Consider the following 283,226-nt stretch of genomic DNA (forward strand, 5'->3'; position numbering starts at 1 on the left):
CGGGTTACATACACTTCAGGTTACATACGCTTCAGGTTACAGGCTCTGTTAACCCAGAAATATTACCTCGGATTAAGAACTTTGCTTCAGGATGAGAACAGAAATTGTGCTCCAGCAGCGCAGCAGAAGCAGGAGGCCACATTAGCTAAAGTGGTGCTTCAGGTTAAGAACAGTTTCAGGTTAAGTACGGACCTCCACAACGAATTAAGTACTTAACCTGAGGTACCTCTGTATCATGATGTTTAGCTGGTGATACATCATGATGTTGAAAACCAGGTATTGCCCGGCCCTTGAATCCGGCTGTACCCGCATGTCTGAAAAAGCTGGCAACCCCCTGCCCTGGACCTTGTTCACTATGGAAAGAAATCAACCCTCAGAACAGAAATCGTTGCAGATTCATTTCCCCTTGCTCTGTTGTCTCCCCGTTGTGAGGTTTTCTAGACTGTAAGTGCCTCAGGACAGAGAACTGTCTCTCACTTCTTTACTTATTTATTTGGTATAGCGCCATGTATATAGATGGTGCAACAAAAGCCACAATAACAATCTGTATTTTTGGAAGACTGTTCGTTCTGCATTTACGATATCTTACAATATTGCCGCCTGATTTTGCGTGATGGTTCCTGAGATCAAGCAGCAGGTTTTTGTCTTTCTTTGGATACAACTGGGCACTATTTTGAATTAGGATGGTGGACTGAGCCTTGCACGGATTTTAAGCACTGATTTCAAAATTGCAATAATTCTTTGTTTGAATTGGGTGTGCTGGCTGATGGTAGTCCCCTGAACATCTGGAGGGCCACAGGCTCCCCATCCCTGCTTTACACCTCTCTAAGTGCATTTCATTTTTGAATTATGGTGCTGGAGGAGACTCTTGAGAGCCCCATGGACTGCAAGAAGATCAAACCAATCCATTCTTAAAGAAATCAGCCCTGAGTGCTCACTGGAAGGACAGATCCTGAAGCTGAGGCGCCAAGACTTTGGCCACCTTGTGAGAAGAGAAGACTCCCTGGAAAAGACCCTGATGTTGGGAAAGATGGAGGGCACAAGGAGAAGAGGACGACAGAGGACGAGGTGGTCGGATACTGTTCTTGAAGCTACCAGCATGAGTTTGACCAAACTGCGGGAGGCAGTGGAAGACAGGAGTGCCTGGCGTGCTCTGGTCCAGGGGGTCATGAAGAGTCGGACACAACTAAACGACTAAACAACAACAAAGTGCATTTCAGATGTGGTCCCTGATTGGTTGGGACATGTGTCAAGGACAGGGGTGGGGAACGTGGGCCCCTCCAGATGTTGATGGGTTCCAGCGCCCATAAGAGCATCCCTGCTGGATCAAGCAAAGGCCCATCTACCCCAGCATCCTGTCTTCACTGTGGCCAAGCAGATGCTTGTGGGACACCTGCATCTACTCCAACCACTGGCCATGCTGGCTGATGGGAGTTGGGAGTTCAAGCATACCTTGGAAGGCCACAGGTTCCCCACAGGCCTGGGCTTAGAGCTACTGAGCAGCAAAATGTGCATGCATGCTCACACACCAACGCATGCGTAGGCGTGCACCAGGCATGGTTGGGGAAGGGCTGCTCACCTCTGCCCGCCTGCAGAAAGGTGGGTCGTGTGTTTGTGTCTGTGCATGGATGGCTGGAAGTGAGTGGGGGGGGGGGAGAGGCTGTTTAGATGCCTGTCAGTAGCCCCAGCTGGGAAGGGTGGGGGGTGGGGAGTTGTGGGAAGGGAGGAGGCTGGCGAAACAAACGCGGAAAGACCAAAAAAAGCTTCAATTAATTATTCATCTGAGGAAGTGAAGTGTAGAAAATACAACATGGAAAAAAACAAGCTCTGAACGACTGGGCTGATGGTTGGAGCGGGCAGGGTGGCTGCAGGGGGGTGGGTAGAGAAAGAGGAGGGGTGGAAGGTACAAGGGGAGGGGCAAGGAGAGAACAGCAGTCCCAGAGGCTCTGTGTGAGTGAGTGAGAGAGAGAGTGTGTGTGATGGAAGCAGCTGGCCATTAACCCTTCCGGTGCTGACACCGCAAGCAGGGCTGTCAAATCCTCCAGGTGCTGCTGGATTCCCACCTCCTACGACCCGTGACCATTGAGCCATGCTGGCTTCTCAGCCTGATGCATGTTTGGAAGTTCAGCAACAGCTGGGAGGGCTGCAGGGTTCCCCTCCCACCACACCCTTGTCCTAGACACATATCCCAACCAATTAGGGATCCCATATTAAATGCACTTGCAGAGGTGCAAAGCAAGGGTGGGGAGGAGGGCTGGGTGATATCTGGTTTTCAACATCACAATATATCACCAGCTAAACGTCATGATAAGGGACACGGGTGGTGCTGTGGGTTAAACCACAGAGCCTAGGGCTTGACGATCAGAAGGTCAGCGATTCGAATCCCTACAATGGGGTGAGCTCCCATTGCTCAGTCCCTGTTCCTGCCAACCTAGCAGTTCAAAAGCATGTCAAAGTGCAAGTTGATAAATAGGCACCACTCCGGCGGGAAGGTAAACGGCATTTCCGTGCGCTGCTCTGGTTCGCCAGAAGTGGCTTAGTCATGCTGGCCACATGACCCGGAAGCTGTACACCAGCTCCCTTGGCCAATAAAGCGAGATGAGCGCCGCAACCCCAGAGTCGGCCACGACTGGACCTAATGTCAGGGGTCCCTTTACCTTTAAACATCATGATATACCAACATATCACAATGTATGGAATAAGGATGAAATTATGTAGAGGCAAACAGTAGGGCTGGGAGATAACTGGTTTTCAACATCTCAGTATATCACCAGCTAAACATTGTGATATACTGATATATCACGATGTCTGAAATAAGAACAGAGCTATGTAGAGGCATTGGCTGGCTTCACACATCAAAATTATGAAACCAATATCCTGATATGGACTTCAAACTGGTTTTGGACAATATATCACCCAGCCCTAATGGGGAGACCATGGACCTCCAGATATTCTTAGACTCCAACCCCTGTCAGCCCCAGCCAGCATGGCCAATAGTCCCAGGGAGGATGGGAGTTGTAGTTCAGCAACATTGAACAGGATCCCCACCCCTGTCCTAGGCACATGCCCCAACCAATCAGGGATCACATATGAAATGAACTTACCCAGCCAGTATAGCCAACAGTCAGGGAAAATGGGCGTTGGAAGTCCAATATCTGGAAGGCCATGAGCTTCCCAACTCGTGCTTTACACTTCCATAGCTCATTGAACCTGTGAACCCTGGTTGGTTGGGACACGGGTAAAGGACAGGGGTGGGGAACACTGTGGCCCTCCAGATGTTGCTGGACTCCAGCTCCCATCATCCCTGGCCAGGCTGGCTCAGAGGAGTCAGGAGTCCAGCAACATTTGGAGTTAAGCTCCAGTTGGAGGCCATGTAACACCCTGCGCATGCTCACAGGCACTGCACTTTTAACCTCACTTTTTCTGGATCTGAAAGAGGTATTCCGACCGAGTTTCTACAGCCACATGCCATGGCAAATAAAGCAGAGTGTTTTTAATGCCATTGCCGTTAGGGGAATCTGTATTTTGTTCTGTAAATCTTATTACTACAAGTGTAATTATACAAATGTTCTGATCTTTATGCTGTATTGATATTCTGCTGTGTAGCGACATTTGCGTTGTACGTGGTGAAGCACCCTGGGAACTTCTGTCGAAAGGCGGTATATAAATTAAATTAATAAATACTAACAGTCTGGGGCTTAGGAACCTTTGAGACAGTTACAGAGGGAAGACTGAGAAGAGGTCTGTTTCCCCCTTAATCCAGTCCCACAGAGATTCAGCTCTTTTGAGTCTCACCTCTGCCACAGACACTGTTGCAGTAGCCAAAATAATTCTTTACACAGCCTCCACCGCCCCCCCTCCAGCACCAGGCAACTCATGGTTCTGGCCGACACTGCAAGGTTGTCGTTTGCAAGATTGTTGCAAGGATTGCCAATCACTGATCTGCGCATGTCTGGGGGGGGGGGGGCTGCACCATTTCAGCCGCACCATTTCTACCCACAGAACAACCCAAGTGGAATAAATTTGGGTGAGAGATAGCGAATGGCCCAAGCTCACTCCATGAGCTTCGTGGCTGATTTGAACTCGGATCTTCCCAGTCTTTGCCTTGCACTCTAACCACTGCCCCACACTGGAAGGTCAGGAACTGGCTTATATAACAGATCTGAAGTAGGGAGAATAGACAGCTGGGACATCATGCAGACACCAGGATTATCAAGGAGCTTCGAACATCACCTGGTAAATTGAATCTTGGCAGACAGATAGTCTAGGACACCCCAATTATTACAAAACAGTCTGAAAGCAGGATTATCTGTATATAGCTCCCTCAAAATGCTGGGGCTTGCATTTAAAGGACATTTCAGTTAAGTTGTGGGTGAACATATCAGACGACACAGCGATTCTTCAAACAGCTCTTGTTTATTCAGAGGCCAGAACAGAACTGAACTGAACTGAAGGGCTCAGTCAGCCTGCTTATATAGAGCTCCAGTACAACGTTACTGTAGCAACTTTCTAAAACTATCCAATCACTGAACGTCACTTTCGAGCCTTCATTTGCATGAAAACTATCCAATCACTGAATGTCACTTTCGATCCTTCATTTGCATAACTATCTACAGTATCCCCCTGCTGGCCCAGGGTGAGAACTTCAGTACATAACAATTTCAAAGCACGGATTCACCCCCCAAAAAGAATCCTGGGAACTGTAGTTTGCCCCCCTCCCCCCACAGAGCTACATCTCCCAGCGCCTTTAAGAAATTACAGTTCCCAGGAATCGGGGGTGGGTGGGCAGTGGAAGTTATGTGCTTTAAATGTATGGTGTGTACACAGCCAAAGGGTACCCCAAAAGAGCTAAGGCACGTAAAAGCTAAAAAAAAGTGAATACCGTATATTCCAAGACCTCCTGACCCCTAAAAAAATGAGCCCTAAGAAAGTTTCTGCCTAAAAGTGGGGAGGGAGGGGAGAAGACCTGCCACCAAATTTGGCACACACACACAGCAGTGAATACTGGAAAAGCAGAGAAAGCAGAGCATTTGACTGGAAGACAGTGTGGTGAGTGTCACTCTAGGACCTGCGAGTCCTGGGTTCGAAACCCTATTCCACCATGAAACTCACTGGGTGGAACTTTGTGCCACTCGCTGCTTCCCAGCCTAACCTACATCACAGGGTTGTTGCGGGGATTAAATGAGGAGGGGGGAGCCACGTACGCCACCTCGAGTTCCCCGGAGAAATATGTGGGATAGGAACGCCTATCCAACACCCTGTTCTCAATGTGGCTAAACCAGTTGCCTGTGGGAAAGCATCAGGCAGCATCTGAGCACACGACCATTCTCCACTCTTGAGGTTCCTAGCAACTGATATTCAGAAAGCAGTGCTTCCTCCAGACACGGAGACTGAGCACAGCCACTGTGGCTAGTTGCAGTCAATTGCCCTCTCCTCCATGAATCTGGATTTATCTAATCCTCTTTTAATCCAGGTTGGTGGTAAAAAGGTAAAGGGACCCCTAACCATTAGGTCTAGTCGTGGCCGACTCTGGGGTTGCGGTGCTCATCTCGCTTTATTGGCCAAGGGAGCCGGCGTACAGCTTCCGGGTCATGTGGCCAGCATGACTAAGCCGCTTCTGGTGAACCAGAGCAGCACACGGAAACGCCGTTTACCTTCCCGCCGGAGCGGTACCTATTTATCTACTTGCACTTCGAGGTGCTTTCAAACTGCTAGGTTGGCAGGAGCTGGGACCAAGCAATGGGAGCTCACCCCATCGCGGGGATTCAAACCGCCAACCTTCTGATCAGCAAGCCCTAGGCTCTGTGGTTTAACCCACAGCGCCACCCGCATCCCTCAGGTTGGTGGCAGTTTAACTAAATACTTTCAATAGGTGATTGATTGATTGATTGATTGATTGATTGATTGATTGATAGATAGATGGAGGGATAGACAGACAGACCTCACAGGTCAGGACTCCAGAACAGAGTCTGACACAGATGCGTATATATGGAACAGAATATTGGGATGGGAGAGGCTTCCACCAGTTTCGATTTGGAGTGAGTGGGGCACATGATCCCATAGCAGCCAGGAACATAACCCACAGCAGCCAGGAACTTGCACAACTTTGCAGAAAACAAGCCTCGCCAACATATTGTACACACATATATGGACACACAACACAACCGCTGGTTTGTGCCCCCTTTGGAAAGCATGCTTGCACGAAGGATACAGAACATTCCCCCCACCTCCCTGGTTTTTATTCAGTGTGCCCGCCAGGGTACAACATTTACCACCGCAGTGGAGTGATGTGACTGACGGGCGCTCCGGCAGCGGCGAGGCTGGCACCCTTCCTCTTGGCACATCACCAGAGACAAGATTGAGGCACGCTGCCTGCAGAACCCCCCCACCCCCCTTGCGATCTCCCGCCCACAGCGCAGCCGTCAGGAACCGTGGCAGGTTGACGGCACAAGCAGTGCCGACAGCGAGAACGGGCAGTGCCAACGACAACGGTGGATGAGTTCGTTACAGGCAATTGTGGGGGGGAGAGAAGAGAGAGAGAGAAAGAGAAAGAGAGAATGAGAGAAAGAGAGAGAGAGAGAGAGAGAGAGAGAGAGAGAGAGAGAGAGAGAGAGGAATGGGATTCACAGCTGAAGCTCTGTGGCAGGGAACTGCAAATGTGTTGGCTTTCTGTCTGCCTCTTTGTGCCAGCCACCACCTTCTGCCACTCTGTGCCACCCTTGCGCAGCAGTGGGAATTTCTCTCTCCCTCCCCCCATCCGCCGATGTAAGGAAATAACTCCCCCTACACAGCGTTCTCTTGTGGATGAAAACACACATAAAAGGCACACACACCTCCACATGCCGTTATAAACACACCACCGTCGTGTGGAAGGGGAACACCAGGCCCAACATGGAGCCTGCATCACGAGCGCATTCATGGGCCTTGGATCAGTGACGGGGCATTATTATTATTATTATTATTATTATTATTATTATTATTATTATTACTCTGCCCATCTGACTGGGTTGCTCCAGCCACTCTAGGTGGCTTCCAACAAACGTAAAAGCACAATAAAACATCAAACATTAAAAACTTCCCAAAACAGGACTGCCTTCAGGTGTCTTCAGATAGTTGTGCGGTTATTTATTTCCTTGACACCTGATGGGAGGGCATTCAACCAGACTGGTGTCATTACTGAGAAGGCCCTCTGCCTGGTTCCCTGTAGCTTCACTTCTCACAGTAAGGGAACCACCAGAAGGCCCTCGGAGCTGGACCCAGGCTGAACGATGGGGGTGGAGACGCTCCTTTGGGCATCTGCTTTGTGTGCAGAAGGTTTCACATTCAATTGCAGCATCTCCAGGTATGGCTGGGAGAGAACGCTGCCTACAACTCTGGAGAGCAGCTGCCAGTCAGTGTAGACAATACTAAGCTAGATGGACCAATGGGCTGAATCAGGATACAGTGGCTTCCTGTGTGGCTATCTCCTGATAAAGCTGAGGACATTCCCTGCCTGAAAAACCTGGAGTGCTGCTGCTGCCAGTCAGTGTATGCAATAGAGCGCTAGATGGACCAGTGGTCTGACTCAGCAGAAGGCGGCTTCCTAGGTTGGATCTTCCTACAGCTCTGTGGAATGAAGCAGCCTGCATTCCTAGGTCCATGCGGCACAAGGCACATAAAGGCTATTTTGGCTATTTTGAGAGACATGCCAGTTTCTTCCAGGGCGGCCAGGTTCTGGAGGTGCTGGAGACTGAACCTTCTGCATGCCAAGCAGATGTTCTGCCACTGATCAGCAGCCGTTCCTCATGGGTAGGAAGGTGGCACATGCAGCTTGCTGAGCCCTACCAGCCCCACAAGCCACCCCTTGCCAGGTCCCGGGGGAACCACCCATGCCCGTTCCTTTGCTGACCAAGGGGGGAGCAAATGCCACCGCTCGGATTTGGCTGGCTGAGAGCGAGGGGGTGGTTGTTTTTGTCGCTTTTTCGGCTCTGATTCATTTCCCCAAGCCGGTGGCAGGCGGCTCCGTTTCCACGTGCTGGCTCTGGGAGAACGCCAGGCTTACAACAACAACAACAAAATGGGGAGGGGGTGGGGTGGTCCGCCAACGGGTGCCAAGCTGCCGGTACACGGCAGAGTTCGGCCCTGGGACGCCAGCAGGCAGAGAGAGAGAGAGCACACCGGGGACTGGGAGACTTGACTGCCCAGGGCAGGGGCAGCCAAACGCTTCCCAAAGGCGTTTCGGCGGCACAATGGCAGACATCACCAAAAGGACCAGGCGCCTAGATGTGGTGGAAAGATTGAGGAGGACCTGCGTCCAAATCGTGCCTCAGAGAAAAACTCCTGCAAGCCGGGCTCTCATTCGCATCACACATTTAAAGCTGTATCATGTCATTGAAAGGGACATGGGTGGCACTGTGGGTTAAACCACAGAGCCTAGGACTTGCCGATCAGAAGGTCAGCAGTTCAAATCCCCGCGACGGGGTGAGCTCCCGTTGTTCAGTCCCAGCTCCTGCCAACCTAGCAGTTCGAAAGCACGTCAAAGTGCAAGTAGATAAATAGGTACCGCTCCGGTGGGAAGATAAACGGCGTTTCCGTGTGCTGCTCTGGTTCGCAAGAAGCGGCTTAGTCATGCTGGCCACATGACGCGGAAGCTGTATGCTGGCTCCCTTGGCCAATAAAGCGAGATGAGCGCCGCAACCCCAGTCGTCCGTGACTGGACCTAATGGTCAGGGGTGCCTTTACCTTTACTATGTCACTTGAAACAGTCATGGCTTCCCCCAAAGGATTCTGGGAGCTGTTGTTTGTCAAGGGCGCTGAGAGTTGGTCCATCTGTGAGGGGAATCGGGGTCTCCACACAACGGCACCCTTAACAAACAACCGTTTCCCAGGATTCTCCAGGGGAAGCCATGACTGGAATCGCCACGCTTTAAATGCAGGGTGTGAACATGGCCCGAATCTCTCCCTCGTGCGGCAGGGCCTGGATCCTGGACTCGGGTACCCCATACCTGCCAAGTGGCCCGGAGAAAACGGGACACTCCCTTTCTTTGCGTGAGATGGAGGCGGCCATTTTGGCCGCCGTGATCTCACACGCTCCTGTCTGGAAAAAGCCGTCATCTTGCACGGCACCCAAAACCATGCATTTTTGGGGCACCACGCAAGATGCACCCGAAGAAAAGCACTTTTTGACGGACAAGACTGCGGCGCGGGTCGCATGACTTACCCCGGGAGCGCGTCCCGGAAGACAAGCGTCCCGGTTTTCGATCAGAAAAAGAAGGATAGCACAGTAGCCCTACTTCAGGGTTGGGAAACCTCTGGCCGGCATGTTTCCAAGGGGCATAAGGAGGAGGCCTGCGGTGTGTGTGTGTGTGTTTGCATCTTTGTGTGTGTGAACTGCCTCCTCCTGCCCTGGTTAATATTTAACCGTGGCTTCCTGTGACAGAACAGCTCGCAGTGTAGTGCATAGACAGTGTTCAATAAATCATTGCACAGGGCGGTGGAGGCAGGAGCAAAGGGGGGTGTGGGTGGGTTGGGGGTGCATTGCAGCTGGAGCGGGCGGTGGGCGAGGGGGGGGCGCGTGATAATGGAGATTGCCGAGCAGAGAGCGGGATAAATTATTCATTAAATAAATAAACACGGAGCGAGCTTGCAAGGAGCAGGCGGGAGCGTCGCGGGGAAAGAGGCCTTGGCAAACAGGCCTGGCATGAAACCGTCACCCCCTCCGGGGGCCCCCGGTGGTGGAAACCTAGTCCACGTAAAAGGGGGGGTGAGGCACGCCCAAGGTGCTACGCGTGGCACCCGAGACGGGGAAGTCAAACCGCGGCTCCTCGCGATCCAGCCGTCGCCCGTTAAGCGCCGTGACCGAAGGAACATGTCAAACAAATGTAGGACAAAAACCTGGAGTCTGTTGAACACGCCGTACTTTTAAAGGACGTTTAAAGCACCTCCAAGGACGCTGGGAACTGTAGTTCACCCCCCAACAAAGCAATCTTTCTCAGCACACGTAACAAACCGCAGTTCCCAGGATTCTTGGAGGCGTGCGTTTTAAATGTATGGTATATGTGCCGCCACACTCTGCTTAATGTCTTTGAATTAAAAAGCGAAACCTAATTTTCTAAATGTTAATCATTTTGATTCAAATAAAACGTCCCAAACAAAACTGGGTTTTAATTTTCTAAACAGTTCTATTGTTTTCTTTCAACCTAATGCAAATAAAACACTGATAACCACAAAATAAGAGTAACTGAGGAGGCCAGGCTGAGCCCCAGCCCAAATGCCATCGCACCTCTGGCGACAGTAGTCTCTCCGCTGAAATATGTGAGCACCAGAGAACCCCAAAAGAAAGTTGAATGCATGCTTGCAGTTGGCAACTCATGTTCAGGATGTTAAATGTCCACGTCAACTTTTGATTTCAGCTGTGTCCATACCATATATTTAAAACAAATTCCCCACTCTGAAGAATCCTGGGAACTGTAGTTTCCCCCTTAGAACGCTACAATTCCCAGCACTCTCAACTACTGTTCCCAGGATTCTTTTCATGGGGTGTGCGATTTAAATGTATGGTGCTTATGCTGACTTTTAAAAACCCATTGTGGTCACATCCACACCTTACATTTAAAGCAGTATCATACCACTTTAAACCGCCATGGCTTTCCCCAAAGAATCCTGGGAACTGTAGTTTGTTAAGGGTTCAGAAAGTTGTTGGTAGGAGGCTCCTATTCCTAGAGCTGCAATTCCCAGATTTCCCTAGAAGACAGATTGTTAACACACTCTGAGAACTCCGAGAATCGCTTGGCATCCCTGCAGAACATTGATCAATTGATTGATCAGTCCGTTGTTCAATTGATTGATCAGTCCGTTGTTCAATTGATTGATCAGTCCATTGATCAATTGATTGCATTTCTATCCAGCTTTTTCTTCAAGAAGCTTAAAGCGCCATACATAATTCTACTCCCTCTCCTCATTTAATCCACAAGGCAACACTGGAAGATAGGCTGCCCCAAGGTCACGCCCAGTGAGCGTCAAGGCCAAGGAGGAATTTGAACCTTGGTCCCTCCCAGGTCCTAGCCCAACACTCTACCACAGTGGATAGGCCTTGTTCTGTCATGCTGCCGGTCTGAATCCCCACCACGAACTCAGAAATGCAAGGACCGTATATCTCTGCACTGCAAAACCCACCGCCCAGCTTCAGAAAAGAGTGACCGATGGAGAGCGCTGCGTCCCCACCCACCCCAGTTCACCCAGATCCCACGGTTAGGGGGTGGGCGCCTTTCTCCCTTCCCCTGCCCATTGTTCCATTTCCTGTTTCCTTTTTTAGCGCCACGGTGCCTATTAAAATTGAATGAGGCCCTCATGGCTCGTCGGGTTGAGTCAACGTCTCGCCAGTGCTAAGCCCGCTACACTTCCCCGTCCTCCCAGCGACGTCCGGGGGGCTACGCTGAAGACGGTGGCAATACGGACCACCTGTCCCCAGGGCGTCCATGGGGTTGCCAGCTGGCTACAGTGTTTTGCAAGCCCCAAACGGGGAAAATGTGTGTGGGCAGGAGGACATGCAAGGGTGTTAAGCCTCCAGGTGGGTTCTAAGAGGCTCCGCCTGCAAATCGCCAGGTATTGCATTAGCCCCACCCCAGAGCCAACAGATCACCCTGTGGCTCCACCCTTGGATTGGCTAACTTTAACTCTGGCATTCTAGCTATTCAGCTAGGTGGACCAAGAGTCAGACCCAGGATAAGGCAGCTTCGTCCTATGTTCCTTTAACCCATGGCATAACTTGGCATGAAACAGCCTCCCAGATTCCTATTTAAATCAGCCTTTTTATTCAGAACCATGAGGACTAGCGTCTTGCTTTTTATTAGGCAGAAGGAGCCACTGAGAAGAACAGGAGAGAGCACAAGAAGAGCTGCTGCTGGATGTCAAGGCGGGAGTCAGGAGCAAGTCGGCGATAACTCACAAGGTTGTCTGTGAAGTTAGCTCTTTATTCAAAGAAGCATAACAGTGTAGGCCTAGTGAGTACAGCAACTCTTCCCGGCAGGTCTTGCCCCAGTGAGGCGGTTGTGAGGACGGAAAGTCCCCAACTTCCACCACTTTCTAAGGCTCCTCCCCAGGGCCCTTTCCCAGCAACCTGAGACTCCTTCGTCTTGTCACTCTTTGCTTCACCCTCTTCATGCCTCTTCTGGTTCTGGGAGACCAGGAGGGAAGAGGAGCTGGTCACACAGCAGGAGGGGGAGACTCCCTGGCTTCTTCAGCAGACTGGCCACCCCCTCCTCTCCAGCCTCCGCTTCTCCCTCTGAGTCTGAACCGCTCTCTGCCACTGCATCTTCCTGCTCACTAAACCCCATTCCCTCTTCATCTTCGGACACTTCCTCCTCCCAGCCTGCTCCCTCTGACCAGTCATCACCATCCCAGCAACACTCCTCTGACTCTGAGCCTTCTCCCCCTGGGGGTTCACTTGCCTGAAAGCCTGGAGAGCTGCTGCCTGTCAGTGCAGACAGTACTGAACTAGACAGATCAATGGTCAGACTCAGTATAAGGCAACTTCCTACTCTGTACAGCACAGAACACCTCTCAGATTCAGGTTCTCTCTCTCTCCTCCATCCTCTTCTGAAATGATTCACACATGGATGGAGATTAAAGAAGGGGGGGAGAGCAATGGGGATATATAGACTCTATATTATGGAGAGGGAAACAAGAGTATTGGGGAAGGGGGTGGGGGCTTTACTCCTCCCCTTCCAGTCTCCAGACCACTAACTCAAAGGGGATTATGGAAAGCAGGGTAGGCTGGGGGGCTGAGGATTAAGCCCCCTCCCCACATTGGGGCCACCTTTGGATTTCAATAGCCCTGCAATCCTCAGGATCTGCATGTGAATGGGATCCAGCTACTTCCCATTCTCCTTGCAACTCCAAATCCATGGTCTTGGTGTATGGAGCCAGTGGGCTGGGGGGGCAAGGGGGGGAAGGAGGTGGCAGCCTCAGAATGGAGTACATTCAGATAATTTTAGATTCTGGACCAGACTGAATGGTTTTTCAAGTGGGGGGGGGGGGCGTGAAAACAAGCGTTTTTATACCCCCCTGTCCTCCAAGTAGCTCAAGGTGGCAGAAAGGTTCTTCTCCCCTCCTTTATTTTAATCCACAGAGCAACCCTATAAGGTGGGCTAAGCCTAGAGGCAGGGACTGGCCCAAGGCCACCGTAACCCTCTGTCTGGCAGGCTACACTTCCACCTTTATGGGTCCACCTAGCCTAGAAGATGCGCTTCGGTGGTTAGAAGGCTGGACTAGGACCTGGGTTCAAATCCTTGCTCTGCCATGAAGTCCACCGGGTGTCCAGTCTTACGGCCTAACCTACCTCTCAGGGTTGTTGGGAGGGCGAAAAGGAGAGGAAGAGAATCACAGGTGCCAGCCGGAGCTGCGTGGATTAAAAAAAGAAAGAAAAGAAAGGTGGGAGATGAATGTCATAATAAAAGTAACGAATGCTGCAGCTAACTTGTGCTTTTTCTGCGGAGGCCGCAAGTCAGGGAAAGAAGGTGATAAGATGCTTCCCTTGCTGCCTGTCTGAGTACTGCATCCTCCTGGGGGGATTTGCGGGGGGGGGGGCTGTGTGCCTTAACCCGCTCTTTGCCTCTGCCAGGCTGCCGGCAGAAAGAGAAAGAGACAGAGATCCAAGGAAATGCCAGCCGAGGTGTGAAGAGAGATGGAGAAGGAGCCCCGGTGAAACCACGGATCTGGAGGGAGCGGCTAGACGGCAGGCGGCGGCAGGGAGGCGGCTGGCAAGGCTCTCTGCAGGCTACCTAAGGGAGCCGACCTTTGGCCCTGCCTCGCCTGGCACGTGGGCAGAGATTCTGGCTTGCTAGGGGAACGAGGAAGAGAGGCGTTTTTCTGCATGTGGGAAGTCAAGCAGGGAGGGAGGCTGGTTATAGCCACCTTTGCTAGCCTCTTCGTAGAAAATAAAAGGGCTTCCCAAGCAACTAGCAGCATGCCACAGATGTTGTTGTTGTTTAGTCGTTTAGTCGTGTCCAACTCTTTGTGACCCCCTGGACCAGAGCACGCCAGGCCCTCCTGTCTTCCACTGCCTCCCGCAGTTTGGTCAGACTCATGCTGGTAGCTCATCCTCTGTCGTCCCCTTCTCCTGGTGCCCTCCATCTTTCCCAACATCAGGGTCTATTCCAGGGAGTCTTCTCTTCTCATGAGGTGGCCAAAGTATTGGAGCCTCAGCTTCAGGATCTGTCCTTCCAGTGAGCACTCAGGGCTGATTTCCTTAGGAATGGAGAGGTTTGATCTTCTTGCAGTCCATGGGACTCTCAAGAATCTCCTCCAGCACCAGAATTCAAAAGCATCCATTCTTCAGTGATCAGCCTTCTTTATGGTCCAGCTCTCACTTCCATACATCACTACTGGGAAAACCATGCCACAGATAAAAGGCCCTTTTAAAACGGAGGATTTCAAAACACACCAAACAATAAAAATGGAGGCTGCAGCGTTTGGAGCTCTTAGAGAAAAGACCAAGCAGCAGAGACCGTGAAAGAAGTTCAGAAAATGATGTGTGGCGTGGAGAGACCGAATAAAGTTGTTTTCCCTCTCACGTAACACATCAGTACCTCAATTTTCGGACATCTCCATTTCCAAACATTTCAGTTTTCGAACGCCGAAAACCGGGAAGTAAATGCTTGTTTTCAAATGCAACGCAGACTTCCGCTGCGTCTATCTGTTGTTTTTCACAATTTTCTCTATTGAATTGGCAGACCACCCTTTGTGCCTCGGTTTTCGAATATTTCGGAAGTCAAAAGGTCTTCCGGAAAGGATTATGTTCGAAAACCAGGGTACCATTGTAGTAGAAATCGTGGCCACCCAGTGAGGCTGAATGTCTGAACATTCAGGGTAGATAAAAGAAAGTGCAGCCAAATCTCCATTTACAAGGGAGTTGCGTTTCATTTAAGTGAAATCACGTATATTTGAAACACCGTTGGAAAAGCTTGCAAAACACCTCATTCCGCCCCTTTTGGGGTCACTTCCAGGTTCAGTTTGATGTGCGAATGTGCGGTTGTGCACATATTGAAGAGGCATAAATGGCATGTTGGCTGCATTTTCTTTCTAAAAAGAAGGGAAACAAAGAGAAAAGTGGTGCACACAAACACACAGAGCCATCTGACACAGTTACCTCCCACACAAAAGGTAGTGGACCCTCCCAGCTCTCACCTGGGTGCTTCGCTTTCTTCTCCCAGCCTCCCACCCTGGGAGACCTTCCCTTCCCTGCCTGTCGCGCAGGGTCCTTCATCATCCACCCATCACCTTCCTGTGTATATCCTCATTAAGTCTGAGTAGAGGACATCAAAAAACCCGATCAAAACATGAGCATAGGTCGAGTTAACGGAAGAAGACAGAAGCTAGAAATCATAAAAAACAAAAAGGGAGATGACTGGATTTTTAGAGGGTTTTTTACACGTACGTGTAGCAACAAATGCATAAATAATCCCTGATCTCCAGCTTTTGTTGATTTTAACACAAGCTGAGACCTGGCTAGGAATGACCCAGGAATGTGGCCCTCCTAGATGCTGCTGGGCTCCATCTATCCTGGTCATTGGCAATTCTGGCTGGAGGGCTGATGGGAGATGGAGTCAAGCCGCAGGTCCCCCCAGTCCCACCTTCAAAGAGCACAACTCAGCCAAAGCCCACAGGGAGGTAGGGGTTAACAATGTCCTCTGCCCAGGTCTCATGTCTGAATGAGTCAGTGGGCAAAGCCAAGCAGTGTTTTTGGCCCAGGGGCAAGTTGCACCATTCAGTTGCTCAATGGCTGTCAATTGCTGATCTGGAGAGTCAGATAGCTCAGCCACAAATCAAAGCTCATGGGAAGCTTTCCTGACTGTTAAGGTCTCCCCCACCCCCACCCCTTCCTGGCAAACCACTCTTTCCCTTCCAATTGCCAAGGAATCCGTAGCCAGTGCATTCCTGTAGGAAACATCACTCTGGGCTAAAAATTAACCGGGGAAATAAATTTACATGGTGCAGGTTTCTTGGCAAGGGCTGGTGAGAACTCGTGGGTACTGGGAAAGCAGCCCAGCAGGCAGAAATTCAACAGGAGGAGCATGGGAAGGAACAGAGGAAACTGACATGTTGACCCATCTAGATCAATGTTGCCTGCACTGACTGGCAGCAGCTCTCCATTGTTTCAGACGGGAAAACTTTGCCCTACCTGTAGATACAGCTCTGTGAAGGGCAAGCTACAGATCCCAGGATTCTTTGGGGAAGGGAGGGAGAATGTGCTTCGAATGTACGATATGTTCACTACTGTATAGTGTTGTCCCCAACTAAGTTATACTCAAGAGTCAATCCATCAAAATCAGTGGATCAAATAAAATAAAATAGATTTAGTCAACTGTTTTTAGTTGGCAGCACAAGGGGTCAGTGCACTTGGCTGTTAACCAGAAGGTTGGTGGTTCCAGCCCACCCAGAGATGGCTGCGGGAAGGATTCCTGCACAGAGCAGGTTGGTCTAGATGACCCCTGGGGTCCCTTCCACCTCTACAATTCTATGGTTCTGTTTAATGTGCTTAGAGCTCGCCTTTCCCCAAGCTGGGATTCAAAGTGGCTTCCAGCATTTAAAAACATCGTTCTAGAATACAAAAGCACAAAAAAACCCAAACAAGTTAAAAAGAATAGGGAAAACATACCAGAACAAAATCAGAACCTATAATTAAAATACGGTTTGCCCTGAAAGCAGCCCAGTGGCCAGCACTGCTGGCACCTTAGTTTCCAAAGGCCTGTCTGAACAGGAAGGTTGGCCTGGTGGCGGAAAGATAACCAAAAGCAGAAGGACAATGTCAGTGGTGGAAGCATAGCCAATTTGACCTCTCTTGCTAATTCCACAACTTTGGAGCAGCCATGGAAAAGTCTCTCTCTCTCTCTCTCTCTCTCTCTCTCTCTCTCTCTCTCTCTCTCATCACCAACTTCCATTCTTCTGATGTCAATGGGAACCAGAGAAGGTGCTCACCTGAAGATCTTAGCACCTAGGCAGGTTTGTATAGGGAGATACAATCTTCCAGTTAGCTATATCTATTAATTTCAATGCGTCTGGTTCTGAGCAGGTCGAGTGTCGGGTACAACCCTTAATTACTTTCACTGCAATCTCTTGTCTGAATTGAGCTGCCCTGGATGTGGGCCATAACAAACAATAAATGCACTTTGCCGTGTCCTCGTGAACCTCAGCGCAGCGTGTGCTCTTTATATACATGCGCGCACACCCTTCCCTGTCAGAAACTGTGAGCGCCCAGAAGCAGGCGAACCTATCAGCAATCCAAGTAATTCCCAACAGGAAGTACAAACAGGTGCTTCTGGATTTGTTGGGTTTCCCCTTTTACTTTTTCCTGTCTTGATTCCCTCCCTGACTGCCGGCAGCTCTGTCTGGGATTGGAGCCCTCGCTGCTAATTAGCCGGTGATTAATTGTGGCGGGGCCAGGATATTGATGGCGCCTGCCATTCCCCAATCGGATTCATGTCGCTTAACGGGCTGACAACAGTGGTCGAAAGGCTGGATTGGAGAGACCTGCTAATGTTTCCTTTCCTAGGCTGCCCAGGTGCCTGTCAATCACACATGCATACCCACTCAGTGGTGTAGGGGTCCCTTCCTGATGGTCACGGGAAGACCCCGCTCACAGCCATGCCCCTTCTTTTCTAAATATAGCGCATTATTGAGTTTTTGCTTATGTATTACAAAAAAAAGAAAACCATTGCACAATCAAAAGGTATTACAGTGGTAAAGGTAAGGTAAAGGGACCCCTGACCATAAGGTCCAGTCGTGACTGATTCTGGGGTTGCAGCGCTCATCTTGCTTTACTGGCCGAGGGAGCCGGTGTACAGCTTCCAGGTCATGTGGCCAGCATGACTAAGCCACTTCTGGCAAACCAGAGCAGCGCACGGAAACGCCGTTTACCTTCCCGCTGGAGTGGTACCTATTTATCTACTTGCACTTTGACATGCTTTCGAACTGCTAGGTTGGCAGGAGCAGGGACCGAGCAATGGGAGCTCACCCCGTCATGGGGATTCGAACCGCCAACCTTCTGATTGGCAAATCCTAGGCTCTGTGGTTTAGACCACAGCGCCACCCACGTCCCTGTTACAGTGGTACCTTGGGTTAAGTACTTAATTCGTTCTGGAGGTCTGTTCTTAACCTGAAGCACCACTTTAACTAATGGGGCCTCCTGCTGCTGCTGTTGCGCCGCCAGAGCACGATTTCTGTTCTCATCCTGAAGCAAAATTCTTAACCCGAGGTACTATTTCTGGGTTAGCGTAGTCTGTAACCTGAAGCGTATGTAACCCGAGGTACCACTGTACTGCAAATAAATAAACTTCCAAAAATGCCACCCACCAAGAGATAATCAGGATCCAGCCCCCGATCAAGGTGCAATATGAAATATGACGATTTAATGAGATGTCAAATTAATAAGTTGTCCATAGCAGTATTTGAATATTCAGGCGGTGGCTTTCGGATACCAATTTTTTACGTTTCTGACCAGCATATACGGAAATGTTAAAGATTTCCCCATGTGCTTCAGGATATCCGCACTGATTTATATATCATCGGGACCACCCTGCCAAGCTCTCATGCATTTGTAAATTCAATAAAGGAAAACCAAATGGCCACAAATTGATCTCTTTCCCGTTGCCCCCTCATCACCTGTGGCTTCCGAGAAAGTTTCTCTAGCAAGGCAATGTGCCGAAGTTTATCACACCGATCATTCAGACCTGTCAAATGCACACACTCCGTAGGTGCAGAGTCCCTTTGTGATCGTCACAGGCGCCAACACCCATCGCAGCAAGGCCCCTTCTAAGATTACACAATCTTAGAATCTCATAATTGTACAATAACAGGGAGGCTTTGCAGTGATCAATGCAGATCTCCATGTGTTGCCTCTCAGCCAATGTACTATTTGCCGTGCACATGCAAGAGGAAAGGATTTGGAGTGCTCCAGTATCTTATTTCAGAGCGACTTAAGTTGTGTTTTCCGCATAGCTCCATTGTCTCATAGCAGAACTTACACACCGTTCTCTTGAAACTGAAGCACCTTGAGTTTTCTGTGTTCTTAAACGCTTGGCTATGGAACATACAGAACATCTCCTCGCCTTTCTTCCCACACACCTTTTCCAGAGTAACCCGGAGAGCCCATCCTCAATGGCTGACTCACCTGCTTTCATTCGGATTGATTCCAATCAGCACAAAGACTGATAAGATTCTTCTTCAGAGGCTAAATGTCCCCCTTCCATGCTGGCTGGGCAGCTGGAGGATGCTGGAGGCAGGGGCCCTGCTTCAGAAGTAAAAATGGGACTCTGACCCCCTGCAACCCAGAGCTGCTACACCACTACATAGGGAGAAGGAGAGGGTGCTGATTTGTGTATGCTAATTTCGGGGTATAGATGCATTTAGAAATAGTAGCTGATAGGAACATAGGAAGATGCTTTATACCAGACCCTCCAAGTGTCTCTATTTTCCAAGGACAGTCCCAGTTTCTGATTGGATCCCGGAATGTCCTGCTTTTCCTTAGGACGTCCCTATTTTCATCGGAGAAATGTTGGAAGGTATGGAATTATGTGACCCTCCGAGCCAAGGAGATAAGTAACTATACAACCTTTAGAAGACCTCTGGAGGCAGCCCTGTACAGGGAAGGTTTTTTTTTTCAATGTATAATGTTTTATTATGTTTTTATATATGTTGGAAGCTGCCCAGAGTGGCTGGGGTACAAATATGGTGATGATGGAATAGGATGTCCCTATTTTTATCGGTGGTGCTGGAGGAGACTCTTGAGAGTCCCATGGACTGCAAGAAGATCAAACCTATCCATTCTGACCCCTTCATGGATCACTGCCTTGCCGTGGCGAAGGGGCTTGAATAACTCAGAGAAGCTATGAACTATGCCGAGCAGGGAACCCAAGATGAACAGGTCATAGTGGAGAGTTTTGACCAAACGTGATCCACCTGAAGGAGGAACCGGCAAGCCACTCCAGTATCCCTGCCAAGAAAACTCCATGGACAAAGACAACAGGCATATAAAAGTTATGACGCTGGAAGATGAGCCCCTCAGGTCGGAAGGTGTCCAACATGCTACTGAGGAAGAGCGGAAGACAAGTACAAGTAGATCCAGAGCTGATGAAGCGGCTGGGCCAAAGCCGAAAGGACGCTCAGTTGCGGATATGCATGGAAGCGAAAGGAAAGTCCAATGCTGTAAAGAAAAATATTGCATAGGAACCTGGAATGTAAGAACCATGAACCTGGGCAAGTTGGATGTGGTCAAAAATGAGATGGCAAGAATAAATATTGACATCCTGGGCATCAGTGAACTAAAATGGACGGGAATGGGCGAATTCAGTTCGGATGACTATCATATCTACTACTGTGGGCAAGAAAACCATAAAAGAAATGGAGTGGCCCTCATAGTCAACAAAAGAGTGACGAAAGCTGTACTGGGATGCAATCTCAAAAATGATAGAATGATCTCGATACGAATCCAAGGCAGACCTTTTAACATCACAGTAATCCAAGTTAGCAAGACCAGTGGTCAAGGATGATGGGAACTGTAGTGCAAAAACAGCTGGAGGCCCAAGGTTGGGGAACACTGGTGTAGTGGTTCAGAGCGGTGGACTCGTAATCTGGTGAACCGGGTTCGCTTCCCTGCTCCTCCACCTGCAGCTGCTGGGTGACCTTGGGCCAGTCACACTTCTCTGAAGTCTCTCAGCCCCACTCACCTCACAGAGTGTTTGTTGTGGGGGAGGAAGGGAAAGGAGAATGTTAGCCGCTTTGAGACTCCTTTGGGTAGTGATAAAGCGGGATATCAAATCCAAACTCTTCTTCTTCTTCTTCTTAGGGCACCACAGGTACGTCTCCTGACATTCAGCCCCCAAGATCCTAACTTCTCCCTCTGTTACCTCTCTCCCTCCCCAGTGAATTTAAACCAAGGGTGGGGAATCTCAGGTGTCCAGGGACCACATGTGGCCCTCTGGGTCTTTCCATCTGGCCCTTGGCCCTCTCCCCCTTGCTGGCCTTGCTTTGCACCTCCACACCACTAGGACGCAGAGCAGAACACCTGACCTCTCAGCTTCGTCCCGTCCTCCAAACAGAAAGCTGTCTTGGACGCAGTCAGGCCACTTGCCCATCTAGTGGTGTGTTGTCTGCACTGACTGTCAGCCGCTCTCCAGGACTGAAACTGGGGTCTTCCACATGCCACAGGGCAAGCGCCAGCCAGGCAGAGGGTCACTCGCTCAATTGGGCCACCTGCTCCTACATGGCCCTCCAAAAACATGGCCACCTTTGCCAGCTCCTTCACCTTGCCTCCTCCTCCTCCTCCCTGCTCTCTTACAGCTCATTCCATCTAGCAATTTCGGCGGCCATGGGGAGAGCAGGCAAGGCAGGCAGGCAGGCAGGGGGGGATGGCTGGTTTGTTCCCTCAGCAGCCGGCGGCGCCAAGGAGAAAATGAGGCAATAAATAATCGGGGGATGGGAACGGATGAGCCCTGGCGCTGCGCTACGGTAATGCTGAAATATGGCTCCGCTGGGTTCAGGGGCGGCGCTTGCAAAGACTCTGTCGCAGAAAACCGAGGCGGGAGCCCGGTGCTTCGTGCTGGCAAGCTGGAATTCTGGGATGGTGCATAGGGTGGGGGGGACGCAACAACATCGGATCTGGCCCCGAGAGAGAGAGAGAAGGAAATTTAGGGGCCTTGACATCACCCTACAACCCCAGTTTCCTGGGTTGACCAGCAGCCGACGGCCATCGCAGCTAAAACAGAACCTCCAGGTCAGGGGCAGTCTACCACTGAACAGCCACTGCTGGGTGGGGCAAGGGCAAAGAGGCAGAGGAAGGCTGCTGCGTTCGTACTCCACTTGCCAGCTTTCCAAGTGGAATATGGTTGGCTGCGGCAGCGGACAGGGCTGCTGGGCCACAGAGTTGGAGGGGACCTAGGAATGGAGGAATCGCAGCTGAAAAATCCTTGGCAGAGGGCCTCCCAACATCTCTTTCAAAATTTCCAATGAAGTCCACTACCTTCTAAGGGAGTCTGTTCCACTGGGTCCTTGGGGCTGACAAGGTCTCTGTCCTTCAACCCCTCCCTTCTCCTCTGTGGAGCAAATTTCTCCTGCTGAAGGAAGGTGCTTGTAACTGCTGGGACACCAGAAAAGCCCTTTTCTGGATCAGGCCCATGACCCATCTAGTCCAGCATCTTGTTTTCACACAGTGGCCAACCAGATATCCCCTTAGTCTCTCATAAGAGCATAAGAAGATTCCTGTAACGCTTGGACCAATCCAGACACCCTGTTTCACTGTTAAATTTGCTAAAGAGAAGGAAGGAAGGAAGGAAGGAAGGAAGGAAGGAAGGAAGGAAGGAAGGAAGGAAGGAAGGAAGGAAGGAAGGAAGGAAGGAAAGAAAGAAAGAAAGAAAGAAAGAAAGAAAGAAAGAAAGAAAGAAAGAAAGAAAGAAAGAAAGAAGGAAGGAAGGAAGGGTGCACTTATGAGGACTTGTGTTCATGATGCTATCAAGGTGCTTAGACATGATCTCACATTCAATACTCTTTGCACCTGAAAAAGTTCCAGGGCAGGCAGACTGCTACCTTTCTAACCTGTGCATAGGTAAAGGTAAAGGGACCCCTGACCGTTAGGTCCAGTCGCGGATGACTCTGGAGTTGCGGCGCTCATCTCGCTTTACTGGCCCAGGGAGCCGGCGTTTGTCTGCAGACAATATTTCCAGGTCATGTGGCCAGCATGACTAAGCTGCTTCTGGCGAACCAGAGCAGCGCATGGAAACACTGTTTACCTTCCCACCGGAGCAGTATCTCTTTATCTACTTGCACTTTGACATGCTTTCGAACTGCTAGGCTGGCAGGAGCAGGGACCGAGCAACGGGAGCTCACCCCGTCGCGGGGATTCGAACCGCCAACCTTCTAATCGGCAAGCCCCAGGCTCTGTGGTTTAACCCACAGCGCCACCCGCACGCCCCATAACTTCCTGCTAAAACCCTGAATCTTTCTATGCCACAAACATTAAGATTTATTTTTTTTGTCTCGTCGTTGTGGTGCTGGGTTAGGTACCCTTCTAGAAGGTAATAATGTCAACCAATAAAGCCAACTGATGCCTGGATGGTCTATTATCCACCCACCGCTAATGTGGTATGATTGCATCAATGACACAGTGCAGGATTCACCCGCAGAAAAACAGAAAGCCCATCAGTCTGGAGCGGGGAACCTAAAGAACAGCAGAAGAGGCCAGGTGCTGGATCAGGCCAAAGACCCACCTAATCCTGCCTCCTGTTCCCATAGTGGCCAACCAGGTGCCTTTTGGGAATCAGGACCTGAGTAGAAAAGTACCCTCAAACCCCACAACTGCCCCATTTTAAGCGGGACATCCCAGATCATCCTGGCTTCTGCTTGGATCCTGGAATGTCCTGTTTAAGACAGGCACCTGGGCGTAAGTCAGCAGGGTCATGTCCAACCGTGCTGATAAGTGCCAGACCGCTGGGACCAGAAGGCGCTCTGGTATGAACCTGTTGACAATTCTAGGGTGGCGCTTTGGGAACGCCAAAGGGTCATGCCAGAGCACATCTGGGAGGCTGCGCCTGCCACCACAGGAGGAGGAGGAGGAGATGGGCAAAGGAGGGGGTGGGTGGGCAGCAGTGGCAGGTGCCAGCAGGCACACGATGGGGGCAGCGAATGGTGCAGGATATGTGTATCCCAGTTTGCTCCCCCAAAATGTTGGTGCGTACACACTTAGGTACTCTCCCTTTCTCCGTTTTTCAGCAACTGGTATTCAGAAACAACATCACTGCCTTCAACCAGGGAGGCGAAACATAGCCATTGTGGCTAGCAGCCACTGGTCGCCTTAAAATTCTCCATTAGTTGGTCCAATCCTCTTTTACAGCCATCCATGTGAGCCACTGCCGAGTCCTGAATCTTCCCTCGAAATTATTAGCTGTGGGGATATGAGACTGTCCTTAAAACTTTTTACGTTTATTTATTTTTTAATTGTATTGGTTTCCCCCCTGCTTTCTGGTTTGCATTTTGGAGGGAGGGAACGGCAGGACAGACATTTTTAGTAAATAAAGTAAAGTAAAGACAGCTGGTTACTTTGGAGTAAACACAGGGAGGATGGGGCCAGTAGTGTTTCTGGAAGTCTGCATTTTAATGTCAGCATATTGCGGAATGGATGGGTGGGGAATGTGCTCCATAAATGCGTTGCTGACCCGGCCCCTTTGGGGCCTGTGAATCTGTCACTGGGATGTGTCCATCTGCCCCCCCACCAACTCCCCAACAGCCCCCTCTAAATTATTCACACCATCGATCCCGTTTCTTGCTGCTCAAGCGTCTGGCCTTGAGCTTGCCGGACCTGGCTGAGAAATGGGGTGTGTGTGTGTGTGTGTGTGTGTGTGTGTGTGTGTGTGGTTGAAAATCACAAACCAGCCAGACCTTTGCATTGCACCCCAGCCAAGCGACACTCTCAGAGTAGGCCCACTGATATTAACAGATAATTTCAGGCAGGGCTTGGGGAACCTTTGGCCCGCCAGACATGGCTGAACTACAGCCCCCATCATCCCTGGCTGTTGGCCACGCTTGCTGGGGCTGATGGGAGTTGTAGTTCCGAAACATCTGGAGGGCTGCAGATTCCTCCACATCTCATTTCATAGTAGCTCAAGGAAGGTACACCTGTTTAGCATGCAGAATGTCCCAGATTTAATCCTCAGCATCTCCAGGTAGGGCTGGGGGTGTCCCCTGCCCTACCTGAAACCCTGGGGAGCCACTGCTGGCCAGTGAAGACAATATTGAACTAGATGGATCAATGGCTTGATCCAGTTTGAGACTGCTTCCTATATTCCTATTTATTAAAGTAAAATTCCAGTCCTCCTGGGAATAAGAAAATAGGGTAGTTTCCCAAGTTTCTATATAGTCATGTCCATGAATTTCTTTTTTTTTATAAGATATTTATTAAGATTTTTTCACACATTACAATAAAAATGAAAAAATAAAAAGAAAAATGCAAAATAAAAACAGTTAAAAAACACATTAATTTTCCGTTTCTTATTTTCCTTAAGCTTATTTCCCCGGACCTCCTCATACCTCCCTTTTTTGTATTCCACTTAAATTTATTAGTTCAACAAATCCTTACCATTAAGCTTTTACCCATTTATAGACCTTTGTTTCATATTCTCTTAAAGCATTACAGCTAGAAACCACTTAATTTCTATCCAACATCATTCTAACATTCATTAATTTTACAATATTTCTGTAAACAATCTTTAAATTTCTTCCAATCTTCTTCCACCGACTCTTCTTCCTGATCCCGGATTCTGCCAGTCATTTCTGCCAATTCCATATAGTCTATCACCTTCATCTGCCATTCTTCCAGAGTGGGTAGATCTTGTGTCTAGTCATGTCCATGAATTTCAATGGACAAACCAATGCAGAAAGGTCTAGTGATACCTGGAGGGTCATGCGCTCTTCCACCCACTTCTGTAAGTGCATTTAATGTGTGATCCCTGATTTGCTGGGACATGTGCCTGGTAGAGGGGTGTGGGAACTGGTGGCCATCCAGATGTAGCTGGACTACAACTCACATCATCACCCCTGACCCTTGGGCCATTCTGGCTCTTCGGCAGGTTGAAGAAGGCTGCAGTTACGGGACAAAACGCACCCTAGCAGGCCGTTATTCCCTGGTTGTGCTGCAGCTAAAGCAGCACCTGTTGGATTTCTGCCTCCTTAAAGGCACACAGGTGCTAGGGGAGGAGGCCTGCTGCCCAAGTCAGAGACGACTTGAGGAGGCAGGCAGAAGTTGCGCCAGGGAAGGGGTTAACCCCCTGCTATCATTTGATCCAAGTAATTATTTTCCCTAATCCCCTGTGAGGCAGGCTCTGCTTTGAGGGGCTTATTCACAGATTGTCCCGGTGCCAGTGGGTAATTACCCTGCGATTACTCACCCGGTGACATGGCTGTGATTAAAGCCAATTAAACCCAGGGAAGGAGGGGTGGGGAGGAGGGGTGGGCAGGAGAGTGGGTCTCGGGAGACCCCCTTCTTTCCTTCCTTCCTTCTTACAAGGCTTGCGAGGGGTGGGGGTCCGTAGAAATAAAAACCTTACACCAAAAAATATATGTCTGCTGCTCTTCTTCTTTCTCATTCCTTTTTACAGAAGCAGATATTTCTTTTTTATCATTCCTGAATCATCCTAACATTTTTCTAACCTAATTATCCAACCTTGGTCCCCTGAAAGAAAAAGCCAGTGCGTCTCTTAAGTGATGGGGTAGTGCATGATTGCGCAAGCACCATGCATTCAAGGCACATTTAAATCACACCAATAAGAATCCTGGGAAATGTGTTAAGGGCGCTGGGAACTGTAGCACTCCAATTGTTCCTAGGGTTCTTTGGGGGAAGCAATGGACATAGATGTATGGTGTGTTGCAGCCTATTTTGACTAAGTAGTTGAGCTTCAAATTGGGAAGTTCTGGGTTTGAATCTCAATCTTGGATAAACCGCATTCTCTCCCCCCCCCCCTCTTTCAGATTCAACTCTGCAAAAGAGGGAAAGGCTGCAGATCAGAGGGGTCAAGTATAGTGCTGGCTCCAGATATTAGGGGGGTAGGGGCTACATTTAACTGCACACCTTCCTAATTTCCAATTTCCAAAATAATCCGAGAACCAGAACCTCAGCCACCTTTTGGATTTCATCCCTCCTAATTCTGCCATGCAGTTGTCTAGCTAGCCAGCCAAATAATGTGTACATAAATGCATGTACTAGGGCAAAGCATGAGTAACATGCATGTATTAGTGAACATAGAAATATGTGTTACATTAGGAGACTTGCTTTTCAAAAACACGTTTACTGGCCAAAACTGCATACAGAATTGCATATATCAGGAGAGATTTGCATGCATATTTTGATGTGTTTTGACGAGTGTTATTTTTAAAAGGCCAACTAGTGTGAAAATAACAACAAACTGAGGCCACATTTACACTGTACATGAAACCACTTAAAGCAGAAATGGCTTCCTCCAAAGAATTCTGGTAGCTGCAGTTCGTTGAGGGTGCTGAGTGTTGTTAGGAGATAACCCTACTCCCCCCCCCAAAAAAAAATCCCTTCACAGAGCTATAATTCCCAGAGTTCTCTGAGAGGAGGGACTGATTCTTAAGCCACTCTGGAAACTACAGCTCTGTGAGAGGAAGAGAATCTCCTAGCAACTCTCGGCACCCTGAACGGTCATGGTTTCCCCTGAGGAATTCTGGGAGTTGTGGTTGGTTAAGGGTGCTGAGCGTTGTGAGGAGGCCCCTATTCTGCACCCAGAGTGACAACTTCCACAGTGGTTCAACAAATAAACCTTACTCACGGCGGACTCTGGGAACTGTAACTCCCTTGACGCACTTAATGAACTACAGCTCCCAGAATCCTTTGGCGGAAACTGCAACTGTTCAACGTGGCTTCGCTGTATATGGCATGAATGTGGCCTGATAGACTCTGCCACCCCCATCCCTAGGGCAAGGTGCCGCTCAAAGTGCTGAGGAGAAGGTCCTGGGTTCAAGCACAGCCCTGCCAGGCTTATCAGTAATTGCCGCAGAGGCCCGCAGCGAAACCTTCAGGATGTACATGCTGGGCACATTAACATGGCAGGGCCCCAACCTACAGGATAGCATCGCTTCATTTCGGCAAACAAAGCCTTTCTGAGCATGCCGTCCTCAAAGCTCTGGAACTGCCCGCTTGGAAACAGCATGAGCTTTTATCAGAGCCACTGATGAAGCTGGAACGTTTTGCCATACAAATAGGAAGGGGGGGGGGACACATCTGTTTTGTTAATCACGGCAACATTATTTTAGCGATTAGTCAAATCCTAAAAAGGAACCCGGAGAAAGTGGCGCTTGATGCTTTTGTAATGATACGGAATCACAGAATTGTAGAGTTGGAAGGGACCCAAAGGTCATCTAGGCCAAACCCCTGCAATGCAGGAATCTCAGAGAGTGGGTGGGGTTTTTTTTTGGGGGGGAGGAATTGTGACAGAAGAAAATGATGGGCTATGCTTCCCCCCATCCTTCTGGGTACAGTGGTGGAGGAACCCTCTCTGGCACCCGGGGCGGCGCATCCCATATGAACTGCGCATGTGCGTCATCCCGTGCATGCAAAGTCCGTACGGGCTGCCGCTCGCATGCAACCGTACTGGCTGCTGCTTGCATGGCAACCATAGAGGCTGCCGCACGAGCAGCATCCCGTACAAACTGCGCATGTGCGGCGACCATACAGGGTGCTGCACATGTGCAGTCCGTATGGGATGCCGCTCGCATACGGTGACCGTACAGTTGCACGAGAGTGGTACGGACAGCGCTCGGCCGCTCTACAGCTGGGGGGAGGCAGGGGCCATCTTGTCACCCCTCCCAGAGTGGCACCTGGGGTGACATGCCCCCTCCGCCCCCCCTTCCTATGCCACTGCTTGGGTAGTTCCCACATAAGCACCCTAGAGAGCCAGCGGTGGCCTAGCAGTTAGAGAGTCGGGCTGGGACGTGAGTTCAAATTTTGACGCTCAACGGTCGTGAAGTTTGCTGGGTGGTGACCTTGAAATTCTCAGCCTTGCATACCTCGCAGGGTTGTTGTCTAGGAACACAGGAAGCAGCCTTATGCTGAGTGTCAGGACCTTGGTCCATCGGGCTCAGTACTGTATACACTGACAGATCCTCCAAGTGTCCCTGTTTTCCAGGAACAACCCTAATTTAGAGAAGCCGTCCTAGTTTATGATGTGATCCTGGAATGTCCTGTTGTTCCTTAGGATGTCCCTACTTTCACTGGAGAAACGTTGGATGGTATGACATTATCCAACCCTCGAGCTGGCTGAAGGCAATCCTGTATAGGGAAGCTTTTTTAAAAAAAGGTTTTATGTTTTTATATATGTTGGAAGTTGCCCAGAGTGGCTGGGGCAACCCAATAAGATGTGTGGGGTATAAATGGTAAAATTATCATTATGGAATGGGACGTCCCTATTTTCATCAGATAAATGTTGGAGGGTATGCACTGACAGGAGGGACACGGGTGGCGCTGTGGGTTAAACCACAGAGCCTAGGACTTGCTGATCAGAAGGTCGGCGGTTCGAATTCCCGCGACGGGGTGAGCTCCCGTTGCTCGGTCCCTGCTCCTGCCAACCTAGCAGTTCGAAAGCACATCAAAGTGCAAGTAGATAAATAGGTACCACTCCAGCGGGAAGGTAAACGGCGTTTCCGTGTGCTGCTCTGGTTCCCCAGAAGCGGCTTAGTTATGCTGGCCACATGACCCGGAAGCTGTACGCCGGCTCCCTCGGCCAATAAAGCGAGATGAGCGCCGCAACCCCAGAGTCGGTCACGACTGGACCTAATGGTCAGGGGTCCCTTTACCTTTACTTATGCACTGACGGACAGCAGCTCTCCAGGGTTTTGGGCAGGGATCTCTTCCAGAACCTACTTGGAGATGTCATCGGAGACTGAATCTGAGGCAGATGCTCTATCACTGAGCTATGGGTTTTCCCCATATAAAAACATAATAAAACTGCCTGCAAGGTAGTTCATGAAGTGGAATCTCATCTGAAACATCCTTAAAAAAAAAAAAAAAGTCGGCAACTATATATTTTATAGTAACACAACAGCAAAATCGCACCCCCTCCTCAAATTCCTCCTCCGCTGCTTATTCTCACCCTCCAACAATAACCCAGGGCACTTCACTTGAAGAAGAGGCAGCTATTGACCCGCTCCGGTCAATATCACCTGCTGCAGGGGTTGTGGTTGCCAGTGTTTCTTAAGTGTTGGATAGGAGTGGGATTGCTTCAGAAGCCAGGGACAGAAGAAGCCTGTGCCCTGCCTTTTGATTCAGAGCTGGTCTCTTGCACACTCCCTCTCTGGCTGCTTGGACTCTTCTGGAGAGAGGCAGAGAGAAAGGAAGTTGCCTTCCTGCTTTCCATTCCCTTTACCCCCAGCTCTGGCCCGTGGTGGCTGCCCTGGGGCGAAGTCCTTTGAAGGCGGCTTGTGGCAGCTTTCTCCTCCAGGCCACATCTGCCCTTCGCTTCCACTCTGCATCCTGTCCGCCGGCGGGCTGGTCAAGGTGCGAGCCTCCGTTCGGAAAGCGGAAGCGTTGAGGAGCTGGGGACTGAGCCTCCAGGAAGACAGTGCTTGCGAGATTGCGTTAAACCCAAATCACCCATTAAAAGAGTATCGTAGCAGCTCAAGGCATTGGTGGCGTCCGAGGTGGATACAGTGGTGCCTCGCAAGATGAAATTAATTCGTTCCGCGAGTTTTTTCATCTAGCGAATTTTTCGTCTTGCGAAGCATGGTGTCGGAAAAGTTTTGGAAAAGCTTCAAAAATCACCAAAAATCTCAAAAAAGGCTACCACACCGCGTTCTATGAGTTGCTCCTCGAACTCAAGTCGCAACTGTATTAACGGTGTTAAGAAAAAGGAAACAAACTTGCAAGACGTTTTCGTCTTACAAAGCAAGCCCATAGGGAAATTCATCTTGCGAAGCAGCTCAAAAACTGCAAAACCCTTTCGTCTAGCGAGTTTTTCGTCTTGCGAGGCATTCGTCTTGCGGGGCACCACTGTAGCTGCAAGGCACTCTGTTCATGCTCACTCAACCGCTTTGGGCTGTGGAACAGGCACTGCTAGAGGGGCCATAGGGATAGTTGTCCCACAGCGATTCGAAATCAATCACTTTGGAACTCCCTGCCTGTTGACACCAGGCAAGAGCCTTTGCTAAACTCTCTCCAGCTCCTGCTTAAAACATTTTTTGTTCAGACAAGCCTATCCAGGCAAGTAGCATGTTGCCAAGTTTCACAGAAGCATGGAATTGTAGAGTTGGAAGGGACCTCGAGGGTCTTCCAATAAATAATAATAATAATAATAATAATAATAATAATAATAATAATAATAATAATAATAAAATAATATTTATACCCCACCCATCTGGCTGGGTTTCCCCAGCCACTCTGAGCGGCTCCCAATAGAATATTAAAAACATGATAAAAGATCAAACATAAAAAACATCCCTAAACAGGGCTGCTTTCAGATGTCTTCTAAAAGTCAGATAGTTATTTATCTCCTTGACATCTGATGGGAGGGCGTTCCTTAAGGCGGGCGCCACTACTGAGAAGGCCCTCTGCCTGGTTCCCTGTAACCTCAATTCTCGCAGTGAGGGAACTGCCAGAAGACCCTTGGGTTGAATGATGGGGGTGGAGACGCTCCTTCAGGTACACTGGACCGAGGCCGTTAAGGGCTTTAAAGGTCAGCACCAACACTATGAATAGTTTTTTCTTATTTATAATTTTAATACTTCTCATAAGCCGCTTAGAGGTTTGACTACAATCAAGTGGCATATACAGTCAAGCAGATTTGTTGTCTCAATAAATAAAAATAAAATAAAATTGTTTACAGCAGTGGTGGGGGAATCTCAGGGGTTGGGACCAATTGCGGCCTGCAATGACCACACTTTCTCACCAGCGTTAAGATTCCCCGTTAAAAAAGAGTTAAAAACAGGCATTTCAAAATATTGAAAAGATGGGTTGAAATCAACAGCAGCTAAGAATCATCATCATCATTATTATTATAATTATCATTATTATCAACATCATCATCTTTCTTTTCATCCCAAGGTCTCAGGGCAGGTTACAACAATTAAAAACACAATGCTAAAAACAGTTTGGAACAGCTTGCAATCACAGAAATAAGGCCGGTCCTAAAAATACTATCTCAGGTGTCAAAAGCCAGGATGCTGCAGCAAGATCACTGACGGGAGTGAGGCCTTGTCAGCATGTAACATCTGTGCTCAGAGATGTGCCCTGGATTGCCAATTTGCTATCAGGCCAGGTTCAAGGTGCTACTCTCCGTATACAAAAGCCTTTAACAACCTGGACCAGTTTCCCTGCAAAACTGTCTCGGCCCTTATATCCCCACCTGACTGCTTTGATCAACAGAACTGGCGCAGTTTATAGGTGCCACACAGCACCCATTCTGCCTTTACAAGAGATTGAGCTTTTGTTGCCTATCGATAACAAGCAGGTGCCTTCACTGTATTATTTTCGGGGCCAACTAAAAACATTTTTCTTTAGACAAACCTACTCAGAAGCTCGGCCAATAAAGCGAGATGAGTGCCGCAACCCCAGAGTCGTTCACGACTAGACCTAATGGTCAGGGGTCCCTTCACTTTTACCTTTACCCAGAAGCTTAGAAAGCTGGTGAGTGTTTCAATAAGTTTTTGTTGTTTTGTTGTTGTTTAGTCGTTTCCGACTCTTCATGACCCCATGGACCAGAGCACGCCAGGCACTCCTGTCTTCCACTGCCTCCCGCAGTTTGGTCAGACTCATGTTTGTAGCTTAGAGAAGACTATTCTACCATCTCTGTCATCCCCTTCTCCTTGTGCCCTCCATCTTTCCCAACATCAGGGTCTTTTCCAGGGAGTCTTCTCTTCTCATGAGGTGGCCAAAGTATTGGAACCTCAGCTTCAGGATCTGTCCTTCCAGTGAGCACTCAGGGCTGATTTCCGTCAGAATGGAGAGGTTTGATCTTCTTGCAGTCCATGGGACTCTCAAGAGTCTCCTCCAGCGCCAGAATTCAAAAGCATCAATTCTTCGGCGATCAGCCTTCTTTATGGTCCAGCTCTCACTTCCATACATCACTACTGGGAAAACCATGGCTTTAACTATACGGACCTTTGTTGGCAATAAGTTTTTAGCCCATTGTTATTTTAAATTTTCGGATGTCTTAAATTATTGTTGCTAATTCTTCTTCTTATTTTATCTTTTACTTTGTAAACCGCTTTGAGGGTTTCTTTTACAATCAAGCAGTGTATACATTTCCGGAAATAAATAAAAAGCCACCATAACTTCAGTCTGTTTGGTTAGGCTTCTCTGAACAAAAGATAATGTTCTAAGAAGGTGACGTTTCATACTGTAAGATCATCAGGGCAGGGACCCTTCTCCTTCTACCCACATCTTTGTGCTATTCTGTAAAAAAACCAAACACAGTGCGTATTTACTGCACTGCCACAATCGCAACAAAGGCAGGCGCATGCCTGAAGTTTTATAAAAATTACAAATCTTCCAGAGGGAGAAGTGTTTGTCCTTTCTCCAAAATGCTAGATTAGAAGTTGGGGGCGGAGGAGATCCTGGAGGAAATCAATTGACAGTAAATCCCCAGCAGACGAGAGTTATAAGGACACTGTTCATACTGTATAAAGGCAAGGCCTCACCAGCTTCACCAGCCCCCCGCCCCCAGGATTGATCTGCCCAGCCGCCATCAGAAATCTTTCAAGATGGATCTATGCTCAACACCTGAGAGAAGCAGAGTTGGTTCCATAGTCAATGTTGCTGTGTAATGTATGGCAATTAGCACGGGGCTGTATCTCGGTTCCGATTACACCTACTGAAATCGATCAGCATGACAAACTGAGGCCCATTAATCTCATTGGGTCTACTCTAGGTAGAATTAAGCTGGGTGCCGCCTACTGTACCCCAGGGAAGAGGAACCTTATTTTGTTTCTTTTAGCCCGAGGGCCGCATTCTATTCAAGGTAACCTTCCAAGGGCCACATGCTAATGGTGGGTGGAGCCAGAGGTTAAGTGGGTGGAGCAACACACAGTGAATTTTACCATTGTTACAGCAGGCTAGTTTCTGTAGACACGCCTTCTCTGTCCTCCGTTCAAGGAAGCTAGAGCCATGGCTCAGTTGGAAGAGCATGAGACTTTTAATCTCAAGCCATGTTGGATGAAATATTTATGCATCAGTGGTTCCCAAAGTGGGCAGTACTACCCCCTTGGGGCAGTGGGGGGTGCTGGAAATGTAAATGACTGCCAGTCTTTGAAAAGATGGTAGTTCATCAGTTTTCCTGACTTAGGACTCAGTCAGGGAGGGACGCAGGTGGCGCTGTGGGTTAAACCACAGAGCCTAGGATTTGCCGATCAGAAGGTCAGCGGTTCGAATCCCCGTGACGGGGTGAGCTCGGGTCGCTCAGTCCCTGCTCCTGCCAACCTAGCAGTTCGAAAGCACGTCAAAGTGCAAGTAGATAAATAGGTACCGCTCCGGCGGAAAGGTAAACGGCGTTTCTGTGCGCAGCTCTGGTTTTGCCAGAAGCAGCTTAGTCATGCTGGCCACATGACCCAGAAGCTGTACACCGGCTCCCTCAGCCAGTAAAGCGAGATGAGCGCCGCAACCCCAGAGTCGGTCACGACTGAACCTAATGGTTAGGGGTCCCTGTACCTTAGATTGGTAAAGAAAAAGACAAAATTAAAAAATTCCTTCCAGTAGCGCCTTAAAGACCAACTAAGTTAGTTCTTGGTATGAGCTTTCGTGTGCATGCACAGCTCATACCAAGAACTAACTTAGTTGGTCTTTAAGGTGCTACTGGAAGGAATTTTTTTATTTTGACTATGGCAGACCAACACGGCTACCTATCTACTAAAGAAAAAGTTTTATATGTGTTGTATATGCATTATTGCACTGTGACACCAGGTGGCGCTGTGGAGCTCCATTTTTGCCAAGGCGATTTCTCATACAAAGTTTACAACGCGTTTTCCTGAAACGCTTATTTGATGTGTCTGAATCCAGCCCTAGTTAAGCTAAATAGCTTTAATTTTGTTTTGAATACATGCACAATTGTTTTCATCTTAGTGTTGTTGTGTTATCATCTTAGCGAGTCGTGCAAAGTGCTATTCTGAATAGGGGGCGTTGGAGGTGAATTTATGGAACAAAGGGGGTGCCCTCCCCCCAAAAAAGTTTGGGAACCACTGGGCTAGATGACCTTTGTGGTCCCTTCCAACTCTACAGTTCTATGACATCATGGACACATTTCAGCCACGCAAAAAATCCTCAAGGAGGGCATGAGGCAGAAACAGTGAAGCTCGTGGTCTGCAGAGACGGGGTGCAGCTGGGGTGCAGCGCAAGAGAGTCCCAAGCCCCAGACAGAGAGGCTTAAAGCAAAATACAGATTTGGGTCTGAGCTTCCCCAACCCTGCTCTGTAGATCTGTCACAGTCAATAGCTGTTGGGAGATCCTCAAATAATCTCTTTATCAGCAACCTTACTTCTTGTGACAGCGAGGTCCCCAAGTTAACCCAAAGTACAAATTAAGGGAGCGGCTGCAGCCTTTGCAAGCAGAAGGTCCAAGGTTCAATCCCTGGCAACTCCAGGGTAGAGCTAGGAGAGAATCCAGCCAGAAACCCTGGCCAGCCGCTGCTGCCAGTCAGTGCAGTGGCGTAGCGTGGGTTGTCAGCACCCGGGGCAAGGCAAGTAATTTGTGCCCCCTAACCCGTGGATTTGCGCCCCCTAACCCGTGGATTTGCGCCCCCTAACCCTAACCCCCAGATGTTGCGCCCGGTGCGGACGGCCCCCCCCCTGCACCCCCCACGCTACGCCACTGAGTCAGTGTAGACAATATTGAGCTAGGCAGACCAATGGTCTGTCTCAGCATAAGGCAGCTGCTTCCTGTATTCCTATATACAGTGGTACCTTGGGTTAAGTACTTAATTCATTCTGGAGGTCCATTTTTAATCTGAAGCACCACCTTAGCTAATGGGGCCTCCTGCTGCTGCCACGTCACCGGAGCACGATTTCTGTTCTCATCCTGAAGCAAAGTTCTTAACCCGAGGTACTATTTCTGGGTTAGCAGAGTCTGTAACCTGAAGCGTATGTAACCCGAAGTACCACTGTATTGAGTACCATGAGGACTGGAATCTTACTTTAATTTGGGGGGAAAGACCATAGTCCAGCGTCTCAGCACCAGCCCCTTAATGTTCCTGGCCTACAATACGTGCATTAGTTTCATGAGCATCTCTCTTCCCAGGCATCCAACGCTCTCATTGGCCCTGCTGCAGTGATTCAAGAAAGGGAAATTTATTTCAGGAAGAGCTGGCAGCGGAGAGGAGGGGTTCAGCCCGCAATAAAAACCAGGTTGGTGTAAAGTTGAAAAGCTAATGCCGGGGTTTTTCTCCTGGGCGGGGGTGGGGGGGAGAGAGAGAGAAATAAGAGGCCAATTTCTGCTGAATCGCCTCCCTCGCACAGACCATTTCACGCCTCTAACAAAAACTGGGAGAGAGAAAAAAACTTTTGCCTACGAAAGCAGGCGCACGGCAATAAACCAGGCAGCCTCCAAAGCGCCGCAGAGATTTTTGTCTCCCCCTCGGGGGCAATGAAAGGGGTTTAGCATGCGAGTGGCAGAAGAAGATGCGGCTGGATGCGGCCCTGCAGCCACACTGGACAGCCCGGCACGTCCAGCCTGGCACAGCAGCAGGATTACCGTCCATCAGGCTTAGAAAACGGAGACAGGAGATGGGGGGGCTTCGGTGGGGGGAGGCCAGACAGAAACGTGCTGAGGAATCAGGGGAGCCTGCTAGACATGGCTTCAAATGCCTCGTAGGCACCAACAGGTCACACGTTCCGCATAATACATTTTTCCTGTCCTGTTTTCACATTTGTTCCCCCGCTAGTGGAAGAAATTCAGTAAGAGGCGACATGATTGAAGTTCGTAAAACTTTTTCCACGTAGAAAAAGAACTACACAACTTTCAGAATACATGCGAAGGCAGCCCTGTGTCGGGAAGTTCTTAACATTTGACGTTTTATTGTGGTTTTATACGGGTTGGAAGCTGCCCAGAGTGGCTGGGGGAACCCAGCCAGATGGGTGGGGTATAAATCATAAAATTATTATTGTTGTAGAGCAAAGTTCTTCTTTCTCTCTCAGGACACCAGAAAGAGTGGACATTCCGGGAGGCTGAATGTTAGAAGATTCAGGACAGAGAAAAGAAACTGCTTCACGCGGCTCATAGTTAAACTATGGAACTCTCTGCCACTGGAAGAAGCGATGGCCTCCAACATGGATGGCTTTAAAAGAGGATTAGACAGATTCGTGGAGGAGAGGGCTGTCAATGGCTACCAGCCACAATGGGCTATGCTCTGCCTGATGCAACAGGGCCCTTCTTATGGGCTTACCAATGTATCTTTGAATTTTGTAATGCGGTTCTCCTGCTGAGTAATTGGGGGGGGGGAGCAAAGACTGGGGTAAAGCATGCATCGAAAAGCATATAAAAATGCATCGGGTTAGGGGGAATATTTGTTGCAAAAATCCGTAAGGGTATATGAAAATGTTCCGATTGGGAGAAATTTGCAGTTAGAAATATGGTGAATGTTCACAAGGCCTTTAAAACTAAATACAGCGGTACCTCAGGTTAAATACTTTATTCGTTCTGGAGGTCAGTTCTTAACCTGAAACTTTTCTTAACCTGAAGCAGCACTTTAGCTAATGGGGCCTCCTGCTGCCGCCGGAGCACGATTTCTGTTCTCATCCTGAAGCAAAGTTCTTAACCTGAGGTACTGTTTCTGGGTTAGCGGAGTCTGTAACCTGAAGCGTATGTAACCTGAAGCGTATGTAACCCGAGGTACCACTGTATCAAGCTGAGGTTGAAATGTGAAGAACTGGATTTAAGCCTGGAAATATGAAAAACAGAGAAAATGAAATCGACAGGTTCATCCAGCCTTTCCACCCCCAGCCTTGTGTGCTTTAAAAATCACGTTCCGAGTCTAACATCTTTCCAGTTTAATCCTGAGTGGTTCCGAGGATGCCCAACCTACAAACATAAGCTTCCATGTCCCTCATCTCCCTGGCAGATCCTATTCACTTCCTGGTGAATAACGGGTGAGGAAGGGGAAACAGAAAGCAATTTCTTTTAAGCTTAGCCTGCCTCCTTTCCATCAAAAAACTAAAACAACAGCAACAACCCACCACTGTTCTCCACCAACACACACACACATATCAGGGTCTCTGTACAACGATCAACCTCTCTTTTGTGGGTGATATGCCCTACTAGGCCCCGTTGGCATGGCAACGCAGAAGCACCCAGTTCCCCAAGGAGGCTGCAACCTTTGCCAGATGCTCTTCCCTATTGGAACTGATGGGGCTAAAGTCCGAGGCCCTCATAAGACCATGAGAAGAGTCCTGCTGGATCAGGCCAGAGGGGGGTCTTCTAAGTCCAGCGGCCTGTTCTCACAGTGGCCAGCAAGACGCCCCAGTGGGCAGCCCAGGGCCTGAGTGCGCCAGCAACTCTCCCCCCACTTGTGAATCCCAGCAACTTTTATTCAGAGGCACACTGTTACTGCCTTTGACGGTGGAGGTGGAAGACAGTCATCATGGTATATACAGTGGTACCTCAAGTTACATACGCTTCAGGTTACAGACTCCGCTAACCCAGAAATAGTGCTTCAGGTTAAGAACTTTGCTTCAGGATGAGAACAGAAATCGTGCCCTGGTGGCGCGGCGGCAGCAGGAGGCCTCATTAGCTAAAGTGGTGCTTCAGGTTAAGAACAGTTTCAGGTTAAGTACGGACCTCTGGAACAAATTAAGTACTTAACCCGAGGTACCACTGTACAGCAATGGGGGGGGGGGACCCGTCTCCAAATGCAACCTCACTGCGTTTTAAGCCACCAATGTGTACATAGCCTACGTTTTTCCTCACACACAAACTCCGATCTCGCAACCGCCAGGGGATGCTGGCGGAGGGGGAAGGAAGAGAGGAAAGGAATTCCTCGTTCCTTAATAATCCCTAAGCTCAAGTCCTCCGTCCAATTAACCCACGTTTAGAGGATTCGGCACCACACAGACCTCCTTGCAGGGGAGCCGGCACGCTACGGCAAAGTACATCCACAGGCATGTCTGCAATCTCTGTGGAGGCCTGGAAGCCTGCTGCATCAAGGCATGCTTGGGGATTTGCTTCTGTCTGTTCTTTCCCCTTTATTTTATTAAGCAAACTGACCTGGTTTGCACTTCCCAGCTTGGATGGCTTTGAAAGGGAGATCAGGCAAATCCACGGAGGAGAAGGCTCTCTACGGCCACAAAGGCTACGTCAAAGGCGTTTGTAGGAAAACTGGAGACTTGGGTACAAACTCATCCAGATATTCAGATTAATTTGCAAAGGGTAACATTTGAGACAGGGATGGGTTAAACCACAGAGCCTAGGACTTGCTGATCAGAAGGTCGGCGGTTCGAATCCCTGCGATGGGGTGAGCTCCCGTTGCTCGGTCCCTGCTCTTGCCAACCTAGCAGTTCGAAAGTACGTCAAAGTGCAAGTAGATAAATAGGTACCGCTCTGGCGGGAAGGTAAATGGCATTTCCATGCGCTGCTCTGGTTCGTCACAAGCGGCTTAGTCCTGCTGGCCACATGACCCGGAAGCTGTACGCCGGTTCCCTCGGCCAGTAAAGCGAGATGAGCGCCGCAACCCCAGAGTCGGTCACGACTGGACCTAATGGTCAGGGGTCCCTTTACCTTTTTAACACTTGAGACACTTGGTAATTCCCAAATATTTATTTTGGAGAAAATGACCACATCAAAACGCCTACCTTCCTCATCCCTTCTCCTCCCACATCCTCCAGGGAAAAGAACTTTGAAATGTTATTTTGAGTTTTGAAATACCTAGCCAGCAGTTTTGTGAATTCTGCCCAAGCTTAGTGCTAGTTTCACCAAGAAATGGAAACCAGGAGAGGTCTCTGCTGGAACAGACAGGTGCAGCTTAGAATGGTCCCATTCGAGTTTCATATAAAACAGCAAATGATAAAAGCTGGGGTAGCTCAGTCGGTCGGGCACAAGACTGTTAATCTCAGAGTTGTGAGTTTGAGCAAAAGATTTCTGCATTGCAGGGGGCTGGACTAGATGACCCTCGTGGTCCCTTCCAACTCTACAGTTCTATGATTCTACGAAGGCGGCACCCCTCTGAACCCCAGTTGCTGGGAACCGCAAGAGGGGAGTGCCACGGTTTGCGGCCTTCCCGCTGAGGCCTCTGGTGAGTCACTGTGAGAAGAGAGCGCTTGGCCGGATCCAGCTGGGCTCCTCTGTTGCTTCTGTTCTCTCCCCCCACCCCCTGACCTTCACCCATTGAAGGCCCAGCCTTTGAGGAAGGCTTCTCACAAAGGGGCCGAGGGCCTGCTCCCGCCAAGACCCGCTGCAGGGCTTAAGCCCCGTGTCCGTCAAGGTCGCTCTGCCACTCCGCAGCGGCCGGCAGCCCCTTGTTCGCCTGCCAGCTCCCATCTCGCAGCGTGTCGGCCGGAGAAAGGCCCCCCCGACACGCGGCATTAAGCACTCGACTGTGAGGCCTGTTCCGGGCCCGCGGGCAAAGCGCCTCAGGGGGCTGGCGGAAAATGCGCCCCGACAACCATGCCCGGCCTTGTGCAAAACACTAAAGTGTAGGGAATCTCTCTCCCCCCCCACTTCCCGGCAGCCTGAGAAAGAGAGTTGAAAAGCTGTAGAAATACAGGGGGACTTTTGTAGGGTTGGGGAGGCGGGCAGGGGAAAACGCGATTGTGAAACGACAATAATCCGTGGGACAAAAGGCCGCTCGGGAAAGAAGCGCACTCTTTCGCGCGCTTGGGTATGCGCACGGCTTAAGAGAAGGGACCCAAACCGATCGGCCCATTGTCCAGTGCGTCGTTGCGGGAGGGAAGAAAAGGAAAGAGGGCTCTGGGACAGATGAGTGACATGGAGGAAAGTCCCTCGCACGGCTCAAAGGCACCCTCTCCCGTGGTGGCGAATTCAGAAGGGCACGGTCCCTTCGTGATGGTCACAGCCACCCCACCTCCTCACAGCCACCTCATTTCCTAAGATTATACAACTTTCTGCGATTATACAATATTCGTACAATTATACAATGATAATAATTAGGGATGCAGTGCAATGATCAATGAGGATCTCCACATGTTGCCTCTCAGCTAGATCTACTACTTTCGGTGCATGCACAAAGCATTTTGAGAGCTCTGTTATCTTAAGTTGCCTTTTCAGTGATGTTCCATTGGACGTTACAAAACTTGCAGCTCAGTCTCTTGAAACTGATGCAACTTGTGCTTTCAGAGTTCCGAAATGCTTAACTTTGGAGCAAAAAGAAAAAGAACTCATCTTGAGTGTTCTTCCCGCGCAAACCTTCTCCTGAGTCACTCTGGGAGCCCACCCTCAGTGGACAACTCGCCTCCTTTCGCTCTGATTGCCTGCAATCAACACAAAGGCTGAAAATTGCCCTAAAAGCTCCCCTTTCGTGCTGATGTGGTGTCTGTAGGATGCTGGAGGCAGGGACCCTGCTACAGAAATAGTAAGGGGTCATTGGCCCACTCCTGTGACCACCACATCACTGCTCCCATGCCTATGTGGCGGCTGTGCTTGGGATTGAACCAAAAACAGCCATGTATTCTGGCATTCTGATTTTGCCAGGGTTCAGCCAGGTGCCTCTGGGAAGCCCACAATTAAGCATGGAAGCCCCCTTGCTGTTGGTGACCAGCAGCTATCACTGCCTGTGGGTGGTTCCAAACAGCTATTGCAACTCACAACTGTTGCTAGCATGGATTCATCTGCAATCTTATTCTCCTTTTTATTTTTTAAGCACTAAGAAGGAAACCTCCTACCAGGGTAGACGGCCCCTGAAAATGGAAGGGGTCTTCCCTCCTAGCTTCCCATACAACTCTCCTCCTCCGCAAATTGTCCCTATCCCTTTTAAAGCCTGTGACGGCCCTCCCATCTTACAGCAGCGTTCAGAGGTAGACTGCACCTGTTATCAGCTGTTTTCAGTTACCTGCAATGGCTGGCAGCAGTCGCCGGACTTAACACTTCATGAACTTGCCCGTGATCTTTCCTGTCTTCAAGCACTAAGGAGGCAGCCTCTGGGTCCCCACCCCCTGCTTATTCAGAAGGTAAGGTAAAGGTAAAGGGGCCCCTGACTGTTAGGTCCAGTTGTGACCGACTCTGGGGTTGCAGCGCTCATCTCGCTTTACTGGCCGAGGGAGCCGGCGTACAGCTTCCGGGTCATGTGGCCAGCATGACTAAGCCGCTTCTGGTGAACCAGAGCAGCGCACGGAAACGCCGTTTACCTTCCCGCCGGAGTGGTACCTATTTATCTACTTGCACTTTGAGGTGCTTTCAAACTGCTAGGTTGGCAGGAGCTGGGACCGAGCAACGGGAGCTCACCCCTTTGCGGGGATTCGAACCGCCGACCTTCTGATCGGCAAGCCCTAGGCTCTGTGGTTTAACCCACGGCGCCACCCGCATCCCTATTCAGAAGGTAGGCTGCACCTGAACAGGGAGACTCCCCTTCCATTCTGCACATTCCTCTTCCGCAAATGCCTGCCATCCCCTTTTAAAGCCTGGGGCAGTCATCTCAGCAGCGGAGCAAAACAAAACCTCTCTTTATTATATCCATGTACTTTGGTTCTTATGCATGCGCCAAACTTCAATGACACTGACTTTAATTCATCCCTCTCCCTCCGTGTGCCTCCCTCCCTCCCTCACACACACCACAGGGAGCAGCGAGCCAAACGGAAGACGAGATCTGGCTGACTCAGCACCTCATCCTGGCAGCCCCCTCATGATGTGCCAAAGCGGCCTGCTCTTTCTAGGTCAAGGCGCTGCAGCAGGGAGTTGGGCCCGGGCACCATTTGCCGCCGCAAGGTGGGGCAGGGGGGTGAAGGGTCAAGCAGCGGAGGCCCGGGCCCTTGCCTGGACAGGGCCGCAGAATATAAAGCACCATCTCGGCTGCGCTTGCACGCAAGCAGACGTGGTACATTAACTCCACGCAGAGCTGAGATTTTAAAAAATACCTATGCTCTAGCCCAGGGGTCAGCAAACGTTTTCAGCAAGGGCCTGGTTCACTGTCCCTCAGACCTTGTGGGGGGCCGGATGATATATTTTGGGGTGGGAGTGGGAAATGAACGAATTCCTATGCCCCACAAATAACCCAGAGATGCATTTTAAATAAAAGGACACATTCTACTCATGTAAAAACACGCTGATTCCTGGACCGTCTGCAGGCTGGATTTAGAAGGCGATTGGGCCGGATCTGGCCCCCAGGCCTTAGTTTGCCTACCCATGCTCTAGCCTTTTGCTGGCGCGGAAATATGTAGGAACGTAATGAGTGCTTGCTGGATCAGGCCCATCGTGCAGCTTCCTCTAGCATCTTGTTCTCACAGTGGCCCTGCGGGAATCTCAGCTAAAGCATCTGTGCTGGTCCCGGGGGGGGGGGGGAAGGTACTAATACCGTATCCGAAGTTCAGTCCAGAGTCACTAGCAGGGTAGACAATCACTAGATGAGACGGGAGGTCCGAAACAGGGAGCCGGGCGGGGGAGCAGGAACGCTGGTAGGGCAGCAGCAGGAAGCCAGGCGGGTAACAGGAACACTGGTGGGTCAGCAGCGGGCAGCCGGGCGAGGAACAGGAACACCGGAGAGTCAGGAGCAGGAAGCTGGGCGAGGAACAGGCACACCAGGAGTGCAGATCTAGGTCAGGTACTCCACAACGACGTTGCTCCCGCAACCTGGGACCGGGCTGCCTGACCTTTATCTTCTTCTAAGGCTGGGGGCGGTCCCGGCCCCCAGGAGCCCCGCCTCTCCTGGCCTTAAGGCGAGCACTCCTCCTGGGAGAGACCAGTTCCCTTCGCCTCTCTGCCCTAAGCCTCTGCAGTTCAGGAGAGGCCGAAGGGTTACTGGGCCCCGGGGGAGGCTCACCTGTAGCCACTGAGTCTTCCAGCACCTCTGGGGCCAGAATGGTCTCACCTGGTGCCTGCCCCTGAGGATCTAGCACAGGTGCAGGCTCCTCAGCATCTAGGCCTTGCCCCAGTTCAGCCGGCCCTGGAGGCGGGGACTCCTGTGCCGGCTGGGATTCCTCCGGTTCACTCTCAGACTCGGAATCCCAGGCCATCACAGCATCCATGACAGATGGCCATCCAACCTCTGCTTAAAATCCTCCAAGGAGAGTCCACAATCTCCTGAGGGAGACCAGCTCTGACGGTCAGAAAGTTCTTCCTGATATTTAGCCATAGATTAAAAGAGGATTGGACTAATCAATAGAGAAATGGGCTACCAAGGGCTACCAGCCAGGATGGCTATGCTATGTCTCCATGGTCAGAGGCAATCATGCTTCCAGTTGATGGAAACCTCAGGAGAGGAGAGTGGTCTTGTGTTCGAATCCTGCCTGAGGGTTTCCCACAAGCATCTGGGTGGCCACAGTGAGGACAGGAGGGCCGGACAGATGCGGCCACTGGCCTGATCCTGCACGGTTCCTCTTGTGTTATGTTAAAATTCAATTAGGGTAAGATTTTTTTGGGGGGGGGAATTCCCATCGTTTGCTGATCACTGGCCGTGCTCCAACCACACAGAGAGAAAAACAGTTATAAAAACAGGATGCTGTCATCCTCACTCAGTGAAGGGTATGATAGGAAGCTGCTTATTCATTTACTGCATTTACACCCCAATTCTCTTCCAAGGAGCTCAAGTTGGCACACACGTTTCTCTTTCTCTCTGTTTGATCCACAACGGCCCTGCGAGGTGGGTTAGGCTGAGAGATTGCGGTTGGCCCAAAGTCACACTCAGTGAGCTTCATGGCTGAGTGGGGATTTGAACCCTGGTCTCCCAGATCCAGGGATGCAGGTGGCGCTGTGTGTTAAACCGCAGAGCCTAGGACTTGCCGATCAGAAGGTCAGCGGTTCAAATCCCCGCGACGGGGTGAGCTCCCGTTGCTCAGTCACTGCTCCTGCCAACCTAGCAGTTCAAAAGCACGTCAAAGTGCAAGTAGATAAAGAGGTACCGCTCCGGCGGGAAGGTAAACGGCGTTTCCATGTGCTGCTCTGGTTCGCCAGAAGCGGCTTAGTCATGCTGGCCACATGACCCGGAAGCTGGCTGTGGACAAACGCCGGCTCCCTTGGCCTATAGAGCGATATGAGCGCCGCAACCCCAGAGTTGGTCACGACTGGACCTAATGGTCAGGGGTCCCTTTACCTCCCAGATCCTAGTCTGACACTCTAACCACTATGCCATGTCTGGAACAGACACCAGTGAGCGGATAAGACCTGTATTTGCTGTCGTCTTTGCTTTTGGCCCACAAATGACATGCAGCTAGATTACTTCCCCGCCGCCATTTGCACTGGGTTTCCTCTGCAGAGTAACGTAAAGAAATGGGATTTTGCCGCAGCAGACAGCAAGGCGAGTAACTGGGTTTTGGGCAGAAGGTGAACTGCGGCAGAATGGGGGCAATGAGCACAGGAAGGAAGGGAAAACAATGGCTTCTTATATACCTACTCCATAGTGCAATGTGCAGAACTCAGGCAGGCTCTCCCTAAATTTAAAACTGTCCCCAGTACGCTGGCTCTCAGGCCCACCTGTGGCGCCTTCTGTTTCCTTTCCTGTGAGGAAAGGGACTAAGAACTTGGACTATGATATTATTAGCTGCCAGAAGACCCCACAAATCAGCAGAAGAGATGCAACTGTGAATTGGCGTCCTTACCATCCGCCAGCCCTCACGCACACACACGCACACACACACACCCTACCAAGATCCACCTGCAGCTCCTTCTGGTCCCTAACAGAAATCTCTAATATTGGATTTTAATTGTTATAAGTTGCTTTGGGAACCGATCTTGGCTGCAAGGCTGGAGCCTAAGTAAAAATAAAATCAAATATTGATGGCTGAAAATCAGGAGGCCTGAAAACCATTCAAATGCAGAGCTGAAAAGGATCCTATTTAAATTGGGGGGGGGCAGGGGTGAAGTGAGGGGGGAGAGGGGGGGAAAGAGAAATATTGTAAAGATGAGTGTCAAAATCTGCCCTGGGGCTGGAGGGAGGGCAAACAGCTGCTTTAGAACAGCCTCAAAATGTGGATCTGGGATTCTGGGTTTGCCAAACGAGAAGTTAAAGAGGCTTGTGCAGCATAGATCTGGTCAAAATACTTCTCATCTGGCTTCGAAGTCCTAGCCCTGATCCCAGGTGTGTGAGGTTTGGTGGTAGTGATCAGTGGGGGGGGGGGACAGACTACTCTGTACATGCTCAGAGAGTAGAGGTTGGTTCCCCTAACGTTTCAGAGCAAAACGCCAGCACTGAAAACCAGTTTCCAAGACTAAGCCCCTCTTCCCATTTCACCTTCACAACAACCCTGTGAGGTTGGTCGGTCTGAGGGTGGATAACTGGCCCGAAGTCACCCAGGGAGCTCCATGGCCGAGTAAGGATTTAAACCCTGGTCTCCTGCAGGTCCTGGTTCGATGCTCTAACCACTGCACCACACTGGCCTCAACTCTCCTATGCTTGCCTTTGTCTCCCTGGTACCCAAGCCAGAGCCTCGCCCTGTATCCCACCTCGACTCAGCACAGAGGCACCTTCCTCTCCCACTAGGGCCTGAAATAATGAGGCATGATTTCATGACAGATGGAAAATCAGAGGCTTAGTCAGGGCAGGAGGTTAAGTGAGGAGGCGGAAGGAAAGGCTGGCACAGAAGCTCACTGGCCCTTGCTCCTGGAGCCTAGCACAGCAAATCACGTCTGAATAGTTATGGAGTGAGAAGAAGTAAGAAGAAAAAAGAAAACCAAGGAGATACAAGAAAAGCCTCTTTTTTGTTATCAAACAACACTGGGCAGGAGCAGTCTATCTGAATGGATGAGAACATTGGGACTAGGATCAAGGAGGTAAAGGGTAAAGGGACCCCTGACCATTAGGTCCAGTCATGACCGACTCTGGGGTTGCGGCGCTCATCTCGCTTTATTGGCCGAGGGAGCCGGCGTACAGCTTCCGGGTCATGTGGCCAGCAGGACTAAGCCGCTTCTGGCGAACCAGAGCAGCGCACGGAAATGCTGTTTACCTTCCCGCCAGAGCGGTACCTATTTATCTACTTGCACTTTGACGTGCTTTTGAACTGCTAGGTTGGAAGGAGCAAGGACCGAGCAACGGGAAGTCACCCCGTTGCAGGGATTTGAACAGCCGACCTTCTGATCAGCAAGTCCTAGGCTCTGTGGTTTAACCCACAGTGCCACCCGTGTCCCCAGGACCACGGAGCAAATACCTGCTCAGTTGCAAAACCTGTTGAGTGATCTCGGGCCAATGAAGGCTTCTCCTGTTAACCTACCCCACAGGGTTGTCGTAAGGATAGGAAAGAGCCGTTTTTGCCCCCTTGAGCTCCTTAGAGGAAAAGTGGGGTGTAATAAATGCGAAAAAATTAAATCTGAGCACTGTGAGAGCTTGTCCACGACAGGATTGATGCCCTTCTAAAAGCCCGAAGCAGGACTTGAACTCAACCCAGTGGTATGACAAGGCCCGAGTAAGGAAGCTCACCAGAATCCCAAAATCTGCCCTCTGCCCGTTGGTGTGTTTCGAATCCGCTCCCTGTTCGGCGCCCAAACAGGAGCTCCGCGCGCCACTGATTTGAGCATGATGTAGCGATTAGCCCCAGTGCGCCTCTCTAATGAGGGAGCGAAGACGGGGCAGGTTACCACAGCGCAGCCGGTCCGGGGGAAAACTCACGGCCAGGCCTAATGCCTTACAAATGTCAGAGCCTCCCAGCGGCCAGAGAAAATGAGGGAGATTAACGGAGCTGTCAGGAGCAGGGTGGAATCGAGAGGAAGGGAAGACGAGGGGGAGATGAGGCGGGCGCGCTTGCTGACACAGATATGAAAAAGGGGCCCGGCGATACGCTTGACATAAATATGCACGCAGGGTATCCGTCTGCTGGGATCGACGCAGACCAGGAGGCCAAGGGCCCTGCTTCAAATGGCTTTTTAAAAAATGTGGCGATGATGAGAGGTCTGTCCTTGAGACAACTTGGAAACGTCAATGGGTCCAAAAGGCAGAGGCTAAAATTATTGGCTGGGATTGCCATTTCCAGGGAATTAGGGGTGTCCTCGCAACTTGGGCCTCAGCTCCCAGGATTCCTTGGGGTGAGCCATGGTTGTCAGTTTGTTTCCAGAGCCAATTTTAAGTGCTCCTGCTAGTATTCAAAGCCCTAGAGGACTCAAGCCCCAACTATCCGAGAGGCCGCTGCCTGCCCTACAGGAGATCAGTAGAGGGTGGCCCTCTTGGTAGTTTCACCTCCCTCAGAAGCTGGGTGGGTGGTGGCAGCTCAGGACAGGGCCTTCTCTGTGGCAGCCCCTCAGTTGTGGAATTCCCTCCCCAGAGAGGTCCGCCTGGCAAGCTTTTGGCACACCTCTCTCCCCTGGCCTTTGAAGCCAGAGATGTGCATTTTCAGGAAGTGTGACTGTAATCTGTTTTAACCTGCTGGTGAAGGACAGGTAATAAATTTATTATCAATAATATTATTCTTAGCCGCAGAGCCTCCCTGTTCAAACGAAGTCTATCTCTGCATATCAGCTCTTGGGAGGCAAAGGAGGGGAGGGTTTACTGGGCTCATTTCCTGTTTGTTGGCTTTGCGGAGGAATCTGGACGGCCCACTGTGGGAAGCAAGGACAGCTTAATTTTATTCCCCACCTCGTGCAAGACTTTTGCAGCATTCTGATGATGCGACGCTGGGGGACCTTTGGGCCATTTCCCCATCCCACTCTGGGCCAAATGATGACATCAGGTGATTGGCAGGTGGGTGGCCCTCACCTACCTGCCAAAGTTGACCCATAGTGATGGAAGGAGTGTTCCAAACTGCTGGTGCGTTCCCAGAAGGGAATGAGCAAATACCTTGGTTCTCAAACGCCTTGAGAGTCAAACGTTTTGGCTCCCGAATGATCGAAAACCGGAAGGGATTGTTCCAGTTTGCGACTGTTCTTTAGAACCCGAACGTCCAACCCGACTTCCGATTGGCTGCAGGAGGTTCCTGCAGCCAATCGGAAGCCGCCCCTTGGTTCCTGAACTTTTTAGAAGTTGAACGGACTTCCGGAACGGATTCCGTTTGACTTCCAAGGTATGTCCATTTGGGTTTCTCTTGCCTCCCATTTCCCCAGTCTTTTTTTAACAGAGTTTTGCCTGATGCAGACTTCCTGCCCCCAAAGCAATTCCCCCTAATATAATACGCTGGCACCCTCATGCCCACCAGTGCTCTAATAAACCATATTAGAATATGGTGCTAGCAGCGCCAAGGTTGCGGGTTCAAGGGACAGCTGCAGGGGGCTGGACTAGATGATCCGCAGAACCCTTTCCAACTCTCCGATTCTACGAGAACCCTCCGTCACTGTAAGCCCATTGGAACATGAGAAAAGCCCTGCAGATGGATCATGCCAAAGCAGAGGACAGGAAGGGCATAAAGAAATGCGCTCCTCTCTCGTTGTTATTCATAAGAACGTTAAGAAGAGCTTCCAGGATCAGGCCCACCCAGTCCAGCTTCCTGTTCTCCCAGTGGCTGACCAGAGGCCCTGATGGGAAGCCCACAAGCAGCACCCGAGTGCAGCAACAACTCTCCACACTTGTTACTCCCCGAAACTGGTACCCAGAGGCACATCCCTGCCTTATTTCCACCCATGAACTTGTCCAATCCTCTTGAAAAGCCCGTGCAAGTTGCAGCAAATTCCTAACTATACGCTGTGTGCATATTACTTAGGAAGACGCTTTTAAAGACCACACTAAATTTTGCCGTTCTTTTATTTCACCTTCCCGCATCTGTTGCAAGAGAAGGGCCGTATAAATGCTATATGTATGTATCAGACGTGAAGTTTAGTTTTACATGGGAGAATTGCTCTTATATATGAAAATTGTGTGTAACTGTTTTTATCGTTGGGTTTTTTTGTGGGGGAGGGTACCGCAAAATGACCAAGAGACGTTTTATGAGGAGCGGGTCTTAAAGATGAAATCAAATAAATAAACTGATGTCAAAGTACATAAATGAATGCACCGACAGCTGTAAAAGGCCCAGTAGCTAAACCTCCATGTATAGGGGCAGTTTATCTCCGAACAGCAGGTGACGGGATGAATAAGTGGGGAAGAGCTGTTGCTTTTGCTCCCTGCTTGTACAGTGGTACCTCAGGTTAAGTACTTACCGTATTTTTTGCTCTATAAGATGCACCAGACCACAAGATGCACGTAGTTTTTGGAGGAGGAAAACAAGAAAAAAATATTCTGAATCTCAGAAGCCAGAATAGCAAGAGGGATTGCTGCACAGTGAAAGCAGCAATCCCTCTTGCTGTTCTGGCTTCTGTGATAGCTGCGCTGCCTGCATTCGCTCCATAAGACGCACACACATTTCCCCTTACTTTTTAGGAGGGAAAAAGTAAGTCATAGAGCAAAAAATACGGTAATTCGTTCCGGAGGTCCATACTTAACCTGAAACTGTTCTTAACCTGAAGCATCACTTTAGCTAATGGGGCCTCCTGCTGCTGCCGCACCACCGGAGCACGATTTCTGTTCTCATCCTGAAGCAAAGTTCTTAACCTGAGGTAATATTTCTGGGTTAGCGGAGTCTGTAACCTGAAGCGTATGTAACCTGAAGCCTATGTAACCTGAGGTACCACTGTAACCTACCTTCCTTCCTTCCTTCCTTCCTTCCTTCCTTCCTTCCTTTCTCTCTCTCTCTCTCTCTCTCTCTCTCTCTCTCTCATATATATACACACACAGGCTTTTTAGTTGCTGTCACTGAATAGAGCCTCCAGAGGAAGAAGCAGTCTACCCCAGAAGTACTAGCAGGAGATAGGGATGAAAAACAAGGGTCTGCCTTCGTGCCCAGAGACTTCTGGGTGGCTGCTTCACAGCACAGGGAGCCCTTTGTGAGAGTACTCCCACCACACACACATATATGCCACAACCGCATTCCCCTTCTTTTCCTCCCCAACCTGCCTTCCCTTTCTGTCTCATTTACAGATTCTGGGCCAGACGTCTCCCCAGGGTGGCATTAAGAGGAAGCCCCGAGGCAGAGAGAAAAAGGCGAGACGGAGGGGAAGAAGGAGTGGGGAGCAGGGAGGGAGCATCATGGCGTAATTTACCTTTAATAGATTCAATTTGGGCGGCCGCGGGCTGGTGGGGGCAAGCAGCCATCTTCCTGATTCGGGGGCCGAAGAATTCGATTTGCCAGGAGCCGCCGTCAATTAGCTTTTATTGAGGCCATTTCTCATCCGCAGCCGATGAGGGAAGGGGAGAGGAGGGGGGAAAGAAAGAGAAAGATTCCCTACCTTTTTTAAAAAAAATCTCCCTAGGAATATTCCTGGCCCTTTTTAACAGTTGGGTGCCAGACAGGAACTCAACTGGTGAAGCTCACCTAACAGGGAGAGCGGTTAACTGACCTGGGGTACGGAAGAAGCCTTTTTTTGTGGTCCAATTCCTTCACAGACAACCTTCCAGGGGTGGGCAGGGCAAATCAAAAAGGGAGCAGAGCGACAGCACCACCTCTTAATCTTTGCTATAGGCAGCCATGCAAAAATCAGAGGTTTTTACATATGCACACTCCTTCCAGGTAAGCAAGAAGCATTATTGGCTTTGTTGCCAGATCTCCAGGTCTTTCCTGAAGTCTCTAAATTTGCTGGCTTCCTCCTGAGGCTACTGGCTTGGGACGTTTTAAGCCAAAAGGTAGCTTGGGAGCCACATTTGCACTAGGGGAATCCTCCTTCTCCAGGATGGCAAGGTCGGGGAGGCATGCCCAGCATCTGAAAAGGGCACAATCCATGGCTGGCACGCTGCCTGTCCGTCTCCACGAGGCCAAGAGCTGTGTGAAACCCTGCTTTCAAATCTGCACATTAAGGCAGGAATGCCACCAGTGACTCTCACCACCCAGTAGAAAGATGCGACAGGGAGGACTGCCCCGAAATACACACTCTTATTGGAGACAAAACAACAACAACATTACAACAAAGCTGGATCTTGACCAGAGCTGAGCCCCTGAACCTCTTCTTCAAAGTCAAGGTTTCAGCGTCAAGTGGGATATTTTAGTTTAGACAGAAGGCGAGTCAGAGGTGACATGGTGGAGGTTTCTAAAATCATGCAAGGAATGGAGAAATAAAAAAATTCCTTCCAGTAGCACCTTAAAGACCAACTAAGTTAGTTCTTGGTATCAGCTTTCGTGTGCATGCACAGCTCATACCAAGAACTAACTTAGTTGGTCTTTAAGGTGCTACTGGAAGGAATTTTTTTATTTTGACTATGGCAGACCAACACGGCTACCTATCTGTAACAAGGAATGGAGAGAAAGGCTTTTTTCTTCCCTCTCTCAAACAACAAAACTTGTGGGCAACTAACAAAGTTGAACGCAGGAAGGTTCAGGACAGATAAACTCCCTTCACACAGCGCATAGTTAAAATGGCAGCTCTCAGGTTCATGGAAGAGACAGCTATTGGAGGCTGTGCTCTGCCTCCACGGTCAGAAGCAATAATTCTTCTGAATATCAGTTTCTTGTCCTCAGGTCCTGTCTGTCGATTTCCCTCAGGCATCTGGCTGTCCACTGTTGAGAACAGGAGGCTGAACTAGGTTGGCCATTGGCCATTATGTTATTGAGTTTGCCTCCCAAACCAGGTTTTAATTTATGCACCTTGGGGTCTTGCTGAGGGTCTTCTGAACATGGGCAGAGTGCTCTTTGTTGGGAGTGGCTTGGGCAACCCAGTCAGATGGGTGGCATATAAATAAAATTATTATTATTATTCAGCTTTAGGACAAGCACGTACAATTGCTATACAGTGGTACCTCAGGTTAAGTACTTAATTCGTTCCGGAGGTCCATTCTTAACCTGAAACTGTTCTTAACCTGAAGCACCACTTTAGCTAATGGGGCCTCCAGCTGCCGCCAGAGCATGATTTCTGTTCTTATCCTGAAGCAAAGTTCTTAACCTGAAGCACTATTTCTAGGTTAGTGGAGTCTGTAACCTGAAGCGTATGTAACCTGAGGTACCACTGTACAGTGGCCCCTTGGGTTGCAAACACCTCGTGTTACAAACACTTTGGGTTACAGACTCCACTAACCTCGAAGTAGTACCTCGGGTTAAGAACTTTACCTCAGGATGAGAACAGAAATTGTGTGGCGGCAGCGGGAGGCCCCAATAGCTAAAGTGGTACCTCAGGTTAAGAATGGTTTCAAGTTAAGAACAGACCTCCGGAACGAATTAAGTTCGTAACCAGAGGTACCACTGTATATCCAGGGGTTGCAACCAACCAGAAGAAATTATTAGCTAAGCCTGAGCCCTTGGTTGCCATATTTTAGACATGATGCTCTCTGGCACAGGTGGGAAACCTCAAATGTGGCTCTCCGAGCCTTTCAACCTGGCCCTCAGGACTCTCCCCCAGGCCTTCCCCTTCACCAGCCCCGCTTCACAGCTTCTCTGAGTGTTTCTGCCTGGATGGACTCTGCCCTTGAACTATGATCATGCTTCTTATTTGCCTGGATGGAGATCGGAGAGGGACATGCATTTATAGAAACTAGCCCACTGAACGAAGGTAAGATTTACACCCATTGCCATGCCCACTTTCCCCTCTGCCCCTATGTGCCCCCCCTAGAAGAAAATGCGGCCCTCAGGCTGGAAAATATTGTCCACACCTGCTCTCCTGCTCCTGAAAAAATAAATAAATCTGGATTGACTATTTCCCTATCTTAAAACCCTGTGCCAGTTCCTGAAATTGAGTCTCTTTTGCCTTACAGTATACGGTGGCTGGCGAGTTTCACCTGGCAAAAAAGGAAAAATCCAGTCCAGGCAGCAAGCTTGCATAGGAGGCTCGGGGGAAGAGCAAGGAGGAGGTGCTGCTGCTGCCTACGTCAGCCCGGCTGTGCAGCTTGCAGGCAAAACCATAAAAACTCTCCTCGGACGTGACTCTCGCTCGCTGCAGCGGAAGGCAGCAGTGGCAGGCAGCAGTGCCAGCATCGGTGGCTCAGAGCTCTGGGGAGAGGAGGAAGCTGCTTGAGAGGAAACCAGGCATCCAGGCACAAACATGCCAAGATGGGAACAACCTGGGAAGCCGCCTTCTGGTGAGTCAGTCCGCCCAGCTCAGTGTTGTCTGCATTGACTGGCAACGTCTCTCCAGGGTTTCAAATGGGGGAGTCATTCCCACAGCCCTACCTAGAGGCCAAGGATTGAACCTGGCGCCGTCAGCACATGAAGCAAAGGCTCTAGCACTGAGCTATGGTCTTCCCCTTAAAATCAAGCAAGATGCTAGTCCTCAAGCTTCTGAATGAAGGGCTGATTTAAATAGGAAGCTGCCTTGGTCCCTCTTGTTCTGTAAAGTGGTACCTCAGGTTACATACGCTTCAGGTTACATATGCTTCAGGTTACAGACTCCGCTAACCCTGAAATATTACCTCAGGTTAAGAACTTTGCTTCAGGATGAGAACAGAAATTGCGTGGCAACGGCACAGTGGCAGCGGGAGGCCCCATTAGCTAAAGTGGTGCTTCAGGTTAAGAACTGTTTCAGGTTAAGAACGGACCTCCAGAACGAATTAAGTTCTTAACCAGAGGTACCACTGTATTGTCTATGCTAATGGGCAGCAGCTCTCCCAGGTTTCAGACGAAGAGTCTGAAGGACACAAAGAACTGAACCTGGGACTTTCTGCATGCAAAGCAGGTGTTCTGCCAGTGGGTGACAGGCCTGCAGCCCTTTTCCTAGAAATAGACATGGGGTTGCAGGTGGCGCTGTGGTCCAAACCACTGAGCCTCTTGGGCTTGCCGATCAGAAGGCTGGTGGTTCAAATCCCTGCAACAGTGGTGAGCTCCCATTGCTCTGTTCCAGCTCCTGCCAGCCTAGCAGTTCGAAAGCACACCAGTGCAAGTAGATAAATGAGTACCGCTGTGGCAGGAAGGCAAACAGCGTTTCTGTGCGCTCTGGTTTCCGTCACAGTGTCCTGATGCGCCAGAAGCGGTTTAGTCATGCCGGCCACATGACCCAGAAAGCTTTCTCTGGACAAACACCAGCTCCCTCAGCCTGAAGCAAGATGAGCACCACAACCCTATAATTGCCTTTGACTGGACTTAACTGTCCAGGGGTCCTTTACCTTTTTACCTTTTTAAGAAATAGGCATCCTAGTCCTGAAGTTTCTAAACAAAGGCCTAATTTAAATATGAACCTAGGAAGCTGATTTAGTTAAACCAGTGGCCACAGGAACAGAGGAAGCTGCCTCCAGACCACCCAGTCCAGAATCCCCTAAATGCACTAAGGCAACTGCTCCCTTCCTTTACCCACCGGCTCTGGGGGACTGATGGTTTTATGAGGGGTGGTGGGTGAAGGGGGTCTTTAAAGCTGCATTCACACCACATATTTAAAGCGCTATTTTTCTAGAAAAAGAGATGCCAGAACTCACCACGAACTCTTCTTGTTCTCTTAGAATGGCAATAGTGCCCACCTGAGAAGTGCCGGAACTGAGTTCCGGCTGAAAAAAAGGCCTGGCACATCTTAACCATCAAATTTTATGAAATAAGCCAAGTAAATTTTTAAACCGTTATGGTTCCCCCCTCCTAAAAATAAATAAATAAGGGAAATGTAGTTAGTTAAGGGTGCTGAAACTTGTTACAAGACGCAAACACACCCACACCAATTCTCTCCGTGGAGCCACAATTCCCAGAGTTCCTGGGAAGAGGGATTGATTGTTAAACCCTCCTGGTTTCAACGGGTTTACTCTGAGTGAGACATGATGCCACCCATAATGAATTTTGCAACATCCTTAAAAACAAAACAAAAAAGCACTTACCTAGAAATGTGGCGAACTGAAGACTGAGAAAGTGAGAGCCGCCCAAACTGACAAATTTATGCACCCCTGCTAGGCTTGCCATATGTCCTCTTTTTCCAGGACATGGCCTTTTTTCCATGGGTATGTAAAATGAGTCTCGTCGTAGCGACCCATAGTTAAAAGCAAAAGTCGGCAAACGTGTCCTCTTTTTCTGCTCTTCAAAATATAGCAACCCAAGCTACCTGTTGCTTGCTTTGAAAGTTTGCTAGGAGCTCCGCCCTCGGGTCTTTCAGGCTCCACCCCTTCCGCAACCAAGCTCCTCCCCTGCTCCGTTTTGTGCCGCCAGGCTCCGCCCTCCTGGACAGTCTCAGGTTTTGCCAGTTGCACTGGCAAGTGTCCCAGGACCTGAGCAGAATCAGGTTCCAACCATTGGAGGAAGAGCAAAGAGCAGAGAGTAAGGCAATTTCAGTAAGGCTAAAAGGATATCGCAGGCCAGGTAGACCGAGAGGAAACTTAACAGAGACCCACTCTGAGAGACCCTCATAACAACCTCCTCCAAACACCAAAGCACCCTGAACTGAGGTCAGAGCAACCAGCCCTGGAACTTTATAGCAGTCCGTGGCATGAGATTGGCCACCCTTGGTCACCTGACCCCTAGGAACCAGAGGATTCTGGGCTGTGATGCCGGCACTTCCTTCTCAAGCCACCTGCAGTTCCCTTTGCTGACCAGCGGCAGCACTAAGGAGCGGAAATCTGTGGCTGGATTGGGAGTGCTGCCTGTTCAAAGCCTCCCAGAACACCTTGATGGAAAGTTTGTACCATATCAGAGATGCTGGAATCCCTCTGACACAGGGGTCAGCAAACTTTTTCAGCAGGGGGCCAGTCGACTGTCCCTCAGACCTTGTGGGGGGCCAGACTATATTTTGGGGAAAGAAAAGAAAAAAAAGAACGAATTCCTATGCCCCACAAATAACCCAGAGATGCATTTTAAATAAAAGGACACATTCTACTCATGTAAAAAGATGCTGATTCCCGGAACATCCGAGGGCCGGATTTAGAAGGCGATTGGGCCAGATCCGGGCCCCAGGCCTTAGTTTGCCTACCCATGCTCTAGAACAAATCCACGTGTTGTAAGTCCAGCTACTCTGGGTTTGGCACAGTTGGAAGAGATGCCTTGAAAAAACTAAAAACCAGCCCCCCCCCACGCTACTGCATCTTTAAAGGTCACATGCACACCATTCATTTAAAACGCTATGGCTTCTTCCCCCAAAGAATTCTGGGAGATGTAGTTTGTTAAGGATGCTTAAGAGATCCCTATCCCCCTCAGAGAGAGCTACAATTCAGAGTCCCCTGTGAAGGGGACTGAATGTTAAACTACTCCGGGAAGATAATACAGTGGTAACTCGGGTTACATATGCTTCAGGTTACATACGCTTCAGGTTACAGACGCTTCAGGTTAACCCAGAAATATTGCTTCAGGTTAAGAACTTTGCTTCAGGATGAGAAGAGAAATTGTGTGGTGGCAGCACAGCAGCAGTGGGAGGCCCCATTAGCTAAAGTGGTGCTTCAGGTTAAGAACAGTTTCAGGTTAAGTATGGACCTCTGGAACAAATTAAGTACTTAACCCGAGGTACCACTGTAGGGGTCTCCCGACAGCTCTCAACACCCTCAACAAACTACAATTCCCAGGATTCTTTGGGCCAAGGCCATGATTGTCTAAAGTGGTATCCTAATTCTGTGCATATATTGTGTGAATGTGGCCTAAGAACAATTTGATACACAGGAACTGGAAAATTATCCTGGTTAACAACTTCGCCTGCTATTAATCACAGCATGTACCGTATTTTTCGCACCATAGGGCGCACCGGACCATAGGGCGCACCCAGTTTTTAGGGGGGGAAATCAAGAAAAAAATCTTTTCCCCCCCCCCCAGGCCCAGAGAGCAGCGGAGGGGTTGCTCGCAGCTATGGAGCAAGCCAAGTTTTGGCTTCCCCTTTAGCCCCATGCAGCCTCTCCTTGCCGGGAGACGCTGCGCAGGGCTAAAGAAGCCATAGCCCCGTGCAGCCTCTCCTTGCGGAGGGGTTGCGCGCAGCTATGGAAGAAGGCAAGGCAGCGAGCGGGATGGATCCCGCTCGCTGTTTTGCCTTCCCCTTTAGCCCCGCGCAGCATCTCCTTGCCGGGAGACGCTGCGCAGGGCTTTCCTGGCTATGGAAGAAGGCAAGGCAGCGAGCGGAGTGGATCCCGCTCGCTGTTTTGCCTTCCCCTTTAGCCCCGCGCAGCGTCTCCTTGCCGGGAGACGCTGCGCAGGGCTTTCCTGGCTAGGGAAGAAGGCAAGGCAGCGAGCGGAGTGGATCCCGCTCGCTGTTTTGCCTTCCCCTTTAGCCCCGCGCAGCGTCTCCTTGCCGGGAGACGCTGCGCAGGGCTTTCCTGGCTAGGGAAGAAGGCAAGGCAGCGAGCGGGGTGGATCCCGCTCGCTGTTTTGCCTTCCCCTTTAGCCCCGCGCAGCATCTCCTTGCCGGGAGACGCTGCGCAGGGCTTTCCTGGCTATGGAAGAAGGCAAGGCAGCGAGCGGAGTGGATCCCGCTCGCTGTTTTGCCTTCCCCTTTAGCCCCGCGCAGCGTCTCCTTGCCGGGAGACGCTGCGCAGGGCTTTCCTGGCTAGGGAAGAAGGCAAGGCAGCGAGCGGGGTGGATCCCGCTCGCTGTTTTGCCTTCCCCTTTAGCCCCGCGCAGCGTCTCCTTGCCGGGAGACGCTGCGCAGGGCTTTCCTGGCTAGGGAAGAAGGCAAGGCAGCGAGCGGGGTGGATCCCGCTCGCTGTTTTGCCTTCCCCTTTAGCCCCGCGCAGCGTCTCCTTGCCGGGAGACGCTGCGCAGGGCTTTCCTGGCTAGGGAAGAAGGCAAGGCAGCGAGCGGGGTGGATCCCGCTCGCTGTTTTGCCTTCCCCTTTAGCCCCGCGCAGCGTCTCCTTGCCGGGAGACGCTGCGCAGGGCTTTCCTGGCTAGGGAAGAAGGCAAGGCAGCGAGCGGGGTGGATCCCGCTCGCTGTTTTGCCTTCCCCTTTAGCCCCGCGCAGCGTCTCCTTGCCGGGAGACGCTGCGCAGGGCTTTCCTGGCTAGGGAAGAAGGCAAGGCAGCGAGCGGGGTGGATCCCGCTCGCTGTTTTGCCTTCCCCTTTAGCCCCGCACAGCGTCTCCTTGCCGGGAGACGCTGCGCAGGGCTTTCCTGGCTTCTCTGGGAGGTGGGGGGATTCCCCCACCTCCCGCAAAACCAGCAGAAGCCGCGCGCACTTTAAAAGGGCTGCACGGCTTCTCCTGGCTTTCCTGGGAGGTGGGAGAAGGGACTGATGCGGCCAGTCAGTCCCTTCTCCCTCCTGTGGAAAAGCCCGCAAGAGCGCACGGAGCTTGTGTGCGGCTCTTGGGGGCTTTTCCCACCTGCCTCCCCCCCCTGCATTCGCTCCATAGGACGCACACACATTTTCCCTTGCTTTTTAGGAGGGAAAAAGTGCGTCCTATGGTGCGAAAAATACGGTAAGTATTCCTGATAAAAAGAGATACCGCCTGCCTCAGGGTATTAGTTGGTCTTTGGATGGGGTGGCAATGGGCTGTTGAATTTCCAAAGTACTTGGAATATGTATCACACTTACCTTTCAGGGCAGCGATGTTCAAATATGATCATCTTTTTCCCTTTTTTCTTTTGAATAGCACACCAAGTGAGAACAGAAATCTGGAAGCGTAGCATTGGCTGTGCCCTATAGGAAGAGCGCAGGGGAGGCTGGTGTTGGGTGAGTTGTACCCAATAATTTATGCTCCCAGTCAGAGCCTTGCACCACCCAGAGGTGGGCGACTTAGGGCCCAAGGGCCTCAGCCTAATGTGAGATGCTGTACTAAGGATCTGACAGAGACCTGAGTTCAAATTCCTCCCTCCTCTTCAGATATGAAGCTTGCTGTGTGAACTTGGGCCAGTCACCTGCTCGCTCGGCCTAAACTACTTCACAAGATTCTTGTGAAAACAGGGGGGAAATGGTGAGAGAATCATATACTGTACAGTGGTACTTTGGTTCTCGAATGTCTCTGTTGACGAACATTTCAGAACCTGAACACTGAAAACCCGGAAGTAAATGCTTCCGTTTTCGAATGTGCCTTGGAAGTCGAACGGCTTTCACTGCGTGTTTTTTCAATTTTCTCAACTGAATTTGCAGACAGCCCGTTGCGCCTCAGTTTTCGAACATTTCGGAACTCGAACAGTCTTCCGGAACAGATTACGTTTGAGAACTGAGGTACAGTGGTACCTCAGGTTAAGTACTTAATTTGATCCAGAGGTCCGTTCTTAACCTGATACTGTTCTTAACCTGAGGCACCACTTTAGCTAATGGGGCCTCCTGCTGCTGCCGCGCCGCCAGAGCACGATTTCTGTTCTTATCCTGAAGCAAAGTTCTTAACCTGAAGCACTATTTCTGGGTTAGCAGAGTCTGTAACCTGAAGCGTATGTAACCCGAGGTACCACTGTACTACTGTATGCCGCATGGCGCTCATCAGAGTAAAGGTGCAATAATTAAATAATTTCACGTCGCTGGGAAGTGAAACACAAAACCAATGGGGTGGTGGAAGGAAATGGGGACTCTTCTGCAAGTGATCAGCTCTAACCCTTTGGGGGAAGCCCAGGGGGGTGAGAGAGGAAAAGGTGAATGTGCGAGAGAGAAAGGAAAGGGTGTCAGAAAGAAAGTGAATGGAAGGGGGGCAGAGAGAGGAAGACCCCCATGCACTACTCCCAGCTCCCCAACAATTACCCCCAAGGAAATGCAGCCCTTGGCAGGAAAAGTTCCCCCACCCCTGACTCCTGGCAAGTCTAGTTTATTACAGGCATGGGGGAACCTCTGGATGTTGCTGGCTTCTAGCTCCCTTCACCCTCAGCCAGCATGCCCAATGGTCACAGACGGTGAAAGCTGTAGCCCAACAACACTGCTGAGGGTGGGTTGTGCAGGGGGAATACGGTCTTCATCCCTGCCATATTGCACAGTGGGGAAATGAAATGGGGAGGAACTTTCGGGCCAGGAGGAAAACCCAGGGGGCCACGTAAGCACCCCTATGATTTATATCCTCCTGGCCAAGGGCCCATCTCGTCCAGTATCCTGTTCCCACGGTGGCCAAGCAGACAGCTCCTCAGAGAATCCCACAAGATCCTGGCCAGGGCCAAATTTAGGTCTGATGAGGCCCTAAGTTACTGAAGGTAATGGGGCCCTTTATATGTCCAGCTGTCCTTTGTCAACAACAAATTGTCACTGTTTTTTTGTGTTGAATATATGCTATATAGTAATTTATGGACCTAATAGGTATCTAAAGCACATAACAAAATATGTGTTTTATCAAAGTGATTGTTTTTTATCTTGCGGGACTTGACATCTTTCCGCAGGGCCTGCAAGACAGAGCTGTTCCACCAGGTCTTTGGCCAGGGCACAGCCTGACTCCCTCCCTCGGCAATCTTCGCAGAGCTCTGGCCCAATGGTTGCCAGTGGCTTGAATTAATTAATTAATTTTATAATGAATGATTTTAGAGTGTTGTTTATGCTGTACTTTTGTACTGCTTTATTGTTGTTAGCCGCCCTGAGCCCGGCTTCGGCTGGGGAGGGCGGGATATAAATAAAATTTATTATTATTATTATTATTTATTATCTTATATTTTGGAAACGTACATCCAGGTTTTTTCCCTTTAATTTTTTTGGGGGCCCCCAAGAGAGTGGGGCCCTGAGCTATAGCTTGTCTAGCTTATACGTAAATCTGGCACCGATCCCGGCCCAAGAGCCCTCTCGCAATTGCTCTCTTATCCTCCACGTGGCCCAGCTGTGGAGATGGGACTTTCCTTGTGCTTCTTTGATTGGCAGGTGTTGAGACCTGACGGGCCAGATCCTGGCCTGGCGTCACCTGTTGCATCTTCGGTGGGGTGGGCAGCTGGGAATGGGGACGACTTGCGGCGGCAGCCAAGCTCCTCCAAAGCCGCTTGGAGCGGGATCAGAGGAAACGGAGCCGCGTTTGTACATAAAGGTCCGTGAAATCAACATGCCGTGGCAGGCCTTGGCTGCTGCAGCTGCACAACACTCGACAACGCACCCCCCCCCCGCGCCCCCGGAGCACGCATCCGATGCTTAGACTGCCACGCTCCACTGCAGGCAGAACCGATACGGGGGAGGAGGGGAGGGAAAGTGTGGCAGGGTCCAACACAACAGGAAGACAGGATTGAGTCAGACCATTGTCAATACTGTCTGCACAGGCTGGCAGTGTTTCTCCAAAGCTTTCAGGGAGCAGCCAGGAGATGCCATTGGAGATTGAACCCACAGGCTAGATAGGCTACGTCCAATCTTACCAAGAGAGCAGCCAGGAAACACCGAAATTCTCTTGCACAGGGCTCCATTGGATTGAATGGGGCTGCCATCATTTACTGGGAGTCATTTTGGACTCACAGCTGTCCATGAAGGCGCAGGTCAATTCTGTGTCCAGGGCAGCTGTCTACCAGCTCCACCTGGTAGGCAGGCTGAGACCCTACCTGCCCGCCGACTGTCTCGCCAGAGTGGTGCATGCTCTGGTTATCTCCCGCTTAGACTACTGCAATGCGCTCTATGTGGGGCTATCTTTGAAGGTGACCCAGAAACTACAACTAATCCAGAAAGCGGCAGCTAGACTGGTGACAGGGGCGGCCGCCAAGACCACGTAACACCGGTCTTGAAAGACCTACATTGGCTCCCAGTACGTTTCCGAGCACAATTCAAAGTGTTGGTGCTGACCTTTAAAGCCCTAAACAGCCTGGGCCCAGTATACCTGAAGGAGCGTCTCCACCCCCATCATTCAGCCCAGACACTGAGGTCCAGCGCCGAGGGCCTTCTGGCGGTTCCCTCATTGCAAGAAGCAAAGCTAAAACGAACCAGGCAGAGGGCCTTCTCGGTAGTGGCGCCCACCCTGTGGAATGCCCTCCCATCAGATGTCAAAGAGAGAAAGAACTACCTGACATTCAGAAGATATCTTAAGGCAGCCCTGTTCAGGGAAGTTTTTAATGTGTGACATCTTAGTGTATTTTTGGACTTTGTGGAAGCCGCCCAGAGTGTCTGGGGAAACCCTGCCAGATGGGCTGGGTACAAATAATAAATTATTATTAATAATAATAATAATAATTACAACTATTACTGTAGCCCCCAGCGCCCCCTAGAGGACGAGGACGTTGCGGTCCTAATTCCTCTCCCGCTGACCTTTTCCCTATGAAGCAGGTTTATGGGGGATCCGGTTTTCTAATCAGGGGGCAGTAAAAGAAGAAAGGGGAAGGAAAAACCACACACACAAATCTGTCCCCGCACCCACATTTGTGCGGCGCAGGCCCCCCTCGTTGATTTGCAGGCTTCTGCCGGCAATTGCCCGGGCTCCTAGCGATGCCACCTGCCGCCGTTTTACGGCCGACACTAATTCTGCAGCCTTGATTTGCGGCGGGGGTTCTAATTGCCTCGTTTAGGCGTGGCGTTGGTGCAGGGGCCGTTAACGTCAGCCAGAGTTATACCGCGCTGCGCCGAGGGCGCTGGGGGGGGGGGCGAGGAGGGATAAATCCTACAAGCGTGCGAGCCGGGGAGGGTGGGGGCACGGCTGTCTGCGGCGAGAAGTGGGAGGCGAATGCGGCTGGCGGTTGGCCGCTTTTCTGCCGTGCGTGGGCGCAAACGGTCTCTCCAGCCCCCTCCCCAATCCAATTGAGGATCAGCAGGCAAGAAGCGCTGGGGAAATCGATCCCAGTTAAAAAATCAGGGGAAGCTTCCTGGCGGGGAGAGCTGATCAGGCAATAGAATTAATGTGCTATTGGGGAAGCGGTAAAATCACCTGCGTTACAGGTTGCCGGGATAGATATCGGCTCCGAGATGCGTGTTCACAGGATTAAGTAAATTATTAACATTTGGCCAGGGGCTGGGAGGGGTTCAAATTCTGCGGAAAGAAAGGGAAAATGGATTATGCAACCTGCGCACAGGAACAGGAAGCTGCCTGTTCAGGAAGAAGTCAGGCCACCAGGACATATCTGGCTTAGTACTGTCCGTGCTGACTGGCAGTGGTGCTCCAGGGTTTCAGGCAGGGGAGAGACCCCACGCCTACCTGGAGATCAGAGTTGGGGCCTTCAGCATGCAAGACACGTGCTCTACAGCTGACCTATGGCCCTTTTCTTAAATACAATGGTTAAGAGTCTAGTCTTCATGGCTTTGAATAAAAAGGGCTGATTTAAATACAGTGGTACCTCGGGTAACGCTTCAGGTTACACACTCTGCTAACCCAGAAATAGTGCTTCAGGTTAAGAACTTTGCTTCAGGATAAGAACAGAAATCGGGCTCCGGCGGCGCAGCGGCAGGAGGAGGCCCCATTAGCTAAAGTGGTGATTCAGGTTAAGAACAGACCTCCGGAACGAATTAAGTACTTAACCCGAGGTACCACTGTAGAAAGTTGCCTCATAATCAGACCATTGGGATTGATGCCTTCTGCAGAAGCTGCACCACAGAATTACGGCCCTTCCCCATGGGCTAACACCACACCCCAGAGCAGACACAGGGCAAATTACGCAGAGAGGAACCTAATTTCCTACTAATTTCGCTCACCATGCATGGAAGAGGGGGTTACACAGGTCACAATAGCCCCTGAAACTCGACAGGGCCCAGTGTTGCTGATAAGTGGCATTTTTATGTTGTGAAGTGCCCTGAGATCTACGGCGGTATGCAACTTTAATAAATAATAATAAAATAATGAACTTGAAATCTTGCTCAGCTTTGGAGGGTTAAGCTAAGTTCTGTCCAAAAGCAATTCTTTGCAACAATATGGTCATGCTCATAAAGAATACCAGCATATGCATAATGGCACATGTTCACGTCAACTGGGATTTGTGCAGGAGATCTTCCCAGTGGATAGGGCCCCGTGGGTCAGACCTGCCTGGCTTCCACTCTCAGTTCACATTCGAAATCTGCCACCGCAGGTGGGCTGCCTCGTCGCGTCTGACCAGCAGGCAGTCCAGAGCCTTTCGCCCCCAAAAAGTGGGCTTTCCATTGCCCCCCCCCCAGAAGCTGGGACCTCCCCACTGCCCCTGCGAGGCGGCACACGAAACCGATTGGCATGGGCTGGGTCACCCGTTGCCACGGTGCCGGCGCCGTTCCCCCACCGGGCCCGGCTCGCCGCGGCGTCTACACTAATTGCTGGCAGGCGGTCCGTAATTAAAACTTCCATCGTGACATTTCCTGACATCTCAATATCAAACACTGCAATTAATCCCACCCGCCTGTAAGGTCGCGGTACCGAGCGGCTGGGGGAGAAGAGGCGGAAGAGAACAAAAGGGAGCCAAACGGAGCAGAGAGACGCCAGAGACCTCTTTTTTCTGCCCCGCACGGAGCTCTGGGCCTGATTTCAGAAGTTGGCATCGTTGGTGCCTGCCTTAAAGGAGGGGGCGTCCTCTCGCAAGACCCCCTGCAATCGCTGCTGGGACAGAAGCATGCACCAGCCTTCGCACCACCGCCATCTGGTACTCCATAAACTGCTGAACTACAACTCCTGTAATCTCTGAAACACCAGCCGTGCTGGCTAGGGCTGATGGTAGTCGTAGAATTGCAGAATTGTAAACTTGGAAGGGATCCCCTAAGGCCATCCAGTCCAACTCCCTGCAATGCAAGAGTTGTAGTTTGGCACCTTCAGATGTGGCTGGACTCCAGCACCCACCATTCTTGGCCACTGGCTGATGGGAGCCGGAGTCCAGCAATGTTTTAGGGTCCCCATTCCAGCAGACAGCCATCTGCAATCACCACTGCCACCGATACCGAGCTATACCACTGGGTCTAGCTCAGTAAGCCTGCAGCGGCCAGCAGGGTTTCAGACAGTAGGTACCAGGGCTGGCTCAAGACATTTTGCTGCTTGGGGCAAAAAACAAAATGGCGCCCTCCCCCAAGGCACATACAGAAGCTAGTTTGATCGGGAGTTGAATCTTACTCCGACGCTGGTGAGAAGAAAGTGCATTTCACTGCAATTGAGGGCAGCAGACCACGTGGCCCTTGCAGCTATGTCCCCTCCCAGCACTTTAGCATCTGCCGCCTGAGGCAGCTGCCTCAATCTGCCTCATTGTAGGGTCGGCCCTGGATTGGGGGACAATCCCAGCCTTACCTGAAGACGCTGGGGATTGAACCTGGGACCTTCTGCACACAAAGGAGATGTTCTGCGACTGAGCTATGGCCCTTCCTCCTCAGGTTACAAAGAGTCCAGTCCCCTTCAGATGACCTCTGTTTGCTCATTCCATTTTTTAAGGCTACTGGACAGGAGCGGGGAAGAGATCTGGCTACAACTGGAAGGAGAAAATGGTGGATTTCATGACAAAAGAGCCCTTAAGCTCCCCACTGCCACCATTCTACACTCCCGCCAGCATCCAAGGGCGAGAAACATCCCCAATAATTCGCCCTTCCCCAGCCTAAAACCAAAGGGACACAAGTTCAGATCTCTTGCCTAACGCACCCCGACTTTCTGGAAGCAGCCCCTGTACAACAGGAGTGGGGAATATTTATCAGCCCCGGGGGCCACATTCCCTTCTAGGAAACTTTTTGGGGGTGGGCCAGAGGCCAAAGAGGGTGGGGCAACAAATGCTAATTGTGCCTTTGTACAGTAGGCTGCTATTTAGCACACACCAACACAAAACCTTCTCTATCCTGCAACCGAGGGGCGTGATCAGAGTCCAAGGGACATTCAGTACAGGCAAAAGCACCCAAAAGAGGGTGCGATGCCAGGGTACTGAGGGGCGTGGTAGAGTTCTGAGGGCCAGAGGGAGACCGCCCCCAAAGGGCCGCATCCAGCTCATGGGCCTGAGGTTCCCTGCCGCCCCCATACGAAATCTCAGCTGCTTCTCCTGCAACCCCAACCCAGCAGCCGAAGACTTCCACATCCCACCAGCCACACAGCTCTCCCAGCCCCGCCACCCCGATATCCTAGCCTTCCCCAATGCCCCTTCCGACTCTTCGGTGGGGGTGGAGGAATAGGGAGATACCTCCGGGGAGAGAAAGAAAGGGGGCCGAGTTTCCGAAACAATTTTATCATTTGGCTCAGTCACTGACAATTAATGGCGGGGGTGTGGGGACTCCAACATATTTAAAACGAAGAAGTCGTAAACCAGGAATCGGTGACGCCGAGGAAGCGTCTTCATAGAAGACAAAAGTGCAGGCGCCATCATCGCCGTTCTCGCCGAGAACACAAGGTGGGGGGGGCGGCAGGGGGGGCTGACACAGTCCAGTTTTTTGCTTCCGGGCAGGGGAGAGAGAAGCCGAGCTTGACAGAGACATAAAACAGGGGCAAGGTGGGGGGAGAAGTCAATGTCCCCCCTCTTTTAAAGCAGCTGAGCTTCGAGTGTCACGGACTGCAAAATGTCTCTCCCCATCTTTGGCATATCAACAGTCCTGGACACAAATATTGCGAGTCCTTTGCTGCGCTGCGGAAGAGATATTTCAGTCTCTCCCCCACTCCTCCCCCCCCAATTCCATGCCACTTCCCCCCAAAACCAAATCTGAGTCTTTTTGGCGAGCTGGAAAATCCCTGTTCCGACACCATCGCAGTCACCAGAAACGGTCAACTTGACCTCCGGCAGGAATGTCACCGTGGAGAATCAACTTCTGTAGGGAAGAGAACAAGAGAGATCCCATTAAGAGGCAGACCAGGGGGGCTCAACTACCAAGCCCTTTCCACACAACCTGGCTTCAGACCGATCCCCCCTCCCAGAACACGTGATATGGCAATTAACCCAAACGCTGTCTTGAAGCATGTGCAGAGTTCCTTCCTCTCCTTACGGGGTCCTCGCTGCGAGATCACATTCACCCGGTGCTATACCAGCTCCACTGGCTCCCGGTGGAGTAGAGGATCAGGTTTAAGGTGCTGGTTTTAACCTTTAAAGCCCTATACAGCCTAGGGCCCTCGTACCTACGGGACCGCCTCTCCTGGTATGTCCCACAGAGGAACTTACAGTCTTAAAATAAAAACATCCTGAAGGTCCCAGGCCACAGAGAGGTTAGGCTGGCCTAAAGCAGAGCCAGGGCTTTTTCGGCTGTGGCTCCAATCTGGTGGAACACTCTGTCACAAGAGACTAGGGCCCTGCGGGACTTAACATCTTTCCGCAGGGCCTGCAAGACAGAGCTGTTCCACCAGGCCTTTGGCCAAGGCACAGCCTGACTCCCTCCTTTGGTGATCCTCACAGAACTCTAGCCCAATGGCTGCCATTAATCTGATTTGAATTAATTTTTATAATGAAATGTTTTTAGAATGTTGCACTGTTTTATTGTTATTAGCCGCCCTGAGCCCGGCTCCGGCTGGGGAGGGCAGGATATAAATAAAATTATTATTATTATTATTATTATTATTATTATTATTATTATTATTATTATTATTATTATTACTGAGGAATGTACAGACATTAAGAAGGCTGGGTCAGACCATTCATTCTGTTTCCTGGGAGATAGACTGCGTCTGAACATGGGTGCTCTGTTTAGCTCCCCACATTAGCACACGACCAGAGAATTGCCCCCTCAAATTCAATTTATCTGACTGTCACCAGCAGGTTGACAAATATATGATTGCTTCCTTACACCAAGAGTCTATCTAGCTCCATACTGTCTACACTGACTGGCAGCAGCTCTCCAGGTTTCCGGGCAGGGGACAATTCTCAGCCTCACCTGGGGACTGACCCGGGGACCTTCAGCATTCAAAGCAGTTGCTCTCTCCCTGAGCTGCGGCCGATACACAGACAATACCCATGTTTTTAGTGCCCTTTGCTGACACGAATGGTCACGCCTCCTCCCGGTCTTTCATATTGGCTTCTGACATTTTCATGGTTCTGTTATTTGATTTTGAACCGCCTCCGCAGATTATGTGATTTGTTCTGTAATTTTCTGCCTTGTCCCTTCCCTCCTAATGCCCTGTTGCCAGTAGCTCAGCAGTTCTGCGGCTGTTTGTTGTCCACTTGTTTTACTCTCCCTTTATCTCCCCCCACCCCACCTACCCACTGGCTATTTCCAAAGTTCAGAGGTTAGCGCTGGTCCCTACAGCACCGACGAACAAGAAGAGGGAGAGATTGCCAAGAGGCATGGGGCAGAACCTCAGTTCTTGCAGGGATACCCCAAAAAAAATGTAGGGAGGAAAAAACCCCGAGGGCAGGGGGGGGGGGTAGAATCGATGGCTTGCAAGTCAATCGGGACCCACCCGTGAAGCCATTCCCCCAAAATCCTTATATCCCTGCCCGATCACGGAGGTCTTTGAGGAGCCTCTATGGCTCATAGGCACAGTTTGCATCCATCGGGAGCTGAGCATTCCATACTGTGAACCCTAGTTCTATGGAACTCCCTCCCGGCTAAGATCAGACAGGCCTCCTTCCCCTGTTGACCTTCCTGAAGCCTCTTTAATTTCAAAAAACAAAACAAAACCCAGCAAGCATTTTAACCAAATTCTGATCTTACAGTTTTAAGCTGCCTTTGGATAAAGGTTTAATGTGTTGTTGAGCTACCTGTGCGCCGCCCGAAGGCGGTTGCAATCAAGCTGTATCTATACGGTCGAAATAAATGAGTTAAATGTCCTAAGAGATGTCGGACAGTCGAGCAGGCCAACTCCAGAAGCGGCAAGCTCCCTGTGATGGCCTGGGATTCGGACTCAGAGGCTGAACCTGAGGAATCCCAGCCTGCACAGGAGTCCCCCCCTCCAGAACCAGCTGACCCGGGGCTGGGGCCTGAGCCTGAAGGGTCCTCACCTGTGCTGGATCCTCAGGTGCAGGCATCAGCTGAGTCTGCTCTGGCCCCTGAGGTGATGGAGGACCCATTGCCTGCAGGTGCTCCACTCTCAGCCCCGTCAGGGGAAGCTGAGGTTGCCTCTGGGTCCGGTAACCCTCCAGCCTCTCCTGAGCTGCAGAGGCTCAGGGCAGAGAGGCGGAGGGAACTAAGTTCCCGCAGGAGGAGTGCTCACCTCCAGGCCAGGAGAGGCGAGTCACCTGAGGATCGGGGCCGCCCTATGCCTCGGGGCAGATAAAAGCCAGGCAGCCCCAGTCCCAGGTTGCGGGAGCAACATTGTCGGTAGCCTGTTCCTGCTTGAACCCTGTCCTGTTCTTCTGCCAGAGTTCCTGACCTAACCCGGCTCCCTGCCTTGGACCCCGCCTCGCCTTTGACGGACAGCCTCCATACCGGACCCCTGACCTCAGACTGGACTTGGACGTTGCCTCTCGCTTAGCCCCCGAGACCAGCACACTCGCCTTCCCTGGATTTATTTAAGCAGAGGGTGGGTGGACGGCCGTCAAGGATGCTGAACGTTGTGAGATCCCTGCGCCAAGCATGAGGTCAGGAGAGATGGCCTCTCAAGAGCTTTCTGAACTCTGAAAGCCTACTCTTTTTGTTCACCTCTTAAGGCACTCTGTACCTCAGGTTACAGTAGTAATAATAATAATAATAATTTATTATTTGTACCCCGCCCATCTGGCTGGGTTTCCCCAGCCACTCTGGGCGGCTTCCAACAAAGATGAAAAACACACTAAAATGTCACATATTAAAAACTTCCCTGAAGAGGGCTGCCTTCAGATGTCTTCTGAATGTCAGGTAGTTGTTTATCTCTTTGACATTGGTGGGAGGGCGTTCCACAGGGCGGGCGCCACTACCGAGAAGGCCCTCTGCCTGGTTCCCTGTAACTTGGCCTCTCGCAGTGAGGGAACCGCCAGAAGGCCCTCGGAGCTGGACCTCAGTGCAGACGCTTTGGGTTGCGCGATTTAGGGTTGCGCACCGCACCGAACCTGGAAGTAAGGAACGGGTTACTTCCAGGTTTCGGCACTTGCACATGTGCAGAAGTTCTAAATCGTGCTTTGTGCATAAGCGCCGAATCGCAACCCGTGCATGTGCATGCGCAGCGCTGCGGGTTGCAAACGTGCTTCCTGCAAAGATCACGTTTGTAACCTGAGTGTCCACTGTATATCAAGGATGGGCAACCTGTGGCCCTCCCAGAGATTGCTGGACTCCAACTCCCATCAGCCCTAGCCAGCATGGCCATTGGTCAAGGATGGTGGACTGCCCAGCTCAATACTGTCTTCTCTGACTGGCAGCAACCCTCCAGGGTTTCAGGCAGGCGTCTCTACCCAGAAACCCTGCAAAGCAAATGCACGGAGCTACCTCAATTCCTCCAGAAAAAAAGTAAGATTCCAGTCCTCATGGTTCCAACTCAAGTGTGGGGGAACCTTTGGTCTACCCTGAGGTTGCTGGGCTCCCAACATAGGATTGGATATGCTGGAACTGCTGGGAGTCAGAGTCCAGCATCCTCTGGGAAGGCTGCAGGATCTCCCATCCATGCTGTAGCCTGCATTGTAGATCCTGCATTTAATGAGGGGGCCAGAGTCAATATCCTTCATGGTCCTACTGTTATGGCTTTATTTAAACTCTTATTTCTTTATATGATTTCTCTCCTACCCTTCTTCCCAAAGGAGCCCAGGACGGTAAGCTCCAAGGGATAAAACAAAACAAAACAAAAACATTGCAAACAATTCCAATACAGATGCAGGCTATGATCTTTATATCTGTAAGAGTAAGGTCTTCTGAAGGTGCTGATAAGACAACAGTGCCCGGCACCTGCCTAATATTCAACGGGAGGGAATTCCAAAGAGTTGGGAAAAGACTTCCTAATAAGATGATATCTACAGGAGGCCTTCAAAGGATGCGGGTGGCGCTGTGGGTTAAACCACAGAGCCTAGGACTTGCTGATCAGAAGTTCAGCGGTCCGAATCCCCGCAACGGGGTGAGCTCCCGTTGCTTGGTCCCTGCTCCTGCCAACTTAGCAGTTTGAAAGCACGCCAAAGTGCAAGTAGATAAATAGGTACCGCTCCGGCGGGAAGGTAAACTGTGTTTTCGTGCGCTGCTCTGGTTCGCCAGAAGCGGCTTAGTCATGCTGGCCACATGACCCGGAAGCTGTACGCTGGCTCCCTCGGCCAATAAAGCGAGATGAGCGCCGCAACCCCAGAGTCAGTCACGACCGGACCTAATGGTTTGGGGTCCCTTTACCTTTACAGGCGGCCTTCACTTGGAAAGCACATTGATCCATTGGTTATATAAGGGGCGAGACGATCTTTCAGGCATCCTGGTCCCATGCTATAGAGGACTTTCTGCACTAGAACCAGCACATTGAATTTCGCCTCATCACCAATTGGCAGCAAGGGCAGTTCTTTCAACAGTGTGGTAATGTGCTGCCAATATCCTTCCCCAGGGAGCAGCTGAGCCGCCGCATATCGCACCAGTTGCAGCTTCTGGACCAACATCAAGGGAAAGCCCCACACAGAGAGCATTGTAGTAGTCTAGCCAAAAGGTTTCCCCCTTGGCCCACCACCACCTTGCCTGCTCCAAGCCTTACCTCCAGGCCAAAGGTCTTCCTCTTGCCTCAGCGGATCCAAACGGAGAAGGGGGTGGGCATACTGAGACTTATGGGGGTGTCCTGCCCCCTTTCGGCTGGGTTGACGCAGCATCTGGGAGTTCAGCTCGTCTCTGGGGAACATGGGGTCCGGCTGTGAAGGAGGCCCACCAGTACATCGCCTCTGAGTTCTAAAGTGCCAAGTGAGGAATCCAGCATCCTTGCGAATGGGGGACGAGGAGGACCAAGCGCCGTCCTCGCTCCTCACCCCGGCCTGGAGCCTCTTAAGAGTCCCCAGCCCTGGGGGTGGGGGTGGGGTCAGAGGCACAGGAAGGGTAAGAGAGCCAGCCCCAAGCAGGCCCCGCTGGACCAGGAAGGGGCAGAGCTACGTCCGGGGGCTACAGCGGCATCTGTGTGGGGAGAACAGAGAAAAAAATGGGGAGTTGTTGTTGTTGTGTGTTATGACCATTAGACTGGGTTGCCTCAACCACTCTTGGCAGCTCCCAGCAAAATATTAAGAACAAAATAAAACATCAAACATTAAAAACTTCCCTATACAGAGTTGCCTTGAAATGTCTTCTAAAAGTCAGATACAGTGGAACCTCAGTTGTCAAACGTAATCCGTTCCGGAAAACCGTTCGACTTCCGAAACGTTTGACAACCGAGGTGCAATTGCCTGTTGGTAAATTCCTTTTAAAAAAATGGACAAACATGCCTCGGAAGCCGTTTGACTTCCGAGGTGCGTTCCAAAAATGGAAGCATTCACTTTTGGGTTGTTTGAGTTCTGAATTGTTCAGCTTCCGAAGCGTTCGACAACTGAGGTTCCACTGTAGTTGTTTATTTCCTTGACACCTGATGGGAGAGCATTCCACAGGGTGGGTGCCACCACCAAGAAGGCCCTCTGCCTGGTTCCCCGTGACTTCACTTTTCACAGTGAGGGAACTGCCAGAAGGCCCTTGGCTGGATGATGGGAGGTACCAGTATGTACCAAATAGGCAGAGACGTGGAGAACCTTCAGCCCAACCAATCAGGGACCATATTAAATGCACTTACAAAGGTATAAAGCAGGAACTCATGAACCCCCAGATGTTTTCAGATGCCAACTCCCACCACCCCCAGCTGCAATTGCCTGATGGTCAGGGTTGATGAGAGTCCCTCGCTACCCCCTTATCCCTGCAATTCCACCCTCAAAGTCCCACCTAGTTCTAATTTCCTTTTCCTTTCTCCCCCAGTTTTCTTAAAATGAACTCTAATAACAAACAGGTTTCAAGAAATGAAGGAACATTAGTTGTTTAAAAAAAAGGTACATTGTCACAATTGCCAATAAAAAAGCATCGCATACAGCAGTGTGATTTACTGCGTCAATAATAACACATGCCAAGAGGAAAAGGGTGTGCGGCCTATAACTGCAAAAGGCTCCGTGGTCTGAATCAAAACAGGTACATGTTTTTATTTCAAAAAGGGAGATAAAGAATAACTTCAGACAGCGGTAGATCGAGACAATCGCATAGACCTGAGGTTACCTGGAGCCTTGGTGATTGTATATAAAATAAAAATGGATCAAATGCCAGGGAGGCAACCTCAAGCCTTTTTGGCCCCTGAAAACCTCCAGCTTGTGCAATATTTTATTTTCCAAAAAGGTGATTTGCCAAATCTTGGAATACCAATAATTGGTGCTAATCTTCTCTCTCTCTCTCTCTCCGTCTTCCCCACCACCCTCCTTCCTCAAGACTGTCTTCCACGTGTGTGAACTCTTTGGCAAAACACCTGAGTGAGTGGGTTGCCAACTTTCCTGTAAGTTTTAACAACACCTATTAACACCAGCTCGAGCCACGCTGCACACACTTTTAGCCTGAGGGGAGATAAGCTCCCGCTCTGTGTTCCCGGTGTGGTTTAAAAGTCAAGAGTGTTTGCCTAGGACCTCAGAGGCCAGGGTTCAAATCCCCAACCAACCATGCTTGCCTCTCAGCCTAACCTACCTCACAGGGCTGCTGTGAGGATAAAATGGGGAAGGGGAAGATTCATAAATATGCCACCTTCAGCTCCTTGGGGGAAAAGGTGAGATATAAATGAAACAAATAATAATAAATAAAAGCTTCGCTGGCCAGTTGGGAGCTACCCCCATTTTGCTCAAGGCACAAGAGCAGTCAGGCTGTTTTTAAGGGTCAGTTGGCAACCTTTTCGCTGTCATCGCTGACTGGATTGAAGCCTAAGAACGCATCAGCTAGATCTACTCAGTCAGTGTACATTTCAGCTGCCTTCCCATCACCTCCTCTGTCTTTGTCATGGACAGAGAAATGTGAGATTGTAAGGTCTTTGGAGAAGAGAACTTTCCTCTGTCATATTCCTCAATAAAGCACAAGGCACACTGAGGATGCCTTTTTAAAACCATGCGCTTTAAATGCAACAAACTGCCTTGCTGCTACCCCCTTGCCCGAGCCCCACTCACCCTCGGAGCTGCCTCTCCCACGTGGTTGAGATTTGGGACCCTCCGTCACAGGCTCTACGGCTAGAATAAAAATGAACAGGTCAGTTCAGAAGGCGCAGACAGGACCGAACGTCCTCTCCCGGTCCTTGACGAGTTTCCCCCTCAATATATACACATTTAAGGAAAGCCGATCTAGCTAAAGTGGAACACCCATTATCTAAAGCAGGGGCAGGGAAACCTGCAGAGATGGAGGGCCACATTCTGTTCTGGACAAGCTTCCGGGGGCCGCACACCAGTAGTGGGCAGGGCCACAGGGAAAAGGAGGCGGGGGGCAATAAATGCAAATTTTACCTTGGTACACTAGACTAGTTTCTACACCCAGAGATCAAGGGCATATTCCAGACAGGCAAAAACATTCAGGGAGGGTTGGGCCAGTGAAGGGGTGTGGCTTAGGGAGAGTCTTAGGGGCCAGAGAGTGAGGTCTCGAGGGCCACATTTGGCTTGAGGTTTTCCTATCCCTGATCTCCAGGTTGGCTTTTCAGAATTTTCTCCTGGTCCTTATTGGAGAAGTGATTGCTGAACAATTCAGGTGTTCATAGGTCAGTTAATTTCTCTGTCTGGATTATTTACTTGGTTCTCTGTACCGGGGGGGGGGGGCGGCGGCAGGGGAATCCCTGCTGATGCCTATTATTCACCACATCCCTGCCTGAACAAGACGGACAGACAATAGATGGACTCACTGGTTGTCTTGCAGCAAACTGAAACCCGCAGTTTCAAGCAGCGTCCGGGACTCTCTGCAGTGGGGATAGCTATGGGGAGGGAAAGGACCCAGAGATAAGAGAGAGGGCGGTTAGAATGCAAGAAAGTCAAACCTCCCAGCCCCAAACTACAGCCCCCATAACACTTTGGGGGAAGCACATGGTTAAATGACGGAACTCGCCCCCTCAGGAGGCAATAAGGGCCACCAATTTGGATAGTTTTACAAGAGGACTGGACAAATTCACGGAGGAGAAAGCTGTCAATGGTTACTGGCTGCGATGGCTGAGCTCTGCCTCTGCAGTTGGAGGCTTCTGAATACCATTTGCTGGAAACCACAAGACGGGAGAGGGCTTCTGTGTTCGAATCCTGCTTGCAGGTTCCCCAGAGGCATCTGGTTGGACAGGATGGTGGCCTAGATGGGCCATTGGCCTGATGCAGCTCTCGTTATGTTCTTCTAAGGAGCTCAAGGAAGGGAACAAGGTGTCGCTGCCCCCTCCTCCATTTAATCCTTGCAGCAACCCAGTGAGAGAACTGGCCTCAGAGCCACTCAATGAGTTTGTGACCAAGTGGAGGTTTGAACCCAGGTCTCCCAGGCCCCAGTCCTGCCCTCTAACCACTACACCACATAGGCGGTCAAGGGCAGGGTTAGGGCTCAGTCACAGGTGCCATAACAATGAATGGGTGAGGTTAAGTTCACAGATTATCAGAGAGGGTCCAGAGGAGAACCCAAAGCTTAGCCACTGTCCAAACAGGGCTATTATTTCTGAATACTGCTGCCACCTTGAGCTCCCTGGAGAAAAAGGTGGGATATAAATGCAACAGATAAACACACCATATCCTAAACCCTCTATGTGGCCTTTGGATCAAGAGCGCGATATAAATTTATTAAATCAAGAAATACATTTGAATACAAATAAATACATTTTTAACCCCCCCCCCCAAAAAAGAACCTTACACACACAGAAATGCTGCTTCACCCTATCTTCTGTTGCAAAACCCAGCCCAAAACTTGTAAATTAAAAGTTTGCCAAAATGGCTAAATTAACTGGGAAGCTCAGGGACAAGATCTTTTAAAAACACAGTTGTAATGTAACAATATGTATGGATAATTTAGAAAGATTAAAAAAGGGGAGAAGTACTGATATGCAGTTGAAAATAGGATCAATAAGGCCCATGGAAGGGACTGAGGGGGAGTCAGGAGATTCAGAGTAATTTCGACATTTGGATTTGGAATGGGTTTTTATATAGATTATTAAAAATCAAATAAAAAATTATTATTTTTTTAAAAAAAGTTTGGTGCAGCACTAAATCCCATTCATAACTCTCTCTCAGAGAAAACCTTGTACAATTTGGCCCTCAAGTCGACTCGGAACCACCCCATGCCAGCCAAAGGCCCAACTCACAGATATAGTAGTAGTCATGGCCCAGCTGAAACTCGAAGCCCAGCGAGAAAGGGGTGAACCTCTGGATTTTCTCCGAGAAGCGGACCGGCCCGTAAGGAGCGTAGGGCCGGTTGCACTCCCAGCGTTTGAAGGCTCCCGGCGTCTCGTAGCAGCCCCGGTAGCCCTCAATGTCCACCATGAGCAAAGTGAAGGATTCTGGGCTCCCCGCTGCCAGCGGCTGCTCGTAGTGCGGGCAGTAGATATCCAGGTAATCGTTGATGGAGACCTGGACGGCATAGTCTTCTTCAAGGAATCTGCGAATGGGGAGAAGCAAATCAGTCAGCCGCCAAAGCGATCAGGGGATAGGGAGGAGCTTTGAGCCAGAGGGCCACATTCCTTGCAGGGCAACTTTCTGGGGGCCGTGTGGGTTGGGCAGGACCACGGTCAAAAGCCGAAGAAGCAACGGCGGTAAACCTTTGGGCAGTAGGCTGGTGAGTTGCTATGAACAGACTTGCCCCTCTGTTTCCTACATCCTGGCAAGGAAGAGGCATGATCAGGGTTCGAGGACACATTCCAGCCAGGCAAAAGCACTAAAGAGTGGCCAAAACAAAGTCAATGAGAGATGTGGCCTGGGTAGAGTCTTAAGGGCAAGAGGGAGAGAATATGTATTTTTTCTGTGCCCCTTCCTAGATGGGGCACTTTCTGGAAGGAGAAGAACCCGGATTAAAACGAGCCTGGCATCTAAAAAACAGCAACGACAGCAGAAAAGGTAAAAGGTTGCTTTTGATTAAGTGACCCAGTGTAGTATTGGGTGCAAAAGGAAGATCCCTAAGAATCAGCTTTCTTTAAAAACAAAGCACCACCCAACAGCAATTAAGTTTCTAGTTCTCATGGGCAAAATAGGCCAAAAGCAAGCAGTGAACAGGGGAGCTGCAGAAGACGGAGAAGATTATCAGAGAGTTCTTTGGAGACATGTCAGAAATTCCATCAGTTGGAGAACACCACGACTCTCCTTTGAGCTAAGACCGGATGCTGAGAACACAAATGCCAAGCCTTTCCTAATCTGCGTTGGCATCCAGTTTGCTCCCAGGCCCTTATTTAAGGTGTGGCCGATGACTCCTCAAGTTTCCACATCAAAGGCCAGCAACCTGAACTACAACTCCCACTGCCCCTGACCACTGGGCCATTCTGGCTGTGGGAGTCGGAAGACAACAGCAGTGCAGAAATCTTGGGCTTGAGTGTTGCCTTAGGTCTGCAGCAGGGATGGGAATCTGTCTCTCTCCTGGCGTTGCTGGACTACAACTCCCATCACCCCCCACTGTTGGCCATGCTGGCTGGGGCTGATAGGAGTCGGAGTGCAACAACAACCGGGGGGGGGCGGCACAGGCTCCCCACCCCTGCTCTAGGCACAGAGGAGCCTCTTGGGATTGGAGGCTCAATGGTCAAGGATGATGGGCGTTGTAGTTCACCACTGTTCCCTCCACTCATGCCTTACATAAATGTCTTCAGACGGCGCACTCTGAGCATTGCAAAAAAAGCATTATGCCCATTCCGAAAAAGAAAGCATTTCACAGGTTTGCTGTGGTTTACACGTTCGAAAAGTCCCTGAGGGAAAATGCTGGGATTTTCCCAAAGTTAATTAAATATAATTCACAGCTCCCATGAGGCAGAAAACACCCACTCGTGGAAAGAAGGTACCTGTAATCTCCCCCCCCCCACCTCCTTCAACAGGTTTACCTCTCATCCAACACTGAAATGTGGTAGAATTACTCCATCGCTTTAGCAGTGCCTGACTGAGAGCAGCCAAAAAGCATAGCGGGCACTCGTGCAGAGGGGCAACCAGCACCCTCCTCCGAGGGCAAGTACTTTATAGCAACATTGGGCATGACTAAACAAGCCAGACACATCTGATTTCAGCACTGAGAAAGCACTGCCTGCCTCAGAAGGATCTTAGGCTAGAGGAGGGAGTCACACAGGGGGGCAGTGGGCACCCTCATTCTGCAAAATGGTGCTATCACTCTCAGGGGAGTTGTGAGGGATTTCTGGACTATATTGCTGCAAGTTCTTTCTGAGCTTGCCTCACAGATTTTATCTTAATCCTGTGGTATATTTTACCTCCTCCCCCCCCCCCAATCGCAGCAGTGCCATCCTGTTTCTTTCGCATTCTTGACCAAAACCATTTGTCTGCAGAAGACTCTTCACAACAGAAACCTGCACCTAGCAATCCTGAAGAAGTTTCTCTCTTAACACACAAATCCAGCCCTCTTCATCCTAGTATAAAGCCCAAGGTTTGATGATGTACAGGAAAGGACTCTCTCCAAAAGCACCCCCCCAAAAAAGTGAGGGGTCACAGCTTTTGCAGGCGCCCCCCCACCCACTGCTTCGATCCAGCTGCCCAGCTCTGCTAAACAAGCAGATGTCAGCTCCGATTAATTCACGTGACTGGAAGCAAAAAGGGTCAGCGGGGAGCCCCCAGGGCAACGGGCCGACAGCCCAGCCCCAAGACAAAGGACCCCCGACTAGGAGTGATGCATCGTCGGGGAATGTGGCGGCCAAAACCCACGCATGGGCGCATGACCCCCTTGCAATGCGCCACCAGGAAGTAACGGGCATGTTTGGCGGGGATGGTTTCGGTATGTCAAAAAAAAACAACGCGTTCACAGGCAGCCTCAGGAACCTAGGAATCAGAACTTTGGTCCGTCTAGCTCTGGCTGGCAGCTGCCCTCCAGGGTTTGTGGCAGGAGTTTCCACGGCTCTAGCTGGAGACACCAGGATTTGAACCCGGGACCTTTACAGTATGCAAGGCAGATGCTCTGCACCTGAGCTATAGTCCATCCGCATGAAACAAAGCAAGATTCTAGTCCTCACGGTGCTAAACAAAGGGCTGATTTTTAAAAGCAACAGGTGAAGCTGCCTTATACCAGCTCAACATTGTCTACACGGACTGGCAGCAGCTGTTGAGGACGTTCCCAGCCCTTTCTGGAGATGCCAGGGATTGAATCCTGGGTGCTCTGTCGGTGACCACAAAGCATCTTTTCCTAAAGGAAAAGTTTCATGTTTGCCTGAAGGAACCCAAAGTGTCAGAACTCGAACTCAAGGCATGGACCAAACTGAGGGGTATGAAGGGATGCTCAAGTCAAGAGAGCTTCAGCACTCCCAATCTGCATCCAAAAAGCACATGGCCGCCTGTGACAAGGAAACCACAGCAGGCCAGAACCTCCCGGCCTCTCCTAGAATAGCTCCTCAGCCCTGGCACCAGCACACAACACTTTTGGTCATTTGCCAGAGCTGCCTGCTAAGGCCTGCCCTAGTTGCCCCTCAAAAAGAAAGGTTTCACCGACAAAAGAAGAATGGCAGACAAAATTAATGGACCACGCAGAATTGGATAAAATGACAGGAAGGACTCGAAACCTGCGGGACCAGAGATTTACAGAAGATTGGAAGAAATATACGAACTATTTGAAAAGCAACTGTAATCAACAAATTACGCTAGCAGGACTACAAGAAGTTTTGTAAGGAGAAACATATGAAATATTGCAAAGAAGAGAGATATTAGTTATGAGATTTAGACGTAATAGTGAAAGTAAGAAATGTATATTAAGTGAAAAGACTGGAAAATTTTCAGATATGATTGATGGAAGTCAAAAAATTGTATAAGATATAAAAGTATGTTTAATAATTGTTGGAAATGATATGTTAAAAAACGAATAATTTATTTTTTTTTAAAAAAGAAAGGTTTCAAGCACACCTTGGGTGACACCATTTTAAATTTCCCACAATGCCTCAGGGTGACACTGCCATGGCCACTTGGTGAAGAAACCAAAACAATACCAGGAGCCACAACCAGAGCTCCTCCTGGCTCCCATCTGTTCTTGAACTGCTCCTTTGCCCGCTCTCCTCAGCCCAAACCTACAAGGCGGGATAGGCTGAGACACCATGATGGGTGTGCGGTCACCCAGCGCGCTTCACGGCGGAGGCCAGGGTTCAAATCCCCCACACTGTCACGAAGCTCACAGGGTTGCTGCAAGGGTAAAATGGGGAGAGCCATGTATGCAGCTCCTTGGAGGGCGTGATAAAATAAAGAATAAATCCTCAGGCAGGCGGGAAGCCGTCTCGCCCGCCCTGTTTCAAACCACATGCCTCTGATGCCCCTCCAGATGTTGCTGGACTACAACTCCCATCACCCCCAGGTCCTGAGCCACTGGTTTCCTGGAATATCCTAACCAAAGTCCTGTGGTCTTTTGAGACAGGGCTGTGGGCTTCCAGCGGCTGGACTACAACTCCTATCACCTCCTGGGGCTATTCCATCATGGTGGCTGGGTCCCATGGAAGCTGTAGTCCAGCCACTCAAAAGACCACCTCATAATAATAATAATAATAATAATAATAATAATAATAATAATAATAATTTATTTATATCCCGCCCTCGCCAGCCAAAGCCGGGCCCAGAGCGGCTAAAAACAGTTCCAGCAAGCCAGCGACTCATAATAATAATAATAATAATAATAATAATAATAATAATAATAATAATAAACAGTTCCAGCAAGCCAGCGACTCAGGCCCTGTAGCAAACTTTGCTCCTGTTTTGAAACAGATAAACGGCGTTTTTAAAAACACATTAAACAACAACGTTCCCAGTTTATCATTTGGATTGACCTGTTTCGTCAAGCTCTTATTACATTTGAGTTTGGGCTTCTTTGGGCGGTGGATGCTTTTGACAGGAGTTGATTTCGTTTCCTCAGGTTTGACTCCCCGTTTTAATATCCTGCCACATAAGGGCCTCCCGTTATTACAGCACCGCACAGCCAAACAGATTAATCTGAAACTAATATGCAAACGCCTGAAACAAACAAAAACAGGAAGAAGACATGTCTCTTCAACGTGACAGGCCTTATTCATCAGTACATCGTCCAGAACCGGTTTGAGGGCCAGCACAATGGCGCCTTCACCTGGCGGTAAATCGCAGGTGGTCCCTGCCTTCCTCCCTGCGCCAGGAGCTGGTGGCGGCAGCGGTTGCACCCCGGTGCCTCGCAGGACCAGGGCAAATGCTCCTTCCCTTTCAACATCACGATGCAACGCTCTATCGCCATGGTGATACATCGTGATGTTGGAAAGCAGGTATCGCCCCAGTAGCCATCGTGGCTAATAGCCTTTGATAGCATTTTCCTCTGTGAATTTTGCCCAGTTCCCTTTTAAAGCCATCGAAACCAGTCACCGTCACTGCCTCTTGTGGGAGTGAGTTCCGTAGAAGAGGATTCTGTCCTCAAATTTCCTCCATTCAGCTTGGGTGGATTTCCACAAGGCCTACTGTTTTAGCCATTTTTGAGCTTTTTTTTTACAGAAATCGGCAAGAACGATTTCTGCCCAGACAACCCTTCCGACTACAGTATTCCAGGAATGTCCGGGAAATTCCAGACGTATGGCAACCCTAAGACTATCCTTTTTGAGGTAAGGTGATCAGAAAAAGTACACAGTATTCCAAAATATGGTTGCGCCATAGATGTCACTCTTCACAACCTTTAACAACAACAAAAACCACAAGTGGAGTCTGAGTATTCAGGAATACAGTGGTACCTCGGATTACATATGCTTCAGGTTACAGACTCCGCTAACCCAGAAATATTACCTTGGGTTAAGAACTTTGCTTTGGGATGAGAACAGAAATCGTGCTCTGGCGGTGCGGCAGCAGCAGGAGGCCCCATTAGCTAAAGTGGTGCTTCAGGTTAAGAACACTTTCAGGTTAAGAACGGACCTCCGGAACGAATTAAGTACCCGAGGTACCACTGTAGCTTCCAACTTTCCCCTACTGTTAAGTACAGGCCCGGGCACATAGCAAATCATTACTGACAGCGGATATGACATTTGAATGGGCTTGGAATGGCATTTAACCCCACCCCTGCGTCCAAAATATTGCAGGCTGGCCGTGTGGCGAACGAGGAATCCCCACAAGAAAACCACAACTCCTTGATGCGTGGGGAGTGCGCTGCTGCCGTTGTGCACCGATTGCGCAAAAAACCGGACGGATCGGAAATGGCCAGGGTGGAGATCCTGGAAAAGGCAAGGATCACCGCTCATTAATTAGGAGCACCAATGACCTATTTTACTGTTGTGAAGATCGATGAGATTAGATACTGCTTGCTGTCCTGGAGGAATTAAGGGCTCGAGTGGGCGAGTTGCGGGAAAACACGCGGGTTGTCTCTTGGCAGCTTCTGTTTTCGCTTCATTGCTGAAGTTTCTGAACTGGATTCTTAACGCAGCAAAGAGTTAAAACTGATGGTCAACAACTTGAATAGCCAAACCGGTTTGAAGTCCATAAAATGATACTGCTTTCATAATTTTTCACCTGGCAATATATCGCGAATCACGATTTTTGCTTGTGTGTGTGCTATGCAAAAATCACAACATGGGAAGAACCGTGAAGCTAGCTAATTATTATTGTACTTGTTGTTGTTTTTAAATCATTTATAACTCACCCATCTAACTGGGTTGCCCCAGCCACTCTGGTTGGCTTTCAACAGCTATAAAATCATAATTAAACATTAAAAGACTTCCCTATTCTCATATAAGACATTGTGATAAATCAGTTTATCATAACATTTAGCTGGTGATATATCACAAAGTTGAAAACCAGCTCCATCTTTATTGTGATATATTGACACAGCGCAATGTTTAGCTGGTGATATATCATGATGTTGAAAACCAGGTACAGTCAAACCTTGGTTCTCGAACGGCTCTGTTTTCAAACGTTTCGGCTCCTGAACGCTGAAAACCGGGAAGTAAATGGTCCAGTTTTCAAACGTTTTTCAGAACCCGAACGTCTTCCGTTTTGAGTTTCCCTTTTAAATTGAGGCTTCCACTTTCAGTTTTCGGTTTTCAAATGTTTCGGAAGTCGAACGATGTTCTGGAACGGATTACATTCAGAAACTGAGGTTCCACTGTATTAGGCAGCCCTAGATACAGCTATCAATGGCTACCAGCCTATTCTCTGCTGCCTCCATGGATCGAAGCAGGTATGTTTCTGAACACCGGTTGCTGGAAAGAACAGGAGCGCAGAGGGCTGTTGTGCCCGGGTCCCGCTTAGAATCACAAAACTGTAGACTTGGAAGGGATCCAGCCCTCTACAATGCTGGAATCCTGCTCACAGCCATCCCTGGGTGGGCTCGAACCACCAACCTTCTGGTTAACAGCCAAATGCACTGATCCACTGTGCAACAGGATGCTGGCCTAGATGTGCCCTTGGCCCGATCCACCGGGTCCTTCTTATGATTGGAGGAACGGACCCAGTGGGAGGAGGGGTTGACAATTTCCCAGCTTTTTTGGAGAGGGGGGGGATAATCACCCCCATTTGCTTTTCTCCCACTATAGGGAAAAGATAGAGGACATCAGTATCTTTTCCCCCAACAGGTTGAAAAGCAACTGGGGGACGGCGGAGCTTCAAGAAAAAGGACTCCATCCTATCACCGCAACTCTGATTAAATTTGGATCTGGTAGCAGCATTAGAGAAAAACACACACACACCCCACAACGGAACAGCCCGCATCTCGTTTGACTCAACCGTGAACTGCTAAGTAAGCAGGGTGTGGAGAGGACAAACTTCACACAGAGTCAAATATTTATATAACCAGATTTATTTATTTTTAAAGTCTACACAACCTTGATTTTCACCAATTAGCCAAGAGCACCCGCAGACATTCAAAACAAGTTAGGTCTGTGTTACTTGTTTCCATTATTGGAAATTTAGTCACCCAACTGTCCCCACATCCCAGGAGGATCCTAATATCCAGGGTGGATCCTATCAGTGGTGTGATTTCGGAAGTTGGCTGTCCGCTTTGCACTCGGAAACCTCTTACGAGAGCGGAACCAAGTTTTGCACAGTGGTCTTTGAGATCCAGAACTAAGTTTTCTATATGTTTGGATACAGTTGGGTACCATTTTGAATCAAGATGGCAGGTGGACTCTTCCCAAACTGCACTGATATCTTAGGGTTTCTTATCATCCCCAAGCAACTCAGGTCTATGACTGCCGGTGTATTTTAACTTGGAGGAAAGTCCCACTAACTGCAATGGGACTTACTCCCACGTAAGCCAAGGAGCAATGCAAAAACCATCCACATGTAAAATGTTCTATCTAAAAAGCATGGATGGGCAACCGGTGGGTCTGTAGCTAATTCCAAAAGACCTTTGGGAAGCAACGAGTTCTCTAGGTTTGCTTTGCACCAAAGTTTCTCCGTGTTAAACCCCAGTGGAAAGTCTCCTGTTTGAAACCCAGGAAGGCAGCTGCTGCTGGTCAGTGTAGATGGCACAGAGCTAGATAGATCAGCGGTTTGACTTTCAGTAGAAGGCAGCTTCTTTTTACCGTATTTTTTGCTCTATAAGACTCACTTTTCCCCTCCTAAAGTAAAGGGAAATGTGTGTGCGTCTTATGGAGCGAATGCAGGCTGCACAGCTATCCCAGAAGCCAGAACAGCAAGAGGGATTGCTGCTTTCACTGCGTCGCGATTCCTCTTGCTGTTCTGGCTTCTGAGATTCAGAATATTTTTTTTCTTGTTTTTCTCCTCCAAAAACTAGGTGCGCCTTGTGGTCTGGTGCGTCTTATAGAGAGAAAAATACGGTATATTCCTAAGAACTGTCGGTTTCAAACCCTGCCGGACAAAGAGGAGGAGAGGGAGGAGGTGGTCATACCCTCCCCCATCCAAGAATCATGGGAACTGTAGTTTACCCCCTAACAGAGCTACAGTTCCTGGCACCCTTTAAAAACCACCATTCCCAGGATTCTTTGGGGAGCAGCTATGTGCTTTAACTGGATCGAGGCAAAGAGAGAGAAGGGAGGAACAGAAACAGAGGGAAAGGGAACCCCAATTTGGGGTCTGAGCCTCCCCCACTGACTTCAGGCCTGCCTGCTGCTGGCATGGGTCCACCACGCCACAGACAACCCGCAAGGGAATGTAGTTCGACAGCAAAAAGCCTGCCCCACTGCCCTGCAGCCCAAAAAGTCTGGCTAGGATTCGCAGCTACTAATGTTTGGCGAGATGCAAGACAGCCGAGGTGTCAAATTCTCAGATACGGGAAACTTTTCCCCAAATCTCAGCCGTCTGAGGCTTGGGGGCAGCCTTGGTTTCAAGAGCCAAGGAAACACACTTCCCAGAGAACCTTCTCTAGTATTTATTCCAGAGTTCTGCAGCTTTAGAGGCAGGATTTTTGTTTGGGGGGGGGGGGAGGCAGAGTTATGCCTTCGCCCTCGCCAGGTTAACGGCACCTCTGGAGTTGTTGTTGTCTTACCTGCATGAGAAGCTCTGTAAAACAACAACAACAGCAACCACCTCACAATGACTAAACAGAAGAGCGCTCAAAGCCCAGATTAAGAGCGTAGCCAGGGCTGCGAGGGTTTTGCAAGAGAGGGTACAAAGTTCGGAAGCGGGCAAATAATAGGCCCCTTTTAAAACAGACGTGAGAACCGAGTTTGCAAAACAGGACGTGCTGTTAGTTTCTTATCCAGAGTCCTCAACCTAGATGTTGGTGAGGTGAGGGAGCACAAGGAGGGGAGGTTGCCACATTCACTCACCCCATAGAAACCACCAAAAATAGGCATGTACATGATTGGTAGGTGGACAGAGAAGAAGAATGTAGGTGAGAAAGTGTTTGTTTGCGTGTACGAAGAGAAGTGTGTAAGAGTGTGCGTGTTTGCTTCAAAGAGCATGGGTGCGCGCATACAAGCGCATGGTTGCTGTATGCGCGCACATGTATGCAAGTGGGCATGGTGCCCGCCAGACATTGTTTGTCTACTCCAAACCCTCTCACCCTTGATCATTGGCCTTGCTGTTTGGACCATCTAGCATGGGTAGGCAAACTAGGGGCCAGGGGCCAGATCCGGCCAATCGCCTTCTAAATCCAGGCTTCAGACAGTCCGGGAATCAGCATGTTTTTACATGAGTAGAATGTGCCCTTTTATTTTAAATGCATCTCTGGGTTATTTGTGGGGCCTGCCTGGTTTTTTTACATGAGTAGAATGTGTGCTTTTCTTTAAAATGCATCTCTGGGCTATTTGTGGGGCATAGGAATTCGTTCATTTCCCCCAAAAAATGTAGTCCGGCCCCCCACAAGGTTTGAGGGACAGTGGACCGGCCCCCTGCTGAAAAAGTTTGCTGACCCCTAGTCTAGAGGGGTTGGGAGCTGGGGGCACTGTTATACAGTGGTTCTGCTCCTTCCTTCTGGGCCGTGTTCAGAAAGTGGTGTTGGGGGGATGAGTGTTCAGACCCCTGGGCTCTCACTTGTGGGGTGCCTCAGGGTTGCGTCCTCTCCCCCATGCTTTTTAACATCTATATGAAGCCGCTGGGAGAGATAATCAGGGGGTTTGGGCTTGGTGTTCATTAGTATGCGGATGATACCCAGCTCTACCTCTCTTTCAAGTCGAAACCTGTGAAGGCGGTGAAGTGTCCAGAGGCGGCTGGAGGATGGATGGCGGCTAACATATTGAGGTTGAATCCTGATAAGACAGAAGTACTGTTTTGGGGGGCTGGGGGCGGGCGGGTGTGCAGGACTCCCTGGCCCAGAATGGGGTAACTGTGCCCCTGAAGGATCAGGTGCACAGCCTGGGAGTCATTCTGGACTCACAGCTGTCCATGGAGGCGCAGATCAATTCTGTGTCCAGCGCTGCTGTCTAACAGCTCCACCGGGTACGCAGGCTGAGACCCTACCTGCCCGCGGACTGTCTTGCCAGAGTGGTGCATGCTCTAGTTATCTCCCGCTTGGACTACTGCAATGCGCTTTACGTGGGGCTACCTTTGAAGGTGACCCGGAAACTACAACTAATCCAGAATGCGGCAGCTAGACTGGTGACTGGGAGTAGCCGCCGAGAACACATAACACTGGTCCTGAGAGACCTACATTGGCTCCCAGTACGTTTCCGAGCACAATTCAAAGTGTTGGTGCTGACCTCGAAAGCCCTAAACGGCCCCGGTCCTGTATACCTGAAAGAGCGTCTCCACCCCCATCGTTCAGCCCAGACACTGAGATCCAGCGCTGAGGGCCTTCTGGTGGTTCCCTCACTGCGAGAAGCAAAGTTACAGGGAACCAGGCGTAGGGCCTTCTTGGTAGTGGCGCCCACCCTGTGGAACGCCCACCCATCAGATGTCAAGGAAATAAACAACTGTCTGACTTTAAGAAGACATGTGAAGGCAGCCCTGTTTAGGGAAGTTTTTAATGTTTGATGCTTTATTGTATTTTAAATATTTTGTTGGAACCGCCCAGAGCGGCTGGGGAAACCCAGCCAGATGGGTCGGGTATAAATAATAAAAAATTAGTAGTAGTAGTAGTAGTAGTAGTTTGGAGGGGACCAGGGTTTGAGGCTGTGTTTCAGAGAGTTGAAAGGGATTTTCTTTGTGGCAGGGGGAGAGGCAGTGAGAAAGGGCAGATAAGTTTTTGGGAAGAGACCCAGAACGCAACTACTTTTGGTCCTCCCGACCATGGGCATAGCTGGCCAAAGCGGCATTCTTGAAGGCAGCAACATGTACCGTCTCTCGCAGCAGAGCGCTGTATTTTTAGCACACACAAACACAATCTCAACCGAAGGGTTCTTCAACATTAAAGCCTCACAAGCAAATAGCTGGCTGTTTTGAAAGATGAAGACGTATCAACAGGGGCAATGGAGACTGAAGTGGAGTAAAAAGGCACAAGAAACAGAGGGAATTCTCTCTTGGAATTCCCCCTGTGCAAATCTGCTTGCAAAAAACCACCACAAATTTATATACCGTCTCTCCTACCTTTTCATTCAAAGCTTAAAAAGGAAACCTACACCCATAAAAAGAATATAAAAAATGTATATATATCAATATTGCACTTTCACACACACCCCCAAAAAAACCCCCAAAATGTTCAAGTTTTCTACAAAAATGTTCTGGATGATCCCTTCCACTTCTTAGCTCTGCTCAGAACTAAATCTCACTGAGTTTAATGGGTCTTACTCCCAAGTAAATGTGAACAGGACTGAAGCCCAACCACACCACCTCAGCTGGGATCATTGGGCTGGATGCGACCTAAATTCAAGCCTAGAATAAGCCCATACAAAGCCCATCCAGATATTTGCTGGACTACAACTTGATAATTTCTATAATTATGCTCAGCACAGGGAAAGTGAAGAGCTTTTCTCCCTCTCTCCCAACACTAGAACTCATGGACCTCCAAAGCTTTGGGACCGATAAAAGAAATGACTTTTTTACATGGTACATAGTTAAACTGTGGAACTCACTGCCACATAAGTTGAAGTCCGTCTATATCAGAAGGGCACCACTCTGGCTACCCTTGTGATAGAACTTCAGTTAGTCCCAACAGATCTGCTCTAAGGATAATTAAATCTCGAGGCAATCCACAGTTTGCATATTTATATTCCTTTCTTAAGAATAAATAAATAGTTTTTTTAAAGACACACACACAATCTCCAACAATGAATTCTCTAAGCCTCTGCCGAGGGCCCAAATGAATATAGTGAGTCTAAAACTGAAATAGGTTGCGGGTTGCAGCCCAAGAATTATTGGTTTGAAGGAGTAATTCTGGAGTAAGTCCCACTGAATTCAACAGGACCTACTCCCAAGTAAGCAGGGGTTCTCAAGGAAATGTGCACAGAATCTCAGCAAAGCAAGGAATCTCCTGGAATGTCAACGGATTAGCAAATTTCAGTTGCTGCTTTCTTAGGCAGGCAGGCAAATGTTAACATCCAAAACTCCGAATGCGAAAGAAACACAAGGAGACTCCATCCAACGCCAGCAATTTCAATCCCAAAAGCAGAGGCTTTCAGAAAGCTTCTAGAGGTAGACTACTCCAAAACAAGTAGGTTCCACTGAGGCAAAAAGCCGGTCAAATTATCTTCGCCCAAACTTCAAACCTGTACATTACAAATTTACATCCAAGAGTTTCGAGCTGTACCTGTTAGAACAGTTACTCAGAAGGAAGTTCAGCAAGTTTGGTGGGGCTTATCTCCAGGTAAGTGGGTGATGGTCTAGGATAGGAGCATTTCAGGCTGGGAAGGTGGGACGTGTGCCTGGTTAAACATTCTTTGGTACAAAACTATCCCGGTACAGTACAGTGGTACCTCAGGTTAAGTACTTAATTCGTTCCAGAGGTCCGTACTTAACGTGAAACTGTTCTTAACCTGAAGCACCACTTTAGCTAATGGGGCCTCCTGCTGCCGCCGCACTGTCCTCATCTTGAAGCAAAGTTCTTAACCTGAAGCACTATTTCTGGGTTAGCGGAGTCTGTAACCTGAAGCATATGTAACCTGAAACGTATGTAACCCGAGGTACCACTGTACTTAGAAAGCTAGCATCTCAGGGGTAAGGGCAGTCTTGGAAGTTTCTGCCGGACACACTACATTTCTAAGTGCAAGGGGTTAAAAATATATATTACACATCCCTAAGGCCATATTCACTCCACACACTTAAAGCGCTACCATACCATTTGTAAAAAAAAAAGTCATGGTTCTCCTACCTGCCAAAAATAAAAATTTTAAAAAATCATGGGTACTGTATTTTGTTAAGGTTCATTATGAGAGTTGTTAGGAAACACGTTTCCCTGAGCTACTACTCGCAGAGCTCCATGACGGCGAAGGCACTCTGGGAATTGTAGCTCTGGTAATATAGTAGATGGATAGATACATAAATAAATAGATAATTTGTTACGGTCGGAGACCAGCTTATAAAACACACTTGGGGGTACAGTCCCTGAAGGAAAACAATCAAAACATTGTACAACAATGAATTTAAAATTTATAAATGCAATAAGCGTATAGACACTTAAAACTTTAAGAAAAACTACTGCAGAGAGATGAGATGGTAATACAGTGGTACCTCGGTTTACATACGCTTCAGGTTACAGACTCCACTAACCCAGAAATAGTGCTTCAGGTCAAGAACAGAAATCGCGCAGTGGCAGCGGGAGGCCCCATTAGCTAAAGTGGTACCTCAGGTTAAGAACAGTTTCAGGTTAAGAATGGACCTCCAGAACGAATTAAGGACTTAACCCGAGGTACCACTGTATAGTAGCTCCTCTCAGCACCCTGAACAAATTACAGCTCCCAGAATCCTTTGCAGGAAGCCATGGCTGGCGCCACAGGGCTTCAAATGGATGGTGACCTAACTGAGTTCCAGTCGTTTCCAATGGCTCTTCTCTCAAAGAGTACAATTTAGTTTTAATACAAGCCGTGGATAATATATACATATACATCTGGGCGGGGGAGAGAGGGCAGAGATAGATTCTGGACAGACGAAAGGAAATGCTGCTTCTTCGCGTGGCTCAGAGTTAAGCTACGGCATTAGCTATCCCAAGATGTGGTGAAAGCCACCAACTTAGAGGGCTTTAAAAGGGGATTAGACAAAATCCTCGGAGGAGAAGTCTATATCGATGGCTACGAGACAGGATGGCTGAGAACCACCCTCAGGATCAGAGACAGGGTGCCTCTCAATACTCGCTTCCAACAAGCAAGGAGGCTTTCTGCCCCATTCAAGTTCATTTTTGCCCCCCAGGGGCTTCCCAGAGACATCACTGCAGAAACAAGGGTGCTGAACCAGCCAGGAAGCTGCCACACAGAGTCAGAACACTGACTAGCTCCATACTGCCTACACTGACTGGCAGCATCTCTGCAGGATTTCATAGAATCAGAAGGGCCGTCTAGTCCCCAGGAATCTCTGACAGAATGTGGTGCTCGAACCCATAGCCCTGAGATTTAGAGCCTCATGCTCTACTGCAGGGGTCAGCAAACTTTTTCAGCAGGGGGCCGGTCCACTGTCCCTCAGACCTTGCGGGGGGGCGGACTATATTTTCAGAAAACAGTAATAATGAACGAATTCCTGTGCCCCACAAATACCCAAGAGATGCATTTTAAATAAAAGCACACATTCTGATCATGTAAAAACACACTGATTCCCGGACTGTCCGTGGGCCGGATTGAGAAGGCGATTGGGCCGGATCCGGCCCCCGGGCCTTAGTTTGCCTACCCATGCTCTACTGACTTGAGCTATCAGTGCAGGCACGGCTCTCTCTCCCAGCCCTACCGGGAGATGCCAGGGATCAAGCTTGGGCCCTCATTTCTTCTAAAATTTACTCAAGATTCTAGTCCTCATGGTTCTGTGTTAAAGGCGCAAACGTCAAGACGAGTTAGAAAGTGGCCTCATCCTGAGTCAGAGCATTAGGTCCGCCCAGTTCAGTACTGTCTACACCAGGGTTTCGCCAAACTTGGGTCTCTGGCTGGTTTTTTTTGGACTACAGTTCCCACCATCCCTGACCACTGGTCCTGATAGCTGGGGATGATGGGAGTTGTAGTTGGAAAAAACAGCTGGAAACTGAAGTCTGGGAAACCCTGGTGTACACTGGCCAGAGGCAGTTTTCCAGGGTGATTTCAGACAAGGATTTCTGGGCGCCAAGTTTAAAAGCCTCTGCCTTAGTCTGTAGCTAATTCCATTTCCCATTTGCCTTTCTCCTCCTTGCACACTGGGACCAGCGAAGCATCGCAATGGCAAGCAATGTCGTTGAGGCCACAGCATCGTTAGCATTGGAAGGGACCCCACAGGTCATCTAGCCCAACCCCCCGGCGAACAGACGTCCCGTTATGGCAACCGCAACCGAGGTTGAAGGTGGCGTTTAGCGTACGAACCCGAGTTTCTAGCACTGGTTCACAGCCTGCCCGTGGGCCTCTGAACGGCCACTGGGAGGACAGGATGCGGGCCTGATCCTGCAGGGCTCCCCTTAGAAGTACCAGGGAGGGAGGAATGCTGCCTCCAGTCTTCCCATTGCGGCATCTGGTGGGTCAATGTGGGAACAGGATGCTGGGCGAGATAAGGCCTAATCCAGCATGGGGGCGGGGACAGCCTTCTGGTGTTCGTACTGCAGGCCTCTAGTAACACAGGCCAGACTCAGGTTGTTGTTGATGATGATAATAATAATAATAATAATTTATTATTTATACCCCGCCCATCTGGCTGGGCTTCCCCAGCCACTCTGGGCGGCTTCCAACAAAATATTAAAATACCGTAATACATCAAACATTAAAAGCTTCCCTAAAGAGGGCTGCCTTCAGATGCCTTCTAAAAGTCTGGTAGTTGTTGTTCTCTTTGACATCTGGTGGGAGGGCGTTCCACAGGGCGGGCGCCACCACCGAGAAGGCCCTCTGCCTGGTTCCCTGTAACTTGGCTTCTCGCAGTGAGGGAACCACCAGAAGGCCCTCAGTGCTGGACTTCAGTTTCTGGGCTGAACGATGGGGGTGGAGACGCTCCTTCAGATATACTGGACCGAGGCCGTTTAGGGATTGAAAGGTCAGCACCAACACTTTGAATTGTGACCCCCATTCTTGCGAAAATGAGTGATATGGTGGTGGTGGTGGGGGAATAAAAGTGCAGATTCAGATTGCACAAGCTGGCACGGTCCGGGGGGGGGGGTGTGCCTTTCCCAGCCTCCCAAACTGCGTTCGGAGCTCCCTCTCACCCTGCCATCCTTTCTCGGGATTTATAATTCCGATTGGGCCGCCCGCCAGCTCCCCCCTCCATGGCACTCCCAAGGCCGCTCTGGCTAGGCCCGAGACCCAAGCGCCAACTAACCTGACTCTCCCACGCCAGGGAAAACAAAACAAGCAGGAATGTTCCCGTGTAACTCTGAGCTCCCACCCTCCTTGTCCCTCCCCCCCCGCCAGCCAGACTCGCCCCGACTCGCCCCCTCCGCCTCCCCGGGTGGGCCCCACCGAGGAAGGAAAAAGGAGGATAAGCTTGACAACAGTAAAAGGGAGAGAGAGAGAGAAAAAGGGAGATTAGTACCAGGGCCTGGGCATTGCCACACAACACAGAGTGCTTAAAATTGTGCTGCGCTGAGGTGCCTCGTTCACAAGGCCCAAGCTCGACCCTGGGAGAAATGGCTCCTGTGCATGTGCAGAGTGCACAGCAGAAAAGCAAAGGGGAGGCCTTCCAGAAAGAGTTAGCATTGCTTTGGAAAGGGAACTCAAATGCGTTGAAAAGCCATATTTGAAAGTGAGCTAGCCTTTTCCAATCTCAGTTTTTGTTTACAGTGGTACCTCAAGGTTACATACGCTTCAGGTTACAGAGTCCGCTAGCCCAGAAATAGTGCTTCAGGTTAAGAACTTTGCTTCAGGATGAGAACAGAAATCGTGCTCCGGCAGCACAGCGGCAGCGGGAGGCCCCATTAGCTAAAGTGGTGCTTCAGGTTAAGAACAGACCTTGAGAATGAATTAAGTACTTAACCCGAGGTACCACTGTATTTGTTTTTTCAATTTGTTGCTCCTCTCTTTCTCAAGGAAAAATGTGACATGGGTACCATTCCTTAGAGACATCCAGAGTTGGCTCTTTCGCCTTTCTTATTCGTGGGATTGTAAGAAGTTGGTCCATCTAGGTCAGTATTGTCCACACTGGCTGGCAGTGGTTTTCCAGAGTTTCAGGCAAGGGATATTCCCAGCCCGACCTGAAGATGCCGGGGATTGAATCTGGCAACTTCTGAATGCCAGCCAGATGCTTTGCGCTAGACTCCAGGCCTACCAGCCCTTGCCATAAAATAAAGATCCCAGTCCTCAAGGTTTTAAACAAGAACATAGGAAACAGCCTTCTATGAAGTCAGGCCATTGTTGTACTTAGCTCAGTATTGCCTGCACTGACTGGCAGAGGCTCACCAGGGTTTAGGGCAAGGGTACCTTTTCCCAGCCCTACCTGGAGATGCTGAGGATCGAACCTGAGAACCTTTGCAGGCAAAGCACGGGCTCCAAGACAGAGCTCTGGCCCGTCCCCTAAAAATAAATCAAGATTCCAGCCCTCATTGTTCCAAATAAAGTGCTGATTTACAGAGGAGCATAGGAAGCAACGTTACTCCAAGTCGGACCCTTGTTCCATCTGGGCAATACTGGCAGCAGCTCTCTATGGTTTCAGGCAGCAGGGAGGGTGTTCGCAGAATCATAGAACTGTAGAGCTGCAAGGGACCCGAGGGTCATCTAGTCCAGCCCCCTGCAATGAAGGAATCCTTTGCCCAACATGGGGCCCGAACCCACACAACCCTATGAGTCTCACGCTCTCCTGACTTAGCTAAGAGCCGTAAACTACTCTAGGCTGGGGAAAAGAGGCGGAATGATCCTATAACATGGCAGAGCCCCCCAGATAGTGAATGCCTGTTAGGGGTCACTTTTGGGACCCCAGAAAGCTCTCCCCCCCCCAAGCAACTGTCGGCAGGAGCAAGGGCAAACATCACCCACAAGAGAGGCCCAACAAGCAAGGACAGGCACCCAAGCCTCTGGGCACCTGTGGGGCACAAGACCGGGCAAGACTCTCTGGGGAGAGAGAAAAAACAGAGGCCAAGGCAGCAGCCAGGCCTAAAGAGGTTCCGCCAGCCCAGCCAAACTCTGCCACCAATGCCACGCCAACCTAAGAAAATGTGCTTTTTTAAAGCCTGGCAAGACTCTCCTGCCAGGTAGTTCAAAGGGGAGACACCCCCCCTTCCTCCCCACATTAACTGGATGAGCAACACCCCCTCCAACGGCCAGCTTGGGGGGGGGCGGGGAAGGGAAGAAGGGGGGCAGAGGCGAATTTTTCGTGGAGGGAGATGGGGGAAAGGGGGGCGGCACCTGGGAGGCCGCCAGACAAAGAGATGCTGAGCGCGCAACACGAAGCCAGCTCGGAAAGGGGAGTGGGGGAGGAGAGGCAAGCCCCTCGCCCCTTTCTCTCTCCCACCCCCCCACGTCCCACCCCACCGGCCTCTTTAACCAAATCCTGCCCGGGGGGAGAACGAGTTTAAGAAGGGCCGGCGAAGCCTTGCAGGACCTCAACCCCATTTATTTTGGGGAGGGGGTGTAAGAGGCAAGAAGGAACAAAGTAGGGAGTCCGCCCCTCTCTCTCTCCAGTCGAACCACAGGGAAAAAAAGAGTCCCGTCCAACAAACCGCAAGCGAAGATCCAGAAAACTTGAGGATTTGTGGGAGGAGGGGGCGCACGGCGGCAAAGGCCCCCGAGGGTCGCAGGGGCCTGGAGGTGGGGCAGGCGGGTGCGTTTCTGGGAGGGATCGGGGCGCAGGTGAGGCCTAAAGGGGGACCGACCCAGATCCACTGGATCCCTCCCTCCCCATCTTTTCCTTTTCTTTTCCAAATACTTTCCGTGCGGCTGCGTTACCTGTGGTTGCTGGCGTTCCAGTAGACGCTGTGGCGGAGGCCCCGCACCTGCCGGCCCAGCAGGGCCCCCCCAAGCACCAGCAGCAGCCCCCAGGGCAGCGCCCCCGCCGGGCGCATCGCTCCGCCGCCGCCGCCGCCGCCGCCCCTGCCGAGCCCCCCGTCGGGGCAACTGGACGGACTGAGCGCGCTCGATCGGCCGGAGGGAAGCCAAGCGAGGGGAGGGGAAGCGAGCGGGGGAGAAAGTGCTGCTGCCGCCGCGGCCACGCCCCCAATCGCGGCCAGCTCTAACTTTCCACCAATCAGCGGCCGGGGCTCGGCGCGGATAGTAGCAACTCGGAGCAAAGGAAGAATGAAAAGAAGAAAGAAAGGCGAGGGGGGGGAGGAGGGAAGTTCGGAGTTAACCCCTCGAGGCCCGCGGCGCTCCGAGAAAAAGCCCCCTGTTTCCCTCGATCTCTCGCTTCATTCGCCCGGCTGAATGGATGGATGAATGGGTGGGAGGGGTTGTCAACGTCGCCGGCTCGCCCCTGCTCCGGTGCTTTCGTGCTCGACGGGCAGATATTCACGAGCGTGGCACTCCTTTTTCTGGGGAGGGGGGTATGGTGCGGGGGGGGGGAGAACGCGATTTCGGGACATCACTCCCCCCTACACATATCCAGGGGTGCCAACTTGGAAAAAATTAATGGCCGGCCAGGTAATCGATCACAAAAACGTGGCACACGAGCACCATTTCTATGGCAATGCCCATCAACTTGGGGGGCCCCGGACCCCTCAAATATTTTAGGGGGGAGAAGGGGTCTCTTTCCCTAGGAGTTTGGCTCCTATGCCCAGAAGGCGGCGCAGGATGAGGATCTGTGGTGTGCTCCCTCTGGCACCTCAGAAGCCAGGACCACTCCGAAAACGGGGATTATATATGCATTTGTTGCTACACTTGTTGTTGTTGTTTAGTGGTTTAGTCGTGTCCGACTCTTCGTGACCCCCTGGACCGGAGCACGCCAGGCACTCCTGTCTTCCACTGCCTCCCGCAGTCTGGTCAAACTCATGCTGGTAGCTTCCAGAACACTGTCCAACCATCTCCTATTCTGTCGTCCCCTTCTCCTTGTGCCCTCCATCTTTCCCAACATCAGGGTCTTTTCCAGGGAGTCTTCTCTTCTCATGAGGTGGCCAAAGTCTTGGAGCCTCAGCTTCAGGATCTGTCCTTCCAGTGAGCACTCAGGGCTGATTTCCTTAGGAATGGAGAGGTTTGATCTTCTTGCAGTCCATGGGACTCTCAAGAGTCTCCTCCACCACCAGAATTCAAAAGCATCAATTCTTCCGTGAACAGCCTTCTTTATGGTCCAGCTCTCACTTCCATACATCACTGCTGGGAAAACCATAGCCTTAACTGTACGGACCTTGAGGATGAGGATCTGTGGTGTGCTCCAAAACCCCCTGGCAACCTCAGAAGCCAGGACAACTCCGAAAACAAAGGGTTGTGAGAACAGGACACTGGACGAGGTGGGCTATTGGCCTGATCCAATTGGGGTCTTATTCCTCCATCCCTTACTTAAATCGTAATACATCTATCTCACCTGGGCAGATGGGGCTCGTCGACCTGGGAAGGGACCCCATCAAGGAGCAGAAGGAAAATTCTGGTCCTAAACCTTTGCTGCCTTTGCAGCTATACTGATTCATGAGTAAGGCTTTGGGAGTAAACTCCGGGGGGGGGGGGAGGAATCCATACCTGCTCCCTTGTAGGATATCTCTGGAGAAGAAAAGGTTCAGGAGTAACACAAATCTAGAGTGCAGCCCCTAAGATGGCTGGATGGTGCCTTGTAGGCCTCCTTCCTGCAACTCTCGCAGCCAAGCTGGTGCCAAACGTCTGGCTCTGCTTTCCGTCGGGGCCACATCAGTGACACTGAGATGGGGGTCTTGTCGTCTGGGCAGCCCAGGACCTTCAGACACATAAACCATGTGCATAAACTTCCATAAACCAGGCCGCAGGGACACCTTTCCACGCCCCCCCCAACTCAATTGTCCTCCTCATCAAATCATCATTTTATCATCATTGGCTCACATGCGTAATTAATCCTCCAGGCCAAGCAGAAAATTTGGAGTGGTTTTGAGACTGGTCCTGAGCACAACATATTGAAGTGTTTAGTGTGATTAAAGTTTCTTTTCTCTTCCACAGGCCCAAATTCTCAGCAATAATAGAGTCATGTGTGTGTCTGCTCTTCTCCCTTCTTCCTCGACTCCTTTATAGGATGCAGTAACCCCATATTCTGTTACTGGGGCAGCCGGGCTGGGGTCTCCTTCCTCCCATAAGAAAGTAAGAAGAGCCTACTGGATGAGGCCCAAGGCCCATCTAACCCACCATCCCATTCTCGCAGGAAGCTCACAAGCTGGTCCTGAGCTCAGCAGCAAATGTCTACGCTTGCGATCACCAGGCGTCATTTTATAAACGTTGATCATGTTGTGACTTATTTGCCTTTTGTCTCAATTAAAAAGTCTCGAATGCTGCAACTTTTTCTAATAGGGAAGGAGTTGCTCCTTGAATGAATTGATTTTAGAATGTATTTCAATTAATAGATTGTGATTTTATGTAAACTGTGTTACTTTTACTGTTGTTAGCCAATCTCAGCCTGGCTTCGGCTGGGGAGGGCGGGATATAAATAAAATTGTATTATTATTGTTATTATTATTATTGATCATTTTGCTCCCCTTTTTCTGAACCTCTCCCTGCAACACATAACTCGTGCCCCCCCTCCCCTATCTTATATATAGGTAACTCACTGATTTTGCCCACGCGATTCAGGTTTGCATGGGTGGCGGGAAATAAATAAGGAAATGGGGAGCGAAAATAAATAAAAAAGGAAGGGAATTCACCACTCTCCATTTATTTATTCCCACCTACCCATGTGGGGTTTCCTTGAGGGGATCAGCTGTTCCAAGGGATTCCTGGCTTTATGAGTTTTTGCACTTAGGTGTGGACCCCCGGAACAGAACCCCTGCATAAGAGGAGAGTTATCTGTATTCACAAAGCAAGAAATATACTCTCATTAGGAGAGGCTGGTAGAACACGAGCCTCTTCATCGCAGGGTTGTGGGTTCGAGCCCCATGGTGGGCAAAAAGATTCCTGCCTTATAGGGGCTTTGACTCATAGGAAAATAATTTCTTTTGGCAGTTCAAAGTTGGGATTGATTATGATCGGCACGTCCCGCAGGACCTGGAACACAGCCCGGCGGCCCATAGAAATTCCAGGTGTTGGAGGATGCCCTGTCATTAAAAACCCCCGCTTTTGATAGTTTTCCCAGGTGGAGATCACGTAAGGAGGCTAAGGAGCCGGGTGCGAAACGCGGCGTGCTCCATTACCAACACACATACACACAAGCCTTTTTTGATGGGCAAGCTTTCCCTCCCTCCATCCCCCAAATATACCCAAACCCAGAGGCTTTAGCAGTGCCTTTCCAGTGCCAGCCGTGCCTCCTTCCCAAGCTAGCCAGCACATGATGTGGACTGGCAGCCGGGGGCTCCTGTTGAGAGTCACGTACCTGGAGAAATTACAGGGTTGGGAAGCCCCATAAACATGGATCCGCGTGGCTGGGCAGGACAAGGGAACCTTTGTTCTCACGGGGGGGGGGGCAAGAGAAGGTGCTTGAACCGTGGGACACACACAACACACACACAGAACTTGTGCCAAAGTGCAAGGTCAGCACGCAATTGCAGTGCAGGCGACAGGCCCCGATCCCCAGCGATTTCAGTTTCAGCCGAAGCTCACGCAGGGGTTGCGTGGCGGAGCGACCCCCCTTGCCAAGCCTCCTTCCGAAACTCTTGCACGTCCCGTGACTCAACCTCCACGTTTCGCCACAGGATGTGTCCTGGGAGGTGAAACTCAGCGGCGATGGCAGCCAGGAAGATGCCACCTCCAACAGCAGCAGCCTAAGACAAGGGTGAGGGAGCCTCAGGCCCTCCAGGGCTCTCTGTCCGGCCCTCGGAACTCTCCCCAGGCCACACCCCTTTCCCCTCAAGCCACACCCCTCTGTGGCTCTGCCTTGCTCCCTTCTCCTTGAGTGACCATGCTTGGCTGGGGTTATGCCTTTTGCCGGCCTGGTTGGAGGATAGAGGGGGGTGGGAGCTGGCTCACAAACACGACTCCCCTGCAAGGTAGGGTGGCAACCCTTGGGAGCTCTCGAGTTTAGAGAAAAAGCAGGCAAGAGGTGGCATGGCAGAAGTTTATAAAAACAGGGCCTAGTTAAACTGCGGAACTCACTGCCACAGTGACAGCCACCGACTTGGATGGCTTTTAAAGAGGATATGGGGCACCTATCTACGTGATGCACTTATATACTAAGTAAAGAAGGAAGGTTTACTGTCTTCCTCACCACCCCTCTTCTTCTTCTTCTTCTTTCTATTTTCTCCTCCCTCTCCCCCCCCCCAACCCCTCAGTGCCTACAACAAAAATGTCTGAGAACGACTGTAATTGGCCTGTATTCTGCAATTCGAAAACAGACACTTGTTGTACCTTGATTATTTATGGAAAGTCTGTTAATACAAATGTGTTCTTTTTTTAATTAAAAGAAAGATTAGGCAATTTTGTGGAGGACGATATGGCTGCACCGGGTTGGCTATGTTCTTACCCCTTTTCGCTCCCCAAGCAAAGAACTCAGTGTTACCATCAAAGCTTACATACACATTACGCCCCAACAGAGGTCCTTGCAACAGAAGCCTCTGCTACTACTTGCACTGCCCAGTCTCGAAATCTCTAGGAACAAACCAGGCAACTGTATGGCTATTTAGAACTTTAGCTGGGGGATGATGGACTCCTAGGCTGGGCTGCCACCTAGTGGTATAGCAAAGCAACCACAACTTGCTTGCCAAAAAGTGGAGGACACAGAATTAGGGACAGAGAATTATCCAAGGTAAAACAGAGATGGCCATTCTGAGATTGGGGGGGGGGGGAGATGGGGGGGGGGCTTCTGGATCCAACTTTGTACCTCCTTCAGGCATTTGCAGGACTCAGACTCCTTATCAACCCCTGCCAGCATGCACAATGGTCAGGGATGATAGGAGTCAGGGGTCCAAAATATCTAGGGACGGATTAATCTGTCGGTTTCACGTTCTCCAACTCTTGTTTTCTGGCTGTCTATGGCAAAAACAGACACTGGACTTAATGGGCCCTTGGTCTGACCCAGCAGCTGGCTTTTGTTGTTTGGTTTTTGTTTGGTTTTTATCTGAATCTTTTAACATTTGCTTTACGTAAACCGCTCAAGAGGACTTCATTATGTAATCTTAGAATCACAAAATTCTAAAATAAAAGTCTAAATCTTGTTAAATGAATGAATAATAATCATCAACATCAGACCTAAAGAGTCCCCCTTTCCTATCAAGACAACTGAGTCTTATCAAACTTCACCACTGCCTATCTCACAATCAACTCAAATCTGGGAACATTTTATCTAAACATGCGCAGCCTCGCCTTGCCATGGGACCACAGCATGCCTAAATATGATCACATACACCTGATTCAGAGCAGAGCTCTTTCACCTCCTCTCCCCAAAGGCCTCACCTTTACCAGAAACGCATCAATAACACCTGCATCACCTGGAGACATGCGGGAAGGAGACCCTGGGGAGAAATTCCACCTGGACTTCATCAACTTCCCCCCTGCTCCATCCACCTGCGCCTGGGTCCTGAGTCCACAAAACAGGATGCTTTCTTGACAACACCACGGAGCTATGGGATGGGCACATAAAGCTTGGTGGCACCAGCTCATGCACACTGTTTAATTCAAGACTGGATTGCTGCAATGCACCCTATGCGGGGCTTCCCTGGCGCTTGATCCGGAAGCAGCAGCTAGCGCAGAATGCTGCAGCACGACTGCTGACAGGGACCGCTATCAGCATATAACTCCTGTGCTCAAGAGACCTGCACCGGCTGCTGATTTGCTACTGGGCCGAATTCAACATGTTCCTATCAGTATAAAAAGCCCCTACCAGCTTGGAACCAGTTAACTCCCTTATACCATCTACGCCACTTCTATCTGCGGAACTGGCCCTGCTACAGGCCCCGCATAATACCCATTCTGCATTTGTAAGCAACTGATCTTTCAGTGTGGCACCAGTTAACTTTGGAACTCCCCGCTGATTGATATCACGCAGGCATCTTCCCTGTACAGTGGTACGTCGGAAGCCATTCCGGAAGTCCGTTCGACTTCCAAAACATTTGGAAATCAAGGCACAGCTTATGATTGGCTGCAGAAAGCCCCGTCAGACATTCAGGTTCCAAAGAATGCCCGCAAACCGGAACACTCACTTCCGGGTTTGCAGTATTCAGGAGCCAAAACATTCAACTCCCAAGGCGTTTGGCTTCCAAGGTACGACTGTACTCTTTTTGGCGCTTGCTGAAATATTTTTTGTTCAGACAAGCCAAGACTTGGCATATGTTTTAACCCGGGTTTTAGCTTATTGCTGATTTTAATCATTTTTTTGTACATTCAGAACAGTTGCTTTCTATTGTTTCTTATTGACAATTTCATCGCTTTCTTTTCATAAACTGCTCTGAAGGTTCCACTTCCCCCGCCCCCATTGTGGTGTAAAATTTTACAAAATGAATAAATAAATATAATTTGGCACTTCATACCAGAAATTCACAGACACTATGTGTTATGTCCAAGCTAGACCACCCAAAGCTCTGGCCCGCAAACTGAGACCCGCAATTCCTATTTGAACAAGGCTCTTAGGTTCCAGAAAAGCACGATGCCTTGTGCCAAGACAAACGCAACCATGAGGCAAGACCCATAAATATACTAATGCACTCCAAAGAAACAAACATAATACGAAAGGACAATGGGCGACGAAAACTGCAGAACAATCGACTACAGATCCGTTTCTGCTCTTAAGCCTTTTGCAAATATGTACCAATTAGTCCTTGGGAAAGGTTTTTTTAAACAATATTATTTGGGGAACGTATCCAAATGATTCCTCATGTGCATCAGCAGATGGCAAGAAGTGTCTTTCAGCTTCCCAGGACAAAAGGAGTCTTGGTGAATGACCAATTTTTTGTCAAAAGGGGGGGGGAACCCCCACCTGCCTCTCAGAGAACAGCCTCACTGCAAGAAGAAAACGGTTCACCAAAACAGGCTTACGATTAATCAGCCGCTTGATGCGCAAGAATAATTATTTGAACACATTCCCCCCCAAAGAAAACTGAACGCAAAATGAATTCTGAATGCAAAATAAAATTTCTCACTACAGCTACATATAAAGCAGGCGGATCGCCAGCGCTGCGCCAAAGGCAACGAGAAAAGGTTACGGCATTTGGGAATTTTTTGTGGCACGTAACAGGTGACATGATAGAAGTTTATACAATTATGCGTTTCACGGAGGAAGTGGATTGAAAAAAATGCTTTCCTCCCTCTCTCCTAACACCAGAACTTCTGGGCCTCCAACATTCAGTTCCACTGGAAGATTCAAGACAGACAAAATAAACGACTTCTTTATGCAGCAACCAGTTTAACTGTGGAACTCCCTGCCACAAGAGGCAGTGATGGCCACCAGCTTGGATGGTTTTAGAAAAGGATTAGACCAATTCATGGTAGGGGACAAGGCTACGGATGGCTACGCTTTGCCTCTACAATCGTGCTTGGGTCCTGCTTGCCAGTTTCCCACTGAAGCATTGGTTGGCTACTGTGAGAACAGGATACTGGACTCGGTGGGCGTTGGTCTGATCCAAGTATGGCTCCTCTTATGTTCTTAAGTACAGTCATACCTCGGGTTGTATATGCTTCAGGTTGAGCGTTTTCAGGTTACGCTCCGCGGCGACCTGGAAGTAACGGAACGTGTTACTTCCGGGTTTTGCCGCTCGCACATGCAGAGACGAATCAAAATGACGTCACACGCATGTGCGGAAGCGGCGAATCGCAACCCGCGGGCACGCAGACGCGGGTTGCGTTTGCTTCTGGATGCGAACGGGGCTCTGGAACGGATCCCGTTCGCATCCAGAGGTACCACTGTAAAGACAACAGCAACCAGGGATGCAGAGGAGTTTTTTAGGAGATGGGACTTTGGACTCAGGCTCTTTTCTGCCGGGGCACCAGATCTCCTACCACTTCCCAAACACCACCTTTAAAAAAAACACAATACCACTTTTTTTCTTTGCTTACGTGGCCGTCGGTCACAGTGCAAGAAAGACCCTGGCTGTTTGCAATCCTAACACAAACTGGTGATTTGTGGCCCAAGTACCCAACACCACAGCTGCTCCGACGGAACGGGACAGGGGGGCAACTCCCCTGCCCTGCGGGTACATTTGCTAAAAGATGATGGCACCTTCAGATGGAGCCTGAGGCAGGCCTTCCCTGGTGGTCAGTCCCAGCCTGGATAAAGAGGCGCTGAAAGAAATAAGTGGAACCAGTCCGTTTTTATTACGAAGAAGAGAAAGGGGCGATTTCCAGGCAAGATTCGTGAGGGGAGGATTCCCTTAGGGAATGACATCCCTCATAAACACACACACACACACACACACACACACACACACACACACACACACACACCTTCGCCCTCCTTTTTCACCAGTGCAAAGACTTCTTCCCTTTCCCCCCACAGTTCCTTGTGTCCAGGTTCCGAAACCAAAAGCAGGGACTTTGGAGCCAAAATGCCGCCAAAATGGCGGAGGTTTCCAGCCAAGCTAGGAGTGCGACTTCTGGGCAAAGGGGGGGAAACAAAACGAAACACAGCCCTGGCTTCGCAAGGGTGCAAAGCCGCCCTCCTGTAAATCCGAAGCAGCCAGCGAAACGAGTGGCAGGAAGGGGCTGGGGTTGTCGTCCTCATCGCCCGTTTCGGCCGGAGAGGGGCACCGCAGGAAGAGTCCGTGGGCCTGGCCTGGCCTGGCCTAGATATTGTGGATGTGTAATGACGAGCCGGACACCATGGGAGGAGGAGGAGGAGGAGGAGCTGGCCTGCGTGGGAAGCAGAGAAAGAAGGAAAGGTTCGCGCTGAGGCGTACGTGTCATAACAAGTTCTTTTTTTAATTAACTTCACTAGAGCAGGGCTAGGGAGCCTTCCAGATGTCGCCGGACTACAACTCCCATCATCCCTGACCATTGCCCATGATGACTGGGGGCTGATGGGAATCCAATAATGTTAAGTTACAACATCCCTGACTGCTGGCCAGCACATACAATTGGACGCCATTTTGAATCGCTGCACCATTCAAAATTGCACTGCATTTTTGGGGGGTGGGGATTATTTTTGTGTGTGTTTCTAACTATTTATTTGTGCTTTTATCTTGCATTTTTATTTTGTGAACTGCCCTGAGATCTTTCAATGAAGGGTGGTATATTAATAATAATAATAATAATAATAATAATAATAATAATAATAATAATAATAATAATAATAGAATTCCCAAGCAACATTGGGTACAAGGCTACTATGAAATGAACCATTATTGCCGCATTTACGCAAATCTAATGCACCATCAGGGACGCGGGTGGCGCTGTGGGTTAAACCACAGAGCCTAGGACTTGCCGATCAGAAGGTCGGCGGTTCGAATTCCCGCGACGGGGTGAGCTCCCATTGCTCGGTCCCTGCTCCTGCCAACCTAGCAGTTCGAAAGCACGTAAAAGTGCAAGTAGATAAATAGGTACCGCTCCAGCAGGAAGGTAAACGGTGTTTCCGTGCGCTGCTCTGGTTCACCAGAAGCGGCTTAGTCATGCTGGCCACGTGACCCGGAAGCTGTACGCCGGCTCCCTCGGCCAGTAAAGCGAGATGAGTGCTGCAACCCCAGAGTCGGTCACGACTGGACCTAATGGTCAGGGGTCCATTTACCTTTACTTTTTAATGCACCATCAAATCTAACGCGCACCCTAATTTTCACAACGTAATTTGGCCAAAAAAGTGCACATTACATTCGAGTAAATACGGTATTGAGAACATCTAAAACCACCCGCAGCACCGTTGAAAGGCAGGGCTTCCCAAACATGGGTCTCTGGCTATTGTTGGACTACAACCCCCATCATCCCTAGCTAGCAGGACCGGTGGTCAGGGATGATGGGAATTGTAGTCCAAAACCAGCTGGAGACCCATGTTTGGGAAGCCCTGGTTTAAGCAGCTTGTCTTGCCCACCACCCCTCTCCTCCAAATCCCCGCACCTGGAAAAGAAGCAGCCGTCTCCCTCTCGGCCTCTCCCACCCCAGCCGCCTCCCGTTCTTCCACTCACCTCGATGGCAGCATCTGGACCCGAGGATCATAGTTGGGAACAGCGCAGAGTTCGGCCTGGGGGGGATCCGAAGGGAGCGGTTTCTGGGGTGGCGGAGGCTTGGCAGGGGGCTGAGAGGAAAACAGAGGGAGGCTGAATTAGGGGGGGGGCGGGTTGCGACGCGGGCTCAAACGCTTGCGCCCCACCTCACCCTAGCAAGGGGAGCGGAGGCCAGAGAGGTGCAGAATATTTATTTTTAGACTCTTCATTAAGTGCATGGGTGCGACACCACACACACACACACAATGCAAAAAGAACATGTGTGTATGAGCAATTTCCCCTGACATCTTTGCAAGGGGGCTGCCGCTCACTTCAATTAACCTTACAAAATGGCCAAGGGTTCTATCATTTTTCTGCTTGCTTTGACGTCAACTTAAGTACGTAAGAAGACTGGATCCGGCCAATGACCCAGCCAGCCCAGTATCCTCTTCCCACAGTAGCCAACCAGATGCCTCTTACACGAATATTATCTATATTTCCATGGCTGGTGTCAAGCTAAATTATGCTCAGAGAGTGGAACCACGTAAATGAGTTACAAGTTTCACTTCTTTCCCCTCGGAAAAGGGATTGTTACCCCAACTCTGGGAGGGGAATACTGTAGAAGGGCCTGCTAGCAACTCTTAGCACCCTTGACAAGAAAACAGCTCCCAAAATTCTTTGGGAAAAGCCATGGCTGTTCTTTTTTTTTTAGTTTTTTTCATTTTTCATTTTCATTCATTACATACATCTCAAATTCTTAACATTTACTATACATTCCTCCCTCCCTCCCCTCCAAGACTTCCCCCACCTTGCGTTTCCGGTTTGTTTCTATTTTCACCCCGTTTGCTATCTCTCAACAGAAAAGGTTATTAATAACATAACATCAAACCCATAAACATAAAAATAAAATTAACTACATCATCTTATTCCACTGTCTTCTAAACATTTTCTGGTACTAATAATGTGAATGTTTATTTAAATCCTGCCATCAAGTCTATTGCCTTTCTTTGTTTCTGAAAATATAATACGAAGGGTTCCCAATCTTTTTCAAAGTCTCTGTTGTCTTTTTCTCTTAGTCTTTCTGTCGTTTTTCTCTTGGTCTTTCTGTCATGACAGAATGACAATGACAGCCATGGCTGTTCAAAGTGGTACACTGGGTTTTAAACACCACTGACTGGTTGTTGTGTCCCGTGTCTAAAATTTGCCTCAGGCCACATTCGCACCATACTTTTTTTTCAAATACAGTAATATTTATTATTTTCAGTAGATACACATAGTAAAAAAAAGGATTAACAATAATAAAAACAAACAAAAAATAGGAGAAAAAGAGAAAAAAGAAAAAAGATATACAACATATTACCACTTAATTAATTAAAATTAAGTACCATCCATCTTCATAAACATAGTATTTGACTTCCTCGAATCTCTTCCATCCGAATTTCTTAGTAATTATATGTAGCAGTTTCCAATATCAGAGTTTCAAAAAACCATATCACAGTCCTAATCCTATTACATAGCTTTCCTTATCGTACATTTTCTTATTTATAAATTTAATTCCATTTTAATCCTAGGCCTAATTGTTTCTTTCAAGTGGTTACATATCTTTAATATGCACCATACATTTAAAGCACTGGGATAGCCCATTAAACAGCCATGGCTTCTCTCAAAGAATTCTGGGAGCTGTAGTTTGTCCTGGGTGCCGAGAGCGGTTAAGAGACCTCCCCATTTGCCTGACAGAGCTATACAATTCTGCGGGTGGTTTAACACTTAATGCCTCTTCCTGGGGAAACTCTGGGAATTGTAGCTCTGCGAGCGGAACAGCTTTCTTTTCCACCCATCTGTCTAATCCTCTTTCAAAGCCGCCCATGTCGGTGGCCCTCTCTGCCTCCTGTGGCAGTGAGTTCCACAGTCTTTCCTTTTGTCTGCTCCAAACCTCTCGACATTGCGGCCTGGATGGCCGGAAGGTCCCAGTATCGCATGAGATGCTAAAGAAGGCTGCATCCCACATACAGCAACGCTAGGCTCTCGGGAGCTTCCCACCAGCTGCACTTCCCAGAATAAATTGGAGTTCTTGTTAATAAATATATCAAGAAAAAAACACACCAAGAACTCAGGCCAATGTAAGCTTCAATAGTGGGAGTGGTCCCCACTCGCAAATCAATAGTCAATAGTAACCTTAGAGTTTTTAATTCAATTCAACACATGTAACTATTATTGATTATTTTCAGTTGTTATCCTTGAGAGACGTAGAAAATAACAGGTTATATTTATCCGAAAGCCTTCAAACTTACACGACCCTTTAAAAATTAGGTAAGGAACCAAATGTCATATAATACTGTTTTATAAATTATAATTTATGATAATTGAGAATTTAAACGTATTTTCATGTAAGATTTGATACCTCCAGCTGATGACGGTGAATACATCGAAACAGGGCCCTGTCCTGGTTTCTAATCCATAACTGACTTCTGACTTCTGCTCAGTGATTGAAACTAAGACCTCCATGACGAATCTGGACTAACGTGAACTTATCTCTACTCATAAACTCTTATCTCTAATTCTGTAATGTATTATTGTGTTGTACACATTTTTATGAGTTTGAGTTTGTAATCTCTGTTAAGAGTTTGCAATCTCTATTTGAGTCTGTAACCCTTGTCAGAATACATACTTTTGAATGGATTAGTTTTTGTTTCTATTGACTATTGATTTGCGAGAAGGGACCACTCCCACTATTGAAACTTACCGTACATTGGCCTGAGTTCTTGGTGTGCTTTTTTCTTGGCACTTCCCAGAATGCCTTGGGTATGACATCGCACTGCTCTGCTCCAAGAAGCGCAATCAGCACAAAAAAGCACCAGGAACTTCTCCAGCAGCTTTCTGCTTGGCCCAAACCAGGATGAGAGCCAGGTAAGGTGAAAATTATGAGATAAAAATTCTTCCCCATCGTACGGGGAGGAATAGGGCTGGCATACGCCTGGAATTTCCTGGACAACTGGGATTCGTCCTTGAAAATGGATTTTGGATGGAATTTATCAATATTCGGTGTATGGAGAAGAGGGATCGCTCCCTGTTTTTGGAGGGGAACTGGGGGAGGGCGTTTCCTCAGCCTGAACCGAGACCTTCCCATTAACTCCCATCCACCTTCCACCCTGCCCAAAGAGACCACCCTCCTCCCTTTCCAAAAAACACACACACCACCACCAGGAATGGCACCATGCTGCCAGTTACCTGAGCATCTTTAGGAATGGGGTCAGCAGGCAATGGGCGCGTTGGGGGCGCTGGCCTGTCCTGGACCGAGGCCTGGGCAGAAAGAGGAGGTACAGCAACAGACAAGACATGCTCGGATGATGAAGAAGAAGAAGAAAGATTGGGGGGGCTGTATGTTGGGGGAGCAGCTCTGGAAGAAGCATGGGAGGGCCTTGCTGTTTACTAAGGGAAGGCAGATCTGGGTTAAGGGGGTCCCAGGTCCAATCCCCAGAATCTCCAAGCAGGGCTGGATAAAGACCCTGGAGAGCCACCGCTGGGTGGAAACAATGGCCTTACTCAGCAGCAGGCAGCTTCCTATGTTTGTATTTGTTCAGAACCATGAGGACCGGAACCTTACATGTTTTTAAGGTTTGGCCGCGACTCAGAAACAGAGCATGCAGAAGGACTCCGTTTCAGCCTCCGGCATCTCTCAAGGTAGGGCTGGGAAAGGCTCTCTCGTCTGAAAACCTGGAGGGGCCCTGCCGGTCAGCTTAGACCAGGGATGAGGAAACCTGTGGTTGGATTTTGCTGGATTCTAGTCCTCATGGTTCTCTTCTTGTTTAAATTATTTTTTTTATTACAGATTTTCTTGTGCTACAAAACAAACGAACATGGAAAAGTACATATAGTATCTCCAATTTCTATTATTATTATTAATAATAATAATATTAATATACTGCCCTATACCCAAAGGTCTTAGGGCGGTTCGCAGAATTCATAGGGACTTTTTCACGGTTTGTTGACATTCAGTATGAGACACTGTTGTCAGACATTGTGCAGATGGGGGGAAAGAGAGGGGAGAGAGAGAAATAGGGAGAATAATGACCTTTCGTTCTATTGCAGTGTTTGGGCAGGGATTTTGTGCCACCGTCACGCAGGTAGGTCTATCTATCTATCTATTTATTTTCATTGGCACTGCGAGAGATTAGAGAGCCCAGAGCTTGGTTCGTTGCGTTCAGCTGGTTGCAGTGTCGTTTGTTGGTGAAGGGAGCTGCGTTGATGGGTCAAATTAGTCATATTGATTTGTATGCTTGGGGAGGGGGGATAGGTCTTGTGCTGTGCATGTAATAATGGGGAGTCACACAGGGGAGGGGGGGGAGGCTTCCTCCTTTGCTTGTCCTCCCCAAGCTATTTTAAGTTTGTTGGCTAACTTTTTTAGTAGGGTGGTTCTGCATAAAGCTCTGATTTAAAGAAGAAGCCGGGAAGCGGTTGTTTTTTTAAATACCAAAGTTAGTCCATTGTGTCTATCTAGCTCAGCAATGTCCACACGGACTGGCAGCCTCTCTCCTGGGTTTCAGGCAACACTTAGCCGGAGATAACATCAGGGATTGAATCTGGGACACCTGCACACAAAACACTGAGGCTCTGCCATTGACCGACAACTTTTCCTCCCGTCGCAGAAGACCATGCAATGGGGTCAAGGGACAAGCTGCCCCTGCCCCCTCCTTCCTCCCGCTCCGTTACCTGTTGACCCTTTGGGATCGGGTCAGGCGGAAGAGGCTTGGATGGTGGGTCAGGTCGAGAGGCATCGGGGGCAGCAGGCTGCAGAGAGACGGAAGGCAGCGCCACAAGGAAACCAGAGAGCAGATTGGAAGAGATAAAGAGAAAGAGAAAGAGAAAGAGAAAGAGAGAGAGAGAGAGAGAGAGAGGGTGTTATCGTTCCGGCCTATGGCATGCATGGCTAGGGGTACATGAGAGGCACACACATTCATGCAAATGCAACCATGCAAGGAGAAAAGAGAGACAGACAGAGAGAGAAACAGGCACCCCAAAAATTTCTCGCCTATTTAGGAATTTAATTCTGAGTCTTAGATCGGTCCCAGAACATGTTGCAGAGGCTCTGCCGTGAACACCTTGCGTGAGTAAGAAGAAAGGGGTGTCCCAGAGCACGTACAGAGTGCCTCGAGCTCCACTGGGTTAAACTGCCACCAGCCTGGTTTGGGAGGCTTAGGAAGGAGAAACTAAAGGGCGTTCCAAAATTAAGGAAGGGGGTCTTCTCCTAGTCGCATTTTAAAGAATCCCACTGAGCCTCAGGAATTAAAAAAATAAGCATTTAGAGGTCATATCCAGCCATGTTCTACTCAGAACAAACCCACTCAAATTAATTAACCTAGTTGAGTCACATCTATTCTGGCTTAGAACAAGGTTTCTACAAATCGGGCACAGGGCTTTGGTGAATTATAGAGCATTTAAGCCTAGTAAAAGCAGGGCTGGGGAAGCTGCGGCCCTCCAGATGTGGATGGACTACAACTCCCATCATCACTGGATGCCGGCGCTGATGGGAGTCAGAGTCCCACCTTTGCAGTAAGCCTAAGGAGGCAGCACAAGCTGTCATAACAGCCTCCAGCCACTTGAGGGTGCTGTGGGACTTTCTCCTTAGCCAGTCCTATCTACACTTCTACCTGCTCTTTCACAATACCATATAGTCTCACAGGGCAACACCTCCCCCTTTTTCTGGGGAAATTGTTCCATTATTCAGTGCTGTGTTTACAGGGAGAGAGGGGCCTGTGGGAGATTCAGCTCCCTTATGGACGCGCCGGGCCCCCTCTTCCGACTTAAAAATTAAACAAAGGGGTTGCGCAGCAACAAAAATGTTGCAGCGCATCCCCAGCTCCTAAGAAAGAGCGCTCCTGTTCAGGCTCCCAGCCAGCCAGCCACACCTCTGCATCTGGGACACTCCATTCCACGCCCTCTACCAGCATACTCCATTGCAAAGCCCCCCACCCATTTTTTTTCTCGTTTTTTAACTCTACTCAGCATTTGGAGGGTAAGCCTGGAAAATTAAGCCCTTCAAACTGAGACGGCACTTCATGATTAAAATTAGTCTGCAGTGTATGCAGCCGAGTTTATATTAAAATATTACATTTAGCATCAAATGCTTCCGGGCCAGCGGGGTGGAAGGGAACTTCTCTCTTTTGGTGCAAAGGGTAATTGCTTCTCTTTTCCCACTAATCCCCCCCCCCAAAAAAACACCCAAACCAACAAAAAACCAAGGTAACACTCTTAGGATGTAACAGGATTGAAGGACCTGTAAGCCCCGCCTCCCAAGAGTAACTGACCACTCCCACAGCCAGCCATAGCAACAGTTTCTAAGCCCCGCCACCTGTCAGCAACAATTCATCCAATCACCCGTGGCAACAGCCCAACAGCCCACCACCATCAATGACCAATAGCAGCAGCCTAGGAGACAAGGCCCCAAGCCTATAGTTACCATGGCAACCAACACACAAACGGACCGATTATAATCAGTGAAAACTTCAGAGCAACCTGTAACTGATCTAGACAGATATAGATATCTATCTGTACAGATGTAAACATGCACACACATGGTACACAAATTTACTAAACGTTTTATCTGCAACCTTGGAATTAAAAGTTTGCAATGTCCGTAAGGCTGAAAAGTACAACTTAACAAGTTATCACCAGGAAACAAAATTTGACAGCTGGGTGTGTGGAGATTGTGCATAAAAGAAGTTCATGAGATTCTGGTTTTCTTCGGACTCTGCACAACTGCCCGCTCCCCAGTTTGGATCCATCGTATTTAATAAGTTAATTTTTAAAGAAACAAAATGTAATAAATATAATCCAGAAGAACTGGGAGAGGTAATTTTTGTTAATGCTAAAATAAAATAAAATTGTTGCTATTGGGGAGGAAGGGAGAGAGTGCTTCAGTTCAGTAATTTGAAAACCTACCTCCTGTATATATATATATATATTTTGGGGGGAGGGAATTGTTGCTAAACCACACACTGAAATTTACCCTATTCTTTCCTTTTGCAGCACTAAAACAGCTTCCTCTCATCCAACAAAAATGCAATTATCATACAACTACATCATACACATGTAGCCTGTATTGTGTGGTGGTTGTAAGCTGTGTGTCGGACTAGGACCTGGGTTCAAATTCCCACTCAGCCAGGAAGCTCATTGGGTGACCCTGGGCCAGCCACCGCCTCTCAGCCTAGCCTACCTCACAGGGTTATGGTGGGGATTAAATGATGGTGAGAATCATGTACTCCACACCCTGGGCTCCCTGAAGAAAAAGGTGGAGGTATAAATGCAACAAATAAATAAAATATTCCACCCTAGCCCTGAAGATGGAAGTTTAGGCCTTACATCCAAAATAACAACCAAAGAACATACGTTCCTACCCATTAGTATGGAAGGCGATATGCAGTTTGCATTAACCACAAGGTTTTATAGTGTTAGGGGAGCCCTCTATTCATTTTTAGCCATGTGCATAAAAAGGATTCATGGCAAAAAGGTCTTTGTGCTTCAAACCTTGGGCCACGTTTAGTTAGTCAATTCCACCCCCCTGCCAAAAAAACCCCAAGTGCTTATTTGCCAGACTTTATTGTACCACTTTCTCAAAGCAGCACCCCTCCAAATTCTTCTGGTATCTCATTATTGCAAGTACATACCCTCCAACATTTCTCCGATGAAAATAGGGACGTCCCATTCCATAATGATATAATTTTACTATTTATACCCTGCCCATCTGACTGGGTTGCCCAGCCACTCTGGCCAGCTTCCCAACATATATAAAAACATAACACAACATTAAACATTTTTTTTTTTTAAAAAACTTCCCTTTACAGGATTGCCTTCGGACAGCTTGGAGCATAGGTAGGCAAACTAAGGCCCGGGGGCCGGATCCGGCCCAATCGCCTTCTAAGTCTGGCCCATGGATGGTCCAGGAATCAGCATGTTTTCACAAGAGTAGAATGTGACCTTTTATTTAAAATGCATCTCTGGGTTATTTGTGGGGCCTGCCTGGTGTTTTTACGTGAGTAGAATGTGTGCATTTATTTAAAATGCATCTCTGGGATATTTGTGGAACATAGGACTTTGTTCATTTTTTCTTCAGAATATAGTCTGGGCCCACACAATGTCTGAGGGACAGTGGACCAGCCCCCTGCTGAAAAAGTTTGCTGACCCCTGGCTTGGAGGGTCAGATAACTCCATACCCGCCAACATTTCTCCGATGAAAATAGGGACGTCCTAAGGAAAAGTGGGACATTCCGGGATCGAATCAGAAACCAGGACGGCTTCTCCAAATCAGGAACGTCCCTGAAAAAATAGGGACCCTTGGAGGGGCTGTGAGTAAGGGGTCTGAACCATAAGATGATATTGTAATAATCTAACGAATTAGTAAATGAAAGAAATGCAGCGATCACAGGTGGCACAGCCAGGCGCCATCCACATACGAAGGTGGGAACCCATCACTTACCTTGGAAGTCGGCATGAGCTGGAGCTCAGTGTTCTGCCTGAACTGTGGGGGGCGGGGGCGCCCTGGGGGGGCTTGGCTGTAAGTCCGAGGCTCAGGGTGCGTGATCCTGATGGGGAGAACAGGAAGGCTGAGGCCTTGGTCTTAGGAGACATATTACAGGCCAACACACACATATACACAACACAGAGAGAGACCAACACACTTTTGCCTCTGGCTCTGCCCAGCGCTGCAATGCGGCCCCCAATAGGTCATCCAGAAGGGAATGCGGCCCTTGAGATGCAAAAGGTTCTAGAGTCCACAAGCAGCCCTCAGGGACTTGGATTTCGCCCCAGAGGAGAGAAGAGCGCACGCAAGAGAAATACCGCATTTTTCACCCCATAGGGCGCACCATTTGGGGGGGGGGATAAATTTATTTATGCTATCTGCAAGCCTAGGGAGCCCGGTGGGAAGTCGCGCTGGGCTCCCACGGCTTGCGGAGAGCTGCCCAAAGCCCAGAGCACGCTTCTTAGCGCGCCCCGGGCTTTGGGATGCAGGCAGCTCTCCGCAAGCCTTGGGAGACCGGCAGGAACTCCCACGGGGTCCCAAGGATTGCGGATAGCTTCCTGAAGCCTGGAGAGCGAGAGGGGTCGGTGCACACCGACCCCTCTCGCTCTCCAGGCTTCAGCGAAAGCCTGCATTTGCCCCATAGGACGCACACACATTTCCCCTTCATTTTTGGAGGGGAAAAAGTGCGTCCTATAGGGCGAAAAATACGGTATATTTGTATAGAAGCACCAAACCAGCACCAGATAGAAAGGGGGGGGAGCCTCCACCATTTCATTCACACCCAAAAATGACATCAAAGCTCAGCTGTTGCAGGATCAGCCGTATTACCCTCTTTGTTCAGCTGGGCGGATGAATCGCACCCGGGACTCTGCCTCAGTGCTGCAGGGTGAGGGGAGCAGAGTTAGGGTTCCACAGCAGTGTGTGACATTGGGGAGAGGGGAGGACAGAGGTCCCTTTGTGGGGCACGGAATGGGCGCGTGGGGAGAGAAACAGCCAGGTGTCAACACAATGTGAGGGATCAGATGGAGGTTAGGGCAGGAATTATCATTACTGGATGGCATCCAATTGCGCTCTGCTTAGAGTAAGCCCACTGAAATGAATGGACCTAAGTTAGTCATGTTGGTTAAGGAGCCTGCGGTCGTGTAGTGGTTAGAGTATTGGACGAAGAGCTGGGAGATCATGTTTATGTTTAGCCTGGAGAAGAGGAGGTTAAGGGGTGATATGATAGCCATGTTCAAATATATAAAAGGATGTCACATAGAGGAGGGAGAAAGGTTGTTTTCTGCTGCTCCAGAGAAGCGGATACGGAGCAATGGATCCAAACTACAAGAAAGAAGATTCCACCTAAACATTAGGAAGAACTTCCTGACAGTAAGAGCTGTTTGACAGTGGAATTTGCTGCCAAGGAGTGTGGTGGAGTCTCCTACTTTGGAGGTCTTTAAGCAGAGGCTTGACAACCATATGTCAGGGGTGCTCTGATGGTGTTTCCTGCTTGGCAGGGGGTTGGACTCGATGGCCCTTGTGGTCTCTTCCAACTCTATGATTCTATGATTCTAGGGTTCAAATCCTCCACCCAGTCGTGAAGCTCACTGGGTGACCTTCGGCCAGACACTGTCTCTCAGTTTCAGCTCCCTCGCAGGGTTGTTGCAAGGATAAAATGGGGAGGAGGAGGAACTGTCATGCCACCATGAGCCGCTTGGAGGAAAGGTGGGATAAAAACATAATTGTCAGGGAACTGACATCGGAGGGAGAGGCGAAGGGGAGGCTCCCAGACGATGCTGGCGAAGGACCCAGCAGCAGGGGGAGAAACAGCTCAGTAGAGGGAGAAGTCAATCAGCGCAACACCAGGGATGAAGGGGGGCAGACGGGGGAATTGGAGAGAGGGCTCCAGGACTCTTCACTGGACATCAGTGAGGAGAGCCCAGGTCCTCCGCTACCCACACCTTCCCTGCGCAGAAGACTCCCACGCAGTGAGAGGAGGAGGAGACTGGGTGTCAAACAACTTTTATGTTGGAAGAGGTTCAAGAAACGCCCACTGACGGATTCTGCCAGTGACTGAGGCAGCCGCCATGAGCAAGGGCTGTGCAGTCAGAAAGGTTTAACAAGGCAAATTAACCGAGAAAGGCACCAGTTTATGCACGAGTAACTCATACCCATTACAATAATAAACAAATAATTTCAGCGGGTCTACTCCGACTAGGGCTGGAACGGGATACAACCCATCTCCACAGTTATTTGACTTCTCCATTGCTTGCTGCAGACAAGTCTCCAAGCAACATTAAAAAGGACAAATCATAAAAATAATACATTCTGATAGAGCCATTGCAGATAGGTCATAAAGAAACCCACTAAAAACATTTCTGCGGCAAGGTTATATTCCCACTATGCAGGCCACCGGCCAACAGATCACACTCCACTAAGAGACCTGGAAGGAGAGGAGAGTTTCCGCCTGGTGCCAATAAAAGCGGAACGATGGCAGCAGGCAGACCTTAGCTGGAAAGAGGACTCCGCAGACAACTGAAAAGGCCCTGTTCCTTGGCCACCACCCTCCAAAACCTGGAAAACCGACTCAGATGAAGACCTAGGTGGAAGAGGGGGTGGAATCCAGATAGGGTCATATCAGGAGAGGTGCTATGAAAGGTATTGTGGTCCTGAAGTTAAAACCAGCACCAGAAAGGAGATCCTGGCATGACGGCTTTGATCCGCCTGGGTGGCACATTTTGGCCTTTAATGGGACGGAGGAAGGAAGGAAGGTTCACATCTTTGCTAGGGCAGCCATTTGGAGGGGATGTTGGAGGAAAAGTGGGGGAGTCATTTCACGGGGACACCGGTGGAAAGCAGGGCAGGGAACAAAGGGCAAGGAGGGCGTGCCGTCCGTTACCTGTACTGGCAGCTGGTGCCCTTGCCGATCTGCCAGAGGCGCTTGTGGAGGCCCACCCGCTTGGTGCAGCAGATCCCGAGGCAGAGGACGAAGACAAGCAAGAGTGCCGTCAGCACTAAGGCGGTCGAGGTGGCGCTGCCCCCTGGGAAGGAGAGGGTGGGGGGAAGAGGAGACAGTGTGTTATTCAGTGCCAGGCAGACGCACGTCCACAATGCCGCATGCCAGGCTGTATATTCCCCCCACTGCGTTCCCACTAACAAAAGAGACCTTGTTCCCAACTCAGTCACCAGCTCTCAACGCCCCACGCTGTTATATACAATAGAGAGCTATCCACCCACCCGGCAGAAGGAGAGAGGCTGGGGGTTTAATCCTCTCTTCCCAACAGGCTTGAAGCAACTCTCCTGCAGCGTTTAGGACTTCTTTAAGCTGAGAGAAAAGACGTGACACGATGGGAATCTATAAAATTATGCGTGGGTGGAGACAGTTGTTCTCCCCCTCTCAACATATGAGAGCTGGGTCCATGGGTGCTGAATGTTGGACGATTCGGGACAGATCAGCAGAAAGTCTTTCTTCACGCAGTTAAACTATGGAACTCTCTGCCACATGAGGTGGGGATGGCCACTGACTTGGGTGGCTTTGAAAGAGGATAAGATGAATTTGTGGAGGGCAAAGCTGTCGGTGGCTATGAGTGGCTGCCTGCCACAATGGCTATTGCTCTGTCTCTGCTGTCAGAGGCTAGATGTCCCTCTGAATACTGAGAGTTCCTGGGAGTCGCAAATGGAGAGAGCTGCTCTCGCACTCGGGTCTGCTCGCAGGCTTCCCACAGGCATTTGGTTGGCCGCTGTGAGGGCAAGACGCTGGATCAGATGGCTCTCCTTTGGCCTGATCCGGCTGCACGGCTGTTCTTAAGTTCCTACGAGCAACAGTGGGCTCTTTCCTTTACGCCCTGACTGTGGTCTTCCTGCAGGCATCCAATTGGCCACTGTGAGAACAGGAGACTGGACTAGATAGGCCCCTGGCCTCATCCACGCTTCCTAGGATCTTCTGGCTGTTCTCTTTCCCTAGAATCTGGCCTGGATACTGATCTCCTCTTGCAATGATACGCTAGGGCAGCCTTTCTCAACCTGTGGATCCCCAGATGTTGGACTACAACTCCCATCACCCCTAGCTAGCAAGGCCAGAGCTCAGGGATGATGGGAGTTGTAGTCCAACAACATCTGGGGACCCACAGGTTGAGAACCGCTGCACTAGGGGGTTCCTCCAGACTGGGGTTTGCATCCAGTGCTAGTCCCGAGAGTAAACCCACAACGCGACCAATTTGGACAGAGTTATTTAAAGGGGTCTGCTCTCTGTAGGACTTTGCTCGGCACAACCCTGGGCTGCTGTACTTTGCAGCTGTGTTCTGCAAAGTTAAGAACGCGAGACGAGCCTGCTTGGATCTCCTTAGGTTCTTCTCATCGACGAAAAAAAGCATGCATTCATGGCAGATTTTTAACCGTCCCCCACGCCATCCTGCTTTTACGAGCAGTTCTGCAAAGCTTCCCCAATGTTATCAACATTATTGCCGCCTGGAGGGGGGAGTCTCGTGCTATTAGAACATAACAAAAGCGGGACAGAAAAGAGACGCAAAGGGTATCAAGAGCAGGATCGCATACAAAACCATCCTGATGCCATCAGGAGCACAAATTGTCAGGAATGCAAGATAAAAAGGATGTCTGGAAGGGATGCTAGGGAGATATAACAACTATGTGGCTGGTTTGTACTGTATATGCATGAGTGTCCTTCAAGGCTGTGTGACCTTTCACTGGGACCTTGCTTTCTGGGTCTAAGAATTATGTGCACCTTCAAGTTTTTTAATTTGGAAGAGAAAAGGAAAAAAGCCAGCCTCAGGCTACAGCACTTTTGGGAAATCACTGTTGTAAAAGAAAGCAGAAGAGCAATTGTCTGCCTCCTTTTATGGTATTTTCCATTGCTGTTACTGATGTTTTATTTTCAAAATCGTCTTGCCTCGCAACGTTTACGGCTTCCAGAAGAGGCTTTGAAAACATGCGTTTCAACACATGAATATGATTTAAATAATGATCATTAGGTAGATAATAAATAGTAAGTAATAAAATAGAAGTAAGTAATAGAAATAAGACTCCTGGCTAACCATGCCTTTCTTGAGCCAACTGAGTTGTTAACAGGCCCAGAACGGGTGTCAGGTAGGAACATAAAAACAGCATGGCTGCTGGATCAGGCCAAAGGGTCACCTGCTTCAGGATCCTGTTCTCCCAGTGGTCAACTGGATTCCCCATGGGGAAGCCCGAAAGCAAGACCTGAAAGCAGGTTATCAATGGCAGCAATGGAAGCTAACGGCTAGAAAAATAGCTGAAGGCCTTTTCAAAGGTTTTGATGCGAGAAGTTTGTCGAGTCGCATTTAAATAATAATAATAATAATAATAATTTTTTATTTATACCTCGTCCTCCCCAGCCACGGCCGGGCTCAGGGCGGCTAACAAGCAATAATAAAAACAAGTTGAATGATTACAACTTAAAACAAAATTAAAATTCAACATTAAAATATTAAAATGCATCATTAAAATGCCTCATTGCAGGAGGAGAAGGAAAAGAAAAAAGAAAGAGAGGGAGGGAATCAAATTGGCTCCAAGCCAAAGGCCAGACGGAGCAACTCTGTCTTACAGGCCCTGCGGAAAGAAATCAGATCCTGCAGGGCCCTGGTCTCATGAGACAGAGAGTTCCACCAAGCCGGGGCCAGTGCTGAAAAGGCCCTGCCTCTGGTTGAAGCTAATCTAACTTTTTAAGGGCCCAGGACCACTAGGGTGTTGCTATATATGGACCTTGAGGCTCTCCGTGGGGCAGACCGGGAGAGGCGGTCCCGTAGGTATGAGGGTCCTAGGCCCTGTGATGCCATTTGAAACAGTCATGGCTTCTCCCAAAGATCCCTGGGACCCGGGGTTTGATAAGGGTAACGAGAGCTGTTAGGAGCAACCCCTATTCCCCCCCCCCCCAGAAAGCTACAATTGACCGTTCCGCCTCTTTGAGAATTGCAGCACTTATCCCAGCCCACTGGGCCCCACGGCTACTTACTTGACTCCATAGCAGCTGATCCGCTGTCTATGCTGCCCCCCGACCCACTGCTCAGGCAGTTCGGAGGAGCCCAGCCAGACTGACAATGGCAATGTCCTTTGCTGTTACATACCTGCAAACAGGGAAGAAGGACCCACAGAAGGAGGTGACTTGGCAGAATCGGAAAAAGCCAGAGCACTTTCTTTTTCCCCTTCACTTTCCCCACATCGTGGCCCATCAAGGGGTTACCCTCGGAGGCCCCAATCCGCTTCTATGGGAGACGGGGTTGCTGAAACTCAGCCTCCATCCATGCAATACAGTTAAATCAGTATCATACCACTTTAAATGGGTCATGCCTTCCCTCAAAGCATCTTGAGAAACTGGAGTTTGTTAAGGGGACTGAGAGTTGTTAGTGATGGACTATATGACATTAGCCGAGATGACTGGCAGAATCCGCGATCAGGGAAAGGAGACGGCGGAAGAAGAATGGAAGAAATTTAAAATCTATCTTAAGGACTATTATAAACTTGCTGAATGTTAGAATGTCGAGGTTTGAGTAAGAAAGGGTTACAGCGATATAAGACTAGATTGAAGGAAAGATTAAGAGGACAGAGGTCTGACAGATATATTCAGAGTTGCTAAAAACTTTTGGACATTGGGATGCAGAAAGGGGAGGTATGGGGAAGTCTGAGAAACACGGTCTATGGAAAAAAAGGTTATGAAATTATACGTGTTTGTATGTCTTTTTATATGTTTGTATTGTCTTAAAAATTTTGTAAAACCAATAAAAAATTTATAAAAAAAAAGAGAGTTGTTAGGCAACACACACCCCTTCCCCTCACAGAGCTACAATTTCCAGAGGGGTTTAGCAATCTGTCATCGCAAGGAACTCTGGGAATTGTAGTTCTGTGAGGGGAAGGGGGAGGAGATTCCTGGCTTCTAACTCCCCTCCTCCCATACAGAAGAGTAGTGGCAGGTTCAGAGGTGCCTTCACAATAATCACTGCCACACCCTTTACCAAGATTGTACAATCATCTTAGAATTCTACTCTGGGTGGTTTCCAACAGAATAAGAACACAGCAAAAAATCAAACACTATAAACTTCCCGATACAGGGCTGCCTTCAGATGTCTTCTGAAAGTCATATAGTTATTTATCTACTTGGCATCTTATGGGAGGGCGTTCCACAGGGCGGGCGCCACTGCCAAGAAGACCCTTTGCCTGGTTCCCTGTAGCTTCACTTCTCACAGTGAGGGAACCGCCAGAAGACCCTCGGAGCTGGACTTCAGTGTCCAGGCTGAACGATGAGGATGGAGATGCTCCTACAGGTATACAGTCGTACCTTGGAAGTCAAACGGAATCCATTCCAGAAGTCCGTTCGACTCCCAAAACGTTCAAAAACCAAAGCACGGCTTCTGATTAGCTGCAGGAAGCTCCTGCAGCCAATTGGAAGCCCTGTCGGACGTTTGGCTTCCAAAAACAGTTCGTAAACCGGAACAGTCACTTCTGGATTTACGACGTTCGGGAGCCAAAACGTTTGAGAACTAAGCTGTTCGAAAACCAAGGTACGACTGTACTGGGCAGAGACATTGCAACACTCAATGAAAACCTCCCTGTGTGGCCTTTCAGCCAGATCTACTATTTTCTGTGCACATTCATGTGCAAATAATTTGGAGTGCTCCGATATCTTCTTTCAGAATAACTTAAGTTGCATTTTCCCTGAAAGTCCCACTGTCCACAACAGAACTTGCACGTCGTTCTCTCGAAACTGAAGCGTCTTGTGATTTCAGTGTGTCCCTAAATCAGTGTTTCCCAACCGGTGTTCCGCGGCACACGAGTGTGCCGTGAGACATCGGCTGGTGTGCCGCGAGATGCCTGGAGGGAGGCGGGCGAGTCGGGCGGCGAGAGGCGGGGCGGCGGCGGCGAGGAGAGGCCGCGCCTCCTGCTGCTACCTGGCGCTCCTCCTCGCAGCCGGCAGCGCTGCCTGGGCGCCTCCGCGCGACTCTGCCTCGCTGGGTTTGGTCTCCCAGCAGAGACGGGTCACACGCGCACCTCCCTCCCTCCCTCAGCCTGCGCGGAGGGAGAGCCAGAGAGAGGCATCGCTCCTGCGCGGCGGGAGAGGGAGCAGCCGGAGCGATGCCCCAAACGAGCTGAATTCCGAGCGAGGGACTGAGGGGGGAGGGAAAAAACTTTCACTTTCGTGCGTCCCTCCCGGCGTGACGCTGCGCGCTGACGTCACGGGGCGGGGCTTTAATGGTGGTGTGCCGCGAGATTTTTTTTCAGTAAACAGGTGTGCCGTTGCCCAAAAAAGTTTGGGAAACACTGCCCTAAATGCTTAGATTTGGAGCATATACAGAACAAAACCCCCCTAGGTGTTCTTCCTGAGCCCCTTCTCCAGAGTGACCCCAGGAGCCCATCCTCAATGGCCGACTCCCCTCCTTCCACTCCCATTGGCTCCAATCAGCACAAAGGATGAGAAGACTTCTCAGTGGCTAAAAAGCTCTCCTTTCATGCTGATTGGCTGGCTCTAGGATTCTGGAGGCGGGGACTGGGCTGCAGAAATCGTAATGGGTCTTCGGCAGACCCACGCAAACCCTGCAACCCCAGACCACTACGGCTCTGCCCCCCAAGTCCTTCCACTTACCCCATGGCTGTTGCACTGGCATGCTGGCAGCTTGAGCGAGGAGAGCTCTCGACACCGTTGGTCAACACACACCTGCAACCAGAGAAGGAACATTTTTTTTAAAAAAATAGTTTTTATTAATAATTTCAACATAACAAATTATCAAAACATATCCTCTTCAATTCCCATTTTTCCCTCCCCAAGAAGAACACTCCCTTCCTCCCCCCAAGACTTCCCTCAGCTCCTCTCTCTGATTTTTCAACACATGTTATTCTCTGCATATTGTAAAATTGTAAAGATCCTTAAATTATCTGTCTGTTATGTTAACAATCAATAAATTTGTGTATGTTTATTCAAAACCCGCCAAGGAGTCCAATTCATTTTGTTGTTTTTTTAAGTAGTTTGTAAAAAGTTCCTATTCTTCTTTAAAGTCACAGTTGTCCTTGTCTCGCAGTTTGTATGTCAATTTCGCCAATTCTGCACAATCCATCAATTTCTCTTCCCAGTGTTCTTTTGTCGGGATTTCCTCATTCTTCCATCCTTGTGCTATTAAGACTCTTGCCGCCGTTGTCGCATACATACCGTATTTTTCGCACCATAGGACGCACTTTTTCCCTCCTAAAAAGCAAGGGAAAATGTGTGTGCGTCCTATGGAGCGAATGCAGGGGGGGGAGGCAGGTGGGAAAAGCCCCCAAGAGCCGCACACAAGCTCCGTGCGCTCTTGCGGGCTTTTCCACAGGAGGGAGAAGGGACTGACTGGCCGCATCAGTCCCTTCTCCCACCTCCCAGGAAAGCCAGGAGAAGCCGTGCAGCCCTTTTAAAGTGCGCGCGGCTTCTGCTGGTTTTGCGGGAGGTGGGGGAATCCCCCCACCTCCCAGAGAAGCCAGGAAAGCCCTGCGCAGCGTCTCCCGGCAAGGAGACGCTGCGCGGGGCTAAAGGGGAAGGCAAAACAGCGAGCGGGATCCACCCCGCTCGCTGCCTTGCCTTCTTCCCTAGCCAGGAAAGCCCTGCGCAGCGTCTCCCGGCAAGGAGACGCTGCGCGGGGCTAAAGGGGAAGGCAAAACAGCGAGCGGGATCCACCCCGCTCGCTGCCTTGCCTTCTTCCCTAGCCAGGAAAGCCCTGCGCAGCGTCTCCCGGCAAGGAGACGCTGCGCGGGGCTAAAGGGGAAGGCAAAACAGCGAGCGGGATCCACCCCGCTCGCTGCCTTGCCTTCTTCCCTAGCCAGGAAAGCCCTGCGCAGCGTCTCCCGGCAAGGAGACGCTGCGCGGGGCTAAAGGGGAAGGCAAAACAGCGAGCGGGATCCACTCCGCTCGCTGCCTTGCCTTCTTCCATAGCCAGGAAAGCCCTGCGCAGCGTCTCCCGGCAAGGAGACGCTGCGCGGGGCTAAAGGGGAAGGCAAAACAGCGAGCGGGATCCACCCCGCTCGCTGCCTTGCCTTCTTCCCTAGCCAGGAAAGCCCTGCGCAGCGTCTCCCGGCAAGGAGACGCTGCGCGGGGCTAAAGGGGAAGGCAAAACAGCGAGCGGGATCCACTCCGCTCGCTGCCTTGCCTTCTTCCATAGCCAGGAAAGCCCTGCGCAGCGTCTCCCGGCAAGGAGACGCTGCGCGGGGCTAAAGGGGAAGGCAAAACAGCGAGCGGGATCCACCCCGCTCGCTGCCTTGCCTTCTTCCCTAGCCAGGAAAGCCCTGCGCAGCGTCTCCCGGCAAGGAGACGCTGCGCGGGGCTAAAGGGGAAGGCAAAACAGCGAGCGGGATCCACTCCGCTCGCTGCCTTGCCTTCTTCCATAGCCAGGAAAGCCCTGCGCAGCGTCTCCCGGCAAGGAGATGCTGCGCGGGGCTAAAGGGGAAGGCAAAACAGCGAGCGGGATCCATCCCGCTCGCTGCCTTGCCTTCTTCCATAGCTGCGCGCAACCCCTCCGCAAGGAGAGGCTGCACGGGGCTATGGCTTCTTTAGCCCTGCGCAGCGTCTCCCGGCAAGGAGAGGCTGCATGGGGCTAAAGGGGAAGCCAAAACTTGGCTTGCTCCATAGCTGCGAGCAACCCCTCCGCTGCTCTCTGGGCCTGGGGGGGGGGGGAAAGATTTTTTTCTTGATTTCCCCCCCTAAAAACTGGGTGCGCCCTATGGTCCGGTGCGCCCTATGGTGCGAAAAATACGGTAAATAAATTCTTTATTTTCCTTGGCAGGTCTTTCCTATAATCCCTAACAAAAATGCTTCTGGGTTTTTTTTACAAATGTTAATTTAGACATTTTCTACTCATTATACATCATTTCCCAATTTTTTTAAATTTCTCTACAATCCCACCACGTATGGTAAAAAGTCCCTTCCTTTTCCTTTACACTTACAGCATACGTTTGACCCAGTTTTGTACATTCTTGCAATCTGTACTGGTGTCATATACCATCTATACCTAATTTTCATATACCCTACTTTTCTTTCAAAAAGAGAACAGTCTGTAAATTTTAAATCTATTCTCCACAATTTTTCCCAATCTTCAAATTGTATGTTATGTCCTATATGTCCTAGAAGTAACAAATTGACCATCTCAGAGGAGGATTGTGTTCCAAGCAGCAGCTCGCGGAGGGGGGGACCTAACAAGATTCACCCCCTGCGCCCGCACGATGCCCACTCACCTTGCCAGCCCCACATCCTGTGCCGGGCAACACCATGGCCAGATCCAGGATGTCATCAACAGGAGTCGGCGTGTGATGTGGGCATTCGGGAGCCCTGGTCGTTCTGTTCTGTTTTCTAGCATTGGTACTGCTAGGTTGGCACTGCAGCCGCCCACACAAGGCGTCCCTGCCAGAAAGGGATTGCAAGTCTTTGACACACTGGTTGCTCTTTACTCTCTCCATGTCAAGTTTCCAGCCCTCAGGTTTTTTCAAGGAAATGAAGCAAGACTTCTAGTGTCACCACGGTACAATAATATGGGGGCTTCGGCCATTGCAGGGAAAACAACTCCTATATCCCATGTGTTTCTATGGGTAAGGAAGACTCGGGACATTTCTACGCCATTCAGATGGGATTTCATTTCTTACCTATCAAACTCAGATGTAAGAAAACTCTCTCCCTTTCATGGAAAGCTTCCATAACATCTGTTGTTGCTTTTACAGTGGTACTTCGGGTTAAGAACTTAATCCGTTCTGGAGGTCCGTTCTTAACCTGAAACTGTTCTTAACCTGAGGTACCACTTTAGCTAATGGGGCCTCCCGCTGCCACCGCACCGCCGGAGCATGATTTCTGTTCTCATCCTGAAGCAAAGTTCTTAGCCTGAGGTAATATTTCTGGGTTAGAGGAGTCTGTAACCTGAAGCGCCTGTAACCCGAGGTACCACTGTATTTTTATTATCTCCTCTCTATTTGGAAAATACAACCTCTGTACTGCTCCCATGTTTGGTAACTTCAGTTCTGATTTTGTTTGTCTATACCTTTGAGCTTACATTATTACTACATTTTTTTAAAGAAGGGCTTTGGGTTTGACCTGCAGCATTTCCAGGTAGAACTAGGAAAGATAAACCTGCCTAAAACCAGGGAAGCTAGTCTTGTCTGCCTGTGCAAGGGGGGGTGAGCCTCAGGCCTGGGAGACAGAATCTGCCCCCCCCCCGACAGCTTGATCTGGTCCTTGGAACTCTTATCAGGCCACGCCCCTTCCAAACAGGCCACACCCCCTCACTGGCCCCCATCCTTACAGGGAAAGCACTCACTTCTCTGAACACGGCAAATAGGAACCATCAGCTTGCTGACCACAGTGCCCTTCCAGGTCCCCTCTGCCATTCAAAGAGGCCACACAGGCGTCCGAGACAGGGACCGAACCTGCCAGGGGAGAGAGAGACCGAGAGAGAGAGAGAGAGAGAGAGAGAGAGAGAGAGAGAGAGAGAGAGAGTGTGTCAGGACAGCCAACGACAGCAGCAGCATGCTGCCATTTTGATAGTCATGGCTTGAGAATAAATGGAAAAATTAACAGGCAAAAGAACCATATAAATCTTTGTCAGCAACTACGAGGGAACGTTCACTAAAAATTGTGTATGTGTGGTTATTTAACACTGAGGAACCTATCGTATAGCTAGATAGCTCAGCTGGTTGGAGCTTGGTGCTGGCAATGCCAAGGTTGCAGGTTCGATTCCCGTATGGGACACAGTCCTGCACTAGGCTGGGCTAGGTGATCCTCAGGGTGCCTTCCAAATCTATGATCCCGTGAGAATAATGAGGGAAGCGGAACAGAAGTGCGCAGAAGCAGTGTAAGACTGCTTGGGAAACATCCAGGAGAGGAGGAGACTTAGAAAGGGCAGAAGGCAAGGACCTTCTGGAAGAAGGTATAGGGTTATAAAGACCAGGACTAGCCGCCTGAGAAACAGTTTCTACGCAAATGCAATTCTGGTTCTAAACGCAGCATAAGGGGTCTCTATAGTATAGTGTATTTAAAAAGGGGGTTTTGAATGTTTTATGTAGTTTTGTAGTAGTTTTATGTAGTTTTGTAGTAGTTTTATGTAGTTTTGTAGTAGTTTTATGTAGTTTGTAGTAGTTTTATGTAGTTTTTCAATTTCACTGTTCTGCATGGGACAATGACAATAAAGATATCGTATATTGTATATCTTCAGTCCTGGCAACTGCTCCACAGGGGGGGCAAGGCCTACTGAGAAGGGTTGAAGAGTTGGACGTTTGTTTCCTTGGATAAACAGTTAACTTCACTGACCACGGGCTCTGCTTCTTTGTGCTGACCTGCATCTGACTCCAGCCCTGAAAAAAGGGAGAGAGCTGGTGTGCACGGATCCTGCCTGCAGTTTCCCCAGTTGATCACTGTGAGAACAGGATGCTGGCTATTAGATGGGTCATTGACCTCATCCAGGAGGCCCTTCTTAAGTTCTAAACTGTCCTGAATTATGGATTTTAAAGTGGTGTAAGCATGCTTTGAATGCATGGTGCGGATGAGGCCAAGAAGCAGACCAGGCCTTCTTGGGAGCTCACCCCAACCCATCCTTGAAAAAAACCTCCCCCTGCACAGAGCCCCAAACGCCAACTCACCAGGCCCCCAAAGTTCTTGGCACTGGCTCAAGTAATTGGGGCAGACCCCGCCATAGCAGACGGCCTTCTCGTCCCCACACGGCGTCCCATCTTGCTTGTGGACGTTGGCCCGGCAACGCGGGGAGGCACCGTCGCAGTATTCGGGGAGGTCGCATTCGTTCTGGGCTTCCCGGCAGAGAAATCCTGCGCTGCGGAGCTGTTGAAGGACGAATAATAATAATAATTTATTTTTATCCCGCCCTCCTCAGCTGAAGCCGGGCTCAGAGCGGCTAACACAGTAAAAATAATACAGTTTACATAAAATCGCAATCAATTAATTGAAATACAGTGGTACCTCGGGTTAAGTACTTAATTCGTTCCGGAGGTCCATTCTTAACCTGAAACTGTTCTTAACCTGAAGCACCACTTTAGCTAATGGAGCCTCCTTCTGCTGCCACGCCGCCGGAGCACGATTTCTGTTCTCATCCTGAAGCAAAGTTCTTAACCTGAAGCACTATTTCTGGGTTAGCGGAGTCTGTAACCTGAAGCGTCTGTAAGCTGAAGCATCTGTAACCCGAGGTACTACTGTATATTCTAAAATTCATTCTAAAATCAAATCAAAATCAAATTAATGGCAGCCATTAGGCTAAAGTTCTGTGAGAATTACCGAAGGAGGGGGTCAGACTGCACCTTGGCCAAAGGCCAGGTGGAACAGCTCTGTCTTGCAGGCCCTGTGGAAAGATGTCAAGTCCCGCAGGGCCCTAGTCTCTTGTGACAGAGCGTTCCACCAGATCGGGGCCACAGCTGAAAAAGCCCTAGCTCTGGTTGAGGCCAGCCTAACCTCCCTGTGGCCTGGGACCTCCAGGATGTTTTTGTTTGAAGACCGTAAGGTCCTCTGTGGGACATACCAGGAGAGGCGGCCCCATAGGTACGAGGGTCCTAGGCTGTATAGGCCAAAGACGGTAGGAAGAGGGACACAGGTGTTGGCAGAGCGTGCAAGGGAAGAGGGGGTTCACCACGCCTCTGGCCCCAGCTGTACCCAACATTTAAAGTGCTACAAATAGTCATGGTTTCCACCCAAAGAATTAGTTAGGGGGCTGAGAGGTGTCAGGAGACCCCCGTCATCCCTCTCCCAGAGCAATTTAACAATCAATCCCCCTTCACAGGGAACTCTGGGAATTGTAGCTCTGTGAGGAGAATCAGAGTTATGTGGTGAACTGCCCTGAGATCTGTGGATGAAGGGCAGTATACAATTAATTATTATTATTATTATTAGAATTTTATTTATTTATTAAAGTTCTTATGTTACATCGGTAAACGTTATCATAATACATCACAAGGCTTATTATACTATAATTTTCAACATGTATACAAAGTTTATATACTAAAAGAAAAAAAGGGGGGGAACAAGGGCAAAAAACTATTCCAAAATCATATATATACAAACACTTTGGACTTCCTGTCTATCCCGTTGTATATTCCTTTTTTCAAATGAATGTACTCTTATTATTGTATATTTCTTTACATTTATTATTATTATTATTATTATTATTATTATTATTATTATTATTAAGCTGGGAACACGAAAATGATATTTCTCATTGTAACTGATTTTAATACTTGCAAACTGCTTGGAAGCCTACTGCAACATTAAGCAGTATAATAAATTAGTGCAATAAATCAAGTTTTTGGCCATCAAGGAGGTGTCATAAATCATAAAAATGCCTATTAGGAGTTGTGTGCTGTAAACACACCCCTAAATTATTGTAGTTCATAAAAATTATTTGCCACAAAAAAGCAACTCAAACAACATACAACATCAATCAAATAATATTCACATCAAAACCGTCACACAAAAGAGAAAAATCTGGAGCACATTCACATTTTTAAAAGGCAGAGTTGGAACACCACAAAGAGGCTACTGAGAATTAAAAGCTGAAGGCCTGGCGGAAAATAAATGTTTTCGTCTGGGGTCTAAATGTATGTATTGATGGCACCAGGCAGGCCTCTCTGGGAAGAGAATTCTGCAAGCGAGGAGCCACCACTGAAAAGGCCCTGCTCTCGTGTTGCCACCCATGGGACCTCTCAGGGAGGGGGCACCCAGAGAAGGGCCTCAGATAACTATTGCAAGATCAGAGTTGGGGGCTCAAAAGGGGGCCTAAGAGAGACTTGGGGCCAACATGCCTTGTCAGTCACAGGCCAGCAGGTCTCCTGCACGGGTCAAATACATATACAAATCTTTAGGTGGAACATGCAAGCTTTCACTTAAAAGTCAAATTATCAGAGGGATTGTGTGAACGAGAACGCAACACCTCTTCGAGGCAGGGCTGAGAAACCACTGGCGGATGTTCCCTCCTCTGCTCCGACAACTTACCTTGCACTCGTGGCAACAGGCTCCCCCCGTGGCGCACTGGGCTCCGGGCATCAGCTTGCACGAGCTCGCATTGCAACATGGGTCTGTACACTCCTGAAAAAGGAGAAAGGCATAAGTTCAGTGAAAAACCCACTGGGCTGCCCCAGATCCTCGCTTAGGCTTCACGTGCACAACTATACCGGGCCGCAGTGAGCTGAGCAAAGCCAAAACAGGCTCTCAGCAAAACGTAGAGGATGCATCCTTCACACCAACTCCAGCTTTCTCCGTCAATTACACAGGAGAACTCTCTACTTCAAGGGGACCCTTTTCGGACTAGGCTTCTGTGCTGAAGCCTCTATATGGAGTCATACATGAGAGGACTTAACCTCAATGTGCCGTGCCTCGGAACACAACCCTCTCATAAATGGAGCGACCCAGTCAGATAGATGGGGTACAAAGAATAAAACTATTATTTATTTATTTATTTATTATTATTATTATTATTATTATTATTATTATTATTATTATTATTGTTATTGTTGTTATTATTATTATTATTGTTGTTGTTGTTGTTGTTGTTGTTGTTGTTGTTGTTGTTGTTGTTACTACACAGCAAGGGCATCTGGAAGCTGCATGGGGCAAAGGTGCTGACCTTTAAAGCCCTAAACAGCCTCGCCCCATATACCTGAAGGAGCGTCTCAAACCCCATCGTTCAGCCCAGACACTGAGGTCCAGCTCCGAGGGCCTTCTGGCGGTTCCCTCACTGTGAGAAGTTGCAGGGAACCAGGCGGAGGGCCTTCTCGGTAGTGGCGCCCTCCCTATGGAACGCCCTCCCATCAGATGTCAAGGAAATAAACAACTATCTGACGTTTAGAAGACATCTGAAGGCAGCCCTGTTTAGGGAAGTTTTTAATGTTTGATTATTTATTGCTTGATGATGATGGGAGACGCCCAGAGTGGCGGGGAAACCCAGCCAGATGGGCAGGGTATAAATAAAAAATAATAATAATAAAGAGGAGAGGAGGAGGAAGATGGGGAGAGAGGTGCCCTTCGTACCACCAGGAGGCCGCAATCGCACTCCTCCTTGTCCTCCACAAGGAAGTTCCCGCAGCGAGAATCCACCAGGCGCCCTGGATCCGGCACGTCGAGGAGGCACCACACCCGGTCGCTCTGCAGGATCTGCTGGAGTTTCCGGTGGCTGCAGCTGCTGAAGGTTAAACCGGGCATGATGCTGGCAGAGAAGAGGGAAACGGTCAGAGGTGGGGTGTCCTCAAACCCCCTGCATTTCAGCAGTCCACCCAGCCACCCGGGGGGGGGACCCCACATGAATGCAGAGGCTCACCCCGTCAGTGGCTCCATGATGCAGCTGCGACCAGGGGGAAAGTTAGGGCCAGAGCCGTCACAGCTGCAGCCAGCGCCATCGTGGTCAAGGCCCAGGTTGTGGCCTAGCTGGTGCGAAAGAGTCGAGGCGATCATCAAGGGGCTGACCGAGTGGTCCTGGAAGAGGAGAAAAGAAAGCTGGAGATTGCTCTGTGACTCCCTTTGGTTTGCATTTTTGAGCAAGCCAACTTAATTCACACTCCTCCTTTTGTTGTTGTTTAGTCATTTAGTCCTGTCCGACACTTCGTGACCTGAAGGTGCTGGAGGAGACTCTTGAGAGTCCCATGGACTGCAAGACGATCAAACCTATCCATTCTGAAGGAAATCAGCCCTGGGTGCTCACTGGAAGGACAGATCCTGAAGTTAAGGCTCCAATACTTTGGCCACCTCATGAGAAGAGAAGACTCTCTGGAAAAGACCCTGATGTTGGGAAAGATGGAGGGCACAAGGAGAAGGGGATGACAGAGGACGAGATGGTGGGACAGTGTTCTCGAAGCTACCAGCATGAGTTTGACCAAACTGCGGGAGGCAGTGGAAGACAGGAGTGCCTGGCGTGCTCTGGTCCAGGGGGTCACGAAGAGTCGGACACGACTAAACGACTAAACAACAACTCCTCCTTTATTCATTCATAAAAACACTTGCATATACAGTATACCGCTAACTCATAAAGAATAAAGATCCTTAGTTAAGGACCATAAAAAGCCCTGTGGGAAAGGAAATGCAAGGACAGAGATTCACCATCTCTTCAGGAATGTGTGGAGGTGGCAGTGATGGATAAAACGACAGACATAATCCAGAAAAAGAGAAAACACATGAGATGGGATATATAATCTATGGGGAGAGATGGAACTGTTTTGTGGTCTATTGGAAAGAGCGTTGTGTGGACAGACTAGAAAGAGATTTGTTCATCTCGCTTATGTACTTGTTTTTTCCCCCGCTCTCTCTTCCCTTTCTGTAGTTCAATGAACAAGTAAAAAAAAAATTAATGTGCAAACTACGGAAGTTTACCTTATATATGTAAAACGACATAAAAAGGATACAATAAAATAGATTCAGATAAATGTTGCGGAAAGGTGTCTTGTGAAACATAAGCTTGATGAAACAGAAAAGTTTTCAGCAGGCGTTTAAAAGCTGAATACCTCTTTATTTATATTTTTAAAATATATATACTTCATTTATTCTTTGTTTTTACTTTTATACTATTCTTCCCAGAATACTACTTCTGCTAAGCAGATCAGGACTGTGACCCTTTCTGTTTTGTTCCACTTCTCCATGATTCACCCCAAAACCCAAAAGCGTATCCATCCATCAATCAATTTATTACGGTCAATAGGCCAAAACAAACACACCATACGAAACAATCTTGGAGCAAAACAGATTGTAAAGTACTGCACAATGTAAGAACCATCATATACAGCTACAATAATTGCACATTAGTCCCTGAAAAAAGGTTCTTACACTTTCAGGCGGCGAGATGTTCTCTTGCTCCCAGTGTTACTGGCGGAAATTTAACCACTGCGAGTGATACTTTGGGGTTTTTCTTCCATTAATATCTAACATAAAACTGAACTGACATTCCCAGAAGTTTGGCCAGCAAAAGGCCAATAGTCTCCTGCCGAACTCCAGCATCGAAGTCACTTAAAAAGAAGGACAGCTGTCTATAGATCCCAGCTCCTGATTATTACAGACCATAATACCCTTAAGAAGGGCGCCAGCATCGCTGCCCCAAAGCACCAATTGGGCTGGAACAAAAAGCTCTGCAACATTTAACAAATGAACATAAAGATGCAAACTCTAGGTCAAACGTCTACACAAATGCAGAACCCCGATACTCCTGGTGGGTCCGTCTCCCCCCAAAATATCAGAAGCACAGCTCCACAGCAACTCCAGGCAAGGCTTTCAATGAGGCTGCCCTGGTTCCATGGAAGAGATAGTAATACAACAGGCACCCGCTTACCTGGGCTATCCAGAAACATGCCGCTACCCCGGCCTCTGAGAAAGCAAGGGGCACAAGTACTCACCATGCTGACCCCGCCGGAGCGATGGGAGCAAATCGAACCCTGCGTGGCCGTTCCTATTGAGCCCCCGGTGAATGGAGATCCCCTATGGGGCAGGGCAGGAGAAAGAAGTGCGAGAGAAGATCACCAAAACAGAGCGTAGCGGGGGTGGAGAAGAGATAAGGTTTTACACAAGACAGAGCCAAGTACACATAGGGAATCCTGCCACAGCTGAGCGGGCGGGCACGAAGCGGGCAGGCTTTGGGATAGCCCCGCCCACATATTTCCAGGCCCCGCCCACAGTCCTAGTAGCGTCAATCCCTGCCCATCAATAGTGCAGGCCCCGCCCACAGGCCTGGTTGGTGTCGATCCCTGCCCACCAAAAGTGCAGGCCCCGCCCACAGGCTTGGTTAGTGTCAATTCCTGCCCACCAAAAGTGCAGGCCCCACCCACAGCCCTGGTCGGTGTCAATCAATGCCCATCAAAAGTGCAGGCCCTGCCCACAGCCCTGGTTGGTGTCAATCCATGACCATCAAAAGTGCAGACACCCGCCCCACAGCCCTGATAAGTGTCAATCCCTGCCCATCAAAAGTGCACAGGCCCCGCCCACAGGCCTGGTTAGTGTCAATCCCTGCCCATCAAAAGTGCAGGCCAGACCCCCTAACTGGCCAAGCCCATAACCCAGGCCAAGCACCTGGCACTCCTCCTGGTCAGCCCCCCCTACACTCCCCCTCTAGGGATTCTCTGAAGCCCATCATCATCATCATCATCATCATCATCATCATCAAGAACAACTTTTATTTGTATCCTGCCCTCCCCGGCCGAGAGTGGGCTCAGGGCTGCTAACCCTCCGGCTCCTTACATGATAAGCTGGACGCTGTCGTGTGGGATCCGCGGAAGCAGCTCCTCCTGCCTCCACCGCAGGAGCCGCTCCAGAACCTCCCGGGGGGAACCGTCCACAGAAATGCGGTTCCCCTTGTTCCAGACTTCGAGGCCGACGAGAGCCACCCGCAGACCCACCGTCCGGTAAAACTGGGCAGAGGAGGGGAAGGAAATGGGAGAGAGCGGGTTTTTAAAAGAAGACAAAGGAAAGGAAAAGGTCAGCGGGCAAGAGAAAAAAAGGGGTGAGTGCTTTCACTCATTCATTCATTTAAATAATTATAAATTTTGCAAGGCGGTATACAGACTAAAAAGTACAAGATTGTCATAAAAGTGTCAAGCACATCAGTCAAGGCTGCTTGGCAAAGAATTGCACATTTGAAAGACCCTGTCTGAATAATCCAGGATGTTTCTTTTTTAGAAGATATCCAAATACCAAGCAGGGATTATTCCTGTCGAAACTCTAGGGGAAGGGAATCCCATAGGTCAGGACCCTGCCATACAAAAGGCTCTGCCCCTGGCAAAGTTCAGCTGGCCCTCAGGAGCGTCGGCCATCAAAGTGTCCCCTCAGAAGACCTCAGCCCAGAAGGCAGAGCTGAAGGAATCAGCAGCCCTTAAGGTTCTTGGGTCCTAAGCTGCAAATTTCCTGCCAAGCTCTCCCCAAAATTACTCCCCGTGCGAGGTAAACACTGAAGCATTTCGAGAAATGTCTTTTAAAAAGCAAAAGCAAAGACAGTTCCCCAATACATATGAAGCTGCCTGGCGTCAGGGGAAACCCAACACAGAATTGCCTAGCCAACCTCCCCAAACCTGAAAGAGGATTTGGACTACAACTCCCATAATCCATGACAATCAGCCATACTGGCTGATGGGAACTGGAGTCCAAGGATGTCGTCAAACTACAATTCCCACGTGCGCCACCCACATCCACCTAGGGCAGCCACTCACCCCATCCATGTGGCTCGCGATCTCTAGCATCCGTGTTTGCGTCCAGTTAAGGTCCGGGTTCAGCTCGAACTGAAAAGGAAACAGAAGCGGAGGTGGTGGGAAGGGACTTGAGACACTGGGGGCTGAGCTCAGCCCCCTGCATCTCTCTGTCCGGCCCTCGGAACTCTCCCCAGGCCACGCCCCTCCTCCTCCAGGCCACGCCCCTCCTCAAACACTTCTGCCTGGCAGCAATGTGCGCATGAACTCTGATCATGCCTCCTGCTTCTCTGGACAGAAGGTGGAAAGTGTGCAAGTACAAAGAAAAAGCTCAGATTTCTTGCACGACAAAGTTAAGGCCCTGCCCTGTACCACCTGTTTAAAGCCCAGGCGCCTGAACAGGTTTGGGTTCGCTATGGAATTCCTGTATTTATATACAGTGGTAACTTGGTTGTTCGGTGGCTTGGCTCCCGAACGCCGCAAACCTGGAAGTAAGTGTTCAGGTTTCCAAACATTTTTAGAAGCCAATCGTTCAACATGGCTTCCGCTTGAGTGCAGGAGGCTCCTGCAGCCAATCGGAAGCCACACCTTGATTTCTGAACGGCTCCAGAAGACAGATAGGGACACAGGTGGCGCTGTGGGTTAAACCACAGAGCCTAGGACTTGCCAATCAGAAGATCGGCGGTTCGAATCCCCGTGACGGGGTGAGCTCTCGTTGCTCGGTCCCTGCTCCTGCCAACCTAGCAGTTCAAAAGCACGTCAAAGTGCAAGTAAATAAATAGGTACCGCTCCGGCAGGAAGGTAAACGGCGTTTCCATGCACTGCTCTAGTTTGCCAGAAGCGGCTAAGTCATGCTGGTCACATGACCTGGAAGCTGTACGCCGGCTCCCTCGGCCAATAAAGCGAGATGAGCGCCGCAACCCCAGAGTCGGCCACAACTGGACCTAATGGTCGGGGGTCCCTTTACCTTAGAAGTGGAATAGACTCCTGGATAGGATTAAGTTCGAGAACTGAGGTACCAATGTATACATATACATATTTTAACTTTTTCAAACATTTTCACAATAACCTTCAAATCAAATGATTACATTCCTTTGTAAGTTGACTTTCTGACCCTTACCTCCACGGTGTTTTTACTTGAACCTTTTCTACTTTACTTTTTATCTCCATTGGAATTCCTGTATTTTTATTTATTTTCTAAGATTTACACACCGCTCGGTTTAAAAACAAAACAAAACAAACAATCTACAACACGGGTGTCAAACACAAGGCCCGCGGGCCAAATCCGGCCCGCCAGACCTCGTCATGTGGCCCGTGTAGCCGCCGCCGGCCTTCACCTTTATTCTCACGCGGCTGAAGGGGAAAGAAGGCGGCGGCTGAGGCGCTAGCGGGGATTGAGGGAAACTCTTGTCGTCGTCGTCCTCCTCCTCCTCAGCCATGGCGGAGAGAGGGGCGCACGGTGGCCAGTGGGGCTCGCTCACGCCTTCGCTGCACCAGCCGGCATCCAGCGCCTCAGCTTCTTCAGCTTCCCCGGCTGCACAGAGCCTTTCAGGGCAGCCTCCGCCGCCGCCGGCGGTGCTACAGCAGCAGCAGCTGGTGCCTCCTTCTCCTCCGGCGGTGGCGCCTTCGTTGTCTCAGCCGGCTGCTCTCGGCCCCGGAGGAGGCTCTCTGGCCCGGGGGGGGGGGGCGGCTCGGGAGCTCTTGGGTCAGGCGCGGCGGCGACGGCAGCGACGGCAGGGGGGTGCCCGGTCCAGATGAACCTTTACGCCACCTGGGAGGTGGACCGGAGCTCGCCCAGCTGTGTGCCCAGGTGAGGAAGTGGGGGTGGGGGTGGGGAGGGGAGGAGAGAGACTCTTTCCTTCCTTTTACATTCTTTGGTACCGCCACCGTACAGATTTTATGAATTCAGTGGCATAGAAATGTGCATTTAATCAACCGATTCCCTGAGGGGTAAGTAGTAGCCGTGTCGCAGCAGCAGCAACACACACACAAGAGGAGGAAGAGGAGTCGTCTTTGTGGGCAAGCTGATGTTTAAGTAGGAGTGGGAAATCGAGGGAGGTTGTACATAGTGAAAGGACGCTTGTTCCTCTCAATGGGGGGCAGCTGCACCTAAAAGTTTTCTTACATGAGTGTATGTTGGGATCCTCAACCTTTGCGGAGAACTAATACCCCCTTCCATCTATGCCTGCATGCCTTCAAAGAGAATGAGTTATATTTTAGCTACCATCTTCCTCCTTGTGTATAAAGGGGGTGTCATCCGGCCCTTTGAGGGTGACCAAACTGCTGATGCGGCCCCCGATGAATTTGAGTTTGACACCCCTGATCTACAACAACCCACCTCAAAGCGGTTTACGGAGAATATAAAACGAAGGAATTATCAGCATAAATGGTTAAAAACGACGATTTGAAGCACAGAAATAAAGCCCGCAATAAACAGACTAAAACATACATTAAAAAAAAACTCTAGGTGTTTGGGGAGGCATGTCTAAGCAGAAATGTTTTTAGCAGGCGCTGAGAAGAGTCCAGCGACAGCGTCTGCCTGATGTCAAATGGCAGGGAGTTCCAAAGTTGCTGGTGCTGCCGCAGGAAAAGATCAATTTCTTATGAATATGGAACGGGCATTATGTGGCACTTGTAGCCGTGCCAGTTACACAGCTTGGTCAAGGGGCACGTCTGGGGCAACACAATCTCACAGGTAAACTGGCCCCAGTTGTTAAGGGCTTTATAGCTTGAACTTGAGCTGGTAGCAAATCGACAACCAGTCCAGTTCTCTGAAGACATGTGTTCTATATGGTGACAAGCAGTGGCGTAGCAGGGGGGGTGCCAGGGGTGCCGGCCGCACCGGGCACAACATCTGGGGGGGGCGCGAGTCCAGAGGGAAGGAACAAGTTCCTTCCTCCGCCGGGCTCCCCGCCGCCACCGCCAGCCTTGTGCCCTAGCGCGCGCGCGCCCCCCGCCGCCGCTGCGCTCCACTCACTGCTCGCAGGAGGAGCAGCCGCTGCAGCAGCGCTGACGCCGCCACCGACGCCTGGCCGGGCACGGGCAGCCTCCGCACCCCGCCGCCGCCGCCATCCCCTCGGCCCAGCCACAGGCGGCGGCTGCTTCTGCCGACTGGGAGGGAGGAGAGCTCCGAGGGGCCTCGCCGCATCCTGCGCTCCCCAAAACCCTCCGAGAGGAAGCCGGCGGGCGGGCGAGGGTCTCCCGGCAGAAGGGGGCGCCGCTGGCTCCGGCTCTCAGCGCAAGTCTCAGCTGCGGGGGGGGGGGCGAGGACGGAGCACGGCTAGAAGCCCCCGGACCCGGCCGGGAGGAGGAGAGGCGCTCGCCAAGCCCGGATCTCGAGCTCCACCTACAGCCCAAGGAGAGGAGGGGGTGGGGAGGCGCCCGAGGGGAGGGGGCTTCGGCTGCCTCGGCCCGCGGGGGCTCCGCAAATAATAAATTTAATAAATTCCTGCTGAGCCTTTGGGGGGGTCCTTGGCTCCTTTGCTCGCCCCCAGCCCCAGTGGCGTAGCGTGGGGGGTGCAGGGGGGCCAGGCGCAACATCGGGGGGGCGCGCTCGCACTCGAGTGCTAAAATCCACGGGTTAGGGGGCGCAAATTACTTGCCTTGCCCCGGGTGCTGACAACCCACGCTACGCCACTGGTGACAAGGCCTCACTCCTGCATTTGTGCAGATTCCTCCCTTCAGGGGCTACTTGTGGATGAACAGATTGTGTTCCAAGGCTTTACTTTCTTCCTGCTTCTCCTCCATGTTAGCATGGAGTTAGCATGCGTTTGTGTCAACTCCTTAGCTCCATTCTAGCCACATGTAAAAAACTATACAGTACAGTCATACCTTGGTTTTCGAACAGCTTAGTTCTCGGACATTTTGGCTCCTGAACATCGCAAACCCGGAAGTGATCGTTCCAGTTTGCGAACTATTTTTGGAAGCCAAACATCCGATGGAGCTTCCGCTGCTTCCGATTGGTTGCAGGAGCTTCCTGCAGCCAATCAGAAGCCGCGCTTTGGTTTCTGAACATTTTGGAAGTCAAACGGACTTCTGGAACTGATTCTGTTCAACTTCCAAGGTCTGACTATACTTAGAGCAGCTCTGTATGCCACGACTTAAAGACCTAAAGATTTCTTTACCCTTTCAACCAGTCATCTTACCAGACTTACTCCTTTCTGCGTACCGCGGCTGCAATAGATTTACCAAACGGCAACAGATTTAACCTTCGGAAACATTCAGTGCAGATTTCCCCGGGGATTTGGTTTCCGATGGGGACGGTGAGGGAACGAGGAGAAACAGGGAAACCTCTCCTCGTTGAGATCTGGCAACTTGAGGAACCGGCCCATTGGGAAATGTCCCCCACTGGGTAAAACTGTACATTTGCGGTGCATTTTAGAAGAGACGGCAACTTTATTTCTGGGAAGCTACGAGGAATGTGTTTGCGTTTGTGTTAAGGGCTTTGCCATGGGGGCCTGGGGGGCAGTACAAGCATCATCTCACCTCTGCCTGGTCGGCCACCATCACTAGCTCCACGAATCCACGTTCAGGCTCCGCCTCGCGCTTTGCCTGGGAGACGGGGCGAAAAACACTGTTAAGCACCGGGATTGCTACTGCCAGTCAGAATAAGCAGCACAGGACCAGCTGGGCCGATGCTCTGGCCCAGATGTTCAAAAGGCTTTCTGGAAGACGATATATAATGAATTGAAAAAGGTATTTAAATATACCTTCTTGAAGAAACCAGAGGCCTTTCTCCTAGGCATAGTCGGCCAATTGGTGCCAAAGAAGGACAGAACTTTTTTTATGTATGCCACAACAGCAGCAAGAATACTCATTGCAAAGTATTGGAAGACACAAGATTTACCCACACTGGAAGAATGGCAGATGAAGGTGATGGACTACATGGAACTGGTGGAAATGACTGGCAGAATCCGAGACCAGGGAGAAGAGTTGGTGGAAGAAGATTGGAAGAAATTTAAAGACTATCTACAGAAATATTGTAAAATTAATGAATGTTAGAATGATGTTGGATAGAAATTAAGTGGTTTTCAGCTGTAATATTATAAGGGAATATGAAAAATGGATTATTAATAGGCAAAAATTTAACGTTACGATAGCTTAAGATTAAAGACTAGGATAAACGAAGAGGGTAAGGATTTGCTGAACCAACAAACTGAACTGGAATACAAAAAAGGGAGGCGTGAGGAGGTCCGGGAAATAAGCTAATGAAAAATAAGTAATGGAAAGAATGAGTTGTTTTTAACCATTTTTATTTTGCATTTTCTTACTTTTTTATTTTTATTTTGTAATACTTTGAAAATCATAATAAATATCTTATTAAAAACTAAAAGCAAAACACACCCTTTGTATCCAGCTGCGCTCGGGCTGTGGCCGCGGGCGGAACTGTCCCCGGGACAGAGAGACCAGCATGCATTCCCCCGTCTCTTGCCTGACGGACTCAAGTCTGTAGGCCCTCGTACCCTGATCCTCTTCTGCTCTGGACTCCAGGCTGTAGCTCCTGTCGCTGGACACAACCAGCAGACCACTGGCAGGGCGGAAAGAAAAAAACAGTCAACCACATTTTTGCCCACGGAAAACCGCAAGAGTGAAAGGAATCTGCTCAGGGGTGATCCCTCCGGCCTCCCACAGAGCTTCGCCTCGTCCAGCATCTCCTCTCATACCTTAGCCCAGAGCAAACGCAGACATTGGCCCAGGAGTCTAAGTAGCCCTGGATCTTGCCTCGATAGCAGCAATTACCCTGGAAGACAGAGAAAGCAGGGAGAATAAGCCCAGCCTCCCAGGTTTGGCGTTATAGCCCTGCCCCATGCTTTTCCCGCGGGAGATTTGCCCCATTCCCTTGACCACTGGGGCCACATGACCAGGGATAGCTCAGTCGGCAGAGCAAGAGATTCTTTATCTCAGTGCCGTGGGTTCAAGCCCCGCGTCAAGTAAAGGACTCCTGCACTGCCGGGAGTTAGACCCAATGACCTGTGTGGTCCTTCCAAGTCTATAAACATCTACGCCATACATTGAAAAGCACCGTGATGCCGTTCTATGGCTTCCCCCAAAGAATTCTGGGAGCTGTAGTTTGCTAAGGGTGCCGAGCGTTGTCAGGTGGCCTCCCTACTCCCCTGAAAGAGCTGCAATTCCCGGAGTGGTTCAACAACCATTCCCTCTTCTTCATAGGAAACTCTGGGAACTGTAGTTGACTGTAAGGGAATCAGGGGTCTCCTAACAATTCTCAGTGCCCTTCACAAACTACAGCTCCCAGAATTCTTTGGGGGAAGCATGGCAGCTTAAAGTGCTTTAAATATATCCCTTAACTTAACCCTTCCCAGCTCCACAGCTGAAATACTTTATTGTCACTTGTACAACTTGTATACAGTGAGATTACACGAGCACCCCCCACTCAGCTCTCTTAGTCTTAATTCCCCTCGTTTACTGACGCACACCCACCAAACCCAAAAGTCAGTTCCCCTGTTGTTATCTTTTCATTCAGCAGCCTAACAGCCCACGGACAGAAGCTGTTCTTTACCCTGTTGGTGCGACTAATCAGGCTTCTATATCTTCTGCCTGAGGGCAAGAGATCAAGAAAGTGCCGGCCAGGGTGTGAATCACCCCTGAGAATTTTCCTCACTCTCCTGAGGCAACGTTCTTCCGCTATTTCATCCAGCGGATTCACGGGACAGCCCATAATATCTTGTGCTGTATTCACCACCCTCTGTAGGCACCTCCTATCAGATGATGTCAAACCAGCGTACCACACCGTGATGCAGTATGAAAGGACACTTTCTATTGTTGACTGGTAGGAGATCATCAAATGTTGATTGACATCGTTCTTCCGCAAGACTCTGAGGAGACGGAGTCTCTGTTGGGCTTTCTTAACCACCTGGGTTGCATTTATTTTCCAAGTAAGGTCTTTAAGCTTTTTGAGAATACAACAACCAGAACGGTACACAGTGTGGTTGGACTATGAAAGGCCTGAGGCAGCTGCCTTTTCCCAATGTGAAATCCACCATTTCCAGAGTTTCCGCCCACAGGCTGGACCTTTTTCCCATGAACCCTCTGCTGCTGTGACCCCAATCTCTCTTTCCTGGCCAATTGCTGCCTGCTCAGATCCCAGCCTGCTTCTCCAGCCCTGGAGCTGGCACCTCTGCTGAAACTCTGCATCGTGGCAGAGTCCCAGCTGGCAGAGGAGGTGGGCCCAGGAATAAACGTTCCCCAGGCCCCGGGTCTCGGCGGGGATGGGTGCCAGCAGAGGAATGGGCTGTGCAGAGCCAGAAAAACAGATGCCCACCTCTGTGCTCGTTGGATGCGTCGCCCTCTCCCCGTTGGAAAGGTAATAGACGAGTCCTTGGGTGCCTGCCAGCAGCTCCCTACGATGGAAGACATACAAATCAGCAGGGACAGACCGTGGTTTGGAGGACGCAAGAAGGTTGCAGGGAAAAGATGGCAGCAAAGCTCCTTTTTAAAATTCGCCCCTTGAATCAGAACCACGAGGACTCGAAGCTTAATTGATTTTTAGGCGAGGGACCCTAGCAGAGAACGTGCCTTGCCTGCAGAAGGTCTCGGATTCAACCCCCAAAAGCATCTTCAGACAGAGCTGGGAATATCCCTTTCTCTGAAACCCTGGAGCCCCACAGGCAGATCAGACTGAGCTTAGATGGCCCTTCGGCCTGATCCTGCAGGGATCTTGTGTTACTGCGGCTCTCAAACTCTTTTCTCTAGGGCACACTTTCAGAATAAACATTTGCTCATGCCACATTGAATTTTTCAATGGTAAGAAATGCAATGGAAAACAAAAAGATCGCAACTGGGATTGTCCTCAACGTTGCTTGATACTCTTTGCTCTCAGTTTGAGAAGATATCTAGCCATATTCTGCAAATAAATATATTTTTTGATACTATACAGGCAACGGCCGTTTTGCACGGGGGTTACATTCCTGACTCTTGCATGTGTCGATGAAGCATACAAAAGCCCGTCCTTCTCCTGCCCAAGCCCCTTTTTCCTGCCACTTCTGGGTTTGTTGTGATGTGTGGATGTGCTGTCACACACATATTGGACCAGCAAAAACAGCCGTCGCCTGTACTACACTGAAATGTTTAAACGTTTCTCTGATTCTCCTCGCATCTCCCTGCCTCACTTGCCATCCTCTGCGTGACACCCTTGGAGAACCACTGAATTACACTAAGATTCGGGGAGGGGGTGAGGATAAAATGGTGGACATGGCCCCCTGCTTTATTTCCTGTGGGTTGTTTTAATAATGTGATGGTGGCTGCGGAGTATCGAAGCAGGAGCCAAAATACAGTGGTACCTCTGGTTACGTACTTAATTTGTTCCAGAGGTCCATTCTTAACCTGAAACTGTTCTTAACCTGAAGCACCACTTTAGCTAATGGGGCCTCCTGCTGCCGCGTGCCGCCACAGCACGATTTCTGTTCTTATCCTGAAGCAAAGTTCTGAACCCAAGGTACTATTTCTGGGTTAGCGGAGTCTGTAACCTGAAGCGTATGTAACCCGAGGTACCACTGTAATTCCAGGGGCAAAGCTAGAGATTTCTGGTTAGAAGGCGCTCGCCACTTCTGCCCATGATGCAAACCCAAACTCACTGATTCTGTACCAAGTCCAGGAGGAGGCGATCTCCCTCGACCTCCAGCACAACCCTCAGCCGAGCCGGGAAGCCCTGAGACCCCTGAAAAGGAGAGAGGTGATGGTTGGCAGAAGGCGACAGAGAACCCATCATGTTTTCTTTGTGGACAGATCCCACCTGCCCCTGCTTAGTGAGAAGGGGTATCGCTGTGAGCCAGAGCAAGTGGCTGAGACCACCCTCTCGGGCCAGATCTCTGCAAGCTAAACTCTTTCCAAAAGTGCCCCCTTCACCAAGGCCAAACCTAGGGCAGGGGAAAAAAGCTTCCTTCGTCCCCTTGATGGCAGGAAGCACCTCGCCCAGCTTAGCTCATTGTCCTCCTGCAGGCGTGAAGGGGAGCGGGGGTTGTGTGTGACCGAGCATGTTGCACAGGGGTGTCTGCTTCTCTCCCCCCACCCCGGCCATCCCCACCCAGCGTTTCCTGCCCAGGAGTAATGCCCGGAAATGCTTGAAGGCTCCCAGCATCCGTGGGTCAGGCATAGGACTGGGAGGGCAGGCTGAAGGCTTGGGGAGAGGGGGAGGCGAGTGGCACCGGTTGCAGAGCGCTATGAGCTCATTTGGCCAGCTCAGCTCGAGGTCACGGCGTCACCGCAGCTGCTCCACTGCCCCCTTTCCGACCGCCTCCAGCTTTCTCCCGGTTAACAGATCTCTCTCCAGCTGGAAAGCCAGCAGGGAAACTCACCAACGCCGCTTCCTTCAGGCTGACGGGCTGCCCGCCCCGCAGGATCGTTGGTGAGATGGGCCACGAACAAGTCCTGTCATCCCATGGCCGCTGGGTCCCGACATCTGAAATTGGAAATGGGCAAGGGGTTACTCTCAGTTTCGTGTTTTCCTGCAATCTTAGATTTGGCTCACCGCTCCAATCTACAATTAGTTTTTTTTCAAGCCCTCGTGAAAATTCACCAGCTTTTCAGCATCAATTTCTCCCCACACACCCCCACAAGGTTTTATTTCACTATATAACACATATAAAACCACAGGGATTTAACAACAGGTGAAAAACGAAACTACAAAATAGGCACATAGAATGAATCCAATAGCACATGGGTTAAAGCAACAATCAAGAGGATCAGCGTTATCAGATTATAAAGTCCAGTTCCAGATTTGTCAGGCTTGAAAATTATGGTTCCGCTGCATACATGATAAAAGGGTGCCGTATCACATTAAAAGTGTCTGGAGGTTCTCATTCTTGTTGATTTTAGTGCTAATTTCTCATACCCGTTTTTTGGTATGCAATTTCAACTATTATTTTTGCAAAATAACCTTTTCCTAGACACAGTGCACTGCTGCATGGCTTTTTGACTAATGCATGCATTTTGACGCACACAGTGTCCTGGTATATGTATTTGAAGACCCCTCACTCAGCTGGAGGACGGAACTGCAAAATTTGGAGAACTGCACATTTCAAAGGAGGGCGTTCTGGTTTGCAGATTGTTCCGGGAAGTGCAGATATAACAAGTTCCCCTTTAAATGCAAACGGAAACAGATTTCTTCTCCAGCGCAACACGGAATGCCAAAAAAACAAAGCATTCGCCGCCTCCCTTCCCTCTCTGCTCCATCCACTTGAAAGCCCTTTCCCCCCACCAGCTTTTATGCCCAGCCATGTATTAAATCGGTATATTGGAAAGTCTGGATTCCCCATGGAGAAAGCTTGCGATGCCGTCACCTCAATGAATAATGCAAATGGACACTGTTATAAACAGTTGCAAGGCCTAATTGGTTCAGCTTCTGAAAGGCATGGAAACAGTCGTGGACAGAACCTCGGCCCTCCAGATATTGCTGGGCTCCTCAACTCCCACCATCTCTAACCACTAGTCATACTGGCTGGGAGGCTGATGGGAGGCCGAGGCCTATACATCACCTTGAGTGCTGGCGGTCTGACCTTTGGAGGGGGCCGCAGGTCCTCTAGAATGATCTGCCCTACCTTTTGAGTCCCTCTCCAGACTTATGGACTAGAAACCTGTGTGGTGTTGTGCACAGGTTTTTTAGTATTATTATTATTATTATTCTTTTGCACGAGCAGAATTCAGCCTTAGAACTGAAATACAAGCAAGACTATGCCACAATACACTTCTCCCCCCCCCCCTCCTTCCAAGGAACTAAAGAAAGGACTTACTTCACTCGACACAGTGCATTGAGATGTGCAGCAAATGAGCCTTTGCTCAAACAGGCTTAAGGGCTTAAATGGTGCTGGAAAGGGGAGGGTGGTGAGCTAAAAGCAGGGAGTGGGGGGGTGCAGAAAAGGTGACTAATATTACAAGCCCATGCATGTTTATTCAGAACCATCCCCTGCCTCTGTTCGATGGGGCTCAGTTCCTGGTAAAGGTGTATCTGGTTGCTATTTGACCTGACATGTACGTCCACAGATAAAGGGAAACGTCTTTCTAAATCAATCTTTGGTCCATCGACATCAGGATTGATCACACTGGCCTGCAGCAGCATTTCGGAAATTTGGGTGGACTAAGCTCCTTCCTACCATCTATGAAGCTGCCTTATGCAGATTCAGCCCATCAAGTGCAGTGTTGTCTACACTGGCTGGCAGCAGCTCTCTGGGATTTCAGACAAGAGTCGCTTCCAGATCCCGGGAGCTGAACCCTATAATTCTTGCACGCACTCTGCCACCGAGTTCTGGGCCTCCCCCTAGAAACAGCAAAAGACCCCAGCCCCCATCATTCAAAACATATGGCTGATTGCAGAAGGCGGCTTCCAAGGTTCCTGTTCCAGAGTCAGAACGTTGGTCCTTCTAGCCGAGTATTGCATGCACGGGCTGGCAGCAGCTCAACTGGGATTTCAGACAAGCGCCTCATCCCACAGAACCTGGTATTTTCTGCATGCAAAGCAAGCACTCCACCAATGATATACTGCCTGTTTGCTACACCATTTAAGAAGTGTGAAGACCGTCTGAGTAAAGGTTCATAAAATAGTTCAGCTGGTGAGAGCATAGCGCTGACAACGCCAAGGCTGCAGGTTCGATCCTGGTAAGGGACAGCTGCAAATTCCTGCACTGCAGGGGGGTTGGACTAGATGACCCTCAGGGTTCCCTTCCAACCCTACGGTTCCGTGAAAAGCATATCAGAAGGGCCCAGCTGGATCAGGCTAAAGGCCCACATCCTGTTCTCACAGGGCCTGCTAGCCAGATGGAAGCCCGTATTCCTCTGCTCACTTTGACATCTGGCCCTGCCCACCCCTGGCATCTGGCCCCCAGAAGGTTGCTTGGAAGACAATGCAGCCCAGGAGCTCAAGAAGGGCAAAGCCAAAATCCATTGTGGAGGTACCAGTTTAAAAATGTAGCAGAAACCACATGGATTTCTGTGCAGCACTTAGGATAAGTTGAAAGCCAGAGTGAGGATCCTCTTGGAAGATTGCATCCGATTGAGGAGAGCACAGTAACGTAAACGGAGCATTGTTATTGGAGAGGCACTAGAAGCTGAGTGTGCTGACACACAATGCCCCCTCCCATCACTTCCAGGGGGTTGAGTAGATTTTAAGGAGTACAGTAAAAACCTCTACCAGCTCCCCCTGATTTCTTAGCTGCCCAAACCATAGGTGTTGGTTGGACTCCAACTCCCATCAGCCAGTGCAGCCAACGGTCAGGGATGATGGGAGTTGCAGTCCAACACCTTTAAGAGGGTCTCTGGTTCCCTGCCTTTGTCCTTCACACGTCCCAACCAATTGGGGATCACAGGTTAACTGCACTTAACAGAGGTGTGAAGCAGGGATGGGGAACCCACAGCCTTCCTGACGTTGCTGGACTCCGACTCCCATCAGCCCCAGCCAGCAATGGCCCACGAGTCAGGGAAGATGGGAGGTGGAGTTCAGCACCATCTGGAAGACCGCAGTTTCTCCAGCTCTGCTTTTTACGATCCTAGGAAGCTGACTTAATCCAGATCAGTCTCAGAATTGCTTATCCTGGCTTGGTAGCAGCTCTCTCACACAGGAAAGGGCCGTGCTACTGCCTTCGTTCTTGGAGTTTTCCAGAGGAATCTGACTGGCCACTTTTGGGAGAACAGAAAGATAATGGTCTAGAGATGGGAGTTTTGCTCTGATCCCACAAAATCCCCTTTATATCCCTAGGCATAAATTCTGAAAAGCAGCCTTTAACCTCCCTTCATCCTAAACTTCTCGATCCCCCACTGTTTTGGAAGCGGAGGACCAGGGTTGCCAACTCTCAAACAGGTAACTATAACGAGGATAGCAGATAACGGAGCCTCCAGGTTTAGAGGCAGTCTACCTGCCAACAGAGCAGCCACACCCAACCTTGGTCCCCAGATGTTGCTGGGACTACAACCCCATCATTCCCAGCCATCGTTGCCCACAGTCAGAGGATGGGAGTTGCAGTCCCAACCGTGTCTGAAGAAACCAAGGACGGGCTAGAGAGATTAATGATGGGGAGAGGGCTCTTGGCTTCATAAACCTGTTGGAAAACAAACTCATGGATGTTTGGTCTAGCGTTGCCAACTTCTGCAGCTGCGCCTTTAACAGCAATTTGACCTGCAGCAGTGAGCAGGTGATCGTATTACTTTCCATGTCATGGAAAGTACACCTGCCGATTTCATCTCAAACCACTGTTAAAAAATGGAGGTAAAGGTAAAGGGACCCCTGACCATTAGGTCCAGTCGTGACCAACTCTGGGGTTGCGGTGCTCATCTCGCTTTACTGGCCGAGGGAGCCGGCGTATAGCTTCCGGGTCATGTGGCCAGCATGACTAAGCCGCTTCTGGCGAACCAGAGCAGCACACGGAAACGCCATTTACCTTCCTGCCGGAGCCGTACCTATTTATCTACTTGCACTTTGACATGCTTTCAAACTGCTAGGTGGGCAGGAGCAGGGACCGAGCAATGGGAGCTCACCCCATGGCGGGGATTCGAACCGCCGACCTTCTGATCGGCATGTCCTAGGCTCTGTGGTTTAACCCACAGCACCACCAGCATCCCTTCCACCCCCCAAATCCTCCTCACCTGCCTTCTCCGGCTATCAGCAACCTCCACCCATGATGGGGAGAGAACCTAGGAATATAGGCAGCTGCCTTCTATCAAGTCAGGCCCATCAAAGCTCAGTACTGTCTACACTGACTGGCAACAGCTCTGCAGGGTTTTCAGAGAGGGAGTCTCTCGCAGCCCTACCTGGAGATGCCAGGGATGAAACCTGAGACCTCCTGTGTGCAATGCAGTTGCTCCGCCACTGAACTAGGGCAAAAACTGGCTCTTTCGGTTGCTGATTCAGAGGAGTAGACCAAACACCATACAGGAAGCCCAGACTCTCACAACCAAGGCTGCAGTCAGAAAACAGTGCCAACCCCGGCTTTCTAGATGAGCAAGACTCGTTTTCAAAGAGCCACCTGTCTAGAGCGTTCACTTCAGTTATTTTCCAGGGCAGGGCAGTTAAGGGCTGCAATCTTATTGTCATACTTACTTGAGAGCAATCCCATTGAACGCGATGAAAACATGCCTAAATGACTCAGTGCTTAATTTGTAAAAGGGGGGGTTAAATCTTTTAGCAGCAACTCCCCTCCCCTTCCATTTTGGAAATTTCCCCTCTAATATTTGATATGGGTCTATTTACTGTGTGACAATGCAAATGCCAGGGACGCGAGTGGCGCTGTGGGTTAAACCACAGAGCCTAGGACTTGCCGATCAGAAGGTTGGCGGTTTGAATCCCCGCGATGGGGTAAGCTCCCATTGCTCGATCCCTGCTCCTGCCAACCTAGCAGTTCAAAAGCACGTCAAAGTGCAAGTAGATAAATAGGTACTGCTCCAGCGGGAAGGTAAACTGCGTTTCTGTGCGCTGCTCTGGTTTGCCAGAAGTGGCTTAGTTATGCTGGCCATATGACCAGGAAGCTGTATGCCGGCTCCCTCGGCCAATAAAGCGAGATGAGCGCCGCAACCCCAGAGTGGGCCACAACTGGACCTAATGGTCAGGGGTCCCTTTACCTTGACCTTTTAATGCAAATGCCCTCTGAACATGCTTAGAGGCACCTTCATCTTGCCTGACAATCACATACTCCAATGAAGAGGGTTGGCCAATGGCTCCATGGTGGGATAAACTAAACCACAGACAGAGATGGGGAAATTGTCACACTCCAGATGTTGTCTGGCTCACATCAGTCCCAGCCAGTTTGGCCAACGGTCAGGGGCATATGTGCCAACTCCCTGGGGCACTGGGTGCCCGAGCACCCTCAAAATTTCCTATGAAGGGCCTGGGCAGGCCAGGGTCATGCACACTGCATGGCACCCACAGTCAGGGATGATGGGAGCTGTAGTCCAGCAACACCTGCAGGTCTACAGGTTTTCCACTCCTGCCCTGGACCAATCATGTCCTAACCAATCAGGGATCACATAAAAATGCATTTACAGAGGTCCAAAGGATGTGGCCCTTCAAGTAATTTCAGACTCCAGCTCCCATCAGCTCCAGCCAGCATGGAATGATGGGACCTGGAATCCACAAACATTTGGCGAGAGAGATACACAGATTTCCCCACCCTGGTATAACAGCTTAGAAGAGAGAGGCTGCAATTCTAAGGCCACTTGCCATCGAATCCAACGGGAATGACTTCTTTGCAGATATGAATAGAACTGCAACTTGAGTCATCAGGAAATTCCGCTCCTACCTCTCCCACCTCACTACTGACAAGCTGCTGTTTTCTCTGCAACACGCAATAATGCTGGCCTGTTTATTATTGTGAGCACCTGCTCTGCATGCAAACGGCTCCAAGTTAAATCCCCAGTATCTCCAGGTAAGCTTGGCAATAAAAGCACCTTTACTGAGAGCTGCTGCTGCTAGGCAGCCAGTGTGGATATATAGAAGATGGACCAATGGACTGACTTGAAATAAGGAAGCTTCACAATAACCCACCTACCTTGCAGGGTTGTTGTAGCGGATCAAAACAAGCCAAGCTATGCTTCCATTATTATTTTTTAATGCTGCAAATCTTCATGCGTGCTTACTCGGGATTCCCAACGCCGCCGCGGCTTTCCCGGGTCAGCCTGCGTGGTAGCTGACTGCAAACGGACCCGCGCTTGGGAAGAAGTAACGTGTGAAGGCGGCCCCAAGGGGTGGCGGGGAAAGGGGTAAGCGGCATACGCCTCTCTGACTCACCGTCCTTCCGTGCTCTCGAAGTGCCTTCGCGCCGCTCCGGCGTAGCTCCGGGGAGAAAGCCGCCAACCCCGAAGGGAGCGCAGGAAGCCAGAAGTACGCCGACCCCCCAAAGCAGCGCCATGCGTCTCTCGCAGCCACCGGGGAGCCGCGGGAAGAGGCGCCCCGACGGTGCGCCCTAGCGCGCAACAGCCGCCGGCTCCTTGGAGAGGTCCGTGCGCCCTTGGCGGCGCTTTCCGGGCGCTCGCTTGGAGAGCAGCCGGAGATCGGGGCGGCCGGGAAGGGGAGCAGCTTGGCTCCGGAGCAGCAGCCAGGGCAGCAGCCAAGGCTCCGGCTAAATCCCTCCCCGGGGCCGGGCTGCAACGGATCAGAGTCCGCCTCCTCCTCGGCCCCGCCGCCGCCTCCGCCCGCCCTCCCGCCTCGCATTGCAGCGCAGCTGCTGGGCCCGCCCGAGAACGGGAACTTCCTGCCCAAGCGACCTTCAGCCTCCGCCCGGCTGCGCGTTGCCAAAGCCCGGCCCGAGAAGCCGCGGCGCGCCCGCCCTGCGCAGCTCGCCCTCCTCCCCGGCTGGCGCAGTGCCGGGACGCGCCCAAGGAGGGCGCACCGGGCGGGCGAGGTGCCAGCTTCTCCGCCCGGCCGAAGAAGGGGCTCCGAGGCTGGGAAGCGGCGCCGCTTCCGAAAAGGGATTGGCACTGAGCAGCAGCGGGGAAGGGGGGCGGTGGAGAGCTTCGGGATTTCCCTGCCCCAGAGGGAAGGGCGAGGCATGGCATTTTGGACCTGACAGGAGTTGCCAAACAGAATAATAACAATAACAACAATAAAAAAAAAATCTTCCTTGCGAAATCGCCTTACCCCAAACACGCCCACTCCGCTGCTCCAATCTGCAGGACTGGCCCTGTTGCAATCCGCGCGTAACACCCGCTTAGTCGTCGTCCCACGTTTGTAAGAAGTTACCCTTTGGAACTCCCTGCCTATGGTTGTCAGGTCTTTTCCGGCACCTGCTAAAAACATTTCTGTTTAAGCAAACCTACCCAGATATGTAGAATGTTGGCCGATTTTTAAAATCTGGGGTTTTTTAAGCTTTTTTAAAAATCTTTTTATTTTTACTGATTATTTTATTCTTTCGTTCTTTTTGTAAATTGCTTCGAGGGCTTTATGATGGGCAAACAGTATATAAATCTTTGAAATAAATACATTAAATAAATATAAAAAAATCATAGGTAAAGGACCCCTTTACCCCTTAAGACTTTTTATGTATGTGATGACAGCCACAGGGATGCTATTAGCCCAGAGATGGAAAGAAGAGAAAGTCCCTACCAGAGAAGAATGGCAAATTAAACTGTTGGACTATGCCAAAATGGCGAAACTGACAGGAAATCTCAGGAACCAAGAAGACCAAACTATAACACAGGATGCGAAAAAATTATAATTTATCTTGGATTCCGCTGTAAGCAGATGAAAACATTAGTAGGATTGCAATAACACTTGTAATGTACATAGCAAGTACTATGGAGGTAATGGAGTTATATAAAATATGGACAGTAGAGAAGATGCAGTAGAGAAGTTTTAATAATAGGACCCATGGAGGGGATGGTGGGAAGTCCAGAGATTTGGAAGAATCCGTAAATGTGGATGTGTATGGTTGTACAGTGGTACCTCGGGTTAAGAACTTAATTAATTCCGGAGGTCTGTTCTTAACCTGAAGCACCACTTTAGGTAATGGGGTCTCCTGCTGCCGCCACACCGCCGGTGTGCGATTTCTGTTCTCATCCTGAAGCAAAGTTCTTAACCCGAAGTACTATTACTGGGTTAGCAGGGTCTGTAACCTGAAGCTTCTGTAACCCGAGGTATCACTGTATAGTTATAATTTTATATTTGTAAACTCGAATGAAAATTATTTCAAAAAAGAAAAACCAAGATTAGGAAAATGAACAACCAAACCAATCATTTAATAACAAAAAAGCAGGGTGGGTGCCATTGTGACTGCCTCAATCTGCGTAGCCCGTCTGGTCCTCGCTGCTGTCGTCGGAGGACAGGAGCTCCTCAGGGCTGCAGGCAAAGCAGACCCGCCCCATGTCCTGCCAGCACATCCGGCAGTAGAGGGTCCCGCACTCGGGGTCTGGGCACAGTTTGGAGTTGCTGGATTGGGGCAGGCCGCAGAGGATGCAGTACTTGCGGAGAAACCGCTGGAGGAACGGAAGCCAGCGGCCCAGCCTGTCCAGGAAGGGCTTCTCCTGCAGCGGAAGGAGAGAAGGGAGGGAGGTGCTCAGCCCCAGCCAGAAAGGGAGCTATCCGCCTACATTATATCATAGAATCAGAGATGCAGAGTTGGAAGGGACCCCAACGGTCATCTAGTCCAACCCCCTGCAATACAGGAATTTCCACTGAAGGGAAAGTTGATCACCGCATGTTTCCGGATGCCTCTTAACGATATCCTTGCTAAGGGTTTCATACAGCAGTTCCTGCGATCAAAGGAGTGAGTCTTCATCTCTGTTTGGATACAACTGGGTGCCATTTTGAATCAAGATGGCCGACTGAACCTTTCAAAACGGCCCTGATTTTAACCACCAGTTTCAGAACAGCACAGACTTTTTTGGGTGTATTTCTTAGAATCCTTCAACGAATGCCTGGGGAAGGAAGGAGACTGCGGATTGGAAATATATCCAAATCGTGAGGGTGCTGGGGACATCAACATTTAATTACATAACAACCTTCACCAGAATAAAAATAGAACAACCCATTTCAAAAAGTTGGCATTCAACAGTCTCTTTTTAGGATCCAGATTCCAGAGCCATTTAAAATGGCATTCTCCCCGCCCCCCCCCCCCCGCACCTGCAATATGAAGTGGTACAATCCATGTTGAGTTTCCTTTCCCCCTCTTCCCTCCCTGCGCCTTTTCCTTTGTGTGCCTTCTTTTTAGATTGTAGGCCTGCAGGCAGGGACAATCTTGTTTCAACTGCTTGTAGGTAAGCCGTTCTAGGGCTGAAAAGTGGGGTGCAAATGCTCTAAAAAATAATAATGCCACCCCTCCCTTCCCCTGCAGGTAGAGAGATTGGCCCGGCTCCAATTGAACCACCATTTCGTATAGTCACGGAGCCTCAATGTGCCTTGTTTTTCAGCCAAGCTCCTAGAATGAAACTATCTGACCCTTGGCCTGCTAAGTCATCAGGTGCTTAAAAGCGCCCGGCTAGGCTGCTGGTTTACTCAGTGGTCCCCAGTGGGAGGGAATGGGTGGAGGCCCATCAGCTGAGCCAACAGGAAGCCTTGCCCTGAGGTCCGCGCGCAGCAGGGGAGGTGGAAAGGTAGGGGGCTCAAGTGGGCAGGAAACGGGGGCAGGGTGTTGCCTTCGGGCAGAGATTTAATGGATTGCACAGAACTGCCCAAACACTCCTGCTCTAGATGCACTGGGGGCAGAGGACAGGTGCTCACAAGCAAATCCACACTGGGAGCAAGCATGTTTGGGGGAAATCCTTCCTTTTATTCAATCAAAAACATGTTATTCAATAGCACATTGAAATAAAGAAAAAATGAGATAATATGAGGAACGGCAGATGGAGTTGGGTACGTTTAACCTGGAGTACAATACGATACAATAATCTTTATTGCCATTGTCCCATACAGAACAACGAAATTGAAAAAATCTACATCAGACATTCAAAAACCTACAAGCCTGCTATCCCAGCCTGGTTAGCCCCTAGAAACTCTGATACCCCATAATTGAATATAATATACTCACATAAAGACTACCTTAAAGGTAAAGGGACCCCTGACCATTAGGTCCAGTCGTGACCAACTCTGGGGTTGCAGCGCTTATCTCGCTTTATTGGCCAAGGGAGCCGGCATACAGCTTCCGGGTCATGTGGCCAGCATGACTAAGCCGCTTCTGGCAAACCAGAGCAGCACACGGAAACGCCGTTTACCTTCCTGCCAGAGCGGTACCTATTTATCTACTTGCACTTTGACGTGCTTTCAAACTGCTAGGTTGGCAGGAGCAGGGACCGAGCAACGGGAGCTCACCCCATCGCGGGGATTCGAACCGTGAACCTTCTGATCGGCAAGTCCTAGGTTCTGTGGTTTAACCCACAGCGCCACCCGCGTCCCTTTTAAAATACTACCTTACACTGTGTTTAAAACCAAAATCACATTTGGATAGAAACTGTTTCTCAGGCGGCTAGTCCTAGTCTTTATAAAGCATGATGGGTGACATGGGAGCCATATCTAAAGGGTTGTCGCATGGAAGATGGAGCGAGCTTGTTTTCTGCTGCTCTGGAAGGGAGGACCCAAGCCAATTGGCTTCAAACTGCAAGAAAGGAGATTCCGACGAAATGTCGGGAAGAACTTTCTGACAGCGAGAGCCGTTCAACGGTGGAATGGACTTCCAGGGAAGGACTCTCCTTCCTTGGACATTTTGAAGCAGAGGTTGGACGGCTATCTGTTTGGGATTCTTCAGCTGCGATGCCTGCAGTGCAGGGGGCTGGACTAGATGACCCCTGGGGCTCCCTCCCGCCTCTACAATTCAGCGAAGCTGCCTGTGTTCTTCCACTCACCAGTCTTTTGCGCTGCCGCACGCGCAGGATGATGCGCTTCCGCTGCACGATGATGAAAGCCATCCTCTGCCGGAGCATCTCGTTGTAGAGGAAGAGAATGCGCTTCTTCTCCCTCTGAGAGAGAGAGAGGGTGGCAGGGAGAACGTGAGGCTGGAGAGAAAGCGTTATTATGCCATCCGGCCGTTCTGGCCGCAAGTGGACGTCACCCACCCTGGTAGCCAGGGCCAGATTTAGGTGTGATGAGGCCCTAAGCTAAGGTTACCAGAGGTCCCCGTTTCCCGGGGACAGTCCCCGGATTTACAAATCAGTCCACATACAAAATCAATTGAAGTTGAAAAGTGTCCCTGGATTCATTGAAAAAAATTTTGTAACCTTAACCTAAGCTACTGAAGGTAATGGGACCCTTTATATGTCCAGCTGTCCTTTGTCAACAACAAATTGTCGCTCTTTTAGGGGTTGTTTTTAAAAGTCTGGAACGGATTAATTCGTTTTGCATTACTTTCTATGGGAAAGCGCACCTTGGTTTTGGGACGCTTTGGTTTTGGAACAGACTTCTGGAACAGATTAAGTTTAAAAACCAAGGTACCACTGTATATAGAAATGACCAAACCAGTGATATTTTAGGGAGCAGGCTAGCAGGCGGGGCCCATTACTTACAACATAGGAGCCTACACAACACAAAACACTGTTGCTGTAGGTAGGTTTTATTTTATTTGTTTTTTATCTTATATTTTGGAAATGTACATCCAGGTGGGGTTTTTTCCCCTTTAAATTTTTTTGGGGGCCCCAAGAGTGTGGGGCCCTAAGCTATAGCTTGTGTCTTATACATAAATCTGGCACCCTCATGGTGCAACGGAGAACATTTCTCGCGTTGGGCAGGGTGTGTGTGTGCATTTAATCTGGGGCCTGGCGTCCCAACCTTGGGGAAGAAGAAGGCGGCGATGACGCGGCGGATGCGGAAGACGTAGACCTGCGCGAAGCACAGCAGGATCAGGGCGCCCAGCGGTGTGACGCAGCTCACGTACTGCTCCTTGCTCATTCCATGCGCTTCCGGCAAGCAGTCTGAGGGAGAGAGAATGAGAGAGACGGGCCGGAGGGGCAACCTTTGACAGAACGCAACAGCCATGGTCTTGTTCAATCCCGAGTGGAGGCCTGCAGGGAGCCTCTCTCAGCCCAAAGGCCGCATTGCCTTCTGGGAAAATTTCCGCTGGGCAGGGCCAAGGGCCAAAGTGGACAGGCCTCTCAGGCAACGCTGGATTTATAGTGGTGCCTCGCAAGACGAAATTAATTCGTTCCGCAAGTCTCTTCGTCTTGCGGTTTTTTCGTCTTGCGATGCACGGTTTCCCATAGGAATGCATTGAAAATCAATTAATGCGTTACTAGGGAAACCGCCTTCAGACCAGGTCCGGGGACAGTCTGTCCCCGGACCTCTTCTGAAGGCTGGGGGGGGGGGGACAAGGGCTTTTCTTCCCACCCCCAGCATTTTAAAAAACCCCGGGACAGCGGAGGACTTCTCCGCTGTCCGGGCGATCTTAAAATGCTGGCGGGCGGCATTTTAAAATCGCCCCGGACAGCGGAGGACTTCTCCGCTGTCCGGGGCGATTTAAAAGCCCCTGGGAAGGCAGGCAGGGGGGACGAAGACTTTTGCCCCCCGCCAGCCTTCAGAAGAGGTCCTGGACCTCTTCTGAAGGCGGGCGGGGGGCGAAAGTCTTTGCTCCCCCCCCCCGCCTGCCTTCAAAAGGTGTCCCCGCGGCGGCGGGAGGTGTCCCCTGCCCCCCGCCCGGCTTCGGAGCACCGGGAGAAGCGATCTCCCCGCAGCCCCTTGCTTCAGAAGAGGTCCGGGGGCAGCGGGAAGCGAAGCGCTACGCTTCCCCGCTTCCCCCGGACGTCTTTTGCAGCAAGGGGCTGCAGGGAGATCGCTATCTCCCCCCAGCCCCTTGCTTCAGAAGAGGTCCGGGGGCAGCGGGAAGCGAAGCGCTTCGCTTCCCCGCTTCCCCCGGACGTCTTTTGCAGCAAGGGGCTGCAGGGAGATCGCTATCTCCCCCCAGCCCCTTGCTTCAGAAGAGGTCCGGGGGCAGTGGGAAGCGAAGCGCTTCGCTTCCCCGCTTCCCCCGGACGTCTTTTGCAGCAAGGGGCTGCAGGGAGATCGCTATCTCCCCCCAGCCCCTTGCTTCAGAAGAGAAGACCCGCTGTCCCCGGGGCAAGCTTCGTTTTGCGAAGCAAGCCCATAGGGAAATTCGTCTTGCGAGGCAACTCGAAAACGAAAAAACCTTTCGTTTTGCGAGTTTTTCGTCTCGCGGGGTACCACTGTATGTATAAGCTAAACAAGCTATAGGTTAGGGCCCCACACTCTTGGGGCCCCCCAAAAAAATTAAAGAAAAAAACCTGGATGTACTGTACATTTCCAAAATATAAGATAAAAAACAAATAAAATAAAACCTACATACAGCAACAGTGTTTTGTGTTGTGTAGGCTCCTCTGACGTAAGTCATGGGCCCCGCCTGCTAGCCTGCTCCCTAAAATATCACTGGTTTGCTTATTTCTATATATAGGGTGCCTGCATTCTGCATGGACTGGTTGCAGGGCAACTTGGGCAAATGGCTTTCGATACCTATTAGGTCCATAAATTACCATATAGCATATATTCAACACAAAAAACAGCAACTATTTGTTGTTGACAAAGGACAGCTGAACATATAAAGGGCCCTATTACCTTCAGTAGCTTAGGGCCTCATCAGACCTAAATCTGGCCCTGCTCTCAGTGCCCACCTGCTGCTAGATATTTAAACCCATATGCAAGTGCTTCACAGGTAGCAGCCCTGGAGGCTAACCCCTGGACCGTGGGGCCTTATCCCTCCCCACTTCCAGGAAAACTGCACAGAAAATACCCCCCACCCCCAATCTTATGGTTTCCATCCTCTGCACAGCGCCCTTGCCTGGACTCCTCCCCAACTTACGCAGGTTGTTTGTCTCCATCACCATCTCCGAGGAAGTGTTCAGGGCCCCGATGGTGCTGCGCAGGAGACGGGCCATCATGGTGTTCCCTCCGACTATGACTTCCAAGTGGTGGCTGCCTTCGGAGAGGGGCAGGAGAAGGGATTTAGCCAGTTAGCTATCACCCACTCTTTACCCCAGCCATCCCATTAAAACACAACGTTTTAAAAAAAGAAAGTTAAAACAACTTGCGACCACAAAAATAGTAAGTGTCAAACGCCGGGGTGAAAAGGGGCGTCCTCAACATTTGCCAGAAGCCGCATAATGAAGGCGCGAGACATGTGCCTGTATGGAGGGAGTTTTGGGGGCCACCAGAGAGCAAGCCCTCTTGCAGCCCACCACCACCCCAGGGCTCTGCGGGCAAAGGAACGACCAAGAGGGGCCCCTCTGTCTATCACAGCACCCGAGGGAAGAAGGCAGTCTTTCAAGGTATTTGAGGCGTGAGCCATATCGGGCTTTGAACACCAACATAAACACATTAAACCAGTGGACGACTGGACCTAATGAACAGGGGTCCCTTTACCTTTATGTGCTCAGGGCAATAGCTGAGCAAGACCCCCAAAAAAGCTAGAATGGTGTTTCTTTTAAAGCATAAAAGTAGGGAGTGTCCCACCAACACAGATCAAAGTAAGGAAAGGAAATCAGAGCCTGTTGTGTGTTGCAATGAACTTATGATACATTCTGTTATAAGCATTTGATTCGTTTCTTTCGTTATTGCATATGCATAAAAGCAGCATACGTTGTGCAATTTGCTGTTTTATTTCAGATAACTGAGATAAGAGGCGGGATGAAACGTAACCAATGCCATTTTATTTTATGGTTCAGCATAGAGGCGGCAGCAGCGAAGAATCCCCGTTCTCGGGTCACCGCAGGTTTGCCTTGCAGCACGAGAACGGTTCTCCCACCCTTGTACTAAAATAAAGGAAATTAATAAATATTTGCCCATTTGATGTTTTCTAAATATCCAGCTGATGTTTAAGGCAGGGCTGGAGAGGAGGGGAAAGGGGGAACCTCCCTTCCGGGGTCATATAACTTACTGCGGAAAGAATACTCCACAAAGGAGTGGTGTTTGATGGTGCTGAATATGGTATACAGCAGGAAGTCAAGGACGCAGGCAATGATCACGAAGAGCGATGCTGGCAAACAGCCCAGTAATTCTGACATCTGGAAAGAAGCAGGGTGTGTGCGCGGGAGGAATAAGTGTGGGTCAGTGACACATATGGGGCTGATCAGCCCCCGGATAGAGGACATCGCCCGTGTTTTACAGTAAACAGCATAAAACACCTACGCGGAAAACGTTCAGAGAAATCACGAGAGGAGGAGGCTACCCCCAGCAAAAGGAGTCAGGTTAAAGAACTTGTTGTCCAGCTTGGGCAACAATTAATAACAGCTAAATCTATTTACCATATTTTTAGATCTATAAGACGCACCAGACCATAAGACGCACCTAGTTTTCGGAGGAGGAAAACAAAAAACAAAAAATTCTGAATCCCAGAAGCCAGAACAGCAAGAGGGATCTCTGCACAGCAAAAGCAGCAATCCCTCTTGCTGTTCTGGCTTCTGGGATAGCTGCGCAGCCTGCATTCGCCCCATAAGACGCACAGACATTTCCCCTTACTTTTTAGGAGGGTAAAAGTGAATCTTATAGAGCAAAAAATACGGTACTTGTTTACATTTATATTCCACCTTTCCCCACCACCCCAGGAGCTCAAGGTGAGGTGCACATTTATTGTTGTTGTTGTTGTTGTTGTTGTTGTTGTTGTTGTTGTTGTTGTTGTTATTTATTCAACTTATACACCACCCTATACCTGGAGGACTCAAGGCGGTTCACAACAAGACCACAATGTATAAAACCAAACCAAAAGCAGTAACCTAATTAACCCCCCCCCACCAAAAAAGCCATATTCTAAAAGAGTGTTGGGTGTCAATAAGATCAACCAAAGGCCTGATTAAAAAGGAACGTTTTTGCCTTCCTCCCCAGTTCTCTTCCTCCCCATTTTATCTGCAAAACAACCCTGTGAGATAGGTTGGGCTGAGACGCAGTGACTGGCTGAAGGTCACACCCAGTGAGATTCATGGCGGAGTGGGGGATTTGAACCCTGGTCTTAGCCCGGAACTCTAACCACTATTCCACCGCTGCCTCTCCAAAGAAAGAGGGCACCACTGGACATATAGAGCTCACAGGGAAAGCTGCTGAACTTGGACAAGGTCATGTGGTCTCCCTCGAGATTTAAGATTCTGGATTTTTATGCCTGCTTTATATTGTACATCTCTGGGCACTGTAAGATTCGAGGGGTTTCAGGCCCAACATACACATCACCTGTGTTTCCCTTTGGAAAGGAGGCGCAGTGTAGACTGTGGCATCTCTATGATATATGGTTTATTTACACTTATATACAACCTGGTCCCAAGAGGGTCTTGTTTCCCCCACAGCTGCAGCCCTGGATTCCAACAGACATCAGACACAGTTCTGACCCTCTCTCTAGCTTGCCGCCTTTACCAAACTGAAACCTTTTTTTCTCCCAATCACATTCCAGCCTATGCTAAAACTCCAAACCCTGGTTTTCATTCTTCTAACGAGTTCTGAACTGAAGGAGGGGCCCCACTCACCTGCTTCTGGCACAGAGCCATCTTAATTGCTTTCTTAATGGCCCATTACTTTCCTTTTGTTTTCTTAATGGCTCATCTCCCAGGCGATTACCTCATCAGGAGACTGGCTGGGGTTATATTTTAACCCTTGCTGGATCCAGGGGTTCAGGAGGCTTGGTTAAATTCTAACATCTACTAGATCCAGGAATTTAGGGGAACCTGGTACCCAAAAACGCATAATGATATATTGTATAGGTCACGTTTTTGTTTTTGTTTTGTATAATTCCTATGAATATTTTTATGTCAGTATGATTCTGCTTGGCTACAACCATCACTGGTTGCCTTATTAATAAATCTGAAGTTGGCATAAAAACAGCAGTGTGGGTGTGGGGGTAGGCAAACTCATAGGGCCAACCCCAGGATGATAACTGTAGCTGTGTCAGGGGAATACAGGGGTCTCCTGGCAGTTATCAGCACCCTTGACAAACTACAGCTCCCAGAATGCTTTGGGGGAGAAGCCATGACTGTTCAAAGTGGTATCGTAGCACTTAAAAGGTATGCTGCAAATGTGACCTAAGAGAATTGAAATGGACAGATCCTGCGATCCCTACAAAGAATAGACCCACTGACATTAATGGACCTAAGTGAGTCATGTCATTGACTTCCATGCACCTACTCTGAGTAAGGCTGGCACTGGATACACAGCTCACAATTATTAAAGCATAGCAGGATCCCAATCCTTTGGTATCCTGCCTCAATGCCTCCCTCTAACTCCCACCACCCCCATCTCCGTAGGTCTCTGCCCCAAAGCCCATCCACTTACCATATTTTTGGTCTCGGGCGGCTGGAAAGCGAGGCGGAGGGGGTCGATGAGACTGCTTTGCTCGGCACGCCGCAAGGGCAGAAGTGTCCGCTTCTTCTGCAAGGGTCACAGGGCGGGAGGAGGCAGTAGGAGTGGGGAAGAGTTGTCATCACCCTGTTGCCTGTTGCCATCACCCAGCACATTACATCCAGAGGTAGACTGTCTCTGGATGTGGAGGTTCCACTTCAGCTCTTGTGACTAAACGTTTGCTGAGGGACGTATCCTTCATGGGTCTGAGAACCCCACAGGGGCTCTGCTTCCTCCCCCCGAATGCCCTTTGACCTCTGCCGCCTGCAACCACAACCCCCTCTGGCTGTGACTGCTAACCGTCACCACCTGGCCATCTAGCCAAGCAGCAAACTCCGGCCGCTCCTACCTGCTTCCGACGTCGGGCGTCTATCTGCCGGAAGTAGCGGGATATGTAAAGATTGTCGAAGCGAATGTCCTGCGTGTAGCTGTTTGTGTAGGAGAACGCCCTGAGGGAAAAGAGGATGGAGAAGGGGCTAGAAAAGAATGTGGCGAGAGGTGGGGACACTCCAACCTTGTCTGCCTAACCCACTGAACTGTCAGCATCGCCCTTGAGCCAGTGCCACCAACTAGACTCATCCACTTCAGCCCCGACTGGGCTAGGCAAGCTGGGTAGCACTTCCAGAGACCACCTTCTGCACAGGAACAGGTCAAAGTGCTATGGACTCACAGCTTAGAGTGAGTCCCGGATTCACTTCCACAATACAGTCGTCGCACAGCAGAGTACAGCAGAGTATAGCAGAGCATAAACGACTCGGAGAGCAGCTCTGTAGAATATCTTCTTTATTCTATCTACAACTATAATACACAACTATGTACAGAGCTAAATGAGGTCTAAACGAAAATGCTGAACTGCACTGTCTGCAGTTGCTCTTAGCAGCAACCTTATCTATACACACGACCTCTCTCTAACACTCAGTCTCTCTCTCTCTCTTTGATGTGAGGCTGGAGCGGAATATATAGAGAGCAGAAACCGCCCCCTCCTCTCTGGAGAATCAGCAGAGAACATCAGCAGATTCTTGGATATGGGAGGGGTGAAATCTCCTCATGAACTCCACTCCCAACCCATCACAGCCCACTGCAACAGCTCCTGCCAAGGCCTGGGATGCAGCCTTTTCGTTAAAAAAAACCAACCAATGACATAGCATGCAACTAGTCCTCAACATTCAGATCACAGCTGCCGAAGGCTGCAAAGCTCTGGGACTGGGCTGCTGCTGGTTGTCAGCTTTGGTGTCCAACCCACCACCGGTAGAAATTCAAAATCCACCCCCATCGCACACCTGCTTATTATAGTCCCACAGCCGATGTGGAACACCACAATCATTCCTCTTGCACAAGAGGGGAACTTGATGCCTTCTGGATGGTGTTGGGACTCCAACTCCCATCAGTCCTCCCTGCCAGCATGGCCAATGGTCAGGGGAGGATGATTCTAATCAAACAGCTTCTGGAGGGCCACAGGTTCTCCATCCCTGTCTTGGGCACACATCCCAACCAATCAGGGATCACGTTAAATGCTCTTGCGGAGGTGTGAAGCAGGGATGGGGCCCCTGCAGCCCTCCAGCTGTTTGTTGGTACTAGAACTCCCATCAGGGATGATGAGAACTATAGACCAGCAAAACCCAGAGATTCCCCTTCCTTGGCTTATTTTATTTTCACGCACAGAATAACAGCAGAACACGTTTTCATGCTGCAGTCAATGAAAAGCCAGGTGTCAAACGCTCGCCCAGAGACTTAGGAAGGTCGGTAGGCAGGGCAGAGGCATAGTTTCTGTAATTATTGGCTCTTGCTTCTACAACAGGGGTAAAGGCCCTCCCTGCAGCCCTCAAGATGTTTACAGGGACTCCGGCCCCCATCCGCTCCAGCCAGCATGGCCGATGGTCAGACATGCTGGCAATGTAGTCCAACAAAATCCATGAAGGTTGCCAACGTGCCGAAGGGTGCTCAAATCTAGGGCCTCAGGCACAACCCAAATAGGTTCCCTGGCCCCACCCAGGAGCCGCCGCGCCCCCAGCCCAACTCACGAGGCAAAGACGATGACGAACATGCAGGAGAGGAGGACCCGAAGCACAGACATGGAGGTGCTCAGGCGCTCACCCTGCTTGGCCACCTCTTCGTTGACTTCATCCACCAGGTGTCTGTGGGAGAGGTTGGCACCGACCAGCATGGTCTGGTGTTCTTCCTGGATGGAGGGAGGGTGGGGGAGAAGAAAGGAAAGGAATGTCCTAAACGCTGGTCCCAAAAGATCTACACTGGTTGCCAGTACATTTCTGAACACAATTCAAAGTGCTGGTGCTGACCTTTAAAGCCCTAAACAGCCCCAACCCAGTGTACCCGAAGGAGCGTCTCCGCTCCCGCCGTTCTACCTGGACACTGAGGTCCAGTGCCGAGGGGCTTCTGGCAGTTCCCTCCCTGCGAGAAGCCAAGTTACAGGGAACCAGCAGGGGGTTTTCTTGGTAGTGGTGCCCTCCCTGTAGAACGCCCTCCCGTCAGATGTCAAGGATATAAATTATTATATGACATTCAGAAGACAGCTGAAGGCTGTATAGGGAAATCTTTAAGGTTTGTCATTTTATTGTCTGTTGGATATTTTGTTAGGAGCTTCCCAGAGTGGCTGGGGCAACCTAGCCAGGTGGGTGGCGTATTATTATTATTATTATTATTATTATTATTATTATTATTATTATTAAATGTCTGGGGGTTGTTTTTTATTGTTTGTTTTTTAATTGATCTGTAAGCCTTGCTAGGGGGTCTGTTCAGCTGAACAACAGGGCAGAAGTGCTTTAAATAAATAAATAGACCCCTACCGCCCTTGCCATACGCACCTTGACCGCTAAACTGGCTGTGAAGTCCTGGTTTAAACTGTCCACGGAATCGTTAACCCGGTCGTAGGTTTGGCCAAAGTTCCCTTCCACAGGAATCTTGTCATGGCACCAAGTGTGCATAACTGCAGAGGAAGAGGAGGAGGAAGAGGTGGAAGAAAGCAGCTGGAGAGCGAAGCTGCATTTCAGAAGGAGAGTTAGGTGCTCAGCAAGGATGTGGCAGGGATGTACCACTCCAGATGGGCAGGTGGGGGAGGATGTACCACTGCTGGTGGCAGGTGGGGACTCACAGGATGGGATGCCCAGCCTCAGGGACCCTCTACTGGAAAGCATGTGGTTTGGATCAGGATTTGAGTCTGACACGCCAGTCTGGTTCACATGGTGTGCTAAGCCAAACCTTGGTTTAGGGAGGTCCTGCGTGGCTTCCCCTGCCCACCAAAGATCCCTGGGAACTGTAGTTCAGCCTAGGTAGCAGAGCTGTAATCAAGAGGCTTAAAAGCAGCCCGTCAGCCACACAACAAGCAGTCCCTACAAGCAATGGCCTCAAGCTCCATCTGGTACGCAGGCTGAGACCCTACCTGCCCGCAGACTGTCTCGCCAGAGTGGTGCATGCTCTGGTTATCTCCCGCTTGGACTACTGCAATGCGCTCTACGTGGGGCTACCTTTGAAGGTGACCCAGAAACTACAAGTAATCCAGAATGCGGCAGCTAGACTGGGGACTGGGGGCGGCCGCCGAGACCACATAACACCGGTCTTGAAAGACCTACATTGGCTCCCAGTACGTTTCCGAGCACAATTCAAAGTGTTAGTGTTGACCTTTAAAGCCCTAAACGGCCTCGACCCAGTATACCTGAAGGAACGTCTCCATCCCCATCCTTCTGTCCGGACGCTAAGGTCCAGCGCCGAGGGCCTTCAGGTGGTTCCCTCGCTGCGAGAAGCAAAGCTACAGGGAACCAGGCAGAGGGCCTTCTTGGTAGTGGCACCAGCCCTGTGGAATGCCCTCCCATCAGATGTCAAAGAGATAAACAACTACCTGACATTCAGAAGACATCTTAAGGCAGTCCTGTTCAGGGAAGTTTTTAACGTATGATATATTAGTGTATTTTTGGTCTTTGTGGAAGCCGCCCAGAGTGGCTGGGGAAACCCAGCCAGATGGCAGGGTACAAATAATAAATTGGTTATTATTATCATGGCAGCTTCTCTTCTCTTGTCCTTGGCTGGAACTCACTCTTGGCAAAGTGGCAGAGGAAGCTGAACTTCATAGGAATGCAAAGCAGGTGGTTGATGAATGGCACAGAAATTGTCCGCATGCAAGATGCATGCTTAACTGCAAACCAGTTCTGGCAGCGCTTGATGGCTTGGTCTATAATTTCTAGAAGGGGGAAAAGGAAAGCGTCGACAGTGTTGTTGTCGTTGTTACTATTTTATTTGCTAAACTTCTTTGAAAATGCAAACTGAAAATAAATCAAACGAAACAGATGCAAAGGGCAAGTCATTAATGTAACAGGCTTAAGACAGCTATTCACACTTAATGCTTCCTTTCTCCTTTATCGTTTCTGTAACAGGGTTTTGCTCGCTAGATTTTTCTTTACAGGTTCTGAGACGAAGAGATGACTTTAAAGGTCTGCAGTCTAGGAGGTCTTCAGCTGGTGAATCGGCACCCCCTCGTGGGTCACGGCCTGGTCCGACAGGAGCACTGCCTGGGCTGCGACAGGAGCACTGCCGCCATGCAAATATTTGGTGAAAGGTTCAGAAACGGGTCCACAAATGAATGTTTGGGTTAAAAGTGGGACCTGGACTGAAAAGTTTGAAGAGTAGAATCAGAGAGTTTGAAGGGACGCCAAGCGACATCTGGTCCAACCCCCTGCATTCAAAACTTTTCATGTTGGTGACACACTTTTAAACATGCATCATTTTGCAACACAAGTAATTCAGTTTTACTAGCAAACCAGAGGTTAAACTAACCCCTGTCCAGGCCTAGGAAGAGCGTAGGGAGTGTCCGCACACTGCAGCCGACACACTGACGCATCTCGACTCAGTTTGGAAAGCTCTGCTGTGCAGTCAATAAATGCTTTCCATATTTACTCAGATGGGGCCTTTATCCTTTGCCCCCTGGTTGCCCTAAATTTTTGCACAATGCCAAACTTTTCGATACCACTGTTCAATATTTATGTTCTGCAGCATCTTCCAGTTCACAAGTAGCCGAGAGTAAAAGACTCAACAGCGCCTGATGGTTAAAAATCTAGATTTCTGTTCAAGAACATGCTTAGAATCATAGAAACATAGAATTGCAGAGCTGGAAGAGACCCCGAGGGTCATTTATTCCAACCCCCTGCAATGCAGGGATCTCAGCTAAAGCACCCATGACAGATGTCCATGCAACCTCTGCTTAAAAAACTCCAAGGAAGGAGAGTCCTATTTAGTAGAACAAAAGTCAGAGATGGACATATCTGCCTATTGGTAATCTGAGTAATTTCACTCTCAGCTGAACCTACCTCACAGGGTAAAAGGACTAGGAGGAGAACTATGTAGGTCACCTTGAGCTCCTTGGGTACAATGTAATCAATCAATCAATCAATCAATCAATCAATCAATCCCACCCCATATGGGTGGATGTACCAACTATAATACACCCTCTCCAATATATAGGGGAAAGATTAGGATTTATCAGGAATAACTTCCTTGGTGTCCATTGCCATTTCTTATTTGATGTTGTCAACTTTTTAATGCTCTATATTTTTACATTTTCTGGGCAGCATCAACTAAGTTTTACTTACAGTAGCCCCACTGAAATGAATGAACAAAGATGGCTTGCAGCAGTTCTCAACCTGTGGGTCCCCAGATGTCGTTGGACTACAACTCCCATCATCCCTAGCTAGCAAGGATAGAGCTCAGTTGTATTCCAACAACATCTGGGGACCCACAGGTTGAGAACCACTGGTTAGAGAGACATTTGGGGAAAGCTATGACTGTTGAAGCGGATTAAGAGTGATTTAAATGGATGGTGTGAATGTGATATTAAATGCAGGTTTGAGTGCAGAGTCAAATGTGGGTTTAAGTGCATTAAAAAAATAAAATAAAGCTCTGACAAAGGTGGAAACGGGACAGAACTGATGGATGGTGAACAGAAGCAAAAGTGATGCTGAGCAGATATTTGAGCCTCATGCCCACCCTTCGAATAATCCGTGCTCACAATCCCACGTGTCCCTTTCCCATATGCTTACGGGTGCAGCGCATCCGGGTCTTGGCCTCGTAGATCTCCTGTGTGGAAGGGTTGGCTTTGTGCACCGCCGACCTCACCGAGCGACCCCCAAGGCCTGCCTCGCTGGCCACCTGCTCGTTCAGCTCTGAGAAGGAACGTGAGACGTCCCTGGTTTCGGACCTCAGGGTCTTGCCGCTCCTCTGGTGCAGAAAACAGGAGTGGGGAAGGATGTGGGCAGAGGGGAGTGGACTAGAGATGGCAGCCCCACAGATGGAAAAGATCGCTTTGTATATATTTTCCCCAAGCAGCAGGGACAGCTACCACAATGGGCAAATTCTAGGGCTCCCATTCCACTATTCTCACTTCGCATGACCACAGGAAGTGAACCCTGATGGATGGGACCAGTGGTCCATGTAATCTAGGGAAGAGGGGATCTGTGGCCCCCCAGGTGTTGCCAGACCACATATCCCATTATTCCTGGCTATTGGTCATGATGGCTGGGGCTGATAGTAGTTGGAAGTACAAGAACATTGTTGAACTACACCTCCCATCATCCCATGCTGGCTGGGGCTGATTGGAGTCCAGCAACACCCAATGGCCAGGCAGATGCTCCAAGAGAACTAGCAGTACCCCAGCTTGCAGAGCCAAGCCATTCCTGGAAAACTATCCCCTCTGTGTTGAGCTGCTTTCTTAAGCCTCTGCCTAGACTCCTTAAACAGCTTAAATGGCTCAAGACCACAATACCTCAAGGACCATCTCTCCCCATATAAACTGTCCCAGACCCTGAGATCATCCTTCTTTGTGTGCCTCCTTCCACGTGAGGTCTGGAGGGTGGAAACGCGAAAAGGGCCTTCTCCGCAGTGGCTCCCTGTTTGTGGAATTGCTCTCCCTGAGGGATGTTCGTCTGGCGCCTTCATTCTATTTCGCCAGCTGAAAAGCTTCCTCTACAACCAGGCCTTTGGCTGACTAACCTATTTCCTTTTAAATGTATTTGCGGAGGCGGGGGCTATAGTTTGGTTCTGTTCTTGTTTATATGGTGAGTTTTGCATTTTTAATTTGCATTTTTATGCAGTGGTACCTCGGGTTAAGTACTTAATTCGTTCTGGAGGTCCGTACTTAACCTGAAACTGTTCTTAACCTGAAGCACCACTTTAGCTAATGGGGCCTCCAGCTGCTGCCGCGCCGCCGGAGCACGATTTCTGTTCTTAACCTGAAGCAAAGTTCTTAACCTGAAGCACTATTTCTAGGTTAGCGGAGTGTGTAACGTGAAGCGTATGTAACCTGAAGCGTATGTAACCCGAGGTACCACTGTACTGTGAAACGCCCTGACATCTTCGGATGAAGGACGGTATACAAATTTATAATAACATATTATTAATCAATCACGCCAGGGTTTCTCCTTGCCAGACGCTCCCATGCTGAATGCCCAGGGACCTTTGGGGGCAGGAGCAGTACTGCCAACCCCCCCCCCCCGGCAACCTAGTAAACTGCTTCTCACCACCATGTCCTTGAGAATCTTGCGTAGAGGGGACAGCGAAATCTTCCAGGCACGCTTGGCATTGTCGATCTGCATCTCCACGGTGCAGCTGATGGAACGCACCACTTCGCCCAGGTTGTGACGGGTATTTGCCACCGGACCTGGTGGGGAGGGGGGAGACAAACATCATGCAAGAAAGAGGAGCAGCACCCTTTGTGCCAAACCATCCAGGAATGGGGAAGAGGCCTCTGCTGTGGCTTTCTTGGCAATGGCAGTATAGTTGGCACCAGAGGTTAGGCTGCTTACCACAGCCTCTGTGGGTAGCCCTCTTGTTCAGCCAGAAAGAAAAACTGGGGATGCTCAAACCTGCCCCTGTTAATAATATTTATTGGTCACATTCACCCCATACGTTCTCTTTTTTTGCATACTATCAGCGCCACACAAACTGCAGCATGACGACATCCTTACAATCTTATTATATAGTAAGTTGTATTATATACATGCAAGCGCACACACATTATCATGCTGGATAGAGGCGTATCAAAACATATTCAGTACAAAATGCACTGAAAACAACAATCAGTAGCAACTAAACACTACAGCCCAGCTACTGTAAAAACCCTCATAAATTTATACAGTGTTACATTACTCCTTTCCCGTTCTTTTATCCTGTACAAAACAGGGCCCTCAAAATCCAGTAAGATCACAGCATGCAAAAGCGCTCTTCTTTCACAGCCATGGCTGCTTCCCCTCAAAGAATCCCGGGAACTGTAGCTCCATGAGAGTTCAGCTCTCTGCACCCTTAAGAAACTATGGTTCCCAGGATACTTTGGGAGGAGCCATGATTCTTAAAAGTGGTGTAAGAGTGCTTTAAATGTATGACGTGAGCATGACTATTGTCTCACTATTTTTTCTGACAGCCCACATAGAGAGGACTGGAGGGCCACATTAGGCCCCTGGTGCCTGAGGTTTCCTAAACCTGAGCTAATAGAAACACCCCGTTAAAAATTTGCTGACGAAGGATCCAATGACAGACCAGGGCAGGAAGATGAGCGTTCCATGGTGGGAATAGGAAAAATGAGGTGGGAAGGGCAGTAAGACTCTAAGGAACATACGGAGACATTGACCTGACCTCGGTTTAAGAACAGTCCTGTTTATGAACGATTTGGTTTACGAACTCCACTAAACCGGAAGTAGTGTCCCGGTTTGCGAACTTTACCTCCATCTAAGAACGGAATCCGAATGGTGGAAGGGCACCGGTGACAGGAGGCTTCATTAGGGAAAGCGCGCCTCAGTTTAAGAACGGTTTTGGTTGAAGAACGGACTTCCGGAACGGATTAAGTTCATAAACTGACTGAGGTACCACTGTATTGTACACACTGTGTACCATTCTATATCCCTGAGTTTTATAGTATTACGAGAGAAGAAGAAAAATAATTCTCCATTCAATTTCTCCATATAGCAAGCTTAATTTTACACATTTCTCTCACGCAGTCATAGATATGAGTATTTATTGTACCATCAAAGACCCTTGCCAAGACATAGGTTAGGATGTAAATCCGTCCTTCTTTCCCCAGGAATTTGGGTACCACCAAGAGGCTGGCACAGCGGAAGTGTGGGGACGTGCCCCAGCCCAGGGCAGCCACGCCTAGGGGAGGGAGAAGGGGGAGACAGTCAGTTTTTATGCTGTGGGGCTGCCCCATGCTCTTATCAGCACTGGGGAGGAACTAGCTTGATTTAATTGCATACACATTGCACTTCTGAAGAAAGATGGGTTGTTTGAACCACTTTTGGAATTTCAACACCCCCCATGGCAGGTACACTTAGGATATTTATCTTAAATTTATCACCTGCCCTTTACCAGCAGATCCCAGGCGAGGTAAAGCAATTAAAAAACTAAAAGTTAGGAACAGTAAAAGCAGATTACAATAACGGGAACAGTGGGCCCTGAAAACATACACACACACCCCAGATATTCACATTTATTTGAAAACCATTGAAAGTACTCATAACTGAGGTTATGCCCCCTGGAGAAGCCTGTCCCCCCCAACCAAAGCCTGTCCCACGTAATATCCTCTTTTGGGGGTATATATTTACCCATGATTTCCCCCCAAAAGGCTCAATAACTTGGGGGGGTCTCCTTAAAAAAGCTCAATAACTTTGGCTGCCTCCCCTCTAACAAAAACCCTGGCAACATCCATGCCAAGCGCCCTGTGGCACCCATTTTGTGTCATGCTATATCCCTGTGGGAAACATTGTGTGTTAGTATCATTGCATTTATTACCTGCCCTTTACCAGCAGGTCCCACGGGCAGGGGTACAGCAACTCAAAATTCAAAACCAAAAACTGTTGGAAAAGATTACAACCGCAGGGACAGCGTAGGCCTTGCAAACATGCACCGCAGGCCTGGGTAAACAGGGTATATGCCACACACACTGTCTGTGGCAGCCCTTTTGTGCCATGCCATGGTCCCCACGGAAATTTCTAAAACCTCCAAATATGCCCACTGATTGCCACAACTTCCTGGCACTAGATAAGCCTCTTCCAGTGTAAGACCATTCATGGTTTTGGTTGTTTGCACGGAGGTTTTGGGTTACAGGGGTATTTGCAGAAAGCTAAAGGGAACTGGGCCCCGCTGCTAACACGTCTCCCAAGATGGCGGGCCCTTCGTTGCCCAAACCCTTTACAAATCCTTCCGCCGCCGTGGCACCTCCTCTTTCTCCCCTGTTAACGGAAAAATCCAAGGGCTCCCTTGGAGAAAAACAAAGACACCAACCAGGATAACTTGGAGCAAAACAGCAGCCTGTAGGCTTGGCCTTTATTGAACTGTTGCAACAGGGTGTTCCCCTCACTTGCAGGAGAGAGAAAAGACCCAGAAAGATGGTGTGCAAGACCTTATAAAAACTTTTGAAATTCCCATCCTCTAGGTCAAGCCCACCCCCAGAAACATCATGCATACATTACAGAAAGGAGGGGTTGAGGGAGGAGTTGTGGTGGTAACCTGAGTGTCCTGTCACCCAGCTGGTTCCTCCTTTCCCCCTCCCCATGAGTCACTTCCAGGAGACAAAGGGGAGTTGGCAGTTTCCTGCCCCCAGAGGGAAGATCTGACCATTGTCCTTTGTTTCAGTCCATGCTGAATCCACTCCCATATGCAAGTTCTTTGTGATCCTGATTGTCTTCTGTCTGGGATCATCAGGGTTGACATAGCAACTGGGCAGGGCTCCTGTGGATGTGCTGGGATGGTGAAGGGATTATGGCTGACCAGAACCAAGCCACCCCCCCTTTTGATAGTCCTTGTCACATGGAGTAAAATAAAATGGAACAGTGCAAATCCGATGTATGGTTGATTTTTCTATGAATTTATAACAGAAGTGTGGCATATGTAATGTGTGAGAGTGTGTGTGAAGTTTGTACAAACAGAATGATTGGGGTGGGGGGGTTCCTGCTACACCCCAGAGCCTCCGCCGTCCCTCCTCACCAGCCATGCCACACATCAGGTCGATCTTGTGCTCTTCGGAGATGGTCATGGGGAGAATCAGCATCCTGGAAAGGCCTGGAAATCAAGACAGGGGCCTCTCTTGCTTAGGGTTCCCCAAAGTGAAAATCCTGATTTTTTATTTTTTTTTAAAGCATTTTTGTAATACAGTGGTACCTTGGAGTACAGACGCTTCAGGTTACAGACTCTGCTAACCCAGAAATAGTACCTCGGGTTAAGAACTTTGTTTCAGGATGAGAATAGAAATCGGGCAGCGGCAGCAGGAGGCCCCATTAGCTAAAGTGGTACGTCAGATTAAGAACAGTTTCAGGTTAAGAACAGACCTCCAGAACGAATTAAGTTCTTAACCTGAGGTACCACTGTAATAATAATAAAAAACATTGCTCTACTTGACATACAGCCGGGTTTCCCCAGACATTTTGCCGATTCAGCAAAAATCTGCCCGGACGCCATTTTGACAGCCCAATTCCCATATGTGTCTAGGGAAATATATTGCAGCCCTACTCTTGCTTCTATCCCTTGAATGAATGGTGCATCATCTTTTCTGACCCTCCCCGCTTGGAAACCATCTTTACTTTTGTCCTACCATCCTCCACCACTGGCCACATTCACACCATGCATTTAAAGCGTTATGAGACCGCTTCCAACAGCCATGGCAGTTGCCATATTTCGAAAAGTGAAAATTCAGTTTTGCCCAAAGTTGTTGAGCTGAGTATCCCCACAGCTGACAATCTGCAAGGGTCTATCCCAGCCCCCCAGGCCCTATAAACTCCTAGCCTCAGAATACGCTTGTCTGATAGGAGACAGGCATCTTCCTCATACCAAGTCAGAGCACTGGTCCATCTACCTTAGGACTGTTGACACTTCATGCTATGCTACTGTGGTAAATCAAGTTAAAAGTCAAGTCCTCATTATTTTTTTTTTAATAAAGGAAGTGATTTTTAAAAGGAGCACAAGAGCTGCCCTATACCAAGTCAGACCAACTGTTCTATCTAGATCAGTCCTGTCTGTGCCAAGCAGGGTTTTAGACAAGTGCTCTGCCTCTGAGCTATGGCCTTGAATATAAAGATACCAGTCCTCATGGTTCTGGATAAAGGGGTGACTTAAATGGGAACATAGGTAAAGGTAAAGGGACCCCTGACCATTAGGTCCAGTCGTGGCCGACTCTGGGGTTGCGGCGCTCATCTCGCTTTATTGGCCGAGGGAGCCGGCGTACAGCTTCTGGGTCATGTGGCCAGCAGGACTAAGCCGCTTCTGGCGAACCAGAGCAGTGCATGGAAACGCCATTTACCTTCTCGCCAGAGTGGTACCTATTTATCTACTTGCACTTTGACGTGCTTTCGTACTGCTAGGTTGGCAGGAGATGGGACTGAGCAATGGGAACTCACCCCATCGCAGGGATTTGAACCACCGAGCTTCTTATCAGCAAGTCCTAGGCTCTGTGGCTTAACCCACAGCGCCACCCGCGTCCCTTAAATGGGAACATACAAAGCTACCATAGGAGTTACCAGTAGGTCCATGTAGGTCCATGTAGCTAAATAATGTCTGCCTTGTGTGGCAGCAGCTCTCCAGGGTTTGAAACAGGGAGTCTCCCTCAGCCCTATCTGGAGATGATGATTATTTACTGAATATATATACTGTACCGCCCTACACCCAGAGGTCTCAGATGATGTCAGAGATTGAACATGGGACCTTCTGCAAGCAAAGCAGATGCTCTGAGTTACTGCCCTTCTTTGCTTCTCTAGAATGCAACATTTGCCTCTTATGGACTACCCACCTGCTTCCAAACTGCTGTGAGCTCCTCCAGTTTCATGGGACCCTGATAGTTTGGGACCTGACGTTGGCCGAGACCAATTCAAAATGCATATATATATTTCTACCTCCGTCTGCATTCACGTTTCCAGCCCTTACTGGATCAAAGTGGACTCACCCAGAGCATACAAGCTCCCGATTCCAGCCCCCAGGAAAAACTTGGCAGCCCAGAATTCGTCCGGCTGGCTCCAAAGGAACGTGATGCAGAAGCGAGGCAGGAGGAAGCTGAGAGCACGTTTCAGAGCTGCAAGGGAAGTTTATAAAACTACGCTTGGTGCGGAGAGAGTGGCTAGAACGCTGGAACTCAAGGACGTACAACGAAGCTGAATGTTGGAAGATTCAGGACAGATAACAGAAAAGACTTATTCACACAGCGCAGAGTTAAAACTATGGAACTCACTTCTGCAGGAGGCCGGGATGGCCACCAATTTAGACAGGTTTAAAAGAAGATCGGACAAATTAATGGAGAAGTCTGCCAATGCCTGGGCATAGCTGTCAACTTGCAGATTTGAAAATAAGGGACCAGCAGCCTCGAAAATAAAGGATCAGCAGCCAAAATAAGGGGTTTTGCTATTGTAAAGAGTTACATACATTGGTAGGATTGACAGATGCTGTCAATCTGGCATGAGGCGGTTGCGACGCCGCGGCACCCGCTGAAGCGCCACCCTTCTGCGTCCCTCCCCATCCCCTCCTCTTCCTCCTCCCTCAGGCCGCCTCCTCAGCTGCCACCACCGTTGCCGCCTCCGGGCTCACGGGTGGCGTGGGTGGGAGTCTCTCTCCCTCCCTCCCCCCCTCTCTCTCGGGCGGGGAAGGGCCGATGGAACTCCTCGCACCAGGACGATGGCACCAGCGCGCTCTCTCTCTCACGGCAGAGGACCCCGAGCCACTGCTTCCCTCCTGAGCTGGGCGAGCATGAAACCCGGGAAATTTAAGGGACATCATCAATAAGGGACAGCAGCGGGACATGGCGCTGGGATAAGGGAGTTTCCCACCAAATAAGGGACGGTTGACAGCTATGTGCCTGGGGGAGAGGGAGCGTGGCCAGGGAGAGTCACTAAGGGCCAAACAGGGAGGCTTAGAGGACAAGGTTTTGACCCTTGGGTATGGATACCCCAGCTCTCCTCCAAGGCTTGAGTGGAGGGCAAGGGCTCAAAGGGGGAGACTCACTGGTGTTGGGGGGCTTTTGCCTCCGGCCCTTCTGCTTCTTCACTCTTTGGTACTTTCCTTTGTCGTCTGAGTGCCCCATAGCACCTGTATCCTGACGCAAAAAAGGAGCAGGACGTTGTATTTCTTAAAAAAACCAAGACCTCCAAAGCACGGATTGACCGGCGAGGAAAATCGGAATGGTTAGGGTGTTGTTGTTGCTTGTTAATTATATGCAAGAACCTTGTGCACAGTAATTAACTCCAACAGGCATCTCCATCCACTGTCATCTATCAACAGCTGTAGCTGCAGAAAGTCCCACTAGCCTAGCCTTCTTCCTGACAGGCTAGATTTCTAAGTGCAGGGATTCTTTTAACCTATTTGTGCAGATGAGCATTCCATTGAAGGGAAAACCCCTCCCTCAACACACACCAGCAAGTAACCTGAAGCGGAGCAGCTCTAAACACAGCCCGGCCCCTTCCGTGAGAATTGTGTCATCACAATCTGGGTTCTACGTTGCCGTGCAAAGTGTGTTTACAAGGGACAGGGAAGATGCACTGCCTTCTCTCTCAGAATTTCAGCTCTGCTGGGTGATCTATTGAGATCATTGGATGAATAGAAGCAATGTTGATTGAGTTGCAAGAGCAGAATTGATTTGAGTTGATTAAGCTGAGTTAATGCGGCAGCCAGACTGGTGACTGGGAGTGGCCGCTGATATTACACCACCCTTAAAAGACCTACATTGGCTCCCAGTACGTTTCCGAGCACAATTCAAAGTGTTGGTGCTGACCTTTAAAGCCCTAAACAGCCTCAGCCCAGGATAGCTGAAGGAGCGTCTCCACCCCTATCATCCAGCCCGGACACTGAGGTCCAGCTCCAAGGGCCTTCTGCCAATTCACTCACTGCAAGAAGCGAAGCTACAGGGAACCAGGCAGAGGGCCTTCTCAGTAGTGACACCCGCCCATCAGATGTCAAGGAAATAAACAACTATCTGACTTTTAGAAGACATCTGAAGGCAGCCCTGTATAGGGAAGTTTTTAACATTTTAAGTTTTATTCTGTTTTTAGTGTTCTGTTGGGAGCTGCCCAGAGCGGCTGGGGAAACCCAGCCAGATGGGCGGGGTATAAATATAACAACAACAACAACAACAACAATAATTTTAAGCTATGCCCTTTCGAAGGATATCCTCTGAAGTTCTAGAGCAATTCCTGGCTTGTCCCTCTGATTTAAGTTGCCAAACACTGATTTCACAAATTTCATATCCTCTGTGTAATGCTGGGGTTTGGGCTAGGGGGAGTCACCCAAAATTAGGGCAGGGCTTAAATAAATGGATAGGGACAGACTTGCAGTGGAATCTGAAGAGTTTTTAGCGAGTGATGGGAGGAGCCAGGGCAGAAAGTGGGTGGGGCTAGGGGCAAGGCTGGAACAGAATTTGGTAAGGAGGTTTGGGAGGAGCTAGTGTGGAATGTGGGTGGGGCTGAGGTGGAGTCAACAGAATGCAGCAAGTGGTGGGAGGAGCTAGTGTGGAATGTGGGCGTGGCTAGGGTGGAGTCAATGGAGGATCCAGCAGATGATGGGTGGAGCTAGTACATAATGTGGGCGTGGCTAGGGTGGAGTCAAGAGAGGATCCAGCAAGGGGTGGGAGGAGCTACTGTAGAATGTGGGTGGGGCTAGGGAACAGAATCTGACGTGATGTGTGGAGCCTAGCGGAAGCTCAAGTGTACTGGTTTTTCAGACCTCAAATAGGAACGTTGGTGTAGTTGTTGTTGGGACGATAACACACTGACTGGAGACTTTCTCCTTTCCTGGCTCCCCCATTCCAAATATCTTACCACCCCATAAGTTTTTGACACTGGTTTCTCTTGGTTTGTGATTTTACCTACACACTTCCAAACCCATTGCAGACACGGAGACCACGGAGCGCCCCCTGGTCCGGTCCATGCAGTACTCTGTTGGGTAGCCTCCTTGAAGCCAACACCGCCATGGGTCTCCTGTCTATTTTCTCACCGCGTGGGGGTCGAAACAGGAAGAGAAAGAAGCCACCGGTCCCACGGGTGGTTGAGGACACCCTGGGCCGGTCCGTGACCCGTAGTGTGGGTGGCTTTGCCTTGGGCATGGTCCTCGCCACAGCCTATGGGGCAATGGTCATTTTCGTGCAGGGGTACAACATCTGGTACTGCCTTCTGTCCACCATCACCCTGGCCCTTGGGCTTGGCCTTGGTATGGCCTTCTCATGCAAAGTTCGTGTCACCGTCCTCCTCATGCTGCCCCAGATCTTCTCAAGTAAGTGTGGAAAAACCCGACAAGTGAAAATAATGTGGTCCCCAGACAGCATTGGAGGCGGGCAGTAGGAAGTGGCGTCGTGAGCCAAACAGAATCCACTATTTTGGGGAACGACCCACAGCGAAAGCTGCTATTCTTTGGGGGCTATTCCTACCCCTAATACTGGCTACTTGAGAGAACAAGGGCTGTAGCTCACTGGGCATAGCTGGCAACCGTCCCTTATTTGGCGGGAAAGTCCCTTATCCCAGCACCGTCTCCCGCTGCTGTCCCTTATTGATGATGTCCCTTAAATTTCCTGGGTTTCAAAGGAAGCAGCTCCTCTCCCTCCCTCCCTGCCAGCCAGGGAGGAGGGAGGCTCCAGCTGTGTTGCTTGGCTGCGTTGCTCACCCAATAAGGAGTCTAAGAACAACTGGGGGGTGGAGCTTGCATGCCTTGTGCCGATCAAATCGGCCGCGTTGCCTGGGGAATCGCCTTTGCTCAGCGCTTCCCAGCGGAGAGGTGACCGTGGTTTCCCTTGCTGCATCCCCTTTGCCGGGTTGCTGCACTGTGGGAACCACCGCTTGAGGCTTCGTTTGGCTGCTGGCTGGGCTTTCTGCCTTTGGCTCGGAGGGGCTCAGAAGTTGAACATACCTGTGCTGGGGAAATCCCTTATTTTGGCTGCTGATCCCTTATTTTCGAGGCTGCTGGTCCCTTATTTTCAAATCTGTAAGTTAACAGCTATGTCGCTGGGAGAGCATCTGCCTTACACAAGGTCCCAGTTTCGATGCCTGGCATCTCCAAGTAGGCCTGAGAGGAGACAGCTGCAAACAGCCACACTCCGCACTGCAACATTTTGTTGAAGCGCCTCACTCAGTGCTGTTGGTAGGGCCTAAGAACTGGTTGGCAACATACAGCTGCAGTTCTGGGGCGGGAGGATAAAGGCTTCCCTGAGAGGGACCCCACTCAGCCCCTGACGCTTTTCTATTCCGTCTCCCATCTCTGTCGCCCCCTGCAGAAGAAGGCAAGAGCATGCTGTTGATCCTGGCATTCGGCTTGGCCATGGAGGGCCCCTTCGCCAACATCATCCGCAACTTCACCCGGTGTGCCGATGCCGTGTCGTGTGGCGCCGAGCTCGCCCTCAACCAGACGGCAGAAATGCTGCAGAGGGCCCGCGAGCCCCTGATCAGTGAGACAACGGGGATTTGTTGCTGCTCTGCTTGCACCAGCCTTGCACTTTTATCACTAGCTGGGTTGGAAGTGTCTTTTTTGAAAGGCAGGGGTTGGAAGACCTCTGTCCACAGGAGTTGAATGGGGCCCTATGGGCCTCTCTGTCTGGTACAATGGTACCTCAGGTTACATACGCTTCAGGTTACAGACTCCGCTAACCCAGAAATAGTACCTTGGGTTAAGAACTTTGCTTCAGGTTGAGAACAGAAATCTGGTGGCACAGTGGCAGTGGGAGGCCCCATTAGCTAAAGTGGTACTTCCGGTTAAGAACAGTTTCAGGTTAAGAACGGACCTCCAGAACGAATTAAGCACAGTGGTACCTTGGGTTAAGTACTTAATTCGTTCCGGAGGTCTGTTCTTAACCTGAAACTGTTCTTAGCCTGAAGCACCATTTTAGCTAATGGGGCCTCCTGCTGTTGCTGCACCGCCGGAGCATGATTTCTGTTCTCATCCTGAAGCAAAGTTCTTAACCTGAAGAACTATTTCTGGGTTAGTGGAGTCTGTAACCTGAAGCTTATGTAACCTGAAGCGTATGTAACCCGAGGTACCACTGTACTTAACCCAAGGTACCACTGTACTCTGAATTCTCCCTGGGCTACGCCTCCTCTCCCTAGGCCCTGCCCCCTCAGCAGCCCAGGCCACGCCTCCCCAGGCCACGCCCCTCAGCAGCCCAACTTCACACCCTCCTCAATTGTTTTTTCCTGACATGCTCCCTTGAGGAAGAAGAATGCCGCTTGCTTGCCTTGCACTCTGCAAAGGAAACCCCACCCACTTTATGTCTCGGACATTGGCCACCACTAGCATGTGATTCCGTGCAAGTTTCTGGGGGAAAGATCTTGCCATCTGCCCTGAGATCTTGTGATGAAGGGCAGTATAGAAATCCAATAAATAAACAAATAACAAAATATAAATGAATCGTAAGGTAAAGGACCCCCTGACCATTAGGTCCAGTTGTGACCGACTCTGGGGTTGCGGCGCTCATCTCGCTTTATTGGCCAAGGGGGCCGGTGTACAGCTTCCGGGTCATGTGGCCGCTTCTGGCGAACCAGAGCAGTGCACGGAAACGCCGTTTACCTTCCCACTGGAGCGGTACCTATTTATCTACTTGCACTTTGATGTGCTTTCGAATTGCTAAGTTGGCAGGAGCAGGGGCCAAGCAACAGGAGCTCACCCCGTCGCGGGGAATCGAACCACTGACCTTGTTTGATCAGCAAGTCCTAGGCTCTGTGGTTTAACCCACAGCGCCACCCGCGGCCCAAATGAATTGTAGAATCACATAATTGTACAGTTGGAAGACCCCTGAGGGGCATCTGGGTCAACCGACTTGCAGTGTAGGAATCCTGCTCACAGACATCCCTACATGGGCTCGAACCACCAACCTTCTGGTTAGCGGTCAGACACACAATCAAACTAACAACCCCCAGATGCATCCGGTAAAGCCCAAAGCAGGACAGAGTGCAGCACCACCAAACTGGTAATTCAGAGACACATGAATTCCTCTAATATTGGAGGCGGAACATCTCTACTGTGGCTGGTAGCAGTTGCTAGCCTCTGTGATTTTGCTGAATCCACTTTTAAAGCCATCTAAGTTGGTTGCCATCACTGCCTCGTTTGGAGCATATTCCTTAGTTTCTGCGCTTATCTGTCCCGAATTTCCAGGCATTCAGCTCCCTTGGGTGCCCAGCGGTGTTGATGAGGCAGCCTATCTACTTTCTCCACGCCAAACATCCCCATTAACCATCCTAACATGGGCTGATGTAGGCTTGCCATACATCAGGAAAATTCCTGACACGTCTTGGTTTTTGGGTGTAAAAATGGCGTCGGGGGGAATTTTGCTGAATTGGCAGAATGTCAGGGAAAACCTGGATATGTAGTAACATGATGGAAAAAGCAGCGGAAACAGCTCAAAAAGCTTAGAATCACTATTTTGGGGTTAGGTCGTCCCCCTCCAAAAAAAGCTCAGGAATTTTACTTTCTGAAATCTGGCCACCCTAGCTGATGGGAATTGGAGCCTAGCGACTTTAGAACGGCACCACCACTGCCTACTCCTTCAGCCCTGGCACTGTTCTTGGTTCTTAATAGACACCAACCATATTTAAGCTGGGCTCTCTCTCTCTGTCCCCCAACATCTTCTGCCTAGATGCACTACGAAAAATCAAGGACATCGCTCAGAAGGCAAAAGTGGTTGGTGACCGCGTCCGAAAGCTTTTCCGATCTGTCATGGACTCTGTACGGCATGTGGGTGAGTTTGAATGGGCGCAGAATGGGTTGGGATGGAGGAAGGATGCAAGAAGCCAAAGAGATGGACTAAAGGGGTTGCACCTATAATAATAATTTATTATTTATACCCTGCCCTTCTGGCTGGGTTTCCTATGGTGTCACCCGTGGGATCAAAGGAGAAGAGAGCTTTTGGCTAACTCCACCCTACCACAAGACAGGTAGTTTACCCACAGAGACTGTCTGTCATTATGACGATTATCATCCTCATCATCTTTGAATTACTAATCACCTTCCCAACCAATTTACAGGTAATAAAAACTAAATGTAATATGTGTTCGTTTGTTTATATACCAAAAGTTGCTTTGAGTTACCTTGGTAAAAAGAAGAAAAAGCAATCAATAAATTTAATAATAATAATGAATGCATCTATAACTCAAAGCAACCTATGGTATATAAACAAACAAACAAACAAACAAACAAACAAACAAACAAACATATCCATTAAAGCTGGCATAAAAGAAGAGAAAAACCTAAAGCACAATCCTCTTTTAAGAAGGCAGGAATAAAACATCCCACCCAGTCAAGGAGGTCACAGATCATAGCTGTCAACTTTTCCCTTTTCTTGCGAGGAATCCTATTCGGAATAAGGGAATTTCCCTTTAAAAAAAGGGGAACGTTGACAGCTATGCCACAGATTATTATTATTATTGTTATTTATTAATTACCCGCCCTTCACCCTAAGGTATGAGTTACGACATTAAAACACAATATGAAAAATAGTTTAAAACAGCCTACAAATTAAAAGATAAAGGCCTGGTGAAAGAAGATTGGTTTCCCCCAGGGCCTAAAATGGTGTCAGGCTGGTCTCTCGGGGAGAGCTTTCCGCAAGCGGAATTAAAAACAGACAAGCAAAGTGTACACTTGTGGTAAAGACCCATTTATCCAGCTGGAAAAACCTGCCAGGACAAAAATATATTCAATATCCAGGAAGTGCAGCTAGTGGGGGCCCCTGTCATATCTGGACAGGGATACTGTTCCACAGAACAGGTACAGCCCCCCTAAAAGCCCTGCTCCGAGAGAGTGGGTTTCTGAAATATTTGGGATTTGCAGGAGAGACCCTGCCGCAAACCGCAGTGATCTCCTGGATATATAAGGGATAAGGCCGTCTCTCAAGTAACCTGGTCCTGAGCTGGAGAAGGACATAATATACCTTGAACTTTGTTAATGGAGAAATCTGAGGGCTCCCTTGGACCACCAGCCAGGAATACCAGAGCAAAACAGCAGCCAGTAGGCTTGGTCTTTATTGAAGACTGTCGCGACAGGACTCCCACCTGCCACCAGGTGGAACAAGATGGAAGCCCTGAACAAAAGAAGACCCCAACTTTTATTAGCTACTAATCCCCCATGCTACACCCCTAAGACTACATCACAACTACATCATGACTACATCATTGACACATCACAAAGAGGAGGGGTTCAGGGAGGAGTTGTGGTGGTAACCTGAGTGTCTTGTCACCTGTCCGGTTCCTCCTTTCCCCCTCCCCATGATTACATTCCTGAGGACAAAGAGGAGTTCACTGTTTCCTGCCCCCAGAGGGAAGGGCTGGTCACTGTCCTTTGTTTCAGTCCATACTGAATCCACTTCCATATGCAGGTCCTTTGTGAGTGTAAAGATCTTCTGTCTAGGACCATCAGGGTTGGCATGCCAACTGGGTAGGGCACACTGCGGATGTGTTGGTACGCTTGGGGATTATGGCGGCCTTGTGTCAAGTCTCCCCCCTTTGATAGCCCTTCCTTCATGGTGTAAAATAAAAGTGGAACGGTACAGATCCGATGTATGGCTGATTTTATATGAATTTATAACAGAAGCGTCGCGTATGTCGTGTGTGAGTGTGTGTGTGTTGTGTTTGTACAAACAATGATGGGGGGGGCGTTCCTGCAATAGTTCCCCCACTGGCCCAGCGGAAGACTCGCCACGAGTTCAAATCCTGACCACAGGGTGTTATTGGCTGGCAGCCACAAGCAGCCTAGCTGCTGCGCTCTGCACGTGCTCCAGACAATCAAATTCACACTTTTCTCTTCTGCCCCTTCCTCCCGTGCAGCTCACTGCCTGCGCAACGTGTGGTACTTCCTCCTCAACTTGGGCGAGGTCTGCAATGAGGAGATGGGCACCCCCTACCGAAAGTGCGCCAGTCTCTTTGACAACGCCAAGGACACGTGCGAGCGGGCCATCCCCTTCCTCTACTTCCTCTGCTCCGTCGTCCTGCTCTTCAAGTACCTCTGCGGCCTGGCTAATAGTGAGCGTGAACTTTGACCCCTTGACCCTCCTGCCGCCCGTCCGATGGCTGCACTTGACCTCTGACACTAGGGCAGTGGTCAGTGGGATTCCCTTGTCTCCAGCCCTTCATCCTCAAACCTCTGACCCTTCGCTGGCTTAGTCACTGCTTAGCGTGACCCCCGATCTGGGCCCAGGGTTAACCCGAGTAACGCGGTCCAGGTCTGGTCCCAAATGCAAGGGTTCCGCAAGGAGTCAGTCCGACAGGGCCAAGGCAGGAAGCCAGGCAAGGTCAGACACAGGATCACAGGCAGGTTCTGGCAAACTGCAACCTTTGCATATTTTTTGTGTATTTTTGAAGGATAGCGTTTTGAGCTGAGTAGTATTTTTCTGAGAGAACTTCCTGGTAAGCACATGGTCTTTTGTTCTATTGTGCAGTGGGGATTAAGCAACCCCCCTCCCTCAGAGTTCACAGTGACCCAAGGCAGTGAAGATTTGTTTTGTATTTTGAGATTTTTGAGATTTTAGAATTTTGACAAATTTTAGAATTTTGAATATTTTTCAAATTTTAGAATTCTAAGATGGCTAGAGCAGCTTTGGATAGTGATGCAAAACTAGGAATGCCTGTGCTAAATGAATACAATTTTGTGCAATTGAAGCAAACCACTTTCTTGGGCATCTCTCTGGACTTTGTAAATTGCCTAGATGCATAACTACTGTCCTTGCTTCTAGCATTTCTTACTGGAGACTCAAATCTCCCTCTGCATTCCTCTCTTAAATGACTGGCTGCTCCTGCAATCTGGGGCTGGGTCCAGCAACCTTTTATCTCTGAGGGGGGGGGGGCAACAGTTGTCCTGATCCCCCGGCCACTCACTTCCCTGTCTTGCCCGAAGGTGAGCACTCCTCCTGCGAGTTCCCAGGTCTCTCCTTCTCTCAGACCTCAGTCTCTGCAACTCGAGAGACGTCGGTGGGTTACTAGACCCAGAGGCTGCCTCAGCCTCCCCTGACCCAACTGGTAGTGGAGCAGATGTAAGTGACAGCCCAGCTGGAGGCAACGAGGTCATCCCCGCCTCTGGAGCCAGGGCAGGCTCAGGCCCCTGACTCGGCCCAGCTGCTGTTTGTTGCAGGGGAACCTGTGCAGACTGGGACTCTTCAGGATCAGGCCCCAGACTAGGTTCAGCTGCCGCCTGAGGCAAAGGATCCGGTGCAGACTGAGACTCCCCTGGTTCCGAGTCCGAGCCCAAGTCTCAGGCCATCACAACTGCTTACTGTGACCTCTGACCTCTTGCTAAGCTAATCGCTGTTTAGCATGACCTATGGCCGCTCGTTAGCCTAGTCCTTGCCCAGTGTGACTCCTGACCTCTGACCCTTGGTTCACTTAGTTTCTGCTTAGCATGACCCCTGACCTATGACCTCTTCCGACTTTTCACTGCTTAGCATGACTCCACAAGCACAAACTATGCACAAACTATGCTTATTCAGGATAGACACACGGCATAGCTCCTCTAGCTCCTACAAGCCTGGTCACTATTTAGGATGACCCCTCATCGTTTCTGCCTACCGTGACCCCCGGCCTTAATCAAAGTCCATGAACCGGCCTCTGAGCCCCTCGTCCACCTGCTTAACGTTACCCTTGACCTCTCATGAGCCATGTCACTGCTTTGTGCAACCTCTGACCCCTTCGTCAGCCTAGTGTGAGCCTTGACCTCTGGTGTCTGTGGCAAATGGCTAGCGTGACTCGGGTGCTTCTTCACGTTCTCTGCATGGCCCCAGCCTCAAACACTGCCAGAGCTCAGCCCCGGAGTCTAACCAGGCCAGACAAAGGTGGAATCTAGACTTATTTTAAAAAATGCCGTGAAGATGCTTTTTTAAAAATAATAATATATATATAATAATTCGCCAATAGCTCACCATCGCCATCTAGTGTCACATTTGTATAATGCACTTAAGACACACTTAAAACATTATGTTTGCAGCTGTATAGCTGAATCCAGAGAGATTCGCAGAAATCAGCCATTTAATAATATATTGTTGGGAGCTATTGGGGCGGGGGAGACTGGTGTGTTATGGTTGTGTTATGTGCTGGCTAGATATATGGTAGCTGCAGTTAATTGGCTTTTCAGGCCCTGATTAACTGACAAAAGAAGGAATAGCAATACAAGCCTACCTTAGAGGGCTGTTGTATGTGGGTGAATGAGATAATAACATGCTTTGACCTCACTGAATTACTATATGAATGCTTAGGAGTAGCAATATTGCTGTGACTGAGGCCAGCCAATGAATGTGTGTGCAGCTGGGAGCTAGACCACCGTGCCTTGCCCTCCTAATGGTCTTGTCTTTTTCCCCACAGTCCTCCTGCTCTTCTGCATAATCCCGCAGTACATAGCACCGTTCCTGCGCCGCAAGGTTGTTGAGCGTGAGTGTGGAGAAAGGTTGGGGGATAAAACACCTGTCCAGTTCAGGTGGGCCTAAACCAGTGTCTGATCCAGCAGGGCTTCCCCTAAGTTTTTAAGTGGACACCTTTACTTATACATAGCATTTGGTACCCCAAAAGGCTTACAGAGCAGCCTACATACAAACAACCAAAGCAAGGAAATCCCTACTCCTAGGCTTGCATTCTTAAATTATTATTTTTTTAAAAGACACACAAGGTAAAAGGCACAGGGAGGGCAGAGGAAAACTAAAACCAAAACCCAGACACTGATTTCAAAACCAGGGTTCTCTAATGACCAAACGTGGGCACAGTTCAGGGGCAGGTGGTGCCTGGTGGAGCTGGACCTCCAACAAAGCTGATGGAATAAGTTTTCTGCTTTGTTTCTCTCAATGGGAGGGGAAGGGAGGCCAGATGAGGCTGTGCCACACAGCAGAGCCAATGGGGTGAATCCTGCTTTCCATCTCTCGTATTGAGACAGTTTTTTATTGCAGAGCTTAATATTGCGCGCCATGAAACAATTCGATGTGTAAAAACTGACTCCTTTTGGATTAAAAATTGCCCAGACCTATAAATATGATTTAAAGCTTTACTAACCATAACTCATTCAAAACAGGTACAAAAACGATCAACGATACACCCAGAAAGTAGTATAAAGCATATGCATATTCATGCAGAGGTTCTTCTTAAATATATAATATAATTACGGTCAGAGCAAAAAATCAAAGCTCTGTCTCTGCCATAGCTGCATCTAGCATAAGGTTATTTGCTGCTGGAGAAACATTACCACATCCTTTGCTCCCTGTGGCTTCCAGAGAAAGATTATCAGGCAACTCCTTTCAAGGTGGAGATTTGCAATCAAATACCGCTCGCATGATCTAAGGTTAAACACTCGCGATAAAGCTAGCAGAGAACACCAGCAGTTAATTATCAACCTGTTAGAGCTCAGGGTGCTTCAGTATGCTTCAGTGGAATATTCCAATGTTAAACCCTTAGTAATATACATACAGGCATTCTCAATTTCACCGTGCGATTAAACAATTATTCTTAACAGTCTTGTAGCTCTGTGAATCGCCAAAACGTGACCTTTTAACAAAGTGATTCATGCCCCCGCTAGAGTTGTAGTATAGACATAGCCACTCTTGTTCTCACACCCTACCCTCCCATCTCCCCCAATATGCACCACCAGCGATCGTGGCTGTGCTGAACCGCGTGCGACATGAGTTCGAGTTCAACATCACAGCTGTGCACCACTACGACGTGACCGTCAATGCCAGCAAGAGCCTGTCCCAAGTCGCCTTTGACATCATGGAGGACGTCTCCAAGCGCCTGCAGCCTGCAAAGGAGGCTGTAGGGCTTTTTGGCTATATGTCTACCTTGGTCATTCTGTACCTCTACATCAAGTGAGTCACAGCAAGGAGGCCAAGAGGAGCAAGGAGCTTCTTTGCCATTCCTAAGGCAGGGCTAAGGAACCAGGCGGTGGTAGACTACAACTCCCATCATCCCTCACCATTGGCCTTATTGGCTGGGGCTGATGGGAGATGGAGTCCAACAACCTCTGGACGTTCACCTCTATATGTTCCATTTGGCTAAACACCACTGTTAAGTTCAATTTGATATGTGATCCCTGATTGGTTGGGAGGACTGTAGCGTTTGCCCCCCTAGGTGTGTGACATCATACTGGGTTCATAAGGAAAGGGTTAACTAATTGTAAAATGACTAACCAATAGGAAATCCAAGGGGAGGAGTTAGAGTTAGAGTTGGTAAGAAGTCAGTCTGGTGTTAGAGAGGAAGAGGATAAGTCTGTGGGTTGGGCTAGTCTGATGTTTGAGAATCTGTTAAGAGGAGTCAGTCAAACAGTTGAGATAATCAGTCAGAAAGTATTAGGAAGGTATAGGCCAGTAAAGAAACTAAAGTTAAGAAACTGACAAGAATATTATCTGAGAAACCATAAACTTGTTAATACTTGTAAAATAAACTTGTTTATTTGGTTTAATTTTAACAACTGTCTGGACTCAGTGTGTACCTGAGAGTAACGGGTTGGTGGCAGCGGGGAAGCGGGCACAGTGGTGGCACAGGGATCAATAGACCGTTAAATGTCCGGGGACCCTGTGTGATCGCCACAAGGACATTTAGACCACATGCTGGAAACTACAGGAGAACAGAGTGTTTTTGTGCGCGGGTCCCACTGTGAGAGCAGGGTGTTAGGCTAGATGGGCCATTTTCGCCTGATCCAGCAGCGATCTTCTTATACTTGCTGAGCTAACCTATCGGCCTTTCTCATGTGAAAGCAACACCGAAATGTCTGCTGCTTGACTTCAACAGGGCTCTGCTGTACCGGAAGCATTATTTGCACGAGGACAGTTTTGACAACATCTTCATCACCAAGCCGTTCCTGGAGATGGACGCAATGCGTAGGAAGAACAAGAAGCCCACCGTTCTGCCATTGTCTGCAAAGGAGAGTACCAAGTACATCCGCCCAAGTAAGGCAGCAGCTCTAGAAAGACCCAGCCTGGATATTCTGGCCTCCGGAAATTATTCACTAAAATGAGAGGTGTTGGGTGGAAACATGTATATGTATGCTGCAGGGAACCAGGCAGAGGGCCTTCTCGGTAGTGGCGCCTTCCCTGTGGAACGCCTTCCCATCCAATAAATAGGAGAACTGCACAACTTTTAGAAGACGTCTGAAGGCCACCCTGTATCGGAATGTTTTTAATGTTTGACATTTCATTATGTTTTTATATGTGTTGGAAGCCACCCAGAGTGGCTGGGGCAACTGAACCAGATGGGCAGGGAATTATTATTATTATTATTATTACTATTACTACTACTATTAATGCATTACACACCAAGGGCCCGTCTGCACTGTACAATCATACCTCGGGTTGCGAACGTGATCCATGCAGGAGGCATGTTCGCAACCCGCAATGTTTGCAACCTGAAGCACCGTGTCTGCGCACGCGCATGACGCTATTCGCCGCTTCTGCGCATGCACGTGATGCAATCTTGTGTTTCTGTGCATGCGCGAGCGCCGAAACCCGGAAGTAACCCGTTCCGGTACTTCCGGGTTCAGTGTGGTCCGCAACCTGAAAACGCACAACCTGCGGCGTTCATAACCCAAGGTATGACTGTACATTTAAAGCAGTACCATACCACCTTAAACAGCATAGCTCCGCCCCCAAGAATCATGGGAAATGTAGTGTGTTAAGGTTGCTACACACAATGTCAATTTCCAAAGTTTAGTTCAGTGAGGGGAATAGGGAGGTCTCCTAATCATTCTCAGCACCTCGGACGGACTACATCTCCCAGAATTCCTTGTGGGGGAAGGATGGTGGTTTAAAGGGACAGCGTAGTGCTTTAAATGGTGTGAATGTGGCCCTGAGTCCACCCAGCCGCTATTGCTTCTTCCTCTGCAGCCTCGCTCATATTGCCCCGCAAAGAGCAACTCCGCTACACGCTGGCCATCGTCTCCCTCTTCCGCCAACTGACCCTTGCTGTCCTGCTGATCATTGCCGACTTTTCGGTCTTCTGGCTGTTGGACTTGGTGCGGTATCTGCTGCATGGAGAAATCGTTGCAAGAGGTAACCCAACTGGTGGGATGGTGGCCTATTGTGCCGCCCGCCAAGAGAGCACAAAGGTGGATCTGTTTTTGCACCAATTATGGGTGGAGTTTCGAATTCAGACATAAGGGCTACTGTTCAGGTCAGGGCCTGAGCCGCATCTCCCCGCAGCCCCCGTGACGATGAGCGTCAGTGTCAACGGGACGGGCTACACCGGCGAGATGTACCGCGACATGGTCTCGGCCTTCGAGGTCCTGCAGCGGGGCAACGTCAGCGTGCTGTCCCGGAAATGTCGCCTGCGCCCGGCGGAGCCTGATTACGACGGCTACATCACCATTGGTAACTGGGGGGACTGGGAAAGGCTTCCTCCCGGGTGGTGGCTGGTGCTGCCTTTGGGGACTGGTAGGGCTGGAGGTCCAACAGTAGTTGGAGCCAGAGCCACCCTCTCACTATATATAAGGGTCTGTTTCAGTGTATCTGAAGAAGTGTGCATGCACATGAAGGCTCATAGCAATAACTAACTTAGCTGGTCTCTAAGGTATGCGGGTGGCACTGTGGGTTAAACCACAGAGCCTAGGACTTGCCGATCAGAAGGTCAGTGGTTTGAATCCCTGTGATGGGCTGAGCTCCCGTTGCTCGGTCCCTGCTCCTGCCAACCTAGCAGTTCGAAAGCACGTCAAAGTGCAAGTAGATAAATAGGTACCGCTCCGGCGGGAAGGTAAACGGCGTTTCCGTGCGCTGCTCTGGTTCGCCAGAAGCGGCTTAGTCATGCTGACCACATGACCGTACACCGGCTGTACACCGGCTCCCTTGGCCAATAAAGCGAGATGAGCGCCGCAACCCCAGAGTTGTCCACGACTGGACCTAATGGTCAGGGGTCCCTTTACCTTTAAGGTGCTACTGGAAGGATTTATTTTTTATTTTTATTTTTTATTTTTTATTTTGTTTTGTTTTGACTACGGCAGACCAACACAGCTACCTACCTGTAACTAGTTTTGTCCCCATCTTCTTCCTGGAAGTGCCATCCCATTGGATGCTTCCAGGGAGCCTATCAGATGGGCAGGACAAGGCACGCCTCCTGCTTTCATTCCTCTGCCTCTGTCCTGTAGAGCCATGGTTTTCAGCCAGCGTGTCGTGGCACCGTGGGGTGCCTTGAATGATGGTCAAGGGTGCCGCGGGCAACACTGGCCTCCAGCCCTTTTTCTTTCCTTCCTTCCCTCCTCTGATGCCCTCTGCCTCCCCAAGGTTTGCACGGCTGTTAGTTGCAGCGGCCCTGGCTACAAGCTCCCCAGGCGAAGGTTGCCTCTGGGACTGACCAGCGAGTGCTTCCCAGGCCCCTAAGGGGCAGTGTGAGGAGGCACCTTTCTTTGGGGTGGGGAGGCAGCTCAGAGACCAGGGGCAGGGGCAGTGGCTGCCCAAGGGACTCCCAAGCAGAGGGGAGAGGAGGCTGAGGGAACACTTCACAAGGGAGGGTATTTGAAAAAGGGTAAGGGTGGCGCTGTGGGTTAAACCACAGAGCCTAGGGCTTGCCGATCAGAAGGTCGGCAGTTTGAATCCCCGCAACGGGCTGAGCTCCCGTTGCTCGGTCACTGCTCCTGCCAACCTAGCAGTTTGAAAGCACGTCAAAGTGCAAGTAGATAAATAGGTACCGCTCCGGCGGGAAGGTAAACGGTGTTTCCGTGCGCTGCTCTGGTTCGCCAGAAGCGGCTTAGTCATGCTGGCCACATGACCCAGAAGCTGTACGCAGGCTCCCTTGGCCAATAAAGCGAGATGAGCGCCGCAACCCCAGAGTCGGTCACGACTGGACCTAATGGTCAGGGGTCTCTTTACCTTTACTTTAAGAGTCTGCCAGCTCTGCAGGCAAGGGGCGCCACAACGGGGCTTTCCACAGGGGTGCCACAGAAAGAATGTAGTTGGTCAAGGGAGCTGTGGACCCCAGAAAGTTGAGAACCTCTGCTGTCGTGTGATTGCTGATGGGCGTTGAGAGGGCATGGTGAGGCTAGCACCAGAGACAGGCAGAGCCACTCCATGACTGGTTGTGGGAGGGGAAGCCTTAAGGTTGTGGGCTGGAGCCACCTTCACCACCTGACGCCCTCAAGATGTTTTGAACTACAACTCCCATCGGCCTCAGTCAGCCGGGCCATTGTGGACTACAACTTCCATCAGTCAACAGCCACGCTGCCCAGGGCTGATGGGGAGTTGTAGTCCAAAACATCTGGAGGGTGCCAGCCGGGTTAGTGAAAGGCGGACTTGAAAGGTCCCAATGGGATTTTGCCGCCACAAGTCCAGCTGCAAGACTCGGCCACCAGCGTCAGGGAAGAAACTAGATGGGGGATACAGATGTCTAAGCTGCATCGCTCAGAAGAAAGTGCGCCAGGAACTTCATAACAGTGAAGTTGGTGAAGACTTGACGTCATCCCCCCCCCCCCAAGTTTTTGATTTCAGGTCCTACTGAAATGAGGCTGCATTTTAATGTTGTGTTTTAATCTTTTTAGAGTTGTATTTCAATCAATTGCTTTTATAGCGGTGTTAGCTGCCCTGAGCCTGGTCTTGGCTGGGGAGAGAGAGGTATAAATAAAATTTAATAATAAGTGGAAAAGTGGAGGAGAGGGAGATTCCCTGAACTGCTGAACTGCCCATTAAAATCACAAAGCTCTGCCCCAGCCTCTTGTGGCTGTTTCTGGAATTGCACAGTGCAGGAAATGTTCCGCAAGGGTACCACAGTGCAACGGGGTGTTAGGGGAGAGGATAGTACCTCTGGCGGGGGACACATTGGGCTCCTTCTGGTCTAGTTTGTCCACCTTGGGTCTCCACCCTGCACCCAGCTTTCACCTGTGGCTCCTAGAAGCTGTCAGCATGAGAGGGTGGCCACACCCCAGGGAACAGCTTCAAATCCTCGGTGAGTTAGGGAATGCCCCTGCATGCGAAGACAGGCTCTGAAGGATTGAGTGGACAAGACCAGGAGTTGGCCTAGCGGTCAAGAAGGTGATTTCTGCGCCTGCTGTAGAGGGAGGTGAGGGGCAGGTATGGGTTCATCCACCTAGGAAGGGAGCTCATCTAGGAGAAGGAAAACTCTGATTGTCACGGTCCAGTTCACGGGCGAGCAAAGTTCCAGCTGGGGACGTCGGGACCGGGGGCAAGATGGTGGGGTGGGAGAAGTAGCGTAGCGTGGGGGGTGCAGGGGGGGCCGGCTGCACCGGGTGCAACATCTGGGGGTTAGGGTTAGGGGGCGCAAATCCATGGGTCAGGGGGGCGCAAATCCATGGGTTAGGGGGCGCAAATTACTTGCCTTGCCCCGGGTGCTGACAACCCACGCTACGCCACTGGGTGGGAGCAGGAACGGGAGTCCAGAAGCAGGAGTCAGGAAGCCAAGAGTCCGAGGGTCAGAGAGCCAGGAGTCAAGAAGCCAAGGGTCCGAGGGTCAGGAAGCAAGGAGTCACGAAGTCAGGGGTCCGAGGATCAAGAAGCAAGGAGTCACAAAGTCAGGGGTCCGAGGGTCAGGAAGCAAGGAGTCAAGGAACCAAACTCAGCAAGGCAGTGAACGTGTTGCTGTGGCAAAGAGCCAAAGGGAAATGCTGACCTTATATGCCTTCCCGGCTTTGGCCACCAGGTGCTGTGAGTTACCAATCGGCCTCACCTGTGCGGCCGCGCCTTGCCTCTCCAGAACACACTTAGGAAGGCCCTAGTCCTGCAAAGTCCTACTGGTCCCAGGGCCTGGCTCCTGCACATACTGCTCCCAAACCTTTGCTGCCTTGTGGGAAATCTTTGAGGGAGGAAAAGGCTGAGGAGCAAACCGGGCACAAATCTGGAGTGGAGTCCTGAGATGGTTGGATGGCGCCTTGTAAGCCTCCTTCCGGCAAGCTGGCTTAACAAACTACAGTTCCCAGGATTCTCCATGTGATATAAGAGTGTGGGGCAGTGGTTAGAGACCAGGGTTCAAATCCCTACTTGGCCATGAAGCTCACTGGGGGACCTTGGGGCAGTCGCTGCCTCTCAGCCTAACCCGCCTCGCAGGCTTGTTGTGGGGTTTAACTGAAGAGAACCATGCGCGCCACATCAATTTCCTGGGGGTGGGAGGAGGATGGATCTAAATGTGCCAAGTAGGTAGATAATTAAGTGGTGTTGCTTCTTCAAACCTCCCAACCACCCGTCTCCCAGGTCTCATGTACGGCGTCTGTTTCTTCATCGCCATCTTCGGCACCTACATACAGCGCCTGCGGCGGGTCGTGTGTGCTTGGTACTATCCCTCCCGTGAACAGGTGAGTGACTCTACACACACACAAGCCCTTGGATCGGGGAGGAATTTAGCTTCAGGTAGGCTAATAAGCAGGTGGTCTAAACCACAGAGCCTAGGACTTGCCGATCGGAAGGTCAGCGGTTCAAATCCCCGTGACGGGGTGAGCTCCCGTTGCTCGGTCCCTGCTCCTGCCCACCTAGCAGCTCGAAAGCACGTCAAAGTGCAAGTAGATAAAGAGGTACTGCTCCGTTGGGAAGGTAAATGGCGTTTCTGTACGCTGCTCTGGTTCGCCAGAAGCGGCTTAGTCCTGCTGGCCACATGTCCCGGAAGCTGTACACCGGCTCCCTCGGCCAATAAAGCGAGATGAGCGCTGCAACCCCAGAGTCGTCCACGACTAGACTTAACGGTCAGGGGTCCTTTACCTTTACCTTTAGTTGAAATTCCTGCATTGGAGGGGTTACACTAGATCAGAGGTGTCCAAACTTTTTTCAAAGAGGGCCAGGTTTGATGAAGTGAAGGGCCATGGGGGCTGACCAAAGTTGCTGTAGGATTTTACCCCAGGAAATAAACTGCCACAGGGGCCGGATTAAGCTGACCGGTGGGCCGGATTAGGCCCCCAAAATGGACTTTGAACATGCCTGCACTAGATGATGCTTGGGGGGTCCCTTGCAACGCTATGATTCTAACCACAACACTTCCCTGAGCCACCTGACCACCTCAACTCCAGTTTTTTCTGCATGAGGCCTTCACCCCAACTAATACCCTGGACGCCTGGTCTCCCGCTCAACCCAGTGATCTTATTTCCTCACAACAATCCTTTAGGAGCGCACCTGTTACCTCTACAACACCATCCTGACACGAAGGACGGGACTGGCCCAAGCCGTGCTAAAGGCCGTGAGGAATCGCTCCGCAGACGGGGGCCACACCAACATTTTGCTGGTCCTCGCAGCTAAGTAAGCCTCCAAACCTTTTCCCCACAATAGAAGGAAAGAGTTGTAGTCTATAATGGTCATGCTGGTAAGGGCTGATGGGAGTTGTAGTCAAAAACATTGGACAAACAGTTCTGTCGTTGTCGTCATCAGAAATGCTTTCCACCTGATATCCCTTTCCTTCTGACCAGAGCACAGGAAATACAACCGATCCATCATTCTGCGCTTGAGGAATTTATTTTCAGGACACACTCTAGTTGCGATTCTGATTTGTTTCACACTGATTATAATGCTTTATTTTCTACTGGTGTAACCTGCCCAGGGACCGTCTGGTGAAGGGCAGGTGGTAATAATAGGGTTGAGGAAGCTGTGGCCAGTAGCAGCTGGGATGTTTGAGTAAGGGTGGTATATGTATCAAAACGACGACATTTCACCTGCACGCAGATAAAAGCAGAGACTGACGGTGCTTTTGCAGAATCTTGACCTGCAGTGCGTTTTGTGTGTGTGTGTGTGTGTGTGTGTGTGTGTGTGTGTGTGTGTGTGAGAGAGAGAGAGAGAGAGAGAGAGAGAGAGAGAGAGAGAGAGAGAGAGAGACATCCCTCACGGGTCTCCTCCGCAGGTCTCGGCTGTGCTCGTGGCTGGTCAAGAAACTGGGCGTCCACGAGTCCTACTGCATGGGCTGCGGGAAGATCCGCAAGGACACAGACAGCGAGGACTTTGTCACCTGCAGTACGCAGGGATGCCGAGGTTGGAAGCCGGGGCGGGGCGAGGGAGGCTGTGGGGCAAAGGCGAGGCCCAGAAAGGCTGTAAAAGGAGGGTGGGGTAGATCATATTGTGCAGGATGCAGCTACTGGCGGCTGCCTCAGGCCCAGAGGGCTGATACAGGCCCCCAAGCCTCTGTATCTGGTGCGCTCCCCAGGGCACAGCCTTCGCCAGACTGTGTCCTTCAACTCTGATCCTGTTTCTCACTTGCTCAGACGGAGCCGGGCGGGGTGCGTGGCAGTGAGGGTAGGAACTAGCTTGCTGTAACAGGGGAAATTTATACCCTTTGCTCTGTCCACTTTTAGTTAAGTATTTTTTAAAATTGACTTGATTTTGGCGGTGGCCGGGGGGGACGGGACAGGACAACAGGCAGTGGGTTACACTCATGTCTTGAGCTGAAGAAGTTTCCATATGTACCCTTGGGATTCTCCCCCAGAAAATCTGTACGGCAGTGGTGGGAAAACACAGTCCATGAGGCCAAATGCGGCCCTCCAAGCCAGTCTGCCTGGCCCTCATGACTCTCCCTAGTCCACACCCCCATCCTTGGACACACCCCTTCTCTCCAGACCACACCCCTCACTGGCCTTGCCTTCACACCCTGATCTTGCCTGGAGAAGAGTACAGAGAGGGGTGTGTGGAAATTGAACCACCTTATATTGCTCCTCCCACTCTGCCATTGCTCCTCCTACCTTTGCCTCTGGCCCCACCCACTCAGAGGGTTGATAAAGGTATCTCAGCCTGGCTCCCCTTACGCCACATGACTCTCCTCATCCTGTCTCCGCAGGTATCTACTGTCCGGACTGCTACAAACTCCTGGACAACATGTGCTCCATTTGCATGGCGCCCTTAACCTACCAGGGAGACATGGACGAGGAGGTGTGAGTGAGAAACTTCGTGTTTCCATTAACTTTGCTTTGAGGGCACCCTAGTACATAATGCCAGCCTCTCTGGAAGCTAATTCTACAGCGCCTCTCCTGCAACGCCCATGCATGCAGGCAAAGAAGAGTGATGAAATAATTTAGAGCTTAGTTTGTTGGTGCTGAAACCAGGGCAAAGGAACTGTGGTGTAATGGTTAGAGCACTGGGGTAGGGCCTGGCAGTGTGTGGGCAGTGGGGCTGTTGCCCTGGGTGCAAAATTGGGGGGGGGGGCGGCAGCGGCAAGATTTCAAAAGGGAAAAAAACCCATATTGACTTTTTTAAAAAAAAATCAAGCAATGTAAAATTTTCATGACACTAATAATAACCATAAATGGCCTCTGCTGCTCCTGTCCCCTCCCCAGCTTCCTTCTCCCCGCTGGGAAGACCTTTCTTCACTGCTACTGTCTGGCCCTGACAGGAACCATTGGTTACGGGGCGCAATACTTGCCTTGCCCCAGGTACTGGCAACCATCGCTACACTACTGGGAGACCAGTAAATCCTCACTCTGCCAGGATGTTTCCTGGGTGACCCTGGGCCAGTCACTGCCTCTCAGCCTAACCTACATCATAGAATTGTAGAATCACAGAGTTGGGACCACGAGGGTCATCTAGATCAACGCCCTGCAATGCAGGAATCCTTCGCCCAACGTGGGGCTCAAACCCACAATTCTGAGGTTGTGAATCTCATGCTCTACCGACTGAGCTATTGAGGAGCGTATGCCGCCTTGAGCTCCCTCTCATTTTTACACGGATGTAAAAATAAGTGATAAATTAAAAAATTTTACCTGCCCATCACAGAAAGTCACCTCACACCAAGTGAGACCGCTGGTCTCTCTTGGCCAGTATTGGCTCTTGAGACTTTGAGGCAGGGTGCCTTCCCCAGAGATGCCGGGGGGCCAAACCTGAACCCCCCCCCTGCATGCAGAGCAGGTGCTCCACTCACTGAGCCACACAGCCCTTCGCTTTCATCCAGGGATTCCAGTGACGAAGAGGCCATGGCTCTGTGGACCAAGGCAGTGCAGGCGCTCAGCGGGTCGCCGGACAAGGAACACCAGAAGCAGCGGCGACTGCTGAGGGCGCGGATCGAGCGGGCCGTGAAAGGGCGCGGGGGCTGCCGCCGCTTACCCCCCGAACTGGCCAAGAAGATCCTGGAGCAGCTGAAGGAGCAGGAAGGGAGCAGCAGCAGCAGCAGCGAAGAAGATGACGACGACACATCTAGCAGCTCTGAGGAAGACGGCTCCTCAGGGTCGACATCAAGGTGAGGGCAAGGCATCGTGGGAAGGTACCTTATCCAGGAGTCACACCATTGGGGCCACCTAGTTCCATACTGTCTACACCATGGGTAGGCAAACTAAGGCCCAGAGGCCGGATCCGGCCCAATCGCCTTCTAAATCCGGCCCACGGATGGTCCAGGAATCAGCATGCTTTTACATGAGTAGAATGAGTCCTTTTATTTAAAATGCATCTCTGGGTTATTTGTGGGGCATATTAATTTGTTCATATTTTTTTTCAAAATATAGTCTGGCCCACCACATGGTCTGAGGGACAGTGGGCCAGCCCATGGCTGAAAAAGGTTGCTGACCCCTGGACTAGATCATGGGTAGGCAAACTAAGGCCCGGGGGCCGGATCCAGCCCAATCACCTTCTAAATCCGGCCTGTGGATGGTCCAGGAATCAGCATGTTTGTACATGAGTAGAATGTGTCCTTTTATTTAAAATGCACCTCTGGGTTATTTGTGGGGCCTGCCTGGTGTTTTTACATGAGTAGAATGTGTGCTTTTATTTAAAATGCATCTCTGAATTATTTGTGGGGCATAGGAATTCGTTCATTTCCTCCCCCCTTCAAAATACAGTCCGGCCCCCCACAAGGTCTGAGGGACAGTGGACTGGCCCCCTGCTGAAAAGTCTGCTGACTCCTGGTCTACACTGACTGGCAGCAGTTCTCTTGCAGCCCACTGGGGGGCTGCCACCTGGTAGCTCCCATGAGCTGGAGCTCTGAGGCCCTGTCCCTAGAAATAAAACGAAGATCCCAGTCCTCAGGGTTCGGGGCTGATCAAAACAGTAACACAGGAAGCTGCCTTCTGCAGAGCCAGACCGTTGCTTCATCTAGCTCGGGGTGCCCCGCACTGGCAAGCAGTGGCTTTTCAGGGGTTCAGATAGGGAGTCTATCCTAGCCTGGCTTGGAGGTGCCAGGGAATGAACTTGAGACCTTCTGCCCCCAAAGCAGAGCCACCTTTAAGAGCCGCCCTTGTTCATCCCAAACACTCTTTCATGCCCTTAGCAGTTGTGGGACAGGCAGGCAGTCAACCGGCGGCACTGTGGCCCAGCCACGGTGGTGTGCCGAGGCCGCAACTGCGTCTGTTGAATTCCTGCCTGCCGGACAGCTCGTAACAGCAGAGAATACCCCAGGGATGGGGAACTTTGTGTGCATAGTTGTAGCCACCTCTGACATCTGCACAACTGGGATGTTCCACCCAATGTGCCTCTGGCTCTGCCCCCCACATGCTCCCCCCCCCCAAGAAGGTGGTGTGGGAGGCAAACCTTGACCTTACAGAGTTAAAAAACAACAACTCCCCAAGCCTGTGCTTCTCTCTTGTCTTTTGTCTATTTCTTAAAATTATTCTGCCAAGATCGTCTCATTTTTAAGATGCCCCTTTTTGCGAGTAGCTTCCAGCACCTCAGGCGAGCGGGAAAAGTGAGGCTATGAAACCATTTAAAATTAAATGAGATCTCCTATATCACCCATCCCTTTCTCCCCGCCTTCCAGCAGCCTCGATTTCGGCTACCAGAAGGAAGTGGAGACCAGCAGCGGCGAGGAGCTGGAGGAGGTGAAAAGCGAAAAGAGGTCTGCCCCAAAAAAGTAGGGAGCGAGACAGAGAATGAGTCTCTGCCACCTCCCTTAAAGAGAGGAAGTATGTATGGCAATAAATTAGGCATCAGTGCCTTCTATTTTCAATATACAGCCAGGGCGTGTTGGTCCTTACGCAGCCAGAACTGCGCCACCCACCCGCAAGCAGGAGGGAAACGGTCCGGGGCTGCAGAGGGGAATCCTGAGATTTGCCAAAATGTCTCACACACACCCAAGAGGTATTTAGGAAAAATCTAAGGGACATGGGGGAATACCCTAAAATCAGTTCAGTGAGGACTGAGCATTCTCAGTGCAGGAATCGCGGCTAAAGAATCCGACAGATGGCTGTCCAAGCTCTGTTTGAAAACGTCCGACAGAGAGTCCACCACATTGGGAGGCAAACTAAGGCCCGGTGCCGGCCCAATCGCCTTTTGAATCCGGCCTGTGGGTGGTCCAGGAATCAGCGTGTTTTTACATGAGTAGAATGTGTCCTTTTCTTTAAAATGCATCTCTGTGTTATTGGTGGGGCATAGGAATTCGTTCATTTTTTCTCCAAAATATAGTCTAGCCCCCCACAAGGTCTGAGGGACAGTGGACTGGCCCCCACTGAAAAACTTTGCTGACCCCTGGGTCTACCAGCCTCCGAGGTGCTCCATCCCACTGTCAAAAAAGTTCTTCCTAAGATTTAGTCAGAATCTCATTTCTTGCCATTCAAATCTACTGCTTAGCATCCTCCCCTCTGGATCCTGCGAACCCTGCGGCGTTTTGCTGGAGGATATAATTATTACCCTCCCCACACCCCCATGTGGAAGCCACAGCCAAAAAACATGGTCACCCCTCAGTAGAGGAAGGAGGAGTTTTGCTCGCAGCATATTTTCCCGTCTAGTGAAGGAATTTGTGTAAGACGTGTGTATACACACAAACACACAGTGGGGGTTTTTTTCTGGGGGTATGTTGGGGTACGCATACGCCTAAACATTTTGTCCATTGTACTTTTGTCCATTTACTGTATTTATTTCCCCTGAACTGAACTATAAAATGGTGATTTACTTGAGTCAAAATGAGAGTACAGTGGTACCTCGGGTTAAGTACTTAATTCGTTCCGGAGGTCTGTTCTTAACCTGAAACTGTTCTTAACCTGAAGCACCACTTTAGCGAATGGGGCCTCCTGCTGCTGCCGTGCCGCCAGAGCACGATTTCTGTTCCTGATTCCTGAAGCAAAGTTCTTAACCTGAAGCACTATTTCTGGGTTAGCGGAGTCTGTAACCTGAAGCGAATGTAACCCAAAGCGTATGTAACCCGAGGTACCACTGTACCCCTAAACATTGTTTTTAAGAAAAAAACCACCACACACACAATGTGTCAGCCGGTCTAGTGGCACCTCCTGGCACAGGTAATGTAAACCCTCGTGTTGCGCGCAAGCCACCTCACTCCACCTTTTGTGGGACAATTTTTGTCCATGAAGGCACCAGACACCAACGCAAACCCAAAATTTCCCCTGCTTTCCTTTTTTATTGTCAAGCAGCCTCAACGGACACCGGGAATACCAGCACATTAATAATAATTAAAAAAACAACACCGCCAAATGAAATGGAGGGGAGGTGAACACCCCATCCGTCTTTCCCACATACCCGCCCCCACAGCCATCCAGGAAAATATCCACATTTTTGCTAGCGCTCCCAGAGAAAGGCAATGGGGAGGGTGGTATTTCCATTCATCTCCAGCTGTTCCCCACCCCACCCCATCACCAAATCGCTGCTGCAGGAAGAGTCTAAGGGGAGGGAGGGTCTTCAAGACAGGGGAGACAGGGTGAGGGGTAGCTGAGGTATTGCAGGGTAAGGTGGAACAAGCGGGGGGTTTTTTTGCACTTCAAGTAGCTAGAAATTCAAGTTTAAACATACAGGCACTTTTTAAAAAACAAAGTCAGGGAAGACAGGGGAGACCTGCCCTCCCTCTATTCACCCGAGGAGAGCTCCCCCAAAACACACCTGGGGGGAGGGTGGGGGGAATTGGGACAGGGTTGGGGGTGGAAGGGAAAGCAGAGTTTGGGGAGGGGGGAATAATATATTACATCATCTCTTAAATATAGATTAAACTCTGTGCTAATACTCTAGGGACGGACTTTTCCCTGCGCTCCCCAAACGCCGCCTCTCCCCAACCCAACCCACCGGCTGTTTTGCCCCCTCCAGAGAGGTGATGGGGGGGCACGGAAATCTAAGGAATGTGCAAATGGGGGTGAGGGGGAAACAAGTTAGACCTGACCCCTAACCACCATCGAGGAGTGTGCCAGTCCAAACCCTCCCCGCCCTCAAATCGCAGGCAAAAACCCTAGTGCAACGGTGGAGGAGGAAAATTAAAGTGGGGTGTCAACAGAACGGGGTCATTGCCTCTTTGTGCAAAAGTCCACCGGACACCTGTTGCTGTGGAATGAAACTTCTGTGGGGAGGGTTTTTATGGGGGGGGTAACCCCAAGTTGATGGTCCGTCCCCCGCCAAGTGCTAAAACCTATCTTCTTGCAAGGAGTTCCGGGTCTTGGTGTGGAAGAGCTATGGGAATGTGGGTCAGAAGACTCGTTTGGGGGGCATCTTCCTACCCCAAATGAACAAGCTGGGGACGACACCGACGGGTTGCTGCTGGGACCAGCCCACTACACTGTGCAAGGACGCCACCAGGAAGCCGCGAGGGCCGAGGGGGGCTCTCTGTGCAAAAAAGGAGGTGAAGTCAATATAGGGTGCAGGCACCGCCCCTGGGTGGTGTGGAAAAAAACGCCCCGTTTTCCCTTTCCCACCATGCAAAGGTTGTGGGTCTCCCACTCGCCCCCTCTCAAAAAGCAGCTGCCAGTCTCAGGGCCCGGAATAATATAAAGATCTTCTTTTCTCTCTTCCGCCCCCTCAGAAATAAAATTCTCTGGAAAGCTAGAGGCAGGGATCAAACCCAGGAAACCTGGCACACTCCTCAAAAGCTCCTCAACCTGACATCCTCGCCTTCAGAAAAATAAATAAATCTAGTCATCCCCTCCTAGCCTCCCTAACATGGGGGTCAAAGCACCCCCCAAAAGTGCAGGGTCTGGGGGCCACCAACCACTCCCCCCTTCCCAAAGTTATATAATTCTCTTGTTTTCTTAGGAAAAAAAAATCAGGATTCCCTCCCACGCCCCCCCCATAGCACTACCCCTATTTAATTGCTTATTTCATTGATCCTGAGCATATAAACCCTCTCCCTTGCTTTTCTGCCCTCCCACCACCCCAACCCCACCTGCTTTGGTTCATAACTGCCCCGTACCCCTTTGAGGGGTCGCTAAAGGCACCAAATCAGTGCGCCAGGGAGGGGCGGGTCATAGTGCATCTCGTCTCCGTTGCCGCGGCAACAGAAAGGGTGGGGGAATAGTGCATCTCGGCCTGGACCACGGCCTAGTCCCCAGAGTCGCCGTGGCAACGGCCAAAGCAAAGAAGGCCTGAGGCCTAGTCTCGGGGAGGGGGCCCCCTACGCCGTTTCTGCCTCCGCCGCCGGCCCGTCTTCCGTTGCCATTCCCTCCTCGCGGCCTTCCTCCTCCTCCTCGTCCTCGTCCTCCTCTTCTTTGATGTGAGGAGACAGGGCTTGCTGGGCGCGGGCCGGATCCCAGTAGCCGCGGGCGAGCGAGAGGCACTGCTCATCCGTCAGCCCGTTGGCCAAGTTGTGGTCGGCCAAGGGCGTCCCCGTGGCGGGCAAGGAGTTGGGCTCGGGATCGGGCCCGCGGCGCCGGCGCCTGGTGCGCACCTCCAGGCAGTTCTGGCCCTTGAGGTGGCGCTGCAGGTGGTCGTCTTTGGCGAAGGCCTTGTGGCATAGGCAGCACTCGTAGGGACGGGCGCCCGTGTGCAGGTGGAGGTGGTTCTTCAGGTCGTAGCTGTGCAGGAAGCGGGCCGTGCAGTGCGGACACGAGTAGGGGCGCTCTCCCGTGTGCTTCCGCATGTGGATCTTGAGCTTGTCGTTCCTGCGAGGGGGAAAGGGGGGGAGGCATGAGATTTGTGTCAGCAAGAGCTTAGGGAAACCTCTGCCCGTGGCCCCAGCAGCATCTTCCTTGCTTGTGGGCAACCTCAATTTCAAACAAGAGGGGAGCTAGTCCTTATGAAACGGAGAGGAACCCAGCGGCCCACACAGAATTAAGGCTGGGCAATTTATTGTCCGAAACTGGTTTGAGGTCCACATTGTGATACTGTTTCATAATTTTTGACCTGGCAATATATCAGACCCTATTTTTCAGGGACAGTCCTGGATTTACAAGAAGCCATCTTGGTTTCTGATTTGATTCCGGAACGTCCTGCTTTTCTTTAGGAAGTCCCTGTTTTCACTGGAGAAATGTTAAGAGGATATGGAGTTATCCAACCCTCAAGCCATCTAAAAGCAGACCTGTATAGTTTAAAAATGTTTAATGTTTTATTATGGTTTCATATATGTCGCCCAGAGTGGTTGGGGCATCATAGTCAGATGGGTGGGGTATAAATAGTAAGTAATAATAATAATACGTCCCTATTTTCATCAGAGATATGATATATTGCAAATCATGATTTGTGTGTCTGTGCACTATGCAAAAATCGCAATGCCTGAGCATTGGCCTTGCTAGCAGGGGCTGGTGGCAAATGGGGTACAAAAAAGCCCCCCCCCCCCCGCAGTAATTGCTCAGTTAGATAAATGCAGAATGGCCTCTAGAGGGAGCTCTAGGAAAGGAGAAGCCTCTTTGAAGCTTGGCTATAGGCAGGCTCCCTTGAGTGCTACGGGTGGAACAGTCCTCGCTGCCTTTCTCTTCACCTGTCTCTTCACTGCTGTCAGTTCTAGGAGAGGGAGCACCACTTTGTGCAGGATTAAAAGGTACTGTTTATTTTAAACTTCTTTCCCCCCTTCTGCACAGCTCGGGGGGGGGGGGACCAAGGAAGACATCTCGGTCGTGGGTTTGAGCCCCATGTTGTGCAAAATCATTCCAGCAGCGTAGGGAATTGGACCAGATATCCCTCGTGGCCCCTTCCAACTCTACAGATTCTATAATTCTAATAAAACCAAGCCAGCATGGCTTAAAAAAAACACTGGGCTGGATTCAGTAGAAGCCGTGGACCTGAGTCACTTAAGCCCAGCAATTTCAATGGGTCTTCTCGGAGGGTGACCAATGGCCCGTTTACAAACAAAAAAGGAAGGAAGCTGGGGCCAGCTTTTCAGCAGAAATGGGAGTGATAGAGTTTTGCCTAGGCCCCATCTGCACTAGCCATTTAAAGCACTATGATACCACTTTAAACAGCTGTGGCTTCCCCCAAAGAACCATGGGAAGTGTAGTTTGCTAGGAGTGCTGAGAGTTCTTAGAATCATAGAACTGCAGAGTTGGAAGGCACCATGAAGGTCGCATCTAGTCCAACCCCCCAAAATGCAGGAGTCTTTTGCCCAAAGTGAGATTAAGAGTCTCATGCTATACCAACGGAGCTGTTAGGAGACACACACCTGTTCCTCCCCCTGAGTGCTTTAACAACCAATCCCCTTTTCCCGGGAAATTTGGGATGTCTGGATGGAGAGACGCAGGTTGTGCGCATATTAAAAAACCCCTCAGATGTAGCCTCCCGAACAAAGATCCAGAGTCGCATCCATTAACTCCACCCGCTCAATGCCTCTCGCTGTATCTACCCCTGGGCATGCCAGCCCCCAGAAGGTTCCCTGCAAAGCAATGGGGCCTTCGGACAAAATAGCCCCCTTCCCCTCTGATCTAGAACCTTTTCCTCCTCCTTTGCAAGGAGCTGTGTTTTCAACAACACGGCCAACAGCAAAAGAAGGAAGTTGTGGTATTTTCACACACACCCCTACACTCCCATGTGGTACAGTCTGTTCTCTCGCAGCTGCCTCATCCTGCTGCTGGCATCAAGCCAGGACGCAGTGGGCAGAGCGAGCCAGTTTCGAAAGAAAGGGGGGAAAGGCTCACCGTGTGAAGCGGACCCCGCAGACCTCGCAGGCGAAGGGCTTCTCCCCGGTGTGGGTGCGCATGTGGCGAGGCAGCTTGCCTGCGCCGTGGATGACCTTGTGGCAGACGGGGCATTCCTGGGGCATCTGCGAGCGCCGCTTGCGCACCAGCTTGTCCGGGGGGTCCAGGCCCAGGGACGGCCCTTCCGGGTTGAGGGCCCGCATGTAGGACATGATGTCGTGTTCGGTGGGCTCTTCGTCTGAGCCCAGGTCTTCCGGCGAGAGGCCGGGGGCGTACGGGTACGGGAAGGCGCGAGAGGGCGCCAGCACCTCGTCCTCGTGGGGGTGCGCGAGGACTGGCGCCGGAGAGGCCTGACTGGGGGGGCTCGGCCGCTCCTGCGTCCCCGTCGACGAGGGGGACGGCGAGGGCGACAGCTCGCCGAGGTGGTTGTTGAGGCGGGAGCCCTTGGCCTGCAGGAATTTGCGGATCTTCTTGCTGCGGCGGGGGGCCGGGTAGACGGGCGGCTCGGGCAGGTCGCCCTCGGCGTTGGGAAGGGTGGCAAAGGCCTCCAGGTAGCGGTGGGCGCGCTCGCGGGCGGCGTCATCGGGGACGGGCGCTTCCAAGCCGTTTCCCTGCAGGATCTCGACGCAGGCCTTGATGACGCAGGGGATCTCTAGGAGCCGGGCGGCTCGCAGCACCTCTGCCAGGCTGCCCGTGCTGATGGTCAGGGTGGCAGTGTAGGCAAAGTCCAGCAGGGCGCCCAGCGCCTCGGCCCCCACGAAATCCAGCTCGCAGACACCCATGCCGGGCCCCGCGAAGAGCCGCCGGAAGTAGCGGCTGGAGGCTGCCAGCACGGCCCGGTGGGTCCGGTACTCCGATCCCTGGGCCCGCAAGGTCACGTCGCAGAGAACCCCCCTCCGGCGCTGCTCGTTGAGGCTGCCCAGCAGGTCGCTGCTGTGTTCTGGGAAAGGGATCCCAATCAAGTCGTCTTCAGGGCTTCCCATTGCCTCACCTGCAAGAACAGGGGGGAAAGAGCAGGGATGTTAGCACCAGCCAATAGGTTTTGTATTTAAAAGCCATTCAAAGCAAGGTGTTTGGGGACGGACAATCATTTATTTTGAGAAGTTTTGAGCAATTAATCCTTCAAGATGCAATCAATTCCTTAAACTCGCAATCATTTATTAAGGCTAACAGAGGGTTGCGTCAGTCCTGTTTATATGCTGCTCTGCTCCATCCCATTATTTCCCTTGTTAATTTCGGAAAGTTTATTCTAATAGCCCTTAGCAGATCTTTCTTTGCGTCCTCACATTGCCCACTGAACCAGCCTCGCTGATTTCCCTGTGTGCAGTTAGTGGCATTGGGCTTGGTTAAATAGGGTCTGAAGAGTGTGCTAATTTGTAGAAAATCCGAAACTGGGTCTGTTGAGGTGTTTATGAGGCGATGTCGCAGGTTCCTCATTAATTCACTCGCCAAGATCCTATGTATTTCGTCATTCAACATCAGAGACTATTTCACTCTTGATCTGCCCAAAGATTCACCAACTGCACACATTGTCTCTGTAGGAAACTGACAATCCAGGAAAGGAGCTAAAGAAACTAAAAGCGGGAAATGATCGCTTTCAGTTCTTACCATTTATACATTTCTTGCATTTAAACCCCACCATTTCCCCCAGGTGGTATACATGGTTCTCCTCCTCAAACTGATCCCCAATATAACCCAGTGAGATAGGTTAGGCTGAACAGCAGTGGCCGGGCTTAGGTCACCCACAGTGAGCTTTGTGGCCAAGAGGGAGGGCCGCGACAGCTGCACCTCCAAGATGGAGGCGAGGTTTGAAGAAAGGCCTTCTTAGTGCAGGACTCACCTTTCCCGCCTGCCTCCCCTCCAAGCCTAAATCAAAAAGGGGTTGTGTTTTGCTCGCTTTCCTCTTCCTTCCCCATGCCTTTTCCTTTTGTGCCATGTCTCTCAGAGCGCAAGCATTGCAGTTGTCGATTTCTTAACTGAAATTAAGTTAAGCTGCTCTTAGAACCTTTATCACAGAATCACGGAATAGCAGAAGGGATCTCCAGGGTCATCTAGACCAACCCCCTGCAATGCAGGAATTTTTTGGCCCGACACGGGACTCGAACCCACCACCCTAAGATTAAGAGTCTTACGTTCTCTACTGAATGGGGGAGGAGAGAGAAGACAACGTAGACGCTTCAATTAAATAAAACAATAAAACCCAGGCCTCCTTCAGGGAAGATGGCAGATGTACGTGAAGAAACTCAGAAAAGAACAGACACACACGGAAAGGAAGTGTGCAGACTCTGAGAGAGAACAGCACTGACTTCTTCTCAGAGCGGGAGGAAGTCCCTCGCCCCCAGACGGTGCAAAGGAGATCAGGGGCCTGATAGAGAGACAGGGTTAGAGGCAGATTCCTAGGAAAGATAGGACAGTTCCCTCCTGCCGCCCACGACCCATGGCATTTGAGAGCCTCAAACCCTCCACTCTCGGGGCGCCCGAAGAGAGAGAAGACCCAGAGCGAAAGCTGCAGGGGGAAGGAGGGGGAGAGGGCTCAGGCGGCCCTTAAGGCCTCTGTGTCTGGCCCCCGGAACTCTCTCCCTAGGCCACGCCCCTCACAGACCCTGTCTTCGCACCCTTGCTGGCTGGGATGCAACCTTGGACTCCCATCATGCCTCGGGCTGCCCTGGATTTAGGCAAGAGAGAGAGAGAGGAATGTGGTGGGTGGGAAGCAGCCCATACCCTCCAACAATCTGAAGGCAAAATCCAGGACGCCATCTTCCCAGACGTACTACCTTCCCGTTTTTTGACCTGGAAACTACAACTTAATCCAGAATGCGGCAGCTAGACTGGTGACCAGGAGCGGCCGCTGAGACCATATAACACCGGTCCTGAAAGACTTACACTTGCTCCCAGTACGTTTCCGAGCACAATTCAAAGTGTTGGTGCTGACCTTTCAAGCCCTAAACGGCCTCGATCCTGTATATCTGAAGGAGCGTCTCCATCCCAATTGTTCTGCCCGGACACTGAGGTCCAGCGCTGAGGGCCTTCTGGCGGTTCCCTCATTGCGAGAAGCAAAGCTACAGGGAACCAGGCAGAGGGCCTTCTTGGTAGTGGCACCCGCCCTGTGGAACGCCCTCCCACCAGATGTCAAAGAGAAAACTAACTACCAAACTTTTAGAAGACATCTGAAGGCAGCCCTCTTTAGGGAAGCTTTTAATAATAATAATAATAATAAATTTTATTTATATCCCGCCCTCCCCAGCCGAAGCCGGGCTCAGGGCGGCTAACAACAATCAAATAATCAGTCAAATAATCACACAATCTAAAATATTTCATTATAAAAATTAATTAAATCAAATTGATGGCAACCAATTAAGCAAAATTCTGTGCAGGTTGCCAGAGGAGGGAGTCAGGCTGCGCCCTGACCAAAAGCCTGGCGGAACAACAACTTTTAATGTTTAATAGGTTATTGTATTTTAGTGTTTTGTTGGAAGCCGCCCAGAGTAGCTGGGGAAACCCAGCCAGATGGGCGGGGTATAAATAATAAATTATTATTATTATTATTTATCGAGAGAGCATGGCCGTCATTTTGGTTGCTGTGCCCTCGCACAATTTCGTGCCACGCTTTCCCTCCACAAAACAGCACTTTTTCTCCAGGCAAATCTCATCTGTTGCTCTTTCCGGGTGTTTTACCTCTGGCCCCGCTCACCGCTGGCATGTGCCCCCCACCACAAAGGGAATGTGGCTCTCAGCATAGCCTCTTCAGCCAAGCCGTTCCCTAGACCGGCTTCCTGGCCTCCAGAGGTTGTGAATGACAGCTCCCAACCTCTGGAGGGCATTGGCTGCCCTAGATGTTCCTAACAAGGCTGCGTGGTGCTTCCCAGGTCGAAATTGCGATTGCATGTTGTACGTGCTTAGGAGCACTGCCATTTCTGTGCGCCAGAGTACAGATCAGGGGTAGGCCGTGCTGGAATCATTTCATATGGGATCCCTGATAGGTTGTGACACGGTCCAGGACAGGAGAGGGGGGCCTGTGGCTCTCCAGAAGTTGCTGGACTACAACTCCCATCATTCCCTGAACCTGTAGTCATGCTGACTGGGGCCTGACAGGAGTCTAGAAACTTGCAGTAGAACTATAAAGATCCTTAGTGCTGTAGGTGAGGTCCCAGGTGCAATTCCCCAGGAAAGGGGGAGCAGTTCACATTTTAAGGCAGTGGTACTGTGGGTTAAACCACAGAGCCTAGGACTTGCCGATCAGAAGGTCGGCGGTTCAAATCCCCGCGACGGGGTGAGCTCCCGTTGCTCGGTCCCTGCTCCTGCCAACCTAGCAGTTCGAAAGCACAAAGTGCAAGTAGATAAGTAGGTACCGCTCTGGCGGGAAGGTAAACGGCGTTTCCGTGCGCTACTCTGGTTTGCCAGAAGCGGCTTAGTCATGCTGGCCACATGACCCGGAAGCTGTACGCCGGCTCCCTCGGCCAATAAAGTGAGATGAGCGCCACAACCCCAGAGTCGGCCACGACTGGACCTAATGGTCAGGGGTGCCTTTACCTTTACCTAATTTTTGCACTTTCCGAAATGATGCGATAACTGAAATGCAGCCCGCCTTCGAAATTTGAACTCCTCTGAATTTTATGATGCAGTTTCTCCAGCATATTCTAGGCTATGGCCTTCTTCAGCTTTGGCTCCTCCTCAAGCTGATGTTGGACTACAACTCCCATTGTCCCCAGCCAGCTCAGGCAGATGATGGGAGTTGTAGTCCAACAACTTCTGGGGTATGGGAAAGGATGATGGTGCAAACACCGTTGAGGGTAAATTGTACTTTTACTGCATGTATTCGTGAAAACACCCTGCCCAAACATGCATTATATTAGGGGGAAGCGCTCTGCAAAGAAAATGTGCCTCTCTGGCAAACTGCGTATGAAAAATGGGTACAGTAGGAAAAATTCACACTGAACGAATTTTCATTTTGGGGGGAAAACAAAAAAATCAAACAGTGGTAGAAATGAGAAACTGAAATGGAAAGGGTTAGCTTGCCCCCTACCCAATACCAATTAAAAGAAGTTGGTTTTTAAGAGAGAGCCAGTAGTGGCGAGAGCGTCAGACTAGGACCTGGGAGGGACCCGGGTTCGAATTCCAACTTGTTGTGGGAAGGGGGGAGCAACGTATGCTACCTTAGGCTGCTTGGATAAAAACGTGCTATACAAAGGAAAGTAAAATAATCCTAAACTCCCTCCGGCACCCTCTAATAATGTCCCCCCTGCTGCATCCTGTTCTCCCACCCACCTTTCGCCCAGATAACCTGGGTGCCAGCTGGGCAAAGATGGTGGGGTATTGGGGGGGGAGAGCGAGAGAGACTCGTCGTGGTGCCTCGCCTTGTTCTCGGAAGTCGGAACGGGGCTGCCTTGTGGCCGCTCCCTGCCCGCCTTGGGTGCCAGCCAGCTGGGCTGTGTGTTTGCCTTCGACGGGGCAGGGGTGGGTGGGAAGGGGACGGGCTCCAAGCAGGGGCAGCCGCTCCCCTCTCTGCCAAGCAGGCTCAACCGGCCGGGCAAGGGGATGGGCAGGCGGGCAGGCTGGCTCTGCGGGGAGGAGGAGGAGGAGAGCGGCGGTGGGAAGGCTTGGAGGGTGGGGTGGGGGGGACGACGGATGGGGACCTGCCAGGCAGGCGTGGTTTTTCTTCCTGGAGGAGCACTCTGACCCAGGAGCTGGGCGCGGTCCGCGTCATGGCAACGCCCGGGGGGATGCCAGCTCAGCCAGAACTTTGCCAGCCCCTGCCTGGCATGGAGGAGCGAGGGGGGAGAGAGAGAAAGAAAGAAAGAAAGAAAGAAAGAAAGAGAAAGAGAGAGAGGCTGGCTTTGATTGCCTTCCCTCAGGGAGGGGCGCAATGGGGCAAAATGCCCAGGACAGGCCTTGCTCCGTCTCCTCTCCGCGGTCTCTCCAAGTCCCAGCTAGCAGCCGCCCTGGCCCTCCCAGCGCCCCACTCCTTTCCCACACTGCACGCCCGGCCCTCTCCCCGCCCCCCAGCCCAAGCCTCGTGCTCCCATTCCTCGTGTCTAAGCGCCACTGCCTTTGCCCCCTTCCCCGCAGGATGTCACGATGTCAGGCAGACATTGACGCGATCTTCCCTGCACAGTGAATATTGCGTGTGTGTGTGTGTGTGAGAGAGAGAGAGAGAGAGAGCCTTTCCTGTTGAATTTCTGCCTGACAGCTCTAAAGGGCAGCAGAAGCTGAGCAGTCGCAGGTCACCTGCTGCACGCTGTGTCTGTGTGGCACTTCACCTGACGAGTTTCTGCCTGGCTGCCCTGTGAAAGAGGGCAGAAATTGAGCAGCAGGGATCAGGCGAGAGCCGTGTTTTTCCTGTTGGATTTCTGCCTGGCTGCTGTGCAGGAAAACAAACCGAGCAGCTGCACGGCCCTTCCCACTGCAGAGAAAGGTGACCAAACAGCACTTTGCCTGTGGAATTTCTGCCCGGCTGCTGCTGCTGCAAAACAGCAGGGGAAACAAAACAAGGCAGCAAGCAAGAACACAGAAACCTCCGCTCTCGATTTCCCTCCCCTCCCAGGGCTGGGAATAGAACCCAGGAGTCCTGAGATTACCCACGAGGCCTTCTCCACCTGCCCCTGCGGGCACAGGTGGGAGGCAGAGGGACGGGCTGAGCTGCAATTAAGCCATCATGCCCCTCTGGGTTGACAAACCCTGACAAACGCCAATCAGATTAGGAGGGATTAGCAGGAGGAGCAATCGGCTGGGATTAGAGGTGGTGGTTGTGGCACAGGCAGAAGCCATCAGGGTTCGGAAGGGAGCTGAGGGGAGACTGGGCAGGGTCCAGACGCAATCAGCGTCTTTAGAGGGCTCTAAAAACTGCACAGCGGGCAGAAATTCAACTGGTGCAGCCATTTCTGGGAAAACTTCACCTGGTGTACTGCTGCCTGCTAGGCATTGAAAGCATGGAGCTTTTATCAGGAAAAGCAGAAGGAGGGCAGAACTCTGTATCCGCGGCAGAGCCAGCGCAAAGTCAAATCCTCTATTCACCCCCAAAGTGTGACATTGGGTTGGCTCCCCTTATTCTGCCTAACCTACCTCTCAGGGTTCTTGCAAAGACTGCCAGAGGGGATGACCCTTCCTGCTGAGCCCCTTGAGAGGACAAAAACAAGAAAGCATCAGAAATGAGTGGTAGCATTTGGGACTTTTTAGTTTAACTGCCGCGGTGTTAATCTACGGAACTCCCTGCCACAGGAGGCAGAGGTGGCCACCAAATTGGATGGCTTTAAAAGAGGATTAGACAAATTCATGGGGGGGGAGAGGGCTATTGCTGGCTTCTAGAGGGCGACAGGTTCCTCATACCGGTACGTAAATAAATGCATGTTCAGTACCCAGAATCCCCTCTACAAGTATTGTATAGTCAGGGTGAGCACAACCCACTTTTATCGCCTGCACATCCATACATGCTACGGAGAGTGCCTTTGAGCATGTCAAGAGCGTCACCACGCTGCAGAAACCATAGGCAACATGCCCGGTGTTGTTTGAGATAAGAAAACGGGGCAGCTTTGAGGTGCAACACTGGGGGTCCCCAAAGTTTTGAGGGGAAGGGACATAGAGAGAAGTGGGAGGAACTGCAAAACACCCATTTGAAAGGAACACCCCCTGAGCAAAAGTCAAAATGCCCATGCCCAGCCCAAAAGAAATAGAAAGCAGGCACACCTATACAACCCCCAACCAGTCAGTGTAGACAACGGCAAGGTATAAGTCAGTTCCCCTATGTTCCCAAGGAAGAATCATTCCCATAATACCATGAATGCCATAGCCCGAATGCACTACTAAACTGCATCATCTATGGCCCGAACTCACCATCTGCTTAATATTTCACGGAGAAAAAAACATGGGGACAATTGTGCAACACCCTGATTCTCCCATTACAGTGGTACCTCGGGTTAAGTACTTAATTCGTTCTGGAGGTCCGTTCTTAACCTGAAACTGTTCTTAACTGAAGCACCACTTTAGCTAATGGGGCCTCCCGCTGCCGCCGCGCCACCGGAGCACGATTTCTGTTCTCATCCTGAAGCAAAGTTCTTAACCCGAGGTAATATTTCTGGCTTAGCGGAGTCTGTAACCTGAAGCGTCTGTAACCTGAAGCGTCTGTAACCCGAGGTACCACTGTATTATATTTTGCCCCCATGTCCCCTTCACACTGTTCCAATAATGTGGTTCAGTGAGCTGCACATCTCCAATTCAATCCCCATCCTTTCCCAGAAGAGCTGTTCCCATAGATCAGGGCTCAGCAACCGTTTTCATCCGTGGGCCGGTCTACCATCCCTCAGACCATGTGGGGGGCCAGACTATATTTTTTTGGGGGAAACTGAACGAATTCCTATGCCCCACCAATAACCCAGAGATGCATTTTAAATAAAAGCACACATTCTACTCCTGTAAAAACACAGATTCCCAGACCGTCTGTGGGCTGGATTGAGAAGGCGATTGGGGCCGCATCCGGCCCCCGGGCCTTAGGTTGCCTACCCCTGCCATAGATTATCATGAGGACTAGAATTTTATGTGTTTCAGCGAACGCAAGAGCTCCTGGGAGGCGGGATTGATTCTTAAAGCACTCTGGGAACTGTAGTTCTGGGAGGAGAATGGGGGGGCACGGTCCACCTAACAGCACCCGTAACAAACTACAGCTCCCAGGATTCTTTGGGGGAAGCCATGACTGTTTAAAGTGGCGTCATAGTGCTTTTAACTTATGGTGTGACTGTGGCTTCAGTGGACAACAGATGCAGCTTCTGTAACAACGTTGAGGCGGAGTCTATTCTGCATGTCCTTCTCTATTATAGCTTTTATGAAGAGGTGAGGAAAGGTTTAATATATCCCATAATACAGTCCCTCCCTGGTCCCTCCTCCGAGCTGCAGGGTTCCTATAAGTCAACCATTGATCAGGAGGCAAAGTTTTTGGGCACAGCTATCCTTAATAGACTTCTTAGGATTGCCTGAAAATATTGCCTGAGTGTCTAGTATTTTAATTCTGATTTTCAGGTGCATTCAGTTGTTACAAAATGTTTTAATGGTCTGTTGACTGCTGATAAAGTAAACTTCACTTTCAATATGATTTCTGTTTGGCAAATTTGGCACCCCAAAATCTTCATCCAGATGTTCTGGACAATATCTCCCATCAATGTCAATGGTCAGGGATGATGGGAGTTGTAGCACATCTGCACCTAGAGGATGCAGGGTTTAGGAAATACTGCTCAGGAAATGCATTTGTGCCTTAAGAGGCAGTGTTGTATAGTGGTTAGAGAGCTAGAAGATCCGGGTTCGAATCCCCACTCAGCCACTAGGCTAACTGGTTGACCTTGAGCCAGTCAATGCCCTCTCTCAGCCTAGTAGTAGTAGTCCAGATTGGAAGGCTGTGGAACATGAGGAATCGAGAACTAGGCTTTCAAAGATGAAGGAACAAGCCAGTATCTAATAGGTGTAAAAACCAGAGGAATAAAGCTTGTCTCAGAAACAATCTTAAAATAATGGTCCAGGTTAGTCATCACAGCCACTCAGAGCACTGCTGATTCCATTTCACAGGTGGGGAAAACTGAGTCTGAACAAGTCCACTTATTCCTTGGGTAAGCAGGCATTCAGATCAGGCTCTGGTTATCCAAAATGAGAATTCTTACCACCACACATTCTGATATCTGTTTGCCTTGTTTTAAATGAGAAGTCCTTGGGCCAGCAAGGCATCGGTGCCAAGAGAAAGGCACTCTGTGCATGCTTGCTGGCATTCTAGCCTTACACATCCATCCCAAAAAGGGAGATGATCATGAACTAATCTAAAAGGCGGTGCGTCGTGCCGCCTTACCCCACTCCAAACAATAAACTCCAGCTACCTGCTGTGCTCGAATCATTTCCCCACCTATGGCAGAGAGTTTACACACCAAGATCTGATGCAGCAGCCATTTGGCTCAGGCTGGGGCGATGAAGCAATCTTGCCCTGAGCCCGGTCTCACCTGTGAGCTTGCAACTGCACCCTTTTGTAATGCAGGATGGAGGTGTATTGCAAGGAGCCCTGGGGGGCTGGGAAGCGCCCCAGCTCAGTGGGAGAGCACCTGCTTTGCATGCAGAAGGTCCCGGGTTCAATCCCCTGCATTTCCAGGTGGGGCTGGGAATGTCCCCTACCTGAAATCCGGGAGAGCCCCTGCCAGCCCGTGTCGACAGTCCTGAGCTAGATGGGGCAGCGGTCTAGACGACTCACTAAGGCAGCTTCCTGGGTTCCTATTCAAATCTATCTTCTAGAATCTTGAGGACCAGAACCTTAGCTTATTTCTAGGGAAAAGGCCATGACTCAGTGGTAGAAGGAGGCCCTACATTCATTCCTCAGCTCTTCAAGGAGGCCTGGGAATCTCCTACCTGATACCCTGGACCAGGCATAGGCAAACTCAGCCCTCCAGATGTTTTGGGACTACAACTCCCATCATCCCTGACCACTGGTCCTGTTAGGTAGGGATGATGGGAGCTGTAGTCCCAAAACATCTGGAGGGCCAAGTTTGCCTATGCCTGCCCTGGACAGTTGTTGCAAGTCCCTGTGGACAATCATTGAATCACAGAGCAGAGTCATTTAGTCCAAACTTCTAAAATGCATGGATTTTTTTGTCCAACGTGGGGCTCAAAGGCTGAGATAGATGGCAGTTTCCCCATCGCGAATGCCCTGGGTGTGATGAAGCTGTCGTTGTCGGCCGAAACGCTGTCTACAAGGGGAAGATTCGGCAACAAATCTAGCGACACTCAAACCAGATCTTTACGGAGCAACCCCCCCCCACCGTCCCCCCCACCCTGCACCTTTGACGTGGGAGCTCTGGGGTTTGACACCTTTTCCTGTTTTCAGCAAAAGATTTTTTTGCTGCGGCAGGCCAAGGGGGGGTCTGTGAGAATTGCGTGCCTCGCGGCTCATCACACCCACGGCCTCTCAACCACTCGAAAGCTGTCTCCTCTGTCACCCAGGAGGGAGATTTCGGAGCCCAGGCTTCAGAAAAGATACCCTCCAACATCTGATGGGGAACAAATTACAGGGTCGTTTTCGGGCCCCTCGGAGCATGGCCAAGCGGGCAAGGCGAATGCCTCCTCTGCGGGGTTCAGCGTCGCCATGCCCAGCCAAATACTCAGAACTTATCCGTCGGGTTTGGCTACTTCTTCAGACTGGCCATGAAAGGAACCAAAGGTTCCCAACTTCAAAGTCAAGCTGTCTAGGTGATCCACACAAAACAACCCCTTAGAGGCTCGATAAATAACCCCCTGGGGCAGACAATGGAGCCGAACCCGTAGCTGGCGGTGTTAGAAATTAGCCAGGCGCCAGGCGCGTTTTGCTACTGCCACAGGTCCAATTGCGACCACATGCAGATTTCTGGGTGCCAGGTTGGCTACCACAGTTTATTTTATTTTTTAATGTTTAAATTTTTATTGGAATTTTATTTACAACACAACATAAACCCCCCACCCCCAATACACAAATCCACCCTCATTGAACATGAACATAACATACATGAGCATAACATACAACAATACAAACAACCAAATAAAAGACTTCCTTTATCCTGTATGTGGACTCCTCATTTACTTCTTATAAACCGTTTCCTTTAAGAATAATTATTAAGATTTTTCTAATTATAACTTAAATATCCACAAAGTCTCCTGCAGACATTAATCGAAACGAGTCCAGTTATGTATTTTAGGGCACTGTTTTGTGAAGGATTCTCTGCATTTTCCCCACCTCTGCCTTAAAAAACCTCTGCCTTGCTCCATAGTTAATACCATTTCCATTTCGCCTGTGTGTGCGTCTCCTTCTTGGGGCAGGTGAATTGTTGTAAGGGCAAGCAATGTAGTTGAGATCATGGAATCGTAGCGTTGGAAGGGACCCCAGCGCTCATCTAGTCCAACCCCCCCAGTGGCAAATCGACATTCTGTTGCGGCTACCGCAACCTAGATTCAAGGTACCATTTTGCAATTAGCTTATATACAGTGGTACCTTGGGTTAAGAATTTAATTCGTTCCGGAGGTCCGTTCTTAACCTGAAACTGTACTTAACCTGAAGCACCACTTTAGCTAATGGGGCCTCCTGCTGCTGCTCCTGTTGGAGCACGATTTCTGTTCTCATCCTGAAGCAAAGTTCTTAACCCGAGGTACTATTTCTGGGTTAGCGGAGTCTGTAACCTGAAGCGTCTGTAACCTGAAGCGTCTGTAACCGAGGTACCACTGTACTTGAGTTTCTATCACTGGGAGCCAGCCACGGTCTAGGCTGCAAAGTTATACAGGCCCCCACTCCTCTTTCAAGGCCATCTAGGTTGGTGGTCTTCACTGACGGGGGCTCCCGGCTCCCACTGACCTCCCCACACATACAGCCTATGCTCAAGGATGATGGGAATCGTAGTCCCTCAATGCCTGGAGGGTGTCAGGATTGAGGGAAGGCCGGGGTGCAGAGAGTGGGGGGGGGGAGAGAATGTAGCTTCCAGGCAGTTGTTCGCCTCCGTTTTAAGAAGAATTTAAAAAGTGGGCGGCGGATGTTGCAGCAGGGCTGAGCTATCCCGGCAGTGACTGGAGGAGGGGTTTTTCCACCTCCGCTGCCGCTCTCGGGGGAGATGCTGAGAGATAAGGGCCAGGAGGCCAGGGCCAAAAGTGCACATCTATGGGTGCTGGGGCTTTGCGCATTTACGGGAAGCCCTGAATATGGAGGGTGACCAGATGCAAAAGGGGGGGGGGGGAGGATGAATGCAGCGAAGGGGGAATTTGGAAAGGGTCGTTTGCCACACAGGGGTTAGAGAAAAGCTGAATCAGCTAGAATTCCCCCGAAAGAGACACTAAGCCCTGCGGTTCCCCTTGCATTTGTGACGGCCGTCCTGGGCATCAGCCCCAGAACCAGCAGACCGCAGAAGTAACAGCTTGGGTGGGGAGGCAGGGCTTGGTGGGGTGAAGGCAGGGCCTAGGAGAATTTTCAGCTAGGACGGAATCCCAGGTGTGGTGGGGCGGAGCCTAGTGGGATTCGGTAGGTTATGGAGGATCAAGTCAGAGGCGGAGCCAGATGGGCCAAGGGGCGGGGTGAAGAGTTTTAAAATTTGCACATTTTTCAGTCCAGCTTGGAATTGCGTTGGGTTTTCGGTTTTTTGTTCCAGTTGCCTACCAGAACCTGGGATTTACTGGAGTTGCATTGGATATCGTATTTTTCGCTCTATAAGACGCACCAGACCACAAGACGCACCTAGTTTTTGGAGGAGGAAAACAAGAAAAAAAATATTCTGAATCTCAGAAGCCAGAACAGCAAGAGGGATCGCTGCGCAGTGAAAGCAGCAGTCCCTCTTGCTGTTCTGGCTTCTGGGATAGCTGTGCAGCCTGCATTCGCTCCGTAAGACGCACACACATTTCCCCTTACTTTTTAGGAGGGAAAAAGTGAGTCTTATAGAGCAAAAAATATGGTATTTAGCAAATCCGGCTGCTGCCCAGCCGGCGCCTTAGGCCGCTAGTCCTCAAGAGGCGATGGCAAGCACACACACCTGAGCCAAATTTTAACGCAAGGAAGAAGCTTAGAAAAACCAAAGCTTTTGTTGTCAAATGTTCACATTTAGCATTCTGCTTTGCAAGTATGGGAAAGTTAATTAAGGCAGAAGCAAAGCGCCGAGCGTGGAAGCGATCTCAAGTCTCGGGAACCTCGGGTGCGAGTCGGATAGTCTCAAGATTTGAATCTCACACCAGCCAACGCATGACTTGGCTCGGGGGCAAAGCTGCCCTGTTCTCAGTCTCCGCCGCCCCATAAAGGGGACAGCCGCGCCAGCCTACCTCACAGGGCTGCAGCCAAGATTGACCTGATAAGTTCAGGGAGAGCTTTGAACTCTCCAAAGCATCTTATAATTAATCGTCTTTATGTCGTAACGGAGGGCACACACACAGCCAAACTATTGAACAACTTGAAAAACAATTCCAATCCTAAAGCAGCACAAAAGGATCTGAGAGTCCTGAGACAACAAAGCCTTGTGAGGCCATAAAATCCCTGGTTCTCACACCCTGGGTTGTTTGTAAGGCATACGCCCTGCTGCCCGTTGTATACTTGTTGTACATCCACACAACTTCAGACTTGAGGGATCTACTTCGTTTTCTGTTTCAAATCCACTAACTGAAGCCAAGCATGTATTCTTAGAACTGAAATAATTCTGCGCTTGTCTGGATGTGGAACTCACAGTCCTTCCACACACAAAAATCCTGGTTTCCCTGCCCAATCCACCCATATTTCTTGATTTGATTTGTTTCAGCAATATAATAGAGAGGGGGAGAGATTTTACGATTGTCCACACAGACTCTTCAGGGTATCAGATGGAAGATTCCCAGGCCTCATTGGAGTTGCTGAGGATTGAAAAGTAGGGCTTTTTCCTACCAGTGGGAGTCAGATCACACCGCTGCTTTTAAAGTGTATGGCTTCCTGCAAAGGATTCTGGGAACTGTGGTTTGTTAAGGATTCTGGGAATTGTAGCTCTGCGGTGGGGGAAACTACAGATCCCAGGATTCTTTGGTGGGGTGGAAGCCATGATTGCCGAAGTGTGTTTTCGATGTATGTTGGGGGTGTGACCTCAGGCATCCTAGCCAATCGGCACGTCACAGACGTCGTCGACATGACGTGATCCAAAGATCTGCACCAACTTCTCCTACGATGGGACACGAAGTAAGATGGCCAAAAAGCAAGAGTCTCCTTTTTAACTTAAAACAAAACACCACCTAACAGAACCGATGGGGTTCAACTTATTACGGAAGAGACGTGTTTGCCAAACGTTCACCAACTTGGGCAGGCAGCTCCGGGTGCTGGATGTTAGGGAATTGAGATGCAAACATAGTACAAGTTTGGGATTTTAAAGCGTTTTTACTGGTGAGGGTTGGCTTGGCTGCTTAGACATGCTCAAGAACCTGACCGGCTTAAGAAACTCAAGAGACTTCGCTTCTGGCTCAAGGGATGGGGGCTGAAAGCTAAAGGATTGTAGTATTCATGGCAAAGGCATTAAAAAAAGAAAATCAGGATGCTATCTTGCCAAAGAAGAACATTCCTTAAGTCGATCGGGACGGTTAGACGCTTGCATTACATTCCTGTCTTAAGTTTCATCCAAAGGAGCCTGGGGAATGCCTATAGCCTTCCCTCCAAACAGCCCTGAAGGTAGGTGAGCCTGAGAGATACTGTTCAGCCCAAGGTCACCCAACACCGATACCTTTTATGGATTTGCAGCCAAGTTTCTGTGCTTTGCTAGGGACGCGGGTGGTGCTGTGGGTTAAACCACAGAGCCTAGGGCTTGCCGATCAGAAGGTCGGCGGTTCTAATCCCCGCAACGGGGTGAGCTCCTGTTGCTCGGTCCCTGCTCCTGCCAACCTAGCAGTTCGAAAGCACGTCAAAGTGCAAGTAGATAAATAGGTACCGCTCCAGCGGGAAGGTAAACGGCGTTTCTGTGCGCTGCTCTGGTTCGCCAGAAGCGGCTTAGTCATGCTGGCCACATGACCCGGAAGCTGTCTGCGGACAAATGCTGGCTCCCTCGGCCAATAAAGCGAGATGAGCGCCGCAACCCCAGAGTCGGTCACGAATGGACCTAATGGTCAGGGGTCCCTTTACCTTTACCTTCTGTGCTTCGAGTCTGACACTCTAGCCCAGGGGTAGGCAACCTAAGGCCCGTGGGCCAGATGCGGCCCAATCGCCTTTTCAATCCAGCCTGCAGATGGTCTGGGAATCAGCATGTTTTTACATGAGTAGAATGTGTGCTTTTATTTAAAATGCATCTCTGGGTTATTTGTGGGGCATAGGAATTCGTTCAATTTTTTTTTCCAAAATATAGTCCGGCTCACCACATGGTCTGAGGGCCGGTGGACCGGCCCACGGCTGAAAAAGGTTCCTGATCCCTGCTTTAGCCCACAGCTGGGGGGCCTAGCAGCCCTCTGGAGTCCCCACTCAGCCCCAACTCCTGGCCCTGCTGGCTGGGGTTGGGGGAGCTGGCAGTCTGGGCACAGGTTCCCCGTCTGTGGGCTACCCTGACTTGCAGTGGGTCTCCAGTACAGTGGTACCTCAGGTTAAGTACTTAATTCGTTCCGGAGGTCCGTACTTAACCTGAAACTGTTCTTAACCTGAAGCACAACTTTAGCTAATGGGGCCTCCTGCTGCTGCCGTGCCGCCCTTGTGTAATTTCTGTTCTTAACCTGAAGCACTATTTCTGGGTTAGCGGGGTCTGTAACCTGAAGCGTATGTAACCTGAGGTACCACTGTACAGTCATACCTTGGAAGTTGAGCAGCCTCGTTCTCAGACGTTTTGGCTCCTGAATGATCAAAAGCTGGAACTGACCCCGGGACCTTCTGCAGCCAAATGGGGAGCTTTGTGTCAGATGGCACACTGCCCCTCTTCCAAATGTCTCCCTCCCAAACCAAGGACCTAAGAACACCTTTGATTGCTGCCCCCAAGGGATCCCAGTGACATCTCAGGGAGCGTCTTAGAAACACCTGTGTTGCGAGAAGCCGTGGTGAAGCGCCAGGGGAAAGACTGGCCAGTGAAAGGCAACTCGGTAGCTCCTGCAATCCCCAAATATTAGCTGTGCGAGTTATTAGCTGTATGTGTCTATTACTCATTTCCAAATTTGTGTGTTGCAAAATTGCCTCCAGAAGCGACGCCTATGCATTGAGGAGGAGCGCAGGAAGCCGCCATCTGTGGTGTCAGCCTAGCGCAGGATTCCCTACACTGACTGGCAGCAGCTCTCTAGGATTTCAGTCAGAGAGTGTCTCGCAGCCCTACCGGGAGACGCAACTGGGGCTTGAACCTTCTGCCTGAAAAGATCTACCACTGAGCTACAGGAAGGGGAGGGGCCCTGTTGTGTCTCTGCATTAGTTTGCTGTTCCACCTTCTCCCTTCTGATCCTGCAATGCCTCAATGCCAGAGCCTGGCCTGCCTCTTAGAGGAGGCTGCCTGCTGCTGCTCTGCATGAGTTGCTGTTCTGCATCGCCCTCTTCCTCCCTGGTGCACCCGGCTGCCACAGACTCTGCCCAGCTGAGTCAGGCCAAAGCCCCATGCGGCCCAGGATGCCACAGTGCCCAACCAGATGGCCCTCTGGGAAACCCGCAAGCAGAGGGAACGAGATGGGAACAACCCTTTTCTGCCAGAGAGAGTTGCCGCCAAACAGGGGAACCAGCGCTGGGACTGATGAAACAAGAGTCAGAGTGGCATCAAGGCAGGAAGCTTAAGAAGCAGAGATGCAGGACCTGCGGGCCTTAGGTGTTGCTGGACTACAACTCCCATCATCCCTGGTCATTGGTGCGAGCTGGACTACAACTCCCATCATCCCTGGTCATTGGTGCGAGCTGGACTACAACTCCCATCATCCCTGGTCATTGGTGCGAGCTAATGGGAGTTGAGTCCGGCAATGTAAAAAGAGCCTGCTGGATCCAGCCCATCTAGCACACTTGGAGGAGTATAGCACAGGTAGCTCTCTCCTGGCTTGAACCACACCCCATCCCAAAAGCAGGGAGGGGGAAGGAAGACTCCAGCCAAATTAAGACCTATCGAAGCCCCTAAGCACTTAAAATATTTTGGTGCCCCCCATATATATCCAATTCAAACTATAAACAATAATAAACCATAGAACAAAATTTAATTTTTTGAAACGAAACGAAACAAAACCTACAGTAAGATGGAAAATAATGCTTGTTTTGAATACAGTGGTACCTCAGGTTACATACGCTTCAGGTTACAGACTCCGCTAACCCAGAAATAGTGCTTCAGGTTAAGAACTTTGCTCCAGGATAAGAACAGAAATCGTGCTACGGCGCGGCAGCAGCAGGAGGCCCCATTAGCTAAAGTGGTGCTTCTGGTTAAGAACGGACCTCCAGAACAAATTAAGTACTTAACGTGAGGAACCACTGTACTTCCAACTTTATTTACACTTGGAAAACCTTCCTCCTTTTTCTAATTGAAAAGTCTTGGATCAGATCCTTACGTAGCCCGCCTGCTTCAATACTTAGGAGAGATAAGGCACCCAAGCCCGCTTTGCCGCAAAGTTGTTCTGTTGCGATTTTTTCCATGTACTTCAACTGAGAAAACGAACGCTCAGGTGAGCAGTTTGTGACCATTAATTTGGTTAAAATGGAAAAATTTTGTGGTGCCTCCCTTCCCTTGATCCTTAGAAGCACAGGCTTAGAATCACAGAACTGGAGAGTTGGAAGGGACCCCATGTTTCATCCAGCCCAACCCCACTGCAGTGCAGGAATCTTCAGCTCTAAAGCATCCACGACAGAGGGCCACCCAACCTCTGCTTAAAAGGTCCAAGGAAGGAGGGTCCACAACCATCAAGTTTATTTTGCTTAATGGTTAATCCAGCCCTGCTTGAGCACAGGAAAAAATAAAAATAAAATTGAAAGAGGCATGGTTGTCAGGCTAACTCAACCATTTCCCAGTGGGGCATCTAGAGAACAGAAGGACCGATGAGTTGGGTCACTGGCCTGATTCGGATAACCAGGCTCCTCTTATCAGAAATTCCCAACTCGGGTGTGGCGCTGGGCTCCCGCCGTGGGCGTCGGGATACTCTCATCTGCCTAAGTCAAGGAAGCGGACTGCAGGGCAGGGAAGCCAAGGGTGGCAACACCTGAGCACTGACAGGCAGCCTCAGGAACTGGCTGTACTTTTTCCTGCCCAACGCCCATTAATCCCTCTGTTGCAAGCCGGCCCCAAAGGACGGAAGGAGGGGGGGCGGCCTTTGCGCCAGCTCCTGAGCGGTGCCAGGCAGGCGATGGGTGGGAAGGGGACGTGCCCAAACAGGTCCTGGGAACGGCCCCCGGTACACGCAGAGCCTCTCCCCTGGGTCAGGAGGACCCTGGCAAGGAAAGGAACCCGCCTGCCAGAGAGCTGGGAGCAAGCAGGAGAGAGCAAGGCTTTCGTACCATAAAACACACACACAACACAACGCAAAACCACACAGCCGCCCTGATGTGACTTTGCTGCTAGCGAGTTCCCAGGGGAAGGGAGTGGCTCAGATGGGTGGGAGGATTCCCAGCCCCTAAACAACGTGGTCTCTTTAAGAAAGGGGGGGGGGGGGAGAGAGACTGAAATAGTCATACGCTTCAGGAACATATTTTAAAAAATGTCCAGCAGCGCAGTTGTTGCAGCTTGCAGGAAAAGGAGCGTTGGCTTAGACTTGGACAGGGCCAAGAAAGAGAGAAAGAGAGAGCGTGTTTAGTTTGGCTAGTGGGTGGTGAATCAGGTCCGAAACAGATCAGGCGCTGAAAGTAGAAGAAAGCAAGCTTCTGTGTTGCAAGGCCACGGCGCATGAGGCTAGTCCTCAGCGTCTCAAGAACGCCAATGGCCTATCTTGTCCAGCCTCCTGTTTCCTCAAGTGGCCAACCAGTGGGGAGCCAGCAAGCAGGACCTGAGCCAGAGCTGTCAACGTTTCCCTTTTCTTGCGAGGAATCCTATTCGGAATAAGGGAATGTCCCTTAAAAAAGGGGAAATGTTGACAGCTATAACCTGAGCATAGGAGTGGCCGTCTCCTCTTGTGGTTTCCAGGTCAGTACAGTGGTACCTCGGGTTACAGACGCTTCAGGTTACAGACGCTTCAGGTTACAGACTCCGCTAACCCAGAAATATTACCTCGGGTTAAGAACTTTGCTTCAGGATGAGAACAGAAATCGTGCAGTGGCAGCGGGAGCCCCCATTAGCTAAAGTGGTGCTTCAGGTTAAGAACAGTTTCAGGTTAAGAATGGACCTCCAGAACGAATTAAGTACTTAACCCGAGGTACCACTGTACTCAGAAGCATTGCTGCGTCCTACTGTGGCAGCAGAGCACAACCACCATGGCTAATAGCCACGGGTAGCGTTCACATCCAGGAATTTGTCCAAACCTCTTTTAAAGCCATCCAAGATGGTGGCCATCACTGCCTCCTGTCTCAGGGAGTTCCACAGTTCAACCACGCCACACACTGCTGCCTCTAGCTGTGGAGGCGGAGCACAGCTAGTAGCCAATTGAGAGCCTTTATCCTCCATGAATTTGGGAGAACAAGAGAGAGAGAATAGGCTTCTGTTTCTCTCTCCTTCCACCTTCCCACTCTAACCCTCCTCCTGACTCCAATTCCTCACTTCCAGGATCTGTAGGACCCCACCTCTCACAGCCTGAGAAGAGGGAAGCTGTGACCCGCTAGATTTTTCTGAATTTCATCTCTCATCCCTCCTGACCATTGGCCAGGCTGACTGGGGTTGACAGGAGCTGTGGCCCAACAACATTTGAACATTCCCCCAGCTTCCCCAACCTTGCTTTAAAAAGGTAAAGGAACCCCTGACCATTAGGTCCGGTCGTGGCCGACTCTGGGGTTGCGGCGCTCGTCTCGCTTTACTGGCCGAGGGAGCTGGCGTACAGCTTCCGGGTCATGTGGCCAGCAGGACTAAGCCGCTTCTAGCGAACCAGAGCAGCACACGGAAACACTGTTTACCTTCCCGCTGGAGCGGTACCTATTTATCTACTTGCACTTTGACGTGCTTTCGAACTGCTAGGTGGGCAGGAGCAGGGGATTTGAACCACCGACCTTCTGATCAGCAAGTCCTAGGCTCTGTGGTTTAACCCACAGCGCTACCCACGTCCTTCAACCTTGCTTTACAGCTCTGTAAATGCCTTTAACACTGATTGGCTAGGCCATGTGATCCCTGATTGCCTGGGCCATGTGCCCAAGTCTGGGGTGGAGGACCTGTAGCTGTCTAGATTCCCCCAAACTTCATCCCCCCCTGACTATTGGTCCTGCTGGCTGGGGATGGATGGCAGCTGTGGTCCAACAAGGTCTGAAAGCATCCTGAATAAGGACGACAATTCTGTCTTTAGGAGACAGTCTCTGGGTTTTTGTTTTTATCAGAATAAAAAAAATAAAACCCCACGCTGACTATTTGGATTGTCTATTTTTAAAAGAAAGTCAGATAAAAGTTCCTTTCATTGCCATCGCTGCATTTGCTGATGCTTTGAAGTGCGACTTTCCGAGACAACGGAAGCCAATGGTGCTTCTGTTTCGGTCTCCAACTGAGACAGAGACCATTATTATTATTTTCTTTCCAGTCGCAACCTCAAAACACGCCAGCTGGCAAAATGCAAGCGTAGCTTTTACCCCCCCCCCCACAGGAGGCAGTGCGGTGTAGTGGCTAGAGGGTTGGACCAAGTCTGGCGGGGTTTAGGTTGAACACCTCCCCACCTGCCCACTTGGCCACAAATCTCATTAGGTGACCTTGGTCTGTTATCTCTGAAGCTCACCAACCTCGCAAGGTTGTTGTGAAGATGAAAATGTGTGGTGGGGGAGGACTATGTAAGCCACTTTGACCTGTTTGGAGGAAAGACTCTTCCCAAGGAGATGGAAGCGCGCAGAGACAGCACATGTTGCCAAATTCCAAAAACCCAGTAAGCCGAAAGTCCCAGTAGCTAAGGTGCACTGAATTTTGCCCATGCGAAGTTCAGTTCTTAAACGGTGAAAGAAACAAAATGGTCATCTGTCGAAGGAGCCCATGTCAGTGGGTCCTGGGCGCACCAGGGAGAAAGAGGGAGGCTGAGGACAGTAAGGGGCAGGCAAGGGTTAAGGTTAGGTCATAATACTCTTTAGGGCTGGTTGGTATCTGGTTTTCAACTTTGTGATCTATCACCAGCTAAACATCGCAATGGGACGCGGGTGGCGCTGTGGGTTAAACCACAGAGCCTAGGACTTGCTGATCAGAAGGTTGGCGGTTCGAATCTCTGCCACGGGTGAGCACCCGTTGCTCGGTCCCTGCTCCTGCCAACCTAGCAGTTCGAAAGCGCGTCAAAGTGCAAGTAGATAAATAGGTACCTCTCCGGTGGGAAGGTGAACAGTGTTTCCGTGCACTGCTCTGGCTCACCAGAAGCGGCTTAGTCATGCTGACCACATGACCCGGAAGCTGTACACTGGCTCCCTCGGCCAATAAAGCGAGATGAACGCCGCAACCCCAGAGTCGGTCACGACTGGACCTAATGGTCAGGGGTCCCTTTACCTTTACTAAACATCACAATATTCTGATATATCACAATGCCTGAAATAAGGACGGAGCTAGGCTTTGTGGTTTTTCCCACATTGTGGTTTTTCCAAAGCAAATGCACACGTCATGATTCACAATATATTGCAAGGTCAAAAACTATGATACTGATATCACAATATGGACTTCAAACTGGTTTTGAAGGATACAGTGGTACCTTGGTTGTTGAATGGCTTGGCTCCCGAACAAATCAGCTCCCGAATGCCGCAAACCCAGAAGTGAGTGTTCTGGTTTGCGAACATTTTTCAGAAGCCGAATGTCCGACGCGGCTTCCGATTGAGTGCAGGAAGCTCCTGCAGCCAATCAGAAGCTGCGCCTTGGTTTTCTAACGGTTTCGGGAGTCAAACGGACTCCCGGAACGGATGAAGTTCCAACCACCAAGGTATCACTGTATATCGATACATCGCCTGGTCCTAATGGGAGAGCTTGCAGAACCACGAACTCATGCAGAGACACAACAGGCCTCCCTCTTCTTCCTCCTTTGGGAGAAGTGCCATAGCTCAGAGCCTGCCTAGCTTTCAGAGAGAAGGTCCCAGGTACAGCTCCCAATTGTGTCTCCAGGTAGGGCTGCGAGAGATTCCCTGCCTGAGCTGCTACCAGTCAGTGCAGGGAATCCTACGCTAGATGGACTCACTCTATTGCAGCTTCCTGTATTCCTCCTCAATGCATGGGTGTCACTTCTTGAAGCAATTTTGCAACACACGAGTTTGGAAGGCCCACATAAGCTAATATTTGGGGACTAGAAGACCCATGGAGTTTCCTATCCCTGTCCAAACTTTCCCGGATGTTTCACCCCAGCTTCTCACACGGCGAACGACTCAGGTGTTTCCCTATTGCTACCTATGACAGCACCAAGATCTCATCAGGGGCACCAATCCATTGCAAATGGGTTCCTGGGTCTTTGGCAGGAATTTGGAAGAGGGGGAGCATGCCGTCTTACACAAGTCCATGTAGAGTAGGCCTATCCAAAGGCTCTGAGCTTGCTCCCACTGGAGGTAAGCAATAGCCACTAACTTTTGATGGCATTAAAAGGGGCATCAGGCAAATCCAGGGAGGCAAAGGCCACTGATGGCTGCAAGCCACAATGGCTGTGTTTCCTCTCCTCTGTTGGAGGCAGTGATGTACATCTGAATACCAGTTGCTCAGGTTTAGTGTTAGAAACTCGGGTATATAAGTTGGTGCCAAATGGCACCTTGAATCTAGGTCGCCACAACAGAATGCCCACTCGCAAAGTGGGTTGGGCTAGATGACCCACGGAGCCCCTCTTCCAACGCTACGACTCGGTGATCTCAATTACATCGCTTGGCTGTAGCTTGCTCTTACAGCAATTCGCTTGTCCCAATAAGCAAGGAGAAAGGAACAGGTGGAAATGGAAATGGTACTCAATATGGAGGTAAGGCAGAGGTTTTTAAACGGCGGTCGCCAAACCTGGTACCCAGAAACCTCCACGCAGAATCCGAGAATTGTAAGGGACCGTCTCATCCAACCCTCTGCAATGCTGGAATATGCAGCTGTCCCAGACAGGGATCAAACCTGCAACGGTGGCCACTGTTGTAGATGGCTTTAAAGGAGGACTGGACAAACTGGATAATTTTGTTGCTAGCTGCAGGTAAGGACAGGTGCACAGCTGCCCCGTCAGCAATCACAGTACTGAGCTTGACGGACCGAGGACCTGATTCTGTACAGGGCAGCTTCCTACACCCTGACAAAGCCTCTTTTGAGAAAATAAAAACCGACATCCTTTTGCAGCGTGGGTCGGGCGGCACAGCAGCGGAGGAAAGTGGTTATGTCTCTTCCTTCCCCCAAGCTTTGCTACATTGCACACTTCCAGGTGCGCAGGGTGGTAAAAACAGGATTGGTCCCCTGAGCACTACGAATGGGCTCCCAGCCTGCAAACCGCAGCACTGAGAGATGGGCAGCAGAATTTGTAGCTACCTGCCTGCATATTAAGCCCCTTCCCAACCACCTTTCCTGGGACAACAAGACCCAACTTCAACCTAGGATGGGTTTCGCATCATTTCCCAGCGACATCTCTGATGATTTGTAAAAAAACATCTTTGCACAGATGCGGAAATCAGCACTGACTGCCCGTTTAAGGCCCGATTTCAACTGCGACTGGAAAATTTCAGCTTCCGGGCCCGATTCAAGGTGCTAATAAATGCCAGCACCCAAAGACCTAGGTGACTTAGGCTCCAAATATCTGAGAGGCCTTGTCCTTCCCCACAGACCCTCCTTGGGGGGCACCTTGGTAATTCCACCTCCCTCAGATGTTTGCGGCGGCAGTGGCAAACGAGAGGGCCTTTTCCGTGGCAGCCCCTCAGTTGTGGGAGTTACGCCTGGCTTCTCCACTGCACAGCTTTCTGGGGATGCTGAAGGCACACATCTTTAGTTGAGATTCCTGCATTGCGGGGGGTTGGACTAGATGTCCCTTGGGGTTGCTTCCAATCCACAATTCTATGATTCGACTCTGGCCTACAACATCTCAGGTGTGTGCTTTCAGGGCCCACCCTGTTCCTGAGACTATAATCGGTTTAAACTATTTTTAATACCAGATTTGAAATGGTCGCAACATCCCCTGGGACCTGGCTGGCTGGCTGCTTTCTGGTGGTGGTTGGTAATAAATTTAATATAATGATTATAATAATAATACAAAAATTCTGAACTTGGACTCATCCACCCTAATAGCAATCTGGTTGCCCTTCGTAAGTTTTTGAGATAACTTTTTTGGTGGGCAAGGAGGGTTTGGGAGTGGGAAACTGGAGATGAACAGGACGAATTGAAACAGAAACATGGGAATTGTGCAAAATGGGTTTATGTTGAAGTAGCTTTGCTGATAGAATCTACGTATATTAAAAAATAATAATCTGCCAACTTGCCATTTAATAAAGAAAGAAGGAAACTGAACTAGAAAAAGCGGAGTTCCCCTCGCAAAACCTGACGATGGCGCCGGAAAAGCTTTTCACAGATCTCTGCAGTTTCTCCCCCGCAAACACACACACACACACACAGAGGACTAGAATCATGACTGAGGTGTCAAACTAAATCCAGAGGATTTCAAGGAAGCAAGCAAGCAAGCAAAACCTGTGCCACAACACCGGAGATATGAAAGTCCTGCCACAGCTCATTCTCCCTCCCCTCCCACCAACACCTCTCCAAGGGTGAATCAGTTTGTGCCAAATTTCAATTATGGAAGGAGACGGTGGATTCCAGTTACCGAAGGAATCCTCCGACAGCAGGAGATAGAGGAAGGGAAAGCACCCCACAGAAAGAGTGCAACACACACACACACACCCCACTCGATCTGGGGTGGGGGTGGGGAGAATTCCAAGGGGATGCGGCAATTGACACACTTTGGAAAACTACCCAGGCGGAAATCATATATTACAAAATGGGGAGGGAATGAAAACCACAGGGACCCAAAAGCATGCGGTGGGAACGTGTGGGGCTCGGTTGTGGATACGACGGGGCGGTTAAAGGATGCCAAAAACAGCCATTTGCCTAGGTTATGTTTGATATTGAAATACACACACACACACACACACACACACAAACACACATAATTTCATCATCTTCGGAACGTAAAAACAGAGCCAGTTTAAATGTTCCCCCTCCAAACTGCCAGGCCCCAGAGCTGGGGGGCAGAAACCCCTTGCCAAGCTGCCCCAAGAGAGTAGCAAGGGGCAGGGAGAGGGTCCCCCTTTGCCGTCACCCGAACCCAGCACCTATAGCTTCTGGAAAGGGCTAGAATTGCAGCCTCCGACACTTTTGCAGGGCCCTTTGACCAGCTCTGCTTGGTTCTGGAACCTCTCCGCAGAACCCTGCCAGACGGGCACACATTTCTGGCGGAGGGGCCGCCGGCGAACCCTCAAAAGCTGATCTCAGGAGGGCTGGCACCTGGAGCGCCCGTTCTCCAAGCCCCCGTTTGCCCAAACACATCCCTCAGCCACCCCTGGCAATTCATCCTCGCCACTTACCTCTCTCCCCCTCTCTCTCGAAGGAGCAAACAGTTCTGAGCCAGCCAGGCAGGCAGGATCCCACCTCAAACAGGAGGCAACGCCCACACCCCAGGTTGTGAGCACCCCACCCTCAAACCTTCTTAACCCTTTGCCACGCTCCCCAGCCTCGAACGGAGAGCCCGGCAGGGGGGTTCACCCTGCTTTCTCCCTGCTCCCCGGAAAGGCACCCACCTGGAAAAAACACACACACACACCAACCACCACCAGCCAGCCAAGTGCGGCGAAGGCTACAAGTCAGGAAATAGTCCCGGGTTCGAATCTCGCCATGCGCATCCCTCGGCGTTTCCCACTCGCCCTATGGGGGGGGGGAATAACGCCACGTGCCAGGGTCGTTGGGACGCAAGGCAAGAGATGTGGGGCCCACTCGGAACCCTCTGAAAATGTGCAATGGCGGCTCGTGACATTTATTGGGAAATCGCGCCGGTTTGGAGGCCTCGCCTCTAAACCCACTCACCCACCCAGGTGCGGGAGAAGCAGTTGTGGTGAGCACAGAAGCTACCTGAGGCTGATCAGCAAGCAGATAATTTAAGAGAAGCTTGTAAGAAAAGCGAGGCGGGGAGTCCTTTGGCATTCACATGCGCACACAAGCTCCTCGCAGACTCTGGGCTCCATCCGTATGAACACAAAGCAGGGTTGCCAACTGTCCTGGGAGGCATGGCTTGGGCAGCTCCTGTGCTTCAATCTGTGGAAATCAGCGTGTGAGAGACAAACCGCGTGGCGTCCTACGGTGCATGGATCAAAGCACACATGCCTGACTACAGATCATCCCGTTCCCAAAAAAAGGCACAGCTGCGGAGGCCGTTTCGGACGTTGGCCAGCCTAGGCCGCGGAGCCTTCCGAAAGGCATATGAAAGGAAAAGCCGCCCTCCTCCTCCGCCTTTCCTTCTGGCATGCGCTGAGCAGCTGGCACCTGGAGGTAGACTGCCCCTGAAGTGGGAGGTTCCATTAGTGGCGAGCCAACTCCAGAGCCAACTGCAGAAGCGGCGAGACATACAACTCACAAACAGACACCTGCATACAAAAGTCAGTGGAGGCCTCTTAGCTCTGGGGTGGGGAGCCCCGGGCTCAGGGGTTGAATGTGGCCCTTGAGATATCGCTATCTGGCCCTCAGGACTCTCCCCCCCCCCGCTGGCCCTTGGCTTCACACACTGCTTGAGTGTTTCTGCCTGGCTAGAATGTGCCTTTCAGCTCTGATCATAGAATTGGAAGGGGTCCTCAGGGTCATCTAGACCAACCCCCTGAAATGCAGGAATGTCAACTAAAGCATGCCTTATTTATGGTACTCGCCTGGAGAGAGAGAGAGAGAGAGAGAGAGAGAGAGAGAGAGAGAGAGAGAGAGAGAGGAGCAAGTGTAGAAATTAGCCCCATGCTCAAAGGCAAAATTTATATTTGCTGCCCCGCCCACTTTTGCCTCTGGCCCCGCCCACCGCTAGCACACACGGCCCTTGGCAGGCTGTCCAGAACAGAATGCGGCCCTCCGCTCCCCCCCACCCAACTTTGCAGAGTGACAAAAATAAAAGTTGCCATTTGCGTGACAGCCTCAAAGTAGAACCACCTGACCTTGAAGCCCTCCAGCTCTTCCCTATTGGGGCTGATGCAATGGTTAAGATGGATAAGGACGGGAAAGACCTGGGTTCGAATCCGTACTCGGCCATGACGCTCACTGGGGTCACCATGACCCAGTTACCATCTCCAGCCTAACCCACCTTGAAGGGTTAGTGTGGAGGGAGGGGGGGAACTCTGTACGTTGCTTTGAGCTCCTTGGAGGAGAAGGAAGGAGGATTAAATGTTATGAATATACAAGTAAAATCATTTTCTGTTGGTTTTTTTTGGGGGGGGGGTGTCCTGTTCAGATTTTGCTATGTGTGACTCCCTGCTTCAAGGCTGCAACTCTCTGCCAGGATCTCGAGGAGTTAACATCTTAGAAGCGGGCGGGCCTCGTCTCCAGGACACATGCGTGTTAAGACACACACAAGAACACCACCGCACAGCCAGTCACAACGCACAATGCCTGGGCTCGTTCTGGCAGCAGACAATTGCGGTTTCGGTTTGTTTCAAACCCTCAAGGAGGTAGCGGCAAAGACCCTCTTGGCTTTTTGAACAGGGTAGGACGGATAAATCTACGCAGCGGAGGCGCCTAGCAGGAGGACTCTGGTTCCTATCAGCCCCCAAGGATGCTGGGAGTTGTAGTTCGAGAATGTTCTCGGACTCCAGCTCCCATGAGCCCCCTAGCCAATATGGCCAATGGCCGGGGATGCTGGGAATTGTAGTTTGACCAATGTTCTTAGACTCCCATAAGCCCCCAGCCAGTCTGGCCAATAGTCAAGGACGATGGGATTTGTAGTCTAGCAAAACATCTGGTCAACAGCATACAGAAAGGGGAAGAGAGCCTTCAGCCACATGTTGCTGGCTGGGCATGCAGATGTTCTGAACAAGAAACTCAGGCAACAAGGATTTTACAACGTTGACACTATTTCCACCTTTGAAACACCAGGGTAGGCGAGGGGGGGGAAGGCAAGCGAGCAAGGATGACCCCTCCACACAGACACTTTTATCACGCACCAACCACACAGAGGCTAGCAAATGGGCGCTTTGCGGTGTGGAAAGTGCACTCTGCACATGCTCCAGAGTCCCCCCTCCTTCCACAAAGGTCGAGCCAAACCTTTGGAGAGAAGAAGAGGGAGGGAATCTCTCAATTATCCTGCGTCAAATCACAACCCTGGTGACCCTTTTTCTCTCCCTAATCTCCCTCGGGTGAGGAAAAATGGACTGCAAGGGGGGGGGAGCAAGAAAGAAGCAAGAACGAGAGGCGCTGCCTTTGAATATGGAGGTTCTGCTTAGAATTCCCCTCTGGAACTCCCTGCCACAAGGTGCAGAGATCGCCACCCACTTGGTGGCCAAATCCCGGGAGACGGACGGCTGCCAGCCACGGTGGCAACGCTCTCCCTCCGCTGCCAGGAGCGGCGACGTACCTCTGAATACCAGCCGCCGGGGTGGGGTGGGGGGTGGGAGAGACATAATTACGACACCTGCCCCAAGCGACCCAGAAAGGGTGTCCACCGCCAGCCTCGCTCCTCGCCCTACTTCCTTGCCTCCTGCCCCAATTCTCTGAGCCGCGTTGTGTCACCTGGCGGGGCTGAGCCAAGCCGGCGTGCCCCAACCTGCCCTGCCGAGCGGCCTGGCAAGGTGGGCGCTGCCCCTGCTGAGCCAAGCCGCGCCCCCACCCATGTCCCTCCCCGAAAGTGTTGGCTTGACTCAGCCTGCAGGGTAGCAATGGCGCCAGCAGAAAGGGCTTCTTCCCTCGCTGTGCCCTGAACAGATGGGGCAGGGCGGGCGCAGAACTGTGCCAGGGGAGATGGCAAGGAGAGGCAGGCCTGGCACCAGATATAGGACAGGGCTGCCTTATAAACAGGCAGACCACCGGTCCATAGAGCTCAGTGTTGCCTGCACGGACTGGCAGCAACTGTCTAAGATTTCGGGCAGGGGATGCCCTCAGCCCTACCTGGAGATGCCGGAATTTGAACTCAGGACCTCCTGCATGCAAGGCCACTGAGCTCTGGTTTCCCAGCAGGGCTCTTCCTGTGTCCTTATGTTCTTTCCAGCAACTCCCTCTGCCAAATTAGAAGTTCCTAGTCCTCATGGTTTTGCATAAAGGGATGATTTAAACTGGAACCTAGGAAGTTTGGACCATTAGTCAAAAGAACATAGGTGGTTGCCTTCTACTGAGTCAGGATCTGGTCCATCGACCTCAGGACTGTCATCAGTGACTGATAGCGACTCTCCAGGGGTAGTGGCAAGGGACATGTTCTGGAGAGGACGCTCCCTTGTCTGGTTTCGTCAAATCAAAATTTTGTTGGAAGACGTAAATAAAATAAAATAAAATCTCCCTTCCCTTGTCCTGGCAAGTACTAGGTGGGTAATTTCGTAAAGGTGCTCATGTTGAGAGCTTCCTGGGAGAAATGCCCTGACAGGCAGGATGTGGCATTTGAACTCTGAACATGCTCAGAAACACATCACTGGCATTGGAAGTGGGCTCCGATTAGGCCCCTCAAAGGAGGTGCTCTGGTCCTAGCCTTCTGCAGGTCTGGTTTGCGGAAGGTTGCAAGAAACTAAGAAGAGCCCCGCAGGATCAGGCCACGGGCCTGTCTAGTCCCAGCACCCTGTTCTCACAGAGGTCGAACAGGACCTTGAGCTCAATAGCAACGCTCCTCCCTTGCAACTGAGAATGAGGTAGACTGCTCCTGAAACAGGAGGCTCTAGACGGCTCTTCACCCATCAAAGTAATCTGAGCTGGTTTCTGCCCCTATCAGAACGTTAGGCGAGGCTTCTAGATCAGTATCCTGTTCTCACAATTGCCAACCAGATGCTCTTGAGTTCTGGTCTGTCACCAGATGCAGGTTGTGAGTGTGTGATATGGAAAAAGCAGCGGCTTTGTGTGTTTTCATTTCTATTCCACCTTTCCTCCTAGGAGCTTATTCCCACTCTTGTTTTATCTTCACAACAACCCTATGAGGTAGGTCAAGAGGCAGGAGTCAGCCCAAAGTCCCTCAACTGGGTAAGTGAGGATTTGAATCTGGGTCTCCCTTGTCCCAGTCCAACACTGTGTGTGTGTGTGTGTGTGTGTGTAAAACAACACACCCGTGACCAACTAAATCAGCTGCCTATGGGTAACTTTGCCCCGGACTCTGCCAACCCTCGAATCTGTTTTTTAAAAAACAGACAAACCAGAACCATAGCTGTCAAGCGTCCCTTATTTGGCGGGACAGTCCCTTATCCCAGCGCCATGTCCCGCTGCTGTCCCTTATTGATGATGTCCCTTAAATAAGCTATTGAAGGTAATGGAGCCCTTTCTATGTCCAGATGTGCTTTGTCAACAACAAATTGTTGCTGTTTTTTGGGTCGAATATATGTTATATGGTGATTTATGGACCTAATAGGTATCTAAAGCCGCTTGCACGCAACAAAATATGTATTTTATCAAAGTAATTGTTGATCCCTTATTTTCGAGGCTGCCGGTCCCTTATTTTCAAATCTGTAAGTTGACAGCTATGACCAGAACTCAGTCCGATAGAAAGCAAACTAACAAAGTTACACCCGCCGTCTGCACTACGCATTTAAAGCAGTTCCATACCACTTTAAATAGCCGTGGCTTCCCCTGGGAAACTGTAGTTTGCTATGAGTGCTGAGAGTTCTTAGGAGACCACCCATTCCCCTCACACAGCCACAGTTCCCAGAGTCCCCTAGGAAGAGGGACTGACTGTTCAAACCACTCTGGGAACTGTAGGACCTAACAGGCCTCAGCACCCTTTCGCAAACTACAGTTCCCAGGATTCCTTGGGCAAAGCCATGACCCTGCTTTAAATGTTCAGTGCAGACGGGCCCTTAGTCTCTAAGTCTGCGGGTGGGAGCGAGGAGGGAAGTCCCTTAATCTGCTCACCACCAAACAGGTGCCTCGGCCCGGACACCTGGGTTCCCCAGGCAGGCTTCCGATTCTTCTTTCGCCCACAGCTGCAGCGTGGGGAGCCAGACCGCTTCCCTCCCACCCCTCAACCCCGGTGAGGGGAAAAATGAACAAGCCAGCTGGACAAGAAGAGCCCACCCAGGTGGGGGAAGAAAACAGAGAACGAAAGAGAGAGCGAGGGAACGAGGAAATAAGATTGTCCGTTTACTACCCACTTAAGAAGGGCAGCTGATATGAAAGAGGAACTGCTGCGTGGCGGCTTGCAAAAGGGGGGTGGGATTGCTAACAGGGCTAGGATAGGCTGGAAGGGCATCGGACGACATGCGCCTCAGAAAATGAAAAACACGCTCCGTTGTGCAAGAGGCACGGGGTGGGCACAACTGCCTCCGGGCAGGATCCCAGGCACCAACACACACTGGGCCCATTTCACAGAATCATAGAACTGTCGAGTTGGAAGGGACACCAAGGGTCATCTAGCCCAACCCCCTTTTTGGCCCAACGCAGGACTGGAACCCACAGCCCTGAGATGAAGAATCTCATGCTCTACCAAGCTGAGGTATCCCAGGGATAGCGTTCATTTCCTGCCTTTTCCTCCAAGGAGGTGGCGTACGTGGCTCTCCCACCTCCTGGGTTTAATTCCCACAACAACCTTGCGAGGTGGGATAGGCAAGAGAGCGCGACTGACAACCCCCCCCCCACATGGCCAGGGTGGGATTTGAACCCTGGTCTCTTCCCAGGTCCTTGTCCAGATCTCTAACCACTACACCAATATGTCCCGAAAGCGGAGACTTGCAAGACTCCAGGCCCGATGGCTCCAAAATGGCGTCCTAATGTTCATAGCCAATGGTGGTCCTACTCAAGAGTCAGCACCCATTAAGGTGAATGCGCACGGCTAACTGAGGCCCGTTCCTTTCAATGGGTTTATTCCGAGGAAGGTTAGTGGAGATGGCAGCATGCCCAACGGGGGCACAGGGGCGAAAGCGAATTGCCATCTCCCACCCAACAGACTCGGGTCTCTCCCACCCTTCCCGTTCCAAGTGCGGCCTAGAGATAGCGCCAGTCCGCTCTGGAGGGCCGTTGTGTGGCCCACTGAGATAAGGGGCCCCAAACGGCTGAAAATAAGGTTAATTTAGAAGTGGGAGAGCTACTTTCAAAAAAAAGAAAGTGAAAGGTTCCTATACTATACCCGTAGGCTGGAAGGGAATGGCACTCGGCCTTTGGTGTGGCCTAGGCCAGGGCAAGGCTACTTCGCAAGGTTGTTGTGAAATGGGAGAACCATGCCTGCCACTTTGAGATCCTGGGAAGAAATACTGTATTTTTTGCTCTATAAGACTGACTTTTTCCCTCCTAAAAAGGGGAAATGTGTGTGCGTCTTACGGAGCGAATGCAGGCTGCGCAGCTATCCCAGAAGCCAGAACAGCAAGAGGGATTGCTGCTTTCACTGCGCAGCGATCCCTCTTGCTGTTCTGGCTTCTGAGATTCAGAATATTTTTTTTCTTGTTTTCCTCCTCCAAAAACTAGGTGCGTCTTGTGGTCTGGTGCGTCTTATAGAGCGAAAAATACGGGATATAATGGGGTATAAATGAAAGAATAAATAAGGAAGAGATGAACCTATTCCTCAAGCTAATGACAGGCTCTCTTCAAGTCTATTTCTCGAAGGAGATGTGATCAAGTTGAGGGACCATAGCGGGGGATTTAAAATACTAATAATTTTATTATTTATACCCCGCCCATCTGGCAGGGTTGCCCCAGCGACTCTGCACAGTATTTGCTTTGCTAATGTAGACAAATAATGAGCTTGATGCACGGCGGCCTGATCTGGAGTAAGGCAGCTTCCTGTTTAAATCAGCCCTTTATTCAGAAACTTGAGGACTAGAATCTTGCTTTATATGGAAAGCCCTGGCCTGACTCTCTCCATAAAAGGCAATTTCTCCCTCCCACCAGCACCCAAAGACCTCTCCCTATGCGCTTCAAATGCGCTCAAGCATCCGTCCCAGAGGAAGAGCCCAGGACACAAGGGTGTAGCCCCCAAAACAGGCACGGCGGTGGAAAGGGAAGAAGAGGCGGTTGCCCCCTTGCGCTGCAACTCCCTTGCGCAACGACGCCTAAGATGGCAACAGGATGGCTGAGGCCGTCTCAAGGACCGGCTAGCGGCGCATAGCCACAAACCGCGACAACCCACACCGCCCTGTCCCTCTGGTGCAACAATGAGGCTTGGGATCAGGGCCACCCAGCCCCGTTCCCGACAGAAGCCGGTCTCTGGTGTCTCTGGGATGGGGCAGAGAGAGGAGAGGCCTGTGTTTCTGTCCCTGCTGGTGTTCCAGGGTAGACTGCCCCCATCCATGGAGGCATCCATCTTTCAGAGGTTCTCTTCTGCAACACGGGCTTTGATCCAACATTTTGACCCAAAGCACAAAGGGCAACGACAGTCCCCCTCCTCTTTTATCCTCACCCACCTGCTATTCAGGGGGTATACTGCCCTGGCAACCAGAGGCTCCATATTTAGCAACGCTAGCCAACGGCTTGCTGCTTCATTCCCATCCACCTGCTACTTGGAGGTGGTATATACTATCCCTGCAATAATAATAATAATAATATTTTTTTTATTTTTACCCTGCCCTCTCCGGCCTCAGAGCAGCTAACATCATATAAATAATACAATATGCATAAAAACAAGCAGTCAATTGATTAAAATGCACCCCAAAATTAATTCAAATAAATTAAAGTTAAAGCTGGACAAATGATAATTCTCAGGTTAAAACTGAAAGCGGTTAATACTAGACAGGACCAACTGTTTTCCACTGATATTATAAGGACCTGTGAACAGGCTGGGAAACCTCCTTCGTGCTTGTTCTTATACAAAGAGAAAATGAGTCAGACTGAACCCTGACCAAAGGCCTGGCGGAACAGCTCTGTCTTGCAGGCCCTGCGGAAAGATGCCAAATCTCGCAGGGCCCTGGTCTCTTGTGAGAGCGCGTTCCACCAGGCTGGGGCCACAGTGGAAAAGGCCCTGGCTCTGGTCGAGGCCAGCCTAACCTCCCTGTGGCTCAGGATCTCCAATATGTTTTTATTTGAAGACCATAAGGTCCTCCGTGGGACATACCAGGAGAGGCGGTCCCGTAGGTACGAGGGTCCTAGGCCATATAGGGCTTTAAAGGTTAAAGCCAGCATCTTAAACCTGATCCTGTACTCCACCTGGAGCCAGTGCAGCTGGTATAGCACTGGGGGAATGTGATCCCGTGGCAAAGATCCCATAAAGAGTCTTGCCGCCGCATTCTGCTACATTCCTCTCTGCTAGCCAACAGCTTCCTGCTTTTTCCACAGCCACCTGCTATTCAAGGGGTACACTACTCTTGCAGCTGGAGGCCTTATTATTGTTGTTGTTATGATGATACAGTGGTGCCTCAGGTTACAGACGCTTCAGGTTACAGACTCCATTAACCCAGAAATAGTACCTCGGGCTAAGAACTTTGCTTCAGGATGAGAACAGAAATTGTGCTCTGGTGGCACAGTGGCAGCAGGAGGCCCCATTAGCTAAAGTGGTACCTCAGGTTAAGAACAGTTTCAGGTTAAGAACGGACCTCCAGAACGAATTAAGTTCTTAACCAGAGGTACCACTGTAATGATGATGATGAGCTAAACCACCCTTTCAGCTGAAGGTCACAGGGCGGTTTGCAACATAAAACTACAGGATGAGAACATAAAACACATAACAAAACTAATAACAACAACAAACCAACAATCCCTCTTCCCACAAACACATTTTAAAGGGCATTGGACATCAATCGACCCAAGGCCTGGTTGAAGAGGAACGTTTTTTGCCTGGCGCTAAACGGGGAGCCACTGCAAAAAAGGCCCCGTTCTCTCCTGTTGCCACATTCAGAACATCTCACGGAGGAGGCACACGGAGAAGGGCCTCGGAGGATGATCTCTAGGTCCCGGGTAGGTTCATACTGTGGAGTGACAGTCCTTGCAGTCCACAACCGCAGCCTCTCCTCCACCTCGGTGAAAATCTTTTAAAAGACGTTCTTAAAGCAGCCACGAAAGCCGGGCAGTACAACCACTCCCTGTCCTTTTGCCCAATGCGGCTCCCCCCTCCCTCCCCCAGCTGCCACCCCCCACTCTGGTCTCCGCAGTCACCAGCCAGGTCGTTGCACTTCCTCGAAATCCAGGTGAGGCAAGCAGGGAGATAAGGAGGGCGAAGCAGGCAAGGGAGAGGCCCAGGCACCTTGTGTGGCAAGGAGGGTTCAGGGTGGTACCATGGGGGGGGGGGAGACCTCCTGGAGAGGCCCGTGACTCAGCCTGGGTGGGAGCTGCTGTCGCAAGGGCTCTCTCTCTCTCTCTCTCTCTCTCTCGTTCTCTGTTGCAAACCAGAAGTGGTTATTAAGAGAAGAGACCCCACCCTGGCCTTAGACTCAGGCCTCATCCAGACACAGAGTCCGTTGCCTTCGCTTTCCTGGTTCTAAAGCCGCTGCTTCCGTCCCCATTTTATATTCTTACGCTGCAATACTTTGCTGTGTCATGGGGCTTTTTGATCAGAAATATCCCCGTGCCAGGGGGAATTTCAAATGGCCGGCCCACCCGGCGGAAGACTGGTGGTCTGCGCTGCTGCACTTGGAACAGCTTTTCTGGGTTTCAGGTGTGGGGGGGTCCGTTTTCCCACCTGGGGCTGGGACCTTGCGCACAGCAATGAGCTGCTGCCCTCCCCGTAAAAATAAAACAAGATTCTCATCCTCAAGGTTATGACTAAAGGGCTGACTTAAAGAAGAAGATGCCTTAGTTAGAATCAGCACAGAATTGTAGCTTCAGGTGGGACCACGAGGGCCGTCCAATCCAGTGCGTCGCAGAAATCTTTTGCCCAAAGCGGCACTTGAACTCGCAACCCTGAGATTAAGAGTCTCATGCTCTTCCGGCTGAGATAGTGACTGACTTCACTGTCCGTCAGGCTTATTGCTTGCATTGGCTGGCAGCGGCTCAAGCCAGCCGGGCAATCTATACACAGAGAGTTCTTTTTGCAGTCCCAGGTAAAATATAAGTGTTGTCAAGGAGGGGGTAGGGAGCCTCAGGCCCAGGGGGCATTGATGGCCCTCCAGGCCTTCTCTCTGGCCCTTAGGTCTCCCCCCATACACCTCCTTCCCCACACCATGCCCCCCCCCAGCCTTGCTTTGCAACCTCCTTGCTGGTTTTTGCTGTTCTTGAACTCTGACATATGCCTCTTCCTTGCTTGGAAATGGAGGACAGAGCAGGGCGTATAGGACTTTGTGTGCAAAGAATATAAGTCTATTTCACAAAGGTAAAATCTATGCTAGTCGCTCCACCCACTTTTTGCAACTGGCCCCACCCTCTCCCAGAGCTACAATTCCCAGAGTTCCCTGGGAAGAGGGATCGATTGCGGAACCACTTTGGGGATTGTAGTTCTGGGAGGGGAATAGGGGTGTCTCCTAACGACTCTCAGCACCTCTAATGAACTACAGCTCCCAGAATTCTCTGGGGGAAGACATGTGCGTTCAAAGAGGCATACTGATGTGGCCTTCATTACTCGCATCATGCCATCCTACAAGGCACCACCGTTGTATTTTATCTTGACTTAAAAAATCTAAACCGGGGGCTCCCAAACTATGCTTCATTCCAGGTGCTCCATGCCATCTCTTCAGCTATGTCGTGAAAGACAGGAGACAGCGTTTTTATCACATTAAATATCCATATTGTGTGTTTTTTATCGCTTCGTTTATTTCTTATATTTTGTAACGCCGTTAAATGCAATACGGAAGAAATAATGAAAATTCAAAATCATACAGCGTCTACAATTACTACAACGGGAACAAAATTCATAAAGTGGTCCAGTAAGACACACACCCTCCCCCAGCAATTTTCAAAGCGTTTGGTGGGAGGGGAAAATGGGAACCAATGATACACACGTCAAATATCCATCTTCTTTCCTTAAATAAATAGATGAATTATCTCTAAAACATCAATACCAAATATTTAAACGTTTGCTTGTAAAAACATGAAAATATGCTTAAATTCATTTCCTTCCAAAGGGCAAACATTCTGACCCTTTATCTCTTATTATCTGGGGTGTATCTATGTTTGTGTGTGTGTGTGTGTGTGTGTGTGTAGATAGATGATAGATAGATAGATAGATAGATAGATAGATAGATAGATAGATGATGGATAGATAGATAGACAGACGAACACACAGACACACATTTGTTGACTTCCATTTAATCATTTCCTCCCTTATAATTTTATTTGGACATGTCATCCCAGTTGTAATTTCCAGCTCTTCCCAAATCTTGCAATCACTTCTTGGAACCTGATGTCTGACCTACCTTACAGGGCTGGCGCAAGGAGCAAATGAGGACGGGAAATCCCACAGTTGCACCCCACACACATACCTGCACTTACTTCCCGTGGCACACCACTCCCAGCTCCTCTCCAAGCACTGTGGGATTATTCCTATTTTCACCACCTCGTTCTGCTACCAAGGCTGATCAGGCCCCCAGCCGACCTTACAACACCCTTGTAAGGTAGGACAGAATCAGAGCCTGTCCGAGCAAAAAGGCTTGCTTACTCCTCAAACCATGTCCCCACCTCACCCTTCCAGGTGCCCCTAAACTCTTTGCAGAGAATCGACTGCTTCCTGGGTTTGCGTGCCAAGGGCGGGCACTGCCAATCTTCAGGACAGCAGCAGCAAGATATTGGCACCATCTGAATAACTTAGGTTGTTTTTCAGAGAGATTTTAAAAAAGAGGCGGTTAGGAGAAGCAGAGATTTTCACGGACTGACCCAGATCATCACCTGAGGCCTTTCTCTGTGCCCCTTCCAGGAGGGTGGCAACACAAGAACGGGGCCTTTTTGGTGGTGGCCCCCTGCTTCTGTAACACTCTCCCCAGAGAGGCTCGGCTAGCACCATCTTATCTTTAGGCATAAGGCAAAAACTTTTATTTCCCGTCAAGCTTTTGGGCTTTCATTTAATCTCTGGCCTCCTTCAGCGGGTGGGACGTTTTAGTCCTGCCTTTTAAAAATATGAACAAATTTTTAGTTTTCTTCCATTTTAGATTTATGCTGGTTTAAACATGCACTGTTTGTTTATTGCCACTTTTGAGTTGTTTTTTGTAGTAAAAAGGGGGAGGGACCCAACCAATAAGTTAAAATAAATAATAATTTGAGGGTTTTGCAAGGGCATAGAAATCAGTGCAGCTTTAGCGATATGCGCCATGCTCTGCTATCACCCTCTCTGAGCCTTCTCCAAAAAGGAAAACACACAAGGAGAAAAACGGAAGGCATGGCTGGAGGAGAACAGAAAGGAAGGATCTGGTGAAACAGAACCCAAGTCTAGGAAACAGGAAGGACAAATTTGACCGGCCACAAGCCATCCCGTCCCCCCAGGGGGTGGAGAGAGAAAGAGAAAAAAAATGTATTTCCCCCTTTCTTCCTCTTGTGCACAAAGACCTTCAGTGTTGAATTCCTGAGGAGGCCAGAAAAATTATAGCTGTCGTGCTATGGCAGGCAGTTAGAATGAGCAGAAGACTCTCTGCACATGCTCAGAGGAACACTCCACTTCCCTGGTTTCTGGCTGAGGGACCAGCTAGCACCTTGAGGTCGTACCTGGCTAAGTCCCGCTTGAAGCAGACCCCGCTGAAATCTAGCCGCTGAAATCTAGACAGAATACGCCGAATTTAATTGTTTTATCAGAAAAAATAAAGAATAAATCAAAACAGGAATTTGTTTCAAAATGGGAGGTTTTCAAAGAATATCTGAAAAATAAATATAGTAGTTTAAATTCTGTTGCAGCATTCGAGGAACTTCAGTAATAGTTGCAAGGTAGATATAAGAAATTAGATATATTAAGAATAAGTTTAATTATGATAAAAGTGTGTATTAACAATAAGTAATATGAAATTGAAATATGGAATGGATGGGAGGTTGGGTCTTTAGTGTTAAGACCAATATATGTTTTATTGTTTGCTAAGAAAATTATGTGTCTAAGATTATTCTTGTGTGTAATTTGGTATTTGTGTTTTTCCCCTCTTTTTTCTTGCTGTATCAATAAAAATTTATTTAAAAAAAAGAAAAAGAAATCTAGCTATTCGTTTCAGTGGGGTCTACTCCGAGTAGGAAGCACGCTTGATGCAACCCCTTCAGCAGGTTGACTGGTTCGCCGCAAAGGTTCCCCCACCCGATCTGCAGGATCAGGGCACAGCTGGAGGGAGAGATTGCAAAGTGTTTCAGGAGTCAGGAGACTGCAGAGAGAAGGAGGGGAGCAGGAAGAAGGTGGAGTCATTCAGGGAACATTACAGGGTGGGACTTGGCCCCGAGGGACTCGGGAGAGGCGGCTGGGTGGGGTCCGCTGCCGAGTGGGTGTTGGGCCGGGTGCAGAAAGGGGCAGCCCGGAACAACACCCTGTGCCTCTGTTGTCGCGCGCATCTCTGCAGGACAAAGGTAGCCAGCCCTGCTGGACTCCAACTCCAAGCAGCCCCAGGGAATTATGGGAGCTGGAGTCCATCAACATCTGGAATAGTAAAGACAAGCGTATAAGGACTTAGAAGCAGTTGCAGGGGGGAGGGGGGAATATCCTCAGGTTCAGCAGCTCCCCCAAATCCCCCATCTCCACAGAGCAGCTGGAAACTACAAAAATTGCAGTTGCGATGAAAATTTGCACGCCACCTCTGTACCCGTAGATTTCAGAGCTGTTCGCGACATAAAACTGCAATATAAAAAAGTCAGCTGGGATGACAGGCTCCTATAAAAAGACAAGGGAGGCAATGAAGAACTGGAATTGGATACCCATAACTATGTATATCAATTTGAATAAACAAATAAATAAATATCGGGGGGGGGGGTCAGAATGTTTGCTGCTATAAAGGAAAAGGATTCTCACTTCTTCGCAAGCAAATGTTTACATGTTTGATATGGAGATTTCAAACGTGACTCATTCATTCGTTTCTGAAAAATAGAGTGATGTTTCATACATACACACATTCCTCACAGACATTTGTGTGTCGGACCAAGGTTCAAATTCGCACGTGACCCTGAAGCTCCCTGGGTGTGACGCTGGAACTTCTCAGTCTAATCTGCCTCGCAAGGTGGTTGTGGGGATTAAATGAGGAGGCGGGGACCACTTTGAGCTCCTTGGAGAAGAATCTGGGATAGCGACATGGGCGTAGCCTGGCTTTATTTTAGTGGGCCGAGCAGGCTTCATTTGCGGGGGGGGGGGCACAGAACCGAGATACCTATGATGCAATTGGTCAGTTAGTTAAGTGTTTCTATTTATTTACTTGGTTTAGAGGGGGGCAGCTGCCACCCCTGCACCCCCTTGGCTACACCCAAGGATGGGCTAAATAAATAGATAAATATATAAATACATTCCTCTCTAACCTCATCCACCCAAACAGACCCCTGGAAAAAATTGCTGAGGGTTTTGGCCGACCACTCCATGATTTCCCCCGCCTGGTGTAGCAATTGTCATGCGCTGTTTTCCATTGTATTTTTTAATCCATGAGATCCACATTGTGAAACGAGAAAACACGATATAAGAAATAATAATAAAAGGAATCAAAATCAATTAAAAAAACAGCAAGAATTGTTAATGCAAACATCTGGATGAAGCTACTGAGCCAAGAATGGTCCACAGATCACAGTTTGAGAAACTGGCACCCCTGTTTTGCATTTCTTTTGGGGGGGGGAATAGTGGAAACCTACTTAAAAATAATATATATTTACCTACTGTGGTGTGTGGGGGGGAGAATGGTAGTGCCCCCAATTCTTCAAGGTTAGACTCATACCCTTGGGCATCGCTGGTGGGCAGTGCCTAGGCAAGACTGCCAACTCTTTTAGGGCTGAGCTCTTTGGGGCTCAGACGGTGGCATCTCAGGCAGACATTCCACAGGCGAAGCTATCCTTATCACCACACGTCCTTGCCTGGGATGGGGAAAGTTCACCTGTTGGATTTCTGCCCGTTACCCTGCTGTTAGAAAGCAATTCACCTCGTGCCAGGAAAAAAGGTGAGACTGACTCCCACCCAGGACACAGGAATAAGGTCAAAAGTGCCTCCCTATAAGATTCTCCCAATATAAATTCCTCCAAAGTCTGTAGGAACAGGAAGTCTTGAGCGGTTTCTTCCAGGTGGGGCAACTGTATATAGGACTTAATCTAGGCCGGGAAGGAACCCTTTTCTATGCCAGGTTTGCACTTCTCTCTGACACAAAAAAATAATAACAACCAAGAGTGCATCTGAGCATGTAAAGAGTTCCTTCTACACTGAGGAGTAACCACAGCCTGGGAATAGGAGACAGAGCTCTCAGTCAACCAAGCTGTGCTTTCAAAACAAGACTGAGGGGGGACCCCACCCCAGAGCCCCACATTTTTTGAAATCCAGCACCCAAAACATACAGGGGTTTGTTTTTTAAGGCTTCCCCCAAACCAGCACCCAAAACACCTTGACCACTTGGCACCCATGTTTTTCTCAACTTCTGGTGTGGAGCGGGAAGTAGACAGAGTCCTCGTCCCAACCTACAATGTCTCCCCAGCACCTCACAAAGTCACCCCCCAAACGGCCATGATTCTGCCCCCCCCGGCACTCTCTCACACACAAGAGCTAAAATCTGACCTGACCTCGCCACCACCCCTCTCTCCAATCCCAAATGGATGAGCCAGCCAGAGGGAAAATTGCAATGCTAATCCCACAGCCTACACCAACCCTGAGTCCCACCCACGGCCACAGCTTATGGCCACCCACAATTGCGCAGTGCGCACGCTCAGCCAGGCCCCGAGCAAAGCCTCCTTTTACCAGCAAGGGAGTCCCAGTCCTGACCCCACAACAAAGGCCACGCTCTCACTTTGTCCAGTTTAAACCACAATTACATCGCTTTAACCGCTGTAGCTTCCCTTAAAAGAATCCTAGGAACATTGTCATGTACAATCTAATGGCCAAAGAGCACCATCAACCTGGGTTGCGGTCGCCACAGCGGAAGACCTCGGCGCCATTTTCTTTTACAACAGGGTTTATTATTACTGTTGTCATTCATTTCATTTCTATCCCACTTTGCAGTTTCGGGAAGAAATCTCAAAGCGGATCACAATGCGTCAAATAAAACAATCCAGAATAAAACAAATGCAAGCTTCAAGAAAATTATTTCAGATAAGGGGCGTTTTGCTTTCTCCAGTCGCCAACCCGGCAACCAGAGATCTCCATGTGGTCGCAACTGGACATGCGCCTGGGGCCTGGTTGGTTGCTAACACAGCCTGGGAACTGTAGTTTTTTTAAGGGAATTCTTAGAAGCCCTCTATTCCCCTCACAGCACTACAGTTCTCAGAACTCCGATTGCTAAACCATTCGGGGAACTGTAGCTCTGAGAGGGGAAATATGGGTTTCCTAACAACTCTTGGCACCCTTCCCAAGATCCCAAGAATCTTGAGGGGAGGAAGCCATGACTGCTTCTTTGCCACCCAAAAGCCACAAAATGGAGGGTCACATGTCTCCTTTGTTTTATACACCCTTGCAGTGCGGTCCTAAGGGTGCCCACAGCCTAGAACCAGGGCACAGCGGGGCACCACAGGTGAATGCCAAAATATTGGTGTGTGGGGAGGGAGAGGCAATCACCCCACCCCCAAAAGCCACACATCCACGCTACACTGCCTTTGCACACATCCTCGAATACCAGGGAATTATAGCGCCCGCTCCCATCTGCCTCGCACGCAATCGCTGTGAACTGATATGTGTATATGTATGAATATTAATTTGGCAATTTAGGCTAAGCCGAAAGGAGCAGCGAGTTTCCTGGGAAGGAGAGGGAACCATGCAAGCTCTCTCCTTTCACATACACACCCTCTCTGCCCCACCCGTGCCCACAGCCGTGACCTGAAGAACAAGGCTATGGGGTGCAATAATCTGTAGCAGCGGGGGGGGGGGTTGGACCTGTGGCACCCGACATTTGAGGGCCACAGATTCCTGACCCCATCTTATATATCCCAGCCAATCAGGGAACCCATACCAAATGCATTTACAGAGGACGAGGAAGCAGGGATGAGGAACAAGCATGTTGGACTCCAACTCCCATCAGCCCCTGCCAGCACGGCCAATGGTGGAGGAACATGGGAGATGGAGTCCAGAAGCATCGGCAAGCCCTTTAGTTCCCCCGCCCTGGCACTCCAGCCATTGACACCTCTCATGCCAGGGATGACTCTGCACGCTAATGATAAGGAACAGCAACCCGGATCGGAGTTCGAATCCTCCCACTTGGTGTGTCAGAGGTGGAACGAGAAAAAACAACCCGGGGGAGATGGCAACTAGAGGTTCGTCTAAAAAGTGTAAAGGCTTAAAATTAAGACAGAGTGATCGTGGGAGCCCCTGGGGGGCAGTCCAAAGGCAGAAAGTCCTCCTTCCCCCCCAAAAAAAACCCCCCTGGGCTCTCCAGTTCTTACCCCATCCGGTGCCCATGTGGCTGGTGGAAGAGCAGCTGAAGAGTCAGGAGGGTTGTGGCAAGAGTGCCCGCCGAGCCCTGCCCGGCACAGCGGCAAGGCCTGACCCACTTCTGCTTCCGACTTGTCACCTGCTCTCTCCCCCCACCCCACCCCACCCGCCACCCCGGGGGAGGGGAACTTTGCCAAGTCATACCAACTGTTGCCGGGGAGGATACCCTCTTTCTTTGCGCACAGAGGCAAGCGCCCCCTCAAATATCAGCTAGCAAACGGGATTCTCCCCCTTGCCTTTCCATCGCCTCCTTCAGCCGGGCACCGGGCACCAGCGCAGTGGCACAAGCTGGCAACCGGTACTTTTTTCTTTGCCAAGTCGTCTTGGCACTGGTGCCAGGGGCAGGGCGGGGGGGCGGGTAGCACCAGCAGCACGCAAACTGTTTGGTGCTCCCAAGGAAGCCGCAGGAAAAATAAAAGGAAAGGTTGGTGGGCGAACCCTCCTGGCCCTCCCTCGGCTCGGCTGTGCCAACCGGTTGGCACCGCGCCCGGCTCGTCGCAGGTTTCCCCCTGCCAAGCCAGGCTCCTGTTACAGGCCTCGCCTGGGGTACGGCAGCCAGGCCGGGGATGTGTGCCACGCAGGGTTGCCATGGAGCGCGGAGGAGCTCAGGGGCAGCGTCGTCCCCCACCCTGGGGCGGCGAGGGAGGGGGGCACCTCCAGCAGAGAACAGGGCGCGGCACACGCAGGGAGATTTCTCCGTGGTTTCATCAGCCGCCCCCTGAGGAGGCTGGCTGCTGCGGCAGCCCAGGCTCCCACGGCAACCAGGCCACGTTTGGCGCAGCCGGCCCAACTAGGCCACGGCTCCGAAACCAAGAGCAGAAAGCAGCGCATGAGCCAGGCCGGAGAGCGGGCGGCCGTTGTGGCTGACCCTGTTGCATTGCTGACTGTCCCTCGGGCCTCCGAAACCCCGACCTCCTTGCCTGGCATTTGGGGTCACCAGCAACACCCCCCCACACTTTTAACAGATAGAAAAAGCAAAACTTTCAAAAATAACAGGCAATACATTCATCTCTACCGCTGAAATTCGGCCCAACAAAGATAATTTCAACCTTATCCAAATCTCTTTTGATATCCTTCCATAACTTTTCATAATTGCCTTTCTACAATTTCAGGTTTTTTTTGCAGTCATATTTACACCCAGATACTTCACCTTTTTCGAGAAAAAGCAAAACTTTCAGGAAGGACATGGGTTGGTGGGGAGAGGGAGGCTGCACCTGTTGAATTTCTGCCCAGGCTGCAGGAGCGAGAAGCAGGAAAGGAGTCCCCAAAGACTCAACCCACGAGACCACCCAGCCAAGTGAAAAGTAGGGCCAGAAATAGGCCAAAGTGTAACCCCCCCACCTCCCACAACCCAGAGCTTTTTCTTCTTAAAGTATTAGAAAAAAAATATTAAGTGAGTCTTAAGCAGTGATGCAGCTGCAAAACTCGGTTTCAACACAACTGTTTCAAAACCATGCTTAGTTGACACCCACTCTTTATCAGAGAATAAAGGAAGGGAACTCAGCGCATGCTCCGAGGTTCATTTTAAAATCTGCATTTCCATCAACGACTTAATGCAGGCAAATGAACTGAGGACTTTACAGCAAAATACCCTGCAAGTGAGCTGGTGGCAACAGAATATTCCCATATATTGGTGGCAATTTCATCTGCTTAGTTGTGTTTATAGGCGCACATCTTCACACACGAACAGGCTGGTGGCTGAGGCAAATAAGTATCTGATACTCCGCACATGCTCAGAGGAAAGGCTAACCAGCCAGCACAAAACACCATCATCACGAAAAAGCTAGTGACATTCAGTTACGTTTTTCTCACAAGCACCCACTGAAATTAATGAACCTTAATCACGCATATCACTTTTAACGGACAAAGCATAGCTGAATACCACCCAGCGTTCCGTCATTCTAATTTAATTTAATTTTTGTAATGTTTTAAAACATTGTTGTTAATCGGTCTTCTCAATCATTTAACTGCTTTTGTAAACCGTTTTGAGGCTTTTTCTTTTTTTAAAAACCATCGAGCGGTGCACAGATCTTACCAAACAAACAAACAAAACAAAACTGAGAAGGGAGAGTTAAAACCAAAGAGGTGCCGAGGGGGCTCAGTTTAATTTTGGGATACCTTAATCCGAGCATTTACCTTCTCAGTCGCCCTCACGTCCTTGCCTGCTATTTATTGCTCTTCCCCATACACACACACACACACACACACACCAACCGACAATCCACTTTGTTGCCTCACAAGCCCCCCCCTTCCCCCACCTCCAGCACATGAGGAGGACACCTGGGGACATGGCGCAGGTGTATTCTTAGCTGCCTCCCCACCTTGCTCACCCTTGCGCTGCCGGTTCAGAGCCCTCAGGGAGGTGGGTCGGCGCAAACAGGCGGGCGAGGCTGGCTCGCCTCGCAGGCTGCCTCCGGGAACCGTCACCTTTCCTCCTCTGGCACGCAGGTGGGCAAAGAACTGTGTGTCCACCTTTACACACGAGAAGAGCTTACGATCCATACTCCCGTGTCAGATGGGCGGGGTACAAATAATAAATAATAATTATTATTACTTCAGCAGCCATGGCTGCCTCCCCCAAAGAATCCTGGGAAACCGTACCTTGCTAAGGGGGCTGAAAGTCATTCAGTCACTGAGCTACATTTCCCAGAGTTCCCTGGGAAGGGAGATTGCTTGTTAATCCTGGGAACTGTAGTTTGCTTGGGGGGCAGAGAGTTGTTTGGCGACCCCTCTTCTTTGCCCTCACAGGTCTACAATTCTCAGAGCTCCCGGGGAAGCGGGATTGGCTGTCAATCCTAGAAACTGTGGTTCTCTCCTTCACAAAGCTACAATTCCCTTAACGGTTCCCAGGATCCTTTGGGGCAGGGGGGAAGAGGGGCATAAGAGTGCTTTAAATGTATGGTATGGACGTGACCCACATCCCGACTGGGGCAGTGAGTGTTGTGTGGGTGCGGAGGACAGAACACAGAGACGGAACGGCTGGTTATGGGGTTGCATCCAAGCTTAATCATACGCAGAGTAGGCACAGCAAAACGAATGGACATGATCAACATTGGGCCAGTGGGTCTACTTTGAGTATAACTTAGTTGGATACGATTCACCACTTGTTCTCTGGTTTTCTGGGCAGTGTCCAACTGAAACATTTAGAACAATTAAGAGCATCCTATTTGTGAAACAGAAATCACAATATATATACTTAGACAAGATAATATAAACATAGAAGTCAAAATCAGAGTGATAAAATAATCTAGCTTGGGGAGGGACCTCCCAGCCAGCATAAGAAGCAGAGACTTATAGGAACATAGCAAACGGCCTTTGGTACATCCAGTTCTGTACACCAGGGTTTCCCAAACTTGGATCTCCCGCTATTTTTTTAGACTACAATTCCCATCACCCCTGACCACTGGTCCTGCTAGCTGGGGGTGATGGGAGTTGTAGTCCAAAAACAGCTGGGGACCCAAGTTTGGAAAACACTGGTAGCAGTGGAGACGCCAAAGAACTGAACCCAATACCTTCTCTGTGCAAAGTAGACACACTACCACTGAGCTATCCATATTTCAATGATGTTTTAAAAAGTATTAAGATGTTGTGATAAGGGAGAAGAGAACGTCGGATCCACACACACACACACAACTGTCAAAGACCCCACAAAATTCTGATGCCACACAGGCAAGATCACACCCTGCGTTAAGTCTCCAGGAATAACCACCACTTCCAATTTCTGGATTCCCAGTTGCTAATCTGGGTCATTAACCTGACTCACCAGCCTAGGAGAGATTGCCAGTCAACAAAAAGGACATTTCTACATTGGAACATAAAAGCTTATATTCATCAGTCATATCAATCAGACCCGTTTGGCCATATGAACCGTCTATATTATTCTGTACGCTGAAATAAGACGGATGGAATAGTTTTATTGTCAAGGGGCAGAGGATGATGTCTCTTTCTTGTATTTGCAAGAAACCGAAGTGGGAAAGGGCTGTTTTCAAGGATCAACTCTGTCAGGCTCGGAAACCACCACAGCTATGACGGGAGATTCCTTAGTTTAAAATACGTAACTAAGGAATCTTCCATTGTCATCTCACGATCGATTTGAAAGTTTTACTGGGTGAGCCATTAAAAATATATATGTACTTGAAAATAAAATAAAATATTTATTTGATTCAAATTATCATGCTTGCCTTTCTTTTTCTCCCCGTCCTTGTAACTCTCACTCATCGACTTTGATGTTAAGCAGACTTCCTAAAAGTAAGAAGTATTTAACATGTGTGAAGCACTTTATTTGTAGTGCTACCAATAATATTGCTTTTTTTACTGTCTGGACCATAAGCTGCATTTCATTCCACTGAAAGTGGAGGAGGGAGGGAAGGAAGCTCCCCCTTTGTCCTAACTTTACAAACTTGTTTCGGGACACAGCGGAGGGTGGGGAGAGCTGAAAGGTCAGGCAAAATCCCAAGCAAAAGTCCCACCCCAAGAATCAAGGCTCCCAATAAGAACAGAAGAGGAAGCCGGCTGCTGGATCAGACATAATGGCCTATCAAGTCCATGATTCTGTTCTCACAGCGGCCAAACAGTTGCCTGTAGGAAACTCGCAGGCTACTGCCAGGCTTGCCAAGGTGAGCACACCTATAGACACAGCCCTGTAAGGGAGGGAAGGGTAATCAGTGGGGCTGGGTGTAACTTGGAGGGCAGAGTCCAACTAGTAAAGTTGGCCCAAAGGGAAAAGGGAAGAAAAAGAAATCACCCACTCAATTCTTACTAACATAGCACCCAAGCAAAACGGGCACCTTAAGAATCATACCCTTTGGATTCCAAAGGGCACTTTTGCATTTGAGACAAGGCCTGCTTTCAGTGCCCGTGTGCCAAGCGGGTAAAACAGCTTTCTGTTGACTTGCCATCCATTCCCTGCTTGCGGGTGGTACGAGAGTGGGAAGCGGGGATGCACATGGGACGAGATCCCAGTTGGGACCCTCCCTCCCTGGCAGCGCCGAAGCCACAGATGCCACCCCTGCTCCTTCTTGCACAAAAGAATGGCAGGGTCTTAGCTTCAGTGGGTAAGTTATTTGGGGTCTGCCCTACAGAAGCAAGGAATCCAGCAGCAGTAGCAAGGTAAGACACAAGCCTGACAGCAACTCCAGCTAACAAGGAAGCTCTCGTCCTAATAAAGTCCCTCCCCAGGTTACAGTCCAGCAACTGGGCACTAGTGGGGCACTGCCCGCTCTCCTCCAACCATGCCCACCTGCCCTTAGCACCATCCCCAGCTCATACGAGGACGACGGCAAGCCACGGTCATGTCTCACCCCTATTCAAACCTAACAGCTCCAACAATTAAAACCGGCTCCACCATTATTTGAATGACGCCTTTTTGGCGGGCACATGCTGCCCACCCCTGGCAAGGAGTCAATACCTGCCTGCCTGGACAAGAAGATTTTGTGGCAGGGGGTGCGGGTGGCATATGATGGGGGAAAATTACACACACAAACATGCCCACCGTTTATGCCAGGGCAGTGCCAACCCACGGCGCAGAGAGGGCAAAGGACAGTGGAGAGGATCCCTACCTCTCCGATGTCGCCAAGGTCCAGACCTGGCACCAGCCACGTTGCCAGGAAACCTTTGCGAACCAAGCACCCCCTAAGTCCATTCTTCAATGCGCTGAACGTCTACAAGCTTAGCAATTGGTAAAAATAGCCCCCCAAGCTGGGAATCTTCAAACTCAAGAAGGAAATGGGGGGGGGAGTAACCAGGGAACCTGTCAAAGGAGGGACAGAGTTCATCCACTCTCAGAAAACCCTGGAATGGTGGAGTAATCCCCCCCAAAAAGAGGGGAACACCCCCCTCCCCAGAAACATAACTCTCGATCCACAGAATCAAATACCCATACAAACAATTGGCTCCAATCATTGGTATGGAGCCAGGGACAGAATAAACGGGCGTGACTTCCAAAAGATTGCCCTCCCCCCCGGACAAAATCAGGTTTTAAAAAACTGGGATAGGGAAACGGCTCACGCCTTATCCCCAGATCTTATCCCCAACGTGCCTTTTTGCGTCCTAACATCACCTCTTATTGGGAAGGGGGGGAGGGGGGAGAGAAGGGAACTGGGGAAAGCAGGTGATGGGGGGGGTAGTGGGGAGGATTTGAGGGGGGGGGAGAGGAAAAAGAGCCATAAGGAATTTCCCACCCAGCCACCCCACGCAGCTTGCTATGTGGGGCTCGATTTCTGCTCTCGGGGTCCCCGCGTGTGCGTTTAAATCTCCGGGAAGCAGAGGGGAAGTTTCGAAGAAGAAATGGGGGGGGGGGTGAATTTCCAAATTCCTGGTGAGGGTCAGTTTTGGGACCCAGAACCCCCATCTACAGAGGATCGGCGCCCCGCCGCGGAGGATCGGACTCACCCCAATATTTCCCCTTCCCGGCCGGGACGCTCCGCGGACACTTTTCAATAGATACCGAGATCTCTCTTGCGCGCGTGCCTGCGCTGGCCGGTGTCGGCGGCGGAGTGTCGCGCACGATCCCCTCCGCCTCTCTGCGCCCCCTCCCGGCTCACCTGTCCTGGCCACGCCCCCGGCTCACCTGTCCTTCCTCCCCCGCCCCCCCTCCAGCTTAGCAACCCAGCTGCGCCAGGCGACCTTAGCCTCCCGCAACCCGGAAAAGGAGGCCAGTCCTCCCCGGCTCTCTCTCTCTCCAACCCCCACCCCCGACATTGCGCGCCCGTGTACCCCCCCACACCCCACCTGCGCCAAGCCCCGCCCCCACCTGCGCCAAGCCCCGCCCCCGAGCCTCCCGGCGCCCCGCCTTCTCCGCACCTGGCTCGCGCAGTTCCACTCGCCATCTCATCCTCTCGCGTCCTATTTTTTTTCCTCCTCTTCCCAAGGCAGCGGGGACGATCCCGCCTGCGCCGCCTCGCCATTGGACGGAGCGGGCGATCCCTCGCCTCCCACTGGCGGGACCCGCCGCCCTTCATCCCTCCGCACCCTCCTCCTAAGCGCCTGGGTGGGTTGGGTGAGGGGAGAGGGTTATTTCAGGTCGTAAAAGCTGGCGGCCATCAGATCCCTTTCTCTCCTCCCCCCCCCCTTTATCCGCCGGACGCCTGGGTTCTTTGCAAAGGCTTTCCACCCCCTCCTCCTCTCCCCTTTGCTGGGAATTTTTGCAAGGGTTAACGGGCTTCTTGCAAACTTGGGGTGAGGGGGGACTGGAGATCCGGCCTGGGTAGGGGGTTTTTTTGGGGGGGGGCGTCATTTCGGTCACTTGAGGAGAGTCCTAGGAACAGCTGAATCATCCGAGGCTGCGGAAGAGAAGTTTGCAAGCGGAAAGGATGATTTAATCCTCAGGCGTTGGGGCAGGGGAAAGTAGGGGGGGGGACACGGCTTCCCACTTGGGGGGGGAGGATTGGTCACCCCCTTCTTCTCCTCGCCCCCCCCCCCCTGCGCCACAGCGCTTAGCCTGGATGATGCAGCCCGCAGCGAAGCCATCTGGCTCTGGATCAGCCCCAAGCGCGCACACGCCCTAAGCACCATCTACAGGCCACGTGGAGGCCCACCGCTCCCTCCTCCTGTTGTATTTATGCAGCCGTTCCTTTGGAGCAATATCCTAGCCTGGCCTTCGGAAAGGCTCTCCAGAGCTGCTGCTTGCAAATCAATAATAATGAAATAACCCTGTGCGCAGCTTGCTGCTTTTTAGAAAGGCATGGCACGAAAGGAAAAAGGGAGGGGAAGGGCAGAGGTGAACAAGCGAGCTCGCAGGCCCTGGATTCCTCCTGCGAGAAAGTGAATAAGCGGCCTCTACGGAGCCCACTCAACCTGGCGAGATTAGGCGGTGCCAGCATTGGCATGCGTAGCCGGACCGTTGGAACTGGAGGGGATGGTTTTGCTTTCAAAGTCCAAAAGGCTACATTTCTGCTTCAAGGGACTTAGGCCCCGTCTGCACTACAAAGCACTCTGGTGCCGCTTTTGAAAGTGTGGCTTCCCCCCAAAGGATCCTGGGAACTGTAAAGGTTGCTGGGAATTTTGTGGAGACTTCTGTTCTCCTCGCAGGGCTGCAATTCCTGGAGATCTTGGGGAGAAGGAAAGAGGGGGTCTCCTAACAACTCTCAGCACCCCTAACTAACTACAGCTCCCTGGGTTCTTTGGGGGAAGCCGTGACTGTTTACAGTGGCGCTGTGGGTTAAACCACAGAGCCTAGAACTTGCCGATCAGAAGGTCAGCGGTTCGAATCCCCGCGATGGGGTGCGCTCCTGTTGCTCGGTCCCAGCTCCTGCCAACCTAGCAGTTCGAAAGCGCGTCAAAGTGCAAGTAGATAAATAGGTACCGCTCTGGCGGGAAGGTAAACGGCGTTTCCGTGCGCTGCTCTGGTTCGCCAGAAGCAGCTTAGTCCTGCTGGCCACATGACCCGGAAGCTGTACGCCGGCTCCCTCAGCCAGTAAAGCCAGATGAGCGCCGCAACCCCAGAGTCGGTGACGACTGGACCTAATGGTCAGGGGTCCCTTTACCTTTAACTGCGTCAAATGAATTATCGTGCAGATAGGGACTCTGTTGAGATATTTTGAAAATGCTATTTTGCTCAGAGTCTGATCTGGGTACCTGTTCTCAACCTGTGGGTCCCCAGATGATGTTGGACTACAACTCCCATCATCCCTGAGCTCTAGCCTTGCTAGCTAGGGGTGATGGGAGTTGTAGTTCAACAACATCTGGGAACTCACAGGTTGAGAAAGGCGATAATTACATGGTTAACAACTGGGCAGCAGAACTCCTGCCATTGGGCCTGTGAAGGGTTAAAGAAGGGTCAGGGGAAGCTGGTCAGGATCATCCAATTGGAATCTGGAGTCCTGCATGCGACACAGGAGTCTGAGAAGGGAGTGGGAACTTGTAAGCACCAAAGTGACCTCCCAGGAGTGGGCAGGGTGTATGGGGGTCCTGGGCTGCCCCGATGACAAGACCCCCTTCTTAGCATCGCTGATGTGGCCCAGAGGAAACAGAGCAAGACATTTGGCTCCAGCTTGGCTGCCAGAATTGCCGAAAGGAGACGTACCAGGCGCCACCCAACCGTCTTGGGGCTTCACTCTGGATTTGTGTAATGTTTCCTCTTCAACCTTTTCTTCTCCCAAAGATATCCCACAAGGTGGTTGACAATGGAGGGAGTGGGGCAAGGGGAGGATACAGTGGTACCTTGGGTTACATACGCTTCAGATTACATACACTTCAAGTTGCAGACTCCGCTAACCCAGAAACAGTACCTCGGGTTAAGAACTTTGCTTCAGGATGAGAACAGAAATCGTGCTCCGGCAGTGCGGCAGCAGCAGGAGACCCCATTAGCTAAAGTGGTGCTTCAGGTTAAGAACAGTTTCAGGTTAAGTACGGACCTCCGGAACTAATTAAGTACGTAACCAGAAGTACCATTGTATCTGGTGGACCCTTCCACTAGAAGCAAAATGAGATTGGGTTCCTTGTGTTTTGGGATCGAAGGGCCAGCAGAGAAGACTCCTGAGACACCAAAGCCTGGAAGATTGGCAGCAAATAGTTGAGAAGAGGATCTCTGGATTCTTACCTTTCTGTTGACCCTGAACACACTGCAAATGTGTTTTGAATTAACGGATCCAGAATGATTTTCAAGAAATTGCAGAACTGGGGGTGGGGGGTAAGAGAGAGAGACACATGGAAAGGTGGTCATATCCACAAACCACCTTCAAGATTTGCCTGCTGCAGTGGTACCTCGGGTTACAGACACTTCAGGTTACAGACGCTTCAGATTACAGACTACGCTGACCAAGAAATAGTACCTCAGGTTAAGAACTTTGCTTCTTGAAAATACTGAAGTGTTGGATTTAGAAGGTTTTAACAATGTATTCGGATGGCATGCATATTTGTGGTATGATAAGGTAAAAGCACATAAAGCATTTAAAAATCATATTGTTAGAAAAGCATTGTTTAATGTTTGGATAAGATATAAGGATTTGTTAGGGGGGGGGAAAACCCAAGATGGCTGTCACCAATGGAAGCGAAGGCACAGAAAAAACTCAATATGGAGGCCAAATGGCCGAAATATTGGGAAATTCTGGAACAAGATGGAGAGAGAATAAAATTGCAGAGCTTTGAAAAATTGAAAAACAAAGTGCGAGATTGGCTCCATCAAATAATGGAGGCATACAAATTGGACAAAAAAGTTGGTTTTCAGGTGGAAAAATCAAAATTGGAAACAGAATTGTTAGATCCAAAAACTAAGAATTTGTCAAGAATGTATAACTTGCTGTTGAAATGGAACACTCAGGAAGAAACGGTGAAATCAGCTATGATTAAATGGGCACAAGATGTTGGACATAACATAATGATGGCTGACTGGGAACGGTTATGGACCACAGGTATGAAATTTACGGCATGTAATGCCTTAAGAGAAAATTTAATGAAAATGATTTATAGGTGGTACATGACACCAGTTAAGCTTCAAAAAATCTACCATTTGCCCGATAATAAATGTTGGAAATGTAATGAGACTGAAGGTACATTATTTCACCTTTGGTGGACGTGCCCAAGGATTAAGGCATTCTGGGAGATGATTTATAATGAAATGAAAAAGGTATTTAAATATACCTTCCTTAAGAAACCAGAGGCCTTTCTCCTGGGCATGGTCGGCCAATTGGTGTTAAAGAAGGATAGAACTTTTTTTATGTATGCAACAACAGCAGCAAGAATACTCATCGCGAAATATTGGAAGACACAAGATTTACCCACCAGGGAAGAATGGCAGATGAAGTTGATGGACTACATGGAATTGGCGGAAATGACTGGCAGAATCCGAGACCAGGGAGAAGAGTCAGTGGAAGAAGACTGGAAAAAGTTTAAAGACTATTTACAGAAATATTGTAAAATTAATGAATGTTAGAAAGATGTTGGAATGAAGTTATATGGCTTTAGTAGAAATGTTATAAGGAATTAAGTATAAATAGATTATTAGAGCATTAAAGGGAAAAATAAGGTTAGAATGTGTTAAGACAATTATAGGATAGAAAACAGAGGAAGATGGAAAGGAATTGCTGAAATAATTAATAGAAGTGGAATACAAAAGGGGAGGTGTGAGGAAGTCGTGGAAATTAGTGAAAGAAAGATAAGATATTGAAATTGGACTGTGTTTTAAATGGTTTTTGTTTTGTTTTGTTAGGGTTGTATGTTAGTGTTTTGTAGTTGTTGTTTTTTTGTATTGTATTGTATTATTGTATGTTTTTTCTTTTTTGGTTTTTTGTAGTGTTGTGTTCAATTTGTTGGAAAACTAATAAATATTATTATAAAAAAAAGAACTTTGCTTCAGGATGAGAACAGAAATCGTGCTCTGGCGGCGCAGCAGCAGCAGGAGGCCCCATTAGCTACAGTTGTGCTTCAGGTTAAGAACAGTTTCAGGTTAAGAACGGACCTCCAGAATGAATTAAGTTCTTAACCCGAGGTACCACTGTATATGATTCTAGAGTGCAAGGCTATGGGATCCTGGGAACTGTAGTTTGTTAAAGGGTGCTGGGACCTGTTCTGTGAAGGGTGAACTACAGTTCCCAGATCCTTTCAGGGGAAGCCATGTGCATTAAATGTGCGTCGGCAGCCGTTTATATTATGCAATATGAAATAAGCCCAGGCTCCAGAGTGCAAGGCTTGCTTTGAATGAACCACGGACCCTGCCCCACCGCTGGTTGTGGGGTGCAGATGGGGGGGGCAGTTTGATCCAGCAATGTGCCCAGGCTCGGATCCATGCAAAGGAAACTCCATGCTGGGCAGGGTGGTGTAGACTCCCTTATCCCTGCTCAACGCCCCCCCCCCACTTGCAGGTAACTGGGTGGGGTCACTCACACAGGCCCAACCTGTTTGGCTGCCGCCTGACGGGCGGGAGAAGAGCTCACCGTGTTCCTCCTCGCTTCACACTCACCTGGCCTCACCTGAACAGACCCTCCCGCCCCACCCAGTGCGCAGCCAGGAGCTTTGTCCTCCCCCTATGGAAAAATTCCTGGCTTCCCAATCCTGTTCCCTTCCTTCTCAGCCTGAGTCAGAAACAGCCACACGCAGGAGAGCTTTTTGAGCTGAGCTGGGCGGAAAGCTTGGAGGAAGCTCACAGACCCCTTGCCAAGGCAAACAGGTCCCTTTGCACAGACATTATCTCACTGAAGCGGCTGAGCCCAAGGCCCATAGCAGTGGGGGAGAGCAGGGATGCAGGATCTGGGCCCAGTGAGGCTCGGGTGCGTGCCGAAGGATCGCCAAAGCCCAGCCCCGGCGGTTGCTTTCCCCCCCAAGCACACACACCTTTCAGGATTGCAGCCCAGGCCGTTTTGTTCTGTTGCTCCGGCATGGTGTAACCAAAGCAGCTCTCTGCCCCGAGGAGCTTACAATCTGTGTTGCGAACGGAGAGAAAGGGAGAGGAGCTTGCGATGGCTGTGCACTCTGCCTTCATAGAATCATCAGAGTCGGAAGAACGGATGCGTGCGTTTCCCTGCATACAATTCCCTTCCTGAAATTTGGCAGGGGCATAGTAAATTTCAGTGTAGAAATGGACACATGCAGAGGGTGCGTTTCAAAAGGGACAGATTAAAGTACTTACATAGCAGTAAGGAGCATGGGCATGCTTCTGAGCATGTTCAGAGTGCATTTCAGTACGGACAGGTTAAGGTGTCCCCTGAGCACATGCAGAGTGTTGTTCGGGTAAGGAGAGGTGCAAGTTCTCCTGAGCATGTACAGTGTGTTTCAGTGGGTGCAAGTCACGACCATATACCACCCTGAACCTTAAGATCCTCCTGGGAGGCTCCGATCTGAGTGCCCCCAGCTGGATGAAGTGAGGCTGGTGAGAACCAGAGAAGGGGGCCTTTTCAGGAGTGGCTCCCTGGTGCAGGGGAGGGGGGTTTTCTTCCCAGGGGCTTTTCTCCAGAACCATCTTTGTGATACTTTCAGATTTCTCTGTTTACCCAGCCCTTTCCATAAATGATGTCATCAGGATCTATCCCTGCACTTTAACTTTGGAGTCTGCCTGCACGCAGGAATCTTTTGCCTAACGTGGGGCTTGAACTCTGAGATCAAGAGTTTACTGACAGAGCTATCCATTGTGAGCCATCTCTAAGTTTGTTTTGTACTCTAGAACCTTTGACTCAATGGCTTTATGTCTTATTTTCCCTTTATTTGGTAAATATTTGAGGTTTTTTGTTCTGCTTTCTTTTTATTTTCTTTACTTATTTATTGTACGCCACCCAGCCCGAGCTCAAGAGAATGCACTCTGCACATGCCCAAAGCCATGTTTATTTATTTATTCACAACACGTTTATGCTTCCACTGACCTGGGAGAGAACAGGTTTCAAATGCCCACTCAGCCTTGAAGCTCTCTGTGTGTGACCTTGAGCCAGTTGCTCATTCTCAGTCAAACCTACCTCACAGGGTCGTTGTGGAGGGAAAAGAACTACCCGCATCTTGAGTTTATTGGAGGAAATATTTTATAATAGTAATAATTATTATAAGTATATACTACGTGGAGGTGATCACAGTATTCTGCCCCGACTCTCTGAGAATTACTGAGTCCTAGGCACACTAGATTCCAAGCTGATTTTACATATGAAAGTGTTTTTAATTGTTGGGTTGTTGTTTTTAAATTGTTATAATTGTTTTTAATATATGAAATGGCATAATTGTTTTGATGGCTGTTTTTATTGTGAGACCACTTGGAGATGTTTTACGGTAAGTGTGATTCACGAATGGAATGAATGAATGAATGAATATCTTGAGTTATTTGAATTTGCTGTCTGTATACGTTCTGCCTGTTGCCTTTGTCCATGGAGTTTTCTTGGCAGGGATACTGGAGTGGCTTGCCGGTTCCTGCTCCAGGTGGATCACGTTTGGTCAAAACTCTCCACTATGACCTGTCCATCTTGGGTGGCCCTGCACGGCATAGCTCATAGCTTCTCTGAGTTATTCAAGCCCCTTCGCCACGGCAAGGCAGTGATCCATGAAGGGATCTATGCTCGCTAGAAGGACAGATTGTGAAGCTGAGGCTCCAAGACTTTGGCCACCTCATGAGAAGAGAAGACTCCCTGGAAAAGACCCTGAGGTTGGGAAAGATGGAGGGCACAAGGAGAAGGGGACGACAGAGGACGAGATGGTTGGACAGTGTTCTCGAAGCTACCAGCATGAGTTTGACCAAACTGCGGGAGGCAGTGGAAGACAGGAGTGCCTGGCGTGCTCCGGTCCATGGGGTCACGAAGAGTCGGACACGACTAAACCACTAAACGACAACAACATATGTTCTGCCTGCACACCGTAAATTGAAAGGGGAAGAAGTGGTAGACCTGCCTTCCTTGGAGGTTTTTAGCAAAGGTTGAATAGCAACCTGTCATGGATGCTTTAGCTGAGATCCCTGCATTGCAGGGGGTTGGACTAGAGGACCCTCAGGGTCCCCTCCAACTCTTCCATGACCAATTCCATGATCCTATGGTTCGAACAGCCTTGGGGGATGAGAGCAAAAGCCCATCTTGTCCAGCCTCTTGTTCTGATCGTGGTCATTCAGATTCCTCCGGGGAGGTCCACAGCCAAGGCTCGAGGGCACTGTGACTCATAAGGAGACCCCAGCTGGATCAGCCAAAGGCATAGCTGTCAACCGTCCCTTATTTGGCGGGAAACTCCCTTATCCCAGCGCCGTGTGCCGCTGCTGTCCCTTATTGATGAGGTCCCTTAAATTTCCCGGGGTTCATGCTCGCACAGCTCGAGAGGGAAGCAGCGGCTCGAGGTCCTCCGCTGTGAGAGAGAGCGTGCACTGGTGCCGTCATCCTGGCGCGAGGAGTTCCATCGGTCCTTCCCCGCCCGAGAGAGAGGGGAGGAGGGAGAGAGACTCTCGCCCACGCCACCTGCGAGCCCGGAGGCAGCAGTGGTGGTGGCAGCTGGGGAGGAGGAAGAGGAGGGGATGGGGAGGGACACAGAAGGGCGGTGCTTCAGCGGCTGCCGCGGCGCCGCAACCGCCTCATGCCAGATTGACAGCATCTGTCAATCCTACCAATGTATGTAATTCTTTACAATAGCAAAATCCCTTATTTTGGCTGCTGATCCCTTATTTTCGAGGCTGCTGGTCCCTTATTTTCAAATCTGTAAATTGACAGCTATGGCCAAAGTCCCACCTAGTCCCGCACCCTCAATTGGCGGTGCCCAGCCGGATGCCCCCGGTGGGAAGCCCCCAAGCAGCCCCCAACTGCAGCAGCGCCTTCCTTTCCCCCCTTCTGATTCCCAGTTTGCTGCCTCCGATAGCGGAAGGAGGCCTTGAAGCCGCCGACTCCCCTTTATGGCGTGCACTGATTTGAAAAACCCCACACGGCAGGAGGCAAACTCTGTGGCTGAAGGGATTTAGCGGCACGGCGCTTGCTTTAGGGGGGCGTCCGTCTCGGGTGGAGGGGAAGCTTTCCTGTGTCAACCACTTCAGAGGGACTGAGGAAAGAACGGCGGGCTCAGGAGAGGCATGAAAGGCAAGCCACACTCGGAGGCGTACGTAAACCACCCTGCGCCCCCAGAAACCGACCCTGCCGCCTGATTTCTAATTTTAGGCCCTGTCGGAGAGGAACAGATCCTGCAAGGGGGAGATAGAGTGGGAGCCTCTGCGCTTTTCATACATTCGCCTCTTCCTCCACCGGCCCAGATTTTTGGTGGTGTTATAGAAAAAATTGGGGTTGGTTTTGACGGCCTTAACTCCCCATCAAGGGACTTTTCGGTCCCCTAAGTCCGTTGTCGGTCGGAGAAGAATGGATGGAGGCAGGATCCAGCAAAAGCAAGGGAGATCTTTATTTCCCTGTTGTAACAGAACCCCCTCTGCTCCTTGCAAGGAGGCAAGAGGCTCAGAACAAAGGTGTACAAGAACCTTTAAAGACTTCAGAAATTGCCAAACCCCTTAGCCGAAGACAGACAGAGGTGGTTTACAACAGAAATTTGAGAGTGTGGCTTCTCTCCTGTCTGCCAAGATACCTGATAAAGGCATTAGCTGGCCAGTCTAGGCCGTTCTTTTGAGATGGTAAATAACTTTAGTTCATGAATCCAGGTCACAGGCCTACAAAAAACACACCCTTAAGACAGGATTTGTAGGGCTTGTAAGTGAAAGAACTACTAGGGAAAGTATCTCCCATATTTTCCCCTCTATCAAGGAAATGTTTTAGAGTTAAGATGGCTTCAGGATTTGCTCTCCTGTACGGGTTAGACTGGGACGCGGGTGGCGCTGTGGGTAAAACCTCAGCGCCTAGGACTTGCCGATCGCATGGTCGGCGGTTCGAATCCCCGCGGCGGGGTGAGCTCCCGTCTTTCGGTCCCAGCTCCTGCCCACCTAGCAGTTCGAAAGCACCCCTAAGTGCAAGTAGATAAATAGGTACCGCTTTATAGCGGGAAGGTAAACGGCGTTTCCGTGTGCTGCGCTGGTGCTGGCTCGCCAGAGCAGCTTCGTCACGCTGGCCACCTGACCCGGAAGTGTCTCCGGACAGCGCTGGCCCCCGGCCTCTTAAGTGAGATGGGCGCACAACCCTAGAGTCGGACACGACTGGCCCGTACGGGCGGGGTACCTTTACCTTTACAGGTAAGACTAGGAGAGACCGCTGCCTGAACGTGCCGGAGAGATGCTGCCAGTCAGTGTAGACAATATTGTGGTGCTCAGGGCCTGCTTGTGGGCTTGCCGCAGGCATGTGGCCGGCTACTGTGAAAACAAGATGCTGGATTAACTAGATAGGTCACTGGCTTGATTCAGTATTATGCTTGTATCTCTCAGGGCCACACTTAACAGGGGTCCAAACCTGCCACAACACTCCCTTTACCCGACAGTAGAGCCAGCTACCTCTGGCGGGTGGTGGCGGGGAGACTCCTGCCATTGGAAGGAAACATAAAGGGGTAGCTCAGTCAGTGGAGCACGAGACTCTTTAATTTCAGGGTTGTGGGTTCGAGATTCCGCCATTGCAAGGGGTTGGGCTAGATGACCCTCTGCAGTTCCTCGAGTCTTTCTCAGGTGTAGGCAAACTGCAGCCCTCCAGATGTTTGGGACTACAACTCCCATCATCCCTAGCTAACAGGACCAGTGGTCAGGGGTGATGGGAATTGTAGTCCGAAACATCTGGAGGGCCGGAGTTTGTCCATGCCTGCTCTTTCTCATCTTCCCTCGGCTACCAGATGTCTGGGGATCCCAGCTTCTGCCCCGGGCCCCCCTCCAGCAATCAGATGACAACACAAAGAAGTTTATTCTGGCTCGCTCTCTTCCTCCTCCACCACCCCCACCCTCTGTTTTCCTTTAAATCTTTCGGTTTCTCTGAAGACTCGAGAATCACGCTGCGGGTTGTGGGTGGGCAAAGTGGGTGGGTGGGGGGAGGTTGGGAAGCGTCAGGGAGGAAGCCGTCACTTCCCCCGTCATGCGCAGCCGTCTAGGAACATGAAAGGCCACAGAATGGCTCATATCACAGCCACAGCCGCACAGCAGGGTAATTTTAGATTCCGGGCTTCGTGGTCTCCCAGGCGGGGAATGGGTTGCTCTTCAGATCAGGGAGGGGAATCTGTTTCAACCCCAAGGGCCACATTCCCCTCTGGGCAAGCTTCTGGGGGCCGCCTGGCTACGGGATCTGGCCTTTAAGCTTTGCATGAGAGCTGTAAGGAAGCGCAGCTGCTCCCATTGCAGATCTCTGGCCCTTCCCCTAAAGCGGAAGTAAGATTCTAGTCCTCATGGGCCCATATTAAAGATCTGGCTATAATAGGAAGCTGCCTTAGGAAGGCTGCACTTAGTATTTTTGTCTACAGTTCAGGGGACTAAAGGGCTAAGGGGTAAACCCTACAAAAGTGGAGTCCCTAAGACAGTTGGGTAGCAACTTCCAGCCAAGCTGGTACCAAACGTCTTGCTCTGCTTGGACCCCTGAGATCAGGGGCTGGTGGTCTTGTCATCTGGGCAGCCCAGCACCTCCATTCAAACTGCCCAGGATTGAGCCCCGGGGAGGTCACTTCCATAAAGCCATGAGCCATGGTGGAGCTTCCAACTCCAGGGGCAGTCTATCTCCAAATGCCAGACATTGAGGAACAATTGACAGGAGAGGGCTGTTGCCTTCTGGCCCTGCTTGGGAGCCACCTCCATTTTGCTCTGATTTTAACTCTTCGCTTGCACTCATGCCTGAGCATTGTTTTTTTTTAAGTGCTATTTTATTGTGAAGCGATAAACCAGGGCTTAGGAAACGTGTGCGCCACCCTCCCCTCCCAAAATAAAGTTGTCGTGGGAACTGTAGTTCACCCTTCACAGTGCTAAGATTCCCAGCACCATCAACAAACTATGGGTCCCAGGATTCTGCGTGAGCTTTAAATGTATGGGGTGCACCGAGCTGTATTGTTAAAAGCAGGTGTGGGGAAGCTTTGGCCCTCTGGATGGTGCTGGACTACAACTCCCATCAGCTCCGGCCAGCATTGGTCAGTGGTCAGGGATGATGGGATTTGGAGTCCAACAACACTTGAGGGTGGCGGTGCGGGTTCCCCATCCGTGTGTGTGTGTGTGTGTGTGTGTTTTAAGCTAACCTATGGGTGGTGCTGCGGGTTAAACCACAGAGCCTAGGGCTTGCCGATCAGAAGGTCGGCGGTTCGAATCCCCGCGATGGGGTGAGCTCCCGTTGCTCGGTCCATGCTCCTGCCAACCTAGCAGTTCGAAAGCATGAAGTGCAAGTAGATAAATAGGTACCGCTCCGGCGGGAAGGTAAACGGCGTTTCCGTGCGCTGCTCTGGTTCGCCAGAAGCGGCTTGGTCATGCTGGCCACATGACCCGGAAGCGGTACGCCGGCTCCCTCCGCCAATAAAGCGAGATGAGCGGCGCAACCCCAGAGTCGGTCACGACTGGACCTAATGGTCAGGGGTCCCTTTACCTTTACTCTGGCAAGCAGATGGCCCATTGCATCTCCTCTGGGTCAAAGCTAAACCTGTTCGGCTCGTACCTGCCTGGCAACTGTATGGGCATAGGAGCCAGGCCAGGAAAGAGGGACTGGCAACCATCTTTTGGGGGGAAGGTCTATAGCTCTGTGTGCGAAAGGTCCCAGGTTCAATCCCTAGCACCTCCAGGTAGGGCTGGTAGGTAGAACCCCTGGAGAGCTGCTGCCAGTCTGTGTAGACAATACTGAGCTATATGACTACAAAGACTCTGGATAAGGCAGCTTCCTGTGTTCCTATACAGTACACGGGCCCTGAAAAATATTTAGGAAACGTTTGATGCAGCTGGGGACACACTGCCCCCTGCTGGCAGTCACAGAGACGCCACTTTGAGTACACTGATTTCAAAGAATGGGAGAGAGGTTCCCTGCGAAGATGTGGGGGACTCAGCAGCCCATCTCCCTCTCCCTTGGCACGCAACCTTGCTGACTTTCTTCCTTCCTGTTTCCAGAGGGGCTGGATCCGAATGCATTTGCGGCATTGCAGCGGGGGGAGAATTCATTTTGCACATGCTCAGAGAAGCCCTCTCAAGCACATCTCTCCACAATCGCTGCAAAAGGTGCACTCTTCCTTCCTTCCTTTGTGCTGCTCTGCACGCACTCAGAAGTACTCTTGTCGCAAGCATCCATTCCCTGGGAAATGTATACCCTGCCTTCCAGCTTCGCTGAGGGAAGCAGCTGGGGGGGGGACATCTTGACAAAGGGACCCTTCAAAGGCCAGAAAGGTGTGGTCAACTTGGTAATAATGACCGTGAGCTCCTAGGCAGAGAATGTACTCAGGGTCACTTAACCTTATGTCTGCCCATCTGACCTCCTAATTTGCACCTGGATGCAATTGGTCAAATTCAGGCTTCCATTTTTATTTTTTTTGAGACATTGGGGGGGGGGGGGAGATGTGGGGGTCGGGTGGCCATGTTTCTATTTTGCTTAATGTATGTAGGGTTTGGTGTCAGCGTTGCTCGTGCTGTTCATTTGTGTTCCTTTGGTGGTGAGAGAGGTTGGGGTTGGCCTCGGGTGTGGTTTGTTTGTGATTGGCTGTGGTGATCTTTGTTTTCGTGGGTGGGTGTTTTGGATCAGGTTAGCCATATTGATTTGTATGCTGTTGGTGGATTATTGTCGTTGTCTTGTTGGGCTGTGTATGTGATAAAGGGGAGCCATACCGGGGTGAAGGCGTCTTCTTCTGTTTGTCCCCGTGTCAGTTTCAGTTTATTGGTTAATTTTTCTAGTAGGACTGTTTCCCATACTATTTGGTACCATTGGTCCATGCTTACTCCTGACAGGTCTCTCCAGTGTCTGGTTATGGTGTTTCTGGCTGCTGAAAGTAGGTGGGTTATGAGTTCTTTGGGCATCGTTGTCTTGGAAGATGTTTAGTAGGGCCAATTCTGGGGTGATGTCTAATACTTGCTTAGTTATTTTACATGTTTCTCGTATGGCTGTTGTCCAGAATAGTTGGATTTTGGGGCACTCCCACCACATGTGGAGGTATGTGCCTGTGGAGGTGCACCCTCTCATTCAGGGTTCCAGTTGAAGCTCTGTAGCTCAGTGGCAGAGCTTCTGCCTCACATGCAGAAGGTCCCAGGTTCGATCCCCAGCATCTCCAGAAATTGTGCCCTGAGCCTGCGAGAACCCCTGCCAGTCAGTGTAGACACTATGGAGCTAGATGGACCCTATGGTCTGGGCTTGGTATAAGTCAGCTTCCTATGGTCTCCTTTAAACTAGCTGTACATTTTGAATGATTGAGAACTAGAATCTTGCAAGCAGAGGTCCCTGGCATCTCCAGATAGGGCTTGGAGAGGCTTCTGCCCGTCTGTGTTGACAATACTGAGCTAGATGAACCCCATGACCTTGCTCAGTATTAGGCACCCTCCTATGTCCCTATAGAACACTCGTTCTGCACTGCTAAGAAATCAAAACTTGTATAGTGAGGATTCACTGGCACTTTGGAACTCCCTGCCGATTGACACCGATTGCACCTTCGCTGCACTCTTTCCGGCGCCTGCTAAAAACCTGCGGTTAGGAAAGCCCTCCTAGATTTGTAGAAGGTTAATCTGGTTTCATGGGACACGGGTGGCGCTGTGGGTTAAACCACAGAGCCTAGGACTTGCCGATCAGAAGGTCGGTGGTTCGAATCCCCGCGACGGGGTGAGCTCCCATTGCTCGGTCCCTGTTCCTGCCAACCTAGCAGTTCGAAAGCACACCAGTGCAAGTAAAGAAATAGGTACCGCTCTGGCGGGAAGGTAAACGGCGTTTCCGTGCGCTGCTCTGGTTTGCCAGAAGCGGCTTAGTCATGCTGGTCACATGACCCGGAAGCTGTACGCCGGCTCCCTCGGCCAATAAAGCGAGATGAGCGCCGCAACCCCAGAGTCGGCCACGACTGGACCTAATGGTCAGGGGTCCCTTTACCTTTACCTTTTAATCTGGTTTTCCGTTTATCGTTGGTTTTAATTATTTCTTTGAACGTTGTAAAGAGCTGCTGTTGGTAGATAGCTCCGTTGCTGAGAGCATGGTGCTGATGACGCCAAAGTTGCAGGTTTGATCCCTGTGTGGGATAGCTCCATTGCAGGGACTCCCCCCCCCAAAAAAAAAACAACAACAACTATGATTCTGAAACAGTCTGCATTGATCATGTTATTTGCTTTATTCTTGTTGTAAACCTCTTCCGAGGGTTGCTGGTTTCCTTTTACAATCGAGTGGTATAAAATTTTTATGAAATGGCAATGAAATAAATAAACTGGGTATAAAATTGCTCGGCCCGTAACACCTACAAAAGGTATTGTCAGGCTCCTACTTTTGTTATAGTACAACTTCCTCCAGTTCCCACAACCACCATCCATTCCCAGCCCCTTCTTCTGCCCCGGCAAACCTCCCATCTATTCATCTTCTCTCCTTAGACCCTCTCCTCAAGACCCACTTTCCCATCCTCACAAACACCCCTTCCTCCTCCTTTCTCATTTCAGGATCCCCACTGAACCCCCTCTCTCTGCTCAAACAGAGAAGAGGGTCACACCTGGTTCCCCCCTGCACAAATATCAAATTATGTGTTCTATGCAGCGCACTAGAAATAAATGTGGCGCACTAATAGCAAAAGAGAAAAGGAGGCAAAAATAAAGATATGTCTCAGCCGAAGCTGGGTGCTTACTTAAGAGATCAAAAAGGGTCGGGACATGAGCAAGATTTCCTTCGCTGTTTTTCCGCTTTCCAACTTGCTGTCCTCCCTGCTTCTTTCCACAACAACTCTTGATACGTCAGACCAAAGGGTTTTATCTCAGCCTGACATCCTCTCCTCAGAAGGGAGCCCACCAGAGGTTTACAACGGGTACAGCATCTCCCCTGCATGCAAAAGGTTCTGGGTTCAAATGCTGGCATTTTGAAATTGGCTGCAAATGACCGCCTGTCTGAAACCCTGGAGTGCTGCTGCCATTGGTATACTGATAATATTGAGCTAGACGGGTCAAGGGCTGGACTCACTTTAAGGCAGCTCCCGTTGTTCCTCTTTAATTCACCAGTTCATTCAGAATCTTGAGGACTGGAATCTTAGGGTTTTGTTTTGTTACATAAAGGACCTTAGCTCTGTGGTAGAGCATCTGCTTGCATTCAGACAGGTCCCAGGTTTGCTCCTGTTTATCTCCAGGTCGCAGGAGAATCCTGCCCGATACCCCAGAGAGGTGCTGCCAGTCAGTGTAGATACTACCAGGCTAGATGGACCAATGAACTGATTTGGTATAAATCGGCTACCCGTGTCCTACAAGCGAGGTGGGAAGCTGTGGGTTGTTTCCCTTGCTACCGATCCCCAGCATGTGATATTCAGAGGTAGGCTGCTTTTGGAACTGGAGGTTCCATTTACCCACCACATTTAAGAGACGTCGATGGGCCAATCCACCTCCAGGAATCTCTCCAGTTCCGTTTTCTAAGGCCGTCTAAGCCAGCGGAACGTTCCCTACAGTGGATGCTGTAAATGGACAGCAAAAAACACACCTTTGCTTTTCCAACCTGCACTTACTGCTGTTCAGCTTCACTGGGGGAAGCTTTTACAAACCTGAATGGTGTCATTTCCGCCCCAGCAGACTGCTTTGAGTGGCTGCCTTCCATCCCCAAAGCAGCAGCTGCGTTTACACGACAAATCCAGTTTGAAACCAGTTTCGCTTAAAAAAACAACCAAAAAACCCCTCCCTGAGAACTGTAGTTTTTTTTCATAGGGGAGACGGATGCTGAAACTTTAAAACTGCAGCCGCACTAGCAGAAGTGCTAAAATTCCCAGGGAGGAAGCTACTGAACTTGCTGAACTGGTTTGTGAACTACAAAAAAGAAAAATTCTGCTGTGAACCTGAGTTTGTTGGGTCCTGCTCTAATTCTGCCTTGCGACTACCTCTAAGTTGCTCGCCCTCAGGCTACCTTCCCGACTTATATATATGACACTACCTTCTCAACCCGTATATTTATAAGGAAACAGATAACTTACAAAAGCCACCCGACTCTCACAGAATCCTCTCTCTCCCCGCGCGAGGAAGCTGGGAAATAATACGTAGATCTTTCCCGGACTTCCCCAGGGCTCAGAGAGGGGGTTCCCCCCTCACCACCCGCAAAACCAGCCCCCTTTCCTGGCTCCTTGCCCCCCTCTTCATCTAGGTATACTCAGCAGAACTTCCAACCAACATGGGCAAGAGGTGATAAACCGCCGCGAGTAGCACTGGCCCCAGCCTTTGCCGAAGCTGATGCGGACGCTGTGGGCATCGTAGGGCCCGTCGTGGTGGCCCTGCCAGCAGGCCAGGTTGGCGGCGCGGTCGTAGTCAAACACCTTGAGGGAGAAGCCAGGAAGCAGCTTGTGAACAGCCGGCCCGGAGCCGCAGGGAGGACCCAGGGTTGGGGAGCAGACGAAGACGGGGTGGTCGCTGCGGTTGTAAGCCCAGACGCCGTTGCCTTCGCGGCTCAGGAGCAAGCCTTGCCCAATCTTGGCCCGGGCTCGCTGGACAGCTTGACTACGGTTCCTGGAGCCCAGCTGGCCCAGGCAGAAACCGCTGCCAGCCGGGAGGTCGGCGAAGATGTTGACGTGGTCGTCGTGGACGGAGAAGAGCCTCCCGACTCGAAGGCGGTATTCCCAGTAAGCCAGTTTGCACCAGTGGCCGTCTCTGAGGGAGCGCTGGGAGAGGCTGGTGTCTGCGGGGGGGGGGGGAGAGAGAAAGGCATTCCCTTCAGAACTTTTTAGTTTTATTATTAAATGATTTTATTGGTTTTCACAAAGCAAATCTCACATTTAACACGTTGAAATTTCGAAATCAATGAAGGCTCTTCCGAATCTTAGGACTCCCCTCCGTGGGTCCTTAGTAGTATATCTAAATCAGCTGCATATTATAATTCCTCCACATTAAAGTCCTCCAAGAACTTTAAAAAAAATTATCAGTTTGTTAACTAATGAAAAGCGCAAAGATAACAAAAAGAAGAACTTAGTGCAGATACCCCAGCTACATATTCAATTTGGGTTGCTGTATTTTTAAAAAATGGAAACTTGGACATAAAAGTTTTTGCAAAATCTCCAAAGAAGAAGAAGAATGCCAAAATTGACACTTTTGACATGGGTTGCCATACGTCCGGATTTTCCCGAACATTTAAGCAATTTCCGCCCAGACGCTGTTTACGAGGGCCGTATCCTAGCTACGTCTGGGGAATTCCGGATGTATGGCAGCCCAAACATATTCCTATATTGCAGGAGTTGGGCTAAATGTCTCTCAGAGTCCCTTCCCACTCTCTAAAAATAATAAAAAAAATAGTGGTGTAATTGACTTCTGACAAGCACACAGAGCGCGAACAAGTCTGAGTGTATGTGGGGGGGGGAATTGTTTAATTTCACTGCACACAGGTGGTGTAGTGACAATAAAGGTTTATTATTATTATTTATTTATGATTCTGTGACTCGTAAATTTAAATTATAAAGCGCCGCAGCCTGGAAGGACGAAAGTACAAAGATAAAGTGTGGCTGAAAAGGTATCACAAAGCATTAACTCACACGAATAACAAAGATTTATAAAAAATGAAAGTATTCTCTAACTGTGAGTTCCATCATTATTGAGAATCAAGGTTCCTGCAGAGGTTTAAATAAGCTAAACATCTGCATAGACTGATGGCACTGAGTGAGTGAGCGGGCGCCTCAATTGGCGTAGTGGTTTGAGTGGTTTGAGTGTTGGATTCGGACAGGGGTTGGCAAACTACGGCCCCCGGGCAGGATCAGGCCCACCTGGGTCCTAAATTTAGCCCGCGCCGCAAAGCCGAGACTTCGGGCAATAGCGATGGGAGGAAGAGACTGAACGGCGGTGGCTCTGCTAGCCAAACACTGCGCCTGGTTTACCTCAGTGACGTTTGATTGGCAGAGACGTCCCTGCGCCGCGCTGAGGTAAACCAGGCGCAGTGTTTGATTGGCAGAGCCGCTGCCGCTCAGCTCTTCCTCCTGCCCCTGCCACCACACTGGTGCTCCTGTGGGCCAGAATGCGCAGTGGTGGTGGTGGCGGCGGCAGCCCCTGGGAAGATAAAGACTACTTGCCCCCCTCGCAGTGTGCATGTTGTTGTTTAGTTGTTTAGTCGTGTCCGACTCTTCGTGACCCCCTGGACCAGAGCACGCCAGGCACTCCTGTCTTCCACTGCCTCCCGCAGTTTGGTCAAACTCATGCTGGTAGCTTCCAGAACACTGTCCAGCCATCTCGTCCTCTGTCGTCCCCTTCTCCTTGTGCCCTCCATCTTTCCCAACATCATGAGGTGGCCAAAGTCTTGGAGCCTCAGCTTCAGGATCTGTCCTTCCAGTGAGCACTCAGGGCAGATTTCCTTCAGAATGGATGCGTTTGATCTTCTTGCAGTCCATGGGACTCTCAAGAGTCTCCTCCCACACCAGAATTCAAAAGCATCAATTCTTCGGCGATCAGCCTTCTTTATGGTCCAGCTCTCACTTCCATACATCGCTACTGGGAAAACCATAGCTTGAAGTATACGGACCTTTGTTGGCAAGGTGATGTCTCTGCTTTTTAAGATGCTGTCTAGGTTTGTCATTGCTTTTCTCCGCAGTGTGCATAGGAATTCGTGTTGTTGTTTTTTCAATCCGGCCCTCTACAAGGTGTGAGGGACAGTGGACCGGCCCCCTGCGGAAAAAGTTTGCTGACCCCTGGGCTAGGACCTGGAAGTGCACGGTTCAAATCCCCACTCAGCCCTGAAGTTCCTCTTGGTTCAGTCACCATCTCTTAACCTAACCTACCTCACAGGGTCGTTGTGAGGAGCAGAACCCTATAGACCACTTTGAGCTCCTTGGAAGATAAAATCGGTATATAAATGCAATAAACAAATAAAAATATTTGCACAAGAAATAAGATCATGTATATGAATGAGTCATTCGAGCGCTGCCTTTTAGATACTTTTCGTTTAGGAGATAATCTTTTTTAAGGAAGGGCAATTTGCCAAACCCTTAAATACCAGCAATCCAGACAATTAAGATTAAAAGTCTTCCAGGATATTAGCCATGGAGCCCCTGGGCTGCTGTTAAGAGATGAGAAATAAGCTCTATCCTTTCCAAAATCCCGTTCCGTTCCCACATACAGCCTCAAAAAAAGCTAGGCGGAAACATGGAAAGATTTTGTTTGTTAACACAGAGAGCTCAGCAAAACGACTTATTGCAAAATTCATTTGAGAACTTTTAAGGAGAGCCCTGCAGGGTCAGACCACAAAGTTAAGGTGGGCATTTGTATGCCACAAAACAAAAAACAAAAAACACCAGGCAGAGATTTTCATGTGTACAGATATGTACAGATGCAAAGGTATAGATAATGATGCTGATTTAAAGTGAATTGTATTGTCCTGGAGGAGTCTTTGAAGGGGAAAAGGCTGTGTGGCTCAGCGGTAGAACATCCAGTTTACGAGTAGAAGGTCCTGGGTTCGAATCCCGGCATCTGCAGGTAGGGCTGCGAATGTCCCCTGCCCAAAACTCTTGGAGAAGTCATTGCTGGTCGGTGCAGACCAGTGATTCTCAAAGGGTGTAGCAGGAGAGGATGGCAAATAGGAAGGGAAGATTCAAGGACCACCAATATTATATTCTGGGAATGAGTCATGTTCTTACGTAGCTGCATTGTTTCATACTTTCCACATGCCCCGTGGTCATATTATAATGCAGTTGTGTTCTTTGTTATAAATCAAGCACCGCTAGGAGTTGTGTATTTTTGTTTTCCAACGTATTTCTTATCAATGAAAAAATCCGGTGTGATGCGAGCAATTTTTATTCTGAAAGTGCAGCCCAAAGGAAAAAAGCTTGAGAGCCACTGGTGTTGCCATAAAACTGAAAATCCAGACACAAAAGTTGTTGAGGGTTTTTTTTTAGTTTTGCCCAAAGTGGTTGAGCTTTCCCCCCCTCAAAAAAAGTTGTTGTTTTTGAGCTATTTTTAAGGAATTCGCCAAAATCTACACTTCCGAGAACCAGACAGAGGGCCTTCTCGGTAGTGGCGCCCACCCTGTGGAATGCCCTCCCACCAGATGTCAAAGAGATAAACAACTACCTGACATTCAGAAGACATCTTAAGGCAGCCCTGTTCAGGGAAGTTTTTAATGTGTGACATATTAGTGTATTTTTGGTCTCTGTGGAAGCCGCCCAGAGTGGCTGAGAAGACCCAGCCAGATGGGTGGGGAACAAATAAATTATTATTATTATTATTATTATTATTATTATTATTATTATTATTCCAAGATGGGTTGCCATACGTCCAGATTTTCACGGCATTTAAGCCATTTCCACCTGGGCGCTGTTTACAATGGCCGAATCCTGGCTATATCCAGGAAACCCTAGCAGACGGTACTGAGCTCGATGTGTAAGGCAGCTTCCTATTTAAATCGGCTATTTATCTGGATCCATGAGGACTAGAATCTTCTAAGATAAAGTAATAAGTAGAGCTAGTGACCTTCTGAATCCATAGCAGACATCCTACCACTGAGTTATGGCCCTTTGGCCCCATTGCGGCAAGGCACAGCTCCCAAAGGCAAAAAATAAGATTATTTTTTTAAAAAAAAAAAAAACTAGGGACTGATAGAATTAAACAAATAAGGAATGGACTGTTCCTCCTGGTCAAGGAGACTCCTGGGTTTCTGCTCAGACAAAGGCGCCCTGGGACAATGGGAGCGGGAAGTCCCACGGGGGCCGGCTGGGAGCGCTGAGAGGCAGCACGTAGGCCCCACGGTCTCTCGCTGGGGTCCCACATCTTTGGCTGGGAGAGAGGAAAAGTCAGCCCAGGCGCCAAGAGCTTGCTCAGACGTGGCGGCGTGGCCGGGCGCCAGATCCCAGGCTGCATTGTACGTCAGGGCACATTGTCTGTGTCTCTGCGGGCTGCAACTTCCTCCCGGCCGCCGGGAACCAGAAATAACAGGGGCAGCCGTCTGTCGGTGTCCGTCCCTCGCTTTTTGAAAAGTTTCTGCTCTGCAAAGCATCCAGGAAGGCCTCTGGGCCGGGCCGTTCCCTGCCTGCTTTTCATTCTCCTCTCAAGAGAGCAGCATAATCGGCGTGTCCGGAATCAGGACCCCTAACTGCAGGAGGGTTTTCAAACAGGGTTGGGGGCCACTATTCAGGGTGGTGCTGAGAGAGGCAGGTTTCAGTCCGCACACGGCCAAAAATAAGAAGTGCACTGCTAAATCAGAGCAAAGTCCCGTCTAGCTCAGTCTCTCACAGATGGGGCATAAAGTCAAGGACCTAAATATATTAATTTTGAGTATTTGTACCCCACTCTTCATCCAAAAAGGATGGGGCGACTTACTTACAATCAAAGCAAGGCAGTCCCTAGCTGCAGGCTTGCAATCTTTAAAAACAAAAAAGGCACAACACACAAGGAAAGAGGGACAGGGAGGGCAGAGGAAAACCCAAGCTCAGGCACAGATTTCAAAACCGTTGCCCTATATTGACCAAACGTGGGCACAGTTCAGGGGCAGGTGGTGCCTGGTGGAGCTGGGCCTCCAGCAAAGCTGATAGAATAAACCTTCTGCTTCACAACTCTCCCTTCGGAGGCAGCCTGATGCCCCGAGGTGACAGGAGAACATACCCTCCAACTGTCCTGACGAAAACGGGACATTCTGATTTTTCTTGTGAGAGGCGGCCAAAATGGCCGCCACGATCTCGCGTTATTTGGGGCTGCAGTTTGGGGGGCACGGCAGCCCAAAGCGCGTGTTTAGAGGTGCTACGCAAGTTCGCTGCCCCCCCAAAAGCCCTTTTGGGGCGCTGTGTCCAAAAAAAGCCCTTTTGCAATCTTGCACGGGTCACGAGATTTGTGCAATAGTGCAGCCCCAGAAGACGATGTCCTGGTTTCGGGCCTCTTCATATTGGAAGAGATGGGTGCAGGGAGGCTGTATGGGGCTGGCTTGTCAGGGCAGAGCAGATGGGGGGGGGGAGCTCTGCTTCCCTGTTCCCCTGTTCTGGAATGGCCGCCCCCGGAAAAGATGCCTGGAATTGAAGCTGGAATCTACCAGATGCAAAGCAAATGTTCTATCCCTTCAGGGAGTCTCAGCAACCTGGGAGTAACCGGCCCACAAACCAGATCAGAAGCTGGTTCCAATCCCTGCTGGGAAAATTTATTCCCTTGCTGACAGCCTGGACACAGAGTCAGCCATGCGCAGGATCAGACCCTCTCTCACACCGAGGCTCCCGATTTCTCACCTTGCCATATTCTGCGGTTGTTGTTCAACGTGTTGGCGCACTTCAGAGGGGTTGCGAAAGGAGAGATCTTGCCGTAGGGGGGCAGGGGGGTCTCTATAAAAGAAAATAATAATAATAATAATAAGGGAAGGCATGAGCCGCTTTTAAATCCTTCGTCTCATATCTTGAGGATTAGGGGGCAGCGGGTGCTGCCACAAAATAAGTCCAGCATCTTATAAGCCCCAGCCAGATTGGATAACGGACAGGGATGGCGGGAATTGAATACAGAAGAGCATAAGAACATATTGAGAGCCAGTGTGGTGTAATGGTTAGAGGACCTGGGAGAGAAGGGTTCAAATCCCCACTTAGCCATGAAGCTCACTGGTTGTGACCCTGGCATAGCTGTCAACGTTTCCCTTTATTTAAAGGAAATCCCCTTATTCCGAATAGGATTCCTCGCAAGAAAAGGGACAAGTTGACAGCTATGGACCCTGGGCCATTCACCATCTTTTAGCCTCAAAGGGTTGTTGTGAGGATGAAATGGGGAAGAGGAGAAACTACGTCCAGCACCTTGAGATTGTTGGAAGATAAAGGTAGTAAATAATAATAATAATAATAATAATAATAATAATAATAATGGCAGCAGCAGCAGCCTGCTGCATCCGGCCGATGTCCCATCTAGTCCGGCATCGTGTTCTGACAGTAGCTGACCAGATGCATCATGGGAAACTCGCTAGCAGGGCCTGAATGCGACAGCAATTCTCCCCTCCTGTGATTCCTAGCAACAGTTATTCAGAAGCAATGACAGTGCCAGGAGAACGCAGACGTCCTGGGTATTAGCCATAGAGAGGCTTCACTTCCAGTCTGTCCAATCCTCTTTTAAAGCCACCCAAATCGGTGGCTGTCTCACTGCCTCCAGTGGGAGGGAGTTCCATAGGTGTTTTTTAAAAAATGTTTTTATTAACAATTTCAACATAACAGCATATCAACACATATCACATTCATTATTTTCTCCCCTTTTTCCCCACCCCCCTCAAACCCTCCCCTCCCCCGGAGACTTCCCTCAGCTCCTCTCTCTGATTTCTCAGCACGTATTATTCTCCGCATGTTATAAAATTATACGAATCCTTACATTATCTGTCTACCATGTTATCATTCAATCAATTTGTGTATGTTTATTCAAAACCTGCCAAGGAGTCCAACTCGTTTTGTTGGTTTTTTAAATTAATTTGTAAAGAGTTCCCATTCTTCTCTAAAGTCACAGTTGTCCTTCTCTCGCAGTTTGTATGTTCATTTAGCCAAGGGAGTTCCATAGTTTAACTATGCACTTTGTTCAATCTGCCCTGGATCTCCTAGCGCTCAGCTTCATTGGAGGTCCACGCAGAGCAAGTTCGGCCCCCGGGGAAAATAGATCGGGGAGCCTGTGGCCCTCATGAACTTTCTGGGCTCTCCCAACTCCTATCAGCTCCAGCCAGTTTGCCTGTTAGCCAAGAATGATGGGCGTTCTGGTCCACCAGATGCAGCCAGCATGGCTGGGGGCTGCTGGGAGTTGGAGTCCATCCCATTCCGTGGACCCCGGGCTCCCCATCCCTGCTTTCCACCTTTGCAGGTGAATTTGGTCTGTGATCCCTGATTGGTTGGGACGTGTGTCTACGAGAGGGATGGGGAAACCCGTGGCCCTTTGGCTGTTGCCCGACCACAACACCCATCGTCCCTGGCCATAGGCCAAGCTTACGAGGGCTGATGGGAGTTGTAGTCCGCCAACACCTGGAAGTGAGAGCTGGACCATAAAGAAGGCTGATCGCTGAAGAATTGATGCTTTTGAGTTCTGGTGCTGGAGGAGACTCTTGAGAGTCCCATGGGCTGCAAGAAGATCAAACCTATCCATTCTGAAGGAAATCAGCCCTGAGTGCTCACTGGAAGGACAGATTGTGAAGTTGAGGCTCCAATACTTTGGCCACCTCATGAGAAGAGAAGACTCCCTGGAAAAGACCCTGATGTTGGGAAAGATGGAGGGTGCAAGGAGAAGGGGACGACAGAGGACGAGGTGGTTGGACAGTGTTCTCGAAGCTACCAGCATGAGTTTGACCAAACTGCGGGAGGCAGTGGAAGACAGGAGTGCCTGGCGTGCTCTGGTCCAGGGGGTCACGAAGAGTCAGACACGACTAAACAACTAAACAACAACACCTGGAGGGTCAAAGGCTCCAAAACACCGCCTGATTTGCCTCCAGCGTTCCTCACCAGGTACAGCGAGCCGGCTGAAATGATGCGGGTTGCAACAGTGGACGCTGCCCTCTCCACCGGTGCTCTTGCAGAAGCTGAGGCGCTTGAGTTCGTGTGGGTGGCGCAGGTCGGGCCAGCGGAAGAGCCGGCACAGGAGGAGCGAGGCGGGGAGGCCCGGCTTGGAGCCTCGCGACTCCACCCAGACGCAGCCTGACTCGCCCGCCCCCCTGCTCTCCACCGCCCACAGCAGCAGCTCCAGCTCCTTCTCCTTCAGCTTCTTGAAGAGGGCCAGAGCCGCCGGCTTCAACGCCCCGTGGCTGTCGTCGGGGCCGGGCGTGATGCAGCGGTGCCTCCAAAGCCGTTGTACCAAGCTGGCTCGCCGAGACCGGAACATGAGGCTTTATAGAGACAGAACGACAAAACCAACATTATTATTTTTTTGTGAGCGCGTTCAAGGCATCTTCTCAATCGCATCCCTGTAAAGTAGCCTGTTGGAAGTGCAAGGATCATTCAGCTTGTAATTTAAGGGTTAATTCTGCAAGTGTGGCAGTCAGCTGACCAAGAGGTGGTGGAGGTGTTGCTTAGCAACCAGGCAGAGCATCATGACCTTTGCTGAGGTTTTTTTGGGGGGGAAGACGGGGGGGGGGGGACCAGACAGAGGGCCTCCTCGGTAGTGGCGCCCACCCTGTGAACGCCAATCAGATAAATAATTGCATAACGTTCTGAAAACATCTGAAGGCAGTGCTATATAGAGAAGCTTTTCATGTGTGATAGTCTATAGTGTTTCCATATACCAGGCTTCCTCAACCTCAGCCCTCCAGATGTTTTTGGCCTACAACTCCCATGATCCCTAACTAGCAGGACCAGAGGTCAGGGATGATGGGAACTGTAGTCTCAAAACAGCTGAAGGTCTGAGGTTGAGGAAGCCTGCCGTATACAGTGGTACCTTGGTTCTCAAACGCCTTGGTTCCCAAATGCCAAAAACCCGGATGTAAGTGTTCCGGTTTTCAAACGTTTTTCAGAAGCCAAACGTCCGATGCAGTTGGTGGCTATTGTTTCTGGGGCACCTGCACCAATCAGAAGCTGTGTCTTCGTTTTCGAACATTTCAGAAGTCAAAACGGACTTCTGGAATGGATTACATTTGGCGCTTTTGTTTTTGCTATTGATTTTGTGTTTTTGTTTTTGAGGCTCTTTCGGTTACAGTGGTACCTCGGGTTACATACGCTTCGGGTTACAGACTCCGCTAACCCAGAAATAGTGCTTCAGGTTAAGAACAGAAATTGTGCTGTGGCAGCACGGCGGCAGCAGGAGGCCCCATTAGCTAAAGTGGTGCTTCAGGTTAAGAACAGTTTCAGGTTAAGTACGGACCTCCGGAACAAATTAAGTACTTAACCCGAGGTACCACTGTAATTTGTTTTTGTGACTGTGTGGAACCCAGTTCAGCTACTGATTGATTTGACTGTGTGACTGCGGAAATGTATAAAAGCCCCCCAGCCAAACAATGACTATCACCTACAATACTGTCTTATTTATTTTTTAGTACAGTACATTGATTATTGCTTTCATTTTATGGTTTTGGAACGCTTTGGTTTTGGAACGGACTTCCAGAACGGATTCAGTTTGAGAACCAAGGTACCACTGAATAGGGAAGCTGTGTGATGGTTTGTTGTGTTTCTGCATATTCTGTTGGAAGCCGCCCAGAGTAGCTGGGGCAACCCGGTCAGATGGGTGGCATAATAATAATAATAATAATAATAATAATAATAATAATACTCAGTGACAGAGCATTTGCTGTGTGTGCAGAAGGTCCCAGGCTCAGTTAGAGCTGGGAGAGACTCTGCTGCCCGAAAGAGCTGCTGCCAGCCAGTGTAGCCAGTACTGAGCTACATGGGCCAATGGTCTGACTCAGTAGAAGGCAGAAATTCCTAATTATTCACAAACAGGCGAAAAGTCTGCCCCTTGAGAGATGAAGAGATCTCTAGAGGCTGGAAAGTCATCTGTCAGAGGAGC

At 50.2% G+C, this 283,226-nt stretch overlaps 6 protein-coding genes and 2 long non-coding RNA genes across 25 annotated transcripts in view; 3 read left to right on the forward strand and 5 right to left on the reverse strand.

The window, feature by feature from the left end:
- Positions 1–66,306: 66,306 nt before the first annotated feature.
- On the reverse strand, positions 66,307–95,506 carry EFNA4 (ephrin A4). Its single transcript, XM_081173880.1, has 6 exons — positions 95,347–95,506; positions 76,231–76,523; positions 74,809–74,877; positions 74,090–74,149; positions 71,644–72,050; positions 66,307–66,896 (listed from the first exon to the last, which is right to left on the reverse strand). The coding sequence occupies exons 1-5, from the start codon at positions 95,460–95,462 to the stop codon at positions 71,959–71,961; spliced, it is 630 nt and encodes a 209-aa protein (XP_081030006.1). The 5' UTR covers positions 95,463–95,506; the 3' UTR covers positions 66,307–66,896; positions 71,644–71,958.
- Positions 95,507–103,717: 8,211 nt separating this feature from the next.
- Positions 103,718–151,353, reverse strand: ADAM15 (ADAM metallopeptidase domain 15). 4 transcript variants are annotated; one of them, XM_081173515.1, is made up of 25 exons: positions 150,899–151,351; positions 144,486–144,589; positions 143,766–143,848; positions 142,454–142,532; positions 140,838–140,914; positions 140,518–140,701; positions 139,660–139,725; positions 135,199–135,267; positions 134,234–134,403; positions 133,396–133,477; positions 131,337–131,491; positions 131,051–131,225; positions 130,016–130,108; positions 127,663–127,858; positions 126,345–126,453; positions 125,275–125,440; positions 122,666–122,737; positions 120,044–120,155; positions 116,954–117,095; positions 114,901–114,951; positions 114,028–114,133; positions 110,265–110,342; positions 108,783–108,854; positions 105,537–105,646; positions 103,718–104,274 (listed from the first exon to the last, which is right to left on the reverse strand). In XM_081173515.1, the coding sequence occupies exons 1-25, from the start codon at positions 151,017–151,019 to the stop codon at positions 104,208–104,210; spliced, it is 2,739 nt and encodes a 912-aa protein (XP_081029641.1). In that variant the 5' UTR covers positions 151,020–151,351; the 3' UTR covers positions 103,718–104,207. The 4 variants fall into 4 exon arrangements, with proteins under 4 accessions (XP_081029641.1, XP_081029642.1, XP_081029643.1 ...); XM_081173516.1 differs by lacking the exon at positions 114,901–114,951; XM_081173517.1 differs by lacking the exons at positions 108,783–108,854; positions 110,265–110,342 and having other exon boundaries at positions 150,899–151,353.
- On the forward strand, positions 114,959–115,797 carry LOC308575389. The gene is made up of 2 exons (XR_014002840.1): positions 114,959–115,253; positions 115,630–115,797. It is a non-coding gene; the product is annotated as an uncharacterized lncRNA (long non-coding RNA).
- Positions 151,354–152,828: 1,475 nt separating the features above from the next.
- Positions 152,829–176,324, reverse strand: DCST1 (DC-STAMP domain containing 1). 3 transcript variants are annotated; one of them, XM_081173552.1, is made up of 16 exons: positions 175,889–176,324; positions 174,840–174,965; positions 172,892–172,966; positions 170,933–171,061; positions 169,435–169,574; positions 167,959–168,136; positions 165,963–166,106; positions 164,737–164,858; positions 163,936–164,093; positions 162,264–162,363; positions 161,849–161,944; positions 159,474–159,600; positions 158,400–158,516; positions 156,362–156,504; positions 155,443–155,556; positions 152,829–153,129 (listed from the first exon to the last, which is right to left on the reverse strand). In XM_081173552.1, exons 1-16 carry the CDS (start codon positions 175,965–175,967, stop codon positions 152,884–152,886), a joined length of 2,094 nt encoding a protein of 697 aa, XP_081029678.1. In that variant the 5' UTR covers positions 175,968–176,324; the 3' UTR covers positions 152,829–152,883. The 3 variants fall into 3 exon arrangements, with proteins under 3 accessions (XP_081029678.1, XP_081029680.1, XP_081029679.1); XM_081173554.1 differs by lacking the exon at positions 156,362–156,504; XM_081173553.1 differs by lacking the exons at positions 172,892–172,966; positions 174,840–174,965; positions 175,889–176,324 and adding an exon at positions 171,394–171,544.
- Positions 176,325–177,534: 1,210 nt separating this feature from the next.
- Positions 177,535–199,647, forward strand: DCST2 (DC-STAMP domain containing 2). Of its 3 annotated transcripts, none has more exons than XM_081173530.1 (15): positions 177,535–178,147; positions 179,142–179,312; positions 181,494–181,595; positions 183,676–183,870; positions 186,199–186,264; positions 187,469–187,682; positions 188,605–188,762; positions 189,696–189,860; positions 190,011–190,178; positions 193,998–194,098; positions 194,899–195,029; positions 195,625–195,752; positions 196,552–196,645; positions 197,659–197,943; positions 199,456–199,647. In XM_081173530.1, exons 1-15 carry the CDS (start codon positions 177,847–177,849, stop codon positions 199,547–199,549), a joined length of 2,373 nt encoding a protein of 790 aa, XP_081029656.1. In that variant the 5' UTR covers positions 177,535–177,846; the 3' UTR covers positions 199,550–199,647. The 3 variants fall into 3 exon arrangements, with proteins under 3 accessions (XP_081029656.1, XP_081029657.1, XP_081029655.1); XM_081173529.1 differs by having other exon boundaries at positions 177,536–178,147; positions 199,453–199,647; XM_081173531.1 differs by lacking the exon at positions 199,456–199,647 and having other exon boundaries at positions 196,552–196,643; positions 197,659–197,801.
- A 1,378-nt stretch (positions 199,648–201,025) lies between these two features.
- Positions 201,026–256,367, reverse strand: ZBTB7B (zinc finger and BTB domain containing 7B). 10 transcript variants are annotated; one of them, XM_081173657.1, is made up of 3 exons: positions 256,247–256,367; positions 205,469–206,459; positions 201,026–203,503 (listed from the first exon to the last, which is right to left on the reverse strand). In XM_081173657.1, the coding sequence occupies exons 1-3, from the start codon at positions 256,275–256,277 to the stop codon at positions 203,017–203,019; spliced, it is 1,509 nt and encodes a 502-aa protein (XP_081029783.1). In that variant the 5' UTR covers positions 256,278–256,367; the 3' UTR covers positions 201,026–203,016. The 10 variants fall into 10 exon arrangements, with proteins under 10 accessions (XP_081029783.1, XP_081029786.1, XP_081029784.1 ...); XM_081173660.1 differs by lacking the exon at positions 256,247–256,367 and adding an exon at positions 255,836–255,974; XM_081173658.1 differs by lacking the exon at positions 256,247–256,367 and adding an exon at positions 249,397–249,524.
- LOC308575371 lies at positions 248,329–253,614 on the forward strand. Of its 2 annotated transcripts, none has more exons than XR_014002822.1 (2): positions 248,329–249,267; positions 250,571–253,614. It is a non-coding gene; the product is annotated as an uncharacterized lncRNA (long non-coding RNA). The 2 variants fall into 2 exon arrangements; XR_014002823.1 differs by having other exon boundaries at positions 251,112–253,614.
- Positions 256,368–270,968: 14,601 nt separating the features above from the next.
- LOC308575191 (mothers against decapentaplegic homolog 6-like) overlaps positions 270,969–283,226 on the reverse strand; it is a 14,460-nt gene continuing 2,202 nt past the window's right edge. The window contains exons 2-4 of the mRNA XM_081173782.1: positions 281,234–281,613; positions 279,014–279,106; positions 270,969–273,507 (exon numbers count right to left, since the gene is read on the reverse strand). Coding sequence (XP_081029908.1) covers positions 272,972–273,507; positions 279,014–279,106; positions 281,234–281,609 — 1,005 coding nt within the window. The 5' untranslated portion in view covers positions 281,610–281,613 and the 3' untranslated portion in view covers positions 270,969–272,971. The remainder of the gene's footprint in view (positions 273,508–279,013; positions 279,107–281,233; positions 281,614–283,226) is intronic.

The sequence above is a fragment of the Podarcis bocagei genome (genome assembly GCF_964188305.1).
Source record: "Podarcis bocagei genome assembly, chromosome: 16".
NCBI lineage: Eukaryota > Metazoa > Chordata > Lepidosauria > Squamata > Lacertidae > Podarcis > Podarcis bocagei.

What these genes read in the sequence shown, in the direction of transcription:
- ZBTB7B (XM_081173655.1), bottom strand. Translation starts at nt 234,527, where the DNA reads ATGTCTCTCCCACCCCCCACCCCACCCCGGCGGCTGGTATTCAGAG. An exon ending in CCGGCGGCTGGTATTCAGAG is followed by an intron (nt 206,460 to 234,481) that starts GTACGTCGCCGC and finishes CTGTTCTTGCAG; the next exon opens with GTGAGGCAATGGGAAGCCCT. An exon ending in TGCGGGGTCCGCTTCACACG is followed by an intron (nt 203,504 to 205,468) that starts GTGAGCCTTTCC and finishes TCCCCCTCGCAG; the next exon opens with GAACGACAAGCTCAAGATCC.
- DCST1 (XM_081173552.1), bottom strand. Translation starts at nt 175,967, where the DNA reads ATGGGGCACTCAGACGACAAAGGAAAGTACCAAAGAGTGAAGAAGCAG. An exon ending in CCTGATGTGTGGCATGGCTG is followed by an intron (nt 171,062 to 172,891) that starts GTGAGGAGGGAC and finishes TCCCTCCCCTAG; the next exon opens with GCGTGGCTGCCCTGGGCTGG. An exon ending in AGATTCTCAAGGACATGGTG is followed by an intron (nt 168,137 to 169,434) that starts GTGAGAAGCAGT and finishes TTTCTGCACCAG; the next exon opens with AGGAGCGGCAAGACCCTGAG.
- DCST2 (XM_081173529.1), top strand. Translation starts at nt 177,847, where the DNA reads ATGGGTCTCCTGTCTATTTTCTCACCGCGTGGGGGTCGAAACAGGAAG. An exon ending in GCTGCCCCAGATCTTCTCAA is followed by an intron (nt 178,148 to 179,141) that starts GTAAGTGTGGAA and finishes CGCCCCCTGCAG; the next exon opens with AAGAAGGCAAGAGCATGCTG. An exon ending in CCTCTGCGGCCTGGCTAATA is followed by an intron (nt 183,871 to 186,198) that starts GTGAGCGTGAAC and finishes TTTTCCCCACAG; the next exon opens with TCCTCCTGCTCTTCTGCATA.
- EFNA4 (XM_081173880.1), bottom strand. Translation starts at nt 95,462, where the DNA reads ATGCGCCCGGCGGGGGCGCTGCCCTGGGGGCTGCTGCTGGTGCTTGGG. An exon ending in CCATGACTACTACTATATCT is followed by an intron (nt 74,878 to 76,230) that starts GTGAGTTGGGCC and finishes CCCTCCCCATAG; the next exon opens with CTATCCCCACTGCAGAGAGT. An exon ending in AGTTTGCTGCAAGACAACCA is followed by an intron (nt 74,150 to 74,808) that starts GTGAGTCCATCT and finishes TTTTTATTCTAG; the next exon opens with CCGTAGAGCCTGTGACGGAG.
- ADAM15 (XM_081173515.1), bottom strand. Translation starts at nt 151,019, where the DNA reads ATGGCGCTGCTTTGGGGGGTCGGCGTACTTCTGGCTTCCTGCGCTCCC. An exon ending in AGCGCAGCTGGATACAAAGG is followed by an intron (nt 139,726 to 140,517) that starts GTGTGTTTTGCT and finishes CCCGTCTCCCAG; the next exon opens with GCAAAGCGCGAGGCGGAGCC. An exon ending in CCAAGAACTTTGGGGGCCTG is followed by an intron (nt 126,454 to 127,662) that starts GTGAGTTGGCGT and finishes CTCCCCTGGCAG; the next exon opens with GTTCGGTCCCTGTCTCGGAC.